Source organism: Falco rusticolus, chromosome 4 (genome assembly GCF_015220075.1).
Source record: "Falco rusticolus isolate bFalRus1 chromosome 4, bFalRus1.pri, whole genome shotgun sequence".
Lineage (NCBI taxonomy): Eukaryota > Metazoa > Chordata > Aves > Falconiformes > Falconidae > Falco > Falco rusticolus.
In genome coordinates this window covers 28,160,493-28,409,908 of record NC_051190.1, presented here as the reverse complement: position 1 = coordinate 28,409,908, position 249,416 = coordinate 28,160,493, and the positions used below count along the sequence as shown (strand labels likewise).

The 249,416-nt window shown below is 48.0% G+C and overlaps 5 protein-coding genes across 18 annotated transcripts in view; 2 read left to right on the top strand and 3 right to left on the bottom strand.

Moving 5' to 3' along the window:
• Positions 1-17,619: 17,619 nt before the first annotated feature.
• Positions 17,620-128,858, top strand: USP22 (ubiquitin specific peptidase 22). Of its 4 annotated transcripts, XM_037382449.1 has the most exons (15): positions 17,765-17,847; positions 37,899-37,974; positions 58,569-58,701; positions 72,108-72,221; positions 72,757-72,801; positions 77,671-77,772; positions 101,025-101,194; positions 107,998-108,145; positions 115,373-115,478; positions 117,167-117,325; positions 119,503-119,629; positions 122,413-122,504; positions 124,004-124,066; positions 125,928-126,077; positions 127,948-128,566. In XM_037382449.1, the coding sequence occupies exons 3-15, from the start codon at positions 58,590-58,592 to the stop codon at positions 127,988-127,990; spliced, it is 1,431 nt and encodes a 476-aa protein (XP_037238346.1). In that variant the 5' UTR covers positions 17,765-17,847; positions 37,899-37,974; positions 58,569-58,589; the 3' UTR covers positions 127,991-128,566. The 4 variants fall into 4 exon arrangements, with proteins under 4 accessions (XP_037238349.1, XP_037238348.1, XP_037238346.1 ...); XM_037382451.1 differs by lacking the exon at positions 37,899-37,974 and having other exon boundaries at positions 17,621-17,847; XM_037382452.1 differs by lacking the exons at positions 37,899-37,974; positions 72,757-72,801 and having other exon boundaries at positions 17,620-17,847; positions 127,948-128,858.
• Positions 128,859-134,526: 5,668 nt separating this feature from the next.
• Positions 134,527-139,643, bottom strand: TNFRSF13B (TNF receptor superfamily member 13B). Its single transcript, XM_037385776.1, has 4 exons — positions 139,505-139,643; positions 138,137-138,253; positions 137,261-137,512; positions 134,527-135,857 (listed from the first exon to the last, which is right to left on the bottom strand). Exons 1-4 carry the CDS (start codon positions 139,641-139,643, stop codon positions 135,583-135,585), a joined length of 783 nt encoding a protein of 260 aa, XP_037241673.1. The 3' UTR covers positions 134,527-135,582.
• An 11,614-nt stretch (positions 139,644-151,257) lies between these two features.
• On the top strand, positions 151,258-233,295 carry LOC119147147 (myosin phosphatase Rho interacting protein). Of its 7 annotated transcripts, none has more exons than XM_037385767.1 (25): positions 151,258-151,767; positions 162,960-163,037; positions 165,199-165,264; positions 187,581-187,732; positions 190,755-190,839; positions 195,381-195,591; positions 196,605-196,764; positions 196,885-197,121; positions 202,891-203,032; positions 203,594-203,710; positions 206,231-206,287; positions 207,595-207,663; positions 207,888-207,977; positions 208,403-208,512; positions 212,954-213,539; positions 214,461-214,577; positions 217,565-221,446; positions 224,355-224,502; positions 225,088-225,205; positions 225,926-226,085; positions 226,207-226,326; positions 226,799-226,885; positions 227,556-227,718; positions 228,136-228,221; positions 232,141-233,295. In XM_037385767.1, exons 1-25 carry the CDS (start codon positions 151,648-151,650, stop codon positions 232,210-232,212), a joined length of 7,233 nt encoding a protein of 2,410 aa, XP_037241664.1. In that variant the 5' UTR covers positions 151,258-151,647; the 3' UTR covers positions 232,213-233,295. The 7 variants fall into 7 exon arrangements, with proteins under 7 accessions (XP_037241664.1, XP_037241663.1, XP_037241662.1 ...); XM_037385766.1 differs by adding an exon at positions 229,377-229,438 and having other exon boundaries at positions 196,605-197,121; XM_037385765.1 differs by adding an exon at positions 229,377-229,442 and having other exon boundaries at positions 196,605-197,121.
• Positions 233,296-238,262: 4,967 nt separating this feature from the next.
• PLD6 (phospholipase D family member 6) lies at positions 238,263-243,029 on the bottom strand. The gene is made up of 3 exons (XM_037387350.1): positions 242,784-243,029; positions 242,042-242,474; positions 238,263-241,973 (listed from the first exon to the last, which is right to left on the bottom strand). Exons 1-3 carry the CDS (start codon positions 243,027-243,029, stop codon positions 241,732-241,734), a joined length of 921 nt encoding a protein of 306 aa, XP_037243247.1. The 3' UTR covers positions 238,263-241,731.
• An 899-nt stretch (positions 243,030-243,928) lies between these two features.
• Positions 243,929-249,416, bottom strand: part of FLCN (folliculin) — a 12,289-nt gene continuing 6,801 nt past the window's right edge. For 4 of the 5 annotated variants that reach the window (XM_037385773.1, XM_037385774.1, XM_037385772.1 and 1 more), the window contains exons 8-12: positions 248,537-248,650; positions 248,075-248,198; positions 247,596-247,727; positions 246,179-246,284; positions 245,170-245,371 (exon numbers count right to left, since the gene is read on the bottom strand). In XM_037385773.1, coding sequence (XP_037241670.1) covers positions 245,170-245,371; positions 246,179-246,284; positions 247,596-247,727; positions 248,075-248,198; positions 248,537-248,650 — 678 coding nt within the window. Of the gene's footprint in view, positions 245,372-246,178; positions 246,285-247,595; positions 247,728-248,074; positions 248,199-248,536; positions 248,651-249,416 lie in introns of all 5 variants that reach the window. The other variant, XM_037385771.1, reaches the window with a different exon arrangement.

The window sequence follows — 249,416 nt, the reverse complement described above, 5'->3', positions numbered from 1 at the left end:
AGCGGGGCAGGGTGAGCTGTAGCCTAATGTATTCCCCTTCTTACAGGGCAGCACTTGCTTGAGAGCTCTGTCCAAGCTCCTTTGGTCATTTACCTGGTATCTGTCAGCCCATTTATTTTAATAAGGAGTAGTCTGTGACCAGACTGGCAGGTGCTGGCAAAGCTGATTGAAACCAGGTGCCCTGCAGTGATTGTACAAGTAGCGAGTTGTATAGCAAAGGGTTGGATGGGAGTTGCAATCTGAGAAGGAAATCCACTGAACTAAGGCTTGGCTTTGTTGCTTTGATTTGGATTCCATTTTCTTAAGTTAACATAGTGTCATTAGAGACAAATTCACGTTTGATTTAAACCTGCTGATGGAGATGTTGCACATTGGATGGCAGTTAGGTGACTGACTTAGGTTGACGTGCCTTTGTTCTCCAAAACATTAGAGGGGAATCTGTCCTGAATCTAGGACTTTTGTTTTGGAGACCGTACAGGCCCGACTGGTAGACATTGGTATAGTCTTCGGAAACTACGCCTGTTGGTTTTATTAGCACTCAGTGTCTCCCGTTCTATTTCCCTGTGTGTTGGGCTACAACTGCAAAGGGCTGGAATCCTTTTAGCATTTTAACGCTTCCTTGACAAACATCCTGCCGTTCTGTGGTGCTCTCCTGAAGTGTGGGAGCTCTTTTGTGAGGGGAAAAAGTATCTCCAAACTCAAGGAACTGTTTGCACTTGTCTTTGGTGACATCTGCTTTACTGCAAGCATCACTGAGTGCAGATCTACAGCCTTTTAACCCTATTCTCTAGGGCAACAATTTTGTGCTCTAGTTCTTCTGGGCTTTTATTTGTCACCTTTTTTTTTTTTTAGGAGTATAAGATGTAGCTTCTTTCTTAAGAAAAGCTTTGGTTGCTTTACCCTAAGAGCAGAGATCTGTGCAGAAATCCCCACAGGGTAACAAAAACCTTCCCCAGGGAAAACATCCTTGAACTAGTCTGAACTGAAAGCTCCCAATTTGACAGTGCCTTTGGCTAGAAAACATAAATGTTCAAAGGGCTGTGGCATGGTTAAAGATTTTCTTGTCTCAGCCTCTGATGCAAGAGTGCAGACTCTCCTCCTCCCCTCCCTGCTTGCATAGATTTGGTTTATAGGAGTGGATGAGAACAGACTAGGGCATTAGGGGAAGAAACAGATCTACAGTGGGAAACGGAGAAAGAAGGGCTCTTGGGGCTTTTTCCATTCTTTGCCCCTGCAGCTCTTTGTAGGTAGTTGTCTGTGGCCCTTTCAGGCAGCAGACCCAAGAAAGCGGTCTTGATTTTTGCGCTAGTTATAGTTCTGGTTTGGAACTGGGGTCTGAGTCAAGGGCATCAGAGTCCTTTCGCAGAATTGGTGCTGGACACCTGATCACTACTGCCCTCAGTTCTTTTCTCAGAGAATTTCACTGTAGGTTCAGTTCACTGCACTCAGTTTTTTTGCATGACACAAGTCTTTCTTTTTTAAGTTGGTCTCTATAGGATTTGGTACCAGTTGTTTATAATTACTGTCTTCATTAGACCCTGCACTGCAGCATTTCCAAGCTCAGTATGAGAACAGTGTAGACTTAGTGAAACCGCATTTCTGATGTGTGATCCTGCTGCAAATCCCCAATGCTTGCAGTTAACCCAAAAGCCAGGGAAGAGGGAGCAATATCCTCTCCTCCTGCAGCTAAAGATCCTCACACACCACAACGGTTCTAACAGAGTTGAACGGCTTCAGGGGAGATAGGGATGTTTTATCACTCACAGAAATGAAGACGTGGCAAAGCTGAGGTACCATTTCCATAAAAAGATACTAATTGTGTTGCTTTAATTGCTGAGGGGACAGCTCCGGCCCAGTGTATAAAAATAACTGCTACCTGCAGCTTCACAGATCTCAGGATATCCAACCCTTTCCCTCCCTGCTGTCTTCCCTCTTTGGTTTGGAGGAGTGAAAGCCGGTAGGGTCTGAGGGCTGGGCCCCTGAGAGCTGTGAAGCAGCAGGCACGTTTGCAGAGAAGTGGCTAGCCTACCCCTCTTCTGGGTTTTGGTGGGTTAGGAAGGAGTTAAATGACAACAGAGGGAGAGTCTGTGCTATTGTTCAGGCATCCCTGGGTTCAGGGTGGCTGATCTCTATTCCCGGATCTGCCTCTGGCTTCCTGCATGACCTTGGACCGGCCACTTACCTTTTCTTTTCCTTAGCTCCCAAATTATAACATGGAAATCGTTCTCTTCCTGTGTGCCTCCTTCCCTGCGGGTTTTGGGGTGGCTGAGATTCTCTGGTGGGAGATGATGGGAGGAGGAGAACACGTTTCCACTGGAGAAATATTTACGCAGAGGGCAGCAATTTTTGGACATGTTCTTGTTCATTCAGATACCGCGTGGTCTGTGCATATGGTGATATTTGGGTTTTTTTAGTAAGCAAACCTGTGGTGAAAGTCAAATTCCATTTGTGGTTGCTGCAGCTGCCCGAGCCATGCCTGCTGCAGTGATCCTTCCCTTCACTAGATGGTGCTTGTGATCAAAGATTGGAGTAACTGCAGTTCTTTTTTGCACAGAATTTCCTAATTTTTCTTCCCCAGCCTCCATTCCTTCCCCTCTTCTTTCTGTGCTTTAACACTACGGGGGACACTTAATGATGCTGGATATTGAGCAAGGCTAATCGGGTAGTAATACAGGCTCCGAGCCACCCGCGCCCACCAGCCAGCTTGTCTTCTGGGCTTTGGTTTCTGAAGCGTGTATCAGTGCTGCTGAGCTATGGCAGAGAATTGAATTCTTTCCGTGTTTTCTATTCCCATAAGGAAAAGGCTTCAAAGAGCAGGTCCCCTCCCCCTCTCTGCTGGTGAAGGGCATTTAGGGAAGCTGGGAAAAAAAAATTCAGCTCTGACAGACGCATGCATTTAACAAACCACTGCCTTTCCCTACCTTAGCAGAAGATTGGTTGTTTTTTGAAAAGGGAACTGCTGCTTTTATATCCATCTTTGTATTCAGGAGATGGTTACCTAGCCAAGGTCATTGCTGCTGCATGCCAGTATCAAGCAGCGAGCCAACCTCCTCTTCCCTGAATGAGCACCGGTTTCAGGAAGGCTTCCCCAAGTAAAGGATGGTAGTAGGCTTGAATCTGCCAGCACAAGGTCCCGAGCCGCTGCTGGGTAGAGAACGCCGCAAGAACAGCCTTCCCTTTTATAAAGGCAGCTGAGGAGATGAATGAAATTGTAATCAAACATTTCCTGTGTGGACATGCACGGGGATCGGTTACGAGCTTGTACAGTGCAAGACACAGCAGGGTGTGTGGTGGTGCGCTGTCATCATCCATGACAGTGTGTGCAGGGCAAATGGGTCTGCCCACCCCCAGCACCCGATCCAGGATCCAGCACAGAGGGGGGGTAACCACCCTGTGGGTGTGTGGCCCTGCCAAGCCTGCCCTGAGGCTCTCGCCCCTCTGGCACTTGCCTGCAGCGATGGCATTTGTTGGCATTTGTGTGCTTGCGGGGCCACCTGCAGCCCGCTGCGCCCCTGCCTTCATGCCAGGCTGCCTTGCCCGCTGCAGACGTGCCTCCGGACCCTCCCTTCGGGGAGCCTGCGAGGTTACATCACTTACAGCTCCCTCCCCGTGGAATTTTACAAACATTAATGAATGGGGCTGGATTGCTGCTATGACGCCAATCAACCATGCACGGATTTATAGTCTGAGGCCAGGAGAGATTATGCTTCTGCCTCTGGCACTGCACCAGTGACAGCAAATTCATGTGTGTGCTGACAAGCCCACAAGGCCAGCACCCGCAGCAGCCCTGTCCTCACGTGCTGGATGTTATGCTTATGGCAGTGACGTCCCTGCAGCAGGGACACAAGCTGTGCTAAACTGCAGTGTGACACAAAACTCCTCTCGGGACTGTAAGCTGACAGTGATTTCTTTGTCATTCCCCTGTTGTCATCTTCCCACTGCACATACATTTGTTCATCATTAAGAAGATATTGCTGATGACTAAACCCTGGGTCTGCATCACAGAGAAACCATTCGACAGAGCAGCCCAGAACTGCAGGGTTCAAACTCAGAAGGAAATTAAGAACTGGGGACAGTGCGTTTCCTCACATCTGTTAGATCTGGAGAGCAAAGCACTCTCCCAGTCCCTCCTGGCTGAGAGAGAATTGCATCACTGGCGTGTGCAGATTAATTTTTTTTCCCTGAAATGTGCTTGTTTTATTGTTTTGCTCCAATGGAATTTGCCAGCGTGTCCCAAATTATGTGGTTCTGAAATTTAAAAGTAACGTACCTGTGTGGGGGAGAGAATGAGTGGTTTTCACTTTGCAATCTGGCTCTTCCCTCCCTCCTCCCTTTTCCCCACATCCCCATGTGTTATGGAGCCAGCTGCTCCCAGAATAGTTTGGGAATGAAATGTCACCGTTTGAAACTGGTGAGTCACAGTTTTTTGGGGGGAGGGGGGGGGGGCAGGGAATATGAAATCTTGTGGTGTAGCAGAGCGTCTCCTGGTGAGTACAGAGAGATTTTTAAAACCACAGACTCCCTGATGATGGAGTTGAGGGGCTTTGAATAAAGACTGCTGGGTGTGTCCTAGCTGCTTTTTGCAGGAGGATCTCAAACCCTCTGCAAACTTTAATTGTCTTCCTTAATGTGCCCACTGCAGCTGGATCCTAGTACCTCCTCCAACAGGACTAGGTTATATCTGTCTGACAACACACCTACAGTGACTCTCTTAATTAAGTCTCCCTGCACTGCTGTGAGGTATATGTAATTACAGTGAGACCTGACATAAGCGTCCACCCGAGGGACTAAAAAAAAATAAAAAATTCTTCACCAGAGCAGGGAGGAATAGAATTTTACTGAATACGTTTTCGGGGATATTTTAGGGGAAGTTTATTAAACAAAGGGGGTTAATTATTCTGATTTCTTCTCAGTGTATCCTAGTAGGATGATGCCTTTAACGTACTGGGTGTTAACATAATCGGGTTGGGTTTTTTTCCTTCCAAAAGGATACTGGACATCTTTTGTCCTTTAACAGAGATAGCTATAAAAAAGTGTCAGTGCAAATGGTGGCAACGGTCTTGCAAAATGAACTGTTATCAGAAGCTGAGTAGTTGTCCCTTCCCTTTCCAACCCCTGCCCAGTGGTAAAAATTTTTAGTGAAGGGGCAGCATTCAGGATTCCTGCTCTAGGGTGTTACAACCATCCATTTTCACAACTCTACATGGCAGCTCGGCCTGGTATGTACCAAGAATTGTGCATCTTGAACTAAAGTCCCACAGTAATTGTGATACTAATGGTGTCTCCAAAAGAGCTCTGGCAGTTCCAGGCAGAGTGATTTTCTGTGTTGCTGCCCCAGCCTCTGTCAAAGGTCTCTGTCCAGTACTCAAGGTGGCAGGCAGGACAGTGCATCACCATTCACAGCATATAAATCTAAACTGCCAGTTATTTCAGGTTGCATTACGGTTCCAGGCACTGAACTGGGGTGGCCACAGAGAAGATATGCCACCCATTTTGCCTCTGCTTCATCAGTAATGATCTTCAGCTGAAGGATAGGAAGAAGCTGGGAATAGTAATATCATAAATAGTCCCAGTATGGGCTGGCAGCCCTCCCCTCGAGTCCCACCTTCAGTGGCACTCTGAATACATGCTGTGAGGAAAACTCCCAAGTTGCAAGCCAAGCTATGCAGCTAACTTGGTGGGGATTTTGCAAGCATAAGCCCTAGGGGGTTTGATGCCATCTCTGTCTAATTTATTTGGAAGACTGAGCTAGTAGCAAGATTTTATGAAGTGTGCATTTCTATCTCAAGTTTTAGATAGTGTTAACTAGAAACCCACATACTCTGTCATCACTGAGTTTGACAAAAATAATCTCTGGCTGCAGGAATTTGCTGAAAAGCCGAAGATTTTGTCTAATACAAAATAAAATAACCTTGAAGACAACCTTGAGAAGTCAAATCTGGGTGCGGTTCCGCATGCCTTTTTCTCAGCAGCAAAGCCTACTTATCTGCCCCTCTCTTTTCTCTTTTGTGTATCATTGTTGTCTTTTTTTCTTAACGCAGACTGTTTCAGTGATTTGGCTTACACTGCACGTCTACAAAGAGTTGAACCAGCAACACTGCAGGAGCTGTAAGTTGCGGCAGCAACGTAGGAGTGAGCCAAGGAACCAGGTAAGATAGGATACCCCTATGGGTACCTGCTATGCCACCGAGTTTGAACTTTCAGATATTCCAAACCAGTAGCTCTTAACAGATGTGAATGTCAGTGGATCATCAGTTCTGAAGCATAATGACAGTATTTTAGTGCTTGATATTGTCTTCTTAGCCTCTGTTTCTTCTAGCATAGGTGTCTGCCTGGTATGTTTACCTCCCCAGATCCCTAATGGAGGTTCCCTTTCGCTTGCAGTTTCCTGCAGATAACTCCCCAGATAACGCTGGGGATGATCAGTACAAATACAACCTATTGAAAAGTAGCTTCTTAGTGAGGTTAGTGCCATTTCAAATTGAGTAACAAAAGATTCATTTACTGAGTATGTAACTCACTGAAGTACTGAATCCAGTAAGCATTTGAAGTTTCAAAGATAAGGGATGATTTCTTTGAAACTTAATGGATTTTTGCCCAAAACAAAGGATTTTGCCTCATCACCTGCAGTGGGATTTCCCAGGATGCCTGAGACCACACATCCTCAGTCTTTTAGCCTTGGCAAAACTGATACATAATGTGTGGAAGTCTTCCTAACATGAACAAGCATTTCAGTGCATTCTGAAAGGCCAAGATTACTACTGATTTGTTGGGCTGATTTGTTGGGGGGTTTTGGGTTTTTTTGGGTTTTTTTGTTGTTGTGTTTTTTTCTTGGGGGGGTGGGTGGTGGTGGGGGGAGGATAACCAAAGTGACGTTGGACATAATTCGTGAAGCATTGTCAGAACACAATAGAAGAACAGACAAAAGCCAGTCCAGATTCTGTGGTATTTCCTAAAGGGCTCCCTCTGGCATACAGCTATTCCCTGCCAATCCTTTTGTATTGTTTTTGATAATGAATAGAAGCTGAACAGATGATTGTTGCATTGTCCACCAAGTGATTCATTTACATTAAATAGTGCTCCAAAAGTAGGCTTTTTTAGTCACTTCAGTTATTTATTTGTACAGTTTAATGACTGTCTTTTAACTCTCCACTGTACGTAATTATTTCCTGATTGCTTCAGCTAAATTACATGGGGTGTAACTTCTCTGAATTCAGTGGTCCAACAAGCCTTGACGTAAGAAGTGACATGACTGCATTTTCAAAGATGCTTAATTTTGAATGGCCACCTCTAGAGCACTGCTCCTGATTTGGGAAGGTGCTGAGGTTCTCAGGTGTCTGGAGGACCATAGTGTCCTTGGTCCCTGTCTTTGAAGGTTGGGCTGTGAAGCACAAACTTTGCTGCATAAGCCATCACAGTTCCATTGATTTCCCCATTAATCTCTCAACTCCTGCTGCATGTCTGCACCAAGGTTTCTTAACTCGGGGCTTCCATTACGATTTCAGGCTTTTCTTACAGAGGTCAAAAGTTTTTGTTTTGCTTTGTTCTGTTTTGTTGTGCAGGGTGTGACAGATGTTAGGTGCTTAGGAGCATATTGACCCTGTACTGCAGTTAGAAGAACTTCAGTGTAGGAAGCTATTTAGCTCCAAATCCACACCCAGAACTGCATGTCTACTAATTTGGATGTTCTAATGGGTGAGTGAGAATGACACATACTGAAGGGCTTTTTGATGGTTGAAGAATTTAAGGAAATCAACACTCTAGGCCTTTCCAGCTCCCCTTGTCTGAGAAGTTGCATGACTTCGCATTTGTTGAATAGCTGTAGTTACATCTCAGAAGCCCTGATTCCCTAGTTATTCTCTGTTCCCCATTTGATGTACCACAAACAGGTTCAGTGGGTGTTTTTGGTTCACCTGTGTGAAACACTAGAGTCTGGGGCAAGGCAGCAAAATAGTGATGCAGAGAGGGGAAGGGAACAGTCCTAACAGTGTTGGGTTGTTCACATAATATGGCCTAGGTTTAAATCTCCCAGGGTGCAGAGCAAAGCAACCTTCGCATCTTTTTTGACATTGTCTCAGTCCCTTCTCCATCCAGTTAGGAAAAATGAAATCACCCGTCCTGTGCCTGGATATAAAAGAAAGAACAGAAGTTTGTTTTGAAGAGTTTATATGCCTGTTACCTGCCAAGAGGAGGCAAGAAAAAGACTGACTTACTTTTTGCAACCAGTTTCCTATTAACTCATAAGCCAGATGAACAGGGAGGACAAGCAGGCTCCAGTACCACTAAAGACATCGCATTACAGCTGCTGCATCACACTTCTGCCATCCTGGACTGCTCTAGCTACAGAACCTGGGCAGAAGCTGCTGCACGGCTACCTAAGGTTTAGGCATCTGTGTGCGTTACATTTCTGTTACCCTGCTTCAGAAATTGCCTTTGCCTGGTCTGTCATTGAAGCAAACTACCCACCCCTTAGGATCTCCCAGAGCTTTTGCCGCCTTCTGGGTTACATGGCATCTTCATAAACCCAGATGAAACTCAGCAGACACACAAATAAAACTAGCCCTCCCTCTGCATAAAACCACAAAGTATTGCTAGGGTTTCCCCCACTGCCTCCAAGTTCAACCCTCCAGCCTTGATCTCCTTGTATTCTTCCTCTCCCAGGAGCCCACATCGCTCTGTGTTTAGTGGCAGGCGATGAAATCAAACCGTGCATTAGCAGCTCCATAATAGCTTTGCTCAGTGGAACCCAGCTTCCTTCATTAATCCAGAAAATGAGAGTTGTTTTCGTACATTTGAGAAGCTAATTATTTAAGTGCTGGGAATTAAGGCTCATCAGATACTGGAGACTGATTTTGGTTTTGCTTCCCAGGGGATGCAATGAGATGGAGGGAAGCTGGTTTCGCACAGGTGTGCAGAATGGTAACTCACCAGTACATGGAGCAGGGAACAACAGTGTGCGCATCCTTGTCTACCTGAAGCATAAAAGCCCCCCTCCTTGCACATTCCTTTTCTTCCAGACATCATCTGATGATTCTTCCCATTCAAATAGTGTTTTTTTTTAAAGCCACCACTGGTCAAATAACTCTATAGCTTTATTTTTTTTTCTGCTATGAAAAGATGTACCCCACTTGTGGTTGATCTAGCTTGAGTATTTTACGAAAAAATGATAATGCCTTGTCTCAGTGGGGTTTTTAGGGAGGGACATGAGCTCACATCAGCTGTCCTTCAGCTATGATCATCATACTTGGAGATGGGTTTAGGTAGAGCAGCTCTATCTAACCTAACTAGGGACCTTCCAATGGCTTGGGAAACAGATGAATTGGGTGAAATCTCCCCTTGTCTGTGGGAAACCACAGATGAGGACAGATCTGTTGTCTAAACAAAGTTTTTACAATGACGTGACTTTCAACAGTAGATTGCTTTTGACATTCTTCCCAGAAAATGAGGATCTGTTGATGCTGTTGCCAATAACTATATGCTAAAGAAAGGGTATTTGGTTCCGATAGTGTCACTGGACAGATCCACTCTATTCTAAGCAGCTTGCCAAGAACTAATTTTTCATTTTTGTTGAGATAGCCAATGTTCTGTGTTGTCTTCAGAGACTAAGGGAGTGAACTTTTCTGTGTGTTCAGCTGAAGCCAGATGTTAAAGTATTGTCTGGATGCAATTGACTTGACAAATAGCAGGAGTGACATTTTAGCTCCGTTTAAGTCAGTGGCAAAATTCCTGTTAAGTTCAACTGGGGCCAAGGTTCCATCCTGTGACACTGCTGATGGGAAATCTAACAAATGATCTTCAGAAAAATGAGTGCAGGCATTCTGTTTTTCTAGTAGTCTTTTCAACCTATGGCCCACAGATCCTTGGAAGTCTGCGAACTACTTTGAAGAGGTCTGCAAAAGATCACAAAGACAAGCTTATTTTCAGTAGATTTGAATTAGCTATACAGGGGTCCATGATTCCAAGGGAAAACTTCAGGAGTCGATTACAAAGTTTGGAGTCAGCTTGTCTTCGTACTCCCTGGACTGACAAGCATCCTTCTGGCAGGACCTGTGCAGCTGAACTAACCCTTTGTCACTGAATATTGTGGATTCAGGCAGCCTCTCCGTCCTCTGTACTAGGACTGAGCCATGTGGAAATCTCTAACTTGGCACCTATCAGGTGCTGTTACTGTTGATACATGGTGACGTTACTAGTAGATCGGGCTGAAAACAAAACCTTTTTTTTTTCCGAGAAGCTGGTGTAGCAGGGACTATACAACCAATTTGGTTTTGTAGCAAGGTCAGTACTTTGTCCCTGAGATCAATGAGCAGGTACACAGTGTTCTCCGTACGGACTGTGAGGTGTCTGAAGTACCTCAGATGAACTTCATTGAGAAGTGAGGGCAATCAGCTTCAGGCAGAACCATGCAACAGATTTTACCTATGATATCTCCAGAGGTTTAAGCCCTGCAGTCAGACATACAACCTGATGTGCTTTAAATGTTTTGGATTAAGTAATGGTAGTACTACTTGGATGGAAGTTCCTAATGCTTAGATGAGAAAAGGCTTGAGCTAGGATGAAAAAAAAAAATCACTAAAGATTTAAAAATATATTTCAATGTTAAAAATGTTTTGGTTAGGGTTTCAAATTTTTTTCTGTGTAGGTTTTGGTAAGCAGACTTGTTCTGTAAGTTCCTTCCTATTAGATTGTGGGAGAATTTGTCTTTTTTAGAGTGTCTGAAAAAATGCAGGAGAGAGGTACCAAGGAATCTTCCTGTATTATGGATTGGTTATTAGCATGGAGGGTCCTTGTGCCTGCAGGAGCAAATAGACTCTTTGTGACAAGAACAAGATGCCATAACTGGATCTAGCATTTTAGCCCTATGCACACAAGCTAACTTCTCTGTGTCTGTTAATAAAAGAAGAAATGGGTTCATATCTGGAGACCTGGGTCAGGGGAAGCCAAAAAGGAGTGAGTGCTAAAGTCCAGCATCAGTCTACCTCAGAATACCCAAACCAGGCTCCTCTTCTTTTTATATGGAGGAATTCCTACTTAGAGTCTGCTTTGATTGCTCTACCAGAAGCAGGATGACACTTAAGGAGCAATGTATTCCCGAGTTCCTTTCTCAGTTCTACCAAGCATGTGCAGAATTAGGAACTTTGCAAGCTATTCAGTCCTTGAATTTCAAACCAGCAAGCAATTCAAGCTCCTGAATAGCCCCCTTCAAATCCATTTTTGGAGCCAGGGTCTTCAGTCTCTTCAACTTCAAACTTCAGAGAGCTTCACTTGTAATCCAAGTTTATGTGAGGGATTGTAGCTAAATCCTTCATGTTGCTTATACATCTGATCAAAGGAAAAGTCTACCTGAGAACTACATTGGACATTTTAACACATATTATGTGGAAAAGCGTGCCCAAGGGATAAAGTAACAATTGATTCATGGCTATCCAGCAGAGTTTAGAAGTGCCACCTTGGGATGACATGGATCGAAGATACAGTTACTTTGCTTTTCCATGTGAAGAATGCTGCTTCTTCCCAGCTGAGCTATCATGTAACATGGATGACTCTCTGGAGAAAGAGTTTGCTGCACATTTGCAGTATGTTTTAGCTACTATCAACATTTATATTCCATTGGCATTTGAGGGTAAGCACTAATTAGCATAATCATCAATGCTTAAAAATTAAAAATTCCTCCAAGAGACACAGGAGGGATTGAAATCGTTTCCTTCCCCCAGAGGCAAATCCTTTCCCAAGCTATCTGCTGCACCAAAAGGTTTTATTCTAGAGACATTCCCAAGCTATGCCCAAGAGTAAATTAAAACTACAGCAAACTGGTAAACTCTTGTGTGTGCGTGTCTGTGTGTAGCAAGCAGGCCCTGAGTTAACAATTACTACCTGACAAAATGTTGTCACTATTTTCCACTCCTATTTTGTTTTGACTGCTGCTCTGTGCTGTTGTGTCACCTTTGCTGTGTGGGCTGGAACAATCAAGAAGTGTTTATAAAGTCTGAAGTTTTTATACCTCACAGGAAAGATTCAGGTGTCTTGATAAGATAGAAAGCAAAGGGTTTAATGGCACTACCCTCTTCCAGAGCTTGCCTCAAGCTCACCGAGTCAGGAGCTGGCCTCAAAAAATCTCAAGACCTGTTCTTTACTACACTTATTTTAGAGTGGATTGTTACTCTGGTTCCAAAATGGTTCATTGACAATAAGCACCTCGGTCTTAGAGACCCCTCTTTATGGAGAATAAGGTGCTTGGAAAACCTTGGGGGAACTTTTTAAGTTTGAAAGGTAATGTCCATACCTTGGAAATGTTCCCTAAGAGTCAGTCTTTAAATTTCTACACTTCTGCCTTTGGGAGGTGGCAGTGGGCCTCAGCTCCCAGTGGTAGCAGGTGAGGTCACGGATGGTCCTGCATAGGGGTTTACTGTGTCTCAGAGAATACTTCTCACATCCTCAGCAGGTCTTCAAGTGGTGGGCTGTGAAACCTCAAGGAGCAGGAACAGTTAAATGCTGTACTTGTTCTTGAAATGGCCAGAGAGAAAAATTAGTATTTTTCCAAAGGAAATACTTCTTTGAGAGGGAAACACTAACAAATGCAGGTGTTTCTCAAAAGAAAACGATTGTGTCTATAAACTCACAATTCTTGTTATTTCTGCATAGGGAACCACACCCTACATTGAGCAAACACAGACACTCTGCAATCTCCATGAAAATTTCAGAATCTGTGGGGCACTGAACATGTATTGTCCTTTTGGAATCTTATATTTTTCAGAGAGATAGACTTATATTCCATTGGCAGAAATTCTCTCTTTTATCTTTATCTCCTGTTTTGATGTGGTAGCCATGGAGAAAAGCCCAAGATTAGTAACAGTAGGTTGTTGCAGCGTAAGAATAACTCTCGTCTTGGATTTAGACTGTATTAATGTCGGGGGTTTTGTTTAACTGGAAATATTGAGATCGCATAGAATAAATACTAGATGCTGTTAGGACATTAATCACCCATCCCATTCACTTCTATCCACTCTGAACTAGATGCTGGTAATCTTTTTGAGGGATGTCGAGGGTAGGAGTTGGCTCACTCTGACTGCTGCTTTTGAAAGCAGTGGTCAGTTCTCCTGAAAGTTGATGTATTTATACTTTTGCCCTGCTACTGACACCAGGGCACCTGGACCCTTGGAACTTGACTCAGTTTGGCTAATAATGAATGAAATGGGCCATATTCTGAGGCTGATTTGCCTTAGGCTCCACAAGAAAGCCAAATTCGAAAATACTATTTTAACAGCAGTGTCTAGCACTGAGTTTCCAGATTCCTTCTGGAAGCCTGTAGTGAGAAACTTCAGAGAAAGGAAGGAGGTGGTGAATCTTTTCTCAGAGAACCTAGGAGGAGACTGAATGCCTTTGGCGGTGACATGGGCTAAGAAAGCAGGACCAGGACGGTAGGAACAAAGACACCACACCTTGCTCTTGTTTGCTATTGGCAAAGCAGGCTATGGGTGGGATTAGTGAATGTTTGACCATAAAGTTTGAGTTCCCCTGATACAGCTGATATCTATACTGTCTGGTATATTCCTTGATTTGCCTCTCCTCAGCATCTCAGCACGTAGCCTCATGCACGTTTTGCAATTTTTCTTTAGATAAACGATTGTACATTTTATAGCAACATACAAACCAGAGCTCTTGCAGCATATATAGGAAGAAAGGAATTTACACTGCTTTTGCTGGGATGACATATGATGACAGAGACACATAGTGACACACAGAGATAACATCACATATTAAGTTCTAGCAGTCAATGTGCTTTTACAACATCTCTCTTGTTACCAAGTGATCACAGCTGATGTCCTGGCTTGATTCATCATGATGGAAACTGGGCGTGGAAGACCAGCTAATTTTAAGGCTACAGAGAAAAGGCAGATGGTTAGAGACATCAGGGTCTGCTTGAAGCTGACTTCTGAAATAAAACTAATCAATAGCTTCCTTTGATGGCCCTTTTGTATCTGGATGAGAAAGATCCAAGAGACCTCATTTGCGTTACTTCTTAGTTTAGCAGATGATGTCAGAATGCCATCATGACTTGTGTACATTTCTTTCAAGACAGTAAAAGAGTTGTTTGATTAGTAAATGTGAGAGATCTGTATTTTCCTGCCAGTTTTTCATTGCTAATAATCTGGTAGATGTTAAGATCGAGGTTATTAAAAACAGTTTATGACGTTTCTTAGGTGAGACACTCTTTTGAATATGCTTCCTGTAGATTAGGTGTTAAAATCAGAGTGATATTAAAGAGTATGCCTGATCATAGCATGTGAGAATTTTCTTTGCTATTGTCTTTGTGAAGCGATGACAAGCGTGCAGCATTTAGAGTACAGTTCTGGTGCAGCTGAAGTCAATAAGGAATATTAACATTGACTTAGTGGAAGTAGAAAAGGATCATCACCAAACCCATGAGGCTGTTTTTAACACTGGGAGAGCCTTCTCACCTCTGAAAAGGTTTCACTTTAGCTCAGTTATTATCACTTATTATAATACTTCATAACCCTCACCATCCTCACCGGATAAATGCAAAAAAGAAAAAAAAAGTCCCTGCTCCAAACCGTTTAGGAGCTAGGACAAGGTAAGATGGAGATTTTGAGAGCAGTAGAGTTCAGGGAAACAACCTACTAACCATCATGTAAGTGTTGATATTGGTATGTGAGTAGTTTAGTGAGCCTCAGCTGCTTTGCGCCCACTGCAAGCAAAGGGCTCTAATAAGGGGCTCAAAGGAAGGAAAGAGGAAGCTGTGTAGGTATCACTGGGGAGCTTGTCCCAAGCATTCGAGAAAATATAGCTTAATTGGTTCATACTGTTTCTTATGTTTATAAAAGAGCCATTCAGACTGCAGGGAATGGCTGTTTTAGCGAGACGTCCAGCCGTTCCTTGATGTGGGAAATGCTCAACACAGGGGTCATTAAACTCTATTCATTAGCATCAGGAAGGTGCAAAGGCCTTCTCACACAGAAAGGATGAGGGCTCAGCAGTCGCGTAATGTCTCATGGTCTGATGCGTTGGGGTGGGTAGGTGGTGCCAGGGCTGCAACACTCCAGTGACCATGGGTGGAAGCATTCTGCCACAGTCACGAGTAAACATGTTTCTGAGGGTGATGGGTCAACCTGTGGGAAGTATGTGCAGCACCCGTTCTTGTTACCTTTTCAAGAAGAGGTATAGGTTGCACGCTCGTTATGATGACTTAATAGGTCTAAAGATTATGTAGGGTCAAAGAGAATGTATTCATTCTAGATTTCACACGTAATCTTCTGAAATATGCAGTGCTACTAGCAATGCTAGCAGTGCAACTAGCAACCTCTACCAGCTTGTGTACACAGTGGGATAATTTGGCCCTTTCCTGTCTCTTGGCATCTCTCTCTTCTCCTGTGGGGCAATTCTAGCTTTATTGTTGGAGCCGTAATCCCCAAACTGCATGGAAGAAGGATTTCAGAGAGAGGCTAACAAACGGCATGAGCCAGGCAGACTGAAAAATCCACGTTGCCATTACAGGAGGTCTCCCATATGGCACGCTGGCAGGACAGCCTGGCCTGCTGCTGCTTCACAGTCTGAGGGGATAAACTCAGGTCTTTTGCTAGCCCTACATTCCCTACTTGCTTTGCCACCAAACCTTATGGTTCTACATGAATCATGAAAAAAATCTCTCTTGCTACCAGAAACCCTGCTCTCTTTCTAAAATGGCAACACCCCTGAAGAAAACTGAAAGTGATTCAGTCCTCAGGTGCTAGTTGCAATTGTCTTTGATTTCTGCCAGTTGCAGCAGTAGGCTGGACATGTACTGAAAAATGTCTTGATAGAATAACGCGGGGGTACTTAACCACTACCTTCCTTGTTGCACAGGCCTTCCAGGGCTTGTCTAAAAACCTAGCCTCTGCAAAGCCTCCTGCCTTGCTTTTCAGAAATCACAGCAAAATTCCCATCCTTTTCCTCTTGCCTCACTCCACCATTGTGTAACCCCATAGCGCACGTAGCACCCAAGCCAAGAAGTATGTACAGATTCAAGTCTTTTTCATTGTCTTCTCATTTTCTTCTATAGCAAAAAGCTGAAATAATACCAGTTCTGGTTATACCCTACTTCCGCCTCTTCCCTGTGGAAGCACCGGGAGAGCGGGATGGCGGTGAGAGGCACCATATACGGCCCTCGGGGCAAACGGCTGCTCGCAGCGAGCTCCCCCAGGCCCCGACCCTCAGGCCCGGCGGGGCCTGCTACACCCACGCCTGCCCCGCGGAGCCACGCTCGGCTGTTTGAATCTGCGAACGATAAGGATGGGGGAGGGCCTGTCTCTCGTGTTGGGTTTGTCCCGCAATACCGGCTGCTCTAACCGGGGCCCGCTGTGGCGCTACCGGAGCCAGCCCCGGGCGGGGGGGTGGGGCGGAGGCTGAGGGGCGCGGAGGCCGAGGCTGCCAGGCAGGGCCTCTGCTAAGCACACGGGCACAGGCGGGGAGGGCGCCCTGCCCCGGGGAGCGGCCCGGCCGCCGCCGCCGCCGCCCCTCTCCCCTCAGGAAATCACTGAGGGAGCAGCGAAACAGCCGGGACCAGCGGATGTGACAGCAGCGCTGCCCCCACAGGGCAGGCTGCCGCTGGGAGAACCCGCCCCCTCGCCGGTCGCCGCCAGTCCCTTCTCGCCTTGGGACGTGACTGACGACCGTTCCGACCGGTCCAGTCACAACGCTCGCTACCAGGTCCCGCCCCTCCTATCCGTTGGCCGCGCGTTCTGTCATTCAGGCCGAGCTCTTCCCGCCCCTTTCCGGCAGAGGGAAATGCTAGGTAGGAAGGGTGGAGGGGGGAGAAGAAAAGGAAGGAAACCAATGAGACGCTAGAGGAGGCGGGCCCGGTGGCGGACTGACGGGCGGGGACACCAATTGCCACGCTCCTTCCCGCTCCGGCTCCCTCCCTCAGGGGTGGCGGGGTAGAGAGGGAGCACCTACCGCCCCTTCTCCGTTGGTCTGTCCCACTCCGGGCCTGGCGGGCTAGGTTGAGTTAGCGGCTCGGACCATTGCTCACGGCGGGCGGAGGGGGGTGCGGACGAGGAGGAGGAGGAAGGAGACAGCGAAGGAGTGGGGGGGGGTGGTTTAAAGAGACAAGAGCCGAGCGGGCGGCCGGCTGGGGGAGCAGGAGCGGCGGCGGGCGGAGACTCGCCCCCTTCCCCACACACGCTCGCTCACACCGCGGCCAGGGTCGCCGCCGCCAGCGCCCCCCTCCCCTTCCCCTCCGCCCGCCGCTTCCACAGCGGCCTCTATGAGGTAGAAGGGAGCGGCGGCCACTCCGGGGGCGGCAGCGGCCGCTACAGCCGCCGCCTCCTCCTCCTCCTCGCCTCAGAGAGCCCCATCTTTGTGTGTGAGGGAGAGGGCGGGCGAGAGGGAGTGCGCGCTGCCCGCCCGCCGCCGCCGCGCTTTGTTCGGAGCCGGGGGGCCGTGGCGGCGCGGAGCCCCGGCTCTATGTGCCAGCCGCTGCCCGCGCCCCCACAGCAGCCCGCGGGGGCGGCGGAGGCCGCGCGGCAGGCGGCGGCGTGAGGGGCCGGAGCCCCGGAGGGCGGGCGCGCGGCGGGGGGGCGGGGGGGGCGCGCGGGCGGGCGCGCGGCCGCCCCGGCCCGTGCCCGCGGCCGTGTCCGTGCGGTTGCTGCGGAGGGGGGGAAGGGGCCGGCTCGCTGCCCGCCGGCCCGGCCCGTCTGCGGGCGGATTGATGTGGGGGGGTCTGACATGAGTCCGCCGGCGGCCGGGTGCTGCCATGTGACCGGCTTCAAGGTGGAGAACTGGAAGCAGAACCTGCGGGCGATTTACCAGTGCTTCGTGTGGAGCGGCTCGGCCGAGACCAGGAAGCGCAAGGTACCGGGGGCGGCCCGCATCCACCCCCCTTCCCCTCCCGTCCCTTCCCCACACGCGCTCCCGTCCCTTCCCCTCCCTCCGCCCTCCCTCCGCCGCTCACACGCACTCCACCGCCTCGGCCTGCCCGCGGCTGCGGGGAGGGGACGGGCCCCCCGCCCGCCCTGCCCACCTCCCCGCGGGGCAGGTGGGCCCGACCCCCCCGGCCCCAGCGCCGTCCCCGCCCCGCCGGCAGCGGCTGGGCCCGGGCTCCGGCACGCGGCTGTGGGGGCAGGGAGGGAGGAGGAAGCGCTCGGTGTCTCCGGCCTCCGGGGGGTGGCGGGGTGTGTGGGTGTGCGGGGGGGCGGTACGGCGCCGGGATGGAGTGGGACAGCCAGCCCACCCCCCCCGCTCCGGGGCCTCCCTCTGTGCCACCTGCCCCGGCGGCGGGGCCGGCTTTCCGCAGCGGGGCTGTTCCGCAGCGCCGCCGCCTCCTCCCGGAGGTGCGGGAGGCAGCGAGAGCTTCCCGGAATACTGGGGGGGGGGGGGAGGGGAGGGGAGGGGAGGCCCGGGGCAACGGGCACGTCCGGCCTGCGGCCGAGCTTTGTGCCGCCGGGGCGCGGCGGGGGGCGCGCCCGAGCCGGGGGGCTGCGGCGGGGTGGCCCGGGGCGGGGGGGGGCCACGGTGGCTGAGGCAAGTGAGTGGGATGGTTTGCTTAATTTTTCTTTTTTTTTTTTTTAAATGTTGTTGTGTGTCCCCCCCCCCCCTTAAAAAAAAACCAAACAACAAACAAACTGCTCATCGTGATAATCCACTTGGAAAAGGGAATTCCTGCTGCATTGGGGCGGCGGGGGGGGGCGGGGGAGGAACTGACTCAGCCTGGAGCACAGGGAAGGGGTGCGCTGGTGCTGGGGGCATGCCCTGTGCAGGCGAACCCAGGAGAAATCCCTGTTCCTGAGGCAGAAATCCCTGTTCCTGAGGCATAATGCGAGGGGCAGAGCACTTTTCCCCCCCCCTATCTTCTCAAATGACATCCCTGTCCACATGCGTGTTTCTCTCTCAACTGTACAACTAATTACTCGTTTTCGCTTCAAAGTGACTTGGCAGATTTCTATCAGTCATCGCTTCATGACTGAGGAGGGGAGTGCAACAGCAAAACTTGGTTTTTGGGACAGCACGGTTTGTGTTTGTGTTGAAGCAGCCCATTGAAAACTTTCTCAGCCCAGTTGCTTTGCATTAAGCTGCTCAGTCATAATTAGACCTAGAGTATGAGAGATGTACTTCAGGGATGAGGTGGCTGACCGTTTTTCCGTATTTCATTTGTGTTCTCAGGATAATCCAGTTTTTTCTTGGAGGAAAAAAATGGGATCTGAGAAGAAAAGCGTTTCAAATGTATTTAGTTAACCTGATAGCCCTGCAAAATACAGTCAAACTTGGTTTTAGTATTTATAATCCCCTACAAACCAACATTGTGAAGTATATTAGTCAAACTGTGTTTATTTAGCCTTTAGTGTGTCAAGATACAAATTGATACATGATACACGGTACTTGTAGCTTAAATGGAGGAAAAAAATTATACGTGTGCTGTGGAAGAAAAAAAATGACAAGTGAGAAGATGTCTCAGACAAATATAAATCAAATGTTATGTGGAAGAAGGAAAATAAGATTTCATTAGCACAATTTCTACTTTTTCTTTTTTTAATCTGGAACATCCTTTGTAACCTGCATACCATTTGTATGCTGCAACAGTTAGGGTTTTTTCTTCTGGAATCTAATGGTAGTGATGTGTTCATCATTGCTTGAAAAAACAGCTGGAAATAAATAATATCCCATTGTAATCAATCTGTTCTCACTTCCTCTCTGCACGGGCAGGCTCTTAAAGCAGAACAGCATTGTTTCAAAATTATCTATCATCTCATGGAAAACACCAGTTTCTCAAATACATCCTAAAAATGCTTTCTACCCCCCACCCCCCTTTTTTCTTTTCAAGCAGGTTACCAGTCTGAAAATAGTTGGATTCCTGAATTCAGCCAACCTGAAATATGTGGGAGTACATGATCATGTATAGGGAAACATTTTGGCTAGCTGAATTTGGGGTTCAAATCCCAGTCTATATTCACAAAGATTGAAGAAAGTATATAAGCAACAGTTATGGTACTTACCTCTCCTGCATATGGGCATGAGATCTTCCATGGAATTTTTCTTTACTGAAATGCTGTCTGTATGTATGCCTTACTCATTTACATGTAAAATTTGATAAATGGTATTTTCTGTTTGGAGGCATGTTTATAGTCTAATAACTAGAAAACAGTCTTTTGTCCTTTAATATTTTATATATACATATATTATGTATGTGTGTATATATATATTTTAGGAGCATAGTTCTGACTGCTTTAGAGTACCGATTTGGTGGTGAGGATTCTTGTTCTTAATCCTAATCAAAACAATGAGGTCAAATTAGAGGTTTGGTAAAAGGTGATAGTCCTTTTTGTTGCAAAATCAAGGACATGCACATAATTTGTTTATCGTGAAAAACATTTGACGTGTGTAGTTGATCGTTAATGGGAAGCCTTGGTCAATGTAACTGTTAGATTAACCTAGCTGTAAAAGATGTCTTGGCTGTCTGGTGATAGGCAGATGTAAATTGTTAGGTTTCTAGAATGGTAGCATACTATCCCTCCTAAGGCTGTCTTAAAAATCCAGCTAGCAATGGCAACTGCAGGGGGCAGAAAGTGTCCGTTCCTCCCACTTCACTTCCACTGCCTACTGCGTTATGCTTTGGAAGACCATTTTAACGCTGTTTGCTATTCATTTTTAATACCTACCTTTTCTGCGAATAAGCTTTTATGAGCTTCAGTGCTCAGCTCAGTATGCTTTACAGCCAGTGTTGCGAATAGCATAGCTGTAAAGCACAGTTTATCGTTGGAAGGCTACCTCCTGAATGTGCATTTGAATTCTTAGTCAGAAGCGAGAGGTAATTATGTGTACATCTCTGTAGATACTGGTACTCTGGTGAAGGTTTTAGGAGTGTGTTCACTTCTGAAGCGTTGTCTGTGCTGGGATTTGAGGTGTCGTCATGCTGCATTGTTGTATCTACATGGAGGAGTGAGGCTGTAGCTTGCCTCTGCTCACTGCATCTTGGCCGGAGTAGTAAAGTGCAGCAGTCATAATACGTGCTGTTCTAGGCAGAGGCTTTGCCATGGTGTAAATGTGTTGCTGATGGTGAAGCCTAAGCAAAGGCAAAACCTGTCTTGTCATGCTGGGGAGTGGAACGGGAAAAGGGGACGAGGAAGAAATCCAAAGAATGACTCTTGAAATTGTAATAGTTGTGATTAAAAGTTGGAACAAGATTTCAGGGCTCAAGTTGTATGTAAAGTGGCACAAAATTAGGATTGACTGTCTTGGCTTTAGGGGTTTGACCTGTAACTCTTGATTTTTAATTTGTGATAGAATCTGTTTAATAAGCTGATGGTAAAGCTTGTGTTTCTGTAGGTCATGGGCTGATGGTAAAGCCTGTGTTTCTGTAGGTCATGGACTTTACGTTGAATATTTTGATGTGGAAATTACCTCACACTTCAACTAAGTAACACTGTATGAGAGGTCCTTACATTTGACACCAATACCCCACCCCACCCCCCCACCCCTCCAGGAATTATGGAACAGACAAAGGATGCTAAGAAGACTTAAGCCATCCCTTCATGTTAGCTTTTTCCATTTTTCTGTAGGTTCACACCTCAAATGATTTGCTTATTCCTTTAGAATTACAGATGAGAAACATCTGTTTTGCAGTGCTGAATGTAGGTTTTGGTCCCTGTCAGTGAGTAATTAGACATGTAGATGCATCATTGTGTCCAGGCGTTGGTAAGTAATGGTTTCAGTGCTTGAAGGGAAGCTAAATTTACAATTAAATTCTGTCTTGCTAGACTACACACCTTGGAGACAAACTGTCTGTCTTGTTCTGGATGGTTCTTACTGTCATTGCTCTGAAAAGGCTCTGAATGATAAAAGTAAACTGCTATTGTGACTAGAGTCATGATATGTACAAGGTCCTATCTGGAATTTCAGAATGTTTGTTCTGTGCTTCTGCCAATAGATCGAAGAATAATTGCCTGTCAGGGGTTATACACTCTATTTGACAGCGGGTGCATTCTAGCATATTTCTTCCTGTTTGAGAGCTTCTGTTGTTTCTCCATTATTTTCTCTTTACATGGACCCTTCATGATGCTTTCAGATATGAAGAAACATTTTATTTTATAGGTGATGACCTTTCTTCAGGTATCCGTCTCCCCATGTATTTGTGACTTCAGTCCTTCGTTCCTTACGATACTTAACAGATAACTGATTCATAGGTACTCAAAACAGAAATTTCTTTGGTTCATTTCCTAACTTTCAAAGTAGAAAAAGCTTAATAATGTCTTGGCAAATAAATGCCATGTTATGTTTTCGGTAGCAAGTATTGTGGTTCGCAGTCTAAATCAACATTTTAAGTTCTTGCTAGAATGACCTTGCAGTCACAGGGTAAGCTAATGGTGGAACTTTTCATCTCCTGCCTGTTGAGGCATGCTTGCTCACTTGCTTTCTCCTTTACAGCCTTGCCCCATATACCTGTCCAGGAACAGGGAAGTGTTGCTTAGGCGATTTGCTTTGTACCATAACAGATGGACAAGGAACCTTACCAGGCTGTGCCGCCTTCTCAGGCTCACTGTTTTGATTGCTTAAATTAATAGGAAATCTTGGCTTGTTTTTCTTTACCGTTTTTAGCGTATGCACAAAACTTCTGGATTAGAAATCCTGTGGAGAGTTTGGGAGTCCAGGATTCAAGAAGCCTGTCTGTCTTTTCAGCTGCATACTTTGCTTTGGCTGCCTGTGTGAACTGGCCGATTCACTCAGGAAGGATGTTCTTTGCCATGTGTTGTGGGGACTACCTTCTCCCTGAGAGCTTGTAAGAAGTGTCAAAATGGACTGCAAGCTTCATTGTTCAGTTTCATACCTGAACAATCTTCCTTAGTTCTTAACCTCTAAGGAGTAAAAAGGTCCTTAGACCTGCTGAAGGTAATGTTCTCTTTCCTTTTGGTCTGAAGACACGATCTTTGGGGTGAGAGATACCCAGACAGGAGATTTTAGCTCCCGCAGCAGAGCCGTGCATATGTGGGACAAGCCAGACTGACAGTGCTCCGCTGAGCTTATGTCTCTGGTGCTGAAGAAGAATGTAATACAAGAACTTACTCTTTCTAGTGGTGTTAATCCCTGTTTTGTATCCTCTACCGTGCTTTTTTAAATAAATGGTTGGTTTCTGGGCCAAATGTTAGGAATTAGTTCTGCACCGTGAACTCTGAGGTGGTGAATAGCAATTCTTGAGTTGTGGGATCTGAACCATCAGGACTTGCCTAGCGCTTCTCTCTCTGTCTCAGGTCAACACTTGCAGTATTGATTTAAAGGTTACACAGATTCCTGTAACTGAAGCTAACTGATGAATAGTAGTTGTGTTGGAAGCATTTTCTTCCCTGTTTTTTTTAATAACTGCACAATAAATGCAGTTTTCCCCATGCTTTTATTTGTTCCATGTTGCGGAGAAGGAAGATGGAGCTGCGCAAGCTGGCGAAGGAAAAAAAATAGAGTTACACTGGACAAGAAGGCATCTTTTTTTTTTTTTTTTTTTTTCCCTTTCTGTAGTCTTATCAGCAGTCAAGGTTTGCTCATAGCCAGGCTGTTTGTTGGGAGCAGTTATAGCATCTTTTTTTAATTTTGTCTGCAATCAGTGATCTTACATGCTCGATACTGAAAATGGCGAAAGCTTTTGAACTGGGATGACAGCTAGTAGTGTGAAGGTGAGCAGAGTGGAATGGCTTTGTTTGATTTGTTGGACTATCTGTTGAGCTTTACTTTAAGCCATCGAAGCTTTAAACCACAAACAAAGGTTAGCTGATAGCCGCATTTTTGTTTCAGGCCTTAATCTGTAGCGTTAACATGAAACCGGAGCTGCAAATCAGTTTCAAACCTTCTACTCTCCTTCTTTCATTGAGGATTTTCTGTCTTAGTAACTGGAGTAACAAATTAACAGGTGAATGCTGCTGACTGATAGTGTAAGTTGCCTGCTTGTGAATTGCTGACTCCCCTTCTCCCAACTTACTGCTAGTTGAGTCTGAGCGGAAAAAAATATCTTTTCCCTTGGGACGTGCTCTGGGGATCCTGCTTCGTAGCAAGTGCCATTGCAACTCTTGGTTTGATTCCCAATGGTGGCTGATTTCTTTTAAACCAAAGAAAGATTAACTGTTCAAAAGCTTGTGTTTCTCATGTTAAACCTAGCACTCGTAGTTTTTCCTGTCCATGTTTATTTTGACGTGGGACTATGGTTTCCTGATGTCTTCTTCCCGGAAGATGTAGGGTGGGTTTTTTTATTAGCCATACCTTTCCATTTCATTTGACTGATAGCTACTTGAAAATGTTGGGTTTGGGTTTTTTAATACTTGTGTTCCCATGGTTCTCCAAGTATTTATAAAGTCTGTAGTACATGGCAGCATCTAAAGGGGGGGACACGTATGTACTCTTGCTTATGTATCGATTATAGTGGCATCACAAGAAAGGCTATCTGAGGGTGACCCATATGCATTTTGCTGGATTTACTAGAACTGTATTTTTAAAGAGTAATTTTTTTTTTTCTGTGGTCATGTAAAGAGCCATCACTGTTAAAGCCTTTCTAGACTTGGACAGAAAGAGCTGCCCAGAGCAGCTATCTCCAATCTCTTGTTACCTATGGACAATGGAACTAAGTGAGTGAAATGCTATAATGACATTACAGTTTATTATGTTATCTGGGACTGTGTTGTCAGCAAGCAGTGCTGGAGCGTAGGGAGAGCCATATGTTATCTGAGAGGCCTGAATTGGGAACCTTTTCTTAGCAGAAGCAGTTCTAGAAGCTGATAGATCTGTTCTGACTGGATGGAAGCTCTGTCTTTGTAGTTGTATTCTTTTACATATTGATTTGGCAGTCTTTTATGTACACTCTGCTTAATTCAAGGTAAGAACTTTGCTGCATTAGCTAGTAATATAATCAATGTTGTAAAGAGTTACTCATTGCAAAATTAACCTGCGTTCTGTTTGGTTCAAAGCACGTTTTCTCCAAGCAGAGGTACCACAGTGATGCAACTGGCATGGCAGCTCCAGTAGGATCTGTGGTTTACTTTGGTGCTAGGACAGCTTCCGCCGTGTTGATCTCTCTCATTTAAGAAAAAGAATAATTCTATCTGTTTCAAGACCTATTTGATGATCACTAAAGTGAACTGTTACCAGACACCAGTTGACTCAAAGTAACCTGAGCTTCACTTTACCTGTCGGTAACTGATTAGCAGCAAGCACTCTTATCTTGTCAAGTTCTTTTGTGTGCTCAATACAGCAAATACTCTACTCTCTTTCAGTTCTCTACTTAAGTAGGTTACTGAAGGTGTGGTTTTTTTAAATAAGGAAACCCTCTCAGTTATATGTAATACTACTTTAAAACTCTTTTATGTTTTTGTTTCTCTCTGCTTTTCCAAGTTGGTAAACAGAACTTTTTTTCCTCCCTTCTTCTTCTTTTCCTGTGCTTAATGGAGCTTGAAATGAGCATGGCTGCTCTTGTCTACCTTTTGCATAGTATAAGTGGTGATGTCAGCATATCCCTGGGATATTTCTGTGAAGGTCTACAGTATACTAAATTTGTCATTGGAAAAAAAAATAATCTGGGCATTAGATAAGGTGAAACTCAAGGAAAAAAAAATAAAGACCATGGTAACAAAAGTTGTTTTCAACACACTTGAAAGAAAAAGTAGTGTCTTTTTAGCATAAATGTTGGGGTTAGTGCGAGTTCTCATGTCCTGTAACAAATTCTGACACTAAACATGTCAAACATATTAAATATCCTCATATTAAAAGTAGTAGTGAGAAGAAGCTCACTAAATATGACACTGCCTTAGTACTAAGTCTGAAAAGAAAACTTGGTTTAACCATACTTACATGGTCTTGTTCCTATACCGTACTGGTTTTGCATTGTGACGTGTGGTTTGCACACACAGCTGAGCTCTTCTGCACATATATGTAAGATGTAAAAATACAACTCACTGAACTTATGAAGTTATATTTATGTAGAATTTAATTGAAGAGACGATTAATCTACATTTCAGTTAAGAGATTATTAGAATTTCTTTTCATTTTCATTAGCATCTTAATCTGGAGTTGTGTTGCAGCTTTTGCCCTAGTATATTAAACCAAGTTTTCATCCATATATATATATATATGTGTGTGTGTGTGTGTTAACAATTTAAGAAGTAGTGCGTATAAAACGAAAGAGTAAAAGTTACCAAATTAGTAGTAACTTTATTTTTGCCTAAACACATGGAAGACCCTGCAGTATTTGAATATAGTTAAGTGATGGGGATGACAGAGTATCAGACACTGATGTGGCGCACAGTTGCATTTGTGGTGATTGCCTCGCTTGTCACTCAGAAGTTCATGCATCCAAGTAGCCTTTTTTTTAAAATAGGATGGATTCATGTTACTGAATTGACTGCCCAGGCTTTTAGATATATGTTTTGCTTCTGTTTTTAAAGGACTTTTGTTTTGCGTGAAGTACAGACTTGAATTCTATTACTTCAGTGTGTGTTAGCACAAGGAGAGGAAACAGCAGCTTATAACATTTATTTTTGTGTCTGTCTGTGCCGTCCTCCCCCAATTTATGTTCTTTTTTAAAAAAAGATTAATCTTTCTCTCCTTGTCTTTGAATCACCTGATGTTATTTCAAAAAGATTGCCCCGTTATAATTTGTGCTTCTGTCTGTGCATTCAGACTTGTTACTGCATGCAAGTCAGATTAAGGGACCTTCTTTAGAATATACTTGGTAAATAAAGGTAAGATTTATTGTGCAGCAGATGTGCGACAACTTCATAAGTGAAGACAGCTGCGATAGCTGACTGATTTCAGTACCTCATTTAGGTTGGGTGAGGTTTTGTGACCCTGTGCCCTCCAGTGACAAATGCAAAATTTGTCTTGAGGTTTCATGTTTTTCTTTGCTGTGCTTTGTTATCTTCATATTACTGCCCAGTATTGTTCTTAAACTTGATCACTGTCCTGCTTGTCAGCTAGTGACCAGGGTAAAATTCTCATATAATCTTGTTTTCTGGACACTGCTGACTTCTGTCATGCTGTCTTAGCAAGCATTCCCCTCAAAAAACTTGTTACTGGACATGTTTATTTGAATGATGAACGCTCAGTTCTTTGGTCATTCGTGAGTACATGTTGTGGGTTTGGTTGTGGGATGCTTCTAACAGTGATGTAGAGAACAGGATGGGGCAAGCAGTGAAAATGGTTTCAAGAGTTACTTTAGTTACATGCATAAAGAGGAACAAGGCTCTCTTCTGTCATTATGAGGCTGTTCCTTAAGGAAACTGATCTTACGCTTTGTCCAGCATAATTTTATCTTGCTACTCTTAGTGATGTGTTTCCTTGTCACATAGTAATTCTGCTGTTTGTAACTTGATGTGTAAGTTCTAGAGTTGCTACGATAAGTCTGATTTCTTTTCTGCATCTCTTTGTAATTTTTCTGCATTGATTCAGGTACTGGAATTGATTCATACTTGTGTATCCTGAGTTGTTCTCAACCACTTGTTTAGTAATTGAAGGGGCCTAAAACAAAGTGCAACGGTGTGGTGCCAACATTCATAATTATATGAAGTATATCACTGTATATTTGTGAAATAGTGCCAAGTGTGAAAAATATACATGGAGCATTAGAGAAATTGCTTTATGACGCTAAGTAAATCTTTCGTTCATCCATGCAGTTAAGTATTCTATGAAAAGGAGACGAGGGGAAAGATCCTGGTATGTCTGAGATCACAGGGACATCTCATCACTGGAATGCAAGTAGTCAGGCTCTTACTGAAAGATTTCAGGCCGTAGGAGGGGGGGGACAGGTTGTCTGTCTTGGGCTGTATATTGCAAAAGTCTTGACTGCAGAAAAACGGAAGTCTAGTGGTAGCCTTAAGAATTACTTTATTATAGCAGTTCTTTATAAAGCAAGCAATCTTAATTCTGTAAGCATATTGTGCCTGTAGGTTGAAACTGTTTTGCAGACAAGTTGTTTTAAGCAGTGGTAAAAGAGTGCAAGAAAATGACATCAAGGAGAAAGTGATGAGTTAGCAAATCTGACAGATTTTAAAAGCTTGAATTAAAATCTAGAAACTAGTTATATATGTGGGTATTAGTGAGACACAAGTATGTGATGGAATTGGGAGATGATTTGAATGAGAAAAATGCTATTCAGGTACAGGACAGGGCAACATTTGATTTACTAGAGAAAAGCAAAGAGATGTGAAATTTGGGCCTTTCTGTGCCGTATCACGGAAGACTGGTGAGTGGGGAACCTGAAATCCAGCTCTTTAGCTGTTGGGTGTATGTGTGTCTTTCCCTAACAGTCCAAGGAATTGCCAGCTCTTGGCTGCACACTCTTCCTGCCATACTGTTTGCTGCATTGTGTTGATGCGATTGTACTGTTAACCAGAAAGAACAGATAAAGATGAAAAAGTTGGGGTTTTTTTCTCTTCTTAATAATATTTCGCCTGAATAGGGTTGAACCAACAGCTGTAGCATTGGTAGCTTGAGGGGAGGAGTGCTGGGGTGGTGGGAGAGGACCTGAGTAGTGATGCATGGAGGCTGCACAGGGAGTTTGAGTAACAACCGCTGCCTTCCTCTGGACTTTGCCACTGATGGATTGACTGTGTTTGAATGTTCTCCACATACTAATGGTTTCTTCTGTAAAGTGTGGCTAATAGGGTTCCATGAAGTAACCTCTTTTATTATTATATTATGAAACAGCGTGATTGTGCCTGCTGTTATGAGCATGCCAGGCTTTCACAGATGTCCTGGTCTGTGCTGAGCCTGATAGGTGAAACTTGTCTTACGTTTGCAGTCATTAGGACTTATTCCTGTATGCAAATAATTTGCTTCTACTCCAGTTTCCTTGTGAAAAATAAATGAACCAGGGAGTGTAGAATGCCCGTAATCTGTGATCAGCTATTACAGAAAATCCACTTTCATATTACATTTAATTTAATGCAATTAATAGTGTTTTTCTAGATAATCAAGTTACGAGCCACTTGTTTCCCTCTTTAAAAAGGCCTGTCTCTAAGTAAAGATTTCTGTCTTTTATAATCAAACTCATTGTTAAGATGATGTAACTTTTTTGTTTGGTCGTTTAAAGCACCTCGTCACAGGGCATGTGCCTAGGTCATGCTCATGCTGCATATAGTTGAGGATGATGGGATAATGGGATTGTAAATTAGCTCTTTATGGTGCTGGTTTTCCTCTGGCCTACTCCCTTGTGTAGTCTAGAGCAGCCCCAAGGCTGTTCTGAGCTGTGCCAGCTGGCTGTAGCCCTGTGGGACTGGTGTGCCAGATGGAGACAGCCGGAGAAGAGCAGCACTCCCGTGAAACCCTGACGTGCTTCCTGGGGTGCAGAGGTGCTAGCTCTGCAGCCCCATCAGGGTGTCCTCGGGCAGGTGGTGGTGCTGGTTCCCTGTTCCTCTGGCACTGGTGCAGCTATGGGAAGGACTGGGCTGGGGGTCCTTTTTTGAGATGCCTAGTACACAGTTCGGCTTTTGAAACATTTTGAATGTGTTAGCATCTCCTTTTTCCTAGTTTTCTGCTTTCGTACTGTATCTGTTTTGTACTGTAAATTGTAGCTTGTATGGATAATCAAATTGAAAAAAAATAATAATCTTAACATTGAGCAAGTGTGGTGTTTCCTGGTGTGTTGTCCTGTTTTTTTTTTTTCCTGACTATTGAAAAATGCTGTTATCTGTAAGATAGCCAGACAAGAAGCAGCTTGTCTTTTTTTTATCAAAATGAAACAAAATCCCAAACTCTTTCATTTTGCTGCTTTAGAATGACAACTGTAAACATGCTCAGAATGAAAGATACCAGAAGCTTTAATACCTTCATTTGGTGATCTGACTTTATAGTTTTACTGAAAGACATTTATTTCTTAGAATGCAGTGCAATCTGTTGGTATTACTGCATTATGTTCAGGTAGACCTGCTGGCCCACCTCCCCCCTTTGGCCTTCTTTGTGTTCAAGAGCAAACTTAGGAGTTACCTTCAAGCAGCAGCAGAATAGCCTCATCTGCAGATGATGCACCTCATAAAAACCATACATTGAAAATTTCTATCTTGTGGAGAGGAGTAGAGTAAATGAGTGAAACTTCTTGAAGAATTGTATTACCTGAGGGCTGCTTGAACAGGAGTTTTCTAGAGGAGCTAATACACCAGTTCACCTGGTGTTTCATCGTGCTCTCGCTGCAGAAGACTTTGTTCTCATTGCCCCATTAATGCAGCTAACACTTCTAATCCAGGAGCCCAAAATAGCTGTCAAGCCTGGATTTTACTCTGGTGGCATTTGCTGCACAGATAGTTATTACAAACCGACATGCTGAACTGTAGCTGGAAGAGAAAAACCCACCAGCTGAGGCCATAAGCCTATTTTGGTCAGATATTTCAAGTATCTTGATTTAAATAAGCTAATAAACTCAACACGGTAATATAATAATAATAATACCATCTCCTCAGAGGAAAAAATTACTTTGACACCCTTGTCAACCTCCAGAACTCTATGGATACTAGTGGGAGCAGGCAAGGAAGGATGTGCCTTGTAGCTTCCTTGCTCCAAAGGTTATCTGTGCTGGAGGAGTGAACTAGGAGGAGAACGGACTGCAGAAAGCAGTGGTTATCATATTCCAACCTAAATAATACCTCTCTCTGCTCTTGAAGACAGAATGCTGGTAGTTTTGTGATCCTGTAGGACGCTACGTAGATTTCAGTCATCATTTTGGTTTTGTTAGCAAAGAGCAGTGTTATAAGGCTATGTCTACCATGAAAGATGTGCTTGCCTGAAGTAATAAAGTACTGGGAAAGCATGGTGAGAAATAATTTACAAGCTACTCTGGGGGATTTAAAAACAAAACTTTGTACTTTAGCTCCCTTGTAGTTTCGTGTAAGTTGGGGGGTAATGTGTTTCTGTTAGGGTTGATTTGGTTTGGTTTTTGTTTGCCTGAGTGGTCAACCATAGATAGCAGCAGTAAGTGTGATCTGTATAAATTAGTGAGTATTTCAGAGCAGTCCCGTGGACCTTAAGTGCTCTCTGCCCCAGAAGACTGGAGTCAGGTGTGTGGACATTTAACACTGAACTATGCCCCTTGGATGGAGGTTGGTCTTCCCAGCCTATACAACATTAATTTCATCATTACAAGCCAGTATTAAAAAGCTTTAGGTGCACTTCTCTGATTTCTTTACAAAGTAGATATTTCCAAACTGACTTCAGTTACAGGATCTGCCTCAACTCAGTGTTTACTCCTCTTTGCTAGACAACATTTTTGCTACCTTTTTACTTGGAGAACTTTCTAATCTCAGGGAATTGGAACCAATTTCCTAGTAAGATAGTAGGTAAATTGTAATCACTTGCTTACAAAATTCTCAACACGTATTATGCTTTTAATTCTCTCTCATGCTGTCATATTTGAATTTGGTGCTATGTTATATCTACTTACAGCTATGTGTTTGAAATAAAGCTTTTCAAGGAAATGTAAAATTTTCCTTTTGTCATGCAGAAAGCTGTGTTCTGTGTAAAGAACCATGCAGATTGTGATGCCCACTAGACTGTTCCTGTCACTTTAACATACTTTTTATGCAGCTGTTGCTAATAGTTAGTGAATTAGATTTTATTATTTTATTTTTTTAAGCGACAGAATCCTTTTGTCTTGGTTTCCCTCAGTGCTGAATCCTTTAACCTCACCTATTCATATGTTTCAACTCACACTGCTTAACTTCTTAAAGTGTTTCCTTCAAGTTAAGATCTTGAAAGTAGAACACATAATCTGTGAAATATCAGCATAATATTATACGTCTTTTTTCTGGTTCACAAAGTAAAGTTGCATTAGAGGTGAAGATGACGATTGGTGGAATCTCCTAACTGCTTTTATAGAAAAATGTCTAGCAACCAGATCAAAGAGCAGAGAAGGCAGGCTTTATAGTCCTATCAACTCTGCAAAGCCGAAGCAGGTCTGTGTGGTGAGTGTTCAAGCAGGAAGGAGATTCCACCATGTTTTTTTGAGCTTCGTGGCTTTCTTCACTTCCCTCTGCAGGTTTTTGTTTTAAGAAGCTTATGGTAAGGAGCTTTGTTTTCAGGTTTCTTCTCTTTGTGGTCAGTTAGTTGGAAAAGTGGAATGGATGACCATGAATCTGCCAAACAGAACTCCTTAGTAGAGTTGGGTTTGATGTAATGTCACCTCTGACCTTCCAGTGAGGCCAAAGCTGGTTTTGAATCTGCTCTTAACTTACAGGTAATGGCACGTACTGTTGTAGAACACAAAAGATGTGACAAACTCCAACTTGGCACGAGTAATGTCCTATGTTGGACTTGGTGATCGCTTTTTTTTCTACAATTTGCACGTAGCTTTCAGAGTGTCTTATTTCATGTCAGGTTGTCTTGACCGGATACTTTAATATTTTTGTGTTAAGCAGGATAAATCTGGTGAGCTGTTTTCTATTTTTTTGTTCTGTAACTGTTCTTTACAGCATGTCCTCTGTCACAGGCAGTACCTTGTTTTCAATGGCTGCTTCTTTTTTTTTTTTTTTCTTTCTTCCATACCTTGAGTTTCCTTTGGTGTTTCTACTTCTTTGGCCGTACACTGTCTTTTTCCCTAGAAATTATCTGTTTGTTTACAGTTTAGGCAAATGTCTGCGTTTCTGTGCTCTTAATTTCTTAACGTGAGCCCACCCTTTCAAGTCTGATTGTGGAGCACTACTCCTGACACACTGTCTGAGCAGACTGCTCTTCATGCCAAGGTTGTAAGTGTTAATCTTGCTGCAGACTGGGGTGATAATTCATTGCTGTCACAGCAACACATGCTTAAAGTTGCTTCTTGCCAGATTTGTTGGCTATATGCTACAGTAGAGAAAATTATTTCAAGAGTCTTATTGCATAGCCAGATGCTGTAGAACTAGTGCAATCAACCTCCCCTCCCCCTTTTTTATGACTGCTCTGACTTCAGGGAGGAAAAACTATTATATAGTAAAACACATTCCTGTGGAGCGCTAGTGAAGAGGTAGATGAACTTCTGATCATGGCTAATTTTTCTGGTTTTGCTTGTAGGGAGGTTCTGTTTTGTGTTCAGGTTAAAAAGGAAGGAAGGCTTTTAAGGCTGGGTAAGGGGAATTTAAAAAGGAATTGAGCAGTGTCCCCCTTGCTGTTTTAGTTGTGTTCTCGGCAATAGTTGGGTGCTCGGGAAGTTTTATGTTTTCTTTAAGAACATGTGCTAATGACTACATTGGCTTCATTCCAAACAATTTTAACTTCTGCCATCTGTGTCCTTACGATCCTTCAAAAGGAGAAACTTCGTAAGTTCTTGTTTGGTAATGGCCAGCATATCTAGGCACTGGCCTGTAAGATGCTGTTTGGTTTAGTTACAGCTACTTTAGTGAGGTTAGGTGATTATAGTTTTATTTCACTCAGAATTTTTATTCTATGCTGCTCTAAATGCCCAAGGATACATATCCTGTTCCTGGAATTTATGGCTGTAACCTAGAAACTCCTTGTCATTTGGGCTTGCTAGAAGAAGATACCGTAAGCCTGATCACAGAATACAGGTCACCATTGTTAGTTGGTCACATCTGTCCCTCGCAAGGCTTCTACAAGGCGTTACATTAGCTGTTCTGTCTCTGAGATGTTGCAGAGCTCTGAAGAGAAAAATTGGTGCCTTTTGGCTGTAGGATCAGAGGTCCCTCAGAACAGCTTAACATTTGCCCTCATGTACGTGCTGTAGAAATATGCGAGTTATGTAGTGGATAGCATCTGGAAAAAACTACGTTTTGTGCATGGTGGTGTTTGCTTACCAGGGAAGTGAGATTTACCAATTGTTTAGTCTGACATACACTGGAAAAAGCACATTAGCAAGTTTATTTCCAGCATAAATCTCAAAACATCCAGTGGCTGGGTGTTGTGTCACCAATAACTTTATCCTCTCATATTTTAAGAGAAGTTGCCGTGGATGTTACATTACTACAAATGTGTTCTCACAGATAAAGATCCAGGCAAAAACGTGGCATTGGAGAGTTTGGCTCTGCTGTCACACAAATTGTGACATGCAGCCTTTCCTACTTTTTATTCTTTGTGCCTCAATTATTTGCACTACCAGATTGTAAGAAACACTATCTTGAAGATCAGAGTTAGGGAGGACTTTAGACCTGGATAAACCAACCCACCTCTTTATTTGGCAGGGATAGCTTTTAAGCAACTGGATGTACTCTCAAGAAGGCCTGAGGCAGTACTCGAATTCTTCTTTAATCCTGCTGCAAAGCATAAAGACCATTTATTTGTCCACAAAAAAACACCCAACCCCACATTGTGCATGTTTATAACCATAGAAACAAAGCAAGAGATCAGAACTGGAAATCTTCATGGGATCTCATGTAATACTTACGCTCTACTCTACGTGAGATTACTGGTGATACACTATTGTAATACTTTCCTCAAGAATCCCCTGGTTTTGCTTCAAGCTCTTAACTGGTTTTTCAAGTGAAGCATGCCAAGGCAGTTATGGTTTTTGCTCAGGTAAAAGACGTATTAATTCACTTCTCCCTCACTCCTGTGTTTTCCCTTGTCTCCCCCATACCGGTGCTATGGCTTGTGCATATGTGTTAGGCTTTCATTTTTTCTGTTTACAGGGGCTTTAAGAGCCAGGACAGCTTTATCCTACTGCTGGGGTGGCCTACGCAGCTCTTCAGAGCTGATGAGAGAAAGGTTGAGTCCTCTGTTGTATTTGTAGCCCCCACTGACATGTCTTGAGTGAATGATAGATGGAGGCTGCATCTGTCTGACCATGTGTGTTATGGATGTTGAATTTATTACTGGTACCATTTCTGTGAGTGCAGGAACAGGCGTTTGTTGACAACAAATGGCTAGATGAGTTCTCTGTTCTTATGAGAAATTCAGATTGCACTGTGGTTATTTTTAATCGCAAATACAATTTTTTCTTTTTTTGCGCGCGATGCCAAGCATGTGCAAACTTCTGTTACTACACTAACTTTGGTAAAGGGTCTGGAGCTTTATTGAGCCGTTAGTATACCAGCTAATACCCTACCCAGCAGGAGGTGTTGCTAAGTCTGTCTTAGTTGTGGGAACAGGGACGAGCTAGATCAATGAAAGAGAATACTGAAAAATATGCCTCATCTGTCAAAGAATATTTGTTAGTATGTTGGGAGCAATAAATAATTAAGAGTTTCTGAAAACTGCTCGTGTTGCTGTAGTGTGGGTAAGAACAAGGAAATAATGATAAATACCCTAGTTCTCTCTTTCCCAGTGAGACAGCAGTTTCAGATCTTCCAAGTCCAAAGCAGCTGTTGTTCCCCCCCCCGCCCCCCGCTCCCAAATTCCATTGTTAGCTGGGAGAGGAGCAGCATTACACTTATCTGTTTGCTTGAACTGGTTGATTTCAGACCTCGGCTCGCAGCTTTGGGGCAGCGCCTGTGGAGTCCTACCTTTTGATGATGTTTCCCCGTTGGAATGCAATCCAGTAACTTTTGAGATTGCATCAGGTAGATTCCCCACTTATGGGGTAGCTGTGGATACTAGCAGACTATCCATGTTGACTTGGGGAGAGAACTGAAAATCCTGAAGGGAAGGCAGGACACAAACCCCTGCCATCTGTCCTCTGGCTTGTTCGGGCTTCTCTGCTGTTCAGTCTTCTGCTTATATCCACTTGTTATACATTCCCACCTTATAGCACAACGAAAACATTCCATTTCAGTATGGGAATAAGTAAACTGAAAATAAGAAGAGATGGAAGCCCATACAACATCTAATACAAAGTGAGGGAAGGTAGAAGAGTTGGAAGCAAAGTCTCTTGTTTTGGGTGGTGAGATGATGATGGAAGAGAGTGTCATGATATGGACAGCTTGGAACCCCCTTGGTGTAAGCAGTGAGGACACACCGGGGAAGTAACTCCAGCAACTAGCTACTCCAGCAGCGTAGAACAAGCAAGCCTGCTGTTCGGGTGTAACTATCTCTCTGTATCTCAAAGGTGAAATACAATTCTGGCTTAGATTTTTTGTTTTTTTCTGAGTGGGTTTTGGTGGTATGATTTGGTGGATTTGACTGCTGTTGGCCAAGTTTCATTTCCCTGAGGGACGTTACAATGTCAGCAGAAATTACTGTGTGGACTTAACCTCCTTGTTTACGTGAACACAGCTTCTTCATTTGGATGGACCTTCTTGCTTTTTTTTTTCTTTTGTTGCCTTTAAATGCTTAAATTCCGTGCAAAGTCAGTGTAGTTACATGTTAAACATAACTGATGACTTTCTCTGTTGGTGCATGTATGTGTTGAAATTCAAATTTAAAACCACTTAAGAGATAATTTTTCTATCAGTCTGAAAACCAAGAACCTGTCACTTTGCTGTAGTAGCGCATAAGCTTTCTTGATTCTACCACCATGCCTTGGTTTTTAGAGAGAATCTTGAAGCAATGTTATGTTGGCTGATGGAAAGCCAGTTGGAAATGATAACTTTTTTAATTGGAAAACCAAATGAGTATACTCTTTTAAGTCCCTCAAAAGCACTGCTTATGGTATCTAATGTCTGTTAATAATTTCTTACGAGAAATTATGGAAATACTACTTAATGCACTAATTTTTTACAGTGTTTCTAATTACTCTGTTGATTTTTGAAGCGTAGATTTGTGCCAAGGTACACTGAGGTATATTTAAACAAAATGCAGAGCAATAAAATTCTAATTGTAATTTATGTATGATCAACAAACAAAGCATTAATTTTATTAGTTTTGCTAGCAGTCTCTGTTTGAAGTATGTGGTTGGTTCTTTCTTAAGCTTGTGCTTCATTAAACTTTTTTCACCATTCTATCTCATCTGTCAGGCAGTGTCTTGCACTGAATTGATGTTTTGTATTTAGATGTACGTGTATCTGTAGGTAATTATTTTTTTAAAAAAAAGAAGTTAAAAAATGTATGTAAAGGCTGGCCTTAGTAGTTGCTTTTGGTAAAGCTTTCCCCTTCTCCGTGGTATTGTCTTAACCATAAAAGAAGAAAAATGTCACTTAGGTTGTTCCAGTCAGCCTACGTTCAGTTATTAAGTACTGGTACACTGAACAGTTGCTGTTCAGTTGTGTTAGTGTTAGACATACAGTGACTTCATCTATATTGTTCTACTAAAAATGAAAATAATTTTTGTAAACAGTTATGAAATTTATTTCTCATTTTAATCCCAGTGTCTTGTGGAAGACTTCTATTGAACTTTATCTCATATCATAAGAGGCCAGAGCTGTGTGATAAGAAAATGTGTTCTGTTATTTAGAAGCCTGTAAGAACACTTACTTCTTTTTTCGTGATGTTGCTGTTTGGTAGAGCTCAGGGTTGTTGTTTGTTTGGGGTTTTTTTTGGCCAATATAAATGTGTTTCCAAGTCCTAAATTTTTAATGTCTCGGTCTGAATTTTGAGGTTTTACTATTCCATGTCTGGCCATGGATTTTTTACTTTAATTAGGGTTAGGGGTTTTTTTTTGTATATATATTAAAAAAACTGCACACACATAGTCAATGTTAATTTGCTTAACCTTGGGAAGGAAAAGCAGAGAATGGTAATACGAGATACGTCAAGGTGTGTGGTATCCAATATAGTACAGAATCTGTTTCTTCTCTCCCTTTTTAAGGCTCAGGTTCACTAATTTAGTGATCGATTAAAGAGGGTTCAAGGTCCGCTGTGTTTTTTCACAGCTAGATCGCAGGCAGAACATTCCCCCGCCCCCCTCCTTACCTTTTTTTGGCAATTTCTTTGGATGTGTATGGCTATTGGTGTTTCTATCACATTTTGTTTGATTAAAAGAGGCAGTTAGTAGTTTTTTCAATCATGTACAATAGTAATGGTTACTCTGAATTTCTTCCCCGTTTTCTAAGAGAATGCTTGGCAACAAAAGAGCTGCATAAAACCTTTCGAATAAAGAACTTCTATCTCTTGAAAGAGCTGCTGTTGCTTTTTTTTTTCCTCAGTAGAACCAGAATCTAGCTGCCCAAGGAGAGAATCTTCTTTTGCTGTCAAGAGGAAAGATGAAACTGCTACAAAGAACAGGTGAATGGAGACAGTAGTCTTCTTGTAAATGCATATGCAATTCCTCTGCTCCCTCCCCAAGAGTCTTGTTGGAGAATGATGGGAATAGTGGCCACTGTTGAAAGACTGTCACTACTGTAGAGCACTGCTCTACAGTCTATTTCAAAAACATGCTAGGGAAAAAAAAACAACCAAAAGAGGTGGGCAATCTTGTTTTTGTAATATCTTACTCAACTTTGCTAAATGTTCATTATTACGTTGACTGTTACAGGGAAAGTCTGGCCAATATGTAAAATACGAAAGGAGCCACTTTTTTAGTTAACTTGTGAGTAAAATGGTATAGCACTTGTTGTAAATTCTCCAACCCCATGTTTTATACTGTATGTGCAGCGCAATGGCTGTGGGGATGGACTTTATTTTGAATATTTATCAAACATAGTAAATCTGTTTTTTTAAGATGTTGCAGCTGACAGTGTTGTAATGCTTGCAAATCCTGAGTGGTAGTAATCTCTTCTCTGAAGAACTGCAGAATGGTTTCTTATCTCTAAATGGACTTCTGGGTATTTCAACCCATTATCTGCTTGTCCAGCAGTCTTGGGTAGCTGGAATTCATCTGTATAGGACTGCTTTCTTTTCCTCCTCTTTACCTAGCATGCCCCCACCCAACCCCTCTGCAAAAAACCCAGGATTTCACTTACGTCTTTTGTTTACATATTGACCTACCAGTTTGAACTTCTGATGTTCGAAGAGCTACACCTTAGGGAGAAGTGTTGAGCTAGTCCAGGAATGATTTTTCTATGAACTGTAAAAGCCCTTCTGTTTCAGATGACCACCTTACATTCTAAACCAAGTAACAGAACAACTTGTTTGCACAGTGGTTTGTGAGACTTTACAGCTACTACCTTTTTTCCGATAATGCTTTTTTGGGTTTGGGGTTTTTTTGTTTGTTTTGGGGTTTTCTGTTTGTTGTTGTGGGTTTTTTTAGTGAATTTATAAGATCTGCTGATACAGCTTTGTCTCTAGTTTTCAATTCAATCTTACTAAAATCTCATACTGCAGGCAGTTCTACATTGGAACACAGGATAGTTACACCAGTGTTGGTGTAACTAACTCCACACATGCACAAGCCCCATATTTTAGAATTATCATCAAGATGGCAGTAATCTTTTTCCAAGTACATGAATGTTGGAGCCTTCTTTTTCCATCTGTTCTGGAACATTATTTCAAATCTGAAGCTGTACTTGAAGGACGCTTGGATATTGCTTTCCTGTCCTGTTTTCAGACTCTAGCAGGTATTTCCTTCTCAGCTCTGAGTAAGCTCTGCTGTCCTTGAGCAAGTGTCCTGAGGAACATCAGGCTCCACTTCACCATTAGACAGGCTATGGGAGTTCAGCTGGTGAACAGGAGGCTGCCTGTTCTTGTTGCTCATTTAAATCGTGGCAACTGCGTTAAAGTGAGATTCCACTGAACAGAATTAAGAGATCACTGGCTGTGGCCTGGTCTGGTGTTGTAGATGCCAGCAACATCCAACCTCTGTTTGGATGATCAGAGAAGATGATTTGATTTTTGTCACAACTGCTGTTTGCAAATAGCTCAGTCATGTTTGCCATAGGAGTTAAAAAGCAATTTGTTCCACCAGTCCATGTTCCAATATTCAGTTGTGTCTTTTTTTCAACTGGGAGTCCTCAGATCACTGATTTTTGCTTTCTAAATAGGGTATTTAAATACGCCGTTATTATAGCTATACAACTGAAGTTCTTTTCTGTGTTCTGCTTTACACGAAAATGTGTGTGTACCCAAGTACCCTTAAACTCTTACGATAAGATAAACTGTAAACTATATCTGAGTAATTTTATCTGAAAGCAGCCTGCAGCTTTACTGTACAGATGCTCTTTCAGTAAATGAAACACTACTTATCTTAATTATTAGTGTTAATGGCGTGCTGTGGGCCCATTATTTGCTAATGTCAGGTAGAATGTAAGTTACATCTTTTTATGCTTGACAAATGTGACAGTAACCGTAATTCTGACTATCTTGTCTGAATGGATCAATGGCATGTGCGTGAGTAGTTGCTGGCAAGCACCTCTAATGCCAAAGCAGGCTGTCTTCTCTTCTTTCAAGCATCTTCTGCAGGCACTGTTATTACTAAAATGCCACATGCTACTAATTTGTCAGGTGCGTGTGCTCCAGAGCACGCTCTAACTGATGAACGTCTTGTAGTTTCTCCTTGTGCATTCATCTCTTTTTAAAGGTCTCTCTGCTCTTAACAGAAACTGGTGTGTTTCTGTCCAAGAGTGTGATGCTAACTACTGAATGTCTGTGGCATTAATATAAGTAGACATAAATAGAGCAAGGCCTCTACAAAAACATGTATTTTCCCATCATACAAACTATACCTGTGTTCAGATACTATTTTTGAACGGAAAATTTGCAATGGCTTCCTGGACCTCTGTCCTCAGTGTTACGAGTACATAAAGTCCATTCTGAAGCCATCTTTACAGGAAATTGAGATTCAGATTCCCTTTTCTTTTGTCCAGGTAAAGTGGTTACACTTTTTTAGTGCGTGTGTATCTATGCACATAAAATATATTTTCATTTAACAGGGAGGATTCATATATATGGGATAGTTCTTCTCAAAATGCAAAGTATCCCAAGAGTCAGTGAAAGGAAAGGGAGATGTGAATGAAGCTGGCTGAAAGTTTTGGTCTTATTTGTAATATTCCTGTTTTGCAAGATACGGAGAGGAAATCGATGTATGTATTTTTTTTCTTGAAACAAAAACTGAGCTAGTTTACAGAATTTGAAGAGATATGTACAAATAGTTATTCCTGCTTGCTAGTTATCACGGATGATGTTTGGAGGGTTACTGTCTTTGTTTTCATGAAATAATAGTTTAAAGTTTGGAGGAAAAACTGTACGTCTTAAGTAAAACTGAAGATGAGTCTTTACAAGAGTGGTGAAATTAACTTTTAGCTGCATTAAATGTCTGTGTGTTTAAATGTTCTAATAGTTGCACGCTGCACAGAATAGCATTTATATATAATTCATGTTTCTTGTACCAAGTGCTGAAGGAGTCACCTGCAATAGTGATACCTAAGAAGTTGTCACGTTCACTACAGTTCTGTTTTCCTCCTTTCTTCCCAGCATTCCCAACCCATCCACTATGTGAATTTTTTTCTCCTGTCTTTTTTTAGTGTCTTCCTTTGGCTTTTCTCTAGCAAAACTATAGTGAAGAGTTTGCTGTGCAAAAGCACTTGTTCAAAGGGTCATGTGGAGTATGAATATATTTGATAAATCTTTTCTTCATTTTTCTTAGGAGATAAGTTTTACCTGGGATTGGTGAACTGGGGAGTCCTAATGCAGATCTTGGGCTAAACACATGTAGGTAGTACTGTTCCCCCATTTCGCTCATCAGTTACCACTGCCATCACTTGATTATCAGAAATGGGAAATCAGTCAGGAAATCCTGCTCTGATTAAGTCTTTTGGCACTTTAATTCCAAAAATTATTTTATTACTGAGAAAGAAATGCCTGGGCACGGAGATTCACAGTACTGATGAAAAACACTTGAACTTGCCTGCAAACCTTCAGAAAATTTCCCCCTCTTAGAGAACCTTTTCTCTGCGTTCTTAATTTCTGTGTGATTAATCAAAGAATAATTGGAGTAATTTATTAACTTTGACAGTCAAATTGTCTTCTACATCAAGGTACTGTTCTTCTAGCTCTGGCAGTGGGCAAAATTAAATCTTTAATAGAAATCTTAGTCTTCACCAAAAAAAGAAGTGGAAAATAGTATGTATTATGTAGCATGTTACTTTTTCTTGCTTTCAGGGCACAGAGGTAACGGCTAGTAGAGCATCTGAAAGGTGAGAGTGTTGTGTGTGGGTACTTCCACTGATCTGATGTGTATAATGGTAGTAGTTGAAACTGCTGAAGGTGAATCCACTTGCATTTCTTTTCAAAATCAGGTCTTTGTCGCTGAGACTTATACGTGTTTTTTGTTTTGGATATAGTTTCAAGATGTTCTTTGGCACCTTTGACCGTTTGTCTTGTAACTTGTTTTATAGTATGTAAAGAGTGTTCTGTTGTGAGACTGTGAAGCAACCTGCATATTATGAGTTCTGAAGTACTGTCAAAAAGATGCGTTGTGGAATGAAACAATGGCATTGTGTCAAAAGCGTTCTGTCTTGATGGCTCTGCTCTGCAGAACTCTGAATGATTTCAAGAACTGGAATAGTTTTAGGATTTTGTCTACCTCAGCCCTTCAATTATTTAAGTAAAAGCTGTGCTGTTTTCAAAAGGTCACTAACAACAGTTTGGAGCTAGCTACAAGAAATGGTTCTCAGAACTCCCCAATTGCTTTGTAAGATAGTGTTGAATTGTTACAGTTTTTGGTTGGTTTGTGTGTTTTTGGTTTTTGAACTTTCCACACTCTTCTGAAGGTACTTAGAAGGGTGCTCAGTATTTACTGTATTTGGTAGTGTGAAGGTGGATGGGTTTTTATCTCACCAGGACTGGATAGCACTTTGGCTGCAATGTCATCTTCCCTTTCCATCCTTCATATTTTAATAGAAGCATTAGAATTTTATGAAACTTAATTCAGAAGGAAACTGGTGTTTACACAGGCAGATTATGTAATGCTTACAGCTGTGGGTGTGCTTTCATGCTTCGTATCATGGAAGGAGGGGGGATGTTTTAGGTCCTGAAAGCAATGTTATCTGCACTTAATTGTATTTTCACCCTTTCTCCTACAGCCCTTCCAACATCTTCCTCTGGAAGAGCAGAGGGTAGGTGAAGCTCTTCTAGAGACAGGCTTTTCTTTAAAACACAGCTAGTAAAATGGCAGAGGTGGAAGTACCTGGGTTTTGTTTTATTTTGTCCTTGAAAGTGCAAAGGAAAATAGGAGGAAGAATCTGTTATTGATACTATGAAATAGGCCTTCGCTGTAGCCAACAGCCTGGGAATTTTTTTGCTTGCTTTTCTTATCCCTGTATTGCGAAAGCTTGCTGTCCTGATGGGATTTCTTTTTGGAATGCAGAGGTGTGTTCTAGCTAAAAGCATGTGCTTTGCCTAATAAGCCTTCCTGTCCATTGAGCCCAGCTGGCTGCTGCAGTCTGTATGTGTTTTAACTAATTTTTATGTCCATGCTTTAAATTTTTGCATTAAATGACAAAACAAGCACAATGTTCATACATGAAACTGAATGCTGTAATCTAATTTTTGTTTTCAGTGTGCAGCATTATTTAGTCAAACAGCCTACTAAAAAGGAAGATGTGGAAATCAGCACCATTTACGTGCCGCCAGTGTTAACTCAAGTCATCAGCCTTTGTTGGAGGGAATGTTGGTAACTGAGTTAAGGGCTTAGCATTTCCTTTTGTAAATACAAAAGTTAAGCGAAGAGAACACTGTCTGGCGGGTCAGCACAAAATGTTCTTGTCAAATTTTCCTATCTTTTGCTGTAGGAGATTATGCACACCATCAATGTGTAGCACTTAGTTGGAGTCTAAGGATGGGTTAATTCTCAGGTTTGCTGCAGTCTTGCAGCCAGGTCTCAAGCTGGTAAAACTTCCGAGTACTCAGACTCTGAAATTCAGCCATGTGTCTTTCCAGTTTGGTCCAAATTATGAATGAATAGGATAAATGTTAGAAGATGAAGTATGGCATAGAAATTCTATTTCAAAATAGTCATGAATCACTATTTGCAAGTCCACAACAGTGACACTGGAATTGCTGCAGCAAGATTATTCTTCATGTATTTGTGGAAATTAAATGTTTTTGTTCTTGTGCCCCCTCTTCTTCTTGTCTCTCAGTTCTTGTAGCTGTGAGTGATGGGAGATGTTTTCTTTTTAGGAAAACACTTGCCAGTGGGAAAAGGGATACTTCTTTATATCTTCTGTGATCACTCACGGATTTTGAGACTGCTGGATTTTATGTCCTTAGCTGTAGACAAAGACAGACTTACCTGTAGTAGATGCGTTACTGTAAAGTGGGCTTCAGTCTTGAGATCTACGGAGCCTTAGTTACAAGGCTAGTGCTGCGTCACCTTCAGTGCTCTGCTAGGTAGTGCTGCTCCTCTGCTTCTGCCTGTGGCCCTGGGGGTGACAGCAGCAGCTGGGTTCTGGTACAGTTCCCCTTGCCTCCCTGGGCTCTTCTGCTGCCGGTTGGGCTGTGTGCCCTTGTTCCTTTTTCTCTCCTCCAGACCCACAATGCCTGGCTCTGGTTTGCAGCTGCAGTTGCTTCTTCTGTGGTTTTATGGCTGAATGTGAAAATGTTGTGGGTAGTACCAGTCAAATATACAAAGCTCTGGCCACTTTCCGCTCTGCTGTCAGGTGCCAGAGGAGTTTTTTCTTTAATAAGATGCAGCAGTTGCTTGGAAGTTAAATAAAAAACAAACAACACCCAACCCCACAACAACAATAATAAAAACCAACAAAAATACCTGTCTGTAACTGTTTGGATCTCTACAGCAGTAAGCACAGACTTTAGTGAACTCCTGTAGTTTAAAGGCGCTACGAGTAGAACCTTGTCCCTTTGCTGTGAGCGTGCGGCGCCTGACCTGCACACATGTGCTCTCCTGTTCTCATGTTCAGTGCAGGCAAGAGTCTGAGCTGGGTTGAGATGAAGATTTGAATCCCTTTGGTTCTCCATGTTGCTCCTCAAAAAATTGCATCGCAGTGAGGCTCTATAGACTTTTTTTTTTTTTTACACAAATGTCAGTGAACAGATTTAGGGCCTGGATGTCAGCTCCCTTCACTTACAGGTTTCCCGTATGTTTATTAAACTGTGACTGATGAGATTCAAAGTAAATTTCCTGAAGTCAAAACTACTGATGATGATGCATCAAAAAAATACAAATAAAGTAATTACACTATTAAAAAAGGGCAAACCTTTGCATGTGACTGACTTAAAAAAAAACCCAACCAACCACCTTTTTTTTTTTTTCTAATAGTACTCCTTTTAGTAACATGGAGAACTGATTATTAAAAATATCAGGATGGGTTTCTCTACACTTGATTGAAAAATTTCAATTCAGAAATTTGTCTCCTTAGTTCTTCTGAACTAAGCAATGTCACTAATACAGGAAATGTAATGTGTTAATGGTTTACAGGCATCTCTGAGAAGGGAATATATGGATTTTTATTTAATGCTATTATTCGGTACATATAAAAACCCAACGAAATATTGTTGAGTGGCTGGATGTTGCTGGAAAAAAATCAACATGTGAGAAGATCTTTTCAGCTGTAGTCAACAAACTGAAAAGAGAAGAGAAGCAAGGATTTTTCCTGCAAGGTTGTCATCCTACGTTTCTCAGGTGAAGGTTTCAGCATTATAACTGAAACTTTGTTGGGAGAGGAAAAAAAAAAAGTATTTTTAACAGTCCTGATAAGTGATGGAAATTCAGAAAGCGCTTCACAGCCACTATGACCTTTACAGTATTAAATCTGTCCAAGGATAGTTATCCCAGCTTCTCAGTAGCACTTGGAAACCATCGAGAGCTAGTGTCCTTGGGTTTTTGAGTTTACTGCCAGTGTATGTTTGAAGTTCTATAGTATGGGAGCAACAGAAATTTCAACACAAAATACAAAGATTGTATATTATACTACAGGTTCAGTTTAAATACAGCTAGGTAAGGTTAGAGATACTTCAAATGTAACAAACGTAGGCGCTTTTCTGTCATAATGGTAGGTTGGTTTTGAGGTAATTAATTGGTAGTATCTTGGGGGCACGTGGAAAGGAGCAGACAGCTGAAACTGTAGTGTAGTATTTCAACAAAAAAGGCAAGTATTTGTTACAGCAGCATTTTTTTTTTTCTTAAAGTGGACAAGATGCTCAAAACTCAGGTCCAAAAACCACGTCTTACTAGTGAAGTACCAAATTGAATGTGTTGTGATGTGGTTTTGTTTTATGTTGGGTTTTGGGGGGGTGGGGTGGGTGTTGTTACTTTGTGGGGTGGAGGGGAGGATTTTTTGATTGCTTCTGCAATCACCTAGAGGAATCAAAATTTCTCTACTTGGAAACCACCCCATCCCCCAATCCCCCCTGAACAACAGGAGTTAGCATTTCATGTTCCCTGATCTTGACGAGCAGTAGTAATGTAACTGCACCCCTCTTCCCAGCTCATTCCTTTGAGAGGCAGGTAAAATGAACTTACTTTGCAAAACAAGTTAATGTTCTGAATGCAGTGTGAAGCGTTAAAACATAGTATTTTGCTGTAAGTTGTACGTAAAAAGACAGAGCAGCTCTTTGCTAAGAAACTGTCACCCACCTTCCTACATATATTGTGATTAATGATTATTCTGTGGGACCACAGCAGTTTGCTAACTCTTTGAATGGTCGAAGGAATAAAATTGTCATGGGAATGCTTATTTCCCAGTTCGTTAGGTTTTTTCTGAAGAGTCATTCATGTTAACAGTTTTTAGTGTGAGAAATCCAAACTCCTTTTCTCTTCCAAAAGGTGTTTTGTGTTCATATTGCTTTAATAAGTTTTTCTAAGATGACTTCATGTCTGTAGAGTTCAGAATATCTGTCTAAATCTTAAATGTTCTGAAGAGGGGACTGCAGTTCTGACAGTCTGTCTTGTCTCTGTAACTTCAGGTTTGCAAATCTGCATGGAAACTTTATAGTGAGTGAAAGACCTTTTAATTTGCTCTAGTAAAATGATTATTAATTTGTTTTGTACTGAGCTATGAGGAAATAGTAAGCTTCAGCTTACTAGATATCAAAGCGTGTTCTAAGCATATTGAGAGTTGCTTTCATTCTGTGGATGTTCCTAGGTAGTAATGTGCTAGTGGGCTTAGAGTATTCCTGTACACACATAGCTGGGTGAACATAAATTTGTCCTCAGATGCCAATGTCGTAAGTGGAATTAGACAAGCAAAATCTGTAGGTTGTTCATTATAGTTCGACTTCGTGCTTCCTACCAGTACAAGCACTGTGGTTTGAGACCCTGTGAATGTTCTGTCTTACTTTCTCCAGAAGACTTGCCATGTAATTTTAGGGAATGCACCTGTTCTCTGGTGGTGACTATTTGGTCTGTATGGGTTAATAGTCTTTTCTGCATCAGCATGTTTTTCTGGCATGTTTTTAAGGGAAGAATGTAGTTCTTGGGAATGGTTTGTGGTGTTTTGGCCAAATCTGTCTTTGGAAGGGGAATCAGCAATGTTCTGTATGGCTCTTGTAAAACCAAAAGGGAAGTTTATTTTACTGTTTTGTAAAGTTTTTTTTCTTGTAGGCACTGTGAGGGGACTAGAACTTGTCTTCAGCTCCTGTTAGACAAAGAAGAGGTTTTACTCTTATGGCAAGAAGAGAGTTTGGCTTGTGTTCCCTATTTGCTTGTCATATGTATCATCATTGAAACCTACATTGTCAGAGAAGTTGTAAGCAATGGGGTTAGTTTCTGTACTACCAGTTGGCTTGCTCTGCTACAGTAAATACAGAAATGTCATGTATAATAACCCTTAAAGTCTTTGACAGAATGGTGCATAACTTGTAGGAAGCTCTTAAAAGCAGAGATGTTTTTTACCAGACGAATGCTTTTTGGTTAGGCTCAACAATGGATCTACCCTGTTTAGTGCAGCGTTGTTTGTGGGTTTGTTTTTCTTTTTAAATAAAACAAAATAGTTGCTAATAGATGTACACTGTCACACTATTGCTGCTCATTTTCTACTAGTCTCGTTTTTTGCTGAGAGTGTTTGTCCCGTAAATAAGTCATGCCCATAAATAAGTCGTGCCACAGAGAATCTGTGCTGTAGCATCATCCCATCCATCTTTCCTACTAGCAGAATTGCTTTGACTTTGATGTGGGCTAATTAAGTTCACATATTTTTATGGACATCCTAGAGTAGTTAAAGGACAGCTGAAATATCTGTGCTTTTCTAAATGAGGCTGGAGGACCAGTTAGGACTTTGATCCTACATATCCTGAAGTTCCTTTTTTCTTTCCTTTCTGAAAGGATGCCGTCTAGAGTATTTCCATCAAAGCAGTATGGCAGACTTCCCAAGAACATACTTGTTTTCATATGAAGAATCTGATTTCTTAGTTTTATGCAGGGCAAAATACAGTCTCTGCAGCATGGGCAGGGTTTAATAAGACTCTGCACAGCATCAGACAGGTTTTTCTGTTTTGCTCGCTCCTTGAATTGCTTCCCAAGTCACATGCTCACAGATTAGATCAATACATTACCTAACAGGACGTTTGAAAACATTTCCACGATTTGCTGACATGGGGGAATGGCGAGGTAAAGTAATAGATTTTGCACTGGATCTTAGAATACACTACTGCGGTATTGGCAAGCCTGTTGTTCACATGTGAAATTTGCTACTGCAGTGGTGCATTGCAGGAAATAGATAAAAATCAACACACAGAACATAGCCACGCATCTTACCTATTCGGGGAAAGAGACGTGCTTTTGAACCTTCAGCAGCTTACGTGTTTTCACAAGGCAAATACAGTTTCCACTTTTAAAATAATCTTCCTATAGAAGGACATGGGATTTAATTTGAACAAGATCCATTATTTAAATGGTTTAAAAACACAAAAGGCTCTTAAATGCATCTTTTATAGAGTACTCGAGAAATCATTTAGATTTGTAAATGCTAGTGGTGGGGATGCACACCTACCAAAGGAGAAGCAAATAAGCAATTTCTGCATAGTTATTTGAATTCCAGGGAATTGCTTTGTTCTTGTTGAAAGGCAGCTTTTTATTACTGTGACTGTATATGGGAAAACCAAAATTACAGCTTCAGAGCATCCTCCTGTTTTCTCCTCTAGCTTGTGCTGTCTGGCTTTCAACTTGTGCAACTTTTTTTTTTTTTTCCCTCCCAAGTTTCATTACAGCCTTGTACCTCCTGTGGAATTTCATACTAAACAAAAATCGGAAAAAAGTTGGTTTTTAAAATAAATAAAAATTTTAAAAATCTGAATAATGTCTAGCTCTTGGTGTGATGTATGATCCAGAGTATGGAAAGCAGGAAAAAAATCTGTATGTAGAGGTTAAATGCTACCTAGTCAGATCTGTTTCACCTCCAAATAAAATTGTTAATTTCATCAAAGTTCTCCAGTTTTAATTGGCTTGCGCTGCTCTTGAGAAGAGCCCTTGAACCAAAGCTGTGGGTTTTGGAGCTTGGATAGACTTTATCTCCAGCATTGTTCTTATTTAAGAAGATGCCTTTGTTGCAGAGTTGATTCAGAAAAACGTGTTGTGGTGTTGTGTCTCTTCCAACTATTGCCCATCCATATGATCCCTTACCTCGAGTGTGTTGGAGTTTTAACTGCAGTTCCCTTCAGGGTACTCAAGCTTAAGATAGTACAGATTGTCAAGGGAAGTAACTCTCCAGCAGCATAGCCGGCTAATTGTTTTGGAGTGGGAAGGTGGGATTGCTGCACAGACAGCTGCAGTTGCTCTAAATGTGTGTCACTGCCCCTCATTTGGAGGTGTTTCCACCTAACAGCCAGTGGAACAAATCATGCTGATGAGGACTATTCACGTTAAGTCACCTTAGTTCAGAAAAATGCAGAACAGTTTAAACCAGACCCTTCCAGTAAGAAGGGGATGAAGAAGACTAGCGTACTGATGTTTTCCATCTTTGTTTAGTGCAGAGCCTCATTGGAGTTTTGATCTTACTGAATGAAAGACCATGTTAAAACCAATGCGTTATTCTTGGCGGGGGGGGGCGGGGCGGGAAATGACTTGAAGTAGTTCACTTGGGAATGGGAAAGGTCACTTTAGGATAGGGTGAGCCTAGTGTATAACGGCATATAATGTCAGCAACTGCTAGATCAAGTTCAGTAGATGAGAACTGAACTACCTGCCCTCAAGAGGTCTGGTTCTTTCTGGAAGAAGGGCTCTGGAAAGGCTTTTCTGGCCCCATAGATCAGTCTTTGTATGTATCAGCCTAGTATTTCTGGATAGGGAAGTGAGGGAGAGGAGGTTGTCTCTCCTGAAATAACTCAGTGATTTTCCTGATCTGCCCCCTTCTTTCCCCCCCCGCGCCCCCCCCCCCCCCCCCCCCCCCCCCCCCCCCCCCCCCCGCTCTCTTCCCCCTTTACTGGTCTCTGCAGCTGTAGTACATTTGGACACAGTGGTAAATGGTCTTTAATGCTATTCTCTAAATTGAATGCACTCAAGAATTCAGAAAAGCATGTGGAGTCATAAAAAAAACTACTATATAACCTGACACTCAATATGTATGGAAGCATTTTTAAAGCTTTTTATGTGGAACCTGTTTGCAGTATTTATTTTTTTTAATGGACTCAAAGCTATTTCAAACTTGATGCTTTCAGTTCATATCAGTGAGTCTCCTTATTTTATACAGCACCTTTTTCCTACTGCTGCTTGGTGAAAAGTTACCCTTGTTTTCCTTAATAGTGATAGGGAATGAGCCCCTGGCAGTTCAGGGCTGGAACTACTAATGTAACTACTCCCTGTGCTCTAGAACTGCTTGGTAATATCCTATTTTTTTTAATTTAATTACCTATTTGGTAATATACCTATTTTGTGGTACAGTTTAGAGAAGCAAAGTGGATCCTCTGGCTATTGATTCAGAAGTCAGTGGATGCTGGGATATTACCTGCTTTGTCGAAGTTTCTGGGATAACATAATCCACATTTTTCATCCTTCAGCAGAATGGAGAGTGTTATTTCAAAAGATGTTTGTGGTCCTTTCAAGCTTATTCTGAGTGTTGTTGCTTCCAGCTGGCGTTGTCTAGAAGATGCTTTCATAGGTGGCCTCTTTGCTCAGGCGTTACGAAGCAGCCCCGCGTATTGCTTGTGCCCCATGAACGTGAAGGCTTTACCTGCGTGTTCCTCTTGTGTCTTGTCTTTGGGTCAGTGCCTATTTTTTGTTACTAACAATTTGCTTTTCTCTAGAGCATTTTTCTGGTGACCAGCTAACTCTCTTGAGGGCATGGTACCTCTCTTGTCATCTTCCTGCCCTTTGAGCAGAGAATAAAAACAGTTGTTTACTGTGTCCAAAGGCACAAGACAAAATATTGTCAGGCTTCCACAGTCATTTTTGTCTTTAATTTTACACTTGAGAAGACCCGTTCAGAAACAGGAAACAACCTAATTGGTCTTTTTTTTTCTTTTTTCTTTTTTTCTTTTTTAAAACTCAGTTCTACCATTATTATTTCTGTGGATGGAGATCCTGGCCCAATCAAAATGTTTGGCCAACCGTGCTTTGGTTCCTGGTGGGTTAGCCACACTGCTGTTGTGGCAAGCTGTCATTCCTGCAGAAGGTAGCTCAGGCTGCTTTATTAATTGGGATAAACTCTCATTTTCTCCAGCCTCCAGAGAATTTGTCAGCCTGGCATCAGAGCACCACAGAACACTTAGCAGAGGCTTGTCACTACCAGATGAGGAAATTGAGAGAATTTGTCAAAACTAAAAAATATAACTGAGAAAGGAATAGAATTGGTGTGCTTTTAAAACTTCTAGACCAAAAAGCACTAATTAAGCAGATCATTCAAAATATTCTGATCTTGGCCTCAAACACTTCAAGTCTTCTTTCTCTTGTGTGGTTGCTAGTTGTCTAGCAAAGATAGGAGGGGAAAAAGAATTGCCTTAAAGATTTGAATTGCAGAAAATATTTAATCATTATTTCTCTGGTGCTAGGTACTATGCAACTAATATTTTTTTCAAAATCAGGGTTAAATTAAGATAAAATGATTGAGGTTTAAACAGGTAAGTTTAATGTACATGTTACTTTGCCTTATCAAAAAAACAGGTAGTTCATGCCCTTGCTGGGATTAGCATCTTGAGTAAGGTGTAAGGGAACAGTTTTATCGGTTTGGAGGGGAAAAAAAAAAATTTCCTCGAGTTGCTTCCTAGAATTGCCCTGTTAGCAGACTAGTGCTATGCAGACGTCTTTCTGCTGCACCAGTATGGGAGCCAGCAAATACACTGGTGCAGAGCAAGCACCTTAGATTTCATGTTTGCTATTGAACAGAGCTGAAATACTGAATTGTTTTTCTGCCGCTATCTAAACAAACACTTAGAACAACTCAGTTTAAGAAGTTACATGTACTTGGCGCTTTTTTTTAAGATGACTTTCTGAACGCTTACTGAACCACAAAATTCTTTAACTAGTACACAGTGTTGCTAGTACTAATAAAAAGCCTTTACTACTACCCTTGACCTTAAGGAGCTGGAAACAAAATTTACAATGTTGATGGTGTATTCTTTTAAAAAAATAATTGGCATTTCTAATCAGACAGTATCATAATTAAGACTTGGTTGCAGGAAATGAGTGAACAATACTTAAGTTGATTTTTTTTTTTTCTTAAGAGCTGATGTGTCAGTAATGTGTGCTGACTCAGAGTTACTCTGAATCATCCTATCAGCATATGGAGGAGTGATTAATATGCCATACCATGGAGAACTGTAGGATCAATTCCTTCTTTTTGTTTCTTGAAACCAAATAACGTGGCTTTGAAGTTTTAAGTATTTAAAGTTATGAAATATGCTAGCCACTATACTAACGGGTGACGGGTGTGTGGCATGCCTGCCTTAGGAAAGCAGGACAGTGAATCTTGACGTAAATGTAGACTAAGAAGTGATAGAAATGTCGTAAGGCAGATCTGACCTAATTTTGTTGCTCTTGAGGTGCAAAGAGTACTCAAGAGTAATAAATCTTGTCAGCTGCGGTTTAATATTGCCTTTCTCCTCCCACAAGGCAGAAGGAAATGCTGCTGTTGGAATAGCCATGGTATCTCCATCTTCAGCAAAGAAAGCAGCAGTGGTCGGTTATATGTCCTTTCGTGATTATCTGTCCTTTTATTTAAAAAAAAATAAATAGGCTAAGGGAAGCATGCTCTTTGTCACTCAACATGTGCTGCTGTGTCTGTGTTACATTTGGACAAGAACTGGTTGCAACATGGGTGGGTAAGAATAGAAATAAGTTGTGCCTAGGCTGTAGTCTAGACATGGCAAGTTGAATAGGAGAGGCAAAGAGTGACCAAGAGGATTGACTGTATCTAAAATATTAAGACCAGGAACTCTGAATATGTGTAAATGTTTAAATTTCCCTTAAATGTCTTGATCTGTGGCACAGTGATGGCATTTGCACTTCATATTTGAAAAGTTTCAGTTGAAAGCCTGACTTTTCTGGGTTTGTTTTGTTTTTTCTTTTCCCTGTTGTGCTCTTAAACTAATGAACACTGCAGGCTTGAAATTGGCCTCTTGACTTTTGTTCCTGTGTCTGTAAGGGATCAAGAATTCAAGAAAGCAGAGGATATTTTTTTTTTTTTTATTGCAGGAGCTGTCACAGGTTCCTAAGGCTCTGAGCAAGTGGACCCTCCTGGGTTGTTTTAGCCTCCTTGCCTCTCCCACCAGTGTGTGGAAGCATCACTGGGGAAAAGAGGATGGGACTTCATGTGTTTGTTTCTCGTAATACCTAGTTTTAACTCAAAGCAAGTTTAAACATAGAACTATAAAGCTGTAACAGGAGGGGAAGGTATTGAGAATGACAGATACTCTGCTGCTAGGCTTCTCATAGCATTGCTAAATTTTGCCTCTTGACTTCAGGGCTAGCAGCTTCTCCTGCCGAAGTAACTGCTGCCATAGTTGTACCAATGTTAACTTTGGAATAGGCTTCTCTATTTCTCACAGAAATCCTGCTTCAAAATTCAGCAGCCCTGAGTGGGACTCCTTAGTGTCTCCTTGTGCCTGGAGTTCCCCTTCTTTCAAGTCCACCTCTTGTAAGGAATAGTTTGTCTGAGCAGAAGTAACGCTTCTGGAGCACAAATGATGCTGCTTGGGAACAAAGCAGATTATGGTGACAAACTTATGCGTGGAGGGAGAATTTCCCACATGTATTCTGTAGATAGGCATATTTGAAGTTGCACAACAAACACCTTCATTGCATAGACTGAGATTAAAGTTCCTTCTGAAGAATTAGATTTGGTTTTGGGCTGAAAAGAGAGGTGTACCCCTCCAAAGACTGTCAATAATGTTGATAACTTACTAGAAATTTAAATACTTCCTCCTCTTGTTTCTGATGTGTCTAAATGTTCTGCCTGCCTTAGGCAGAAACTTAAAGGTGGGGAAATAGAAGTAGATTTGTACTGAGAAACTGTTACTTTCCTAATCCTAAGAATTTGTACGTGATGAAACCCTTGCAGGGATCCATAGCTAGTGTATTTGCTTTAAGAGCACCTTAAGAATCTGATGCTTTGGGTTATTTGTGACCACATACGGTGTGGCCATACCTTCCTTACCATCTTTTAACTTCCCAAGCCTCCCACTGTCTTGTTACCGTCACCTTGCTCATTTTTTTCCCCCGAACCTTTGTGGTGAGTGTGGTTTGCAGACTGTGGAAGGTAGGTGGTCTTCAGCTTACAAGCTTGTAACTGAAAACAGCTCTATTCTGAAAGTCCTGTGTTAACATTCGTTGTGAGCATAGGAGCAAGACTTCTTAAGTGCCCTAATGGAAAACTTCTTTAAAAAGATGTTTTCCTCTCATTTACAATTAAATAAAAATTGAGCTTCTAAAGCTACTTCTGAAATAGGTGGGAATATGGAAGGATAGTTTGCAGTAGCTAAGGTCTGTTTTATGCCTCTTGCTTTTTCTGCTTTGCAGTGATAGTATATTGCCACTCGAAACTGCCATTCGCTGATTTGAGGAGCCAATATTACGAAGTTGAAACAGGTTTTTAGGTTTTTGGAGCAACTGGCACTGTGTACCCAGCATGACGTTCTTGCTTTACGTGGAGCCTGAGCTGGCCCAAGAAAGGAGAGGAGGAACGGGAACTGTTGGACAAAGAACTGCTAGGGCAAAACAGTGTCAGATGGGTACATTAGTTTTCTCCGCTGCTGTTTTAATGGTAGGATGGTAAACTAATAATAAACTGTTCTGACAGTCTGGGGAGGCTTGAAGTGTCAGCAGTCTAGTTTTTGACCTCCTGATGCCTGCTGCTTTCTTTTTAACTCTGTTCGATATCATAGCTAGTAACAATAGTAAGAGCATGTAGCCTTTTAGAGATGGACTCTGTTGACCTGTGTTACAGGTGATGACAACCAGTTCCCTTTTGTGTGTTGTGCACTAGATTTTACATCCTCATTTGCTAGGCTGTTAAAACCTCCTTTAAAGAAGTTACAGAACCATTGCTGGGGGTTTGGGTGTGTGAGTTACCACTGGTTTAGTAGCCATAAAAGAAGATCAGTAAGGGAAAAAACAGTGGAGAGGGAATTGGGCTATCTAATGTTGCTCACTTCTTCAGCTTTGTCAGAAATGTTGTCAGCTGTTCTCTGTGTGTGTCTGTGTGTGTACACAGTTTATATTGTGCAGGACCATTCTTTCCAGTTTTCTGTCACTGAAAAAACTGATCACAGTCTTCCAGAAAGAAAACACTCGAGACCTCTTTTGGTTTCTGTGTGCAGTTTGTTAGAATATCAAACCAAATTAAAGGAGATGGACACACAGAGGTTCAGTCTGGACTGAAGGAAGACTGGCTGGAGACATAAGATGTGGGACTGAGTGTGTGGGGAGAGAGAATAGGGTTAAAGATGGAGAGTGGAGTACTAGAGGATGAGGAGACTAAAGGAGGAGAAGCAAGTAGGGAGCAGAATAATGAAAGAGGGTATGGAGGAAGGGGAAGACCTGAATTGTTTTCATTTATGTCTTAGGATAAGGAAGGGGTGTTCTTGTATCTAGCAGAACATACCAGAGAAAAGGAGAAGTGACAGGTTGATTCTGCAGCCAAAATGCTGGTTGACTTCCCTAAAGCCTCTAGACCATAAGCAAGACCTAACTTACTTTGTAAAAAAGTTGTGTTTTAAAGCAAGCTTTTGACTTTATGGATCAGACTGATTTTGATTACTCGTTTGCAGTATTGGGTTTCCTCTTAGACTGTAGCCTTTAGAAATGTGAGCAGGGGTGGGAGTATTATGAAATTAAGTAATTTGATTATTTGGGGTGGGGTGGGAGGGTGGCAGCTTTGTTTTAACTTAGCAAATTGTTTAAAAGCAAGACAGATGAAAAGGAGACAGATAATCTAGTCTAAGAATAGCCACTGGGATTTTTGATATTGATTTCTTTCCCTTACTCTTGTCTTTTAACCTTGTTTTCTTACAATTTTAGAAAAACCATCCTGAGCCATACGAACAAATAGAGGATATGGATAAAATAACTTCCTTTAAATAAGTGATTGAACTTCTCTTTTAACTTAGCACTAAGAATTTTTTTCTTGCATTCTTTGATTTCTCTTAATTTTCATTGCAATAAAAACTTTTATGGAGTGAATTTTCTGCCTGTTAGGAAGCATGTAAAAACCAAACATTTTAGGCTATGTCATCTGTTTACAATACATTTAATGCTAAAAGATTTATTTTTAGCTGGCTAAGTAAAATAGCTAGTTGCTAGAGTTGTTGTCATAGCAGCAATCTTAACAGATAGCCTGATCCTATTTAGCTTTTGCAGCCAAAGAGCGACCGTTAGGCAACAGTTTGACAGTTCTGCAGTATTTTTCTAAAGATGGAAATTGTGCTGGTGGTGGTGAATTTTTTTTGGCCCTACTTTAAAATATTTCTTTCTGTAGGTGTGTGGAGTTTGATTCAACCGTTCTATTTTCATCTAGCAGAACTTAGGAGAACTTTGAATACACAGCATGTGAGATTCAGGATTTAAGTCAATTTGTAGAAGCTTGAAAATAAAATTACACAGTGCAGCATATTGCAAGCTGCTTTGTTGATTATTTCTTTAACAGCCATAAGTATTCTGAAAGAAAAATGCTAGACTAGAGAACAGGATCGTGCATCATTTATTCAGCACTAAATTTAAGTTGTGGCAGACTGGGCAAGTATTACTGAAGAACTTTGGGGGCTTATTTTTTATGAAGCGCACTTCCTGGATTAAAGGATAGCTTAGTATTTTAGCAATATCAATTCTTATTTTTTTAATATGAAGAAAAAAAGGTGCTTCTGTATTGGCAAGCAAAGGAATAGTATTTTCAGATTAGTCTGTAAAATGAGGTTTGCCTCTGTAAGTGATCTCTGTAGCTCTGAGCTGTTACAGAGCTTCAGTTACTCTTAAACATATGTCTGAATGCAGTTGCTGTTGTCTGAGATAAAAAATGAATTGGCTGTGTGGAATTTATCCTGTCTGTGTCTTCCAATCAGGTGGCACTGGACCTGAATTATTTTCAGTGTTGTTGAGCAAAAGACTCATCCCTGAAACTCTCTTCAAGGCTCTTACTGTGTGGAGTAATATTTATTGAAGTACCTGGGTTTAATGCTAAGAGAAGGGTTTGGGTGGTGTTGGTTTAATGAGTGCTTCAAATATGATGGATAGTAAAAAAGTCTGGTTTTGTAATTGCCTTTTTTTCCCACATTTGTTAAAGCGTATGATTATCATAGGAATGCAGACCATCACGTCAGGCTTACATGTTTATTAATTTCCTGGAAACTTTCACTGGAATGGTAAAAATTAGAAATGGTAACTTTCATTGCATCCCTGGCCATTCTGGGTTGCTCTGGGGAGTAGTCAGGACACCGGCTTCCACACTTGGTTCAGAGCCAGTCTGAAAGAGGCAAAAGTGTGACTCTCTGACTGGTATGGATTTGATGTTGCAGCACTGTTTTATGGTCTGATACAGAGAAATCTAGTTAATGAATCTGGCAAAATCTCCCAGCAGAGAAACAAAATGCCATATACCCATCAACATTTTAATGTTTGGGTTACATTACAGCTTTTGAGTGAACAGAGGAGCTCAGTGCCATGAAAAAGCAGAATTCTTGCTGCGTTCCCACCACCCAAAACTCCTGCCTCTTCACCCCTTTCACCTCCCTGCTGGACATCTGCTTTCCCCCAGCTCTGGAGTTCATCTGAGACTGCTCCATCTCCCCCCATCCTCCCCAGCTGATTAACCGGACAGAAGATGAGTTTTAGTGTAGCTTCAGCTCCCAGGTTAGCAAGCCGGACCAGCTCAGCAAAGGGGCTTTTGGGCAGCAAAGGCCATTGCTTCCAGGTAGGGGCTGTGGCTGGGGGCGATTCTGAAGAACACAGCAAGATGCATCGAGACCCCCCTCCCCTGGTACTCGGCGTCTGTGCTGCTGTGAAGTTGAGCCCGTGCTGTAACACCCAGGGGTTTTGCAGCAGCAGTGGATGTTTGTATGGCTCATGGTGAGCTGGATGGAGGAGCTGACACAGGCTGATCGCAGGGGGAGCGGCAGGGCCATTTCCCACACTTTCTCCTGCTTTGCACATGGCTGTGCGGGTCACTCTTCTTGTTCGTGGTTGGTATGGGAGCAGGAGTGCCTAGGTGGAGTGAGGGAACGGTAGGATTGTGTGAGTATTCTAGCAGCACTGCCTGCTTACCCCTGCTTGGCGTGTTCACTAAACCAGGCCGAGAGCTGTATGTGGGTTGATTGTCATGTGCCCTTAGGTGAGACCTGCTCCCTACCAAGACTAGGAGATGCATTGGACGAATAGAAGAATTTTCTCTGTTAATGGCTGATTGGTGGTTTTGTCCCATGGGGGCAGAACAGTTTCCCCTGCTGAGCTGCAGCATTCAAAAGTCACCAAGTCAAAGGGACAGCTAGCAGTTGCATTGATGTCAGTTTAGCTGGTCTTAGAGGTATGCTTCTGTCACTCACATTCTGTGTCTGTTTTGCTATTTCAGGCAAAGTCGTGCATTTGTCATATGTGTGGTGCCCACCTGAACAGACTCCACTCTTGCCTCTACTGTGTCTTCTTTGGCTGTTTTACAAAGAAACATATTCACGAGCACGCAAAGACAAAGCGACACAATTTAGGTAAGCTGTCACCCTGATATACTCACTGGTGCTTTTTAACTCGCTGTATTATCCCTGTCAATTCCAGGCCAGTAAGTGATACTTTCTTCTAGCTACCTCATTAAACAGGGAGATCAATTTTATTTGTGTTTTAGGTTAGTTTAGTGGCATTATTTTAAAGTTGGTGCTTAAGCTTCCACTGTATCACAGACAAGGTTTTGTTCACAACTTAAAATTCGAATTAAAGTTCAGTATCTTGGTATTAATGAATTAATGCCATATATAGGGAAAAATAATAAAAATGTGTGTGGACAGTGATTTTTTTTTTCCCCCAAGTGTGAAACATGGTTGCTTTAGTGCCTTCAACTAGAGCATTTGTTTCATTTTAGTGAACTTTTTTTTCAGGAGGTCATGTTCACTTTTTTGTTCTTGCTGAGGAAAAATCCATCATTCCTATCACAAAAAGACTAATCAAGTAACAATAAGAATCATTTAAACTTTTAAAGTTTGGGTGGGTGGTGATTTTTTTTTCTGTCTTGGCTTCTTGTTTCCAGTGGGGTCAATAACATAAGTAATGAGAAAATAGTTTAACTGAAATGGAGTACCTTCCCCTCAACAGCCTCAAAGTTGGTAAAATGCCAACAAGTTCCTCTCTTCTGTCATCTTTGCTACATAATATTCAAACCCAAAAGCATTCAGTTTTGTTCTAAATTACTTAATACTTAGAGTTTAGAACATTTTAGAGTTATAATGCAAAATACTGATAATTTTATTGTAAAATTCTGGTTGTGTCAAAACGTATGTATACAATTTTGCTTGGCATACAACGCAATTTTTCTTCAAATGAAAATAGATTCCTGGTGGAATATCCTGTAAGAAACAGGGAAAAAGGTACTATTTTATGGAAGAAACTCTCTTGACCAGTGTGACTGCCATTCTCATTTAATTTATCCTAAATGCTTATGGAACAAACTGTCTTTGTTGTCCATGAAGACAAAGATGCTCCAGAAGACCAACAGTGCTGTGTAGTCCTGTGCATGTAAGAAACTGACGTGTAAGTTCATGGAAAAGATTATTTAAAACAATAAATCATTATACTTTCTTCCTCCATATGTGTCAAGAAAGAAAAAAATTGGGCTTCCTAGTGGTAAAGCTTAAGTTTGTACATGCCTTGAAAAATAGAGTACTGGAAAATAATATGGAATATTCATAATGTTTATGAAGTTGCTAGCCTTTGAGAGTGATGTGGTCATAATTCTTGATGTCAAGGTAGGCAGCAATATTCAGAATAAACCGAAGCACAGATAGCTGTAGTTTAAATTGTAAGTTCAGGAGAAAAAAAAATGAATTGTACTAGTATGAGAAGACATCTGAAATTGGTAAGCACTTTTAAGGCCAGGTCTGGAATCCTATGTCCAGTTCTGAGCTACCCAGTAAGAGAGAGATTGGAGCTACTGGAGAGTCTGGCGAAGGGCCACAATGGTGGTGGAGGTACTGGAGCACCTCTTTGGAGAAAAGGCTGAGAGCACTGCAGCTGTACAGCTTACAGGAGAGATGGCTCAGAGGGATCCCATCAGTCTGTTCAAGTGTAAGAAAGAATGGTTAAAATAGGTGGGACCAGGCACTTTTCAGTGGTGTCAGTGACTGTACAAGAGGCACTGAGCACAAAAAGAAACAAAGGAGGTTCTGCTGAGCATCAGGGAACACGTTTTTACTGTGAGGGTGACTGGGGACTGGAACAGGTTGCCCCAAGAGGTTGTGAAGTGTCTGTCCTTGGATATATTCAAAAGCAGTCTGGATATGGTCCTGGACAACCTGCTCTGGGTGGCCATGCTTGAGCAGGAGAGTTGGACAAGGTGATGCCCAGGGCTCCCAGCCAACCTCAACCATTCTTGGAAAACTGAAAAAAAAAGAAACCAACCCTGTATGACAGTTTCCTTATTGCTTTTGCAGGGTGTAATCTCAAAGAGCTTTTGAAGTCAAATCATTAGGTAAAATTGCTTGGGAATCTTTACCAATGCAGAAATACAAATTACTCGACCAGAAATCCTTAGTTTACCTAAAGTGTATACACGTATAAAAAACCCTTTTGTGCCAGTGTAAGTTTATGGCCAGGTTTAAAAAAAATACAGTGCTAAATTGAGACCATAGACAGTATTTGCCTGTTTATCTGTGGATACTGTGTAAACACTGTAATATTTTTACCACTACACCTACGTATTTATGGAGAACCTTTTGAAAGAGCTTTATAATTGCACATGTTGTGAGCTGCTCTTTTATCTCTGTATTTGGGAAGCCTAAATTCTTCAAGTCAATTTTTGTGCAAGGTAGAATTTGCTGTTGTCTGCTGTAGTGAAATATCTTCTGTTTCCTTAAAGGAAAACCAAAACTGGACAGAGGAGGAAGGTTCTTTGAAGATGCTCTCCTGCTTAAAGACTGTTGTAATTATTGTCATGGTACTACACAATTAAGAACATGTGAGATAAGGTACTTCCCAAAAGGAATAGCCTTTAGATAAAAAGGGCAAGAGTTAATTATACAAGCCAAAGTACAGAATACAGTATTGTATCATGCCAAAAAGATTATTTTGCAGCTAAATGTAATGTACTTGGTGCACAAATATACATAATAGGAAGGTTGTACAACTGCTTGTTTTCTAGTTCTGGAGATTCCTTTTCTCTTTTTTAAATTTATGTTTTGGTGTTTAATTTCCAGCTGCATATGAAATGAGCTGTAAAAATATTCTTCTAGTTCTGCTAGTGCTCTTGGTTGCTTTTACTGCTGCAATTCTGATAGGCAAAACCAAGTTAAGTGTTTTGAAATTTCAAAACGAACAGGAATTGTTTTAAAATACTTGGTGACTTTTTGCTGAGCCAACATCAGTCTCCATGGAGACTAGCAGGAACTGCACACTTAATCACAGTTCTAAGAAATGTCATAGGTTTCAGCTGTAACAGCTGTCTGAGCACTGGAAGCGATGTTTTTGCAGCTAACTGCTATATGTTTCAGGAAGCTTTAGGATCATAGTCCAGAGTGTTTTTAAAATTTACCCCTTATCCGTGCTTCCCTGAGCAACAGAAATTGGACACTGACACTCAGACCTTATAGCGATATCCATGTTCTTGCATCTGCTTGCCTGTTCAGTGTATATTTAATAAATGCTGTACTTATTTTAGTATGTTCCTTGAGTTGTGGATGTGGGTGACAGGTAGGTGAAGTAAGATCCAGCTATACGAGCTGCTTTTTTTAATCCCTGCATTGCAGTCTCTGTTAGTTGATCACCGTGATAGGCTGATATTTCCACTGGGTGGGGAATTGTTAATGCAATGTAAAATTTCTATACAGGTGTGAAAACCTTTAGAAAGAGGGTAGATAAGACTGATCTTTCCAGGACTTTGAAGGCTTGGGACTATTCAAACTAGCCTTTTCCTGTTCTGTTTCACTGCTGTTTTCTTACTGTGTAGGCATCCCTCATCCACCCACAAATACATGAAAATGTTATCGGTTATAAACACCCATGGGTTTGTCCTAGGGCTGCTCAGAGACGTCTGTGTCAAAATGTGTAGTATGCAAAGGAGTTGTCAGGAGCAGATAAGGCAGGGCTGGCTGGCTGTACCCTCCTCGAGCACTGTAAGGTACTTAAAAATTCACTGTAATAGACATTGATTATAGATGCTACAGATCTGAAATCCAGCAGCCGAAGCAAAATAGTGTCTCAGTCTGTGGATGTTGTTACTTCAGGAGATTCTAAAATTGCAATAGCAGCAACTAATAGAGAATCCTTAATTTTTCCTTTTTTCCTCTTCTCCCAAATTAATAAAACATGTTTTGCTGCTTTAAAGTGGTTGTACTGGCTGAATCTATGTCACAAATACCTAGCCTTCCACCTGGTAGCAGTCAACAGAGGTAGCTTAGAGAATAGGCAGCAGTATAGTTATTAAACATTTTTTCCTTTTTACTACTCTGCTCTTCCAAAACTTTCTGAACAGGAGACTGCTTCTAGGTGCTTGTGTCCCAGTAGCCTGTCCAGTGTTAAAGCCTCGTTCCTTTTTGGTACCCACAACATGAAAAGGCAGCGAGTTCCACGGTTTTTTTCTGAGCCATATGAAAAATGCATGTGTCTCTTCTGGTTTAATTTATTATGGATCTTGTAACTTTGTTCTGTATACTTTTGTGAGGAATTGAGAAATGGTGAGTAAAAAATCCTTGTTGATCTCTTCTGGGATTCTTGATCTTTTTGATATTATCAGATGTTTTCTTTTTCTAGCCTGTAGGATCCTGAACTATTTCTAGCTTTTCTTACTGAAACTGTTGTATGATTCTCAAGATCCTCCTCATACTTCTTTTATTACTTCTAATTTGTCTTATCTGTAGTGACAACTCTTTGGATTAAAAGAGTTTACTAATGACTTGTATTCTTAGTTAATACTTGCATGCCCTTCTATTTTATTTCTTAACATGCTGTTTAACACTGAGCTGACGCTATTTGGGAGTTATACTCAGTGACCCCAGGACTTCTTTCCTGAGTAGTAATTGTTACTCATCTGCTACCTTGACTGGTAGTGATAAAAGTTTCACTCTTGGTGGTATTACCTGTTTGCTAAGTATCTTGAAATCCTTCTGGAGCTTTCTGCAAGCTTCAGATTTGATTATTCTAAATGCATGAGTGCCATCAGCATACTTTGCCATCTTCCTATGTAATCTTTCTAAATTGGGTTTCAGCACCTGGGGAATTTGCTGGTAGTTTCTGTCCTTGTAAAAACTGTCGGTCCCTTCCTTATCTCTTCTGCAGTTGCTCAATGAAGGAAAAGACATAGTAACTTAGTCCCAGGGTGGTAGGAACTGGAAGACAACAGAACAGTAGCTCTAGAAGAGAGGTTAGTGCTGCAGAGAGAATTCATCTCAGCCATAACAGTGATTCTTTTTATCAGTTTCCTGGTTGGGACTGAAAAATGCTAGGCAGACACCAAGTGAAGTCTTAATGTTCTCTCTGAGTGAGTATTTTCTGTTTCTATTAGATAATGATTAAAACATTTTTAGGGGGGTTATATGAGAAAGCAGAATTAATGGTTGTGAGAGTGGAGTATTTGTGTAACCTTGCTTGGGAGTTTTCCCCATGTGCTTTTTTTTTAATATATATTTATGTATGTACACACACATACATAAATACACACATGCAGACACTTAGCTGCCAGAAAAATCATTGGTATGAAGCTTAGGAAAGTGTTGCATTCTGAGTTGATTAGTTCAATTATGATATCAAAGGTCTGTGTAGACCTATTTAAACTCCGTGGTAAGGAGCCAACTCATGCATTTCCATGCTACGCGTCTATCGTTAGAGATGCACTCAGCACATGAGTAGTATCGCTGAAACAGCACATAGTGCAGTTTTTGGTTGAAGTCTTGGTCTGCTCTAAGGCCCCGTTCTGGAGTTAAGAATAGAGGTAGGTGAAGTAGCAGGACTGAGGTTCAGTGGTTGAAAGGCTAAACAAGAAGCAGCTGGAAAGCTGAACTATCATTCAGTTTCTAAGGAGACTGGCAATGGTTCATTTCAGAATTAGTCCTGTTAGAGTACATTCATTATTTATTAGAGAACAAGCTGTTTGTTGAGGAATGTTTTTTTCTAAGTATATGCTGACGTAAGGTTCAGTCCAATAAATACATTTGTCGTGAGAGGAACTGGGTGGGTGACCATAATATAATGCTCATAGATTAAGTTGAGGATTTTTGGAAGAATTCAAAAAGCTTCTACTTCCCCTAGAAAACAAATAACTAATTTTTTTCATCTGATTCAGAGGAAACATGACAAAAAGCTGGTTTCTATACTTGAAGTTGGTCAAAGGAAAAAATCTGGTTACTGCTGTTAATGCATACCTTTCTGTTGAAATTTAATATGTAGAAATACAACACTTACCTAAAGGAGCGACATTGAAAGTTGTTTAATTTTGATTTGAGTTGGAAGGTGTCAACTGTAGCATTAATTCTGCATGATGACAGTAGACTAGAGTTCTTCTGTAACCAGCTGAGACTTTTCTTATACTCTGTGTGAAAGGGGCAATTAAAACAGTTCCCAGCACGGTCTGTTGCAGCACTGGAGTAGCAGTTTGGTTTTTTCTTTTGCATCTAGGCTCAGAAAGGTGTAGAAAAGGTTATCTGGGCATTTTACCAGCCTCTTGATTTGATGAATTCTGATGTTTTGCTTGGTGATGGTTAAAAAATCCTGTTAAGGAGGTGAAGGCAAATGGAAAACAGCATACAGTGGTTTATAGTTCTGTCAGAGATGGATCAGGTCAGACTGATACATCTTTTTGATAATATAACTGATTTTCTTAGAAGAAGGAAATACGGTGGATATAATCTGTCTAGATCAAGTGAAGAATTTGACATTTTGCCCCCTTGGAAATTATTACTTGAGGTAGAAGTGACGGGGATTAATGTAAGCATTGTAGTCTGTGTGAAACAGGATAAAGGGAGACTGATGATGAATAAACTGAAAGCAGAGTGTGCAGGATGCATGGCCTTCCCTAGCAGAACCAGTCCTGGTTTGCTGCTGTTTTCTAGTAATCGAAGAGAAGAAATTGTGTCTGTGTTTGAAATTCATGATGGTTACAAAGTTCAGAGGCGTTGCTTATGCTGAGGAGGGCTAGGTAGTCCTGTGATAAGAATTAAATAACCTCATTGACTACAGTCATAGAAGTGAGATGAAATTTAATAGTAGAAAGTACAAACTATTTGTACTTCAACATGATGTCCTTGTGATGTCAACCAGAGAATCATTGATTGGAAGTGGAGGAGAAGGAAGAAAGCACTTTGGATATACAGGTCAGCCATAGGGTATGGCTTTGAATCTCCAGTATTCCTTATAGCTGTTACAGATACCTGCTGTTCTAGAATGCAATGTGCAAAGTATTGCAGGCAAATTCTCACTTGCTTATGCGATGCACATTCCAGCATGGTATTGTTGTAGCTTAGCTCAAACTTTGAGCTAGACTGAACTCATAAGAAGTCAGCAGGCATTTGTTCATCACAGTTGTCTTCTGCTAGGAGCCACTCTGGTAAGTTCAGGTGGTGATAAGCTCCTGCAAGCTCACTCTCAAAAGCTCCTCTTAGGAGAGAAATGACTCCTGAAGAGTTCTCTGTACACGTGGAATGTTCTTAGCCCTCAGAAAGCCAACCTCCTGAATATTAATGTGCATATTGCCAGCTCTGTGTGCATCTGCTTGCCTCAGACCCAACTACTAACTTCTTTGCAGTTCTGAATCTTACTACTGCTTTAATTAAAAAAAGTAAGTTTCTATTGTTGATCAGATGAAAATATGCAGATGAGCATAAGCAGTTTGTATCATATCTTACATGGAGCAGCACAAAACGTGGTGGCTGTGATTTGGGGATTCTGCCCCCAGATTTCTGAAAAAAAACCCAGCATGATTAAGTAGGGAGTGTTTAACAATTTCTCTCCTTTAAACCTGAATAATATTCTGTGGGATCAAGAAAAGGTGCTTTAGGCAGGAGGATTTCATTCTTTTTGGTTTTCAAAGGTTTACTGCAAACGGGACGTGTTGAAGGTTGTAGGGTCGGAGAAGGGCAGGGAGAAGACTGACAAAAGGTAAAACACATAATAGGAAGTGCAGGGCAACTTAAGTATAGGCATGCTGCAGACTCCTCTGTAGTATACTGTGTGTGTGCATGCATGAGGGGTGTGTGTATGATATGTATATCTGAATGAGGTCAAGGAGCTGGAGTTAATACTCTGCTCATAATAAATTAACATAAAACGCTTTGACAGCCTGTCGTTCCTCTCAATTAACAGCTAAAAATGTTTTTGGTATCTAGATTCCTTAGGGTTACTAGGACACTTTTTCCTTCGTCTTATCTTTCCTGGCTTGAAATCACATGCACATGCAGGGTGACACTTAGACCATCAGAGGCAAGTGTACAGCGTAGAGGCTGGCCGTTTGGCTCCTAGTTTTAAGTGGTTTGTGGGGTGGTATTGGGTACTTGCTATGTTGCAGTAGCAGGTAAATCAGTCCCTTTAAACATTAAAATTATGGATTTGTATGGGACCAAGAAGCATCTTGGAGATTTTAGAGCACAACCCACAAAAACATTGACCTGTTAGCTGCTGGTTTAAATAAAGAACAAGAAGTATTTAAAGAATAGAAGGGTTTTAGCTCAAGTATTAGGAGAAGAAAATACCCTTTCTCTTAAATACTGATGGTGAGAGGAAAGCATAATGCTTAACTGTGGCTATAATTTTAAATGTGTATTAAAAGATGGGGTATCTGATGCTACATTTTTGGCAACAAAAGTGTCACAGCACTATCCAAACTAGCCAGCTGCAACAAGGTCTTTACATCATTGTGTCCTGAAAAACTTCTTAAGATCCTTGTAGTTGCCCATTTGTTCTACAAGTGGAGACACCTTCAATTTGCCCAACCAAGTAACAGAACCAGCCACAGCTGCACCTTATCTACGTTGGCCAACCCACCGCCCCTGAAGCCAACCACAGTTGTATATTGTCAGTTCATTAACCCAGCTTTATTCCTCTACACAAAAGGAACTTGGGTTTTGGTTTTTTTTTCCCCTAAAAGTAAGTGCCTGCAATTCTCAATGGAGTGGAAGCTAGGTTGAAGCACCATTGAGCAAAACTAGCCTTTTTCTCTCTCTCTCTTTTTTTTTTTTTTTTAAAGTATATCTGTGACTAAAAGAGTTAAGGCTATGATCATTTTTATACAGATTGAGAGGATCAGGAAAAAGAGTGAATAGCCTTTAATGTGTCTGCTCACTAGTTCCTGGCAAAAACTCAAATATGTAAGTTGATTGATGCATCGGATGAGTCTGCTAGTGTGTTTTGGCTTCTCTTTTGGTTTTGGGGTTGGTTTTTTTGTATGTTTTGGGTGTGGTTTATGTTTTGGGATTTTGGGTGGGTTTTTTGGGGGGGTGATGTTGCTGTTTGGCGTTTTTTTGTTTCTTATTGGGATTAGTAAGATTTTCTTACTCGTATTAGTAGACCTTAATATCTTACTAGTTTAGGAATTCTGACCTGTGATGCAGGTGCTAGGAAAACAGGAGGAAAGCAATCAGGTTTGTTTTGTTCTAATATGTCAGATACAAGAACAAGTGGAGAGCTGGCTGAAGTTTAGCAGATCACTTCTTGTGAATTTGATACTATTATTCAAAACTGGTTTAATGATTAACACTTGAGGTGAGAAATTAGGAAGTATGTACTTACTTAGGACTTGTGACTTAGAATACTATCTAAAAAAATTACCGATTTAGTCTCCTTTGTTCCAGAAGTTGAGCAAAATGTAGGTGACTTGCATAGAATATGAGTGTGTGTTGATTTCAGGTTGATAACATGCCAAGATTGAGTTGAAGCAATTCAGAGTGGAATTAAGTTCAATACAGGTAAAATTGACCTGAATTCGGAGTTGCTGCATGTGTTTTGTTCTACTTGAACACAACCAGTGTTCCAAGGAAGATGGTGAATCACCAAAACGTGATTCACAAATATGTCGTATCTGATGGAAGGCTGTCATAAGATGAGGGTGAAGTATCCCATTTTCAGCTAAGCAATGTTAGTTCTCTTCACCTGGATCCTCCAAAAACTGAATATACGAGTTCCTTCGCTGGATGAGACATGCATGTTCACACTCTGGATGTGGCACATTTCCCTGCTTTCTTACATATTTTTGATATGTTCCCATCATCTGTGGTCTCTTAACATTTTCACAAGGACGTCAGTGGATATATTTGGCAAAGTAAAGCACTGGGGCTTAAACAAAACACTTCACTTGGTTCCCAGATGGAGAGTTTGAAGACCTTTTGCTGCCCGAGTTTAAACTTTCACCCTTGAGCTGTTGTTTTCCAAAACTTACTGTCACTTGCACCAGTAGCTAAAGTCGCTGTCATTCCTGCGTGATCTTCTGTGATGCCTCGTTGTTTCTCCAGGCTGATAGCTTTATTTTTAAATGAAACATGAGATCTCTTTTGACTTTTTTGCATTGCAGCTGCTTAGAATTTTGTATAGGAAGGGGTACGAGGAGATATGACTTCAGAATAAGGTAGCCTGTTATTAGCATAGAAGATATAAAAGCAAAGCAATTACATTCCAAGATGCCTTTTCATTTTTAAATTACTCTGCCTATGATCCACAAGTAGGTATTTTGAACTCCTGGAATGAGAAACTAGATTGTTCACATTTAACAAGATGACATTATGGTTCTCTTAAATTTCTTCTGATTCTTCCCTATGAAAGAAAAAAAGTATGTTTCCACTCAATGTATCTTTTATTTTTCCAGTGTAATCAATTATCTGTGTGTATTACGATAAAACTCAAAAGTACACTGATTTTATCCCCCATCCCCTCCGAGAGGGGCAGAGGTAGTGTTAGGAAGAGCAGGTACTGGGAGGTGGGAGTATCAGCATCAGCCCGTCTGGAGGAGCATCCTGAAAGAGATGTTAGTCATGAGGAACATGGGCCCTCACGGCAGGGTTGGCAGCGGATTAATCTGAAACATCAAGGCATTGTTTCTAGGGTAGTAGTTCCCAAAACTTTCATGAATTTGAGGCCTGTTCCTGTTTTGTGATCCAAAATACTAATATAAAAGGTGAGATCTGTTACACGTGTATTCTCGTACTTGGCTGTCATAGTGTTTCTTACTGAATTTTCTGGTCAGGTGTTTCAGTTTGGGGTAGAACTTCACAGCCAGTTTAATAATAATAAAGAGATATTTTAGCCTGTGGCTAATGAGGAGGTGAATGCATCCTGTCCCTGCCCCCCGCCAAAAAAAAAAAAATATCTTCTGAGGGAGGAAGTTTTATATGGACTTTGTTCCTTTCGTATGGTGTAACTTCAGTTAGGGCTAAAGAATTGCTTGCTTTAGAAGAACTTCTGTCAGTGAGAAGGTCCCTTCAGCGGTTCTTCCATCAGGGCCTGCACACCAGCCCTGCGGGCGCCGTGGCTCACCAGGGAGACATAGTAGCAGATATTTTGTATTTCGCCCTAGAGAAAACACTCCTTTTCACCTCAAGATGACCAGAATAAGAAAGCTGAAGTATATTATTACAAGGGAAAAATTCAAACCATACCAATTTGAAAGATTTAACTTAGGAATGACCCTGGTGGGCTCTCTTCTGAGGATCCTGCAACAGAGCGTCCATGTTCTGGCTATGCAGAGAAACACCCCCTGCCCATCCTCCTGCCATGACTGGCCGGTACGGCTGCCATGTCACTGCTGCTTGAGGTAATTTGTCCAAAACCTATTGCAATCTTTTTAACGACATTGAAAGTGTTGGCATATGTACAGCTGCATTGTTCACCTAAGTATGCTGGAGAGAGGAGGTTTCCTCAAGAGCCCTTAATCAGGCGCTGGACAATTGCGGGTTTCGCTCTGCCAGTGTTTCTGTTTCAGCTTTCTGATTCTTTAGACCAGAAATTCATTCTGCTCTGAACAGGTGGTTTGTGTAAGGCGGTCTCTTGTTGGTTTTGATCTTGACACCTCTATTTCATCACTCGTGTGTAAATCCGGAAAGCTGAGAAAAGTAAGGAATCCTCTGAGCACAACGTGTGCCAGCTGGTTCTGATGGTGGATTGAAAGTGTTAGTGCTCACAGAGTCCTGTTTGTTTAATATGCTGCCAGCCCTGTCCTGTTACTTGGAGGGGAGGGAGGCTGTTTGTGGGATCTATTAAAAAAATGTATATGGAGAACAATATTTGGTTTTTCACGTTTTGAGACCAATACTTCGGCTGTTCAGCAGTTCTTTGTTGAAACCTGGGAATAACTGGTAGTACAATAGATAACGGAGAAATATTCTAATTTTTGTGATACTACACATACACACCCCAGTTGCACAGTGTTGTGTTACTGATCTCCACCACAGCTAAGCTTCTTATCCGCTTTCATGATATTCTGCTAGAGGAGTTGTATTAAGTCTTGCAGGCACCAGGCTGAAAATTCTGCTGTTGGGACATTATACCAGGTAACACAAGCGATCAGTGTCCTCTTCCACAAACTGTTGGTGGTCCCAATAGACAAAACAAAAGGATGAGGCACATCAGCAAGATGACAGCCAATAGACATTAGGCAAACTGGTTTAAATTAATTGTTCCCTTTATTATGTATTAGAAGTAACAAACAATTTGATGTAATCATTGAAAAAGTGATTTTTGAAAGAGGAGGAAAAAAAAGGGTGCCCAGGACTAAAGGAGAGGTGTAGCAGGTTGTGAGATGGGTAGAGGCTGTGAAGGGTGGGATGAAACATGGTTAGAAAGAAACTTTACCAAGCTTACCAAGACACTTTAACCGCAAGCCCTGGCCCACTGACGGGACCGACAGCAGAATTCCTGCTGCGTGGCATGTGGCTTGTGACGTCAGAGAAATTCAGTGCTGTTTCTTGCAGGCCACCTAATGTGGTAATAGTTTCCTTTGTTTATAACAAGTTTCCACTGTAGTGAGATTATTAAAATAATGCTATTTATCTGGAAATAAGAGGAATTTGGAAATAAAAGAAATGGAGGATATACTCCTGAGGGAGAATGTTGATGTGTTTCCTCAGCTGTCTGCTAGGTGCGGATTGTATTTCAGTAGCTGGCTAAGAATTTGTTAGTGCCCACTGAATGTGTCTTTTTTTTTTTTTTTTTTTTCTTTTTACACTTTCCTTTGATTGTGGCTTTTTTCCATATCTCTGTACTGAAAATCAGCATTTTGCTATGATTAGTTTGCACTTACTTCTTCCTCAGTATGTGTTGAAACAAAATGTCGTTTTCCAGTTAGCTAATTTATTTCATTTCTTGGCTTTCTTTTGTTTAGATTGTGTAAGAAAAATAATTTTAACATTGGTCAGTGTTCATACCTCCATTCTAAAAGGGCGTGTGAAACAAGAAATTGAGACACATACAACCTGTGGAATTAACTACTCTGGAAAACCATTCCCCTGGACAAGATTCTTTTGAGTTTTTGCTGCTGTCTTCTGTTTGAGCTTTAGTTTGGATTTTAAATAGGTGCTTTCTAATTATTTTAATGACTTTGAATACGTATCAAAGCGTACAGTACTAGTTCTGCATGTGTTGTAGTCAGTCACTGTAATTACGCCTTTTGGTTACTTACGTCTTTGAAAGGTATATTGTGAATTACAAACAACTTGAAGGCAGCTAATGCTTTGTTGCCTTGCACACTTTTCTTGCTGTGCCAGAAGCAATTGAGTAACTCTTACTGTAACTGGAAAGATTTCTGGGTTTATTTTTTTTTTTCTCTTTTCCCCACCCACCTCACCCCATCACTCTCCAGATTCTAAGGTACAAATTTTACGTTTTGTGGAACCTGAGAAGAAAGAGTGCCTGACTTGGAAGCCTGCTTTAAAATGTCTTCTAGTTTATGAACTCACATCTTTTTTTCCTCCTCCCCAACTTCCCTTCTGTTTTGCAGCCATAGACCTTTTGTATGGGGGTATATACTGCTTTATGTGTCAAGATTACATATACGACAAAGACATGGAACAAATTGCCAAAGAAGAACAACGAAAAGCTTGGAAATTACAAGGTTTGGTTTTCCTGCCTGAATTTCTTGTTTCTGTTTTTAATCATACCTGTCCCTCCCATTTGTCAACGGCAAAAACCGGTAAGGGGAGGAAAGCTCTTTAGAGATAGTAGTGCAGGCCATGGGAGAGAGATCTCTAGCTATTATTTTCCAGGAGTTAGACTTTTAGTTTAACATGTGCGCCACACCTAAATGTAGCAAAAATACTTTATTTTTAATTGCAAAAAGTATTAAAAAAATCTAACAGTAATCCTGCAATACTGGCATAATATGAGAGTCAGATCTGTATTAGGTAGACAATGTAGCAGTCTGCTCCTTTAGGCTTATTTACGTGATATAGGCAATAAATCTGTTCCCCTCACATGAAATGCCACCCTTGTGTGTGATGATTTTTTTTTTTTAATAGAACGTGCCAGCTTGCTTACACACCTGTGCTTTCATGGTCACGCACAGTATCTATGTAGAAATATTTACACACAAATATATGTACACACATTTGTTTTATTCAGTTTGCTTTCCCTAATTTTTTCTTTTTTAGCCTTCACCCCAACAGTGGTTTCTCACTACCAGTGTACAATGACAGGTAAGAGGCGTGGGCTGGCGACGCACTTCACTAACAAGCGTCCCTTTGCTGATTATCCTGCCATTTTAGACATGAATCACAGTTAAGAATGCCAGTTTTATCGTGCAAATTGTTTTCCTCTTGTTTGGATATGTTCCAATGATTGAATAATGACAGCAGACTTGATTTCATATGCCCTTTCCTTGATAGAACTACTCCAAAATAAACCTTTTCTCCTTTTTTTTTTTTTTTTTTTTTTTTTTTTTAAAGGAAAGGAAGTAGCAGTTATCTTAAACTGAGTAGTTTTAAAGTATCACTTAAAAAAGGCTTGTCATCCTCCATTTCCAGTGGCCTCTAGGAGGGGGTATGTTTTCTTAAAGTGGGAAAGTCTGTATTTGAAAACAGATAACTTCTGTCTAGTAATGTCTCTTACTGAATCCATGGCATCCTGTTTCAATGTGACAGCCATAGTCAGGGCTGATACGACTTCAAACCATTCTTAACCTAATTTCCAATTTAAAAAATAGCAGCTAACATCATATTAACTAGAGCTTTTCTGATGGCATATCAAAAGTATAGCTGCTTTTACTGCATTCCTACTACAGATTCCATTCTACTTTCTGCTTGTTCCCCATTTTGAGGGAGTTGTGTCACAGGATAGGAGGATAGTGAGATGCCAGTGAGTCCTAGAAAAAGAAAATACAGCTTAAAATGCTTTAGCACAAAACACTAGTTTTCAAAGCAAGACAAAATGGGAACATGTTTTTAAACCTTCCACTTAGGCTATGCACCTTTTCTGAAAACTCCTTCAAAGCCTTCTTAAACTGTGTTGTTTTGGGCACTAAATCAATCAACAGACAACATAACGCTTCTTTGTGACGCTACGGAAGAAGGCAGCCCCACAGTTCCTTATTTCTGAATATGTATGTTCAAAGAGCAATGTTTTAATGTTGTCCTTAGCAAATGATGTATTTGTGCCTTTTAGACTGAGATGCAGCCAGTTTGTTCTCCAGTGGACATCAGGCTGCTATAGGTAATATTAGAAGATAATTACAGCCACAAGATTGTACATCTTGTCATCTTGGACCAGACTTGGGTGGTGAAGGGAAGAATCAGTGAGAGGAACTGCCAGACAGAAAACCACCTCTGTACTGGTTAACTGACTAATGAATGGCATATTAAATATATGAATGCATTTGCATGAATGCACATTGCATCTTCTGACCCTGGAGAACAAATCTGTAATGACCACTGAAGATATAAAATGAAGGAATAGACAACAATACACTTCAAATTACTGGAGTACACAGTATAGACATCTTGTCTTTTAAAGTCACGGCATAGGATCTTTTGTTTTATGGCTTATCATGAAACCTTGTGTGTTTCTCCACAAATTAATCTAAGGAATGAGAAAGGGAGAATCGTGGGAGAAATAATGGAGAATTATGTTGGGTTGTTTTCAGTCTTTCTCCATTGTTTAAATCCGTCGCCTCCTTCCCATAGTGACTCAGGTTATCTGAAAGAACATAAAGTGTAAAGAGGGGTTGAACCCTTCTTCTTCCAAACTGAATGTCAGGATTAGTACAAACCCCAAACTCTCAGTGTCTTGGTATTATATTTCTATGACAGAGTGAGTTTACCTCAGATAATGTTGCCAACTGAAAGAACTTAAGAACTGAATCCAGTCCACAAAAACTGAGATTGGCTTAAAAATTGAAGTGTGAATGTTACACAACGTCTGTCCACAGTGCTTGAAGGATATTCGTATATACTTTAATAGATGCTCACATAACAACATGATGCCTGGAGAAAGAACTTTAAGAAAAACCCCAAATATCATGAGATTCATTTCATACTCTTGCAATATTAACTCTTAGTGTAATGAGTTCCCATGCCCAGCTGTAGTTCAGGGTTATATGATGTAACTCTGAACAAGTTGCAACTCTGCCTTTTTCCCGCGCCCCCCCCCCCCCCCCCCTTTGGTATTGAATATTCTTTAATAACGAGGGAGGTGAGAATACAGAGCCCTTCATTCTAATTAAAGTTTGGATTTTGGGGGAGGGGATGAAGTATAGCTAAGTAAACGAGCTATATTAATGATTACTTGCAAAATTGTGATGTTTATAAACTAGAGCCTTCCATTGCCTTTTCCTTCACTCGTCCATATGTCCCTGATAAAGTCTCTTAAAAATGACAGTTTGTATATTTTAACTAATAAAATTAATTCTTGGATGGAGATTTCACATGCTGACTTGAATCTCTGGCTCTTCTATATCGTCATTTTTAAAATGATAAATTTTCACCCTATAACGCTACTTTCCTTTAATTGTAAATGGTAACCTGTGCATGTTTTGCAAATATTTGTTTAAGGTAGTTTATATTGGAGTTTTTGGCATGTTTGTGGATGTTATTAAATCTTTATTAAACCTTTTTCCTTCTTTGTGTGTTTTGGTTTTTTTTTTTTAAAAAAAAAAACCTTCTAAACACTGAACCATTCCTAATGAACGGTTCTTGCTTTTTCCCATAATTTCAAGAGTAATAAAACCTCAATATTCTTGTTAAATTATATAGCTGGAACAGAACACTTTTTAATTTCTGTTTCTCACTTAACACGTGCTCTTTCTAATGAAAGACTTGTGTAAGGAAGTTTTCTGTCTGTTTTGCTCTGTGTTTGTTGTGGCATTAGCTGTACATAGTTTTCTGTTTGGTTTCATTTCTTTTTAATTGAAGAATATTTGATCCACCCAGAATCCTGCAAAGTAATCCTGTCTGTCATCTTTAACTTCACTTGAAGAGTTGCTCTTGTGAAATGCTTTGGTCCCCATCCTCTATAAGCATTTAAGCTATATAATTATATATAGATATATATATATGAACAGTCCTGCTAACATATATGGAACTATTGCATGCCTAAAGTTGAGCGCACATGTGTTTCCAGGTGTGAATTTTCTTACATTTGATTTAAACCAGGACGTCAACATATCCAAGTTTTTATTTATTATGAGATTTAATCCTGTTATCAGATTATACTGACTCTGTTTGGCTGTGTTGAAACTACAGTGAACCAAATGCACGAGTTCAAGTTTACAGCTGGCCAGTGCAATAGCTGGTACTAACACAGTGCTCAAAATTATTTTGAGCTTTTTTCAAACCGATTTATATAAATTCCTGAGGGAGTATTACAAATATGGAAAGGGTTGCTGAAGACAACATCTAATATGAAACTTGTTGCAAGCCAATGTTCTGTCATATGTGAACTGTCCATATGTGCGTCTCTGAAGTTGCTTCATTCGTTTGCCTATGCATACTGTATAGTGTATTCAAAGCATTGCAGCTGTTTTATCTCATCAATCTGTTACACAGTAATTAGTTTCCTTTTCTGTTTTCCTGGGTGTGTAGCTTGATGCTGAACCTTGGATAAAGGAAAGGGACTATATGATTCTGGTATTCTTTCTTACACTTGCATAAATCTGTTGTTGGGTCAAAGTGAGAGATGGGTGCATCCGTGTAAATAAGGATTTTCTAGTCCTCAAGAATCTGAAGATGAGACCTTTTATTACTAGAACCTTGGAGGGTCAGTAGTAACTATGAATTGAACATTTTTGGGTGGGTAGCTTCTGACAAGCATAGCAATTTCTGAAAATGAAGATCAAAGAGCTATTAAAATTTAATGTATATTATGCAGAATGTGTAAGCCTCTAGCTGTATTTTCTACTCTCCTTCTTTTCATATGTATGATTTATAATTTATTTTCTGTAGCACAGCACTGTTTCTGCTCCATGCGTTCCGTGAAAAATAACTCTTAATTGACTTTAATCCTCAGTTTTAGAATAGATTGCTTGTCATCTTGTTATTCTTTATTTTTAATGCCAAGATGCTTTTGTGACTCACTGTAATTGACCTTGCATAGTAATTTCTCTGTGCTACATAGAATGCTGCAGCAGTACTTTGCTGGTCAGCACATGGGTCTCCACTGCTGTGTTTTTCTTGTATCAGGTTTACGCTGAACGCAACTCCGTGCTTACTTCAGACCTATTCTCTGTACTGCTTACCTGACTTATTTCTACTGCGCTTTCCTTTGAACAGAAGTGTATTGGAAATACAGTGTTGATGTTTAAAGAGAGTAATGGCAGATTTTAGCTGCAGCTCATGAGAAAGGGTAGTTAAGTATCTGGAGAGTTGGCCGGTTGGTTGGTGCGGGGAGGGTTGTGTTTAAACCTACTACTAATTGCATTTTTAGGTAATGTTAGATACTGGCAGTAAAGTGAATTTGAAGTATTAGAACTTGCTACTGCCCAATCCTACATCAGTGGGTATAAGGAGAGGTCATGCTCTGTAATGGTATATCCTAAGACACATAGTAACTGTTTAGTATTTTGAATTACTGTATTCTGCTGTTTACCTGTAAAGACCAAGCATGTATCTGTCCATTATGTTGGGTCAGTTTTGGTTTATTTCATAACTTGTCGAAGTTTGGTAATGACGTTTCTTGGTTATCCTGTATCTTCTTCTAAAATCATATGGTGGTTCTGTCATTTGACCTCCTCTGAGCACAAAGAAATGCAGTTTTGAGTAATAGTGGATTTATTCCTGTGCTGGAATTTCTTTTAACTGAAAGGAGGAGTATAATCCAGTAATGGAAAAATCTATTGGGGCTTGGTATTTTTTGTAATTAGTGCTTTTCTTCCTTTAGTTCTTACTTGTTGGAAGATGGGTTGATTTCTTTCTGAACAATATTTTTTTTGGGAGAGGCAGAAGGAAATCAGTCTCTTGTAGTTGTACATAGATTGAATCTAACCTAATGGACAGCATGTTGAAAATATTTATTTGGACAGAGTTTTTAATCCTTTTACTAAACAACTTCCTGAAACTTTCTTTTCGTCTGCTTAGGCATTGGAGAGAAGTATTCAACATGGGAGCCAACCAAACGAGAGTTAGAGTTGCTACGACACAACCCCAAGCGGAGAAAAATAACCACAAACTGCACCATAGGTAAGTTCTAGAAATCCTTCCGAAGTTGATTCTCAGCCACTTGTATGTTCAAAATTATGTTGTTTTTCCATAAGTATTTTTACGCTGAGGTAATTGTAGTGGATTGCCTTAACCATTAGGAAAACAAAATAAGTTTATTTTACACTGCCTTTTTCTCACTGTAGAAGGGTATCTGCTCTGTTGGTTCAGGTACTGATGAAGATTTATTTGTGTAACAGCTACAAAACATTTTTTTTTTTTGGTTTTTTTTTACAATATGCCTTGAAAGACTTTTAACAGAAATTGATCATGTTGGCTCTACTCAAGTTGTCATGAGAGATCCCATGCAGGTGTATGCATGTATCCTGTAGTTGGGATGTATCCCTAACTGTAGCAGTCTGTTGGTAAATCTGTTCTTAGCTGACAGAATGAGTACATTGATGTTTTTCTGCTTCATATTCTAAAGTCTAGATGGGGTCTGTTCAATTTCATATTGACTCTGAAAAGATGTAATACGTTCACCAGCGTGTATCAAATAGCAGTTTTGAAATGCATATCAAATGTTTAATGTTTAGAGTTCAGTAGTCTGGAGCAAAGAACTCTCTGAAATGCAGGCATATCTACTGATGGCTGGAGAGTATTTGCATAAGGGTAATGGAAATGAACATCATTTTCCAATTTTTTTTCTGCTGTCTTTAGGTTGGGGGAGTAGGGAGTTAAAACTAGCTTCCTGACACGCTCTGATCAAGATTATTGGGCATTTTCCTATACTGTTAAATGCACACTAATGTTTTAATGGTGACAGTATAAGGTTGAAGATATAGCTATAGACACTGGAAGCAGGAAACTGTTTAAAAAGTTTTTTCCTATTTTTAAGCTACTTGCTGTTTTATGAGAATGCGTCATGCTTTCAGCACATTCACTCTTGTCAAAAGACACTGAACATCGTTGCTAAAAAATTGTAATGTTTCTAATACATTAAGTCATATTTAATCCAAAATCTGTGTATATTTATTTGGAAAAATGGACTGAGAAGCACAGAGTAAGTTGTAGTAAGTTGAAATGTGTATAGAATGGTAATTCTAAAGAAGGGGCCTATGCATTTGCAATAGTGGAACAGGAAAGACAGTTGGAAAAACATCTGGTCTTTAGAAACTTCAGGCAGCCTAGGAAAAAATAACTAGGCAAAGATTGCTTGCATCATGTTCACACCGGGATTTTGTGTTGTATGAAACTGCAGTGTGTTTTGTAAAGGCTGTTAGAAATGACTTAATGTAACTGCGCAGGGCAAAACAGAAGTTTGATAGGTCACATTCACCTTCAAAATTCTTTCTGAAGAATGGAAGCACATTTCTCTGTTTCCCTTTCCAATTTGAAGGAATGCTATGCCTACTCTTAAAGGATTTAAAATTTTTCAGTCCGTTTAAAAAGGACATGTCTGGTTGCGTGAAATCTCATACAACGCTGCACGGGTGGGGGAGCACTGGTGGAACACAGGGGACAAGGGAATGACTGATCTCTTTACTTCTGCAGGCATGCTTTTAAGAATTTCTCCTACTGAGCCCTGGAGCTGTCTATGTGCTGAGATTTAGAAAGAGAAAAAAATCAAAGCACCCATGAGACATAATGCAGTTTTGGGCTACAGTTAAAAGCAAAAGACTAGCTTGCTTTCACAAAAATACATTGGGGGTTTTAGCTGAAGGAAGAAAAGACCTGCCATTGTCCTTGAGCCTTTTCTCTCTATCTAACCTGCTGCTAAATATATATCTGTTTCAGAGTCTTTTCCCCTTCACTTTCCTCACGTTGACTTGTCTGTTTGCAGTTTCAGATCAGTGAAGAGCCTATATGTAGGCTGAAACGCTGCAATTATCTGGACATTTCCATTTCTCTCTTTTTCTAATACTCAATTCTTTTGACTTCAATTTTTTATCAATCCCATAGCAGATATTAGTGAATCCAGTTTATCTTTTGAGGTAGGTAAATGGCTCGGAGAATAGGCGTAATGTCCAGTTTTATTGGTTCTGAAAATGAAGATGATGTTGGTAACCATCTATAATAAGCATTGCACATCTGTTGATGAGCTCTGTTTAGAAAAGAGTCTGTTAAAGCATACCCAGCTGCCTTTTACGTATAAAATGCGCTCTGCAAAGCTGTTTTAAGAGGAAGGCCAGGGGGGTTTGTGGCTCTCTGGCCTGCCTCCAGAGATACACGGCTGTTGGTTGGAGGTGGCATGTTTAACTGCTCTGCGATGACCTTCTGAAGTGGTTATTGTGCCGATGCCTGTTTCAGCGTTTGTGTAAGACAAGTGCATTAGTATTACAACTGAACTCGGTGGGACAATGCATACTCTGAAGCCTGGACAGGCACGGCCTTGAAAGGGTATACTTGTATGTGAAAGGCTTGCATATGATTTTGAGCCCTAATAACAAAATACGTTAAACCTGATGTTATTTATATGTAGAACACACTTAGGTGGTAAAATATGTTTTGTTGTAGTTTCCCATTACATCTATACTATTTACATGACACTCGTTTATGTGAATGTTTTACTCTATGGCAGAACCTTCTTTGTACATAAAGTGTGGGTTTTTTTATTCCAGATTTGTAGCAATCTCATGATGCTTCTCAAAAAGCTGGATGTGTCTGCTACTTTTTGAGCTGTTGAACTTTTATACAGCTGCAGAATCTTTTGTCTTTCATTGGCACTATAAATTAAATCTGAAGAGTACTCAGTCATGAAATGAATATGTTATAATGGAGGATTGAACTGGTAGTTCATTAGAGGAGATACTGTGCAAAACTCCTAGCTTTTGATTTAGCAAAATGAAATGATGTTTCCACTTGAGTGACAATTTGAAAGCAATTGAAGAAGGAACTTCTTGTTCATATCCTCAAAAAACTCAAACCAAAACAAAAATCCCCAAACCCAGAAACTCTATAAAAATGCATAAATTTTGCTTGGTTCTCTTTTTAAAAGGATGTGTGTTTTCATCTCATGGATATTTTTCCTGCTAGTAAGAAGATAGTAGGTAACTTTGCTTGAACTGCTGTTTTGCCATTGAGCAAATTGCTCTTCAAATGAAAACTTACGTCAGGCGTGCTACAGGCTATAGAAACTGTGCTGATTCCTGCCTTTTGGGATATTATAAACAAAGGGCTGTTCCCATGTTGCCCATAAACATCTCCAAAGTGACTTGGAACACAGTTAACCAAGTGGAAACGCTGAGCTATCTGCATGCAAGAAGCCATGGTGACAGATCCTTGCATAGTGTAGATTTTCTGGGGGGCATTTCATATTCTGGTGTCCTGGCAGACTTGAAATGTTGATGGAATTTCTGTATTTCAAGACATTCAAGAAGAGCGTACAGTCTACTCAAACCATAAACATACGTTCTTTGGTATCAGCTCAAGGCATTCTCAGACCTTGTTGTGCCCCAGGTGCTACAGCATGCTGCCTTTGTCATTGTGCTGGCGCAGTGGGGTTCAGGTGAACTAGGTCAGGCTGAAGGGATGGCATATTGTGGGGGAATGCAGGAGGTGAGTGGAGAGTAGAAATTCCATGAGTTACTGTGTGTTGCTCTCAGCAGCAGTACTGAATCATAGCCTAGACTACTCAATTCATAAAAACGTTTCTATTCATAGAAATGCTCATCTTGATTTTGGGTTGAAGCTGGTGGTTCACACATCCTATAAACACCAGAACTTTTATATGGAAAATTAGGTAAGACTTAACAATTATTAGATTCTAGCAGTGTGAAAGGAAAATCTTATTTTTCCAGTCTCCTCTTGTCTATGAAGGGGCTGCCCATGGCAAGTGAGGGTAGTGACCAAGCTCCAAGTTCACAAGCAGATCTTTTTATTACAGGACTGGACTAGAAGTGAAAGTGATACAGTATCTTTTGGGAACTATTTTCCAAAGCTTGTCTTGCTCTGTTATCATTAATAGCCCCAGCAGATCAGTTCTGCTGAGTACATGAAGTATTAGTGTGGGATCAGCTGGTCTCTGATTAGCATATGAAGTGACTTTGTGGCTAAAGATTGGTGTATTAACAATAGGAAGAATTAGACTCCCAAGGCACATGGGTAATTAGCAGGAGCCACCTGGGATTCCCATTTGCAGTGTTGCAAAAAGGCAGAGGGGATAGCCTTTATAGGAGGCTGAGCAAATCCCTTTCAGAAAGAATGATATGAGGTGTGGGGGAGGTGGCAAAAACAATAGCTACATGGGAGTAGCAGGTGGTTTTTGCAGCTGTGCAATGCTAAGCAGTGCGATGTGACAAAGAGCAGCATGAGTGGAATAAATATTGCAGCAGAGCCTCCCCTGTAAAGGTAGCAAGGGAAGAGGAACAGTGGCCTGGAAAATATTTCTTGTTCTCTGGATGAGCTCGCAGGAGCATTCCACTTCTGTAGGAGCAGTGCTGACTTGAAGGTGTTGAGGGCTACATTAATATTTGCAGGTTATTTGTGTGGGCACCAGCTTTCTGGCGTACTGCTTCTGGTTGAACGCTACTCCAGGTAGCTCAGATGGTAAAGCAGAATGAAAAATATGGTTTAGTACAGCACCAAATTTTTAGCTGTAACTTAAATTTCAAAGTTCCTGATTTGTAAGCAGTAATACTTCTGTATTTGAAATCATGACCACACAAAATGCACCTTGAATAGAAGTCTCTTTGATTCTTAAATTTTTTTCAGACTGCTGTGTGATGAAGGAAAGGAAAACCACCTTTGAGACTGCTCAGGTGACTTGTTTCCTCTGTGACAAATTTTTTCACCTAACTTCATAGAAATTAACTGTTTCATAAAAGGTTAGATTAGTAAAATAAAAACCCGCTACCCTTCTATCAGGAAGATCCCATGTTCCTGTTTTACCTTGTCGTGAGCTCTGACCATTGCACTGAATTGTATTTTTTTCCTGGGTCTAAAATTGATAAACCTGATAATAAAAATAAATTAAAAAACCCTCCTCTTGAAGCTTCCAGGGAATCTTAAGCAAAATGAGGTGTGAATCTTTTAAGAGTTCTAAAACATAACCTGTGATTTACTTGCTGAGGTTTGTAAAGATTTGCTTTTGGAAAGTCTTACTAGACTTTTGAAGTTTACCTCTTCCGCAGTATAAAACATAAAGCTTTTCTCTGCAAAAGACTTTTCAAAAAGAAATTCAAGATTTGATATAGTACTTCTTCAGAATGCTTATTCCATCCCAGATGAGGAATGAGGGGAAGGGGGGTTTCTGCTCTTACTATCTCAATATTTGTTTGAATTTTAGGCCCTCTGTCAGAAAGGAATGATGACTTCCAGTATATGAGTTGTCCTGTTTGCTTTCATTTCATGTCACGGTTTTGTAGGGGCTTACTCTTTACTGAACATTAAGAGAACCAAACTCTAAAAAGCATTTGTGATGAAAGCAAGAAGACGTTATTATCTTTCCCTCTCCCCTCCTTCCATGTTGGTGCTGTGCTTTAAGCAAAAGAACTAGCAGTATAATTTTCTCTTAATACCTGCTAAGGGTGAAGACATGCTACAGCTGAGGTAGACAGCTTTCCTCTGTCAGGGACGATCCTTTTTTTCCCTTCACCCTTGTGTATGCTTCCCCTTTATTCCAACCACATGGTCCCACCCTCTCCTGGGCATTCACTCTGGTGCTGCAAGCTGGTGGCAGAGTCTGTTCAGTTCATTAACCTGGCAGAAAACATTGTACTGCTTGGTGGTGGAGGTTTTGCAAGAGCAACGTTCTTTTGTGTGCACTCAACAGCCTGACAAAGGTTCTGACACGCACAAAGCTGCCGTGAGGAGGGGATGGCACGGGAATGGGATGTGTGGCTGGGAGCAAGGGGCAACCTCCTGTTGCTGACAGCAAGTCACACACCATCTGAGCTGTAGTTCCATTTGGCTATAGCAAAGCCAGCAAAGATGAACTAGTCTTGGGCTGTCACCTTAGTAAGGCTTGAAATTAGGGTAAAGCTAGGAAGTTGGTTTTAAACAGAAAACAAACTTTTCAGGCTTTTTAGGATCCTGTGTGAAGAAGAAATTCTTTGAGAAGTTAGCATCAGGGATCATGTAGCCTATATTGCTGCATATTTAGTTTAATATTTTTACAGTAAATATTACATAATTACGTGAATTTTTTTTTCCAAGATTCTAAAATCAGTTATATTGTATTTATCAATTTACTTTTTTAAAAACAATCAGTAGCATGGCTGAAATCTAAATTACCTTTTTGGCTTATGCCCATTAACGGTTCCTGCAGTAGTGTATATGGATAACCTCAAAGTTTATGGCTCTTCCTTTTGCAGCCTTTATAGACACTCCTCCCCAAGAGAAAAAAAAGCTCTTTCCAAGTACCTAATGTTTGCTTATCTTTTTGCTTGATGATTGAAAAATAGTTGAAACTTGCAGGGCATGTTTTTCAGCTCGTCAAGATTAATGAAAGGAGGATACTGATTCCCTTTACAAAGAACTCTTTTTCCCCCAAGGGTTTAGTCCTGCTTTTAAGTTAAAATGCTCTAACAAGTTGAAGTCTAAACCAGTTAACATCTTTTCTCCAGGGAGTGTCAGGCAATAGTAGTGGGATAGCTGGGAAAATAAAATTATGTATTCAATGAAATCATGGTTAGTGTTAGCCCTTGTTGGCCCTCCCAGTATTTTTCAGTTGATCTTCTTGGAGTGTGTATGGATTGTTGAAGAAACCACCAGACCTAACTTTTGTATATCAGGAATATTCTTAGCAGCTCCTAGAAATGATACTTTGAGATTGTTCTTTCGGCAGTATCTGTGTATAGAATAAATCCCATGCCTTTGCTTTGTTTCCAGTAAAAATTAACAAAATGTGAAACACAATTTTGTGGAGAAGTTACCTTGAAGCTTGAGCTTGATGGTAGGTTGGCTTTGGAAACAGCTTTTGCAGTGATGTGCTAAACATGTTTTGGAGGAGATTCTTTGGTTCAGGGGTCTGCTTGAAGGTTTTAATTTGCATGGCTTTATGTGGGAGCAGTGTAGTTTAAAACAGAACAGCAAGCTGAGTAGAACCTTTGGGTGTACTTGCTGTCTGAGGAGTAGTGGGTTTTCATACATAGAACATAAAAAAAGTTTGTGAAATGGTTTGACTTTTTTTTTGCTTCCCTGTAAAGTTTGTTTTGCATGTTTTATTAGCAGGGAAATAAGAGCAGAGAGACACCAATGTACCGGCATGTGTGTAGCTGCAATAATAAAAAATATTGCAGACGAAGAAATGTTGACATAAGCATCAAAGTATCTAAAGCTAGAATTCTAATCTCCAGGGATATTTACCGCAAATACAACCCCTGCAGACTGTACGAAGTTAAAACTACTTGTATGTGAAATAAGCAGATTGCAGTCAGGGTTGAATTTTTCTGTTATCCTGTCTAGGAAAATTGCCAATGATATTACTTGCATAGAAAATACTTTAATTTTTTAACTCTAGGTGGCTCTTGGGGATTTGAGACAAAGGAAGATACACTGTGTGTGTTCACAATGTGAAATTCCTTAGAAGACAGGGTTCTTAATCCAGGACTTGGATAGTGTTCCAGACTTCTAACTCAAACCTGATATTCCTCCTCTGGGCTTGTTTTTTTTTGAAGGGGATCCATGTTTGTTCCTGATCAATACACATAATTTTTAGTTTACAGACAGTGTTTCAATTTGACTTTCTAAAATTGTGTTCTGCACTTCTTCAGGTGAAATTTTATCATTTGGATCCAGCTAGGTAGCAGCACAAAGAAGTGCCTTTTTCCCCCCCCTCCTAGATGCTGATTCAATTTTCAAGTGTACAGTATTTGCTGACTCAAGTATTTGTCTTACCATTAGAGAGAGAGAAGTAGTTAATTTTTTTCCTGTGCTTTCTTCCCCAAGTAATTTTATAACTTCAATATGCAGTCAAAACAGTAGGCTTTTAACATGAAAAATGCAGTAAATGTTAGTCACTTGTCATTATCTGCTTGAACAGGTTTTTATGGGAATGGGAGTTTTCTTATCAAGAAAAACCCAACAGCAATATATAGCCAGCATTTGATTCTGGCCCTCTGAGCAAGATACCTTTATTTAGATGAAGTACTTTTTGTTTGTTTAAAATTAAAACAAATTTATCAGGGCATTTCTTTAGTGTTTTTTAAGTTTTACCAGCTTAAAAAAAATCATCAGAACAGTGGATGCTTACAGAAAACTAGACGTACTAAGAGTGCTTGGCTTTCTGTGTCTGTCAGAACAAGCAGCAGACCTCACCCTTCTGCAACAGCAACCCCTGAGGTTAGCAGGTATGTCCCCTGTTTTCTTGGCCACAGGATGCCAAGCTGCAGGCTATAGCTTTATTTTTTTTTTGGCAGTATCATGCGGTGATTCTCTAAAAACCAAAGCCTTTCTTGAAATGGAGGGTATATTTTCACTGACAGTGATGCAGTCAATGCAAAGTTACTTTCATAATCTCTAAATCAAGACCAGATAAAGAAGTTCAGAATTAGCTCGTGTAGCTACGCTGGTAACAGCCTCAACATGTGCCTATCATCTTGTCATGGGCAGAGATGCACCCTTAGCATGAGAAGGTTTTTCTTCTTACTCTTAAAAAAAAAAAAAAAACAAAAAACCAAAAACAAAAACAAAACCAAAAAAAAACCCAAAAACCCCAAAGAAACAAACTTTGGTTTACCTCTGTATTTTAACCTGATCAACTCTGTGTCATTACAGAGAGCATGACATTTTCAACAAGGCCAGTAATCTCCATCTCAGTTTTGTTCTTTTGTGGATTGCTTTTGGATTATATTTACTGTGACCTTCCATTCTGCTCTTTCGTGTCTGCATCTAGAGTTGGGCTTTGTGTGGACAGAAGGTAGATACAGTATATACTGAAACTAGGAATATGCATAAACAGCATGTGGCATGGTTTGTGTGTTGTGGATTGTTGGAACAGCTCTGTGCCAATTCATCAACAATAATTTGTGCATATTAATACATTTGGATGCATTTAATTTCATTGGCAGTTAGCCTACTCCTCAAGTTATTAATTTCTGAAATCTGTTTTGAGGAAGGGTAAAAACTTGTAGGCAGCATATGGTGTGATATTGGGGGGAAAGGACGTCTGCGGGTGTGAATTTTATTTTGTCAGTTTAGTGGGAGTACCTCTTGTTCTTTAAAAATGCCATCTGCACAGGATTCTCACTGCAAGTCTTATGCTTCTGTGCAGATCATGCAAGATCTCACTGAGCTTTTCAGTTTGGCTGCTTTTGGGGGAGGGCAAAGAGAATATTTTGTGTCACCTTTTGAAGTATTTTATTTTGTAGAAAGGCTTTTTTTCTTTGCCATCAAGTTGCCATATAAAACCACCTGGAAGGGTCTACAACTTACCTAGCTTTTAAAAGGTAGTGGTCATAATGCTCCATACTGATCATTCAGTTGTTTTGACAAACACGGTTCCTGTTCTTTGCCTACTGCTGTTCTTTTTTGATGTTGGATGTCTTCTGTCTGTTCTCCCCAACCATCCTGCAGTTACCAGATTAATCATTATATTCCTGCTCTGCTTCATAGGACTTTAATGGCTTGAACTTTGCTCTGTAGGCTGTGAGAGACAGGGCAGCTCCTGTTTTGGTTATGTGGCTGCTTTAGGAGCAACTCCACACCTTCATTGAACTTCTTTAATTCCGCTCTGTGTATCTGAGGGTACAACGAGCACCACAGCTGTAAGAGGTCTGGCTTCATTGTTAAATGAAGGCATTTTGTGCAGTGCATGTACCTGTATGTGTCATTTCATGTCATGTTTTCTGCTGTGCAGGAATAGGCACCTTTTTGTTTCTCTTGCTCTTGATGTGATAATGTGCTTGAAGTCCTTCGTGTCTCATCTTTCTTTTCCATCTTCATGTGTTTCAGGGATCAGATAATCAAATCTATTACTAAGTATCAAATCATTATATGATTATTTCTGGTTTCGTATATGAAAGGTGTTTTCTTCTATTGCGTGTTCTGAAAATTGGAGATCCAGATTGTATGTGTGTGTTCTCCCGTTTGTTTGCTCACTGCTAGATCATGACAGAGATTGGATCAGGTTGAAGCGTAACAGACAAAATCAGTGGGTCTTGGTATGCCAATATAGGAATTCGGAGAAGTTTGGTACAAGTTCTGCTGCAGAACTTAAATGTCTTTTTTGGTCTTACTCTTCAGCTGAGAGAATCAAATAGAAATGTTTGCCATGGATGATTACATGTTGTATAGCTTTGTTTTTGAGAACAGGGTGCGTTGGTTTCTTCTGAGACACCTGAGAGAGAAAAACAATTTTGTGATGCAAATGGTCAGTAAAAATGTTGAAGGTAAGAAATTACAGATATAAACCCAATGTTTTCCGTACTCTTGAAGGAAAAATAAAGGGGGGAGCCTTTATTTGCAGGGTGCTGACGTGTCCTTTTCCTGCTAGGTAACGTACCAAAGGGTTCAAAAACTCATCTTGCATACTGCAGAGATCATTGACTTTAGCTCCCCTTTCCCCTCCCACCCCACATTTATTTTAAACTTAAACTTGCTACAGGAAACAATAAATTCATATAGATGTCTATTCCATATATAAATATTTTAAAATCAGTTTTAGGTGTGGATTTAACTATGTCACCTTAGTTTATGAAAAGGCCTTTCCCTGGCAGTATTTTTCTTTTTTATTTTTTCTTTGTAAACTCACATTATTCTTTACACTTACAATACAAGCCACAGCTACAGGAAGAACAATTCAATTTCACATCCTGGCCAGGAGAAATTGCACCTGAATTTTTTGGTTTTTATTTTTTCAATCCTACTTAGATGAAAACCCAACCCTCGTGGACTCATCACATGAAACTTTGTGTATCAGGGTTGTTGTCATGCTCTGCAGCTACAAGACAGCAAAATATTTACTCTGAAGGGAAGTATTTTTGCTTGTGTTCTGATCTGTTCCTTTTTTCTATATTTGTGATAAATTTGGGGATGCATTGACTAGATTTGGCCCACAGAAGGCTTCTGTCTGGCTGTCATCTTTTCCTTCTTGTGGGGAAGCATATGGGGGGAAAAATGGCTCATGCCATACCCGCTCGTGTGCACAGGGATTTCTAGTGGAGAAAACCAGTGATACCACAGTATCTTGAACAAGTTGTCTCCTCCCTCATTTCAGGAGTTTTTGTAAAGGTATTGCTATTTGAAATATTAAAAAAAAATTATTGCAATGCAGAAGCTCTAATACTGCAAGTAGGGGAGCTTATCTGTAGATTTCATAGTGTATGTGTATCTTCTGTATTAATGTTGTTGCATTTCTTAAACTCTGCATTGATTTATTTACTGAGATGACACTGAAACACTTCAGAATAAAAGTACATCAGGGGATACTGCAGGATCTCATCACTGAAGAGTTGTAACAACAACTCAGGGAAACATTTGTCAGGACTAATACAGGTAGTGTTAATTCTGCTTTGAGGTAGAGAAATAGACCCAGGTGACTTCCTAAGGTCTTCTGTAGCTATGTTTCCTGAGATTTTAGTGGAAGATTCAATGCATTTTTCAGTGGTTTGGTTAAAAACACTCTGTTCTGTTTTGTTTTGGAAGCATGTTTCTTAATTTAAATCCACAGGGAAGAAATATTTGTAGTCCCTTGTCTCGCTTGAAACAGCTTCTCTGTTTACACGGGCTGTACAAAAAATTAAACTTAAGAGGTTTGTTTGTTTGTATTGCCAGATATTTTAGGAGTGCTGACTCATTTTACCATGCCAAGGGTGTGTACATATGAGCCAATTACCATCAGATCAGAAGAATGAGAACTTAAAGGACATCAAGTGCTCTTGCCTCGTCTGTGCTTGGTCTTAACCCAAGAGTACAGTTACTGAAAAGTAAATGACAGGCTGTAACCTCACAGCCTGGCTTGCCATGCCATGCTGCTGAGAGAGATCGCCTGCCTTATTCAAAGTGCTTTTAGCCCAGAGAAAAAGAAATAAAAATAAGTGTAACTGGTTGATATTCTTCTGGAGAATCAGGGGCACACAGTGCTTGCACACCACTGAACTTACAAAAGTATCTACAGGTAAATGAAATGATAGGGAGTGTTCCCTAAGGCAAAGAACGGAAACTCCTCTAGGCTGTGAAATGTTTCATGTCTTGGCATTGTTAGTTTGCGAGTTAGTTTGCGAATTGGTTCAAAGATGTACATATTGTAAGTATAGTATAGAGAGTGCTTTCCTGTGTCTGGCAGGCTGTGAACGCTCAGGAATCATTGGCTGGCTTGGGCGTTTTGTTTCATCTGTGCAATAATAATATAAAATGCTACACTTTTGTGTTTGATCATGCTCCTGGTAACTTGTTTGATCTGCTTGCTCCAAGGATGTCACTTGCCCTTAGGTTCTTCCAACATGACATGTCTGAATAGCCTGTGTGGACAGGACAATCTGTTGCCCTGAGGAAGAATCTGTGGTAAAGCCTTCACTGGTAGTCATTGCTTAGAGATGTGCATTTTTTCTCCCAAATCTGGCAAAGTTAAGGGTGACCTTTCTTGAATCTCATCTCCTATTTATTGCTGACTATTTCTATATCATTACTAGAAAATCTTTGTTTAAATAAGCTACAAACATGTATCTCCTATGCAGAGCCTTTAGTCCAGTGTTGTTTAAATGTTATGCATTTGCTTTTAATTGAATGTACAGCGTGATACAGGGATGCTGCAGAGCTCTTCCAGAACTGATTTATAGCACTGCTGCTGCAAATTTAAATGTTTCTTGACACACACTAGCAGGTATGACACAAAGGCAGTTAACTGAAATACCGGATCCAGGCGATCTCTTTGCATTGTCCTGTGACTTTTTTGCATTACTAAAGTGAACGGGTGATGCATTGAGCCACAAATGCAAAACCTCATATGCAGAATACCTATGTAGTCTAAAAATGACATTGAGCATAGTTAGCAGCCCTGATTCTAGCAGCAGATGTTACCTGTTCTCTATCCCGTCCTGAGTGGCAGCAGGGCAGTTAATTTTGTTTTCTGGAGCCATGTGGTAGGAGTAGGGACACAGCCATTAGGGCTATTTTTGCTACACAGCCTGTGGCTTTTAGACAGCTGCCTGCACTGGAAGTCTGTTACAGCGGGGGAATGCGAGGTGTCTCTCTCAGACACCCCGACAGTTCCTGCATCCCTCCCTCGTTCTGGCACTGGCCTTTTGTCCTGACCTGCCGTGAGCTGTGTGAACCTGCTCAGGTGGGTCAGAGCCTCATCGCTGTTTGCAGGTGGTGAGCTCATCCCCTTGAGGTGAGGCTATGTTTGCTGTCAGACAAGCAAGGTGAACCGTTTCACTGTGGAGTCATGCCAGCTCGGTGCAAGGGGAGCATCCCTTTTGGCATCGGCGAGCTGCTAGATGGGCTTAGCTGTTGTCTGAAAATGCCCTCACCTTCCCTCCTCCCTGTCAAAGCCAGTTTGTGTGTTCTGTGTCACACTGTAATACCAATCTGGATGTGTGAACAGTCAGGATGAAAAAGTGAGGGGACATTACACACCTCTTCTGAGTCAGGGTCAACGTACTAGGCCATTCCGGATGGCAGATGGAGCTGCTTTTGGAACCACTCCAGCAACTGGGAGTCTCAGACTCCCTTATTGCGATGTTTTCTAACTGTGAGACAATTATTTTTAATATCTAATTAAATTTCACTTCTTGTGCGCTCAGTCTATTTTTTTTCTTATAGCTTTGGTAGGCCCCAAGAGTTAATTACAGTCCTCTTTGCAGTGGCCTGTAACGTACTTGAAAATTGTCAGCCTGGCTGTTACTCCATCAGCACTATCTTTTGTAATTAATTAACTCAACCAGTGGGTTCTTTGGTTGTTTCTCCAGTCTCAAATACTAATTTCATGCAAATTTTCGCTCATCTTCCTGACTTCCCCGCAGTTTGCCTAGAATGGGTGCTCGGTTCCGAACACCACGCAGCAGAGGTTTTCCTGCCACCTAGGCAGGATAATCACCTCGCAGACCTTCTCGTATTCCTGTGAAGTTTCAAAATGCTGTTTGCCTCAGAACTACAGCACCGTGTGAAGTCATTCAGGTTGAGTTGCTGTAGTCATTGCTACTTATTTTGTGTTTGTCCACTTAATTTTTCGTGTTTTCTACTCCACAATTGTTTTTATTGAATTTAATTGATTTCAGATAGTTTCATCCATTTAACAAGTTGCTCTTGAATTACTGTCCTGTCTTCCAATTAAGTTTGCGCTATGTTGATGTAGTTTGTCCCTTCTCTAAGTATATATTATGTGATGTCACTGAAGCTATTGAATGAAAATAGTGAATGTAATCAATTCCCCGTTAACTAAGAGGGGTTGGGACAAATTAAATGCTGGGGAAAACATTATTGGTGTCTCGATCTACACTAAGTCGATGCAAATTCAGCTTAGGCTCAGAGCAGCATGAATGTGCGCAGTGTCAGCATGGGTCTGTAAACAGTATGAACATGTTCACGTGGCGCCGTGCCCGAAGTAATGAGCCTTCCAAGGAGCGCTGGGGAATGCGGCGCAGAGGCGCTGAAGCTGGTTGCATGAAGAATGTAACCACATTTACTTGGCGTGCACTGCTTAGTCTTGCCTGTACAGAACCAGTGCTGCTGTTTTTACGTTGTGGGGTGGGTGAACTAGGTCATCCTTGTAGAGAAGCTAGAAAATACGTTCATCTCTGCTGCTGAACAGAAGCTGCAGATATCGCCGTGCATGTATCCTGACAATTTAATGTAGGTGGATTGTTACCTATTGGTAACTTTTTGTGGCTTTGGGGATGTTTTAAGGGAGAAAGAGTAAAAACAAATGACTTTTGGATGGCAATCCTAACACAGCATAAAAAAGAATACATCTGAACAATCTCCTGTGAATGCTGAGGTCACTCTAGAACTGCCCGGTTGCACGCACCTGTGCCAGGAATCACTGAAATAAAGACTTAATGTTGCCATGTGAACCTGCATGAAGTACTTGAGCGTGCATTTAAATGTTGCATTTAAGCCATAACACTTGACATGAGATTTTTCTTACAGACAGCAAAACTGGGAAATGTAAACTGACATGTTGTTTTGATTTTTTTTGAACTATTTGGTAATCTGAAAGTTGGGGAATTTACTTGCTTTTTGAAAAAACAAACACCCTTGGCCAGTAAGAGTACCTTAAAAACAAGTGGCAGAGCATCTAGTTGAGGTCACAGTTTACATTCAGTGCATGGGGTATATTTCCCAGGGTTTTTTGAGTTGCCAGTTACTCAGCTATAAAGCAAGTTGTGCCTCTTAATTCCTTAAATGGACCGACCAACCCATCTTTGCCTCTGGGTAAAGCTGTGGTAATAAACAAACAGATCAGTAACGAGGACGAATTTCACTTGCTCTGTACAGCAGTAACATGGCGAAACTGAGAACTTTTGGGGTTTGGGTGATTCATCTATCTAAATAGTTTTTCTCTGCTGGTGCTGGCGATACATACAAGGAGCAGTATTTACTATATTCTGTTTCTTTCAACATAGGGATTTTACTATGCACGGGCCATTCATAGCATATACTCCTGTGCTCCGGTGTACCATCTTTTATAGCTGGACTCCAAGATTTTCAACTGGAAACAAGCTCAAGGACACTTTCCTGTTTGTACACATAAGCAAACTTTTTTCTATTGAGCAATCTGTTATTTCGATAGTAATGGAAAAAAACACAGTGATCCAGAATCCTTTTGCCAGAAACTGGAAGGTTTTAAAGATGGGTTTTCATTTAGAATGCAAATATTTCTTTTTCCTAAGTTAAATTTCTTTTTCCTTCCAGAAAGCCTTTTCTGATGTAATTGCCTTTCTGTCTGTGCAGGGGTGGGTAAACTTGTAGTTTATGGTGCAGTGCATAATGCAGTAAATTTAAAATAGTGCTGTAATTTATTTTCTCTCTTAACAGGAGTTGTGCTTCATGGTCTTAAACTGACTGGTTCTGTTTTCAGATTCTTCCATGTTTTAAATCAGTTTTCTTATGTACTTGGATTCTTAGGTTAGAGTTTCCCAGAAGGGGTGATGGTGGTGGAGAGAGATATGCCAGCATTAGGTCAGTAAATGTAAGGAAAAAAAGTCCACCTCGTTCTTCTTGTGCGTTCAAATAGGGTAAGCAGTGGCAATAAATACAGATAAATTTAATTTATCTTTTAATTCCAGTACTCTACAGAATGGATTTGACTTACAGCGCCCCCAAATGGTGTCTGCACAGGTCAGATATTTAAACTAGAACAAGTGTTCTCCAACTGCACCAGGGTGCATGCGTGTGTCTGTTAGGGCTTCTGGATGGTAGGGGCTGGCTTTTTATTTGACTCCTGTCCATGCCAAATGAAAATATTTGTTTATGATATATGTGATATAAAGAAATGTTTATGATTAAAAGAGGAAAAAGAAATCCAGATTTGTGTAACGATATGATCTATTTAGAACTTATTTAAGATGCACTCAGTCATCCTCCCAACCTCCCAAAACTGCAGGATTCAACGTGGCTTATGAATCTTGGTGCACACACATATATACATAATATTTAATAGGGAAAATGGAATAATGTAATATAGGAAAATATTTACATTAATATATAAAATATAAGATACATAGAAAATTTGATAACATGTATTACGAATGTCTTTTTATAAGTTAAGAAATAACTGCTCTAGAACTCTTTTGGCTTGTGATTTAGAAGGCTTTGCTTAAAAGTCAGGTAGAGCAGAAGAGTGAGTGAAGTTTCCAGGTTGTTCCTCTTGGTGATTGAATAGCTTGAGGGGGCTTGGGGAGTGGGTGGTGGTAGTGGTACAGCTCGAGGAAGGTAGTTTGTTTCAGAAGGGATTTACGATGATTCAAAATGAGCAATAACTAACCTGGCAACCTTGAATAACTGGAGAAAAGGTGCCAAGTGAGGCAAATAAAGACAAGGGAATTTCAGCACATTTTCACCTGGTTCAGCAGTAACTCAAAGAGGAAAGATTGTTGCCCTGAGTGTTCATCTTAACATACCTGCTGGGGATCCTTAAGTACCAAGCAAAAGGATAGTAATAAGCAGTCTCATTTGTAACCTGCTTATGCTGATCAGCTGCAGGACCGAGCAGGGTGCATCTGGTGAAGAAGAGCCCATGGTGACTTGGGAAGGTGGTTTCAGTGGGAAGTTGAGGCAGTGAGCCTGCTAGGTGGGAGAGGGTCAGCGCAGCGAGGAGGTGCAATGACAAGAAGCCTGGAGGTGCAGCCTTAAGTGTCCCTGATCTTGCTGCTCAGCACTGCTCAAAGCGGGTGGTCTCATCATCCTGGTGGTGTTCTTTCATGTTACTGGGCTCGCACTAGTTACAGGAGCTCCTAGAACATTTCTGTGGTTTGCTCATTTTTTTGATGTTTCGGGATCTTGCCACATCTTTTTTTCATTCTACTGAATAGTTTTAGTCTAGTCTTCCAAAGCCACATACCCATTTTCTCTTCCTGGTAGCTTTTCTGTTTAGTGAGGGTTTTTTCTGTAGCTTGGTGGTTACGTAAAACAGGAGTGTTCAGTGTAGGCAATGCACGGTTTTCAGGCTTCGCCTCTGCAAATGTGCATTGTCTTACTTGAACTCAGCAGTTTATAACTGCTCAGCATCTTGAGTGGTTCATATTATTTTAGCATTATGCATTTTCTTTATCAAGTTTCTTCTGTTTTGTATCTTCTAGATTTTTACCCCTTTTTGGAAATAATCCTTTGGGATTGACAGAGTAGTTTTGCCATTGTGCAGGCTTTTTCTTGAATATAAGCAATGTTCCTGGAGTAGTACTGTTGATGTGGCCTAAAAACCAACTGAATTTTGTGTGGGCATTTTTATTAACTCTTGAAATTTATGTGAAAGGGGGTGGGGAAATCCCTAAACATTTCATATACTTCTGTATGTGCTCCTCTTAACAGGCACTGGAACCAAAGCCCTCCTGGCTGCTGCAAGCTTCCTCCCGGCAAAGCATTACACTGTAGTCCCAGCATGTGTTTCAGTTCAGCTGTGTCCCAGGTCACATAAATGTTTTCCCTCCTGTGTTCATCAAACCCCTTTGGGGTCTGTGTTATTCTTTAATATTTCTGTATATTATTTTTGCAGTGTTTAAAAACCAACCAACCCAACCCCACTTTTTCTGTCTTGATAGCTTTCTGTGATATAAGGAAATCATAATACCTAAGTTCAGTGGCTTACTACTGCAGGAATAAATTCATGCTTTTGCCTTGTATCTGAGAAGTGGTGGAAAAAGTATAAGACGTGGTTGCCAGAACTCAGGTGAATTGTAAGATAACTTCTGAGAATGCATGTCAAAATTTTCCTTTTAAGATAAGAACTTAATGTGGTCAAACTGCTTGTTCCCTTTAGGAATAAACAAAGGAAAATCAATTCATTCTTTACAAATTATACAGCAAAGCTATAGAACTGTTTTTGAATTTAAAGAATACAGTCAGTACCTTTTTGGAAGCTCAGGTTGTGCTCGAACACCTTTTTTTCTTTCCATCCCCCCCCGTGTGATTATTTTTTTATTTATGGTAGATTGCATGCTGTCTGTTTGCTGGAGGTAGAGACATTGAATTATTGAGTTAGTTTTTAAGATCATGTGGCTGAATTTTTTTTCATTTAACTTGGCTGTGGCAAAAGTTTATGTAGGTTTTTCTTAAACAGTGAGGTACCAGAGCGTGTCATTGGTAAGTGTATTTGTAAAAAAACTATTCTTTGTGAAAACCTCTGAAAAAAGCTTTTTCTAATACATGCGACTCAGTATTCCTGCTTCTGCAGGTACCTTTGGGTTCACTAAACCACACAGTTATTTTTTTGACAACTCACATGATCACTATGTCACAGAACGCCATGTATTTTCCTGTGCGGACTTGTAATTTCACTTATCTGCATACTGCTGCTTTCTGAAATGAGTATTTCTTTAATTACTATTTCCAAAGGTATTATCTTTTTAGAATAATTGCTGTCACTAACCCCATTAGCAAAGCAGTGCTGCTTCTGGCATGCAGGTGGGGCCAGTGTTGTGTGGTATGGCCTGCACCTGAAACCTGAGAGAGAATCTGTTTTTTGTTTCAGGTGCTAAGTAGGGCAGCTCTCCCCTGAAATCCGTTTTCAGAAAGCTGCTCTTAAATGGTGTTGCAGTTCCTGTTGTATGAACGTAGGATGAAACTCCAGAATTGTTCTAGAAATCTTCATTGCCATGCTACACTGTTTATTTCCAAGGGTTATGCTGAGCTCTCTTTAAATAGTTCAAGCAAGCAGCTCCTCACCTTGCACTGACTTCTGATACTGTCTGATGGTGCTTCAGGGAAATGTCAACACCAGCCGGGGAACTGGGAGGGCTGGGGGTAGGGGACAAAAAACTGCTCTAAGGTGTTGCTAGCCTGTGTTCAGTGTAAAAGGGATCTCAAGCTGGCTATGTTTTAGTGCATCTGAATGATTCCTGATTGTCTCAAAACTGTGTTATATAGTGACCTATGTTATTGCTTCCAGAACCTTCATTCAAATAAATCACGGGTTTCTGTGTGGTAATATTTGTTCAGACTGGTTTGCCTGCTGTCTTTCATACCCCAGCATGAAGCCGAGGTTTAGAGACAAACAGAACCTCTTCCAGGAGAGCAAGATAGGCACCTGATTGGTTTTTCTGTATTTTGTATTCATGTGTGGTCCTCTCATTTCCCTGCTTCCCACCTTTAATAGCTGTACAGTTGCATTTCACAGAGAAGTGGAATTTCCTTATCTTGTTTTGGCTTTTTCATCTCACCTGCGTGGGTGGACTTGCAGAACCAGTGTTCTAGATCTCCCTTCATCACAACAAGTGTTGTTGCCCAGTGTTGCAGATCTGTTTGAATGTATGAAAAAGCAAAACCCGTTACTGGAAGAAGATTGAAGAACTGAAGCTGACAAAGGTAAGCCAGCTGCTTAGAACCTAGTTCTGAGACAAAATGTAAAAAGGATTTCTCAGATGGGTTTACCTGTGCTCAAGGCATTGCAGAAGTAGTTTTTTGTTTTGGGTTTTGGGTTTTTTTTGCTGCTTTGCTTACGCCCTGCCTGTCCAGCACGTGACAGAAAGGGAGCAGGGGTCATACACCGTGTATGATGATAAAAGGGTATTTTGGTTTTTATGATTATATCATAGGTGACAACTTTGCCTTGACAGAAATAATTCGTTCCAATATTTACATTTACATCAGCAAGGTTCAGAAGTAAAAAGTGCTTTTCTGCTAACTACGCTTGCCACGAGCACACATCTGTGTATAGAAGATGTCAAGTATGTCATTGGTTGCTCTTGCTTATTTCAGAAACAGCTAATAAGAAACAGAAATAAAGATAACACTATAAAGCACAGCAGAAGTTTGCAGAGTACCACAGCTTTATTCCTGGAGGTTGGATGCTGCTGGCAGTCCTTAGACAGTTAGCCCACTCCTCTGTACAGATGCAGTCCACTGATGAGATGCTAGTGGAGACAAAGATGCTAGCCAAAGTGGACTGCTGCATTTGAGGCTTTGGCACATCATTTTTCTGTTAATTTATGACCCACATGTTGCAATGCTTGACTATTCCCATTAAATATTGCCAGGCTTTATTCATGGGGAGGGAGTAGGTGTGGCAGACGGGTCTTTAACATTCTTAATATTTTATTGACCAGAATGCTGTACAGGCTTTAATTTTTTAGCTGTTTTTCTTTCCAACAAACTCATTTTTTCCCATAAAAGTCAAGCACAAGAGGATACGTTGTTCTGAGTTCTGTCAGCTCTTTAGTTTTATGTACATGAAACTTTGATGTTTTCCAATATGCTGCAATTAGTTATGCGGTATCTTAGCTGTAGTGCAGCACATCATACCTGTTTCATTTCAAATGTCAGTTTAAGAGACAGTATAGCAGCTGCAGTCATTGCTCCCTCAAGGATAAGACTGATGTATGCTCCTTTATGTTTTTCCCTTTTCAGCCAAGTAAGTGCTCATGTTTTGCTACATTCACCAGTTCCTGATTTTTATTAGAGTTTGGAGTATTCACATTTCAGCCTTGTCTGTTTTGCAGGTTACTTTGTCTCTCTTCATTCAAGTGAAGTCATAGTCTATGAAGCACTCCGTTTAGACCCATGAAAAACTGACACCAAAAGACCAAGCAAGCAGAGTAAACCAAGGGAGCCTTCTGACGCCTGTAACTAGTCTTCTGGTGGCAACTTTGAGGAAGATTTGATTCTTGTGGTCACAGGGAAAGAAGGTCCAGCCACAGGCATGTAATAAATGATGCTTAATAAATGATTCCAAAAAGCTGCCTTTATGTGTTTGCTTTTACTTGTGATTGCTCAATTAGGTTCCAATAAGTGCTAGGGTGAGTCTCTAGATGGATTGTTGGTTTTCCACTAGTCCTCTGCAGTGTGCAGGCTGACTTGCAATTCCAGCGCTAACAAGAGGGACAGAGTTTTCCAGGGAGAAATAGGGAGAGAGTCTTCAGCTTCTCAGAATACCCTGCTGCATCTCAGGCATGTCCAGGGAGCCTTACAGGCTGGGATTTAAATAAAACCGGTAATTTTAAAACAGAAAATACAGGGGAGAGGTAGGTAAGAGGCACCAACCAAACATTTCTCCATTGCACAGCATAAACACCGTTCTGTTGTGATGTTGTTTGCAGAGATGTGTAGGCTGGGGATTGAAACAGGATTGTGTACAAAGTCGAAGCATCACACCGTATTTCAAGCTGCTACAACAAATTAACTATTTAATTAACACTTTGCTAATGTTGTGCATACACTTGTTGCCTCCCAGCATGAAAATAAAACAAATAATTGCAATAAGCGTTCTGCCCAATAGAAGTTACTGTAATAGAATGAGAAACTTTGTCCTGCACTTTGAGTAAACGGAAGCAATGGGAAGCTGTCAAAAGGAGGACAGTGTTGCATATTAGATACGGGGGGTGGGGGGGAAATTAAATTGAGAGGGCTCTGTGTCCATCGCCTACAGCTCAGTATGCAGTTCAAGCTGATGGAGTGCCATTTCTCTCTGGTAACATAGCAACTGGACCACACCTCCTGCTATAAGATGCTAAAGAGCCCTTTGAGCACTATCTGGTGTACTGCAAGGGAACTGCACCACTTTTAATTACCACAGCATTGCCAGCTGATACTCCCCCTGCCTGCCCCCCCCCCCCGGAATAGCAAGGAAATTCTTCATTCTCTGTCAAGTAATCCTGTTTTTTCATTCACTGTTTGTGTAGTAATCCTATTTATATTGCAGAAGAGGACTATGTTAATTTTAAATTAATACCAGAAGTGTATCTATCGGTGCATTTTATTTTGTTTCGAAGTAAGTTTTTGATTAAAAATAAGCATTCTTGTCCACCTGATGCTCGTCTCATTTAGCACTCCTGTGTGGTGGTATTATGTTAACATTTTGGAAGAATACTCAAGGATTTGAGCATGTTTTTCTTCTCACTTAGACTTTGCAAATGACTGAAAAGCTTTCCCCACTCCTAACCTCTCTTCTGTTGTGCAACAAAAGAGCTTTCCTTTAAGCATCTTGGTTTCCAAGCACAAGAAATCGTCTCTGGGCATTACTGAACGTTTGACTTAAGGTGTGATGAATCCTCTTATGCCAAGTTGAATTTTTTGATGTATACTGTAGATTAATGTTTAACTTAGCTAAAACAAGTGTGGAACCAGTATTGTTCAGAGTTTCTCTTTTCAGGCTGTTTTGTTCGGCTCTTGGGTTTTGTACAAAAAAAAAAAAAAAAAGCTAAGTCTGCATTGGATGTCACAGCCTGACTGTTTCATCAAGGCTGTTTCCTTTGCTGCCTGTCTTAGGAAGATGATTGTTGCATTGTAACAGTGCAAAAACTTTATTCTGGCTTTGTGACCTGCATGAGGGAAAGCCTTTTAAACTATCTGAAAACTTACTTATTGATTTATTTTAACATATTGGTTTCTTACTGTAGCGACTTAACAGTTGTTGTCATTGCACTTTGGTATCAGCTTGGGGAGGGGGCATGTTTTGGTGATGTATGGCAAAACAGCCACTGTAAAATAACGCTGTTGGTGTTGCTGTACTTCAGTGTACCCTTTTTTTCTGAGCATTTAAAAAACAAATCCTAGCGTAGGTCAGAAAGCTTGTTGGTGGCAACTTGTGACTTGAGTACATCAAAACCAATAGCCTACCTAAAACAATATAAGACTGTACTTGGAGCTATGCATATATAGTATATCTGTGACAATATTGTGAAAACTACATGAAAATGCAAATACACCATTTTGTTAACTTGATAATGCTTATGCATCCCCTCCCCCTTCTGTCTTTATAGGTCTACGAGGGCTAATCAATCTTGGGAACACATGTTTTATGAACTGTATTGTCCAGGCACTTACCCACACTCCACTGCTGCGAGATTTCTTCCTCTCCGACAGGCACAAATGTGAAATGCAAAGCCCCAGCTCTTGTCTGGTCTGTGAAATGTCTACGCTTTTTCAGGAGGTGAGTGCTGTTTGCAGCAGTAGCATCGCCTTTCTACAGATGCTGGCTGGTTCTTAGCCCAAACGGGCTTGTGTTCTATTTGCAAATATAAAGGGAATGTAAATTATGTTTTCCCTCAAGGTGTGGCAAAACAGAGCAATAAAGGTTGAATGAGACCTTACTGTCAAAAATACCCAATTACTGAAAAAGAAGCTATTGACCTCTTAATTCCTATTCTTAAGTCACTCTTGTTTAGGCAAAGCTGGTATTGGAAATAATTACAGTGCTGCCTGCTCTTCTGAGACTGATCTGCGAGTCTATAGTCTTAAAGCTGAATGTGCGCTTTAATTAAAGGTGCAAGTTGTAGCTGGAAAATATGTCACAGGCTCTTTGGGTGATAATGGGTATGAGACTAAAGCAGTAGTATATAGCGTTGTGGTTTAAGGCGCTGGATTATGTAGGTCTGTATAAATATTTTAAAGATCTTGATTCAGTGGTTTCTAACAGGGAGAAACATCTTTGCTATCAACTCTTACGTGAAACCCGTTAATGGCCAGGAGGGTGTAGAAAAGTGAATGCGTTGGTACAGTTTGTACCTTCTGTGTATTGAGCAACTCTTCTTTCCCGTTCTGGATCAGGTGTCTGGCTTTGCAGTGTGCCTTTCTCTGTAGGTCTAGCCTGTGCTGCAGGAGACAGGCACAGGCTTTTCCTTAATAAATAGTCAAAGAGCTTTATTAACTGCCTTAGTTCTGTATCAGTAATGTAAGGACTGTGGCTAGACTTGGGCTTCTAGTTTTAAGCTGAGTCTTTAAAAACAAATCAATCCAGTTCTGTGCGTTTCCCTCAGTGGTGGATCTGCTTTATTGGTAAGTAAAAAAAACAAACCACCCCACCCCCAACAACCGGAAAAAAAACCCAGGAGAAAAAAAAAAAAAGGCAAGCTATAGTGCATGCTGTCACAGAGCGTTTAAGGTATTTAAGATAGCTGGAGATGTTTGTATGCAGAGCATGTCTTTTGTGTGTATGCTGTCAGGGAAGTTTGTTCAAACTGAGAAAGCCTGAAAATAGCTTTATCTTGTGATTTTCAATTTGATTTTACTTCTGTGCCTTTTTCACCAGAGGTGATTCTTTTTGCTCATTGCAGGTGAGTTAAGCATATACGGAAGGTAAAGTCCCCCTCAGACATTCCAGGACAAAGTTGTTTTCTGCTTATATTTGGCACTCATTAATTTGCTACCTTTCATGCTGCTTATCAGTCGTTAGTTTTATGTTATACTTCCTATTTTTTGATTTTTTCAGTTATCCCTGAGTCTGTCAGGAAAGGAGGTAAAAACAAGAGACAAGCATACCAATAGGTGGAAGCTGGAGGTTTATTGAAACCAGGCATGCAGCTAAACGGGGAAAAATCACTCTGCCTAGATAAAAAAGTTCAGTCATGGTATAGAAATATACAGTTTCTGTATGCTGTTAATATAGAAACCTATTTACTTATTTTTTAAAAAGGTACTATTTTAATCTTGATATCCTCTCATCAAATTGTGGTATAAAGTCTCATTTCAGTGAATATCACCGCATTCTGTTTATGCACGTACATTTTTTTTAAAATCCCTTGGGAAAGGGGAAATGAGTGTTACGTTACAGATTGAGGGGTTGGAGGAAAGATCAGGACTGTCTGGGTAATGATTTTTATTTCCATTTTTGCATGTGGAGCCCTGTTGATGGCCTAGGATGTCTTTTGCTAGACTATGTACAAGCACGTAGCAAAGAATAGGCTGTTACCCAAAACAGGGCTTAAATGCAGTATTTGCATTACGGTCGTAACAAAATTTAATTTCACACACAACTTTGGGAATCTCAGCCTTCATTTTCCCCAGTGAAAACTCACGCCTACGCTTGCATTAGTTCTAATAATTAACGTTCTGTGACACGGGGGTATGTGAATGAGGGAAGAGCCATATCTGTGACACCAGACTGTGAAGATAGCAGTGCAGGGGTCTCTGTCCTTATTTCACATTGAAATACTGCAGCTGTGTGCTGTGGGAGGACAGCAAAAAGTGACTCAACCACCTTGAAGTAAAACTAGAGCTTAGCCCTCCGCAAGCCAAACTGTAGTGTCTGTAACCAGCTCGGTCTATTTTAACTTGCAAGCAGTAAATACCATGTTATGTTTATAGCTCTGTCAGCACTCGTTGTAAAATTCTGTTTCCCAGTGAGTTTTAATTTCTCTGCAGTCAGAATTAAAACCAAAATGTTGCATTTTTGGAGCAGACTGGTTATAGTTTCATGTCCCTGCTATATGCAGTGATTATGATGAAGATCCTGTGCTGTCTTTGCAGAGATGTGCTCTGAGCGAAGGAAGGCTAACCAGTGGAGATGTCAGTGCTCTGGTTAAGAATTCCTTTGTAATTGAATTACTGTGGAAACTTTGGTTCAGGTTCTGTCTTGTTTTTAGGTAGCTTTCCCACCGGGATTAACTGATGTAGTTATCCCAAGGCATTTTACCCAGTGACAAACGATCAGGGCAAGGGTTAACTTCATCTCCGCTCCGCCCCTCTTTTCTGAAGGTGTGATCTTAGGCAGATGGAATGCCAGGGGATCTGGTGAATGCATGCCAGTAAGAACTCTCCAGGAGCAAGAGACATTGTTTGGAATGTTAAATAAAACTTCCTATACTTAAATAGGCAAGTTTTTGCTATTTGTCTTGTTCCTTCTTTTGTTTAAGATCTTTTAGTTACATAGTTTGTGTGATTTTTCTGTGAAAATAGGAAGCTACAAAGTTCTTCCACCTTGAAGTAGGTTACTGGTGGCTAATGAGTATCGGATGGTTCTCAGAATCGAGGGTCTTTTTCCTTGGTAGCTTTTCCTGCAAATATGCCAAGCATTGACCTCTGTTTGTTTTAAAAATATTTGACTGCATCAATTAACATTCTCATTTGTGCTACTTGAAACCTATTTCTCAATAGAATCATGACATGAATTACACTGCATAAGAAAAGGAATGGAAAGGATTTGGGAATAACAGATAGTGGTGAAACTGGATGGAGGGAAGATAGAGCACACATAATCCATTCATTGAGCCTTTTGGCAGAAAGGGTTTGTGCACTACTTTTTACCTACTGGCATTTGTGTTTTAGTTTTGCTTCACCAATGAAAATTAATTTTGGGATGGTCCACACCCTAAGGTTTATCTAAATCCTTTACAGAACGGCCATTCGGGATGGTAGGATTAACAGATCTGTATCTCTGTGTACTCTGAATAGTGAGAATACCTGGGAATATAGCAGAATGCAGCACATCTACCAGGGATGTAAAGAACAAAGCCTTCTTTATTCCCATCATTACTCATCCTCATGAGCCTATCAAAGTGCACAGCACAACTACGTGGAGAGGTGAGAAGTGAGGACAAAAAGGAAAAAGAACGAGATGATTTATGGCTTTGATGTCTTAAGATGGTACGCTGTTGAAATGGCTTATGTATAAAATAAGTTACAGCAAAGGTAGAAGGGAGAAAAAGTAGTTACGGCTTTTTACAGAGGCAGAGGCTTTGCGTTTTGTCACGGGAAGTGCAGGGTTTGTGCTGACCTAGTAAAATCTTTTCTCTGAGATAAGTATAGAACGCACAGGGCGTGTGCGAGCAGAATGGTTTTTCTGACTCCTTGAACCATTGCTCTTTGGGAAACCTGCAGCCAGGTGTGTGTTTATTCTGAAAGGCACGCATCTTGGCCACTCCATTTATCCATTGTAAATTTTCAGAACGCTGAAAGTCTTAATTAAGAACCAGTTTCCAAGAGGAGGTTTTAGCTTCTCAAATTGTACAGGATTTATGCCTATAAATTCTTGATTACAAAGCTCAGAGACTGTTCAGTTGATACATTTGATCTATCGTATATATGTATCTGTTTGGTCATGTAATTAGGAAACTTCTGTGCATGAGTTATTGGCAAAAGGAGAAAGAACAGATGTGTGTGGTGGTGGATTTTTTGTTTTGTTTTATTTTTTAAACCTGACTGGTATCTGTATATTGTTGGTAACAATCATGCAAAATACAAAGCTTAGAGTCCTCTAAATCAGAGAACAAGTGTTTTAAGTCCAAAAAAAGAAAATACTGTTACTTGGGTTGTGTGTAAGAATGGAGGCTTTGAATCCTGGCTTGGTGGTTTGGGGGTTTTTTCTTCTTTTTATTCTGGAACAGCGATCTAACAGTGTATTACCAAGCATTTTCAAATTGCTCGAACTAGTTCTCTTTGATATAAACAACTGATACTGCTGAATTGAAAACAAATTTAAAGAAAAATTGTTTTAAATTATATTGGTAAGAACTGTGCTATTGAAGCCTTTTAAAGGTAACATGTAAATACATCGTTATTTATATTTGCACACTTTAATGAGAAGGTTTGTGTAAGAGTGATTGAGCAAGACTTTACATGGACTTTTTTTCCTTCCTGTGGGTTGGAACAGCTCCAGTAGGCTGCTCTTCCCAGCAACAAGGAAACGAGAGATGGGGTGGAAGTTTTATACATTCTAGTTAAAATATTACCATTGAATGTGCTTAGATCCTTTTGTTTCATTTTTATTAGAACAGTGAAGCTTCCCCCCACCCCCACATGTATTCAACAGCATTCTTACTAGGTGTGTTTCTAGTTTCCGTGTGCTAATGGCTAATAATTTGATAAAGCTTCTTGTTAGATTCTTCTAATACTAACGAAGCACTAGAGAATGTAAAATCTGCTGGCAGGTCTAGTGTCTGCAATGGAGTAATTACGGAGAGTGCTGTTGGTTAAAATGACCGGAGAGCTCTGGGACTAATTGTAAGGAGTGACAGAACAGAGAAGTTTTATTGCTGCAGTTCCCTGAATTATGTTGAGCAGCAGCTGCGTCAGCAGATTTCAATTACCATACTACTGCTCCAGTCCCTTGGTGTCATTCTTGCTGGCATCGGAGTTAACTATTGATTTTTTTTATTATTATTATTTATTTATAGAAGCATTTTGTGTTATTTGGCTGCAGAGGTGTATCTTCCTGTTTGGAAAAAACAGAGCTTGCAATAAAGAAATTTCTTTGCCAGGAAATAATACTAAAGCCATTTAGAAAACCCTACATATATGAGGACTAGATGAGACGATTGTACTGCCTTTTCCTTATGTGTCCCTGAAAATACAGTGTGTTTTATCTGGGTAGGTTTGTAGCCCCGATGCCTATACTTGCACTGGTATAAAATGCTCAGAGACTGGGCAGGGAGAGGCTTAGGGCTGGGGAAGGAAGCCTCGCTTTTCCAATGAGAGTGATAAATTATTTACTGCTGGGGTTTTAACTCTTATTTTTGTTCTGTGTCTTTCCTGCTTACTGTCTTCTGTTTGGGAAAATAAAAGTTTGCCTTATGAACACACAATATGAAATTGTGGTGTTGCAGGCACACTTTACTGGTAAATACCTTTTCCAAAGGTTAGGTAGGGAAGGCAGGATGACTTGAAAATTTTCCCTTCTTAAAAATGTTAAATACAACCTGAAGGCCGAGGGAGTAAACTCTTTTGGGATCTCTGCTTTGCTTTTGGAGCTGGTATCACAGTGCAGGGGCCGAGCAGGTAGAGAGGTCAGCCTGCTCGGGAAGGGACTCAGCTTTAGGATCTGACCCCGGATGCTGGAATCGGCAGCAGCAGCAGTGGGAACCCAGGAAGATGAAAGTATGAGAGCTGTAGCAGCAGCACCTGGATAGAAATGGAGAGAGTGAAGGAAGGAGCTGCACCTTAACCTGGGAAAACACAGACCCTTAGTAATAGGTTTTTTTGGGGAGGATGGGGTTGTTTGTTTTTTTTAAAGTGGGACCTGGCTGGTTTATATTTATTAAAAAAAAAAAAAAAAGAGCATGGATTTCTGTAGGCAGTTCTGTCCTCTTCTGTGCGGATTTACCTCCCCAGCTGTGTGTCACTGCTCAGCAGTGGTGTTTCACATCATGGTTTTGCTGACTGAATAATTTGTCTGTGCGCTCTCTGATACGCTTCTGGCAAAATCACCTGGGGGGGGCAATTGCAGTCGCTCCTGTAGCCAGCTCATCAGATTTTGACTGAAGCAGATTAAGAAGCAGCTGCAGGAGCTGGTCCAGGACCAGATCTCTGGGCAGCGACACCCTGCAGGAGCACTGATGGGCAGCTGGCATTGGGGATAGGCGGATGGAGTGGTACCTTCAGTTCTGCAAGCAGCTGTGCTGGATAAAGTTGTTTCTAAAGCCTTGTGCTGTAATAGCTATACTGTGTAAGGCCGATACTGGCATGAGGCTGCTATCCTGCTTGTAAATTTTTCCTTAAGGTAGGAGTGCGTGCAGCCGTTGGATGCGGCGCGTTACCATGGCTTGGCTCAGTGGCTGGCCAACAGCTGGCCTCTAGTATTCTCATCTTCAGTCTTTGTCCTGGTTTTGGGGGGCGTATAATTTGTGAACAATTATGAAAAATTGCTGATTTCTTGCAAATGTAGGATTCTTCCCTACTTCCCCCCACCCCTGGCTATTTCAATAAAACCCAGTGGTATCAGCAAGGCATTTTTGAGTGTTGTTTGTGTCCACCTTCCTCAGCCTCCTTCCCCTGCCTTTCTTTGGCTAATCCATCACAAAATGATGGAATTTCAAGGGAGAAAACTGAGGTGCTCAGTTCTGAGACCACTTCTTCAGTAGCCTGTGATAAAATTATGTCTCTGTGTTTTATTATTAGGCCATCAGAATTAAATGGTTTTAATTTATTTGACTAATTGCACTCATTTAAGTTTTTAATAATTAAATGCACTGAGGCTGTGTAACTTGTTAACAGTCATGTCCTTCTCTTTGCTTTGAGCAGTTTTACTCTGGGCACCGATCTCCTCACATTCCATATAGGTTATTGCACCTGGTATGGACTCATGCACGGCATTTAGCAGGGTACGAGCAACAAGATGCACACGAGTTCCTCATTGCTGCATTAGATGTGCTACACAGACACTGCAAAGGTAAGGCTTGTACCGAGTCTTCAGCCAACAAGGAATATTGGATCAAAAGGAGGTAGAACAATCCCTGTAGTGTCTTTCAATAAACAGTCTTAGCAAATTCCTTTTAACATGTTTGGTAGACTTAAAGGAAAAGACTTATAAATAAATAAACAATTCCAACTGTCAAAAATTACCTGGAGTTAGAAGCAGACAAGCCTGTACCTTGGTTTGAATCACCTTCTTCTTGTATTGGTTATGAGTCACTGTCTTTTCTTTTAAATTGCTGTTTTAATTCTATTTATACTTGAGGTAGTTAGAACTCTTACTCAGTGTGTCTTGGGACCAATGAATATAACATAGGGGAGGCTATGGCTGTTCTAAAATATCCTACTGTATTTATGATGCCAAATTACTTACAGAAATGTGAATAAAAAAATTAGTATTTGTTTTTGGTATCTTGTTTTGTTAATCTCTCTATAAAAATACATAATTGTACAATACAGTAAAAATATTCAGTGGCATGTGCTTAGAGATGAAGTGTCTTAAGTCTTGAACTGATTTGGTGGTAATATATGAAATTACGTATTTCACGTTAGTTAGCTGAACAAAATTTGAACTGAAAATTTCCCAATCTGCCAACATTTGACCTAGCTTGATTCACTTACTTAAGCACAGAAATTTTTATTATTCTTGTAAGGGAAAAACAGTAGGGTTAATAGCAAAACAAACAAACAAAAATCCTTAGTGACTGAAAATAAGCTTTAAAGCACTGAACTTTCCTCTGTTGCTCTTAGAAGCAGCACTTAGAGGTTAGTGTTTTGGCTTATTAGAGGGCTATCAAAGGGAAAGCTGCTACTGCTTCTTTGAAACATTTCGAAGTCTTGCTTTTGTCTTTGAGATAGTCTTACGTGGCAGCAGATGGGCTTGTTCAGATTCATCATAGGTGTCCTCCAAAAGAGTCTTCTCCAAAAAGAGTACTTCTAAGGACAGGAGTACATAGAACTTCTTCTGTAATTATTAGTATCTGTTGTTTGACAATCACCAACTGAAATTCAGTAAGCCTAATTAAACTAGTGTTGAAGTACTGTAAGGAACAGCTGACCCAAATACTGACTTCTCACCTAACACCAAATACAGTCAGCTGCAAACAGAAATACTTCTTGGTTCTGTTAAAGTTTCTGGCCATTGATCCAACAAATCTGGAAGCTTTTTCGTCATCTTTGATATAAAATGATGTTTGTAATTCTTATATACTTCCTGATTAGTTCATGAAGTAGTAGTGTTCTCAGAATTGTAAAGGAAAAACTTGCAACAATAAAGGTCCCCGTGCTCTTTCCAAACTGATAAAGGATCTGAAAAGACATTTTTAAAGTGTGATTTGGCGTTAAATGAAGAATCTATCTGATGTATCTCCTGAAATTACCAGCACAATCAAGCTTTCTCAGCAGTTTCTTTACTTTTGGTTCTGTTTGGCCTCTCCATCCCGAATGAAAATGAAACTGTGATCTGTCCTAAAACTGAAAAAATGATATGTCAGACATTCTTTGTTGGAAAGAGTGTATGCATGCGGACATATTCTTTTACTACTTCTTGGATGTCACAAATGTGTTAAAAACACTTGACTTCTGAATTGTTACTGAGTTTCATAAGGGTTTTAGCCAGCTTGAATTGAATTAGGGAGTTTTGCACCTTTTAACACTGAGTTTTTTTTGGATTGTGGGAAAGGTACCATTTACATTCAGTACAAGGACAATTCAGTTATTTGATGGATATCCTGAAGTTAGAGCCTACTTGCATGGGCGTAACTAAGCTGTTAGTGCTGCTAGTGGGAGGGCATTAGCACTAGATCCTTGACATCTGTGTACTCAGGTTCTTAAATTTCTGTTTCTGAAGAAATTGAAGGACTTTTATTTAATGATGGTAAATAATCTATACCACATCAAGGTAGTTTAAAAGAAGTGGTTGAGCAGTTGTGTGGGAACCAAACAAGTTAATCTAAACCAGAATTTCAAGTATGGTCATGATAAACCACTTCTGGAATGAACTAGTTTGCTACGCAATGAGAACATTTTCCCACTTGTATATGCACACAGGCACACACACAAATGTGAAGTATACATATGTAAAAATATTACTACTAATAGTGAGAATTAAGTCCTAAAGCTACAATAAATAATGACTCCCCTGCCAATACTAAATAATTTACCGAATCAAAAAAACTTTTAAAGTTTCCAGTCAGTATTAATCAAGTTCTAAGATTAACACATAGTGAAGTAAAATAAAGTCATGGGGAAAATTTTGTCCCAAAGCCCCAGCTTTTGGACATTACTTGTGATCACAAAGGCTTCAGACACAAAAGTAAATCAAAGTGTTCCTCATGCTAAGAACTGTATAAATATCCAGTGATACTTGTTTGGCTGACGTTGATCACTTACTCCTTTTCCATTCCATTTATTCAACTTCTTAAGAGGTGTCCTAATGCAAGTCAGAGAGAGCTGTGAATGCTTGTTGTTGATGTCTGCCACTGTGTAAATTAGGAAAAATACATGATTTTGATGTGCATTTAAAGATAAGTTTTATAAAACTGCATCCTACAAAGTATAAAATTAACTGCTCTGAGATGATAGTATAGGCTGGCTGGCACAGGTAGTTGTTCGTTTTGGTTTGTTTGGTGGGGTTTTTTAATGCTGGTTGAATATATACTTCGTTTTAGTGGCAACTGTAAAGTTTTGGAAGCCCGGGATCCCTGTGTGACCACCCATGTAAATCCCGTCTTGGTGGGTGATGGCTCTCCTTGTGTTGGCAGCGTTGTGCTGCGCTGTAGCATCTGTGCAGGGCATGTTCTGAACACTTACCAGGGCTCCTCTGTGCTCTGGAGGAATACAAAATGTTTCTGAATAAAAGGGATCAGGTCTTGTCATGCCTGTGCATCACTGGTTTCCATTCCAACAGCTGGAGAAAGATGGTCTAACTGGAAAGCAGTATTCCGGTGGAGGGGAAAAAAAAAAAAGCTATGCTATTCTTTACTCCTCTTTCTCTACCAGTCACCCAAAGTGTGCACAAGGTCTCTCCTTAGATGCATACTCCAACTGGAAAAGCAAGAGCTTTCTTGAATCTGAATTTTTTCCAACGTTGCTGCTATAAATGACATTTGAGGTTGTACCTGCATTTTGTGCTGTTCCACTCTCTGTTGCTGGTATGGCAGCACTCAGGAGTTCTGCAATGTCATCCTACATTGGTATTTGTGGTCCTTCTCACCACAAAAGCTTCCAAATGAGATTCAGAACTTACTCTACATTGGATAGTAGCTTCTTTATGAGAGTAACGCTGTTAGCAGCCTTGCTGTGCAGGTAGTGGCCACCTTTGTACCGAAGTCTGACCACTTCACCTGGACTTTGGCATGTATTGCCTTTGATCTTTAAAATGCACAACAACTTTGATTTTCAGTCTCTCGACTATGTTTGGTTTATAGAAGATGCTGAAAATGATCAGACATTGATCTGTTGCTTCTTGCATGTTTTCTTAGACTCTGTGGAGAACAAGTACCAAGTATACTCCACTCTGCATGTGGGATCCTTCAGGAGTTTCAGGGCCCTTCATTTGTTAGAGGAATGTAAATAATGGGTATTTCTGCTCAGTCTGTAAAGCATTGGGTCAGCTTTTAGTCGACATGTCGGATACATCTTAATTATCAGTGCTCTGAAAGAAATTCCGGGTTCTAATTCTGCAAACTGCCCTGACAGTCAGGTTCCAATTATCCGAACACTTTGTAGTTTACTAACTTTGTCTCCGACACATTCAAACGTGGAGAAACTTAGACCAGAATTGTTACTTTCTTGTATGGACCAAGACCGCAGTTCCAAAGTTAGTGTTCAGACCAGGGAAATCACTGGCCATGGGGGGGAGGGTGTGTTATTTATTGCAATAGCAACAACTGTCAGGCAACAGAGTGTGGCAGAGATGGGCATTTGTACACAAAGGTTCAAAAAAACAAGATAAAAAAAATACAGGATTACTTCAATTTTTTTATCACAAACTTTATTCAGCCAATGTTATTCAGTTGTCTATCAAAAAAACCAGTAGTACTTTAAAGCTGATTATTCCTCATTTATCTGGTTTTCGTGAAGCACTTTGTGTTCATCTTTAAGGAGGACTGCTACAAAGCAAACGTGAAGCCTGGTGCTAGGTATCGTGACAGAGAAAGAATGCCGTGCTGAGATTTGGGAGTAAAACACTACCCCGCTCTATGAATTCTGCATGATGTTCTTAGGAACCGTTAAAGCATATGCTTTTGAAACATGTCATCTGCTATGATCCATAGAAATTTATGTGTACACTACTCTGCCATAAAGAATAACAAGCCACATGCTCAGGACACTGGGGGACACAGTAGAGCAGAAAAGTTAACATTAATGTCTTGTTTTGATAAATGCCCTTTTAAAAATCTGGCATTTTTAAAATCTGTTTTTTCTAATTTAAAATACACAATGGAAGGCAAAACTTACTTATATTTATTTCAAAACCAAAAGCAATGTTAAAAAATTAATCTATAGCTGTTCTTACAGTTGCTATGTATGATTTACCTTTAGTAGTATATTAAATACCTATATATTTGAACAAAAGTTCTAACAAGCTTAGTTATTGCACAGGCACAGTAGTGACTTCTGGGTTTTTTAAAAGAAGAGTTGCATTTAATTTGAATCCAAACTTTTAAACTCAATTTTCTGCCATTCTCGTAATTACAGTGGTGTATACATTGATGTATTTCAGGTTTGGGTTTAGTCTTGTGCTGTCCAGTGTCTTACAAAGAAGCTGCTGATTTTCCTAGTAGGAATTATGACCAGCTTTATAAACAAAAAATGTATGAAACTAAAACCTACTTTGTAAGACAGAAATGTTGAAGGGAACCTTAACTTGAGTACAACAATCTAGCAGCTTCTAGTTCTCAGCTGCATAATATACCTCCTCTCAGCATCTGTTACATATTGACAAGTGTGAGTAGGTGGTAATCTTTTTTTCTTTTTTTTTTTTTTTTCCTCCTCTCCAACCAAATGTCATGGGAAATAATGTTGAGTGGGTAATGCCCTTCTGTTTTTGCTGGAAACAAGCTTGCAGGATATTCTTTTGAGACCCTCTCGTCACTGATCCTAATTGACTTGTATAATTGAAAAGGGAGTATTGGTTCTCTCCTGCCGGCAGAAATGGCTGCCTGTTAAAGGTGTCCAGCAGGGATGGTACCCATGGTCCAGGGAAAACCTCTAGATGCTGTTTCTCTGCTTCTGCCCCCTCGAAACAAAACAGAGGGAGATAATGTTTCAAATGGTGAGATTACAGGGATGTGGCAGTTGCATGTTGCTTCTTGAAAACTGAGTGTTTTTAAAAAAGATAAAAAACATTAAATTCGTCTTTGAAAATCCGCACGTAGTCTTTAGAGCTTATAAGTGATCTTTCTCTAAAGGTGAAGAATGTCTTGTACCATCTCCATACTGTATGCTCCATTCATTAGCTTAGCATAATCAAGACCTTATAATAAATTCAGCAAGATTTAGCTGAAATTCCCGTCAAGGAATGCCTGAGACTGGGTCTGATAACCCCCAACTTGAACCTCACACATTTGAAATCTAATTTTAAAGCATTTTGTTCAAGAGCCATTTTAAGGAACCAATATGCTTTTCTTGACAATTCAAACAAAAGTTTCTGAAGAGGCAGCTGAATGAGAGCTTTTCTGCAGCATTTAGGATCTAATTAACTGAAGTGGCCCATTGCAGCTTAGTGTAGGTGTCGCCTCTGTGCGCTTTTCCAGTGTCAGGTGGAACCTTTGTCAGTTTATATAATATTTTTCAACAAACTTCTAAAGCTTCATTGGAAAAAAAATACAATTATTCCTTCCTGCTGCAAGAAGACTCTAGGTAGAGCACCTTAGACACAAGAAAAGTTGCAGGTTTTCACCCTGTGCTTTTAGTTTCTTCAGGTGTTTTTTTTTTGTTGTTTTTTTTTAATCTACTTGACCAGAAATTAATTGGTTTTGAAGAATAGCTGGGATTTGAGGAGTCAACATCTTAGTATTCCAGTTTCAGAAATTAAATACTTCCTAGGAAGTTACAGATGCTAGGAAACCTGGCAAAACTTAACTCTGCCCTAGCCATTTCTGCTGTAGGAGATTGGAAGGTATCTTAACAGGTACTTTATAAAATAATGAGCTGGTGCTGTGAAGTTGTTTGTGTGTGCATCTCTGTACAAAGGAAAACCAATTGCATCTGTCCTACCCAAGGAAAATAAGGAGAAAAGTCTTGGAAATCAAAGAAAAAGTGTGTCACTCCTAGTTCACCTACGAGGAATGGAAGGAGTAGGCTTCAAAGGCAAGAGCTGTGCCAAGGAATTTTTGGTTATTTAATGCTCTGGTTAGTCTAAGAAAGCTGAATTAGCCTAATCTTAGCACTCAATAAAAATTAATTGCTGTGCTCCTGAGACCTGCAGTGACAGTTTATAATCCCTAAAAGATGGGAATGTGTTCATTGTCTCACTTGGGAATTGAGAGGATTGCCGTGTCTCTGAAGAAGCTGGAGGAAGACACGGCGCTTCCTGCTTCAGATAAGGACATCTCTTATTTTCTCACTGGTGCAAACAGAAGGTACACCTGTTTATGTTGGAAGGACAGCAGGCTGGAGATTAATGGGTCTGCACAAACCTCCTGCCCTCACTGTACTCTCAGAAGTTGCCTGGGATAGAATTAAAAAAGTTGCATTTGTTGACATTTCTCCTTTGTTGATGTGGGAAAATAATGTGCTGTTGAATGCTCTGCCGAAGCAGAACCCAGTGCTTCTGTGGTAAAGGGCTGACGGTTTGTTTAGATACAAATGTTGCATGGTGCTAAGTGAAGTTTAAATATTCATTTTTATGAACCACGTTGGCAACTCCTTCCTCTTAGGAACTGATACCAGATAGCACAAAGCAAACCTCTGTAAAGGGAGGTAGGGGTTTGGCTAACTGCTTAAAGCTTCACCTCTATGGGAGTTAACTGCCTCTAGTCACCCTCTGATTATGTTTTATATTTTTCTAGAAGTTCTCTTCTTGTGTCCTTGGGTCTTCTTCAATGCATAACATTTTCAGGGTTCTATATTGTCTATGTGAACTTGCAGTGTGTTTATAAGTTTGTGTTACAAAGAGTTACTGGAGACACAGTCCGAGAGAAACCACTGTGCCCTCAGAGGATTTTTGACTTCTGAGTCTGTGTTTGCATCCCTACAGGTGATGATAATGGGAAGAAGGCCAACAACCCCAACCACTGTAACTGCATCATAGACCAAATCTTCACAGGCGGACTGCAGTCTGATGTTACCTGTCAAGTCTGCCAGTAAGTTTTTTCTGGTTCTGAACTCTTGATTTGTATCTGCACACCCTCCAGTGCAACGATGTGCTGAATCTTTTCTTTTTTGAATACCAGTAAAATACCAGCAAAATTCCAGTGAGACAAGAACTGTTGAAATAACAGTATCAGCTAAATGCAATCTGTAGCCAGTGAACTATCACATATTAAGACATACCAAAAAAGCTACCTGGAAAGTACCACAGGCTTAGGGACATAAAGGTTTTACTCGTCTGTGAAAGGTTGTTCTTCCCCAGGTTCATGGGGAAAAGACTTCCAAGATCCCTTTGGGTTTGAAAGTATGTAGTTGCCACTACAGTTGAAGAAAATTCTGATACGCAACCGTATTTTCCCACAGTTAGGAGCCTCACATACCACCAGGAGAGGCTTCAAAGCGGCTGATATCTAATGTAATTTCGGGTACCAGCAAAAGAATGTTTTACAAGAGCAAGGAAAAATGCATTCGTTCTACTCTGTGTACTGGAGCAAGTTGACTTCTATTTCAAGATGTTTGGTGTTGCCATAGTGCTGAAGTCAGGGTTCTTGGTTTTTGTTCCATCATGCATTCTTTATAATTACGCACGCCATCCTGCAGATGGACTGTTGTGCTGTGCTTGTTTGAATCTGCTTTTATTCTCAGCTTCCTGGAGAGATTTGCGGGAGATTTACTGTAAGGAAAACATATGAAACTTTGTTCTTTGCCTGGTAGAGCCAGAGAATCCTTACATGATATAATGAAAAGCTTGATATGTTATGACACAATATTAGCATTGATGAAACTTCAACAAAAGGAGTTTTCTTTTGAAAATTGACAACTTTTGCATAAAGGAAGCTGGAAAAAAGGCAGAACATTGTAGGCTTAATGAGCTTGCACAGTGAAAGACACTAGTTGTAGAGGAAGAGAGAACTCAAAAAAATCAGCATAATGAGTACAAACAGAGAATGCTTCCAAATTAGGACCTTAGACCCCGAAGTTCTGGAGTTCTCTTAAAAATTTAAATGTTGGAAGGAAAGATTTGAGTCAATACAAGTTAAAATTTTTAGTTGCTTTTTCCGTAGTCTAGCTGTTGGCTTGTCTTCAGCTGTCTTGTAGAGAAATCTGATCAGGAACATACGCTGCTTCTTGATGCAATTATTCTTTGGCTTCTCAAATTCCAAATGCCGTAGGAGATGCTAATATGAACTGCAAAGCTTCATTCAGTGCACTACTGTATAGCAAAAGTATCTGGCACTCTACTGAAGTAGCCATAAGCACCATCTTCCCTGTCTTGACCAGCGAGCCATGCTTCTAAACTAGTTGGATTGCATGTAGCTATCATAGGTGTTATGTACTGGTTTGTGCTGGTCAGTAGTCTGACCAGTACCTCTATCTCTGAGTAACCCTGCTTGTTCAGTGAACAAACTCCAGTGAGTGGGAGAACATACTAAATGCATATATTTTGCATTAAGTACATCACATACGTTTCCTAAAACTTATGGCTTTTAAATATTCCGAAAAAGAGTCAGTTTTGGGAGAACCCTCTGGAGCAACTGTTTTTTCTGTCGTCTTTGAGTGCCCTCTAGGGGTGATGTAGATCCCACGGTTCTTCAAAGTGTCTGGTGTGCACCCTAAAGGGAGAGAGACTGTTAATTTTACTTCCTTTAAACGTGTATTAAACTCTCTTTCTTTTTCGTAGTGGCGTTTCCACAACGATAGACCCGTTTTGGGACATCAGTTTGGATTTGCCAGGTTCTTCCACCCCGTTCTGGCCACTGAGTCCGGGGAGTGATGGCAGTGTCGTAAATGGGGAAAGCCATGTATCAGGCACCACCACTCTCACAGACTGCTTGCGAAGGTATGAAATGAGACAAATACAATTTTGGTGGGGTAAAAAGATTTTGGCTTCGTTCTGTTCTCCAGGTGACACTGAACAGTGGGAGTAAGTGATGCTTTGTCATGGCATGATCCCGAAACAGCATTTTTATACTTTTTTTTTTGCGTAAGAGAAAGTGAGAAGGCAAAGAAGGCTCAGAGCAACAGTAAGCCTAACCATAAGCAATCAAAACCAGTTGCCATGCAATGCAAAAAGAAAACAAATTTTACATTGGCTGCTGCCCGGCAGTGTGGTTCTAAATGATCCAAACCACTAGCGTCCATTTCTGTGTTCTTGGTTATGTCAGCTAAGCAAGCACATAAAGACCTCACAATGCATTTAATATTTATCTAATTTATAACACCAAGCATGAATCTGATTTTGCTCTAAGCAGAACTGAGGGTCAGCTACTGCCAGCTCTGTTGTGGGGATGGCATTAAGAATTAAAGGAGTGGAGCTTTCAAAAAGAAAAAATAATTCTGAGCAGGAAACTTGGGCATCTCGGAAACAGGTAATGAGGGAACGTTATGGCTTCATATACAGTTAACTTGGATTTTTTAGCAGACCTGAAAGTCATTCTCTTGTGGTAAATGCAGATACTTGTCAAAGATATTTGTCTGAGGAAGAAGTTACTTGTAGCCTGGAGCAAAGCTAATCCTCCTGAAATAAAAAATCCATAGCCTCTGACATCTGTTTTCTAACCCTCTTGATACTTTTAAGATCAGTATTTTTAAGAAAACAAGGGAATTGGTACAAATGAGAAATTGCTGATGCAAGAATGCATCAAGAGGCAAAACTGATCGAATTCTGGCAATTTTCTTCGACATGGGGATTAGTAGAATCAGAGAGAGATGATGATGGGGAAGAAAAAACATCCAGGTTCAAAGATACTCTGAAAGAGTATGGATTTTGGAAAGAAGTTGAACACTAATGGATAAAGAGTATGGGTCTAGGTTTTTACCCAAAAGTTAGCAAACAGGTTGGATATTAGATTCAGACAAGGAGAGTATGTGGTTTCATGTCAACCAGTGTGGCCATGCAGCTTGAAGCTGGCTTGGAAAAGGAGGGATTGAGCAGGAATATGACAAAACCCAGAAAGGTGTAGGCACTCCTAAACAACAGGAACAACAAAGATAGAAGTGAATTTTTTACAGACTTAAGAAAAAAAATCAAAAAGCAGAAAACAGTACATAGGCTAGGAAAAGGAAATAGTGTTAAACAGGAGGGGAGACCAAGAGGCTGTGATGATCACTTAACGCTAGAGGCCACATAAACAGAAGGGTAAGGTTGGTGGCAAGCTGATACCATGTTGCCCTCACATGCTGAGTGTGTGTGTTAATGTAAAATGTTCAATTATATTTCAGAGTATTTCATCTCAAAAATCCTAGTTGTAGAGCAGCTTCTGGAGAGATGATCATTTGTCCTGTGGAAGGCTAAGCTTGGAGAAGACTTAGCAGTCCACCCCCCTAGCCTTCTTGGTGCCGACGGTCTCTGAAAGAGAGCCACGTTTTGCTTTAATCTGTTGTGAGAACGCAGAGGCAGTATATTTTCTCTTAAGCAGTTCCCTATTCTGTAATAGCCTCTCCCTATAGCTCCCTTGAGTAGTTCAGTCTGAAAATTTTAAAAGAGATTTCCTAGTTGTCAACACTTGGGTTTTCTTGGAAGATACTGTGTTTTGAAAAGAACTTTGTGTTTACAGCCCTTTCCATCTCAGAGCTTTGATCCTAGCCCTGGAGGGCTACAAGGTGGAAGAGTGTCCTGCAGACAGCATGCAGCTGAGCACAGAAGTTGTGTCATCTTGCTTCAGAACTTCCACATCAATGTTTTTGGTTTTGAAAACAAAAGATCTTTGCTTTCTGCATGAAAAGTAGCTGTCCTGTTGTAGGGGATGAACAAACATTTAGCTCCTTTCTCAGACACTGATGCGTTTCAGCGCAATGTGCCCAAGAAGAGTGATGATAAATGTCAGATTTGGATATCTGACCCGTAGCACTTTATGTTATTGCAGGCGTTGGGTTTTTTCAAAATGACACTTAAAAGCCATGAGCTCTGTCTCTTGTGGGTCCAGTGACCCAGAAGTAAATGAAATGTTTTCAGCATGTGTGGAAAAGCATCTGATTGTTTTGTGCATCCCTTTTGCTTTTTAATGTTTCTTTCAGGTTTACAAGGCCAGAACATCTAGGAAGCAGTGCCAAAATCAAATGTAGTGGTTGCCATAGCTACCAGGAATCCACCAAACAACTCACTATGAAGAAGTTACCCATTGTGGCCTGTTTTCATCTCAAAGTAAGTTCACAGGGGGCAGTCAGAGCAGAGGAAGTGCATTCCTCTCTGAGAGGATGAGCTAAATTCCTGGACATATCTTCTGGCTTTCGCTGAACTAATCTTTTATGATATGAAATTAATATGAAGAACAGCTTGCATGCCCAGCTAGATTTTCTATTAAGATAGTATTATGTTATCTATAATGCAGCTTTGCAGTATGTCTGTGGAAACCTAAAAACCCAGAATCTAGAAACGTAGTGGAAGGCTAGTACAATACCTGAACGAGCATAGAAACCAATCTCCAATAACACTTATCATCCATGGTAAAAATTTTTACCCGACACTTCTACTGGAAGAGTGCCACAGAGGAGCTCTGCGTTGAAGGAAAAGCATTAAAAAGTTACTAGTTGCAGTGGAGAAGGCTTCTTCTGTCTTCCCAATGGTAATGTAATTTCCAGCCTTTCCAATCCAGATTATGTCAGGTGCAATGATGAGAGGTGATGTCATAGTTGGTGCCCTCAGATATTTAGTCCTGTACAATTTATAGCTTAAACATAGTGTGTGACTGGTGCGAAGTAGGCAGCTATCGCAGAAGGTGAAGGTCATTCTGTGTCAAGAGGCAAAAGGGTCCTCGAAAAGTGATGCCACAGGCCTCTATAGAAGCAGCCACCGTAGTAATTTAACTGCATCTTCGATCTGCTTGAGCTTTTCAGATGCAGACCTCTAAGGTCTTGAGTGTCTCCTGGGACAGAATGATAGTCCTGTCATTTCTAGGCAGCAACTGATGGTCACTGGCCTCAGCTTTTACTATGACCAGTGTTTCAAGAAACTGCTTATCTGACGATGATACTAGTGTCACATAAGCTAAATGAAGGAAAATGGCATATTACCTATGGCCATGATGACTGGAAACAGATTTTAAACCTGCAGCCTATGTGCTGTGTACAAATTAAGGCTTGTGGTGCTTCTCTTTCCACTTCTGGAATGGTGAACTGAAAGAACACATGCTCCAGCCTTTTGCTCCAGAGACTTTGTTCAGTTGTTCAATTCTGGTGGACCGTTTCTAGGCTTTGAACTTCAGTAAAACACCTGGGTGACTTCAATAGTGTTGGAATTAGACCTTTATCTTGTAGCTGTCATGGCAAAGTGCGTGCCGAACGTTGCTGTAGCATGTAAGCAGGTTGTTTGGCTTATTTTCCAGTAGTCTTCTAACCTAGGCCAGTACGTTCATAGTGGAAAATCTATTAATCCATGTAACTATAGTGTCATGGTCTCACTGAGCAAGTCACGGACTGTTTTCTAGCAATGATTGTAGCTTGGAATTGTTAAATTACATAGCAATTCCATGTCTAGCATAGCAGCAATTTAAGTTTTCAAATTCTGGCTTGTACAGAAGCTTGTTAATGAAATGCAGAGATCTTGACACGAAAACAGAATGCCACAGGAAGGTCTGTATTCATGAGAAAAGATTGATTCTGTTTTCTACTGGAAAAGGTGCTACAGGTGGAAAGAATTCCATCTCTTGTAATCATAGGTCTTTTCAGACTGTTTGGGACAATCATACCTTCAGATGCTCACCCCCATATACACCAGCAATTCTTCAGTTGCATCTGGAGTATTAACCAAGATGATATACAGTGTTACATGCCAAAGAAAGTAGCCTGGCTGGAATAGATAGTAGCATGGTTCCTTTGTTCTGCTTTGGCTGTTTGCGGTCCTCCTGAAGAGTATTCTTGCATGACTGACCTGAGGTTTCAGGAGTGCTTGGATGGCTGCTTGGCCTTTGCGGGGAGTTTTGGGGGTGCTGGGTGCTTGTTTTTTTTTGTTGGCAAGACAATACCTAGGTGATTCTGCTCTTTGAGGAAGGCGATGTGAATGTGCTCAGTCCCTTCCCTTCACTCAGTTCAGTATTTGTGTTACCCAGAATGATCGAAGATTTTTTTGAAAATAAATTACTTTCCCTAAGTGATTGTGTTGTCCTGTCCATGCAAAATGCAAATTTCATTTCATGTGTTAACGCAAGAAAGAAACACAAAAGATAAGAATTGCAGAAGTCTTAGCTTTTCATGTCTGGATCTGTTGCTAGGGAATTGTTATGGCACCACAATTGGAAAATAATTAACTTGAAGTGTAAATAGAGCAGAATTTCTGAGAAATGGGGAGAGAAGCTGCCTTTAAATAGAAACTCATTCATCTCTTTCTGGTATTTGTTCCTGTTTCCATTTAATGTTCGATTGAGAAGATGAGGAGAGGATGGTGGGTACTGCAGGCTCCTTTTGGCGAAGGGACAAGGCTTTTTTATTATCATATTCCATTTTTGCCTTAATTTGAATTGGTATTCCTGTGTAGGCTTGACTCCTGTCACTTGAGATGATTGGATGGGTGGATTAAGCGTGTGAATCTGATGCCAAGTTTCCATTGTCACCAGTTCTGTGGCTGGTGTAGGCAGCAGCCGTACATTTGAATAGTGCGTCGCACAAACACTGGTTTGGGTAAAGGCTGTGCGTGCTCTCTCTGTTTAATATATTTTTTTCTTAATGTCAGATGGGAATAAGTTTCTATGTATAGATATTAAAGACTAATTAATACTGTATTCTGCCCCCAGCCCCCGTTGGTAGAAGTGAGTTACCACTTCGATGGGGGTTCCCAGCCTAAATAGTTGGTAGAAAAAAATCTGCGGATGTCCCTCGATACTGACTGCTAATATGCTTTAATGTTACTGTTCCTAAGCGTAGGACTTTTATACAAGACAGAAAAGTTAGCCTTTCTCTAAAGAAAAAACAATTCTTCCATTTTGTCTCCAGCGGTTTGAACACTCAGCCAAACTGAGGCGAAAGATCACTACGTATGTCTCGTTTCCGCTGGAGCTGGACATGACACCATTCATGGCTTCCAGGTGTGTACCAACAAAATCCCCCAAAGACCTGGCCAGAACTGTTTACCGGTTCATACATGTGCATCATGAAACATGGAACATCCTTGAATCAAGGTTATAGAACAGTATGTATAATGATATTTCTGCTGTGAGCTTCTCCTTGAAACGTACATCTTTTCAAAACCTAATTTTTAGATAAATTTTTAAGTTTTGTGTGCCAGAAAAAGCTTTATATTTCAACATTTCTATTTATTTTTTTTTATTAATGTGTGTTATGTTTCTGGTTGCATGTTAAATGTATAGACTCGGATCCATCTTGCCTTCAGATCTCCGCTTTGGTCCCATCCCCTGAGTGCTCACCTACCAGTATCTTGTGTGATTAGGCAGACTAGACATAACCTAATGCCTAACCTAGTCGTTCTGAAGTTATAAAACTCCTTCCTCTTCATTCCTGCACACACGCAAAGCCCGGGGGCTTTTGTTTTTATAGGTTCAACTTCTATTTAGAGAATGCTGCAAGAAGAAAAAGCATAGTCCAGATTAAAATAGGTATTTCTAATTTATATTTAAACAGTAAGACTTCTCCCACATCCCAGGTTTGTAAGAGGTGTGACATTTGTATAACTATACCTTTACGAAAGGAATTTGATCAGCTCACGTAACAAGTATTTGTCAGGTATTCCATTCAAATACAAAAAAGGATATTCAGATTTAATTTATACCTGAAGCAATGCAGAAAGCCCCAAAACATGGCATCTCTCAAAACATGGCATCTCTTCACACAGGGGGCTCTATTTGATGCTGAAATTTTACTACCAATTTCAAGCTTGCCACCCCCCTGCCCTGAAGAAAAGTAGATGCTTCTGCTAGGAGAGAAAGGAGGGCCCCAAAGCTCTGTCAAATAGTGATGTATCAAGAATATATGGCTTATTCCAGTATATTCTGGAGATTTTGAGACTTCTGTGTTCCTCTGTGCTGAATTCTCCCTGGATAGAGCAGGCTCTGCTGATGAAAGGTATCAAGCATAATGGAATATAGACGGGATAATCAGCAGGCATAACTCAGTAATCTGAATTTCATCGGCTATGAAATCAACAGCATAATCCTGTTGCTACTGTCAAAACACAAAATGAATTTACAAGTCAGAGCCAGGATGATTGACCCATCACAGGATAAAGGATTGATGTAATTAGATATTTTTCCAGTTTTAAAATACAAATCTTTTCTTAACCTGTTTTTAGGCTTTTTGGATAGGACATTTGACGTAAACAAATCTGTATTTGCAGCACTGAAGCCTTGACCAGGAGGAAAAACGGTGTCTCTTATGTAGCATTGCTGCAAGAACAAATAAAGCATCTTTAGCATCCTAATCAGCAGCGCTTCTCTGCTGCTAAGCAGCATTGTGCTTTTGAATAAGGATCTGGATTTGGCAAACAGGCTGTGTCAGTTAAAACCTATTTCCTCGGTTTGGGAAGCCACTGCTTTAAGTGACTGGATTTTTGTGTGTATGTGTGTTGCAGTAAAGAGAGCAGAATGAACGGGCAGTACCAGCAGCCGACGGATAGTCTAAACAATGATAATAAGTAAGTGGTACATTCTGTGACTCCTATTGTGAAAGGTAGTTGGCTTCTAGGAGGAGATGCTCCACTGTGTATGCTGCGGTGCAAAGGGCATTACCCAATCTGACAGCACAGCGAGTCTGAACTGTTGCAAAAGAAAGCTTCGTTCACTGCAGTTGCCTACCCTTTTGTGGCTTTGTGGCAGCTGACTATCAGATCTGAAGGTGATAACCCCAGCAATTGGTCCATGAGGAAAATTAAAAGCGATGGGTATTTCCTTTTAAATAATCCTAATTCTATTGCAGTAGCGAAGGGAGTTCCAGAGGACGGAGAAAGTTTATAGAACACTGACACTCAAAAGTCCCAAGTAGATGTCCCCAGCAATTCTGGATTCTCTTGGGCAGGTATTCATTCCAGTCGGCATAAATGATGGGCTGATATGGGACTTGCTCAAGGGTGTAAAGGGAGTGTAAATGAAACCAACATCCATAGCTTTGTGGGAATACAGGTGGTCACACAAACCTTACTTTTTTTTTAAAATGAGTTTACAAGTTAAAAAAACCTTGTTCATGTGCTGATGTGTATTTAAATTCTTCAGGGCACTTCATTTGGCACTAAAAGTTTCATTAAGAAACTGGAATCACACAATAAACAGATTTTAAAACTAGCTAACCAGGTCTCAGTGCAGTTGTCGTAGGAGCAGATACCAGGCAGGTGTTACGTGTGGCCCATAGCAATTTATTGATGAGATTTATGGTGTTTAAAGTGTTAGCAAAGCAAACAGCTGATCAGTGTTGAGGTTTGCAATGACTTAAGTTGGAGAAGTTGTTAACAATGAAGAGGATTAATGAGAGCAGAGGCACCTGAGCTGCTTAGTAGCTGGATGCCGGTAAGCAGCTGGGGCAATCCTAGAGTCCTCCATGAGGACCAAGGAGTGGTGTCCGTCCTGGTTGGATTGCAGGACTCCACTAGCAAGAGGGTGACTTTATAAATCAGTGGCTCTGTAAACAGTCGGCTGAATAGGCGCCTTGTTGTGGCACTACTGTGTCGAAAGAGCTCCATGGATTTTGAATGTAAGTAGGACATATCAAGTGAGATTAGAGAGATTATTTTACCATTGTGCAGCTGTGTTTGTATCCCAGTTTGGGGATAGCATTTTAAGAAAGAGTTAGTGGAGAACATTTGAAAAAGAGCCACAAGTATATTTAAGACTGGAAACAAAATCTTAGGTTAGAACAAAAGAGCCAAGGACTTCAGTCTTCTTTTTAAGAAAAGAAAAGGGGAAAAAAGTTAAGAGCAACTTGATTAGCTTATCGGTACACCTTTCTTTGGAACAGAGATGTGTCTGCTAGTCTTCAGGCTAGCAGGCAAATGTGCACCAGCATCTGAAAGCTGGAAGTCGAGGCTGAATATGTTCAGTATTTCAAAATAGGTACAGATTTTCCAGATTAAGGACAACTAAACAGTACAGCAATTTATCACTAGAAAGAGTGAAGATTAGCTATAATTAAGACTACCTCCTTCCCCATCCCTCAAATGCCTTTTTCTGTTTCACTGGAGTAACTTATTCAGGGAAATAGAATGTCAGACTAGATAGTCAGTGGTCCTCTTCAGGAATGCAGCAATATTGATCTATTTTAGAAGAAAAATCTTTGCTAGCCAGTATTGGTAAAGCTGATGGGTGTCATCAGACTGCAGTGCTGCAGTAATAGCAAAACAGAAAAAGGAAAATGTGGTTCTTTTCCCTGGGCAAGGATGCCCTCTTCCCGGTTAATGTTGAGAGCTGGTGGTTTATTGCTATACGTGTTTATGAACACAGGCTTCTGTCTAAAATGTCTGTTGTTTTTCTGCTTTTGATCCACTTATTAACTCTTCTCTGTACCAGGTATTCCTTGTTTGCAGTAGTTAATCACCAGGGAACCTTGGAGAGTGGGCACTATACCAGCTTCATCCGGCAGCACAAGGACCAGTGGTTCAAGTGTGATGATGCCATTATCACCAAGGCTAGCATTAAGGATGTGCTAGACAGTGAAGGGTAAGTTGTGAACTGGAAAGGGGAAAGGAAGGGAAACTTTGACCTTTATTGGGTTTTCCTACCTTTCAGTTAAAAGACCCTTTCATCATAGAGAAGGCTTAATATTTCTCTCTTTGACTATCTAATGCCTCTGTGTATATATCAGTGCTTCAGAATGTTGTGTTACTATCCGGGATTTGTTGAAGGAAGAAGAGGGAGAGGGGAAGGACAAGGGACATCACTTGACTCTGCAGTGTCTGTAGCTGGTGCTCATTTCCAAATTCTTGCTTGCTAATGGAAGGGATTCTGAAAACCAAAGGGGTATGATCATCCAGTGGAGGAGCAGTATTTACCTCTGTGACGCAATCCAGGCTGTCTGCAAAACCTTTGGATTACCGTGAGAGTAAAAGATTTGAAGAAAAGCCATTAAGAAAATACTGTGAACCAGAGTGGTAAGGTTTTATGGGAGGCAAGAGTACAACAGGAGCTGGTTTTTAGCTCCTGGCTTTAAACTGATTTCAGAGTGACGTTACAGCTTCAGGTATTTGCATAGACAAGTACTGGGTGTGCAGAGCAGTAGCTTGCAAGGGAAGCATCTCTGTGTTCTCATCTGAGGGATGCATTGGGCACTGATACGTGTTTTGAGAGTAAGGTCACTGGTAATCTGAAGTCTTCATGTTTTGCATTTTCAACTGTGGGCTTGGTACTGGAAAGATAAGCCTTTATTGTTGTTGTTTTAAATTTTCCTGACATTTCCATGGATTGCTGTAGGCACAGATGCTCAATTTGTAATTTTTGTAACAGATTTTTCCCCTTTTTTCATTTCTTGAACTTCAACCAGGAAGTAAAAAAAAATCTGTCCTGTAATAGCCGAATTTTAGTGTTAAATGATACGACAAGGTGACTTCTGCTTTGAGGTCAACAGAAAAATGAATTTGTGTTTCTTCAGTGACAAGTGGCTAGCTCTGGCCCTGGGACAGGGTATGTCTGTGGAAGAAACTGCCATGGGCAAGGAGGAGAGGATACACTTTGCAACTGGTGCCCATCCCTGTCATTAAAGGCTGGTCTGAGCTCCGATCCACTTTCCCTGGTTCAGATAAAAGCTGACACTAAGTAGATCTGCATTGTGTAGGGGAAGCTCCATAGGGCGTGAGATGGAAAGATAGTAATTGGAAAGTCTCAAAAGTGCTTTGAAGCGCTCTAAGGAGAGTCATGCAGTGAGTGTGTCGGGGTGTGTGGCGTGGCAAGAGTCCGCAGGCATGAGTCTGCTTCCCCTGACATATAGCTGCTTGAGGGCTGGGCTCTGTTATGTAGCAGCACACATAAGGTAATTAAGGACAGGAAGAATTTCATCCTATTAAAACACCAGATTTGAGTACAGATTGAGACATTAGATATTTGATTGGGACACATGGGCCTTCACCCACATGCCTGATTCTTTGTTTTGCTCCTGTTAACAGGAAATGGCAGGCAGTGTGCGATAATCCCAAGTGTCTGATGCTTTGGTAATGTCACTCTAAAGCAACAGTTGCATCTTCAAAGCACCTCTTGTATTTTGTGTCAGGATAGTGTTAAATGAATACTGCCTGTCTGGGCACCAACATGGCCCAGTCTTGTGGAGCTTTCAGGTTCGAAGTGGATTGTACCACAAGAGGGTTTGGCCTCTCGATGTACACTTGTTCTGTTTCCTGAGTTGCTGTTAAAACGATGTGAGCTGGCTTCCCTCCACCTCATCCACGGTTACTGTTGGGAACTGGCATGTCCCTGGAATTCCTTCCAATTTAAAAGAAAACAGAAATTAATAGTTCTCATTTTTTATGATCGCATCAATAGAAATACTAATTTGCTCCGACATGTAGCAGAACACTGAAGCTGTACCTCTTTCTTGCAGATATTTGCTGTTCTATCACAAACAGTTCCTGGAGTATGAATAGCCTTATCCAGCAGCTTGTCAGATATAAACAAGGAAGAAAATAAGCAAGCCTTCTGAATCGACACACAAACCTACCTGAAATGAAAAGACCCATTAAAAAACAACTAGCACTGAGCTGAAACAGGACCTACTTGACACTGACTCAAAGCCTGGCGGAGTAAGAAATGAACAATGTTCGACGTGTATGCAGTCCCGCAAGGACAGAAAGGGGGGAAAAAAAGAGGCTACAGTCAGTCACTTAACAGAGGAAATATAAAATGAAAGGAATGCTCTGGGTGGGGGAAATGGGAGCAGAGGAGTCCGGGCACTGGTACATCTCCTATGTTCCTCCAAAATGTGTGTGGGAAGGCAAGGGGTTATACCCTCATCTCCATAAAGCATCTTCTCCATTTGGTGCTTCAGCTCCAACGACCAATCATATAACAGTTAAAAATTAAAAATCCAAGCCCATTTTTTATGCATATGGGTCTGAAAGCAGTAGAGTGGAGGAGGAGGAGGGGATGACACAACTAAAGGACTTTGCAAGTATCTTTTTATTTGTGAATTTTAGTTATTAAATAAATACAGTATGAAACTATTAGGCTCTTTTTTTTCCAACAACCGTAAAAGAAATCCTGGATTGCGGAACTGAAGCTACAGTACTAAGAAAGGTTTTCAAGCATGCCTGCTTGCACAGGTAATGTTTAATGCCATCGGACTGCTCATCAAAAGCATCGGCACAGATTCTTTTCTGTTTGAGCCCTTTTTTGTTTTGTTTTCTATAAATAGCTATTTTCTTAATTTTTTTCCTTTTATTCCCTTTTTTCACGAGAATGAAATTCATAAATGCAACCATCAGTAAAAATTAATGAATTGGCGTGTTTATACTGTAAGAGTGGTCTTGGTTCTTTTTTTAAACCTTGTGAATAAGTTTGAATTTTCTCAAAACTGCTTGTTTTCTTGTTGCTGCTTTTGGTTTGGTTGGTTTTTTTTCCCCCCTGCAGCCTTCCGAAGGCGTGTGTATGACACTTGAGAGAACCTCGGCATTGATAAATGTACCATCTGTTAGAAACGGTTGCTGCTGGGGGCAGCATTGAGCGGTGGATCTGCTGCTATTGAGCACTTCTGCAGTGCACTCGGGTTTTAAGTAAACAACACATTTTCCTGGTATGTGCTAGGCTGGTATTGGTTCCTTGTATCCTCCCACATGGATTAACTCCTCACACGCTCTCCTCCTCCTTGCAGAATCAACAGCCTCCATATCGGTGTCCTTAGCTTGCAGCACTTAGTGCACCAGCTTATTCTTGCTTTGTCACAAACGCAGTTTTGCTCCTTTTCTCCCCCTCTGTGGCTTCGGTGGCTTCTCCAGACACCAGCAGCAACCGCTTGTGTGCGGTGTCTTGCTCTCTGGAGGCTGGGCTGTGGATTGAATTGCAGCCTGTGAGAGAAACCATTCAGAACAGAGAGCTGAAAAGAGCAAAACCAGCTTTGTTTTCCCCTCCTTACAGGAACCTGCAGAGAGCTATGCGTAAGAGTTGGGCACAGTGTAAATTGGTGCAAGAGCCACACCAAAAAGGTCATTAAGCTCAGTGTATGCATCCAGACAGCCATTCTTTGACTTTACCAGTGTGGTTAAAAACGTGGATGGGTTTAACCTTTTAGATTCTGTGCTAGTAACGAGTTACAGCTGTCTAGCCTGCCCGAGACAGAGGTGGAAAATGGTCTGAAACAGAAGCAATAGGAGGAACATAAGGGAAGGGAGTTTGTTTGCTTTTTAAATAAGCATCTTACGAGAGCAGCTGAACAAAAAGGCAGTGGAATTGCATTTGCTTTGTACACAAACTGGAAGATTAAAAGGCAGTTCTGTACATCAGGAGGTTTCTATGACAGCTTGCAATAGGGAAGGAAGAAGGGACAGCTAACTGAAGCACCTTGAATATCAAATCAGACATAGAAAATGCGTGTGGGAGTTACCTAGGCAGCCCGAGCTCTGCAGAGGTGATGGCGTACTCAGGTTTTGTAACCTGTCTTTCCCCATTGTCATGCTTGAAATAATTTTCAGTTGTAATTGGGTGCTGCAAGATTTAACCTGAGCGTTCTTGTCACCAGTGAAAAATGGCTGGCGAACTGCAGATGCACGGTGCACGCGCGGGAAGGGGCCCCCTCCCTCCCCGAACCGGCACGGTATGGTGCAGATGCTTGACAACGCTTTCTGCTACCTTTTAATAATGCAGCGAGCTTGCAGAGGAAGACAAGAATCAGGCGTTTATTATTCCCAGGGCTGCTGCAGTTGGCGTCCCCACCGTGTCCTGCTGCCGGAGGAGGACTGCCACCGCGCGGCAGATGGCTTTGGTGGTGGCACGATGCCTTCGCTTTGTGGTGCTGAGGGCTGAGCCTTGGGCTGCTGCTTTTGGATGCCGGAGCCTGAACAAATGAATTCTGTTTTCCACGAGCACCGAAGCTAATGCAGTCTGCTTTGTTAATCCTTTAGAAACAAATCGTTTAGGGCTGAGGCCAGCCATCTGGGTGGGGGAAATGGGAGCAGAGGAGTCCGGGCGCTGGTACATCTCCTATGTTCCTCCAAAACGTGTGTGGGAAGGCAAGGGATTATACCCTCATCTCCAAAAAGCTTCTTCTCCATTTGGTGCTTCAGCTCCAACGACCAATCATGTAACAGTTAAAAATTTCCAAGCCCATTTTTTATGCATATGGGTCTGAAAGCAGTAGAGTGGAGGAGGAGGGGATATGTCGTGTGTCGTCCCCCCCCCCCCCCATCTGAAGCTGGTGAAGAGGGCTGTGCTCTGTGCAACTGCACTGGTGCAGGTGGCTTTCGGTGGGAGATTTCAGTGCTCTGTTTCTGGTTTCAAAAGCGGAATTCCTGGTGTATTAAAAGGTCTTACTCTGTTCTTCCCCCTGCCATCCCACCCCGTGTGCCTCCCTGAATCATAGCAGGCGTGTTGCTATTTCCAGCCACAGTAAATCGGCACAGGTTGCTAGAGGAGGAGAGAGCATTTTCCTTCTTCCTCTAAAGATGGGAGAGCAGCTGCTGTCACACAAGCAGCACTACCCCTCATGCTGCTGCTTCTCAAACAGCCTTCTCTCAGCCCTCATCTCTTCAGAAGCAGCCATGCAGCTTGTCCGCAGGGTTTATTCCCTGCAGAACCGGGAGGTTTCTCCTGCGCAGAACTGTCTTAATGTTGCCTTTAGGAAAGCGCCGACTGCAAAACGCCTGGCTGCGCAGCGAGGTGCTAACGAATGGCTGGTGGTGAAGTTGTGCCTCCCTCGTGCTGGCAGACAGCGAGAGGCTGCCTCCTCCGCCAGCAGTGACTGCTGCCTCAGCTGCTGACCCTCTTCATTTTGGGGAGCGGTTTGGGGGTGACTTGTTTATTCTGAGGTTCAGGTTTCTGTTGGCACAGCTTCGTCTGCTGTGAGGAAGCATCTGCAGGAATGGCTGAAATGAGAGTGGTGCGACGCCGGCTCGCGTTGGAGTGTGTGTTCTGCTATCTACCAGCAATGAGCCCAGCTCTACCTGGGGCACAAAAATAGCTAGACAGTGGGTTTAGGTGTAATATTTTCTTGTCCCTCAGCCACTAGACTAGAGATGAAGCTTTACTTGATGCTGGTGCCTAATGAAAACCTGAGCAAAAGCAGAAATGGGAGAATGGGTAAAACCCCCAGGTGGATGCTTTTGCTCAAAATCTGTGCCCTTAATGCCCTGTAGTTAAACTCGGGCCAGCTGTGAGTGCTTGTGCCCCAGAGTCACAATGTCCCTCTAACACTCAGTGATGTTCCCAGCTACCCTTCCGCAGAGCTGTTGGCCAGTGGCTGCAAATGCCATACCAAAACCATCTATTCCTCTTGGTTCTCCAGCACCTACGTGTTGCAGCTGGGACCCTATATATTATTCTCACTGCTGATTTGTTTGAGTTGCTCCATGTTACCTTTTATATGCTACTAACAGTGGTCATGTGCCCTCCCCTCCTCCAGGGAGTATCTGTGAGGGTGAGGAATGCTCCCCTCTGCCGTATGGAGGCTGGAGAGAAGGACTTGGCTTCTGATGAGTGTTTTGCCCAGTTTCTGGGGCACCAGCCCACAGGGTGATGAGAGAGATAGCCCCAGCCCAACTGGAGCATTCCTAAAAGCTTTCTCGTTTGAATAGTTGATGCCCCTTGGTCCTCAGGAGATGCCCTGAGTGCAAAGCTGGTGTCATGTGTTCAGTTATTTCTATCCTATTTTTAAATAAGGTTCTGAATCTCCTTGCACTGGGCCTCATAGCGTGGCCAGGGGCTCCCGTGGGTGACAAGCGCCTGTCCCCAGAGGTGACACATGAATGTTCACAGGGTGCTGGAGCTGGGCTGAAGCTGTGTGTCCCCAGTGCTGCCCGCAGGAGCTCTGTGCTGGGAAGGGGCAGCGTGACGAGGCACCGTGGCTGCTCGTGAGGGTTTTCCTTCTCCTGGAGCCCTGTCCTTGCTGGGAAGGGCTGGGGGCTTTCCCAGCCCTGGTGCCTGGGGGACCTGCTGGTGCTGCCTCAGGGTAAGTGCAGAACCCCTTCACCCTAGCACTGCGTCCGGCTCCAGGGCACCAACGTAAGGAGGACACGGACCTGCTGGAGCGAGCCCAGAGGAGGCCACGGAGATGCTCAGAGGGCTGGGGCACCTCTCCTATGGACACAGGCTGAGAGAGTCGGGGCTGTTCAGCCTGGAGAAGAGCAGGCTCCGGGGGGACCTCACAGCAGCTTCCAGGGCCTGAAGGGGCCCACAGGAAAGCTGGGGAGGGGCTTTTGACAGGGGATGGGGTGACAGGACAAGGGGTGATGGCTTTAAGCTGAAAGAGGGCAGATTTAGATCCGCTATCAGGAAGAAATCCTTCCCTGTGAGGGCGGCGAGGCACTGGCCCAGGCTGCCCAGGGCAGCTGTGGGTGCCCCATCCCCGGCAGGGCTCAGGGCCAGGCTGGATGGGGCTGGGGGCAACCTGGGCTGGTGGGAGGGGGCCCTGCCCACTGTGGGGGGGTGGAACTAGGTGGTCTTTAAGGTCCCTTCAGCCCAAACCCTTCTGTGATTTGCCCGGGAAGGCTGTGGGGAGGGGAAGCAGAAGGGGCAAAGCCAGCTCTTCCAGGGGTGGGGGGGCCCAGCCTGAGCGGGGGGTCACGTTGATGGGGAGGTGTGGTGGGAGTGGAGGACATCAGGGTGCAGGAGGCAGAGGGGGAGCAGGGCAGCGGGCAGGAGCGGAGCTGAAGGACAGACCAAGAGGCTTGGCAAGGGTCAGCGCCAAGAGGAGCCTGAGGGAGAGCAGGGGCAGGGCTGGGGGAGGCCGAGGGGGAGCGCGAGGATGAGCAGGAGCAGAGGGTGAGCAAGAGCACAAGCGAGGGCTCTTGGGGAGGCCGAAGGGTGTGGGAGATGAAAGGCAGAGCAAGACGAGATGCCAAAAGGTGGTGGGAGGGCAAGGAGGAGTAAGTAAGGCTGAGCTAGAAGGGAAGGCAAGAGGCTGGGAGAAGCTGAAGATTAGCCTGTGTGAAGGTGCCCAGCCGGGGCTGAGCGGGGGCAGAGGCTGAGGGAGAGCTGGGGGCTCCGTGTGAGCGTAGGCCAAGGTGGCGTGTGGGGCTGAAAGGCTTCGGAGCTTTGGCGAGCGGGGATGCCCCAGGGCCTGGGGCTGTGGTGTGGGGGGCCGTGGGCACTGAGGCGGTGGGGCAGGCGGCCGGGGAGCAGAGTCCCCAGGAGGGAAGGGCAGGAGCTAAGGCCACGGGAGATGGTGCTGGGGAGGGGGAGGCTGCGCGAGGGGAGACGCCAAAAGGGTCTTCAGGCTGAGGGAGCGGGAGGCAGGGAGGGTGAGTGCAGGAGGCCGTGGGGCCCACGGACTGAGGGGGTGGAGGTGGCGGGGGGGGGGGGGTCCCGCGGGAGCAGGCCCAGCTCGTGGCCGGGGTCCTGCCGGTTGCTCTCCATGCACACGGGTAGGCCCTTGCTCTCCCCATCGCACTGTGAGCCGGTGGCCTTCAGGGCCACCCGTTGTGTTCAGGACGCCCACCTGAGTAAAACAAGATTTGCATTTTGCATGCGCCCATTTTCTCCCCTCGGATGCAAATGCAGCACAATGCAAACCCACCCCCTGGGCTGCTGTCGGAGCGGGACTTTGCTAAACAGAGGGAGGAGATGAGAGGCAACGCACACGGATAACGGGCTGGAGAACTGTCAGGTTGGTTCCTGGAGCAACTCAAGATGGCAAAGCTTTGGCCCATGTGCCAGCTATTGGACCAATGCATGAGCTCTTAGTCCTCACCTTAAACCACCTCTTGCACTTTCTTATTCTAACGGGGACATTCAGACCTTTCTGCTTGGTGGCCGGACATCACTCATGGCACCATTGTTGCGGTCCCCCTCAAGTGGTGCCTTCTGTAGTGGTAAGAATACGTTGACATTTAAAGAAATACATAATATGAAGGGGACAGTCTGTTGTAACTATCTGCTCATACTTTCTCCTGCTGTCTCCCAGCACCAATTTCTGCATATTTTGACTCATGTTTATTCTTCAAAGTTTGAAGCTCTAGTTTGAGAAATTGGAGGGGATGAGCTCCTACCAGGAGTGGTTTCTCACCAAGCAAAAAATTCCTACACTCTCCTTTAGTGGAAATGAGAACTTCAGGTTACATGTTGAAACCCATATTTTTCCATACTAGCTTTCAAAGCCAGGGCTGATAAAAATCTTCCCTTAAAGCAGCTCTGTCTCTAGCTGGTTCATCACTTTTACCGGCTTTTTTGAGTAACCTAGACCAGACATACATAAATTCAGTCTTTTAGAAAGTTCTCAGCCTTGGGTGAGTCTTTGCATTAAACCCGCTTCCACTGGGGATTTTGGTGCCTGTCCCAGCGCCTCCCATGCAGCATCATGTCCTGCCACAAGGCCAAGCCTCGCCATCACACGTAACATCTCCTGCCTTCCCAAGCTGTGTTGAAAGCTGGCAGTGGAGCTTTCCACATAGTATCTTCCCAAATAGTCTGTCCTGTGAAGAAATTTCTGTTAAAGTCAGAAAACACGCCACACTTGAGAATACCTCAGTGGCATTCGGTGGTCATTATAACCTCCATGAGTAAGTCCTTGGGTCTGAGTCCATGTCTGAGATTCTTATAGCTCTGCTTGTAAATGGCTTCTGTTACATGGTAGAGTTTTCAAGCAGGGAAAGGTGTGCTTTCCATGGGGACTGGTGGACACCACAGTCTGGTCCTGGCTCTGCATCGACACCCTTTGCAGAGACAAAGTGATGCTGATGGTGGAACCAGGATGAAAAGCCCCTGCAAGACATCGCTCCCAATGACGGGGATGCACAGAGGGGTCTGCAGAGGTCAAGGCGGAGGATGAAGATACTGCTAAATGGGAAGCGACTTCTATCACTGGGAGTGCACAAGAATAATGAGAATTTCTTTTCCTGATTCAAATTAAACAGCACTGTCTGTAACCGGCAGCACTGTCTGTAGCCTACAGCCCTGGGCAAAGGCTGGGCCAGGTCCACTGGTCCTGGTAGAAGCTGTTACAGTCACTGGGAACGGAGGGTAAAGCAGCTGTGTTTTGGGGGCAGAGGGAGCATCCCTCTTTTCTGATCCTGTGCAGGAACATTCGCTACAGTCATGCCATGGGCGTCTTTTCTTGTGAAGGAGAACATATGATTTTGAAGTGACCATCGTCAGGGCTGGGAATGGCCCCAGCACTTCCCATGCTGCATATCCCGGTGTGAGAGGGAGCAGCTCTTTCCCCTATGTGATAGGAGGTGCCGTGGCATGGTTTGGTCTCTTGTACAGCGGAGCCATGTCCAGGGAAGCAGAAACTACAGGTTTCCATTGGCTCTGGGACCCTGCTGCCAGTGGATCCATCACCAACGCTGCCCGCTTCCACCAGATGATCTGCAAGTAAACTATGTGTATTAGCTTAAGGGGTTTTAGGAGTACCTTTTACAAAAGAAATGCTCTGTACTGCTACACAAGAGCCTATAAAGAGCTGCTCCTGGAATGGGAGAGGACACCCCCCTCCCACCTCTTGGATAAAGCCCCCGGCACCGTGTGTTGTATGTAATGCATCGCCTACACGCTTGCACCCAGTCCTGCCAGGAGAGAGCTGAGGGGGAAACTGGGAAGTGCCTGGAACAGGGATGCTGGAGGTTTAGCACTAAAGAAATTACAATATTTATAACCTTATATGTAAATTATCTTCTAATTAAACACTACTTTTGTAGCACACGCAAATGTGATGGCGCAGCGTGGTGTGAGGTTCCAGAGCTGCAGCCAGCACAGCGTGGCAGGCTGGCTGCCCGCAGGACCCACAGCACTCCGCAGGCTGGACGCTGGCTGTGAAGGGCTCAGCTGTGTCATCTGAGGCCTGAGAAGCAAGGTTAGACTAGGAGTATTAAAGAGGACACAGTAAATCTCTTTGAACCTGGCAGCTTCTCTTAAAAGCAAGCATTCAATGCCACCGTGTCCTTTGGCCACAGCAGACAGGAATGGCTTGAATTACCGTTCTGCTGGAGAGTGGCTCCAAGTGACACACCAGCTCGTGGGCTTTCTCTCTGTGATTTTTGACATCCAGTGTGACTGGCTCTGAGGTGCACATATGTGAACATCTACGTGTATGCATAAATAGGTAAGTAGACAATTGTTTTTGTAAAGGCAGGGGAGGAGAGGAGGAGGGAGAATACAAACATCTTCTCTATGTTGGCTTACTCCATGTCATCCTTTCCCTGTCTTTCCTCCTTAGCGCAAAGTCTTGCAAAGCCCCTCTGGCTCCTGAGCTAAAACTCTGGTGTTTGATCCTGCAAGGGAATTCAGCCGCATCCTTTGCCCATTTGAAGGAGCAAGTAGCTAGTGGTACCGGGCTTCTCGCCAGGCAGCAGCTTGCCCCAGTGCAGCCCCAGTTGCTGCAGTTGCTGTGGAAGCCCTGGGGCCTGTGGTGCATTTTGGAAGAGGATCGGCTTCTTGCAACTCCCCTGCCTGTGGCTGGGCTGCCCCTCAGCCTGGGGATGGAGACTGGAGAGCTGGTGGTTGATGCTGCTGCTCCAGCCCCTGCATGGCAGGGGGAAGCTGTGCCTGTGGCTTTGCAGAGTGACTGAGGCGGGGGTTACGGTGGAGAACCGGGGCACAGGAGCCCAGTCCTGCCCCTCTTCCAGGCTCAGACTGAACCACACAGCATGTCACCAGCTTTACTTTTCCTCCCTCCCCTTGTGAGCTGGCCCTGCTTTGTGTCCGTCCCAGCCGTACCTGGGAGCCTGTCCACCACAAGCTCCCCATCCTCCCCCAGTCCCCCCAGCGCTCACCTTTGGAGGAGTCCTCCCTGCGGTGGCAGGTCCCCGCGCTGGCTTGGCAGGAGACCACCTCTCCCTTCCTGCGCAGGTGGGTCCAGCCCAGGAGCAGGAAGCAGACGAGGGCACAGAGGCAGAGGCCCAGCAGCAGGTACACCACCAGCCACGGCTCCTGCTCCATGCACGACTTCGGCTCCAGCACAGCCGCTGGTGGCGAGGCCGTGACCAGGGTGGCTGGCGGAGCAGGGGTGGCCCCCAGGGCACCCGCTGTGGGGCAGGCAGAGAGGGGTGTGCTTAGAAACCCTTCAGGCACGTGCTTCACGCTACTGAATTTGTGATAAGGGAAGTGCTAATAGCACTTGTGCGCTCCGCTTGGAAAGAATTTGCAAGCAGCTATGCATCGCCTCTGCTTGCTTGCGTTTCTTTCCTGTGCCGAGGTTGACGAGAACCCTCCCCACACCCCATTCCCACCCTCCTCCCTTCTCCAGTGATCGCATCTCAACCCCAGTGTGGGACTTGTGGATGGCAGGGAGAACCCTCCTGCTCCCACTCCCCTGCCCCGAGGGCTGGAGGCGACTCAGCAAAGTGGGAAACGCAACGGCCGACCCTGCCCCGGCTGGTGGGGCCGAGGGACGGGTGTGCAAGTCGCTGACACGCAGAAGGGGAAACACGCCCCGTGATGGAGAAAACGTGAGAGGGACGGGGGCCCTGGTTTCCTCTTCCCTGGTCCCAGTGAAACGGCAGCACGAGATCGCAACCCCCCAGGACAAAGCAGAGAGGATTTGCTGCCCCTTCCCTCGCTTCGGTCCCATAACCTGGCCCCTCCTCCAGCCCAGCCCCGGGGGTCCTGCCCCACATCCCCGCTCCACCTGCCCCCAGGCGCAGCCTTACCTTCACAGGACGGGGCACACTGCTTTGGGTGCTGCCCGCAGACCATGGTGCAGTTGATGCAGTTGTTCAGGAGCTTGTCATAGTAGAAGCCGGCTTTCCTGTTGCAGTCCATGGACTCTGCGGGAGGGGAGCGAGGTGAACACGGTGCCCTGAGCACGTCCTCCTCCCCTGTCAGTTGAGCACAAGGCTCCCACACCACGGCCCTCCCACCACCCCGGGCACCTGGGTTTGTGCGAGGACGAGCCCGCGGCTGCTCCGAACAAGGTCGCAGCTCCAACGGGCGCCAGGTGAGACCTGCACGCTGCTGTGAGTGCTGACAGCGGCCCCAGCGCTGGCAGGGTGACAGATCCGCAGGTTTTGAGGTGGTGTTTGGCTCTGTGAGGAATGCCGGGGAAAGGCGAGGAGGGGACGATGCGCAGCCAGACATATGCAGCTGTACCCACCTGTGGCACGGAGCTCCGGGTTGCTGCTCTTAGAGCTGCCGCTGCCCTGCAGCTTGCACGGGTTCTTGGGACACACCAAAACCTGCCCGAGCACTGGCTCAGCACTCCGGGGATGGCATCTCCTCTCCTCAACAGGGAGGCGTGACTTTTCACTGCATGCAGCCGCAGTGCAGGGCTGGGTCCCCTGTGCCCTGGGACAGGGTGCAACAGTCCCAGACAGCGGCTCGATGGGGAGGGAAGGGGCCATGCACAGGGCTGTGTACAGGCTTTGGGTGCAAAGTACATCGTGTCTCTTCTCCTCCCGACCTGTTACCACTACACCTTGATGCCTGCCCCACACAGGGCTCGCAGGTACAGCCGTGCAAAGCTACAGCTTGAGTTTGTCGTTATCCACATTGACTGAACCTGCTGTATCTCAAGGCATGGCCTTTGGAGGGTGAGGTGTCGCTGCTGGGGGGATATGAGTGTTGGTGCAGCTCTGGGAAGGCTCCCAGTGACCCCCAAAAGGAGCAGTGCAGAGATGTGCATCAAGCACTGGCACAGGCTGCCCGGGGGCGGGGTGGAGTCACCATCCCTGGAGGTGTTTAAAAAATGCATAATGCGGTGCTTAGGGACACAGTTTGGTGATGGACTTGGCAGTGTTGGGTTAATGGTTGGACTTGGTGATCTCAAAGGTCTTTTCCAGCCTAAATGCTTCTATGATTCTGTGTGGGCAACTGGATCCTGGTCCGTGCTGAGCTGTTGCCAGACACCGCTGGGAAGCTCTCACGTTCTCTGGCGTTTTTGGCTCAGAGCTCTGTTAAGCTGAGCTGGCTCGGAGCCTGCCTTGTAGTTCATCCCAGCGCCTGATCCCCCTTCCCAGCTTGGCCCCATCGCTTGGCACGCAGCCCAAGGGCAGCCCCGCAGCCAGGTGCCCAGCACTCACCGCACAGCGCAGCACACCTCCTCACTGTGGGCCGGCTGCATACAAGGCTGCAGGGGATGCACTGGCAAACGAGGGTGTCCCAGTACTGCTGGTCTGTGCAGTTGTTCATGGCATCCCGCCCGACGTGCGTCCCATCCATGGCTGCAGAATGAGAGGCCAGTGGATACGGGGTGGCCACCACCGGGCTGCCCTGTGGCACCCCGTCCCTTCGCTAGGGCTGGGACCCCTGGCAGGGGGACACCCGCCTGTGCCCCACCTCTCTGGTCCTAGCCGTGGGCAGGAGCGTATGGCCAAACCTGCTTCAGGCTTGGCAAGCTTTTCAAATTATAAGCCTCCAGGAACGTGTCCTGTGCCAGTCCCAGGGGACGTGCAGGGAAGACACCCTGGCTTACAGGTGGTCCTGTGCTGTGCCCTGCGGGTCTGGGGACACACGCATCTGCCCGCAGGGGTAAGAGCAGTGGGAACCGTTCCTGTCTTTACATGCTTTTCTGAAAATAACAGAAACACGACCAGAATGACTACTGGCAACATCTTCTGAAACAATTTTGAATTCTGGAAACTTCTGAATTCCTCTGTGACATCAGGGCAGTGCGTGCCCTCCTGTGTGTAATTTCTGACATCTTTCTCTGGTGTCCTGGCATCATAACGAAACCCGATTTTGATGTGTAAATCTCCCCTGAGCAGCAGGAGGGACATCTCTCTGGGGGAGCTTTAAGCGCTGGTTTCACCCGCGCCAGCTGGGATGCCTGGAGAGGGACGTGCTCTTGTCCCTGCAAAGAGCTATTTGTCACATGTCTCTGCCTGCAGCCTCACCTGTGCCACTGCAGGGTTTGGCCTTGGAGACAACCTGAGTGCCACTGTCGGTCCCTGCTAATGCCCCACTGCTCAGCAGTGCCTGCCGGCATCCCGTGCCGTGCCATGCCGTGCCATGCCGTGCATGGGGTCTGCAGCAAGCAAGCTTGAGCAACTGCAGGAAGCACTAACCCAGCACCAGGGTGGCCGTGGTGGAAATGTGCCATTTGCTGACTGAAAGGGCTCGTGGGCAACCACATCCCTCTGCGGAGCCGTGCTGGGGAGCCGCAGCTGTTTCCTGCACGAGTGGACGACACTGATGCTGATGGGGCCCAAAAGGTTTAAAGCTCCTCGATGCTGCAGCATGGCGCTGGCCTTGGCGTGCCCAAAGGCTGAGCCATTGCCTTCACAAAGCCGGACTTTGATTTTTGTATAGCCAAGCCCCTGCCCTCTGATGGGGATCTCTCCTCTCACTCTAGGGCTTGGGACCATGCGGCAGCCGGGCACTTTGCGTGTCCATCTGTCCTGCCGTTGCCTGCGCAGCACCCTCCCTTGCAGCTCCAGCTGTGAACTGGCTCCTACCTGGGGCAGCACCTGTAAAACCCTTCCACTCTAAGGGATAAATCCACTCTGCGCAGGGATGCTGCCCTTACAGTCCCAGTTGTTCAATTAACATTGCTATAAAATTAAATAATTACTTTCTATCAAGCTGACTGAAGACGTTTCCCAGGGCAGAGCGAGGCTCAGGCTGACGCTCTCCTCAGATGCTCTTTGAAGATATTTTGTACCCAAAGAAGGATGAGAACACCCCCAGGGGTGGTGGTGAGCCCTGGGGATGGCGGTCAGCCTGGCCACGCTTGAGCTACAGGCGGTTCCAGGTGGGATAACTGCATGGGAAACAGCGATCTGGGGCTGAGCCGGGGGGCTGCAGGGTGGGCAGCTCCTTCCCCACTGCTGCTCTGCTGCGAGGGCAGGTCCAAGGTGGTGTTTGGCCCCATCTAGGAAAAATCCTGCCTGGTGGTGGAGGGCAGCCTCAGGGTGCTCCCAGCATGGTGTAGCTGGGCTTTGCAGCTGTGCGTTTTCCAGCAGGGGCGGGTGTATCTCCCCTTCTGTCTTTGCACCCACCAGGGACCAGCACCCCAAACTTCCCTATGGACCCCTTGTCCAAGGCATTAAGCGACCATTTCACCTCCAGCTCCATGGCACTGATCACTTCTGGTGAAAGCCCTTTGTGGTGGCTCTGCTCCTCCAGCAAGAGCCTGGGGAGAGCCTCCGCTCCCTGCCAGCTCTCTGGAAATGTCACCGTGGCCCCGAGCCCTGGCACAGACAAGCCCCTTACCCCCACCTCCCCATGCAACCCCTCCATGGGGTGACTCACATTTGACTTTCCTGCGGCGTCTAGTCCCTCTCGGCTGCTGCCATTGCACTGCGAGCTCCAGCCCCGAGCCCACACATTGCTCGGGAGGTTTATTATTAGAGATAGATTTGATTAGTGCCTGGGCCATGTGTTTCCTGGGGTTTCCCCTTATCCCTTCGATGCAAATCTGCCGTACGCACAGCGCATTGCATTGGCTCGCTGGGCATCCCTGGGCTGCCAGGGGTGCGGGGGCCAGGGAGGGAGGCACCCTGCCCGGCTCAGTGTCACCGGGTGCCGGGATGGGGGTCCTGGACCAGGCACCTTGCAGAGGTGGGAGCTCTGCACCACTTAGCAGGGGTGGGAGCTCTGTAGCACCTGTCCTTGCATTGCCTGGCTCCAGCGGGATGTTTTCTCCTGCAGAGAATGACTTCTTGCTCTGTAGAGGAGGCAGCTGCCCTGAGCCAGGAGAGCTATTGGGCAGCCCTGTGAGTTACTGCTTTCCTGGGCTTTGCCAAGAAGGAGCAGCTGTGTCAGAGCAAGAGGCCACGCAGCCACAGGGGATGCCAGTGCACGGGGCTGCAGGTGGAGAGCAGCAAGACCCCCTCACCAGGGCTCTGTGGCCCCAGGGGCAGCATCCCACCAGCATCGCAGGGCACCGAGGGCCAGACACCCCCGCCTGCCAGAGCAGCTGCAGCTTACCCTGCCTCCAGCTGGGACCAAGCATGGCACTGTGCACCCATCCTTTCCCTGTCCCCAGGACAGTCAGCCCGTGCCCCTGGCCTGTCTGCTGCTCACGACACGTAGAGCATCCCATGGGCCCCAGTAAGATGCTTTAAACCTGCTTTTCTCTAGTGCATCCATGTCCTGGAGGCAGGAGGGCTGTGCTGCCCTGTCCTGCATGGGCGATGGGGGTCCCAGCCAGGCTTGGAGCCTGGCACTGCCCTCGCTGCTGGCAGTGGAGGTGTGTGAAGCATTAATAACACAGCTTGGTTTTCACAGAGAGAAAGAGCCACCTCTGTGCTGCTGGCAGTCTCCAAGAGTATAGCTGTATATTTATTTTTAGATCTTGCCTCACCCTGCAAGTGGAATGGGCTTGATCAGCAAAGCTGTGGAGGAGTAGCCGGGCGGCACCACTTGGAGGTGGGATCCAGATCGCACCATGGTGCTGAGCACGCCTGCCCCGGTGTAGCCAGCACGGAGGGAGTGAGCTGCCATCACCACCACGGCTGCCCTGCTGCCTCTGGCCAGCAAAATACCCCGGCTGCCTCTGGCCAGGGGCACGATGCTGCAGAGGGAACATGTAGAGAAAGCCAAGCCAGACTGGGCCGTTACTGGTTTCTCCCTTCCCAACTGGCAGCGCATTCGTTTCTGGAGGTTTCTCCCCCTTTCCCGCAGAGGGGCTGGGCAGGGCTGCGCCGTGGCCGTGGCTGTGCCACCAGGAAGGGGCGAGGGGCACTGAGAGCACATCAGGACAGTGACTCAGCTCGGTCTGTCGGGACCTTTCTGCAGAAGCAGCTGAAGAGGGAAGGAAGAAGTAATACCTGCTACTTTCTATAAACATCAGTGGGGCAGCATCAAGGTTTTTTCCGTTTCGTTCAAAACCTCCAACTTTGTGCTTACCATGGTGATCTGCAACCGAGAGAGACCAAAAGGCTGCTTGCAGGGTGTGATGCCCTGTGTCCACTGCAGGGGCGTTGGGGGCTGAACCTGCTCACAGGGAACAAAGTCCAAAGCAGAGGAACTCAGCACCTCGCGGTTGCTCAGCCCCGCAGTGGCTGGATGTGGCCCATCACATCCCAGATCCTGCGGGAGGGAGGGAGCCAGCATCAGCGTCGGCACCATCCAAGGGACCACAGGCCTTGGAGCGAGGGCTGGGAGCAGAGGCACACCATGGCCACAGTGACACTGCAGCACCGGTGCTGTGCCACGTGTCGTGGCTCTACACGTGCATCTGATGTGAAGGATGGGATCACTGCTGGGCTTAAGTCTCCCGCTGGGAAAACCTGTGGAGGTCCTGGGAGGGAGTGGGAAGGCAGAGGCATGGCTGGGAGCGGGGGCTGCATGGTGCAAGGGCTTGGGGGAAAAATGCACCGGTCTTTGCACGTAGCAAAGGGTGGCTGTCCACGCACAGCCTCATCCCGCTGGTGCTGTGCCCCAGGGAGACGGTGGAGCCCGTGGCCCATTCACCTGCAAAGCTAAAGCTGACAGCAAAGGAAATAATGATTTGGCATTGCCTGCACTGCTTGAGCGTGGCGGAACGTGGCCCTGGAGCGATGGCCCCAGCCCTGCCCTCCGGCTCTCGGGGTTTTGCAGGGGAAACCTGCCTCTGAAAATAGCAGTGGGAGACTTGCAATTTCCACCCTAGTGTGCCTTCAAGGGGGAAGTGAGAAGCACTTGGGGGTGGTTTGTCCCTCCTCACTGAGCAGAGATCAGGCAGCGTGATTTCAGCTTTAACATTCTCGGTGTACGCTGTGACCGGAGCCCATCTCCTCAGCCATGCACCCCAGCAGTCCGTCCCTCCGTGCCCTGAGAAGCCGTGCCTTCTCGCAGCCACTGAGAACAGTACGTGGCTCTTAAATGCCTCCAGACATGGTCCCCATGAGCTGCCATCCTGCAGCAAGGCCGTGGCTGCTCCCTGCCCTGCCTGCTCCAGGACACAGGCAGCATCGGGCAGCAGCTGCCAGCACCCTGTTCTGGGTTCCTGGGTTAAACCCTTCCTTTGCTGTGTGCCACTGGTGGGAGAGCATCCATGGCTCTGTTCCCCATGCATCCTCCCAGCATAGTGCATCCCTCTGCATAGCTTTGCATACCACAGCATCCCCTCTCCACCCTCCCAACGCAGATGGGTTTGCATCCTTCAGCACCCACCTGCACACGGCTCCAGAGGTGCCACAGTCTATTTGGGGTGACAGGGCTCAGTTTTGCCCTGACAATAAAGTCTTTTTTCCTTCTGGGCTCTTGCCCCAGTGGCACTGCTGCAAGGAGAGCTGCAGGTAACAGGCAGACAGGGTGGATAATGTTTGACTCCGGAAATTTTTGGGGGATGCCTCGCCTTCCCTTTGAGCAGGTTTGTTGGGATATTTTCCCCAGCCCACTTGCCTTTTGCAGTCCCTCTGCTTGGGCAGGGCTGGGCCTGGCCCAGCCATTTGCTCACACACGTGCTCCCTTTGGGACCTGAAAAAAGGGGCCGTGGTGGGGGGAAGGGGAAGAGGAGTCATTTTGGGTCGAAACCAGTAACAGTGAGACTGGGCTGAGCACAGATGGCTCCGAGCACGGCTGCTGAGGACTCATTTCTTTCACCCTAATTCCCTGCAGACACGTACTCTTGAATGTGCCGGGGTCAGGATGTGCCCATCCCCTGCACTGACCTCTGTGTCCTGCCACTGCTGCCCATGCCTCGTGGCAAAGCTCGGAGCTGCTACGTGACCAAAGCCACGGGCTTGCCGGTGCACAGCAGCCAGCGCCACTGCCTGGCTTTTTGGCATGGGCAGGTGCACGGCCAGGGCCGTGGTGGCACACCGGCTGCCTGCACCCACGTGCAGCTGCAGAACCATGGCAGTGCCACGGCCATCCCGTTGGCAAAGAGCCACCACAGAGCGCTTGTGGTGCTTGTGGCCACATCTCGAGCAGCCCTGGCTGCCCGCAACGCCCACAACGCCGCAGCCCAGGCGGGAGCCGAGGGCAGCGATGGAGCAGCCTGGGGGGCCGGAGAGCCCTGGGGGGCAGCTCCAGCTGCCCACTCGTGCAGCCCAGGGGTGCCCACCCTGCACCTAGGTGTGACGCCAGGCCTGGCTGTGCTCCCGGCTGTTTGGTGTCTCCCCAGGAGATGGCACCCTTGGCTAGCCCAGCCCGGCTCCCCGCGGGGTGCTGGGTGCTCCGGCTGCCTTTGCAGCCCGCATCCTCCGAGGGACCCTCCGGCCTCCCCCCCGCCAGGCCAGGGCTCCTGTGCCAGGGAGGGTGCTGAGCCACAGCAGCCCTGGCCGCTCCCCGGGGCCAGCCAGGCCCCAGCGCCTCCATTTCCACCAGCCCCTGGTGCAAGGTGGGGTTCGGGTGCCCCCAGACACCCCACACTTCTCCCTTCCTCCCTCTGTACCATGGTCCCATCCTGCCACCACCCACAGGGCTGCAGCGGGGCATCATCCCAAGGATGCTCAGCACCCAACAGTGTCTGGGCGCTGCAGCACCCCCTGTGCCATGGGGTCTGCCCGCTTGCAGCGGCTGTGCCGGGGGGCTGCGGGCGAGCCCAGGGGTGAGCAAGGCTCCAGAGGTGCCCTCGTGCATCAGCAGGGATGATGCTGCAAGAACCAAATTGCTGAAACCTGGTGCAAATCAGGAGAGGGAAGCATTACTGAAAACCAGGCTGTGCTCAGGGCCAGCTCCTCAAACCTGGCAGGCAGCTCGGAGAGCAAGGACAGCCGGGTGGGAAAAGACCTGACTTGGCTGGGGGCTGGCACAGAAAAGGGGACAAAACCCTATAAATGCATCGTGAAGGGGCAGGGACAAGAGGCTTGGGTGCCAGGGCTGTGTGCTGAGGTGTAAAGCGTGGGCAGCAGATAAGGAGCTGAGTCAAAGGACAATCTTTGGCAGGAGCAGCTAATCAGATAACGTGGAGGTTTTAACCTGGCAGGAACAAGTCTCCGGTCCCAACTTACACTGGATTTTCTCAGGACAAGATGCCTTTCTGGCAGGACCCTCGCAGGAAGGGACTTGCAGGCTGCCGAGGACCTCTGCTGTTAATTTTTAACACTAAAAAGCCCGGGGAAATTCCAGAGGGCTGGAAGGTAGCCAGTGAGAGTCTAATATTGAAAAGGGATAAAAGGGCTGACCCTGAGAATTACAGACCAGGTAGGCTCATCTCAGTCCCTGAGCAAATTATGGGCTGGGTAATTGGGGATACTGTCAGCCAAAAATTAGAAGCTAAAAACATAATTAAGGTCGTTAGCTTGGTTTCATGGATGGCAGCTCCTGTCAAGTGAGTCGGCTTTGGTTTTTGGCATGACTCTGGGCTGGCTGATAAAGCTAATTGTGTTGCTGCATTATAATGGCTTTCTCAAAGTATTTAATTTACGGCCATGTGACATTTTCATTTGTAAAACTTGTATTATATGGAGTCAGCAGAGCAGACATCCGACGGCTGCAGCTGGCAGCGCAGGGGCAGTGCCCAAGGGGGCTAGTGATGGAGGAGGCCGGAGAGACCCGATTTTGCCCGGGAATGATGTCTTTAGCAGGGATGCTGAGGCGGGTGGTGAGAGCCGGTAGCCAGTGGGACAGGCAGCCATTCCCCTCGCACGGCAATCCGCTCTGTCCGGCCCAACAGGCAAAGCCCAGCCAAAAGAGGGGGGCACATGTGGGAACAAAAGAGCCGGATTTTCCCTGTTACAGCACAGCGAGGTCCAAGGCAGGAAGCAGCCATGGGACCCGGCCACCGATAACCCGACTGGGAGTGTAATTAACCATTGGCCCAATTTTAGGAGAAGGGTATGAACTCACAGGCATTTTGGCATCTCTGGACAAGAGGAAATCTCTGCTTGGTGGGACATGATTTAATGTGGCTTCTGGGACAAGCTCAAGCCTCTCTGTGTGTGTGCGCGTGTGCATCCAGCAAACTACCCTCGTGGTCTTTCCCAGCGCCATGGAAGCTGCATCCTCCTCTCTCAGCTACATCAGCTGCAGTCAAGCACTGTGGCTTTTCTGCAGTGGATAATTTGGGTCCTTTCATTTTTCCCAATGGGAAAGTTGGGCACAGGTAGGGCAGGGCACAGAGACAGTACCCGGGGCGGCCCAGGGGACTTTCCCTCCATCCATGGGTGCATTTTCCACCTCCATACAGATTTCTAATCTGTGAGTTTCACCTCTATTATACGCAGCGTGGCTTGAGTGGCGTCCAAGCCTTCCCTGGCCAGTGGGTCCCCTGCCAGATACTCCCCAGGCAGGGCTGTGCTGGGGGCTCTGGACCCCCACACAGGCAGCCTGGCTGGCTGGAGGGGCCACATCCAGCCCTGCTGTGGCTGCGGCTCCACTCGGTGCAGGGCAGGAGGAGGGGAGTCCTCACTGGCGCCACTTGGTCCCAGCCTGGATCCAGTGGGGATCCCAGGGCTCGCCAGCTTTAAACCATGAATCCTGCCCTCTCCCCGGGCATCCATCCGTCTGGCTCCACAGTAATGACGGCGAGGTGGCGGCACAGAGAGATTAAATGACTTGCCCAAGGTCCTGCGGGGAGCGATGGCCACCTGGGAGGAGCACCGGGCTGTCTTCCTCCTGCCTCGATGGAAAAAGTGCTGCATCACCCCTTTGCCAGGAAAACGATAGCATGGCCATGGGTACCGCATCCCCATCCCACTGACATCCTCTCCGGTGGAGGCAGTGGATGGTCCTGGTGGAACCTCCACGCCAGGACCAGGAGTGGGTGCTGCTGTCCTCTCGCCAGGGGGTTTGGTGCTGCCAAACCCTGTCCTGGAGCTGGAGGGTTTTGCTGATGCCCTTCCCAGGCTGGGGCCGGCACAGCCGGGGCCGTGACTAACACCTCCTGGTTTGCAGCTTGTTTACCTGGCGCTGGGGCTCCAGTTTGGATCCCTGACTCACCACAGCGCCTTCCTCCTCTGCTGTGGCAGCTCCCTGATGAATACTTTCCATTTTCCCATTACTTTAATTGCCCTCATTTGAGAAAACTGCTCCGGACTGGCTCTGAGCTGAAGAGACCTGCTACGCACGGCTGCCCCAACAGGGTGTCTCTGTGGCGCGGGCCATGGCAGGGTGGTGGGGTGGGACACCCACCTCGGTGGCACACATGGGGGACCTCTGTGCCATGGCGATGCTGGGGCTTGGGGCGTGCAAGGGGGGAGTCATGGGCAGCAAGTTTTTGGTGGCCCCGCCGGCTGCACACGCTGCGGCACATGGGCAGCCAGTGGCTCCAGCGCGGCTGAATGCAGCCCAACAGGTTTGCAGAGAGGCCGGTCCCGTTCAGCTGGATTTTTGGAGAGACTGGAGCCAGCCCCGGCACCAGCCACTTTCCGTGAGGTGCTGCTGGCTCCGGCGAAGCTGTGCGTGGCGCCAGGTCGTGGCCCCAAGCCACAGTGCACCTCGGCTGCGTCTCAGGGCAGGCACAGCCTGTGGCATGGGAGATGCCAGTCCTGGCCCCTGTGCCTCACTCCATGCCCACGCTGTGCCTTTTTTGGGGGGAGCGCTGCCCCATGGTGCTGGGGAACAAGCAGCCCCTTCCCTCCTGGAGGGACCCCCCAGGCTGGATTGGGGGTCCCTGCCCCACCTCCATGAACATGAGCGGGGGACACGCACTGGTTGCCCCCATCCCCATCTCCCCCAGCTCCCCACCCAAAGCTCTCCCAGGGGTGCAGCACCCTGCTCATCCTGCCCTTGCTTGGGGAGCATGGGAAGGTGCTGGTGCGGGTGCTGTGCCAGTTTGCAGGGGGGTCCTAAGGAGGTGGTGAAGAGCTGGGGACCATGAGGACAGCACGGAGAGGTGGCTGGCAACCTGCAGAGGGGCTTTTGGATAGGAATAAAATATCTGGGTGTCTCTGGGATGCAGGGCATGGATGTGGTGGGCAGTAATCCAACAACAGCAGGGAGGGAGGAGAGGGGGATGAAGGTAGGAGAAGAGCTGGTCAGGGAAGTCGTCAGAGCAGGAGCTCTGCAGTCATGTGCTGGGTGAACCCTGGACCCACAGCGAGGGCGTCAGGGTCTGTAGATCCCCGCAGGAAAATCCTCCTTCCCTGGGGAAGGGCCATGCTGCTTTTCCAACCTTGGGTTCAAGGGAAGGGCGAGCAAATCCCCCCAAAGCAGTGATGCAGGGGGTGGGGGGGTGGCCACCCCGCAGCTTGCACGTCCCTCCTGGGAGCATCTCCTGGGCTCGGTGCCACCAGTGCAGGAGTGGGTCAGCCCCACCATCCCGTCCTGAACCCATGGAACGGCGACCCGGTGCGTGCTGCGAGTGGCCATGGCAGGAGGGAGATGATTAAAGTAGCCTTTGATGAAATGAAAATTAATAAATGAGCAGGCAATTGAGCTGGCCTTTATTTACTCCAGGCTGGCAGCGTGGAGCCGGCGCGGCGAGGCCGCCGTGGCCGGGCCCCACATCAAACGGTGGGGCAGCGCCGGATGCAAGGGGACAGCACCGCCGCCTCTTCTCCGACGGGTTTTTCCTGGTCCGAAGAAACCTGGGAAGGTCTGTGGCTGCTCCTTATAGCCGGGCCCCATCCCATGCTGGCGGGGGACATTGGGGTGAGCGGGAGACGCCGTGTGCCACCGCAGCATCCAAGTGTGGTGGGCTGTGCCAGGCTGGGGTGCATTTTGGAGGTGCCGTTTGCCACGTTTGCCACGTTTGCCCCGTCCCCCTGCTCCGGGGCTGTTGTTCACACCTCTCTCCCGCCCCGGTGATGCTCCATGGGTGTCGAGGTCCCCACGGGCACCGGGGTCCCTGTGCTGGCCCTTGGCTTGCCGATGTGCAGGACTAGGGCTGGGAGGCTCCTTCCAGAGCTGGTGCGTGCCAGCGGGTCGGTGGCCGAGGGCAGAGCCAGGAGGCCAAACCCGCACCCTGTGCCGTGTCCTTATCGCCGCGTCGGGTGTATTTACCGGCTGGTGTTGCCGGTTTCCACTGGATCAAAAGGCACTGGGCAAACAGGAGCTGCCCGCCAGCCTCGGGCGGTGGCACACTGGGGACATGGCTGGGATGGGAACACACCCCTGTCCCTGCTCGTGGGTCCCCAGCACCCCATGGCACGGAGCTGCAGTGGGGGCACGAGGCTGCGTGGCCCCCACCGAACTGGGGTGTCCATGTGGGTGATGGACCCCCCACGTGCCCACCCATGCCAGGACTGGTGCTGTGCCCACCCTGGGGACGCGGGCAGTGCCACCGTGGGGCTTTGGCACCCTGGCTCTGTACCACCCATGGGGCCACAGCACCGGGGTGGCAGCAGCAGTGTGGGCTGGCCCCCGGGCGGGCTGCACCCCTGGGTACCCCCCTGCTCAGGGAGTGGCTGTGGGGGTGCACATCCCACCCGTTGCACCGTGCCCCCCCCCCTGCTGGGTGGCCAGGAGGGGCCTGGGCAGTGTGAGGGTCGTGCAGGGTGCGGGGGTGTCTCAGTGCGCCTGGGGGGGGGGGGCTGTGCACAGCGGGGGCCGTGCGTGCTGCAAGGGGCTGGGCACTGGGGGGCGGGGGGCTGGTGCATGGGGGGCTGTGCGAGGCATGGGGGCTGGTGCACAGCGGGGAGGGGGGGCATGGGGGGGCGGGTTGGGGGGGAGGGCATGCACGGTGCGGGGGGGCAGCACACGGGGCGGGGGGGGGGGCGCGCTGAGCCGAGCCGTCCCGAGCTGTGCCGAGTCGTGGCGAACCGAGCCGCGCCGAGCCCGCTCGTGCCCGAGCCGAGCCGAGCCGAGCCGAGCCGAGCCGAGCCGAGCCGAGCCCGCCTCCAGCTGTCAGCGCACCGCCCCTCCCCCACGGCAGAGGGGGCCGAGGCGGCCCCGCCGCGCCCTCCCCTCTCCTTGCATCCCATTGGCCAGGGAGGCCCTTTGTTAGCGGCGGATGCTGCTCTCCATTGGCCCGCGGGAGCGCCCGTCCGCGCTGCGGTGCCGCCCCCCTTTCCGCCTGGCTCCGCGACGCTGGAAACTTTGCGGGCAGCGCAGTCGGCAGCGGCGGCCGCAGCGCCGAGCACCGCCGGGGCCCGCACCGCACCGCCCACCGCGGCCCCCGCTGCCCCCCGGCCATGCGCGCCCGCTGAGCCGCAGCGGAGGCGGCCGCCGGGCAGTTTGCTGCCGTCCCCGGTTTTAATTTGATCTCTTATTTATCAGGGTTTGGGCTTTTTGTGTGATTGTTTTGCGGTGGGTTTTTTGTTTTTGTGGTGTTTGTATTTTTTTTTTTTTTTGTGACGCCCCCCTACCCCCACCCCCCCGCGCTCGGCGGCGGCCGCGGGGCGGCGATGGGCGCGGCGGGCGGGCGCTCCGCGGGGCGCTGAGCGGGCGCGCAGTGGGCGCGGGGCGCGCCATGGCCGCCAAGGACAACCCCTGCAGGAAGTTCCAGGCCAACATTTTCAACAAGAGCAAGTGCCAGAACTGCTTCAAGCCCCGCGAGTCCCACCTGCTCAACGACGAGGACCTTAACCAGGTGCGACCTGCCCCCCCCCCCCCCAACCCCGCTGGTTTCCCCCCCCCAAAAGCCGCCCCGCCCCCTGCCCGCCCCCACGCGGGGCCTGGGTCCCCGGGGGTGTCAGCTGGCCTCGTGGGTAGCCCGGGGTCTCGTGGGTACCTGGTGGCCCCACGGGTACCTCAGATTCCCCTGGGTAGCTTAGGGTCCCGTGGGTGGCCCCTTGGATGGCCCAGGACCCTATAGACAGCGCAGGGTCCCAGGGATGGCTGGGGGTCCCTGGGGCAGCGCAGGGTCCCATGGGTGCCTGCTGGCCCCGGAGCTACCGTGGGTGCCTGTGGGGTCTCCAGGGGTCCTGTGGGGTGCCTGCTGGCCACCTAGATACTGTGGGGCCCCGTGAGTGCCTTGTGCTCCTGTGAGCAGCGTGGGCTGTTGGAGCGGTGTGGGGTCCCGTGGGGTGCCCGCTCACCCCATGGATAGTGCAGGGACCCACAGGTATCCATGAACCCCACAGGGTGTTTGGGAGCCCTGTGGGTGCTGTCTGGTCCCGTAGGGTGTCTAGGGGTCCCATGAGGTGCCTGCTGACCCCAGGGGTGGTGTGGGATCCCATGGAGTGCCTACTGACCCCGCGGAGAGCACAGGGACCCACAGGTATCCATGAACCCCACAGGGCATTCAGGAGGCCCGTGGGTGCTGTCTGGTCATGTGGGGTGTTAAGGGGTCCTGTGGGGTTTATGGTGACTGTGTGGTGTCCCCTGGGGTTCCTGCTGACCCCAGGGGTGGCGTGGGGTCCCATGGGGTGCCTGCTGACCCCACAGATAGCCATGGCCCCCCACTGCCCACTCCCCTGGACCCTCGCCCCGTTCCTGAGGCCGGCAGCGCCTGCACTGGGGGTGATCCCAGCTCGTCTCGGGGTGCCCAGCAGCAGGTGGGGGTATCCTGTGGGCTCCATCCAAAGATCCCGAAAGTCCTGGGAAAAACTCGGCTGCCAACAAAACATCCCCTCCTGGAGGCGCTGGACGTGGCCTCTCCCACCCTACAGCCCCCGGCTTTCCCAGGGGGTCGGGAGAAGACCCCTGCCCCTTCCCGGCGAGGCTCAGCGCGGCCAGGCCGGGGGGCGGCCAGGGCTGGGCCTTCCTCCTCTTCCTCCCAGGCCTGACGCAGGCCCCAGGCTGGCGCGGCCGTAGCGGGGGGTGTTTGGGGTGCGGGGGCCCGTGCGTGGTGTGGGGTAGGGGGCTGTGCTCCCTCCTCCCGCACCTTCCCGGGCCGGGGCTGACATCCCTGCTCCCGATCCTATTATGGCAATGAGATCAGACATATTGCTGTGCTCGCTGGGGGGGCCTGGGGGGGGTGGGTGTATAATGAAATCTGAGGGCTAATATGGAAAAAATGTAACTGGAAAAAATGCCGTGGTGTGTGCGGGAAGGGGCGGGCGGTGGGGAGCGTCGTGGCTGTGCCCAGACAAAGGAGCTATCCCGGAGGGGGTTCGGGAAGAGCCCCCCGCTCCTGGCTGGCCGCTTCCTGCTGCCCCACCTGGGTTCTGCTGCCTGCTGGGTGCAGTGCGTTTGTGTTTTTACTGGGGGGGCTCAAAGCGTTGCACGCTGCCCCCATAGTGCCTGCCTGGCCCTGCTGTGGGGGGCCTGCTGCCCTCCCTGGGGACCCAGAGCCGTGTTTTGGGCAGCCCCTCGTTTGCTTTGTTCCCGTATGGGGTGGCGGGTGGCCCTGGTGGCTGCCACCACCACCGGGCTCCTGTAGGGATGGGGTCAGCCCCGTGCCTGGATCCAGGCCCTGAGTGGGGGCTCCGGTTGGGAAAACAGCGCAATCCTGCTCGGCTTCTCCCTTGCAGCTGGGGTGAAGTAATCCCGCTTCCCAGATAAGATGGTGGCTCTGGTAGCGTGATGCACGCACGCACCCTCCCGCCCTGCTGTGCAGCCCCCAGTGCTGAGGAGCCCCCGGCAGTGGCCAGCCCGGTGCTTGCCCCCTACCCTGCCCACCTCCCCTCCGAATTCATGCCCCTTGTCGGAGGAGGAGGCTCTGTGCTCCGGCGGTGAGCCTGGCTGGATGTGTGGGGGTGTGCTCGCTCCAAAGCACACCCAGGAATAACGGTTCATTTAACAGCTCTAAATGGTTTTGCTGCTTTAACTTTTGGGGTTTTTTATAAGCTTGGTTGGGTAGGGGGGATCCCATGTTGCAGTGTGGGGGCTCCATGCTCAGCGCGTCCCACTCTTCCCCCTGGACAGGGATCGTGTTGGTGATTGCCTAGAGTCAGGCTAGAAAAGCTCTTTTGAGTCATCTGACCTTTCTACTTGGCTTGCAGGAAAGGTGAAGGTACTTCACACTTACGCACTCGTGTCTTTTTTGGACTTTTATATCAGAATACCTGCGTGGGTGTTAGGAGCTGCCCCTCCTGCTTCCCGGGGTGCTCCAGGGTGCTGGAGCCACTCGGGGCAGAGACTGGTGCGTGTTTGCGAAGAGTCACAAATATTTAGCGGTGGTAGTGGATTCCCGTCGTACTTGGGAACGGAGTTAGGAGTGGGGCTGGGAGGGGGAAATCCAGCCCCAAACATCAGGATTAATGAGCTGGAGCTCTCTAATAATAATCAGACTTAGCGTTTCCAACTTCAAAGGGCTGCGCAGATGCTAAGTCTCTAATCCCGGGAGCGCTGTGTTCACGAGTTGTTTTTGTGCGTGGCTGTGCTGCTGGACGGGGGTCAGTGTGACTTGGGGTGGCTATGTGTGGTCCCACCACCTGTTGGAGCCCTGGCTGTGTCCCCCCCCCCCCCGGGGCTGCTGAAGGGAGGTGACATGCCCTTGACATTCCGCCCTCCACCCCCCCACCCCAACCTACGTTTGACCTTCTGGGGTGCCCACATGGCATGGGGAAAACTGGGTCAGTCGCCATGTCTGCTCCCCCCCCCCGGGAAGGTCTGTTGCTGTGGGTCTGTCCTGATGACCCTGGGCGCTGGTGTGGGTGCTCGGAGCCCTGCGATCCTGTGCTGTGGCAGGATCTAGCCCGTGGTCCCTGGCAGACACGATGCTGTTGATGGCTCTGTCCTGGCTGCTCCACCCACCTGTCGCCAGCTCTCTTTGTGCTGCCCCTTTCCTGGCAAGGGAGAAATTCCCTTTTCATGGGAATTCCCTCTTTTCCTGGCAAGGCGTGCCTGCGCTGGCACCGCACGGTCCCCTTTAACCTCCTGCAGACCTTGTGTGGAGGTCAGCTCTCCAGACCCTGCCCTGGGAAGATGGATGGGACCCTCTTCCATCTCCAGGAAGAAAGCTGGCCTGGCCAGCGGGACCCTCTTCCCAAGGAAGCCACCCAGGGCCCTGCTGGACCATAGGGGTGTCCCCATGGGGTCCCTGCTCTCCATGCTGGCTGGCCCAGGCCGAGCTGTGCTGGTGCACACATGCCTTTGGTTCCTAGGGAAGATGAAGCCCCCCACAACAGGAACAGGCTGGGAATTAACCTCAAAATTACGCTTGGCCTGAATTGGAAAAGCAGAGTGTAAAGCAGTTGCTTTTAATGTTCTCCATGCGTGTGCTCTCTCGGGGCATGGGGACTGGCACAGATAGAGGAATTTCAAGACGTCTTTCCAGCTACCAGTGTGGGGTTTTTTTCGGTTTTTTTCTTTTTTTTTTCTTTTTTTTTTTGAGATCTGGGCATGGATGCCCAGAGGACCACCCAGTTAGAAAATGGAGCTCACAGACTTTTCCCACTGCCTCCTCTTGCCCCGGCCTGTGACACCCCTGCCCAGCAGTGGAGGGGTGTGTGTGTGTGGTTATTTCCACCTCTCCCCTGTTGGACTTTATCACTTTCCTACTGTTCTGGCCTCTAAACAGCTGGCCACCAGCAGCCCTGGGACTGGAGAGTGTCGACTGGGCTCGCAGACTTGGCTTTGCTCTGGGGCATTGCATTGACGGGGCTGTGATGCCCTGGGCCAGGGTCTTATCCTGGCTCTGTGCATTGTCCAAAGGGCAAAAAGGTGAGGTATTGTGTCCTGGGCCTGCTTTTGCCTCCACCCTGTACTCCTTGGGGGAGGAGAAGCCCCTCTTTCCTGGAAAGCAGCCCCCACACTTGCATTCCCTGCTCCCAGCTGCTTGTATCATGCTGCAAAAATCCGCCTGTACTTGACTAATGATTAGGACCGAACAGGGGAAGATTCTCTGCAAATGTCAAACCCGCCTCCATCGGTGGCTGCAGCGGGCAGGGCCGTGGGGGGCACAGCCAGAGGAGCTGGGGTGGGCAGGGTCATGGTGGCTGTCCCCCACGGGCAGCATCCCACCCTTGGAGAGTGGCATGCAGGCGGTGAAGGCAGTGGGTTCTCGGGGGGGAGTGTCAAGTTGGGTGCTGTGGTCAGCTTTGGGTGCACTAAACCCTCTGTGTGGCCCCGGGGAAGGGACATGGTGGTGCCTTTGGGTGCTGGAGAGCCATCTGCTTTGCACACTTATTTGCTGCTGTTTTTTTTTACATGGCGCTGCACCTTATCTGCTCTGGCACACTCCAGCACTCTGGAGAGATGTTGTGGCTTCTCCCAGGTGCTGAGGAAGCCCCATCGTGAGAGGTGTTTAGATACGCCTGCGGGCTTTGGGGCTGCTCGAGGAGGGCGTGCTGGGATTACAAAGCCCGTCCTTTCCCACTTCCATTTTGCTGCTGCTGGACAAATGGCGCTGACCGCAGCCGACCCCTTCCAGCTCTTGCTCCAGCCGCCCAAGCCGATGGCAGCGCTTGGACCCAAGTGCAGCCCTGGTGCCAGGGCCAGGGTATTTGCAGAGAGACGGGCCGTTTGCACGGAGGGTGAATTCAACCTTTCCCCTTCCTGTTCCTCTGGTCGGTCGGTCACTCCCGCTGCCCACGCAGCAAACTGCCCTGGTAACTTTGTTCCTTGGGGTTTGCCGACAGCTGGGTCACGGTTGCCGGTGTGCCGTGCACGGTGACTGCCGGCCACCCCACGGCAGTGGCACCTTGTGCTTCTCGTGCCCCAGGTCCAGTCTGGTCTGGTTTGGCCTCTTCCTGCACAGTGAGATGTGTTGGTGGAGAAAACCTGGCCTGGGTGATTTGGAGCTTCGGCAGCAGCCAGGTCATGCCCACACCTGTGCTGCACAAGTATATTTTTGCAGGAGGTGGATGGAGAGGTGGCTGTCACCACGTGTCCAGGGTGGTCCCCGGGAGATGCCCAGGTCTTGGCCTAGAAAAAGCACAATTTGGGCTGAGCCCAGGGACAGCGAGCAGCTGGATGTGGAGCTGGGGGATAGAGAGTGCTTTTGCTCCAGGAGCGGCTGTGGACACCCACTGGCAGCACAGCAGCCTCCTGCGCTGGGGTTTGGCCCTGCTCCGTTGTGCATCGCCAAGTGACATACAGTGGAGGGGAAATACTGTACAGGCAGGGAAACAGAGATGTAAGCGGCTTAACCACCGAGGCTGGGCAATGTCCCCGGCCCTTGGGATTGCCGCCGGAGCATGGGTTTGCACAGTGGTGTTTGCAGAGCCTCCCGCCGGCCGGGGTCGCAGGTCTCCAGCGGTCCATGCAGCAGCCCGCTGCGAGCGTGCAAAATGTTAAGTGATGCCTGTCTCTCAGTTCCTAAAAGCTGTGCTGTGGGCAGGAAAGCCTGCTTGGGTATTGCATCCCATTCCCCTCCCAAACACCATGTCACCTTCCTCATTCCTGCCAGGTGATGGCTGCTCTGACTCGCCCATCAGCGATGTTCTCTCTGGCTCCAAGGTGTGCATAACTGAGCAGAGCTGAAACCACCCAGATTTCCTCTTTCAAGGTTGCAACAACAGCATTTGTGGTGACTTTCCCCTTGAGCTGTGCTAGAAATGGGTCCCTGCCTCTGGGGAACCCCGAGTGGTTCAGGAGGCGGTGGACAGGGGACCTTACTGTCTCCACTCTGGGGGCCATGCTCTCCTGCGGGTCTGGCTGAGAGCTGTGACCCTGTTGCCCTGCCCTGAGTGCAGGGAACAGCAGGCGCTGCTGCTGCTTTCAAAGAAGCTCCTTTTGGTGAATATTTGGACTGAACACATAGAGGTGGTGAGACAGGAGTTACCATGGGTTTACCCACAGCCTTGGCCAGGCTGGGGACATCGGACATCGCTTTCTCGTGGGGTTGCTGGAAGCCCTGGCACTGCTTCCCTCGTGCACAGGGCTCTCTGTATTCAGTGGTGGAGGCAGAGGCTAAAGCTCCGCTGCAATGGTCCATTTTTTTTCCCCTTCCCGCTCTGTTGCCAAGCCTGAACAAAACAAGCCCTGCCTCCACCCGAGACAGGCTGATTACGTCTGCCGGCAGCCTAAACAGATTATCCCTCCCGCCACGCGCTCGGAGCCAGGGCTCTCCTGGCGATGGATTCAGACTTCCCTTGGAGCACGTTGGGGTGGGTGGGGACTGGCTGTGGGGGCATCCCCAGCCCACCTGGCTGTCCCAGCACCCCGATGGGGATGTGGGTGCTCTGCCAGGGAGCTGAATTTGGACCCTAAGAGGAGATGTGGATGTCAGCAAAGCTCTCCTGTTCCACCTTGTGCTGTGAGCTCCTGTGGGGCACTGCGTGGCCGGTGCTGTGCGACTGCTCAGTGCTGCCAAGCACCCTGCTTGGCTGGCTGGTTTGCGTTGGGGAGGGAGGAGGTGAAGGTGCCACGGACAAACACAGCAGACGTGAAATTCCATCCAACAGGCGTGCTGCTTGGTGTCGCAGCCCACCTCCAGCCCTGTGACCTGGCGCTCTGTGGGTTGTTATGCTCCTGTGACCTGTTCTGCCTGCTGGAAGCGGGTGATGGTGCCTTCTCTGCCCTGGGGATGTGCAGAGGTTCCTTGATCACCATGGACTTTGGAAGTGCTGAGTGGTTCTGCATATCTGTGGATCCCAGTCCCTTGGCTGCTGGGAATTGCATTCCCAGTGCTGGTGAAGCTGGTTGGGGTGGGGTGACTTGTGTCCGGGCCTGGGCAGCATCAGCGCAGCAGCCTGACAGCTTTGTGTAAACGGAGCTGGGGCCGCTTCGTTCTCCACTTCCTCCCACCCGTGTGCTGCCAGTGCTGGCCTGGGTGCTCGGCTGGAGGCGGCGTGTGTCCCCCTCCCCGTGATGCAGCACAGAGCTGCAGGCCCAGGGCACCGATGCAGTGGCTGGGGCAGCGACCTGAGAGGCAGGTGAGGGGCTGTGAGCACCCGCAGCACAGCTCCAGTGGTGGGCCCTGAAGCTAAGCAGGGCCGGGCAGGATCAGAGGTGGGATGGGATATGATACCTGGGAGTTCCCAGAGGTGCGACAGGAAGCGGAGCGGTGACGCTGGGGCGTTTCTGCATGAGTCAGCCTCTGCTGGTCCCACAGGCCCTGATGGAACTGGCCACTGTGGGGCTCCAGCCCAGCCGCATGTCCCATGCAGTGGTGCCCCTGGAAGGTGCTGAGGCTATATCACGGGTTTTTTGGGTGCTGAGGTGCCGGCAGATCTCCCAGAGTGGTGAGGCACTGGCTTAGGCACCTCCTGGCCAAGGTCATGGCGGGTGGTTGGCTCCATCACCGCAAGCCGTGCCAGAGGAACCGGCTCTCCTCTTCCTGCCTGCCCTGCGAGTGTTGCCCCACCCTATACATGGATGCATCGCGCTGACAGTAGCTGCCTTCCACTCTGCTTTCCACATCATTTTGTGGCTCACCCCTTCGGCCACGTATCGTCTGAATAAAAGCAAAGCTGCCCAGTACCCAAGCATCCTGTGTGGCTGCTTCCTGCGAGAAACCGCCTGGAGCTGCCCTTCGAACGTCGTCAGACCTTGCGGGAGGTGGACAGGGCTCTGCGTGGCCAAAGGCATCCTGGGAGCCCCGGGACTGCTCTAATGCCATCCCTTAATGTGAGGTTGGACGGATCTGCTTGGGCAAGGGAAGTTTTTGCTCTGAGCTCTTGCTCAGTGCTGGGTGTTCCATTTTCCTCCTCTTGCTGAGCTCTCCGGAGAAAGCTGAGCTGGTGCGAAGCGACGTGCGGCTCTGGCTCCATCCTGGTGTGGTAACACTCCCCTGGACCAGCCTCCCACAGCGGCTTCAAGAAGGTTTATTTTAAACCTCGCTTCAGCAGGGCCATTCCAATGCAGGTGTGGTGGGTTTATTTCAGACACTTTATGCGCTGATTCATATCCCTTTTATTTATGCTTACCTCTCTGGGCATTTGCTTGGTTTTAGCAGTAGCTTGTTTTAGTTTGCCTTTAAAAAGCGCTGCTGCGTGTTCATCTGTTGGTGGGTGGAACCAGGCTGCCCACGCCGGCTGGCTCTAATTCATACCTTTCAGCTATTTTGGTTTCAATATCTGAAATTGGATGCTTCTGCTGAAATAAGTATAGCCCACTGGTGCGTTTTTGTGACACCCGTGAAGAAATGACTGTGCTCCATGTTAAGGGCATGTATTTCGGTGCTTGGTGCTTTATATGTGGTCAGTTGAGCCAGAATTGGGGTGTTTGAGGGCAAAATGATGTCTGCTGAAGGTTGTGAGCCAGGCAGGGTTTCGTGCCTGTAATAGTGGGTTAAGGCTGCTCGGTGCTGGCCCTGGTGGTGGTGTCCTCCGTTTGGGTTTCACGGTTACTTCCTCCCTGGTGTGGCACTCAGAATTGCGTACTACCTGTCACACGCGGTGCTGTGTGTGGCTGGATGCTGCTGGGGTGCGCAGGATGGCGTGGGATAGTCCTCTTGGGTGGGGGTGGGGGGAGCTGCAGTGCTGGGGCTTGGGTCAGAGAGAGGTTTTGCTCGTGGGGCTTTGCTGGGGTGAGCTCTTGGCCGTGCCTAGGGGCTCTGCTGGGGCACGGAGGGGAAGATCAGGGGGTGGAGGAAGGCTGAGCCTTGGGAACAGCTCTGCTGCCCGTAGCGTCACCGCTGGGGGATCCTTGGGACTCCACCTTGGCATGGCGGTGCTGAGTGCTGGGGATGCTGCGTCCTGCCTGTGCTGTCATCTGCTTCCTTGTTCCTGGGTGGTGGAGGCTACCTGCAATGACTTCTCCAGCACCAGAGCCGGTTGCTCAGGGCTCACCGCGTTGCCTCTCATGGGAGTTTGGGGACCCTCTTCCCTGCTGCAGTGGCTCATTGAAGGTGCTTCCTGGCTCTCTGGTGGGTCATCCTTAGCCATTTATTTGCAATTTTGCTTTTCCCCCCTGTAAAACAGAAGAGAAATTTGGGAAAGGCGTTGTAGGTGGCTCTGCCCAAGCCACACGGGAGACCGCGGCCCCGTCCTGGCATGGTAGGGAGCGGCAGGAGCCCCCCACTCCAAAGTCCTCCCCTGGCGTGGGCATGGATGTGTCACGGGTGCCTTTGGGTGGGGGCATGGGGCGGGCTGCCAGCGGGACGCACCGGGGGAGTGGCGGAGCACGGCTCACCCGCTGGGCGCTGGCAGCGTGGGCGGCGCGGGGCCGGGCGCAGAGCGGGTGCTGAGCGGGTGCCGCGCCGGCTGGGGGGCAGCGTGGGGGCCATGGGCGAGCAGGGCGCCAGCACCCAGGTGAGCAGGACAGGGCTGGTGGGGGGCTCCTCGCCAAACCCGGGGAGGGCTGGGGGCTGCCGGGCCAGCGGGGTGCCCTCCTGTGCCAGCGTGGCCCCCGGTGTGGGTGAGGCTCGTGCTGATCGTGGGAACAGGCGGGCGCAGGGATGCCCCGGGCCCCGGGGAGGGAGGGAGGGAAGCAACTCCCCCCAACTGGATCCCACTCCCAGCACTCATTTTTATTGTTTTTAATCCCCTTTACAGAGAGGGGGAAGGAAGGAAGGTCTTCTCAAATCATGTTTTCCCAGCTGCCGGGAGAGCAACACCTAGAGCTGATATGTCATGTTCTCAGGGGGGGATAAGAGATTTTTGTTATTTCTTTTTCACTTTACAAACAGTAAAAGGGCTCCTCCGGCTTGTTTCCAGTTTGCTTACTCAGTGCTTCATGCATTTGACAGTTTTTGGTGCATAGGCAGTTTCTTCTATTGTTTGCAGGGATTTTTCCAGAGGGGAAACTTTTTTTTTAACATTACAAAACCACAGAAACTGGCAGGAGGAATCTAGGGGAGGTACTGAATTGGAAACGGTTTTAAGCTTTAAGGGGAGAGAGTTAAAAAAAGAGAAAAAAAGAACGAAAGCAATGAGATTAACCAAATAATTTTGAGAGGAGCTGGGAACATGTGTCCTTGTCACTGTGCAGCTGGGCTGGGCGTGCACGGATGTTTCATGGTGGAAAGCAGCGTCCCTGGACCCAGGGGCTCCCGAAGCTGGATCTGCCCTGGGTTTCCTCCCTCCCGGCCCATCCCAGTACCTCTGCGGAGCCGCCTCACTGGTGTGGCAATGCCGTGCCACTCTTGCACACCAGCGTTTGGCCCCAACCCTTGCCAGGAATGGAGTTGGCTAATAGCTTGCAGCATGACAGGCAGCAGGAACGGTGCCCATAGGACTTTGCGGAGGAGGACATGCCTGGTGCCCATCCCCATCCCACTGCTCGCCATCACCTGGGTCTGCTTCGCGCCTGCCACTTCTGTGCCCAAACCACTGGTGGAGAGAGCCTGGATATTTTTTTTCCACTGATAAACGGCAGTGCTGCAAGACATTTCTTTCCGGGTATTCTTTCCCTTTCTCTTCCCGCCTGGCCGAATGAGCTGTTTTCCCTCTGCCTGGCTCTGACCTTCCTGCGTGCTCGGCCGTGGGCTGCTGGAAGCCGCTGGCGGGGAGGAGCAGGCTGGCAGGGGCCACCCCTGCGGGGAAACGGGTGTTGGATGTGCACGGCACGGGAAGCGGCTGTGAGCTGGAGAACTGCCAGCACTGGGTAGTTTTTCCTCTCTTAATTAACAAAAGGAAAACATCGAGCTCTCCTTTGGAGTATGTTTTTGCTTTGGAGTAGAGGCACGCTGCCGATGGCGAGGGGAAGAGATGTCTGTGAGGACGGGCTCTGCAGCTTGGCAGTACCTGGGAGGTTGATGCTCTCGGTGCAGTGCCATGCAGAAACGGCAGTTTAGTGTTTGTGGCTGGGATTTTACCCCATCCAGAGTCCTCATTTCAGTCCCGTTTGCACGTAGCGTACATAACACCATGGGCTGCCATCAGGCATCGTGTTCCCTGCACTGGCAGGGCTGAGTTTGCCTGTGTGCAGGAGCCTGAACTCATGCTGCTGCCTTCATACCGGGCACTGGTGTGGTTTCCTGTGGTCCCTGACCATCGATGCCCCACGGTGCTGGTCACTGTGAGCCAGTTTCCTCTGTGCCTGATGTATTTCTCTGCTGTTTCTTTGCAGGCCAAACCCATTTACGGCGGCTGGCTGCTGCTGGCCCCAGAAGGAACGGACTTTGACAACCCTGTCCATCGCTCGCGGGTAAGGGAAGCAGAGATGTCCTCTCCTCATGCTGTGGGTGGGGGTGGCAGGAGCAGCAGTGAGGGCCTGTCTGTGCCCGCATAGACGGCTGCAGCCCTGGGATTGCCGCAGGCATCTCCATGCACCCAGCCCCTTGTGCAAACCAGGAAACCAGGAGATGTTTCCTGCAGCAGGGCTTGAATGCCTTCTCTGGGATGTGAAGTGTCTGTGCTGGGCAGCAGGCTGGGGCACTGCACGTGCTGGGCAGGCTCAGTCCATGCAGTTTTATTGCATGCTGCTGTTGCTTCTAGATGCCTTGATGCTGCTCTGGTTGGCATCTGGTTGGCCTGACATGTGCCACACTGTTGGGAAGGTGCTCAAGCTGGCAGGATTTGGGCTGTGCTGGGACCATCAGTAAGGCAACCACTTTCCCTTTGGAGCTTGGAAACAGCTGCTTTATTTTCTGCAGCTCATCACGGGCATGCCCAGAGCCCTGGAGGGAGGCTGCATCCCATCCACTGATGCAGATACCTACCCCTGTGCCAGGCAGATCCTGCAGCAAGGAAGGGGGTGAGAGGTGGTTCCCATGTGCTATAACCCTGCAGAGCTCTGAAGCCTGGCAGCAGAGACCCGCAGACAGAGCGGGGCACACTCGGCTCCTGCCTAAAGGGGTTTGCTTGTGCCTTGGAGAAACAACAGCATCGTGGGGGGTTGGAGCATGCGCTGCTTTCCTGCCCTGGGAGGTGTGAGGCCCATAAGGGCATGGCCAGGCTGACGTCATTTCACCACTGGCTTGTGACGAAGACTCCCAGCCTGTCCCCAAGCTGCTTTTCCCGGGAACTTGCTGCTGAGGCCGCCAGGACAGGGCTGTTTTCTGCGTGGGAGGGATGGCAGTGGTCCGTGAACCTTCTGTCACGCAGCCAAAATGCTCTTGGAGCTGCTAGTAATAAAAAAAAAAATAAAAATTCTCCCGAGTGAACAAGAATTGAGTTCTGAGTTCAGCCTGGGGTATATGGGTCATTATTTGGAGTCACATCTAGTCGTAGGCTGGCCCAGCATTAAGGGGACATGGGACTCTGGTCCCCCCCAGAGCAGAGGCTGCCCGCTAAGCTGCGGCATGCAGAGGTCCACAGGGTCCTCCACAGTTTTGCTTGTCCCTGAGGACCTTGGACTTTGCCTGGAGGGCTGAGAAAAGCAAGATAAGAGTTGCTGCACTGGGGCTATGAATCTAGGACCTTTTTTATTTCAGCCTGCTCAACCAGTTTTTGCTCTTGGCTGAAAACAACCTGGCACACAGCAAAAAAAAAAAAGGCCATTTTCCAGCCAGATCAGTTCTCCAATCTGTTTTGCTGCGTGGCTACAGAAGCAGCAGTGCCAGCACAGTGCCAGGGGAAGCAGGACCACCAGGGCAGTACCTCCCCTGGAGGTGCAGCCACCAGCCAAATCGAGCTCAGGCACTGCTAGGGGACATCTAACATGACACCCTGTCACCCTGCAGGGCCAGGTGCTGGAATAGATGACACAGGATGAAGCTGAGGGCTGGGAGCACTTAGGTGAGGGATCCTTCTGGTGACCTGCATATCTTGAGTCTCTTGGAGAGCAGTGATGGGACTTGTGGGCTTCCTTTGGGAGAGGAGGAAAGTCCTCGTTCCAGCCTAGGAGCTGGAGGCTTTTGTCACTGGTTATTTTTGTCCCCTGCATGGTTAAACCAGGCCAGCTTGGGGTCTGTCTGGACGCAGAGAGGAATGGGATGGGGAAGCAACCCCGAAACAGCCGCCTCTTGGGTGCCCGCAAAGCCAGGCAGTAAATCGGCACGGGGCAATGCGGGCTGCTACGAGCAGACCTCCGGCAGAGCTGAGCTTTGCTTTGCAAAGCCCACAGCACCCAGAACCGCTGGGTTTGGGGCGTGAGGGGCTGAGCAGGAATACTTCTGCGACATTCATCATTCTTTAGGAACGGTCTCCACAGTGCTGGGGGGAGGTCCGCCCTACTTTTTTGGCAGCTGTGGGCCAGTGCTCAGTGAGACCTGAGCACATGTCCTGTTGACACAAGTCCCCTGCCACGAAGGGATTTCAGTGTCTTTTCTCTGCCCCAGCTTTGCGGTGTGCAGCCCTGGTGCCCCAGATGAGGCCTGGGGACTGGTGGGCGCTGCCGTGACCCACCTTGCTCTCTTCTCTTGCAGAAATGGCAGCGTCGGTTCTTCATCCTCTACGAGCACGGGCTGCTGCGCTACGCCCTCGACGAGATGGTAAGTGCTGCTCGGCCAAGGCATGTGGCCACTGTGTTCAGGCTGTGGGGATCAGCCAGGGCCACCTCTGCTGCCCTTGGAGGAGCCTGGGGTGATGCTCCTGGTACGAGACATGAGGCGGTCTCTGCTATACTGGTGAAGAGTTGTGCTTGCTGGGTTTGACTTAATGCCAGGCTGGGTTTGCGTGGGAGCTTGGCGGACAGCCTGCGGAGGATGGTGGGTGTTTTGGAGGTGTGTGAGTCCTACCTGGCATGAGATCAATCAGTTGCCAACAGATCCTGCTCTGACAGGGAGTGCTGAGGGGTCCCCAAAGTCATCCCCTCTCCTTTCTGTCCGTTTCCTTGGTGCCAGCTGGGGTTTGGTGGCAGTGAATCGCCTTGGCAGTGCCTGGGAAGGAGGCCCTGTCTGGCGATGTCCATGGAAAGTAGGTCAGCTGGAACGCCTTCCTGCTGCTTGCCCGCCTCGGAGCCGCGGCACATTGCCGGCACTGTGGGGAGACGAAAGGAAGGGAAACCTGTCCACTGCGAGCCGCAGAGCAGGACTGGTGAGCCCAGCAGGGTCAGCCCAGCCGTGACCGCACAGGGCTGCTGATTTATCCTCCTGGCTACCGCAAGCTGAAGGCTGAGGCTGCTAGCACGGTGCAGCAGGCACCCATGTGCCGGGATCTGCCCCGGTGGGCGGCTCACAAAGCCAGGCGTGCCGGGATGCAGGGCAGTGCGTGCGCACGCGTGGGGCAGGGACGTGTGGGGACCTGTGGCAGGGAGGCTCCCTGTGAGGGCGGTACGTCTTGGTCCTCGTGTGATGCCTGCAGCGAGGGCACCGTGGGCTGGGGAGGCACAGCAGCACAGCGGGCGTTGCTCGAGTTTCATGCCTTGTTTGTTTGTATTTTTTCTTGGGGTTGATCCAAGTGCCCTAAATAATTTAAAGGTCTCTGGTAAGAGCAGTGGAGGCTTTTAATACGTTTTTAGTGTCTCGGCAACCTGGTTTCACAGTGGGCTGGTGTTTCATGTCCTGTGCTGACAGGAGAGCAGTGTGTGGCTGGCTGGAGTGGGGAGGTGCCCCAGTCTGAGGCGGAGGTGCGAGGATATTGGGAAACAAAGGTTTTGATTTTTTTTGTTTGTTTGTTTGTTTGTTTGTTTTGCTGCTTGGTTATCCCGAGGAGGTTTACCTGCCCCGGTTGCTGCTGCGCCTGGGGAGGAGCAGGTGGGCCATGCCCCAGCCCCATGCCTCCTGGGCACCACAGGGGACCATGCCAGAGAGCACACGGGGAGCTAGGGGCATCCCACATTTCTCCAGGCTCCCCTTGTGCTTCTTCCCCTTGAGAAGGGAAAAAGTGGAAAAACCCAAACAAAAAGGGAGTACGCGCATGTGGAGCGTGGGTCGGTGTCCCAGGCAGTGTGACATACCGCCATGCTGGCACCTCTCCAGTCTGGGCCCCCTCCTCGGCCACTGCTGGGTCCCTGCACCCCTCCAGCCCTGTGCGCCATGTGGGAGGGCTCTGACCCAGCTGGGAAGGGGCACTGGGACTCGCTGCCCCCACAGCCCTTTGTGGCATGATGGGTCGCACTGGAGGAGGGCAGGAGGGCTCAGTCTGGCCTCGCTGCAGCCATAGAGGGAGAAGATGGTTGTGGCTCCTTCCTACTCATTGGGATCTGACACATGGTGTAAAAATACCCTTCTGACCTTTCTGCGGAGCACAGCACTGCATGGGATCCACGCTGCTGTTAGCCCCAGCTCTGCTAAAGGTGTTGCTTGGGCACAGCTTCCCTCAGCCCCTTCCAGCTCATGGCACCAGAGCAACCGCTGCTGTGCTGGCTGAGCTGGGGCAGGGAGAAAAGCCCCCCAGCAGGAGGAAACGGGGATTTTTGTTGCTGCTCAGCCCATGCAAGACCAGGGCTGGGGGCCTGAGGAAGGACAGACTGTCACTGTCTTCTTCCTTACGTGGGAATGTGTCCTGTGGTGTATCCTCCGCTTGACCTTGGGGAAGGTTGTTTTTCCAAACTGCCAGCCCATGACCCCTCTGCATCGGGTGCCAGCAGGGCTCAGCTGGCGGGAGCGGGGCACCCCTTCTGGTAGCTCCTGATGCCCCTGCACAGCCCTGCCCTCGCTCCATCCCTGATGGCAGGGCCAGGCTGACTCCCTGCGTACCGGGAGGCTGTGTTTACAGAGGGTCAGGTACCTCCCACAGCTTTTGCTGCAGTCCCTGTGGGTAACCTGTGGCCATCACAGTGCGCTCTGGCAGGACCCTGATCCCAGTACCCCCCAGCTCAGAGCTTACACCAGAACCAAGTGTCTGCGCAGATGTTAGCGCTCAGCCCTCGGCTGGTGTGCACAAGAAGGGGGGACCTGTGTGGGGAGTAGCTGGGTGCAGCGTGTCGAGTGTTGGGGCTCAGCTGTGGTGCAGCTTTCCATCCCAGGAAAGCATGGCTTGGAGGGTGCCACAGCTCCAGTGGGTTTGGGACCCACAGCCACCATCCCATAGGATCAGGCTGTGATGGCTGAGTGCTGTGGGTCATTGGAGGGGACTGGTGGCTCTCAGGCTGTCAGCAAGCATGTTGCTGCGGGGGGCAGGTGGTGAGGACTCAGCCCTGTGCCCACCACACCTTGGGCATTGCTGGCTGGCGTTGCTGGGGGACACTGGTTTCTCCCCCGAGGTTCTCGCCTGCTCGCAGCCTGCAGCTCTCCACTCCCAGGCTGTGCCGGTTCCTGTCCCTGTCCCCACTACGTCTGTGGGGCAGGGGGGGTAACAGGGATGGGGTCTCGACCAGGAGGTGTCTGTCCCACACACGGCAAGGACATTGTTTTTTGCATGGGGGATCCACTTTGCAGCCCATACAGGGGTGACTTACCCACTGTGTGCCCCAGTTCCCCTCTCTGGGAGCTGAGTGGGGGTCCCGTGGGGGGCTCGGTGTGGGGGCAGCCTCCACAGCATGCTGGGAACTGGGCAACAGCTGGCCGGAGACCTCCCAGGCAGCTGCAAGCAGGGATTGTATTGCTCTGTCTTGAACCTTTTAGGCATTAATTTTGTGGGTTTGGCAATTTCTGCTCTTATTAAAAGTGGGAGAGGAGGGAGGGGTGGGCGGGCTTGGGAGGGGAGCCCTGGGCTGGCGATGGTGGTGGAGATGCTCCCGTGCCCAGCCAGGGAGATGCTGCTCCTTGCTCCCAGCCAGCTGGGGAGCAGTGGGGTGAAGGGGTGGCTCAAAGCCCAGCCACAGGCTGGGGAAACCTCAGGGGGTCCCCAGAGATGTGTGCTGTGGTACGCAGAGGCCATGGGATGGAGCAGCCTTGGGGATGGGAGCCTTTTGCTGTGGGGTGGGCAAGTTTGGTGTTGGATTGGTACAGTTTGGGCAGAGAAATCCCTTAGCAGAAGGTGGGGCAAGTGGGAACAAACTGCCCCGCTGGCATTCAGCTCCCTCCTGAGACCTGCCCGTGGGTGTTCCTGAGCTGATCCCAAGCCTATGTGCCTGCTTAGCCACCTTCTTTCTGTATGTCCATCCTTCCGTCCGTCTGCCATATTTCTGAAAACTGAACCCAGTTCTGCATAACAGCTGTGATGGGAAGGTCGTGCACAGGCTGTGGACCTCTGTCCCCTTGGACCCAGGCTGAGCTGCCAGACTCGCTCCCCAGGGTCTCCCTGTTCCATGCTGGGTGCCGTTCCTGCCGGCAGCCCCAGCCTGGTGCCACCACCCGGAGCATGCCTGGCCGCTGGGAACGCCAAGCGCAGCACATCCCCTTCCCTTTGTGGGAGTGTGCTAGCAGCCGTTCCCGGCTAAGCCGAGCCTGCTCAGACGTGCAGAAATTCCTCCCTCCCAGCTGTGGGTGGATGTGGAGGGTGTGCGATCGCTCGAGGATGCCTTTCCATGCTGAACCACCGTGATTACCCCTCGGTACTGGCTTGCTCCTGCTGTTTGACAAACCTCTGTGCTGGGCCAGGTGATGTACGGGGGGTTGATGTTTCTCCGCAGCAGCTGGAGCGTGGCAAAACCACTCTTACACTGAGTTGAAGGAAACGGGAAAGAGGGTGGCAGGGACTTGGGGATGAGATGCTGCATTGCGAGTGTCTGAGGACATTTCCCCCATGTGCTTGCCAGTCTGGTGGCACTTCCTTGTTTTTCCCGAGAGGTGCGTTCCCAAGTTCCCCATTACATGGAGTGCGAGGCTAAAGCCTGCCAAAAACCTGAAGCCGAGCCAGTTGTGTCCACAGACTTGTTTTGGAGGTGGAAGAGTCACTCAAATTGCTTAGACGTTTGGTACTCCAGGATATTTGAAACTAGAGAGGATAAAGCTCTCAGCCTGTGGGGAAACAGCCTTGCCTGAGCTGGGAGGGATCGTGCTCCGTTACTGGAGGGGACATGGAGGCACCTGTGCCAGGATGGGGAGCGAAACCCCCCTGGCTGCTGCCTGCCTGGCAGCTGCATCCCAGCACGCTCTGTCCAGGGGGAGATGCCCAAACAGGTGCTGCTGGCTGCACCTCCTGACATGTCCTCGTGCTGTGCAAGGTCTCAGTCCTCCTGGGAAAACACCCTGCGGTCCCCGGGGAAACCGCTGCTACGGCTGCAGTGGGAGAGCAGCCCGGCACCGTGGTGCTTCGGTGGTTTGAGGGGTTTTGGTTGAGGTATGAGAGCTGCCACAAAAATAGCGCTGGGCTAAGGGGATGGAGCCAGAGACTGGCAGTGCAGAGCATTTGCCTCCTTTGTTTTGATTGCTGCGATCTATAATTAGCAGCCGAGGTCTCTATAAATATCTCTATAAATAGAGCCCTGCTGCGTGGGAACGTAGCGGAGAGGCAGTGGGTGTGCAGGAGGGGTTTTGCAGGGATGGAGAGCACTGTCCCCTCCCTCGCTGGACCTGCAGGTGGGTGATGGCCTCAGTGCTGCCTGAGAACAGATCCAGCCCTGTGGCTAGAGCAGGTCAGAGAAGAGGGTCTGGATTTCCTACCCAGCTTCTAAATGGCTCATTATGTGTTTGTGGGCCAGGGCTGGTCTCTGTGCCTCAGTTTACCCCTCTGCCACTTCCCTCGGGCTGGGATTTTTACTAGGTTGGCATTTGTGCCAGTGCTTTGCCCCCAGCAAGAGCTGCATTCTCCCTGGAGGTGTTATCCCATCACACCAGGCCTCTTGCCAGTGGCTGCCTGAGACAGAATAAATTCTGGCTTTTTTCCTTTGTGGATGTGCTGGTTTGAAAGGAGGACAAAATTCACATTCACCTGGCAGTATCTCAGACTTGCTGGTGTTGTGGATAACTAATGCCAAGGTGAGAGCATCTTCTGGATGGGCTTTCCCAGCTCCCCCATGGGGGATCAGGGGGAGCATCCCTCGGCATGACATGTCCTTCTCCCAACAAACTGGCCCTGCTCCATGTCCGGCACTTTCCAGCGTGGTGGGGTGAAGTGTGAAGATGGGCTGTGAGCTCTGCCTCTGTCCTGCCCCTTATTTGCTGGAGTCAAGTTGCTTTCTAAAATTAGGGAGGGGGCATTAAGAGCTGTTTAGGGGGCTGGGGTGGTTATAAGAAGGTGTTTAAGCCCTGCCAGTCCCACCAGTTTATGCAGTGGTGGTGGAAATGGGTCCATCCAGGAGCTCCTGGCTTCATGGTGGTGGTGTGGATGGGGAAATCATGCAGGACATGAGCTGGCTGGGATGGGAGTGATGGGCAGCGGTGGGCAGCAGAGCTGGGGAAAGAACTACGTTGGGGAGCAGGGTAGAAGATGATCTGTGGGAAGGTTTCACTTGGGATGTTTAGTGCATATCTCAAAGATGATGCAGTAGAAATAAGGAAATATCAGCTACCTCTGTGCCAGAGTTTACTCATGTGTAGGGGTTGGATGGTTGCATCCTCCACGGTGGCGTTGCAGACCCTTCCCAAGCTCACAGCACAGTAGTCCTGCTCCGAAGTCAGGAACTCGGGTGGATCGTAATAGCATTAACCCCGGTATGAGGGAGCAGGCATCCCTGCTCCAGCCCGCAGTGGCTGGGAGGGAGGTCAGGAGGGAGCTGGGAGCTGATGGGACTGGGTCAGGATGAAGAGCAAGGCCAGCCCAGCATCTGGCAATGGTTAGGGGAGCACCGGGACCCCTGGGCTGGGTGTATAAATAGGAGAAGAGAGGCCATCTCGGAGGTGGGAGGTCTGGCACTGCGCAGGGGGCTGCCGGGTCACATCTGGAGCCCCGTGTGGCCCCAGGCCCCGCTCCTGGCCATGGAAACCTAAGGAATTGATAAATGGGTAAAAAAGGAGACTGGTGTAAATGTCGGTGGCTGCTGATGGGGGATCAGAGGGAGGGAGGGATGCATGCCCGATGATGCTGTGATGCATGGATGCATGTAATTATTGTTTCCTAATTGACCCCCCTCCAAAATGTTCTTTATTTGGAAGAAAGGGGCATTTTAAAACGTCACTGTCAGCATTGCTGCACCATGTTAATTTTCATCATAGTTCCCTCCTTTGTCATCTATATTGTTAAGAAGCCAAGAATATGTGCATGTGTTTTTCTCCTCCTTTTCAGATCAAAGCAGTTTACTTCAGTCTTGGCACGGAATAGAAATTCATTGGCAGGGATTAAAAACGAACCTTAAACATCCTGGCCTCTACATCCTTACTTTTTCCACACGTTTCACCATTTAAGTGTTTCCAAGCTCTCCCTGCCCCCTCCTCCGTGGGAGCACCAGGCTTTACAAATCCCAGTTCCTCGTGTCCTCAGCATTTCACCGCACGGACACAATTTTGCCAGTGCCTCTGTTTGCCAGATCTTCAAGACTTTCAGTTTCTGTTTAGCATAAAAAGCTTTTGGTTTGAATGAAAGGATGTTTCAAATTTAAAACAGGCTGAAACAGAAAGGCTGGAGGGGAGCGGGTGTGGGAGGCAGGATGGTGGCAGGGTCCCCTGTTCCAGATTTTTTCCAGGGCGTGGGTCTGGCTTGGTCTTGTAGCTGGAGGACTTTCTGCCTGGCTCCTCTGGTTTTCAGTTCAAGCCCAATGGAGAGGGAAGGTGACCCCTTGCATGGCCACATCCTGCAGCAGTCCAGAGGTGATGTGTCTCCGTGGTGATTGATGGTGATAGTGCCCTGCCAGTCCCACCAGTTTATGCGGTGGTGGTGGAAATGGGTCCATCCAGGAGCTCCTGGCTTCATGGTAGTAGTGTGGATGGGAAATCACACAGGACATGAGCTGGCTGGGATGGGAGTGATGGGCAGCGGTGGGCAGCAGAGCTGGGGAAAGAACTACGTTGGGGAGCAGGGTAGAAGATGATCTGTGGGGAGGTTTCACTTGGGATGTTTAGTGCATATCTCAAAGATGATGCAGTAGAAATAAGGAGACATTGGGAATAATTGGGGAGCAACAGTTCTTTCCCCTTCAGGGGAGCTGGGCAGGAAAGGGACACTGAAGTCAGAGTGCAAGGGAGAAGAGACGAAGCACAACCTTCTGATTGCTCTACAGGAGATGTAGAGACTGCACAGGTGCTGGTGGTTCCTGACAGGGCTTGGAGATCTTTGATGGAGTTGAGTTTAATTTTCGATACTCCTTTTGGGGGAAAAAAATCCATGAACCTCCAGGGAGCCCTGGGAACTTGTTCCCCGGGACATCACTGAAGCTGGGACTGAGCAGCCTTGAAAGGGTTGGGAGAATAGACAGATCTTTATTCGTGGTCTTTCTAGCAGTAATGTCATGCTTGATGCTGATCCGGTGTCATTTTGTTTGTGGGGATTGGGTGTGGGGATCCCATAACGGTGGCGTCAGGGCGATTAGTGTCTTCCCTTTTCTGTCCGCTCAAAGTATCTGGCCCTAGTTGCTGCTGGAGGTGGGTCCTGCTGTCAAGACACCTGTGGGCACCTCCATGAATGGTTTCCTACCCTACCCTACCCTCTTCTGTTTTACTACTTTTAGTTTGGTTTAATGTGGTGTTTGGGGAAGTAATACTGCTCTAGCTGTAGAGGGGCAGTTTGTGGGGGCTGGGAGAACAGGGGAAGGCTCCTCCAGGGATGGCTCCACCAGCAGTCCTGGCACCTGGCTCTGGGGCCCCAAAAGTGCCTGGCTTTACTGTGATTGAGCTGGCTCTTTCTGTTCACATCTTCTTGAGCATGGATGGAGGATGGTGATGTCCACATCCAAGCCCCCTGAGCAGGGCGTTAGGTGCCTGCAGGACCCACTCAGGAGAGGCCCTGGCGTGAAGCAGTCTGTGGTGGGAGGTTTGGGAGTTAACAGAAGGCAAGAGAATGAAAGCTGAGTTGGGAGAGCTCAGTACAGCCAGCGACCTCCTAATGAACAAGCAGCTTTGATGACCTGGCCCAGGTGCTTCCTTCCTGGAAACAACACAGCCCCTATTGTCTTCTGCAGGGTGAGCTGCAAAGCTGGAATTGCTCTTATGCTGAGCAGTGAGGACAGGTTCAAGTGGCTCTGTCCTTTTTGCTTTTTCCCTGCTCCTCCATTTCTTGAGACCTAGCAAAGACATTTGTGTAGAAGACGTTTGCAAGAGCAGGGAGGAAAATGGGCTGGATTTGAAATTGCATTTATCTAGTTTATGGGAGGCAGAGTGACACGGGCGCTTGCAGCAGCTGGAGTCTTCATGACTTCTGGAAACTTGGGCTCTGTACCCGTGGCCTCCAGCCTGGCTGCACGCTCACAGTGAATGAAAAAATCATGGTGTGAAATGTTGATCCAGGAATCAACCCGCCTCTAATGGTATTTAGCAGTGAAGATGTCAGAGCTGGTAGCAAAATGACATAGCTAATTGCTGAGCGCACGATTACCCTCACATGAGCCCTTTGGGCCCTGGCTGGTGTTCCATCCTCTGCCTCGCGTGCTGGCCGCAGACCTGCCTTTCGTCTGCATCCCACCATGCTGCAAATGCCATAACAAAACAGAGCACTCCAGCAACAGCCCTGAATACCGCAGCGGTGGGTGACAGATGGTGGCACTGCTGTTTACTGCAGGCAGTTGCTCCAGTTGCTTATTCCCTTTTTTCTCTTTTTTTTTTTTTTTTTTTTTTTTTTCCCCCCCCTTTTCTCCTTCCCCTTTTTGGTGGAACGGTTGAAGTGAAGCTGGTGAGAGCTCTGCTGGAGTCCCTCAAGGCAGCTGAGGAAGAGGTGCAGTGGTGGGTGCCTTCAGTGCCTGATCCCAGCTCTCCACAAGCCAGGGCAGCACTGGGCTCTTGAGCATCCCCGGTCCATGGGTGGCCGTGCCTGTCTGCAGACATGCATGACCAGCCCACCCAAAGAACCAGCAAACTCAGTTTTCTTGCCCCACTGTTGCTTGGTGCTGGGGAGGTGGTGTGAAATGAGCTGTCTGCCGCATGGCCCCATACCTGCCAGCTGCACCACATGGTGGTGGGGACAGGGTCGGTTTTAATTCTTTCCAGCCCTGTCACAGGCCACTGGCTGAGGTTGGTGAGGACCACCGGTGGGCTGTGGGCTACGGGTAGGGTGACGCTGGGCAATAGTTCTCCCTTTTCCCATTGCATAAAGGAATCCCTAGAAGTGCCATCCCGGTGGCTGGCACATCCCTGTTCCTTGCCAAGGGTCCCTTCTCTGCTGGGTGGCGTGGGTATCCTGGCTGCGCTGGGTGGGATTTGGTCTTGCAAAACCCTCAGTGACAGCTCAGAGAGGAGGACAAGGACATGAATCAAACAAGGCAACGGAGCTGCTCCAAAAAATCAAAGTATGTTCCCCCGTTTTTCCCAGCAGAGATCCTGTATTCATTGATTGTTGACATGACATATGTGGGTTGGAGAAAGGCAGTGGCAGCTTCTGGCAGGGGAGGAAGGGGATGGGGGGGTGTGCAGGGTCTCTGCAAGCTGAGATGCTGATTACTAGGGGCAGCAAATAGCTTGCAGCTGCCTCCGCTCAACACGCTCTTTGTGGTGCTTGCAGCCACTCTTTGGATGCAGCTATTTTTAATTTCCCCAAGCACGCGCACAAAGCAAAGGGGGGTGGGCGATGCTGCCGGCATCCCCCCTTCCTGCTCCCGGCTCCCACCCCTTTCCCAGCCAGCCCTGCGCTTCCCGGCTTCCTCCTGGCCTCTGGGGAATGGGGGGAGCTGCACACCCCCCCTGGTTTTTTTGGGTCCACTTCGGGAGGCAGGCTTGGCTTCCCCCACCCCACCCCAGTGTGTACAGGGCGCTGGGAAAATGCAGAAATAAATAAATACGCAATTAGGCAGGCGTCCAGCCATGGAGGGGGGTGTGTTGCAAAAAGTGTCTCCGGCCAAATTTTGGAATGCCTGAGAAAGCGGCTGGAGCCTGTGGGCGAGCGCAGGGTTGTGGGCTTCCCACCGCCGCTCTCCTCCCAGCGGAGAAGGGGCGGCTGCAGCCCCCGAGGAAGAGGAAGGAGGGTGGCAGCTCCCAGCCTTGCTCATGGGGGGGTGTGTGTGTGTGTGTATTCCACTCCGCTGGCATCTTTCAGAATACGAGACAAGGCATTTTTGTGCTGGCGGTGTGATGAGAGCGGGGGGTCTCAGCCAGCCCTCGGCATGCTCTTGCCACGGCTCGAGAGCAAACTTTCCCCTGGTGTTTTTGGGGCCGAAAGCCAAGGTGTGCGTTCTGTTCAAGCAGCAACACTGTTTGGGGCTAATAAATTACTTATTTGCAGTCCTTGTTTCTCTGTTACGGTAAGCATTAGTGAATATTATATTTCTGCTTTATCCTGGGCATGCATTATTCATCAGGTTTGGAGTCTGTAAAAGGGATATCGTCAGGTTAAAACTTGTGCGGAGACAAGCCAAGGTCTTCAGTGAGGTTTTGTAAACTGCTTTTCTCAGGGTTACCGAATGCAGGGGGTTTTGCTGAAGTCTTCCACCTTTTGTCTGCGTTGTTTTGAGGCATTTCTGGTGAAAAATGAGAATTCCCAGGCAGGTTTTATTACTGGTCTTGGTTATTGAGCTATCATGGGCTGCAAGACACGTAAGGTGGAAAAAAAAAAAAAGCCAGCAAAATACTGCTGGTAACAGCATGTGATTGTGCTTTTGGTTATATATATTTTGTAAGATCTTTTTGTTTTGCCCTGTTCCTTCAAAGCTGCGGAAGAGGCTCTTCCCTGCAGTCACTGAAGTCTGACTGCAAGCAGGCAACAAGATCAAACAGCCAGCCAGTCTTGCTGAAAGTTAAAATTACCATAGGTAAATCACGTGCACGGCAACTTCACGTTACCCTTCACCTCCTTCCCGCAGGATCCAGGAGCTGATTTCTCTGAGTGTGTGCATTAACACGGCTTGCACCCTGCTACCCGCCGCAGGCAGCGTGGGCTCCTCTGCAACCTCTTTTGCTTTTAAGGGAGAGCAGGGCCCTGGGGCAGAGGTGCTGCTCGGGGGGCTGGGGAGAGCTGGGAAGGCTCCCACCTACCAGGGAGGGTTTTTCCCCCGTGTTTTCCTTTGCATGCACCCCAGGGCTGTGCCCCGTCTCCGCTGCTGTTGCATCCCTAGCCGTGGGGCTGTGGGGACGTGGCCCTGGGGGTCCTCGCTCTTGCATGCCCTGTGCGCCGTGGTTCTAGGTGCCGTAGCTGTGACTCTCCGTGATTTTATGGCCAAATAATTGCCCTGGGGACCTGCAGTGAGGCCGTGGGCTGCTCTCCCACTGTGACTGTCACCACGCTCCTCCCAGTGCAGTGCTTCTTGCAGTGTTTCCTTTGCTGTGGGCGACGGGGTCCCTGGGGGGTGGAGGTGGCGGGGACGGACACCCAGGTTGGGTTTAGGAGTGTCCTGGCAGCACCCTGCGCTCGCACAGGATTTCCACCCGTTGTGATGCTGCGGCCGGGGGAGAAGGGGGGTGTTTTTGGAGCCCACCCAACCTTGGCCCTTTCCTCCTTGTTTCGTCAGCCCTGTTGTAACCGCATCGATAAAGTCACAGCAGATCACTGGGGCACTGGGGAGCTACTGGGATATAATTAGGGTTTTGGTTCACTTTTCTGGCTGCTTTCCCATTAGGGGAGGGACAGCGGGGATTATGGACGGAGCAGATGTGTGGAGGAAGGGGATGTTTGGCTTGCACGGGTGGTTAATGCCATACACAGGCTGATGCTGGGGGGTGAAGTCTGTCATCCCAGGAATGGGGGATGGAGAAACCTCCTTGGATTCATCCCACTTGGGTGCACCAGCCCCAGATTGCTCCTCTCTGCTGGAGCCAAACCAAGAGGAGAGGTTGCAGGGAGTGTTCCCGGGAGCTGCTCATGGCTGTGAACTTGCTCCTCGCCCTGAACTCCTCTGCAAGTGCAGGAGCCAGATGTGAGCAGCAGGTTTCAGGAGAACATGCTGCTCCCCTGAGACACAGGGATGGTTCTGGCAGCTTGGTGTCTTACTCCCAGCCTTTGTCCCTGGCCATGGCAGGTGCTCAGAACACTTTTCCCCCTGGGTGCTGCTTGCCTTTGAACCCAGCAGTGCCTGCCCGGCCTGCTGGCCGCATCGGTGCTTCCACCGCACCCTGCGTGTGGCAGCAAAGCCCAGCTTGAGCTGTGTTGCCAGGAGGTCTCCTTGCTCTGCAACAGCTGTGTGTGCCTGTTGGGAGCTTTTCTCCTTGGAAAACTGCCTTTCTTGGCTAAAAAGCCTCCTATTTTGTGCCATTCAGTGGGATGGCCAGCAGTCAAAGGTCAGAAAATGCTCTCCAGCTACCCCCTTGGCTTTTGGGAAGGTCTGCAGAGTCCAAGCTTGTCTGGAAGCTGCTGGGAGCAGGGCAGGTGTGGGGTTGTCTATGGGGTGAGGTGTGGGGTGCAGGTTGTGGCTGCTGCTTGGTTGGCCATCCCATCCCATCCCAACCCCTTCTGCTTGGCTTGGCCTTTGCACCTCCAGCTGCAGACCCCCGAGCGCCCTGGGACCCCAGCCGTGTGGTATTCCCAGCCCAGCAGGAAGCTCTGCAAAGCTCATAAGAGCAGCACTGGGGAATAATGAGATTTCCAGACTAATTTGGCCAGATTCAAGAACTTCCACTGAAGCATCTGCGCCCGTGGGAGCTGCCCGAACTTCTGGCAGATCTGGTGCTGCTGATCCCCAGGGTTGTCCTCACCTCGTTTGCAGTTGTCAAGTGCTGGTGCAAGATGCTGTATTGACAGTTCCTTGGGGGTGAAGGTGGGGGTTTGGGGGAAACCCCACCACGGCAGCAGCGCTGTAGTGCATGGCTCCCACGGGAGATAACACAGCGTGGGATGTAACTGGCATCTGCTTTGCTGCGGCCAGACTGGAGCCCGCTCTTTCCCCACAGAAGGGCGAGCAGACAGGCATCGGGTGACCTGTGTGCGCCCAGTGGGGTGGGAAGAGTGTTGACCGCAAATAAACTGCCTTTACCCACTGTAAAGCAAAACCTACCAAGCAAATTTTCAGTTCAGCTAAGCCCAAAATAAGCCAAACCAGGGAGAACCCGCAGCTGTGGCCCTGCAGTACAGCACCGGCTCCACTGGTGGAACAGAGTTGGCTTGAGTGGGTCTAACCCTATGTCTTGCAAGAATGTTCAGCAGAGCTTTGCTGAGATGCTTCTGCTGGTTTTGTTCATTGCAAGGTGGTGCTTTCTTTCATTTATGTTTGTGTTTTAGTGAAGAAATGAAAATTTCTGGTTCATACAGAATAGAAAGTTTTTTCTTTTACTGAGACACCAGGAAATGTTTTGCCATGTTATACGCTCTTTCATTGTGGGAAGTACTTGCCATTTTTCACCTTGCTCTGTGTGCAGTTCACTGTGCTCCCGGAGCTGATGTAATGCAGGGCCTTAAATTAGCCAGAGCTCAAGATGATGGCTGTCAGATGTGGCTTCGCTTGGCTGTGACGGTGGTGATGGCTCGGTCTGTTGCTGTGTGTTTGCTCTGATTCCTCTGCTTGAGTGCGTTTACAGGAGGGGTTGTGGGATGGCTGGAGACCAGGAAACCCGTCCCTCCTTCCCCCTAAGTTGAAGGGGAGATGGATTCATTTAGGGAGGTATGGGGCTTTGATTGATTTAATTTGCCATTTTCCTTGTATAGCTCTTACCTTGGCCGTGCCCATCCTCGATGATTCCGAGAAGACAGAAGCAGCAGCTCGCTCTGCAGCTCCTTCTCTCCTCCCATATTTCTAGTCTGGATCTTCCTGAGTCCTTCCACACAAGTCTGATTTCTGGGTGCCACATGCTGTGGGGTGGCCTTGTACATCTTAGCCAGTGCCCGGTTTCAGTGCACTCCGCAGCACACCTCCATGCTGCCAGGGTGGTGGCACCTCGGGTGGCCCTTGGCCGCGGTGGGAGTTGCCCTTAGGTCGGAGCAGTGCTGAACAGAAGACCTTGGGAGTCATTCCAGCAGCGCTTGGTGCTGTAAATAATGGAGCCCACGTCAACTGCGGTTCTTTTCCCTCTTTGCAAGAAGACTGGCTCCAAAATTGAGCAGAGAGGGAGCTTTGCCCTGGGTTCATTTCGTAAGGTTTTTTCCAAGGTGCAAAGCCTTTTTCACTTAAATGTCTTTCACACTTTTTTGTAGCTGCTGTAAAGATCCTGAGCAAGGGCATTGCCTGTCTCACCGGTTTTCCTACCCAGCTATAGGCTTGAAAGTGAAAGATCTCTGGAGAGTCAGCGCAGCAGCCTCAGCCCTGGTGTGACTGGTTAGCAGAGCCAGCCTGGGCTGTTGGGCAGAACCTGCCCCGGTTCAGCCCCTGCTCTCCAGCACAGCCGATGCCCAGGCAGATGTTCAGGCTGTTTCCCTTACCCCCATGAAGCAGAAATTCAGGTCCAGATGTGGTTGAACAAGGCTTGAGTGGCTGGTCAACATGGGCGGATCTGAGCTCTCCACCTCCTGAGCTGTCTCCAAAATTGTCATCACCGTGGCTATGACCGTCTCTGTGTGGGTGACCTTAGGAGTCCTGCTGTGGGGACGTGGTTTCTGATGTTTTGGTGAAGCCCTTTGCTCCTGGGGAGGGACATGCGAGCCGGCATGCACGAAGGTGCTGGTGAGTGCCTGTACATGTGTGTGGTGCAGGGACCACCTGGGACTTGTCTCCTACACCGAGGGGGTGGAGAAGAAAGTTGACGAGGCCAATTTGGAGCAGTGCAATTTGAAATTCAAATATCAAGATGCAAATGTAGCCCGCCTTTCCTTCCCACCCCCAAATGACTGTGTTTCCCTCTCCAGGCAACTCACCTGCTGTGGTCCCTGCACCAAGCTCCGGTCCCTCTCTGCATGTACCGTCCCAGTGCATGGTCTCACTGGGCTTGTGCCATTGGGCTGATTACCATGACAACTTGCTTGAACGCTGCAGATACTTGCTTCCCCTTTGGCTGGGGAGCTATTGTGCCTGCGCGTTGGGGAGCGGGGAAGATGCCATGCTGGCAGCTGCAAGCAGATGGGGTCGGATCTGTTATCATGTATTCCTCCCACCGCCCTCTTAGGAAGGGAGGAGGACATTTTGCATTTGAAATGCAATTAAATCCCAGAGAACAAGAGGGGAGAGTAACTCTTGGGTTTGCAGGGCTGTGAGATGATGCCTTCAGCGTGGTGGGGCTGCCAAGTGCCCGTGCAATGCTGGGCTTTTGCTTTGGTCCTCAGAGAGCCGGCATATGAGTGTCTGTGCCAGGTTCTTTGTGTAATACTGGGCTTTTGTTTTGGTCCCCAAAGAGCCAGGATGGCCGCGCAGAGCGACCTCTAGATCCCATTCCCGGTGGGACCTTGTTCTTGTTCCCATCATGGTGCTAATGTTCTCTGCGTCTTCTGTCCCTCTTTCTGTCCAGCAGTGTTGGATGTGGAGTGTGCATGTGGATGGGTGCAAGCTCCCCTGAAGGGCTCCCTGGATTTGGGGATGCTGCCAAGGACCCAGAGGGTCGGACCCCTGCGCCGAGGGAGGTCGCACCCACTTGGTGACCACCGCTGGGTTTGCTGACCCTCCCTGCCTGCTGCGGGCGGTTGTGTCAAGACAGGATCCGGCTGTCCCCGTTCCGCACAGACCCCTTGAAGGCGGTTCAGCAGGAAAGAGGTTAACAGGAAGGAGGCAGGCTAGGCGCTGGCTGCCAGCTCCCGACCCGCTTTGGGGTGGGAGCAGCTGGGAGCTGCAGGAACGGTGTGAAAATCGAAAATCGCCATATAAGGCCAAGAGGAGCCAGCTCCAGCCTCCGGCACAGCCCCAGCCAGGCTTGCTCCGCTCCAGCACGCGCTCCCCGGATGGGCGCCCATGGGGGACGGGGCTGTGGATGAGGATGCGTTGCCCCAAACTTGCTGCCTGGGCACCCCTGGGGTGGGTGCTGCCCATGCCTCGCCGAGGTGGCGTTGGGTGGGAGAGGAGCCTGAGGGTGCTCGCAGCCAGCTTGCAGGCAGCTCGTGGCCTCCCTCAGTGTTTAGACTCGCTGTCTGTGGATGTAAACACCAACTCTGCTTAAAGTGGCCCCTGGCTGAACTCTCCTGGCCAGCCCCTATGCTTCACCCCCTCCCCAAACTGCTCCCAGGGAAGAAAATTCCTTCCCCCTGGCAAAAATGGAGCTGATGATGTTTCATCTCCTGGTAGAGGCTCGGGAGGGCTCTACAGGGGCTCGGCATGGAGGGACGGGCATGCATAGGGTTTGCTAACCCATCCTCCAAGCCCACCTCTCTGAGCCCGTTCCTTGGAGTAGGTGACCTGTGGCTGTGGGGAGCTCCTCCAGCAAAATGAATTTCAGGAGCCAGCTGTTGGTGCCCGTGATGAACAAGCAGGGGCCAACAGTGGGGAAATGCGTGATGGGGCTGGGGAAAGTGTTACGGCATTTATCCAACCAGGAGGGTGTTTCTGTGTCACTGGCCGCACACCGGGGCAGGTGTCCTGTCCTCTCCTCGTGCTGGCACTGGGTGGCTGCTGGCGGCACCACAAGCCACGTTTGCTGCTGGTGCAGAGCCACACAGGCACGTGCCAAGGCCACGTCTGCAGAGCACCGCTTCTGCCTCTGTGGGTGAAAGGGGGTGATGGCTTCTAGCTGGCTAGTGAGTCCAGGTAGCAGCGAGATTTGGGGGCATCTTCCCCCTGTTTCTTGCACAGAGGCATGAAGCGTGCCTGCAGAGGTGCAGGGGGACATGTCTTGCTTTTCTGTTGCCTGGTGCACAGCCTGAGTGAGCTGGAGGTTTCTCAGTGGCTTCACTGAGCAGTAGCTGCTGATTTGGGAAGGCTGCAGGTGGGGAAGGTGTGCTCAGGTGGCCAAGAAAAGATACCTGCCTCCTGCTTGTGTGGCACAGGGAGAGCAGAGAGCTGCCACAGGGATGGCAGGGATGGGGGAGCGCTCCTGCTTGTAGGGAGGTGTGGGATGGAGGAGCACAACCTTCTGCTCCCCTTCGGTGGGTGACTGCTCTAGTCCATCCTTTTGCAGAGCTCACAGAGGTTGTTTTCAAGAGCCTTTGTCTAATTTAATAAATCCAGGGTGCTCAGCCTGTTAGGTGATCTATAAGTGTAATAAAATCTGCCTGCCGCAGAGCTCCGGGCGCGTTGTGACCGTATCGATAGCTTTGTGCCTAGTGGCAGGAAGTCTAAAATGCTCATTAAAGGCCTGCTGCTGTGCCAGCCACGCTCGCCCGGGCAGCTCGGGTCACACCGTGGCCACCCCGCTGGCACCAGCAGGCTGAGCACCCCAGCAGCACCCCCCGGCCAAGCCTGCTGGCAGGGCCAGCCCCGGTGTGTGCACGGTGCATCCCCAGCTGTGGTTTAGGGAGGCCATGCATAGCCTCCTACGGCTGAAGTGAGCTCCTCGTGACTTTTCAAGGGGTTGGTGCTTTCTTGTTGATGCCCTCTGGGTGGGAGCGGTGGACGCGGCTCTGGTGTGAGCCTCCTGTGCCGTGCCGGTGCCAGGAGCTGCCTGCCCAAGCTGCATTGCTGCCCTCGCCCAAGGTATGGTTGTCTCCATGTTGCTCTGATGTGCTGGTGGTGATGGGGCAGCGGAGCCTTGCTCCCTCCCACGCTGCAGCAAAACCAAGATCCTGCTTGCATCCCACCTCGAGCACCGCTGTCGGCTGTGCCCAGGCACTGGGGATGGGCGAAGCTTTTAGCAAACACGGCAGCTGCCTCTGCATGGTACTCAAAAGTGCTGCGAATGGGCAGCGCACTTGTTGGCAGCCACCCTCATGAATATTTTAGCTCGGAGAATTAACATTTGTCAAGAAGCATTCGTGGAGGAAGCATGGATGTCTATTCTCCGGGCTCGCTGCTGCTCGGCAGCAGCACTGGGAGCCAGGGCAGAGCCAGCTGGAGCCGAAGCCCTTCCCATGCAGCGTTGCAGGGGTGGGATGGCAGAGCTGCAATCTCCCCCCTGGGACAGGCGGGCTCTGGTGCCAAGGCAACCAGCCCGCCATGCAAGATAGACAAATGGTTGTAGGGGGTTTTTTTTCTTCCCCTCCTGGTTCTTGGCAGAAAGTAAAATGTCCCTTTTGTTTGGTTTCCTCCTCCCCCTGCCCCATCGCCTTTCTTTAAAGGTTGTGTTCCAGATTTTGTCAACCCACGTTGTGTAATAGTGCTGGAGAACAGCGTGGGCATTGGCTGTGTCCCACTGAGGCCATGGCAGTGCTGCTCCTCGAGAGCTTGACCACAGGTTTACCTACTCGGGAAACATCTTGTGTACAGTTGCTGAGCCAAGTTCTGTTGTGTTTTAGATCGAGCTTCTATGATGCACATGTGTTAGAAATGATGGGGAAGGTACTTGGAAAAAAATTGCCAATTTTTCTATCTCAATAACCCTGTATTTCTGCCTTAGCCCTGCAAAACCGTATGGAAATGAGGGAGTCTTGCAGATAAACCCTGTTGACTTAAAGCATCACCCGCTGCTTCTGGCAGTTCATCACCCACAGAGCATCCAGCGCTGTGCATCCTCCTGCCACAGTGCCTGGGTCTCTTGGTAATGTCCTGCTTGGAATGTCTTCCTTCGGGCTTGTAAGAGGTCCCCGTTCTTTCTTTCCCTCCTTTCCACTGTTTTGCTGCAGTGGCTGGTTGTGCAACCTAAGAGCATCCATCCAAAGGTCCCTGCATCTCATCTGGAGGCTGCTGGGTTTGTGGATGCGGAGGGCACAGTGTGACTCACACCCTGGGTGCCCAGAAGGGAGAGGAGGAGAACATACTACAGGCTTTGTGTAGTACGGAGAGGGATGCTGCAAGCACACGTGTGTGTGTAAATATGGATCTGTTACACCAGAGGGAAACAGCAACACAATTGTTTCTTGGCTGCGGTTCCTTTGCTGGTACTGGCAGCGTGGAGAGCTGTAGCTGCTCATATGGTGCAGGTGCTGCCTTCCCTGTGCCGGCACGTGGTGAGCGGCAGGGGGCTGCTCCACTTGCCAGGCTGGGGGTGGCCGGTAGCACCGAGGAGAGATGCTGCTTGTGGTGGTGCCCGTAATAGTGTTCTCTACTGGTGCGCCCTGCCGTGCTGCCTGGCACACCCAGGCACCAGATCCAGTGGCAGGGTAGCTGTGTGTTCTGTCCCGTGGACAGCAGCATGGGAAATGGTAAAGGCAGGGTCAGTGCCTGGGGACGGGGCTGTCCCCAAGGAGGTGACCAGCAGAAGCCAGCAGCTGGAGCCCGAGCTGAGCCTGAGCGTCCACTCCTGCCTTGCCCAGACGCGAAGCCTCCCCATAGCTCCGGGGTCTGATGCTGGGTTCCACCATGTATCAAAGCACCTGCTCTTCAAAGGGCTGGTTGGAGTCCCAGCCTTGTTACTGCTCTGGCGTCTCTGCCGTGTAACACCTCCCAGCTCTTGCATTTATTTATTCCCCTCCAGTTGCTGGAGCCATGCAGTCCTCACCTGGCCTGGGACCAGCCTGGGGACCAGCTCTGCTCATCCTTCCCCAGGGATCCCCAGCCCTGAGAAACCCCTGAGAAACACAGGTGCTCAGAGGCAGGGAAGGGGTCTGTGTGTCCTCATCCCCTGCTGCAGAGCCTCTCCCATCTCCCCTGCTCCCACGCCACCGACCCACAGCTTCGGCATGCGAAGGCTGTCCCTCTTCTGCTTCCTTGGGGACAGCAGCCATGCACCATTGCCAGCTCCTTCGCCGGGATCCCCGGCTGATTTCGAGGCACTCCTGGGGTGCAGTGCTGCCTGAGCCCTGTCCTTTTCTTCACTGGAGTTTGTGTGTGTACACACGCGTTTCCACCTGGCACCATTTGCATTTCGCTTTGCTTCAAAGTGGCTGCGCTGCCTCCAAGGAAGGAAGTAAATGGTGTAAAGGAATTTACATCCTGAGCGAGCGAGGCTGCTGGTCCATCAGGTTTTATCTGCTGCTGAGAGGTGCAGGGGGGCTGCTGTGGGGTGGGAGGTTCATCCCCGGTGCCCATCCTGTCCCTGGCTGCAGGTGCAAGGGGGGCAATCCCAGCTTTTCTTGCAGCCCCTCTCCTGGTGTCCTGGCTCAGAGGCGCGGTGGTGGACAGGGATCCATGTGTCGGGCTGTGCAAGATGCCGCTGTTCACCCTCGCAAGGAGGGGTGTGCAGCAAAACCACTTCGTGGGGCTGGCCCGATGGGGGGGCAGACCTGCTCCTCCACTCCGGGCACGCTTGGGTCAGGGCTGGGTGTGATCAGCAGGGGAAGCTGCCCTGAATGCTGCCGTGGGGTCAAAGAGGGAGGAGAGCTGTCTCCTCCTAGGCCAGCTCCCTGCCAAATCCCTGTGGGGCCTCCCAGGGAGCAGAGGGGGGCCTGTGGCACGTGGGACCGAGTGGCCCAGGGTACCCATGAGAGACTGGGGCTCCCTCCTGCAGCTGCCCTCATCCCCTTTCTCCCCGGTCCGGGTTGTGTTCCCTGGTGCAAAACTGTGGGTGGGGAAGGGGATTGGACCCAGACCTCACAGTCCTGAGAGCACTGGCTGCGACGAAGGCCAACAAGACAAAAATGTTCCTAAGACTGTACTTGGAGCAGGAGAAAGTTTTTCCGTTGGGTTTTTATCGCTCCCGGAAAGCGGGGTTTTATTTTTGTTGTCTAAGACAAAAAATCCTCTTAGAAGCCGACAACCTGCGGCAGTGCAGGGCGGGCGGCTGTGCGTGTGCTGTGCCAGGGGTCTGGGCTCAGCTTCCCTTTCTCTCCCTCCCTCTATCCTGTGGGGTCTGTGGATGCTGATGCTGGTTTGCATGAATGAAAAGAGGAGGTTTTGGTGTCCCTGGTGTACAACCAGTCCCGATCGTGTGCCTACACTGGACACTGATGCTGCAGCACCCATGAGGGCTCTATGCCACCCCTGGGCTGTTGTAGGATGTTCCCACCTGGGGACACAGCTGCAGGGAAAGCCCTTTTCCTGGGGAAGGGGACTCATTCCCACAGCCCACAGATGGGTAAACCAGGGAGCCTGGGGGGCTGATCTGAATTTCCTAGGGTCATGGGCTGGGGCCATCGAGCTGTCCCCAGCTGCCCCTTCTTTGCATGGCGCAGGCTGCTTTTGGAGGGGTTTTACTAGCAGGGGAGCTGGTTTCCGTGGTAAAAACCTTAACAGCATCTGCCGAAAATCCATCTCCCCATTGGCCCGGCCATCTAGAGGGCACCAGGAGGCTTTGGCAGGGCAAGGAGGTGGCCATGGGCTGCTTTGGGTGCTCCTGTGATGCTGTCATCAGTTTGGAGGGGTCCCTCTGCCTGGTCATTTATGCCCCAGGTACAGGTTTGTGCCAGGGTGCCGGGGGAACCCCAGTGTCACTAAGCTTGGGGGGGCAGAAGTAGGGTGGGCAGGGGGGAGACAGGGCATCGCTGCTCAGGGAGGGAAGGCTGCGGGTGGCTGTGCTGTAATCGGATGAACCGGCGCCGCTCCAGATGGGCCTGTCAGCTCTCGTCTGCGCTGACACCCTTCTGGGTCCCTCCGCATCCCCTTAGGCTGGGGGGGAGCACTGCCTGTCCCACTCTGCTGTGTCTGCTTGGAGCAAGAGGGTCAGGAGGTGAGACTCTTTGCAAAGCCCATCAGACAGATAAGGTCTCTTCTGTGCTGCTGTCCCTCCCTGGCAATGTCCATGTTTTGTTAGCTTTAATGGGGAAAACCTGGCACATGTGTGTCTGTACTGCCTGAGCCTTTCAGTGCTGAGGGCGGTGGGGCCTTGCTGCTTTGCCACCCCTTTGCCCCACGTGCTACCCCACCACCCCAGACGGGTTGGAAACCCAAAAGCTGGCCACTCAGTGCCTTGCCTGGGTGTCCCCATGCTGCAGCAGGGCAGCCATCCTTCCCTGGGTGTTTGGCGTAGGAGTGTTTCACTGGCAGCAGTGGGCTGGGCTGGCAGGAGTTGTGCCTGCTGGGCTGTGTCCCCAAGTGTGTGACACAGGGCTTTGCTGTGTGCTGGCATGGTGCACAGGTGGGTATGGGTACTCGTGGGCAAAGCATCTTGGTGTGTAGGATCCCCATGTCCACCAGGAGAGGTTTTAGGACTCAACTCCGCACTCATCTGCTCTCCTCTTCTTAAATGTTACTCCTTTCTCTTTCCCCTTGCAGCCAACCACCCTCCCACAGGGCACCATCAACATGAACCAGTGCACGGATGTGGTGGATGGGGAGAGCCGGACAGGGCAGAAATTCTCCTTGTGCATCCTGACACCGGAGAAAGAGCACTTCATCCGGGCTGAGAACAAGGAGATCATCAGCGGGTGAGTGCAGATCTGGGGATGAGCCACCACAGGGATCTTCCCTTAGCTGGGAGGAAGAGGAGGGCAGGTAGGACCTTGCCCCAGGCCAGGTGTGGTGGGAGTGCGTACCCAGGCTGATCTCTGAGTGCCCATCACAGCCTGCTGCAGGGACAGTCCTGGGGGTCGGGTGTAGCTGCTGCCTTGGGGTCAGCTCCAGTCTTCTCCAACTTTTTGGCAAGGACAGGGTTTCCTTCCCCTTCCCCACTCCCCTGCCTGGCAGACCCCTGCCATTGCCTGGTGCTTTGCAGCTGAGCAGGGGCCTAAGCACCCACTGAGCCACCAGATTTATGGTGTGAGCAGGACTGATTTCAGCAGAGACCTGTGTAGCCATCCTTTATTTGTCTTTGCTCCATGCCTAGTGCGTGTGCTTGGTCATGCCGGGCTGGAGTGTGAGGCTCCCCAACACGCCGGCCACCTTTCAGAGCCAGTGCTTAAGGAAGCTCAGCCTCTGCCAGGAGCCTGAGAGCCAGACCCTGGAGCTGAGATCCTCCTGAATCACTTGTTTCTTACAAAGGCCACTGTTTCACGGTTTTGTTGTCTGCCGATGGGCAGCATCCTGCTCCCGGCTGCAGAACAACACTCCCAGTGGCTTTTACCCCAGAGGATGAGCTGAGCTATGCTGGAGCATTTGTGGGATGCTCAGAGGATACATCAGGTGCCAAGGTGCTCCTCGGCTGGCCGTGGCAGCTTCAGCCCCAGCAGAAGGTAGCTGTTTACTTGCTAGGGAAGAAGCTTGTCCACAGGGTGAACATCAGGACAGGCTTGGAGCTGATGGGTGCTGGGGGTGAGCCCAACGGTGCTTTTAGGACCATCTGATCAGGTACCCAGCCCGCTGGCACAGGTCCTGTCCACACACCAGCGGTAGGTCCCATAGTCCTGGAACTGGCGTGTCAGACCCTGAGAGCCGTACGCCATGGTTCTGGTCCATCCCTGGGCAGATGTGGCCTCTTGGGGCTGTCTGCTCTGCATTTGCCCTGTCCCTGTTCGGACTTGCCTTCACAGTGCCCACCTTGCCCCGCTTCGCTCGCTCCCTGCATGGGATGCAGCCCATCCTCCTGGTCCCAGTGGAGCATCTGACCTCTGAGGATGATTAAAATATCATTGCTCATAGGAGTGCCGGCTGCTGGGGTGCAGTTGCTCAGCAACACTGAAGATTAAGCCACTAAAATGAGCAAATTGCGGTAGATTCCCTGACTCCAGGTGCTGGATGGTGACCTAGGAACATCCTCGTCCATCTCACGTGCCAGCTTGGGTCGAAGCCGGTGCTGGTGAGGGTGCAGAGCTGCGGGAGAGCCGAGCTGCCAGCGCGCAGCAATGGGCTGGGATGGTGCTGCTGCTCACCTGTGAGCATTTCCCTTGTGGGATGTCTGGGGCTCAGTGCCTCCCTCCCAGAATTCGCTGACATTTGAAACTAGAGCAGGAAGCTGAAGGGATGAAGCGCTTGCTCTTTCCCACTCTTCCCAAGGCGTGATGTCACCTGCTTGCCCGAGCCCTGGCAGCAGCAGAGTCGGTGCTTTCTGTTGAGATGATTTCTATTTCCAAGCATTTCCTTTGGTTGTGACTCCCTCCGTTTTGGTAAATACTGGCCGAAATAGGCATTTTTCTAGCAAGAGCTTGGGATTTTAATCAGATGAACATTGAAACTTCCCTGCTCTACTGAGACGTGAGCGTAGGCGATCCCTGCTCCGTGGCCCCGTTTGCAGCAGTGGGGTTGCAGCGGCTGCGGAGCCGGCTTACAGAGGCACAGGGGAATCACGGCACAGAGGAGCCAGCTCTCCTGCAGCCAAGGCAGGAGCAATGGCTACTCCCCAAAACATGGCCAACCCACACGCCTTGCTCTCTTCTCCTTCTCCCCAAACTCCAGTTTGCAGCTCAGCCTTTTGTTGCCAGTCCTGCCCACCACACGGGAGGGAGAGGCATTGTAGAGCAAGGTGGGGCTGATTTATTGTTCATTGGCCCGGCACTGGATTTTGAAGCAGCACGTTTGCTCCTGACTGCAAGCATTAATCATCCCGAAACAGTCCCGCTCCGGGTCCAAGCCAGGCGGGTTTCATTTGCAGTTGCAGCACGACAGGAAGATTTCCCTGGCCGGGGGAGAATTTGTTTTACGTTTGTTGCATGCTTCTGGCATTTATTGCTTAACCAAAACCCACTTGATGTGGTCATCTGAAAACGCTTTACAGCAGCAGCGTGCAAAGTGGGGGGAACAGGAGAGGGAAGCAGGGACATCTGAAGCAGGAATGTTTCCCAGGGGTCCACAGATCCCTGTGGAGCTCACAAGAGATGCAGGGGCAGGTCATCAGGCCGCAGTGGGAGGGCACAGGAAGGTCCCCCAAAGAAGCAGTTTGTGCAGGGGATGGACTTCTCCATGCCAAGTTCACGCTGCTTTTTCTTGGACAAAAGCGCCTTGTGTGCAGTGTGCGGCCATTGGCATCGCTGAAGGGGAAGGTCCCCCCAGAGGCTCTGTCCTTCTCGGCTGTCTTTCAGAATCCTTGAATCCCTGTCCCACGTCAGCCTTGGCCACGGCCTTGCTCTTGCAGCGAGTGGGGTTTGAGCCAAAGCACTCTGGGGTCATCTGTCCTCCCCTCCTGTCCTGCCTTGCTTTTCCCCCAGGAGCGGGCTGGGGTGATTTCTGGGTACTGTTTACCATGTTGAGCCTGACGAGGTTGGAGAAGCTGAGCTCCTCTGCGTGCCCAGCCCCAGCTCAGGGGTGTGCTTATGGCCAAGTTACAAACCCCGGGAGGCTGAGGTTGGGGGTGAAATGTGGATGCTCCGTCTCTGGAGCTTTGCAGGCAGCTGGAGGAGGGATGGGGCAGCATCTCCCCAGGCAGTGTGGTCAGAGTCACCTGCGGAGGGGAACAGCTTTGGGGTCCGCAGCCTGTGGGAGGCTGTCTTGCACCCCATGATGGCGTGCGAGCATCGCTCCCGTCCCTGTGCACTGCCCTTGGGCACAGACCTCACCCTCTGCTTTCTCTGCCTGCAGATGGCTGGAGATGCTGATAGTCTATCCGAGGACAAACAAGCAGAACCAGAAGAAGAAGAGGAAGGTAGAGCCCCCAACTCCCCAGGTAACCCCACGGGGGGACACACTGTCACCCCGTCCCTTGCCCCCCTCTCGGGGCCATGGCATTGCCCAGCTCCTGGGGGAGATGCCCCCCCCTCCCAAACCAGCCAGACCAGCAGGCTGCCAGCCTGGCAATGCTGCTGGCATGGAGGGTGAGAGCCAGGGTGAGCCAGGGCAGCAGGTCGGCGTGAATTAATTCCTGCTCATCACTTCCCAGGGTCACATGCTGCTTTCCTGGCTGCCTTGGGGCCACATTTAACTCCCCCCAGGCGCTGTCTTGTGGCACTGGCCCCTACACACGCTGTCCCAGGAGCGGCTGCGAAGCTGCGTGGTCCCCTTGGGGGACCAGTGAGAGGTGCTGGCTGTTCACGGGCCATTTTGGCAGAAACAGGATGAAATTCCATCGGGCTCCGGTTACCCCCTTCGAGATGACCCTAGAGATAATGGGAATGAAAGGAAAATACTAAAGGCCAGGGCCAGGCTGGGAGCTCCGGGGGCTGGAGCCGGGCTCTCCAGGGACCCAGCGGTGGCTTCGTGCTCACTTTGACTATAAATGGTAAAAAGTGGGGCTGTCCGTGACTCACTGGTTCCTGCCGGGCTCCCACGTGGCCAGAGTGGGGGAGAATCCCACAGATGGGGAACGTGACCCCAGGGCCACCCTCGTCCCTCGCCGGGGATGAGAACAGCCGCGTCCCCGAGACCGCCTGACCTCTGGGCACGTGTCCCGCTGCTGTGGGGGACCGGCTGGGAGGGCTCCTCCGGCCGAGCTGGGCTGCAGCACTGGGGGACTGAAACCAGCACCAGGGCTCCCCTGAGCCCCAGTTTTCAGGTCCCGTTCGATGAAGTCTCCAGGGTGCTCCTGGTGCAAACTGGGTCATGCATGGGTTTTGTACGACGTTCATTTGAATCGGATTTCCACCAGTCCATCAGATTAAGAGGTTCTGGGCAACAGGAAGAAAAAATGGGGGAGAAGATGATGCTTTTTTGCACAGCAAGCTTGAAGTCTGAGCCACCCTCTGCCAAGGGCTGGGACTGTCACAGCCCCTTGAGTGGTGGCTCTGGTGATGCTTTAGGGAAGGTCTCTTCTCCCTCCATGGCCAAGAGTTGACATGTTGTGAGTTGCGAATCGTCAAGCCCCAGGGTGGGGGCTGCCGCATTCTGGGTACCCCAGTGAGCTGATGCAGCAGCGCAGGGATGCTCACCCCATCCCTGGCTCAACACTAAATACAGGCTGGGTTCAGGAGGGGGACGGGGCAGAGAGAAGGGGCGCAGAGCCAGAAAAACATCATTCTGGGTTACGTTTCATCACCATGGCAACTTCTTGGAAACCATACAGGATCCGAGCTCCTGAGCACCAAATAAGGGAAGCAGCTGCGGGAAGGATGCTGGCTCCCCACGGCCAGACAGGCTCCCCAGGTACTTGGGGGAGCCTGGGGACACTTTTCCCCACCTTGGCGGGGGGTGAGCCATCCCACAGGAGCTCAAGCTCAGGCTTGTGCGGGAGGGAGTGGGGTGGTCCACCCCGTCCCCATCCTGCTCGCTGCTCTCCTTCCACCCAATCCATCCCATCGCTCCCAGCCCCATGGCACCAAAAGAAGATTCTAATTCACTTTTCTGAAAACAACCTCCATGTGGGTGGGACCTGCTACCAGACGGATGCTGTGTTGCGTCGGGTGCTCATGAGCAACCTGTAAAGGCAGAAGAATCATCTTTCCTTTGTCTCCTGAATCATGTTGATGCAGGTGGCTGGTCTGGGGAAGGAGAGAGGATACTGGGGAGAGAATCCCCCTCTGTGAAATGGCTTCTCCTGAATTTGGCTGCTGTTCAGCTTGCTTTCTGTGTGCCGGCGGAGAAAGCCTAATTTCTTTCTAAAGACGGCTGCACACTAATCTGGCAGCAGATCGTGTCTGAGAGCCACTCAGGCAGGGATGGACACCTCTATGGTTCGACAGAAAAATTTTAAAACAATAGATATTTCTGCTTTTTCTCAATCCTACACATAGTTTCTCCTTGTCCATGTTACAGCAGAGCTTGGCTGCAGCTGAGCACTCCTGGGGCATCAGGGCCATTTTCAGCTTCCTCCATCATTTTGCATCTTCCCCCTGCAAAATCACTGGGGTGGGAGCAATGCAGGTGAAGCTGGCCATATTGCTGCAGCTGCAGGTTTTTGGACATGTTGTTAGGTGCAAGCCTAGAAATGTTTTAATCTTTGCTTTGCAAGCAGGTTGCAGTCTTGGTGGGGAAAGAGGGCAGGTTTCTCTTGCAGCTTTTGCCATCCTCTGGCAGAGTGGTGCGGGCAGCAGGAGAGACTGGGCTGCCTTTGCCTGCTGTACCTGGGAAATTGAGGCAGGATTTCAGGCTGAAATGTGGGATTTGAGGCGCTGCCCTCTGTTTGCACAGGGGTGTGGCAGGCTCAGCTAAGCAGAGCGTGCCCAGACACGCTTCAGGTAACTGAAGGCTGGTTTGGTTGATTTTGGTGCACACTCCTTTTTGGAGCTGTTCATAGCACTGAGCAGCAAAGAGTTAATTTCTCTGCTTGCTTATAGACTGCTTTTTGGCCCTCATATCTCTGTCTAATTAAATACATATCTACAAATAATTGTACGGGGGTGTGAGTAAGGGATATATAAAAATATATATCCTGAGCGGGTGATGAGCTTTGGGCTTTCAGTTCAATGAATGAGAGTTGTTGAGGGTGGAGGGGACCTGGGAGATTGTCTGGTCTGACCCCTTGCTCAAGCAGGGTCCCCTTGAGTGGCATGCCCGTGAACTCTGGTTTGTTTACCTCCAGCACTGCATTCCCTTAAAGTGAAATTTCCCAGGGGATTTCTTTTAAAAATTGAGGTCATTTGCTGCTTGTTGTGGCCGTGCATGGAGCCAGGACCCACTCCCTGGGAGATCCCCAGTGGCTCCAGCACAGCCTTGCAAATGCCAGTTTGGAGGTGCAGGGCTAAAACCCCCGGTGGTTTGCTGACGTGGGAGGGGGGACAGAGGGGATGTTCTTCGCAGCCTGTGTCCCCAGCCCATGGCTGCCAGCTTGGGTGCTCCTGGATTCCCCCTGCTCCGTGGAAAGGGAACAAGTAGCTGGGAAAATCTCCACAGTCTGAAGACTTTGGAGGGGGGGTTCGTTGTCATTGATTTATTGGTGGCTTTAAGGAAAATAATCTGCTAATGCAGAAGCTTAATACAGCAACAGCAAAACATCTGCCAATGAATAAAGCCAAACCCTAAACGAGTTGTGAAAGCTGCTGCCTCCCCTGGTGTGTGCACCAAATCTGGGCTGTCCGGGCTGTGGCCACCAAAACTGCATCATCTGAGGGACTCCAGACCCCCTTGTTAGCCAGAGAAGCATTTAAGATGAGGGGTATTGTTTTAAAATAGCATAAAGCTCAATGCAACATTGTGTTTCCATTCTAAAACAAGCAGCCTCTTGGGTAACCGAAGTGGCTGGGAGGAGTACAGCACCGGTTGGGTTTTATTCTTTTTATCAGTGGCCTGTAGCAAACCAGCTGTGACAGATGAACAGCGCAGCTGCTGGTGACTGGGAATTAATTTTCTCCTCTGTCCTGTGTCCTTTGGTTTTTTGATGTTAGTTATAACACTGAGAAAATGCAGTCCTGGCAAATGGGACCCAGGAGAGAAGCCTGGTATTGGTCTGTGTGTGTGAAAGGCAGAGACAGCCCGCGGAGGGACCAGGGATGTGCAGAAGGACCAGGGACATGCAGGGGAAAATGGAGCATGCTGTATTTATTTGCATCAATTACAGAGGGTGCACTGTCACCCCAAACTGGGTTCTGGTGGAGGTGAGGGGAGCATTTCCAGGTTCCCTGTGAGTGAGGACTGACAGACCCGTTTCTCCGTGGGTCTGCGGTGTTGCACATGAATTTAGGTGCAAAGCCCCACACATGCACCGGGTGAGCGTTGGGAAGAGCTGCTGAGCTGGAGCGTAATTGGAGCCATGTGGGACCCTGCACACTGGGAAGAGTCAGGGCTCCTCTCGGGGCTGGGCTGCGTGACCACAAGGTGGGCTTTTCCCAAGGGGTTACGTGGAGGTGGCCACAGCGTCCTGCACACCGTGCTGGGAGGGATGGTTCGTATTCCAAACAAAGCCAGCAAGCCCCTCCGCTGCTCAGCGCTGGCTGAAGGTCTCCTTCACTTACCAGCTTGCCTTTACTCTGGATCTTTTCCCAGTTGGATGCGTGGGGAGGTGCAGCTGGTTTGAGGAGCCCTCCCCAGGGAGGGACAGTGAGGGACATCTCCTCTCTCACTGTAAGAGCGGTGATGGTCCCTTTGGCCAGAGAGGTCCTGTCCCCCTGACGCACTGCCCTGGGGCAGGGTTTCCACCTGCAAGCTTGTCCCCTTGCGAATGTGGCAGTGGCACATGGCTGAGCAGCCCCATCCCTGTCCCTGTCCTGTTGTGGCATGCATTGTGAGCAACACCCAAGCTGTGTGGCACCCATGGCTCCAGGGACAGCCCCATGGGGACCCTGGGTGCGGAGCTGGGACAAACCCCTCTAACCCTGCTGTCTCCCCTGTTCTCTTTAGGAACCTGGTCCTGCTAAGATGGCCGTGACCAGCAGCAACATCCCCAGTGCAGAGAAGGTCCCTGCCACCAAGTCCACGCTTTGGCAGGAAGAAATGAGGGGCAAAGACCAAGCGGACGGGAGCAGCAGCATCAGCCCAGCGCAGAGCCCTGTGCAAGGCCAGGCTGGGGCTGCCAGCTCCCTGAAGGATCCCGTGCTGGACAGCAAGGAAGGTGAGGGACCAGGGTGCCAGTACTGGTGTGATGCTGCAATGACCTGGTTCGGGTAGCTGAGCTGGCAGAAAACCACTGTAGACGGAGAAATTTTCTGTGGATTTGGTTCCTGGAGCATCCCAGCAAGGAGGGGGAGGCAGACCACGCCCCTGCTGTGCAGGGACCAGAGCAAGGTCCTGGAGGCTGGAGTTCAGAAAGGAAAAAAATTGCTTCACATGCTGGAAAATCACAGCGTGGGACCCATTTCTGCCCCAGCAGGGAGATGGGGCTGCCTGCCCTTGCAGGCAACACTGTGCTTGTGCTGGGGTGGGGAAAGCCTTTTCTCACCCATCTGAATCCCTGCCTGGGGCACCCAGAGGGTGCAGGGCCATTCTGTGCTCAGCCTGGGGTTTGGGGGGGCTGCCAAGCCCTGAGTGCTGCTTCCTTCTCTGGGCCCCGCGTCAGGGCCCTGTTTGTGTTTGGTCTCCCCGATGAGTCCCTGGAAGAGGCTGTGCCTGTGGCATTGTTCTGCTTGGAACAATAGGGCTGGGGACTCTTCCTGCTGGGGCCACGGGCAGACCCCAGGTGCTGCGGCCGTTCCCTTTATCTGCCCACTCGGAGGGGGGGATGCTTTCCACCCACTCGTGGCTGCCAGGAGCAAGGTGTCCATCGCCTTGTGCCCACGGAGACATGGCCAGTGCCAGGTTGGGAAGGATGGGGATGGCGGTGGGTGCAGAGTGGTGACTGCAGCTGTCCCTTTCTTGGTTTGAAGGTTTAGGTCTTTCATCCTTGCAAGTCTGACCCAAGGGTTGGACCAGCATCCCCAGTTCTCTGCAGACCATCCCACCATCTCCACGGGCATGAGGGGTGGCCAGGTTCGAAAAGCCAAGGGTGCAAGAGGTGGCACAGCACAGGGCTGGGGCCCAAACCGTCTTTGCTTTTTTTCTGCCCCTGTCCTGGGTGGAATCGGGGTGTTCTTTGTTAAAGTGGAACTTGGACTTGAAACCAAGTGCAGTGACTTCTCTGTCCCTTAGACGAGAGCTCCATGAATGGAGAGCGGATAGACTGTGGGCGGAAGACGCGTGTTGAGAGCGGGTACTTTTCCTTGGAGAAGACCAAGCAAGACTCGAAGCTGGAAGAGCAGCAGCTGCCGCCCCCACCAAGCCCACCCAGCCCCAGCACCCCAAACAACAGGTACAGTTATCCCAAATCACCCTCGCAGGAGCATGCCCAGCCCTTTCCTTCCCCAGGTACCCGATCAGGCGACCGAATGATTCACAGCTTCTCTCTGAACTCCTTGGACTCGAAGAGCAGTTGTCTCATGCACAAGGACTCCAGCAGCAGAGATGTAGGAAGGGGAGCTGAAAAATCGGGGCGTCCCCTTTCTTTTAAAGCCAGCCGGCAGTACACCACCCTGGCCGACGTTCCCAAGGCCATTAGGATCAGTAATCGTGAGGCCTTCCAGGTGGAGAGGAAGCGGCTAGAGCGGAGAACCCGGGCCCGTAGCCCTGGGAGAGAAGAAGTGGCCCGGCTCTTTGGCAGTGAGAGAAGGTAAGGGATGAGTGGCTGGTCCCCTTGCATGCTTGCAACGGCAGCAAAGCTGTGTCCCCACCACCGCCCTGGACAGAGAAGGTGGCATTTGCCGGGTGAAGCCCCTTTTTATTACAGTGCTCCTGGGTTTAAGGATGCCCATCCACCCCGACCAGGAGCTGGGATGTCCTTAGTAGTGCCGGCAGGCGGGTGTCACCCTGCCTGGCTGCTCCGGGGACAGCTGGCTGAGATGGTTGATGTTTGGTGGCTGTATTTGCAAGCAAGCCCACCCTCTCCGTCCCCTCCCTGGCATGGCACACGCTGGCAGCTGGTACCATTAATTAGGTTAGCTCTCTAAATGGTGTTAGTGCCGGGTGCGTTACGCAACTGCCTAATGAGCTGAAAGAGGTTTCAAAATGTCATGGCATTAATCTGGGAGAGGAGAGGCGGGTGCAGTGCCAAGGCAGGGCGCAGCGGGCTGCAAAACAGCTTAGTGCGGAGGAGGATGGGGAGGGCGTCCACACGCACGCCTGTACTGCGCACCGGCGTGCTTGGCGCTTTCCAGGCGAGGCAAAGGACAGGCTCGACTTGCCCTGGGAAAGATGCATTTGTGCAGTGAAGGCAGCAGAGCAAACCGGGAGACAGGCCCCAGGCGAGAGGGCTGCCTGCCAGTCTGATTTTCTTGCCCTGGTTTTCCTCCGGGCATGTTCTCTCTCGCACGGTTTCAGCAGGCGCTTCTCTTCCATTTCTTCCCAGCCCCTAAAGGATTGTTTTCCAGCCTGGCTTCCGAGAGCTGGGAGCAGGTCTGGGAAGCATGGTGTAACTTTGTACTGGTGTTGCTGGTCGGCAGGAGGATCCCAAACTGAGCCCAGCCCCAACAGCCTGCACAGGGAGTGCTGGATGGGAAATAAAAGAGAGGAGCACGGGTTTGACTTTCTCTGCCTCAGGAATTGGGGCTTCCCCAGGATTAAGGAGAGGGATGCCACATGGGTCCCTTGGTCACCCGGGCTGGGGCTGGGAAGAGGCTGGTGACTGCTGGTTTGTAGGCTGAACTGGTGCAGCCTGTTGGCTCAGGTGTGGGTGAGGTTGTGTCCCTGCTGGGTTTGCTTGCACAGGATGCCCTGGCCAGCACCTGCATTCCTCCGAGGTCCCTTGCTCAAGCCCTGGGGGGATCTTGCAGCACTGGGATCCAGAACAGAGCTGGGATATGCCAGCTGAGGACAGGGAGGAGCAGATTTACAGGCAGATAACAGGGCCCAGGAGAGGAAGCTGATGCCAGAGACTGTCCTTTTGTCAGCCCCACTCATTGCCTGCTGGTGGGTGCCTTTTCCAAGGAAAGTCTCTTTTTTACCAGCCCAGCTGGGCTCCTGGAGCTGTTACCAGGTGTTTTTGCTTTATCAATATTGGCAAAAATTCCCTTACGTCAGCCCAGGGCCTTTATCAGAGCAGGACGGGTGTGGGGGGAGGAGCAGGTGCTGCACCAGGTTTGCACGTGGGTGCTTGCCCGTGGCGCTGAGCCCGTCCAGTGTTCATTTGCGAGGGTGGTGATGGCAGAGCAGGGCGAGGGTTCCCTGCCCGCTGGAGGGTTTGGCTGGGTTTGGCTGGAGGTTGCAGCCCGTGGCCCTGGAGGAGTGTGCCCTGCGCAGGGATGGCTCGGCGGGCGGTGTATGGGGACTGGCACGTTTGCTTTTTCCTCCGGTAACCTGGGAATTGGTCCAGGCAGGTGGAGAGGCCGTGTGTCCCGGAGCTGGGGTGTTGGAGTGTGTGGGTGGGCTCGGCAGGGCATAACAAGGCAGTCCAGTGTGCCACCAGAGAATTAACATTCACCAGCACCCTGCTCAGCTTGGCTTGGCTGCTTTTTAAATTTGAGTTTACTTAGTCCACATATCCCTGTCATTTTTCTCCCCTGAGCTCAGTCTGTGCTGTTTGAGGTTGAGCAAATACAATAACTGACTTCCATGCTGTGGGGTCAGCTTTTTCCCCTGGGTCTAACACCATTTCTAATAATCCTTCTCAGTAACCCACTAACATGTCCAGGAACGCTTGCCTGAAATCACTTGCCCGAATGCCAATCCCATAGGCGCCAGCCGGGCATCGTTCAGATCTGCCTTTCATCCCTCGGTGCAGCCAAACAAGCTTGCTCTGATTCTGTTGGTATTTTTGGCTCGTTCTCCACCCCCCCCCCCCTTTTTTTTGTTTTGTTTACCTACCATGATCAGTGCGAGTGTCAGAGCTATGGATGGAAAAAAAAATAATTTTAGGTACCCGGTGCTGCATCCTGAGTGACACACCTGTAGGCTTAGCTCCAGATGAAGCCGTTGTTCAAGGCTTCTCGTCCTGTTCCCTTACAGTAAGAGGTATTACGTGACTTAAGTGCAGGACTGTGCTGGAAATTTTCCCTGTTGACCATTTATACCTGATGCTGGCTCCACGCCCCATGCAGCCGCCTGAGCTCACAGCCGCTCAAACATGAATCAGAAACCAGGAGATAATCGCTGGGATTTTGGCGGAGCGACAGAGTGCGAGTTCCCTCTGCTGGCACACGGCAGGACAGGGCTGCCAGCACCGCTGCCCACACCTCAGGCATCCGTCCCCATTTATCCCAGCAGGGCTCTGCAGCTGCAGGGATTAATCCTGGCACATCCCAGCGGCTTTGGGAAGGAGACCACCAGCGGGGTGGGGAGTCCTTTGGGTGCAGAGACCCGGAGCCCCTTCCTCTGGGTGTGCGGCTGCAGGCTCGTCCACCTCCTGCAGCTCCCGGGAGCACTGGAATTTCTGGGTGGCAGGCTTGGCTTTCCTTGCACACTTCCAGGGATGCAGCCTCTAAAACCGTGGCTTTCCTGGTTGACCCCATGTTCTGCGCATGCTGGCAAGAGTCTGCTCTGGCATCTGCTGGATCCGCTGTAGGAGCGTGGTCAGGGGGCTGAGGCGTATCTCTAGCTTCCATAAATAGCAAAGCTGCCTGAAATAGCTTAAAAGACTTTTCTTTCTCAAATTCCTTCTCTGAATTCTTGAAATGTATGGCTCTGCTCTGAATGCTGCTTCTACCCGTAGAGAGGAGTGCCTGCTCTCCCAAGTATAGTTTGTTTTTTCTTGTAAAACTATCCTCTTGGTTTTTGTGGACCTTTGGGGAAATTCCTCTTCCTTTTCCTGACACTCACTGTCTTTCTTGCTTTTAAATAATGAATGAATCCAATAAAAACAAGCCCTTTCTTCCAATCAAAGAAAATCACTGTAATGATAGCTCGTGCTGGTCTTTATAGCTTTCCTTCCCAGTGCACGCAGCCCTCCACCTAACAGCTGAGATCTGCAGCTTGGGTTTAGTGGCCTGGAAAAGATTAACAGCCTGCATGGCCGAGGAATTCCTTGGGACGAGCTTTGTTAGTTGAGGAAGCACTAAATGGCACCGCAGCTTTTAAAATGTGTCTCTGTACCTGTCCGCAGCCTTGTTTGGTCCACACAGAGCTGCTCTTCAGAGGGAGCAGCTCTCTCCTTGGCATGGTGGGGAGGAGAGGAGAGCCCTTCCCCTCCCCATCCCCCCAGGATCTCTAGCAGTAGCCTCTCTGAAACATTGAGCTAAAGGAAAAAAAAATATATGATTCTTTCCTGTAATCTGGATAATATTAACCCTTGGGGCTGTGATTTGGTTGCAGTGATTTATTTTTCTCCTCCCTTTTTCAATGACAAATTACTGGAATGATTTTGATTTTGTTTTGTATGTAGATGCAGATATATAATTTCCTCTTCTGTTCATTCATTTTCCAGCCTTGTTTTCTTCCAGGTCTTGTTGCTCTCCACCTTCTCCTGCTGTGTTGCTGTGTGACGTGTCCACCTTTACTTCGCCTGCTTCGCTACCATCTCATCTCAATCTCAAGCCGTAGAACAACCTGGTGGTGCAGCCCCTTTCATGAGAAATCAACCTGCTTTTAATTTTGTTTTATGGTTTTTGGTTGGGTTGTTTTTTATTTTTTTTCTCCTGATTTGTTTTTCTTCAGGCACACACCTAATAGGGCACAGACAATGTTAATTCATGGACCTCTTACTCCCTTCTAAACTGAGACTCAGAGAAGGCTGGGCCAGTGTAAAAAGCGTTAAAAAATCGTGACTCCAAAACAGTTCTCCGTCGGCTGGCTTACACGAATGGACATCTCCTGAGCAGAACATCCCAAGGGGATTGAGAGCTCTGCATGAGCCCGGGATCTGCCCACTCCCAGTCTGCAAACTGGGAGGCAGCAGGGGCTGAATAGATGTCTCATAAAAACATCAGAGAGATTGGAATTTACAAAGCAAAGTCTTCCCCACCAATGTTGTCCCTTCTCTTTGGTTATGGGCTTCGGTGCGTGGTCCTGGCAGCCTCTCTCTGAGCAGCAGTGGGGGCCCCCAGCTCGCTGGGGGATGTGATAGGCTCAGACTTTTGTCTCACTTACAGAATTTGGTGCAAATGTTGGTTGAAAACTGAACATCTCATGATTTTTGAGCCCTTAACCTGGTGTTCCTTTTTGTGGGAAATGTTAAAACCGATTTTTTCAATAACCTGTTTCCCCTCATGTGGTTGCCATTGTGATTTTCATGCACGTTAGAGGTTCACACGGAGCAAGCAGCCCTGAGTTTAGGTGCGGCACACGTGGGTCCAAATTGTGCCTCAGGAGCACACTCGGACTGAGCTTTTTAGGGAGGTTTGAAATTGAGCTTTAAACCTCACAGCTTGGAGCTCAGCTGGGGGGTATGTTGGTGGTGGGCTATTGCTGCACGTTCCCAGGTTGTGATTAAAGCCCTGAGGTTGATACCTGCCCCCGAACCGCTAGACACACAAGCATAGACACCAGCAGGTCCTTTGAAAAATCCAGTATTTCCTCACCTGTGGGTCAGTGAGCAATTTTTCATGCTGAAACGGTGCTTTTAATTCCACCTGCAAAGGTTTGTTGTTTGCTCCTTCTTAGGAGCATCCCATGTAGGCTTGGTCCGGGGTTGGCTCCAGCTCCATCCACATTTTTTCATAGTTCTCCTCCATCCTTGGAGACATAAGTGCCATGGTGCAATGGGCCACCAAGGTGTGCTGTTTGAGAGCCCACATTGTGCTCCCTGCTGTTCATACTGGCTTTGCAGACCAGTTTGAGAGGAGGGTAGAGCCCTGGGGTTTTGCAGGGGGTGCCCTGTTGTGCCTGCACAGATTGCTCCTCATCTCTTCATGCCTCTTCAGCTGGCACAGCCTGCAAGCCAGACCCGTTGTCTGGAGGCATCTACGGACACTCCTCACTCAGTGCAGCACTGGGGAGGTTACCTGCGTGGGGCTGAGGTTTTGCAGGGTGCTGTTGCAGTGAACCCGTAGCCACCCGTTACCTCTGCACCCCAGCTTGGTCTGATGTGTCTCTGCTCTGTGGCCTGGGGGGCCGTCACCAGCTGCAGTGCTAGGGAGTAAAGACAAAGCTTAAGTCAAAGCTGTTCAATAATCCTTGCTTCTCAAAGGGCTGTAAAATATACAAGTAAAAAGTTACTGCTGGTTTTGCAAGGGTTTTCTAAATATTTAAGGAAATACTATTCTGAGCTGAGTAGCATGAGGTTTTTCCCCACTTTGGCCATGGGTAGAATGATACATGTCAGATCGGGGTGTTTTGCCCTGGATTTGTGCATGCTGGAGCTTGCAGAGGAACAGGGACCCAAAGCCAAGTGTGAGCGAACACTGGGTCAAGCAATTCTGCAGCCTTACATTTGTGGGATTGTACAGCTCAACACAGTTGCTGTTCTGGTCTTTAAACCGCCTTTGGTTTCCCCTTTCTCTCTGTTTTCCAGGCGATCCCAGGTAATTGAAAAATTTGAGGCATTAGATATTGAGAACGCGGAGCACATGGAAACGAATGTGTCGGCCGGGGCTGGCCTTTCCAGCGAGACGCGGCAGGGCAGGAGCGAGAAGAGGGTTTTCCCACGGAAACGGGTAAGCTGCTCAGCCAAGGTCTCACCGTGGGGTTTGGAGGATGGCACCTGGGACCCGGCAGCCCAGCACAGAGGGTTTAGCTATAGGGTTTAGCTATAGGATTTGTCCCTGTGTGGAGCAGGGGATCTGGAGTCGCAGGCAGGCACATGCAGGAGCCAAACCGCTGTGGGTGCTCAGTCTGCGCTGGTTTGCTGCTTGCTGCTCCGCTTCCTTGGCCCAGCTGCAGATCAGAGTGGGAAATCAGGTTGTCTTTTTTTTTTTTTTTTTTTCCTTCCTCCAAAATAGAAAGAGGGAAACTTCAGATCTGGCGTGGCAGGACACATCAGGATGGGGTGAAGTAACAAAAGAAACAGGCAATCTTCAGAGTCCCAGATGCGGTTAGGTATATTGGGAACAAATTAATGCCTGAAAGGACAAAAAAAAAAGTATTGCCAATGAAATGACACTTGTTCTGAGCCTGAGATGCCCCTTAAATAATGTGGATTTTTGTGCCATGAGCCAAGAGAGTGGGACTTGCTGTCCTAGTTCCTGCACTGTTCTGGGCTAATGCTGTTTACACAGGACTTCGCTTGCGAAGGTGCAGCTGTGGGTGCCATCCTGGATGTGTCTGCATCTCCTCTGTCCCCGCATCGCCGGGCAAAGTCACTGGACAGAAGGTCCACAGAGTCCTCTATGACGGTGAGCTACCAGGGCCATGTCCTCTGCGGTGGGGGAGGCTGTGAGGGGCCTTTCCCAGGCAGGTCCAGAGAAAACTGGACTGTCTGCTGCTTTCGCCAAAGCCAGCACGTAGGACATGGGATGGACTCAGATTTGGAGCAGGTTTCAGTGACCTGAATCAGGTGTGACTGACCCTGACAGTCACAGGGGCTCAGCAGGGGGAGAGCTGTGTTTTTCGCCTGTTCCCTTCTACTGTTGCAGAAATTAAAATGCAGAGTCTGGCGAGGAGTCCTTTTCCTTAAAGTACAGCAGCAGCTTGGAAAGCAGATCCCCGTTTTGCTAATTGTTTTCCTCTGGATTGCTCCGTTTCCTCAGTGCTTTGCTTGGTATGTCAGACCCTAATTCTGTAGGTCACCCTGGAGATGTTGGGTCACCTCGCCTGGCCAGAGCCCCTCTTTGCCCTGTGCTGTCCCCCTGAACTGGCAGAGACTGCAGCACAGCATTTCCAGCTCAGCAGAGGGTCAGTGCAATTTTCTGGACTCAGACCAGGTGCTGGGTCATGACTGATGCATTTTCAGAGAGCTAACGTGGCCCAGCTTTCTAATGCCTCTTCCTTGATGTTTGTGCAGTTGCAAGTGGGTGTGAGTGGGACGAAGGCTGTGAGGAAGGGCTGAACCTGCCCTCCTGAGCTTTCCTCCCTTTGCATATTTCAAATGCTCACCAGACCTGGAGGCAAACAGTACAGAGCAAACACAAAATTGCTATCCTCTCACCGCCCTTCTGTAGGAACAAAATAAATACACGTGCTAATCTCTCAAAAAGATTACAGACCTATTGTAAATACAAGCTGCATTTTTTGTGGATGGACAGCTTCTGTTCAAGGACTTCTCAGAAAAATGCAGTAGCTTGGCATTTCTGTAGCTTTTCATGTAGACTTGTACAGCCACAAGAGTGATTTTTAAATTCTTGGTGGTAATAAAGAGGTGCAGTAAGTGCACGTTAAATGGCAAAGCACATCATCTAGTGAAGACAAGAAAATTATGCAGTCAGTGGGAAGAAAACCTTTTCCTTGGCATTAAGTACACCTTTATTGTGCCACTCCTGTTATAAAAGTGGCAACATATGAAAAATGTGCACGCCTGCTGGCTTGCAGCGGTGATTGCAAGACTCTCCCCTACCCATTGGGTTCTCTGTGTCAGATCAGATCAGTTTTCCATCAGGATAAAAGCTGAGGGAGAGTTCATCCCTTGTTAGGCTCTGTAGCTGTGGCTTGTGTTGCGTGGGTATCTCTTCCATCAAGTGCTTCATCTGTTTTGGGTTTCTAATGTCTACACCCTGCAGTGGCAGCTGGTCCCAAACTTCTCATGCTTCAGCAGCTTTGCAGCTTCAGGCAAAGCCCGTGCTCTCCTGCCTGCCCGAGCACTCAGGGAAAGCAGCTGGGTTTCTGTGGAGGAGCAGGACCTGCAGGAGAAACCTTCCCCCTCCAGTGCTTCTGTAGCATGTCGCTGCAGCCCAGTCTGAAACACATGCATATACTGCTTAGCAGCACCGTTCCTCCATGGATGCTCCTACAGGTTTGCTTACATTTTGGAGAAAACCAAGAGGTGTAGTAAAGTAGTATGAATGCTGCTAAAGAGGGATTTATCTGCTTTTGTGGAAGATTCTTGCCCTGTGCTTCTTCCTAGTTGATAAATAACAAGCCTGTGAAAAACTGTAACTCTTGCAATCCTTCTGTTTTCCTTCTCTGCAAAGTGCATGGTTGGGAGCCAGTTATTTTTGATCCAAAATGTAGATTATTTGCTTGACGCTCTCCTGCAGTACAGGAAAGGGCTTTAACAGGACCCAGACCCCAAGAGCACGAACCCACCTGCACTTTGGCAGGGAAGAGCACGAACCCACCTGCACTTTGGCAGGGAAGAAGCAGGTCGGTGGTGGTATTGCACTCGCAGGATAGGTTGGGGCTAAGATCAGGATTCCCAGCTCTCACAGCCACCTTCAGAGATGGACGTACTCATTGCAAATGCAATTTTCTCTATAGTTTGTTCGTGGCTTATCACTGCCTCGTCCGCAGGTCCTGGTGGGGCTTGGTGGGTTTATTGCCTGCAGCCGCATCACAGCCGAGGCTGCTCAGGCTGGCGTCTGTCCGCTCCCTCGATAGCACATAGTTTTTCGTTCATAATATATAATAGAGGGACAAAACTGCCTGCGGTCTTGCCAGTTCCTTGTTTCCCTTCATCTGTAATGCTGGTGTAGCAGTAGGAAATTGCAAGAGAAACGCTAGGAAGGAAACAGCCTGAATAAACCATACAGCAGGTCTCTCTTGTTCTGGGAGCAAACGGTTAGCCACCACGCAGTGCAATGATACAGTTTGGACTGGATGACCTTTAAAGGTCCCTTCTAACCCAAACTATTCTACAGTTCTATTAATGAAACTGTTGCTAGCCTCTTCTATTGCTGCGCTGTGTTTTATCGAGCCGCTGCTGTTGTCTTTTGGGCACAAATGCTTCCCACCCCTCTGATCGCCTCTCTCCTTTCTTGCAGCCCGACCTGCTGAACTTCAAGAAGGGCTGGTTGACAAAGCAGTACGAGGACGGACAGGTGAGAGTCCTGGTTTCTGGCGGCTGATGCTCTCTCTGACATCTCAAAATGATGCTCCAAGTGGGAGAAACCAGTTGTAGGTGCTTGGGCAGAACACTGACAGGGAATTCGTACAACTCTCTGGAGCCAGGCAGCAGTGGCTGCGTGCAAGCCCTGTGCAAACGGTGTTTGTCTCGGAGCAGGAATAGCTGGTTCTCTGTCCCGGGGAGATTTCAAAGCCCCACAGCTGGATATTGTGTCGTGGGTTTCTAGGGAGCCAGGGCAGCTTGAATAGCAGCACTGGTTTCAAGTTCCTGTTCTCTATTAGGCTCATCTCCCTTGCGACCCAGCAACCTCTTTGGCGTCAGTAATGAGGCTCAGATCAGGTCTCTGGAGTGCTGGAGAAAAGACAAGGCCAAGAAATAAATAAATGTCTCTGAGTTGGCACTGGGAAGCAGCCACTGCCGCTTTCCTCCTGTCCATTCCCGGAGGAATGTGGGATGTGCCGCCCTATCGAAGGCTCAGAGACAGGCAGTGTGCCGAGGCAGCGTGGGTGCCCTAGCTGGTTGCAAACTGCCCCTTCCCTGGATTTGCTTCCCTCCTGCTCAGCCCATGGAGGAAGAGCGAGGGCACCTTGCCCGTGGCTGTGAGCACCGTGGCCAGGGCTCCGCTGAGTGTCCCCACTGGTGTGCTGTGCCCTGGGGCTGTAGGCAGCCAGAGGGAGAATCAGCTGCTGGAGCGAGCGCTTTGTTAGCTGAAACTGCCTTGGGTAAGCCTGTGCCTCACCGGGAGTGTGCAGAAGGCATATTCCTGTAGAGCAAGGGCCAAGAACAGGCTCCAGCCCAGTTCCTAGGTTCTTCGTTCATTCTGCTGCTTCATCTGCAGCATGAATGTTTTACTCTTGAGTTTTGGGGTTTTTTAAAAAAAAGTCCCTCCAGGGTGTTAAGTGCAATCACTAAAAGCGTCATCCTTGCCAGCAGAGCTAATAGGAAGGCTCCGGCTGCCCCCGTGGCTCTCACCGTGTTTCACTGCCACACGCAGGGTTGGTGCTGCCGGGGGTCTGGCACTTTGCCGGTGCAGCGGTGCTGAGGAAATCAGGGTCCTGGAGGTGCAAACCATCACGGTGTCCCTTGCATTGCTGCCTGTCCGGGTCTCCCCTTCGCCCCCGGGGGGCCTGTTGGTGAAGCCGGGTGTGGAGCTGGGAGGGGAGAGGCTGTGAGCTGCCTCCCTGCGGGATGTCTCTGCTGGGTGGCCTGTGACAGGCTGCTCAGGCCCCGCTGCTTGGGAAGGTGCAGGACTGTCATTGCTCTGTCTTGGTTGTTTCCTAGTGGAAGAAGCACTGGTTTGTGCTGACTGACCAGAGCCTGAGATACTACCGGGATTCCGTGGCAGAGGAGGTAATTGTCTTCCCCATCGGTGTTTACCCATCGCTCTGCATCCAGGGGAGCCACAGGTGCTCCCAAACTGATCCTGACGGGTTGTCTTCCCAGATGTCAAGGTCCTGGAGCATCGCCCTTCAGGGCTTTGTGCTTCTTGAGGACCTGCTGCTTCCCTCCCTGTGAGCCCACCATGCTTTGGGCTTGCAAAGCATTACGGCTTATTTTACCTCTTCCCTCTGCAGGCAGCTGACCTGGATGGAGAAATTGATTTATCCACATGCTACGATGTTACCGAGTACCCGGTTCAGCGAAACTACGGCTTCCAGATCCACGTAAGGAAAACTTGAGGAAGAGTCTGGCTGCAGGACAGTTGATCTGGTGGCTCATGCTGTGCTGCCACTTGGAGATGCTCGTCCGTGGCACCTAAGAGAGGCCACTCGGCATCACCCACAGTGCTCCAGAGAGCTGCAGCCTTGGGTTGGAGAGCCAGTTTTTTGGCTGGGGGAAGAGCAAGAGGGAATGGGAAGGTTTTGTGTCTACCTTAGGATCTCAGCTATGCCAAAACCGGCCTGGTTGCTGAGAAATGCTAATTCCCACTGTGTGCTGGGGGATGGAGGGGCTGGCTGCGGTCTCCATGCAGCCAGCAAGCAGTGCCCCACACTGGGTGCTCAGGGCTGGGTGCAGGGTGGTATGGCGGGGGGTGGGAAGGTGCTGGTGTCTGCAATCAGCTGCTCTGAGCTGATCCTGCTCTCCACAGACGAAGGAAGGGGAGTTCACCCTCTCCGCCATGACATCGGGCATTCGTCGCAACTGGATCCAGACCATCATGAAGCACGTCCGCCCCACCACTGCTCCTGATGTAACAAGGTAAAGGGGGGAGTTTAGCAGCCCCTGCATTTGTCTGGTTTGCTATGCAGGAGTAATTTTTCCCTTATCCCTTTTCTTCCCTCTTTCCGAGCCTGTCTGTTCCTGGAAGCTGCAGCGCGTTCTCACATCCCTCTCTCTGGGCTTAATTTGGATACGCTTTGTGGGGATGCTGATATGCTGAGTTACTCTTACGCGTGCAGATTTCAAAGAGGGTTGAAAATGTGGCTTTAATTTGTGCATAGGAATATGAAATACTGTTCCTATATCAAGGCTCCTCTGGATTCCCACCAGGTATTGTGAAACCACTTGGATTCAGTTGTGCTGGGTTCCCCCTTTCCTCTGGCTACTGTTCAGCATGAGCTGCCCATCCCCTCCACGGGTCACGGCAGCACGAGCCCAGGGTTCAATTTAGAAGCTGTTTGGCTCTGATATATTTTAAACTCCAGCCAGCAGATCGTCTTCCCTCCTCTTTTGATCTTCCAGATAGCTGCCGCAGCTTGTTTCCCCTTGTGCCTTAGTAATGCTCGCGTCTCCTCCTGCTGTCAGTGCCAGAGGAAGGGACCCCCTGCTTCACAGAGTACCTTCTGTGAGCACTTGTGGCTGCGGGTGAAGGGTGTTTGACCTCACAGCTAACCGTGCCAGCCACATTCGTACGGGCCACCTCTTACAGGCTTCGTGGACACGGCCGCACCGTTAACTCCATCTCCTGTCCTTACCGTAGCTGCAACGAGCAGGTTTTTGCCAGGTTTGTCCCAGCGTTGATGGAATGGCTCTTCTCACCTGGTGCTGTTGACCTGGAGATGCTCCAGCCTCTCCTTCCCCATCCCGCTTGGCACTCAGCCACTCTTTCCCAGCCCTGCCCGAGCTCTGGTGGATCTCGTGGGGGTCTCGGGGAAGCCACCTCTCTCCTCACTCCTGTGTATGTTTGATTTCCATGCAATCCCAGGAAAAACTTCTCTTTGAAACTATCCGTGCTGAAGCCCAGGTTGGAAAACTGTGTTCTCTCCTGTATTAACGTTTTGTGGTTTGTATATCTCGTGATTCACTGCATGCTCCTCCTTTCTGCACCTCGGATGGGAAGGCCTGCAGTTTCCATTTATTTTTCTTTCTTTTTTCGCCGTCCCCCTCCTCCCCACCCCACCCCCTTTTTTTTTTTTTTTTTGTCTTTAAATAAAAGCCAGAGAGAAGGGAAGAAGCAACCTGGTCTTGACACTTGATTTTCCCACACTGGTATCTTCCGATGTGACTAGATATGAAGATGAAGACCAAGGAGATTTGAGGGGACCTCTCTGCCTGTAAAGAACCAGCTGTATTTATAGCCTAACAGGTTACTGCAGCACGGTGGTCCTGTGCTCACTGTCTTTGCATCTGCCCCAAGCCCACATGAAGTGGTTTGACTTGGCTCACCCTCATGGGAGGGTCCAAGCGTGGGTACCAGTTGGGCAGTAACTTGTTACGCTGCATAAGTAGAAGGTGACTCTCAGTCCCCCAGCTGGGGAAGAAGAGGGTGCGCTTCTGGTGTTTTCCACTGAGCTGGTTGTAGATGGGGTAGGGTCTGGCGTGGGTTAGTCACGTTGCTGAGTTGTTGCTGTGAGCTGCAGGGCTGTGCCGTGTGTGAAGCAGGGCTGTGTTCACCTGCTGCCTGCTCACAAGCCCTTTGCCGTGTGCCGGGGGATCCCAGCCCGTCCCGCCTGGCTTGGGGCACGTCATTAACACCCACACCTGGGGAGCGGCTTGGGAACAGGGCTGCTGGGAAGCCAAAGGACAGACTGCCAAAGGCTCGTGATGGAGAGGTGGTGAATGTCTGCAGAGCGCAGCCAGGGTGCAAGAGGGAAGTCAGTGTGGATGCTGGGCTGTGCCGGGAGGGCAGCGGTGTTCACCCCATCCCTGGGGCCAGTCTGACTCTGCACACTCCTGCCGCCCTCTCCTGTGGCTCTCATTAACCCACTGCCATGTCTCCACCGAGCCAAACACACGTTTTCTCGGTTGCTCGAGTCCTAATTACTGTTTATATTGCTGTGTGCGTCAGCACCTGGGGTGGGGGCAGATGCTGTGCTGTTCCCTGTCCTCAGCAGTGCCCTGCAGTCTGCAGAGACACTTAATTACACTCTGCTGACGATGACCACGCAGGTATAAAATAGCCACAAGAAAGAAGGTGGCTGCTTCAGCGCTGGGTCCTTGTTCAGCTCGCAGCTGCGGTGCGAGTTCCCCAGCGCTCCCCCAGTTCCCTGCAGCCTTCGTGTGCTTCTTGCACACTGCCACGGCGTGCTCAGCTCGCACCACTCCCGCAGCCACCTGTATTAAAAGATAAAACCTTTTTGTTTTGACCTATAAATACCATTATGAGGCCAAGACCCCCTCCTCCCATGTGATGTGGCTTCATTTTGTCTGGGATGGCGGAGACGTGAAATGCTTAAGCAGAATTAATTGCCATGGGGCACTTGCGGGAGATGAAGCGAGACACTTCGGGTCAGCCTTCTGAGTCTCTTCACTCAGTTCCCAGTGGCTGCCCCTCCGCTCCCTGACACACATCCCGTGCCCTTTGGGAAGCAGTAGAGGAGAAAGGAGCTCGCGAGAGATGCTGCCTCCAGAAATGCTGAGATTCTTCACGGGTATTTTAGAACAGTGTAATTTCTGTCTCTCAACAACATCCGAGGGGCCCCAGGACACCCTGTATTTCCTAGTGCTCTGCTCCATTTTAAGACTCGACCTCTTCCCCGCTTTACTTATTTAAAATGCAGCTCTAATCGCTAACTGACTCCAGATTGAGTGCCTGGCTTTGGAGTCGTGCAATATCTTCTAATGGCTGAGGAGCAAGGTGGTTTCCATCGTGGTGCCTTTTGGGTTTATTTTATTAGCTGCAAGTGACAGAGCTGAAGAAGGAATTCTCTCTGAGCTGGTTTTAGCCTGTAACTGCCAGAGTTTCTTGAAACCCAGCTCTACTGAGCCTGTGGTGCATCGGAAGATACTAGCCCTGGACCCATGCAGAGTCATCTCTTCTGCTCCATTCTTTGTTTTGGGCGTATGCACATACCTGAGGTTGTTGGCTGCAGGAGCTGGGGTGTGTTACGGAGGCAGGAGGAGAAGCTATGCTGCTGCTGCTCCCTCCCGGTCGCGGCAGTCTCGGTGCATGCGGTCCCGTGGGTCAGAGCCCCGTTAGCGGTGATGTGCCTGCAGCAAAGGGCCCGGGGAGCTGCTTTCCAGCTCTTCCCACTGCACCCTTCTAGAAAGCTTGTCAAGGCTGCACTGGAGGCTGAAGCCCGGAGGGATGCCGTGGTGGTGCTGGCAGCAGGGAGAGCCAGAAGTCAGCCTGAGCAGCAAGGCTGCACCTCGGGAGGCATCTCGGGGGCTTCTGATAGCAAAGAGGGTTCAGCAAATGCCTGCCGCTCCCTCAGAACGGGCTTCTGCCAACTTAGCATACTGCTGTTTTCTTTTTTAATTTTGATCTGCATGTTACAAGGCTGGCATGTCTACGTTTAATAAGCTAATACTGCATTATGGATTATCTGTAGGTTTGGAAACGGTATTGCCTTCCCCTGTTAACTTCCCTTGCTTGACAAGTATGTCTCCCCTCTCAACCCACCACCCTCTAACTCAGCACTAAAAATCATTCCTTGCTTGAGAAATCGACATTTTCAGTGACTTCCACGGTGTGTTGAGTAACTCTTGCTCTCCTTGCTGCACCAACAACTGTGCGTACGGCGTGCAACGCCCGTGCCGGGGTGGCTGCCCGTGCTGCCCGTGCTGCCCACAGGCAGGTTTCCCCGGGGGAGGTCTGTGCCTTCAGTGCAGATAGCGGCACAGAGAAGTTTTCGACCCGTTAATACCCCGACTTTGGCAAGCTCAAGGAGCACCTTCCCCCTGTTACCCAAGACCTGTGGGAGCTGCTCTGTGCTTCTCCACCCCGCAGCTCCGAAGCCAGACCGACTTTGGTGGGACTGGTGGCATCCTCCCTGCCAGCACGTGACTATGGCCGCGGTGACCGGCGTGTGTGCATGGAGCCCCGCAGCCGGGGAGGCGGGCGGCTGGCCGGCCGGCTGGTGCCGCAGGAGCTTTGGAAGCCTCTTCCCCACCTGGCAGGACAGCTCAGGGTTGTGCCTCAGCCGTGGGGGGCTGCTGGGTCGTGGTCCCTAGCCCGGGGGTGGCTGCCAAGGAGGAGCGAGGTTGGGATCGGCCGCTCGCCGGGGGCCGGGACGTGCTGGGGAGCAGCCGGGGCTGCTTGCACCAAGGCTTTGCGCACCAGCGTGACCCCGGGGAAGGGCAGCGGTGGCTCCTGCGCCTGAGGGGCGAGGGGACGGGAGGGGTAGGGGGGCACCCACCTGGTATTGGCTTGGGCTTCCAGCAGCCCCTTTCCACCCAGCTCTTTGAGGCATGCGTGGGAGCGCCTGGCCAACTTGAGCACCCACTGACGCCTTCCTTCACCCTCTCTCTGTCCTCGCAGCTCCCTGCCGGAAGAGAAAAGTAAAACAAGTTCTTCCTTCGAGACTGGTCCAAAGCCGAGCGAGAAGCCAGACGCAGAGCAAGCTGAGCTGGACCCGGAGCAGAAGCGGAGCCGTGCCCGCGAGCGCCGGCGAGAAGGACGGTCCAAGACCTTTGACTGGGCTGAGTTTCGCCCCATCCAGCAAGCCCTGGTGCAGGAGCGTGCAAACGCTGCAGACTCCTCCAGTAGCGGCTCTGCCGCCTTCCCCAGGGACACTGGTGCCACCGACGCCGACCCGGGAGAGCTGGAGCGGGAGCGGGCCCGGCGGCGTGAGGAGAGGCGCAAGCGCTTTGAGATGATCGATACTGTGGACGGGGCAGGGTCAGAAGAGGCACTAAGGATGGAGGTGGACCGGATCCTGCCCGTCCCAGCAGACATCAAACTGCAGAATGTCCACGTAGAGATTGAGCAGCGCTGGCACCAGGTGGAGACCACCCCGCTGCGGGAGGAGAAGCAGATCCCCATCACACCCCTGCACCTCGCCCACGCTGAAGACCGGGACGAGGGGCTGACAAAGCAGCACTTGACCACACTGTTGGAGAAGGAGGTAAAGCGGCATGTGTGGGGTGCAGGCTGCCTGCTGAAATGGCCTTCAGGCCACTGCAGTAACTGTAGGAAGCCTGAGCAAGGCTTCAAAAAGCTGCATTTATTCCTGCTTTGTAATAGCAACGAGTAGGGATGCTGTGGAGTCCCCTGGGGAGCTGGCAGGGCACAGATCCGCATCCGTTCCCGTTCAGCCCTGCCAGCAGCTTTCATGTTCCCACGGTTGCAAACAGGGCTGTTCTTGCAAGAGTGGTACTTCATTACCCCCTCCCAGCCCCCACCCCTGCTGGCTGCTAGCCAGCCTGCTCTGATGGGATGGGTACAACTGATGGGCATGGACCAGGCTCTGAATTCAGGCTCGTAATTCTGCATGGCTCTGCAGCTGCAGAGATTTGCGTCTGCAGTTATGTCTACAAAGCTGTAAACTGGCTGTAGCAGAGTTGTAGCACGCACCACAAAGGTTCCCTTTTTGTGGAGCCTACATCAAACAATCTTAGGATTTTGGGAAAAGGAAGGAGGAGACTCAGCTCACTTGGAAGAGGTCCATGGCTGGGGTAACAAAGGTTGTTGTTAGTTGGGATTAAGGTGTATTAGCAGGAATGAAAGGGGTGCAGGCGTGCAATAATCAGGAGTATCGCTGATCTGAAGCAGGCTGGGATTTGCCAGGGTCCCGCCTGGCACGAGCTGGTGCCGTTCATCCTTTGCTGCAGTGAGCCTTTAGAAAGTAAACTAACTCATAACGTAGTTCTTTCGGGGGGGAGGGATTTTGCCTGGCAAAATGAAATCCAGATCCCAGAGCAGAGCAAAGTAGCGGTGCCATCCGAAGTCCCGTTCATTCTGCTCCACATCCCCTCCGAGCTGCTTGCTCCGTATGGCCAACCCCCTGCCCACTCCCTGGATACTGTCCCTGTTTGTGTCCCTCCAGCTGGAGCAGAAGCAGAAGGAGGCCCTGGAGCTCCTGGAGCAGAACCGGCACCTGCAGGACCAGCTGAAAGTGGCACTGGGACGGGAGCAGAGCGCCCGGGAGGGCTACGTGTTGCAGGTAGGAACGTGGGGAGGAGAGAGAAACCCATTTTCCTCTGTGCCCGAGGGGGACCCTGGTGGGCTTCAGTCTAGGGGACATCAGAGAGGGTGCAGAGATGTGCACCACAGAGTGGCTCCAACAGATTTGACCTTTTTGCAAATACTACTGATTCTGTAGCCTTACTGGAGTCATGCTTAACAAAACCTCTGATCTGGGATGCAGTAGACAGAAGGTAGCATTACCTACTGGTGTCCTCGAGGGAAAACAAAACACAGCCATGGCAGACGGATGGGACCTCAGCAAAGTCCACCTCTGATCCCTCCTGTACTGTGTTTGTCTATGCAACAGCTATTGCCCCGTTTCTGTGCCCCAGATGTTCCCCTCGGGCAGCAGGGTGCACATGAGCCTTTCTAAGCATCGTGGAGCCCAGCAGTTGCTCCTGGATGGGTGGTTTGTGTGGCGGTTACATGGGCAAACACAGCACAGCACCTTCCCCACAGCCCGGGTGGGCTTTGCACCGGGACGACCTGGTGTCTTGGATCACTTTGGTGTTTCTTCTGTTATAAGATGCCTTTCCTCAGCAGAGCTGAGAAGGGTGTTTTGGAGGCTCGGGGAAAAAGAGACGGGAGTCTTTTGGGAAGCCTTTCCTCCCCTCCTCCAAACAAAATGCACTTTTTCTCGCCTTTCCTCTGGGAGTGTCCGTGCCCAGAGGAGCCATGACACATAAAGGGCAGCTTCTGGCTGCTCTCCTGAGTCCGTAGTTCTGTTTTGTGCAGGGACAGAATTTTGACCTGCTCAAATCTACTTGGCCAAACTGGCTCTGGATCAAAGTGGCCACGCGTGGCTGCATGCTGCACGCCTGTGGTAGCAAACCTGGTGTTGACGCTGAACCTTCTGTCCTTATTTCTCACGGGAAAAACAACCCCTGAAGAAGTTGCACAGGCAGTGGAGCCAGCCCAGGCAGGGGGGCATCTTGCCTTCCTCGCCGGAGATCTCCTTGGAGGAGTTATTAACAGCGCATTTATTTCTGGAGTCCCCGAGCTGACAGCACTTGCTTGGAGGATTTCCATTTTCACTTGGCAGTGTTGGAAGAGTAACTAACTCCCGCTTCCCTGGGGCAAAGACATCCGACCTCCCTTTGCCTGGAGCCCAGAAAAATCAGGGATTGGGGCTAAAAGCTGGATGCTGAATCCACTGTCAGATTGGCTGTGTTGAAGTTGGCCATAGCGCCTCAATAGGAGGAGGGGGAGCAAGTCTACAGAAGGGCCGAGCAAATCATTGCTGCAGTGAGAAGTGACCCAAACTTTGACCTAGAAGTTGGAGAGGGTTTTTGGAAGGGTTGGAGGCTTTTGCTTGCTCTGGTCTAATTGTTCTGGGGATTTCCCTTACGTTTTTCTGGGAGTGGAGGGATTAAAGTCCTGTTGCAGAAGGGAGTAACCCCACCAAACCCTGCTGAGGTGGAGGGATTGGAATCATGGGGGGCGGGGGTCTGCAACCCCAGACTGTGGGCAAACATCACAGCATTTTTTTGGGCGGACCCTCTGAATTTCATGTGCTCCGTATCTCCATCATGCCTGATTTCGGAGAGGTTCCTATGTTGTCTGTGGGGAGGGGCAATGGAGGAGCCTGACTGCTGCCAGCCCATCTCTCCTGAGCTGTCCAGGGGGCAGCAACCCCCCCTTGGCAGCATGACCAGCCCCATATGGACCCCCAAGCAGTGCCCCGACACAAAAGATGCCGCACATTTCGTAAGGCAGCCGCTGAGATACCCACCCTGATGCATGTGCTGTGCACCGAAGCCTCTCTGGCCTCGTGTAACCCCTCTCTCACTCTGAGCTTCCTCGGGACGGGGCACCCCGACTTGGAACCCTACTGGGAGAAGTGACAGGGGCTCCTGCTCCCCACAAACGGAGATGTGCCGCAGCTCTGGGCACAGTGGGCGGGAGGGGTCACGTACTAACCTGTCCCGGGTGGATGTTCTTGCATGATGTTGGTGTAAAGCATGAAATTTAACTTAACATAACTGAGTGTCACATCTGTGGGCTTTCCTTATCAGCAACCAGAGTACAGCAAGGCAGGCCAAATTCTTAGGCTTCACGCTGTGCTTCTCTCGCCTCTTCCTGTCTGTGTATTTTTTTTTAAAGATACATAATTTCTGTTGCCTTTTGCATGACTCTGTCTGTGAGTTTTCTCTTTGCATGCTACATTGCTTTGGTTTGCATCTCACAAAGGTTGGTTTCTTTTATTTTATGTTCTCATCACACTTTTTCCCTCCCTTCACTTGCCAGGCTTTTTATTTTGTCCTTTGTTGGATTTTTTTTTTTGCAGGTAGAGAAATTAGATCCTCCCTAGTCTTAAACTTTAGCATAACAACATCTCTTTAACACGATGAGCAGCCACTAAGTCCTGTTTGGCAATCACAGAAATGACATCGCCACGCCGGCTGTCCTGTCTCCCTGCATCTGGGTGGGATGTGATGTCATTTGCTGTCACCTCACTTTCTGTTGTTGCTTTTGGTCGGTAGGACTGTGTTACCTGAACTGTGCACTTTTTGTTTCACAACAAAACAAACATGCTAAAAAAGCAGTTCCTTTCTCCTCGCCCTGTTCCCATCCCCTCCTCCTTCTCACCCCTCCTGGTTTTCTCTCGTCTGTCGTCTCTGTTTTACTGCTGGTGTTTCTTTTTCATTGTTTTTTGGTTCTATTTGATTTTGGGTTTTTTATTTCCCTTTTAGCCTGTTACTGTACAGCTGTTTTGATGTTGTGGTCCGTGTTTTCTGTTACTGGAGAGCAGTTGTCGCTCATTCAAAAAAAAACCAACCAAAAACGTTGGTTAAAACAAACAAAAAAAAATTGTGCCAAGAACAAATCATCCCAATTGGAGCATGTGGGTAGCAGCCAAATCGCTGCAAGGAGGTTTTCCATGGCCTGCCTGGCCAGAGGTGTGACACTCAGAAGGGAGAGCCAAGAGTGTTACTAATCTAGTATTTAATCAATTTTTTTAAGACCGAGGTGGCCGCCTCGCCATCAGGTGCCTGGCAGAGGCTCCATAAAGTCAACCAAGACCTCCAAAGCGAGCTGGAAGCCCAATGCCAGCGTCAAGAGCTGATCAATCAGCAGATTCAGTCGCTGAAGCGCAGCTATGCCGAGGCCAAGGACGTGATCCGGCACCACGAAGCCGAGATTCAGAGCCTGCAGGCGAGGCTCAGTAACGCGGCGGCCGAGCTCTCCATCAAGGAGCAGACCCTGGCCAAGCTCAAGAGCGACTTGAGGAGCGAGAAGGAGAAAGCCAAAGAGCAGCTGGAGGAGTGGCAGCACAGCGAGGCCACGCTTAGCTCCCAGCTGAAGGCCAGCGAGCAGAAGCTGAAGAGCGCAGAGGCTCTCCTCCTGGAGAAGACCCAGGAGCTGCGGGACCTGGAGATGCAGCAGGCTTTGCAAAGGGACCACCAGAAGGAGGTCCAGCGGCTCCAAGACAGGATCGCGGACCTGAGCAGGCAGCTGAATGCTAGTGAGCAAGCGCGGATCCTCATGGAGGAGAAGCTGCAGAAGAATTACGAGGCTCTGCTGGAGAGCTGTGAGAGGGAAAAGCAGGTTTTAATACGGAGTCTGAAGGAGGTGGAGGATAAGGCCAACGAGTACGAGAACCAGCTGCAAAACAGCGAGCAGCAAATGGAGATTCTGCAGAAGGAGAAACTGAGTGCAAAATTTGAAGGCAGTGAGCTCGTCCACCAGCTGGAGGAGCAGCTGGTGATGAAGGAGGCCAGCATCCAGAAACTCGCAGAGCACATCAAGGAGCTTGAAAGAGAGAGAGATCAGATCAAATGTCGGTTCCATGAGCTCATGAATCAGGTTGCCGAGTCAGATAATGAAGTTGCGAAGCTGCAAGCCAAGTTGAAGATGGAAGAGACCAACTACCACAATCTGGAGCAATCGTTCGAGGAGGTGTCGGATCAGTTCCAGGGTGTGCAGGAGGTGCTGAAAGAAAAAGAAGAAGAGCTGAGACACGTTAAGGAAATGCACTTGAGAATTGTGGAGAAGAAAGATCAAGATCTCAGTGAGGCTTTGGTTAAAATGGTTGCTTTAGATAGCAGTTTAGAGGAGACTAAAGTAAAGCTAAAGGCCAAGGAGGAGGCTTTAAAGAAATTAGCTGGTGTAGGCACAGGTCTGTGTGCTGAGGAGGTGGAAGACCTTGGCCCCAGTCTTGAGGCTGACGAAAGTCATCCATCCCAACCAGGGCAGACCCTGCAAACTCAGGATGTCCTCCCAGCTCTGAGTTACGCACTGAAGGAGGAGGACGATGAGGTTCTCCAGACCAGCCAGAGGCAAGCGGAGGAGTTTGGCTCCCCGTCCAAAGCTGTAGAGCTCCAGGACCAAGAGTTGGTTCAGAAAGCCTTAGCAAAGCCTGATGTAGGAATCATGGGGGCCAAGAGGCAAAGAATCCGTTTCTCAAGCATCCAGTGCCAAAAGTACATCCACCCAGACGGATCGGAGAAAAACTGGACGAGCAGTACCTCTTCGGACACGAGCCAAGACAGATCGCTGTCTGAAGAAAGCATGTCATCAGAGCCAGCTCTTGGTTACCCATCATCAGGAACGAGCGACTCTGAGACCTATCTCTCCATCATCCATTCCCTGGAAACCAAACTTTATATTACAGAGGAAAAACTCAAAGATGTAACGATGAAGCTGGAAAGCCAGCACGGCCATAATCAGGAGACACTCATCGCCCTTCACCATCAGTGGGCCAGCACAGAGTCTCAGCTGCGGGAACAACTTCAGACCAGCTTATCCCAAGTCAGTTCTTTGATCTCACAGCTGGAGAGTGAGAGGCAGGAAAAGTTCAAGCTCATAGAAAATCATGTCAGTGAGCTGGGAAGTTTCCAAATGAAAAATGATCAAGCGCTGACTTGCTTAGAGAAGTGTAGGGAGCAACTAAGATCTTTGCCCGAATCAGACAAGGAAAAAGAGGGCGATTTGTTCCTCGTTACTCTGTCCAGCATGGAAACAACCTTATCAAACGCAATCTACACCTTGAGAGGGGCGCCAGTCCCATCGGAGTATCAGCAGAGCGATAGCCTTATCACGGAAGGCTCCACTCCAGAAGGAGTTTTTTTGGGAGAAGAGGAGCGTGTCTCCAAGGAGCATGTCCCCAAGGAGCAGCGAGCGGAGATGTTTGACGCCAGCCAGCTGAGATGGCTTTCCGAGAGAGTGGCATTTGAGGCCTCTCTCATCAACCAAATAGCGGAGTCTTTGAAAAATGCAAGCTCTGAGATATCTCAGCTTCTGAGAGAGATGCAGGGAACGGCTGAGGTGGTTCTGTTGGAGCCAGCAAATGTTTCTCATACAGCCGTTGATTTGGCCAGCGTCCTATCTAAGAAGCTGCTGCTGGAAGGGGAGTTCTGGAGCCAGGTGGAGGAGCTGAGAGCCCACTTGAGCACCAGAGAAGGAGAAACTGAGGGCAAAACAGAAACAACAGGTTTGGGCCCTTCTCCGTGTTTTCTCAGTGCTGTAGCAGATGCCACATTGGTCAAGGCAGAACTCGGGTTTGTTGCACAGAAAATGAGAGAATCTTTTCATCAGAGATTAAAAACAATCGAAGAAGACCTCCATAATACCAAAACGGCTCTCCAGCAGCATAAGTGCATGTTGGAGGAGATCATCAAAGCGTACAGGACTCCTGATTTTGACGGAGTTATGCACCAGATTTCTGAAGCACTTGAAATTCAAAAAGATGCTTCAGAAAGAGCCCAAATCTCCTGGGACGGGAGCTGTCTCCAAATGGTGCCGTGTCAGGAACTAGCCAAGGTGGAGGAGATCGGCAGCCTGCCAGAGTGCAGTAGCAAAGCTCTTGTTTCCATTCAGGAAGATCTCGCCCAACAACTAAAGGACAAAGCGAATGTTCTGAAGGAGATCTCTGTTGCCTTACTCTCTCTGCCTCCCGAGGAGGCAATGAGAGACTGTCAGAAGCTCCTGAAGATATCTGAGAGTCTTTCCTATCATTCGTGCATGGGAGACCTTGAACGGTATTCCTCTTTGTTAGTCCATGATGCAGTTGTTCAGGCTCAGGTTTGTTACGCCGCTTGCAAAGTCCGGCTGGAGTACGAGAGAGAGATGAAGTCCTACAAGGAGTCCTTACAGAGCATGGATGCGCTCTGCCAGGAGCGCGTGAAAACAGTCTCTCTCCTTCGGGATGAGTATGAGGACTTGCTCCGAAAGCAGCAGGGTGAGTACGGCGAGGTGATCGCCATGCTGGAAAGGGAGAACGCCGATCTCAAAGCAAAGGTGTCCCAGCTTGACAGCCAGCGAAGGCTCTTGGAGGAAGAGGAGCACAAACACAGCAAGAGCTTGAGCGAGTTACAAGGACGGTATGAGGAGGAGATTCGAAATGTGATAGAGCAACTAAACAGGACAGAGGATGCTCTGAAGGCCGAGAGGACGGAGAGCCTCAACCAGCTGGATGCCATTGTCCGTGACAAGCAGAACATGGAGCGGTATCACCTGGAGCAGATGCAGATGCTGGAGGACAAGTTCCAGGCCAAGATCAAGGAGCTGCAGGTCATCCACGGCGAGGAGCTGCAGGCGCTGCAGGAGCACTACAGCCAGAACCTGCAGCGCCTGCAGGAGACCCTGGATGAGTACCAGAGGCAGCACCCGGAGGCATCGCCCACGGCGGGCCCAGGTGGTGGGGACCCCTGGGTGGCCGGTGAGGCGGGGGGCACTGGGCAGGGCCCCGACAGTGAGCTGGACTCCATGCACGGCCTGAGGGAACGCATCCAGGAGCTGGAGGCCCAGATGAATGTCATGAGGGATGAGCTGGAGAACAAACATCTGGAGGGGAACGCTTCCACCTTGAGGGAAAAGTACCAGAAGGACTTTGAAAACTTAAAGGTCTTGATATGTTTGATGCTTTATGCTTTCTTGCTGCTGAGTGTGCAGGAGGGTGCATTCGGTCCTGGGGTTCACTTGCTGAACCGAGGGGCGTCCCCCAAAAGGGCCAGCGTGCCGAAGGAAGCCCCAAGGTGTTAGAAAGCCTCTGTAAAGCATGGTGCTGCCCTTCCCTCCATGCTGGGCTATTCTAAATGCATTGCTGAGGGCTTGGTCTCAGCGGGAGGGCTGGTTGTTGGAGGTGGTCTCTGCATGTGGAGGGAGGGAGAGTTTCAAAGTAGCTTGATAACGTCACGTTCTCCTTCAATCCGAAGACCGTAGCGTTTACCTGAGGTGTACATTTTGTTTGTGACTTCCCTTTAAAAGCATTCCTCAACTCTGTCTTTCCCAGTCTGATCAGATCTCCAGTCTGTCTCTGCCACTGTCAAAAACGCAGGATGAAATGGAAACTTAACAATCTCAAAACGTATGTTCCTGGGGAAAGTAGCTGCGAAGGGATGCCATGCTCTGTAGCAAAGCTCCTCTGCACGAGGCTTCAAGGAGAACCACCCTGGTGGTGCACACCGGCGGTTCCTTACATCGCAAACGGCACATGGTTAGGGGAACCCAGGCTGGGTGCAGAGAAATGCCATCCTTCAGACTGCTCCGCTGCTCAGGCTGGCTCTCAAACTAGCCTGAGGTGGTACAGCGACTTAAAAAAAAAAGCCTTGGGTTTGGTGTTTGGCTTTTGATGGGGGAGCGTTTCCAGTTAGGAAGTGGCTGAGGGCAGTGGAGGACTCTGGGCAGCACCAAGGGAGGTGCTCGCAGGTTGCTTGGGCAGCCGACAGGGCAGCGGTGCCGGCTGTGCACGGAGACCGTGCTGGCCAGGCTTCCATGGAGCAGTTCTTCAGAGCCGGCAAAAATGTGGGAGAGCTCGCTTCCAGCCACAAGACCCTCGGCACACGTTTGGGCTGAGGGCGAAGCGTGGCTCAGCTCCAGCCAAAAGCTGGTTTTAGCCTGGGGAGAGCAGGAGTTCTGCTGCATCCCATCAGGGGCGAGTTGGGTGGCGGGGGAGGGGGAGCTGCCGGGGAGATGGGAGCGGAGCGGTGGTGTGCCCTGAATGCCGTCTCCTCCGTTGGAACCCCTAGGAAGGAAAAGCCCTTTTGAACCCCCTGCTCAGGTCAGTGGGACACACGGGTAACGCCTTGGCCTGCCAGCCAGGCACCAAGCAGGGTTGCTTGTACCAAGGCGTGTTCCTTGGAAGAGGCAAAAAGTCCAGAACCAAACTGGAGGCTGAAAAATACGAGGAAGCGGTGAACCTGACCTCCCGGCTGTGTTTTCAGCTTTGGTCTGCCAAAATGTGCAGTTTTCTTGGCAGGAGGGCAGGCAGCATCTTCTGGGCAGAGGGGTCCAGGAGGAGAGCAGGGGGGACCGACCTGTCTGTGCGCCTTTGTAGGAAGCAGAGGGACAGCCAGCAGGGTAGAAACTCCCCTCGGTTAGAAAGCTAACGCGGCGGCTGCAACCCTGCCCAATTTACAGGTTTAAAGGTGCTCGATTCTTCTCTTCTGAACCTGATGGAGAACATAACATCGGTAACACGAGGTGCTGGTTTGTACATGTTCAGATGTCCTGGATTTATAGCAATGCATTGACAAAATGTTAAATACCAGATCTACAGCCAGCCCTGTAGAGGAGCCGTCACCATTCTCCTCCAGCATTAGAGGCGAAATGAAGAATCCTGCAAAGCTGCTTCGTGCCACTCCGTAGTCAGCCAAGTCCAGACAGGTTCTGGCACTGAGTTGGGAGTTTCAAAAAAAAACAAACCACCAAGGCTGAGAAAGCGAAGAATGCCTCAGGATTAAAACTTAAAGAGGAGGGAAAAAAGCACCAGAGCTGAAAATTGGGGATGAGGGTGGCATAGGGTACAGAGCATTACACAGCAAAGTGATGCTGAGGATGTTGTTAGTGTAGGGCAGTGGCGTTAGGCTGTTGTGAGCACTTCTGTCACCGAGGGAGTGAATTTGTTCCCCTTAAATCTCCCACGGGGTCCCAGTGGACCCTGAGTGACAGTTCTCACTTCCTCTGGAAAACAGGAGTGCGAATCAAGAAGAAATCCGTTGAAATCAGGAAATAATGCCAGCCCTTAACATCCAGCGGGAGAGAAGCCCGGTGCAGCGCTTGGCATTGTGGTTGCCCCCAGATGCCTGGAGGTGGTTTGTGCACCACGTCCCCAGTGCGTGCCCGCTCCCGGCTCCCGGCTCCGGCCTGCCTGTGGCTTTGCTGTCCTGCCTCTGTCCTGCAGCCGTGTGTCCGGCCGGGATCCCCGTGCGCTCAGCGGGGCGGCAGGGCTGGCGCTGAACCGCAGACAGGTTTTTGCATTGTCCTGCGAAGGCAGGAGCGGGGGCTGTGCCTGGGGCAGGAATGGGCTGCCCTTGGGGACCTCACCCCTGGTGACCCTGGTCCTGGCCTAAGTTCATTCCCAGTGATTTGATTAGCGAATAATTGCTCATGCAGCATTTGAAGCGATGCTTGGTTGGGAATTAAGGTCCTGTTGCCGTCACGAGTCACCTGCTTTCCACCCCAGAGGTGGCCGCATAAAATCAGGCGTTGCAAAAGAGCCAAGGGGCACAGCAGGCTTTGGGTTTGTGTCTTTAACGTATATTTGCATTCCCCGATTGGGTCTGACCCCAGGCCTGCCCTGTCCTTCCCTTTCACTGGAGCTGTCAGGGGTCAAGGGGCTGCAGGACAAGTCCTGACCTTGCGAGGTCCATCCTCAGCTGGCTCCTCCGTGACTGGGCAGGAAGAAGATCCCCATGACACAGAACTTGGGTGCCGACTGACGTGCTGGCATGTGGCTCCCAGCAGGCTGGCCACCGCTGTGACACCGGCCCCACGCTCCTGGGCCAACCCCTTCCCCTTGTCCCTTCTGCAGGCAACATGTGAAAGGGGCTTTGCAGCCATGGAGGAGACACACCAGAAGAAGATTGAGGACCTGCAGCGGCAGCACCAGCGGGAGCTGGAGAAGCTGCGGGAGGAGAAAGACCGTCTGTTGGCAGAAGAAACGGCTGCCACTATTTCAGGTACAGGGACATGCCAGAGGGTCCCCTGCGGTGGGGCAGCTCCGTGTTGATGGGGACACGGGGTGGTGGTGGCTCCAGTATAGAGGAGCAGAGCATGGGTGGGATGAGGGCTGGGTGGGGATCACAGGGACATGGGAAAGGGCTGGTAGGAGGGATGTTTTGGATGAAGGCCCATCTCCTGGTCCTTCAGGCTCGGTACCCATCTCCTTGGCTGTAACATAGCCCGATCCATTTTCCATTCTCTCTCAGAAAGGCATTAGTCATTTTTGTGGTTAATTTATTGCCAGTTCCACACTGAATTCATTCTTCGGTGTCCCTGGGGAGTTATAAAGTGCTGGAGCCCAGGGCTTCTGCATTAGAGGTCCTACAATCCAGGAAACAATATGTGAATTAGACAATTGTTTGGACTTTATTAAAAAGTGGGATTTGCAGAAGCCACTTCACAGCCAGGGGCACAGGCTGAAGCAGTAGGAAATTTGCTGGGTTGATTCAGTTTTTGTTCCTTTAAAAAACAAACAAAACCTCAAAAAAAAAACCGCCCTTGGGTGGAGTGGAGCTGGGTGCTAACACTGCTGTCCCATGCAGCCATCGAAGCCATGAAGAACGCACACCGGGAGGAGCTGGAGCGAGAGCTGGAGAAGTCTCAGCGCTCCCAGATCAGCAGCGTCAACGCTGACATCGAGGCCCTCCGAAGGCAATACCTGTAAGACCGTTGTCGTCCTCTGTCTGTCACTGTGTCTGATGTGTGTGGAGGACCCCTTCCTCCCCTCTGATTTCAGCGATGGGTTAGGGGCAGACCTGTCATCACAGGGTCCTCTTCCCTTGGTCCTGACTCAGCTGCAACTATCAAGAGTCTCCTGGTTGCCCCTAATCTTTCGGGCTCCAGGTCAGAGTCTCCATACTTCCTAAATTCTGCTGCTTCGTGGTCACCAGGAGTAGCAGATGTGAAGACACAGTGCTGCTTTTCATGCAGCTGTAGCAGCAGGGTTGCTCAAACAAGTCTAACTAGGCGAGGAGAAAGCCCATACCTTTGTTTGTGGCAAGGCTGTCCTCACGTGGGGGCTGAGCAAGGCAGCCAAGCCGCTTTGTTAACCTTGATGCGTCTGCGTAAGAGTGCAGACACGCTCGGTCTTGAGTGCCCAGAGCCAGCTTGATAGATCTCAGCCCAGTTTTTGGAAACCTGAGGAAGTCCTGCCATTTAACCCCGTAGAGCAGGACCTCCCATCCCTTTGGTGTCCAAGCACCGCTGTGCCGGGAGCGGGAAGGGTTGGCTCGCTCTGGGTTGAGGTTTTTCCCAAAGGGAGTATGCAAGTCATTCTCTTCCATGCTGAGATCCCTGCTGGGTTGTGCCAGGGTGCTGGAGGAAGAGTGGGCACGGGTGGGTGTGTGCGGCGGGGGCACTACCCAGCGCGTGTTTTGCCAGGGAGGAGCTGCAGTCGGTGCAGCGGGAGCTGGAGGTGCTTTCGGAGCAGTATTCGCAGAAGTGTCTGGAGAACGCCCACCTGGCGCAGGCGCTGGAGGCTGAGAGGCAGGCCCTCCGCCAGTGCCAGCGGGAGAACCAGGAGCTCAACGCCCACAACCAGGTGAGGGTCCCCACCGTACCCTGGGCGGCTGGCGGGGGGTGACGGGCAGCACGGCGGGCTCTGCAACGCACCGTGGCCATGCTCCTCCTTCCCGCAACAGCTCTCCTCCTCCTCTTCCCAGGAGCTGAATAACCGCCTGGCTGCGGAGATCACGCGATTGCGGACCCTGCTGACCGGGGAGGGCGGAGGAGAGGCTGCTGGATCGCCTCTCACGCAGGGCAAGGACGCCTACGAGCTGGAGGTGAGCTCTGCCGCTGCCTGTGGAGCCCGGGGAACGTGCCAGAGCCATCCATCGCTCCACACACTGGCTCTGCGTGGCTGGGCAGCACCGTGCATCATGGGGTGCAATGGGGCCGGGAGCTTTTGGAGTCCTTCCCTTCTCGACGTGCGAAGCCATACACCCGCCTCTCCTCCTCCAGCCCTGCTTGTCCCCTGGGATCCAGCCCATGCAGAGTAGTGGGGAGAGAAACCAAAGGGCGTGCAGGGAGCACATCAGTGGTGCAAACTTGAGCAAGTTCCCGAGAGACCCAGCAGTAATTTCCTTGCATGAACCAGAAGATGGGTGAACCAGCAGCTTTGTGGTGCTGGCGTGGAGCCATCACAGGGCTGAGCCTCCAGCTGTGGCTTGGTTGCCACCAGGCACAGCAGGCGAGCCTCTGGGGATCATCCTGTGCCTTCTTGGGTATGAACACACGCTGCTTTTGTTCCCACAGGTCCTGCTGCGGGTCAAAGAATCCGAAATCCAGTACCTGAAGCAGGAGATCAGCTCCCTCAAAGACGAGCTGCAGACGGCACTGAGGGTAATGCCAGGGAGGTTTCTGCAAATCTTCTTACGGGCTGTGCTCTGCTCCCCTGCGTGTGTGTGCTTAGATTTTGGCTCACTCACACCCACACATGAAACAAAATACTTAATTTTTCCCATGAATGAAATCGAATACCCATCTTGGTGTTGTCAGTAAAGCACGCCGGGACTGTATCAGCTTAGGATTTACCCCGCAAGGGAGACCATGTGGGAAAACATCCCCTTTGGTGTTTTTTCCCCATTTCCTGTCACTTCAGATCAGGCTGGCAAAAATAGTCAGTGTTAGAGAACTGCCCAGCCTCCCAGCATCGGATCTGGTGTGCTCTGGATGGTCCCTTTGCCAAGGCCATTTCTGGGAATTCTGCTTGTATTCTGTGTCTTTGCTAAAATGAAAAGCCATGAACAAGTAATCCCGTGACGAAGGGGCTGCAGGCACAGGCAGCGCTGTACGCTCACCGCGGGGCTCGCAGCCTTCTGCCTGTCTCCGGCCCCGTCCCGCTCTTAGGAGCCTTGTGTGAAATGCGTGCATTGCCCCAGCCAAACATTTCTCCCCACTGCCGGCTCTTCTTCCGTCGGTGTTTGCCAGGCTCGTCTTTCAGTGCATTTACAAACCCCTCGGCTCCAGCTGTCTGTCTGACTCCACTGGGTTGTTCTTGCTCCTTTGCCAGGATAAGAAATACGCCAGTGACAAGTACAAGGACATCTACACGGAGCTGAGCATCGTGAAGGCCAAGGCAGACTGTGATATCAGCAGGTTGAAAGAGCAGCTGAAAGCAGCCACAGAAGCTCAGGGAGAGAAATCCCCTGTGAACACCACTGTATCAGGATATGGTCAGTCCTCCTCCAGCAGCTCTAAGCAATTCTGGGTTTCCCAAGCTAAGCCTACAAGCACTTGTGCAGTAACGGGTCCAAGTGTAGGACTTGGCACGGTGCTTTTTTCCTGTTCCGTGCTGCTTCCCACCTCCACTCCCTGCACGCAGCCTTGCCAGAGTGGCAGCGCTTCCCTCCAGCCCACAGACGGGGAGCTGATGGGCTTTGAAAGCCTTCAGGCATTTTGCACTGGGAAAACCTCATGCTGCACGCGGTGCAGGGGAGCGGAGACCCCCGAGTCTCCTCTGCCCTTAGGGCATTGCTGCTTGAGTGGGGCTCATCAGGGCACTGGCTGGGAGGGCAGCAGAGCCGCAGCCCTGCTCCTTGCAGGAAGGTGGAGGGCACCATGCTAACGCAGTTTCTTTTGCTTCTTCCCAGATATTATGAAATCAAAAAGCAACCCTGATTTCTTGAAGAAAGACAGATCCAGTGTTAGCCGGCAACTAAGGAATATCAGGTCAAAGGTGAGCGTGGATCTCCTGCCCGTGTGATGGGAATGCCCGGCGTTACACTCCGATGGGGGTCCCAGGAGGGAAGAAATTGGTAGGGGAAAAAAACTGAGAATTTCCCAATCACTAGTGCTAGCCTGGGTGGCACTGGGAAGAAAAGCGAGCTCTCAGCTGTGAAGGGCTGGCCGTGCAGCCAGGCAGCACCCAGCAGGGCACACGCGCTCCTGACCCTGCCGAGATGGAGGCGTGACGCTGCTCCTGGTTTGGAAAAAAGAACAAAGTTCACCCTGCTCTTTGGTCTTTCACAGGAGGACTCTCCCAGTATTTGCTCCCTGTTTGCAGCTGAAATTTAGGTGGTGTCAGTAGGTGGGAACATGCACATCCTTCTAGGTGTTAGTGTTCATCACCGCAAGATTTTTGGTCTTTATGTGGAACGACAATGCCTTGGTCCTGGGTGTATGTAATACACGCTTTGCTTGTGTGTTAACGTGGCGCAGGTGTGTTTCTCTGTGTACTTGGCTGTGGGTCCCCAAGCCCAGTGATGCAGTGCCCAGCTGCCCTGCTTGGCCTGCTGACAGCCAGAGTTATGTGGTGGTCCACGCTGGCTGTTGCTGTGGGACCACAGGGATTAAAAGGGCTGAGAAAGCCGCTCGGGAGTCATCGTTAAACGTTGGTCAGTTGGCAAGAAGATCAGCTTGGGCAAAACCTGCTTTGCCTCTCGCCACTCGCTACCTGGTGTCTCAGGCTGATGTTTGAAGTGGTTGGGACCTTGGGCAAAGCAAGAAGCTGGGCAGGCAAAAAGCTTCTAGCTCGGTGCCCGTGCTGGGGAAACAGCCACCACCCCGGCTCTGCGAGCGGCGGGTGGCCAGCTTGGGGTGTCCGTGCTGCACCGAGGAAAAGCAGAGAGCAGCTCTGCGCATTCCAGGGCAGCCCAGACCTGCTGCTCCAGGTCTGCTGGTGGGTTTCCCTTCACCACTTCAACTCAGACCACTGACCTTGTGGTTGTGTGTGTTGCTCAGTGGGGGAAAGAGAGGAGAGCAAGCATGGGCTGTGCCTGCTCGCATCGCCACCGAGGCGGGGGGGCTGGGGCTGCGCAAACGCCAATGCATTTAGGATTTATGAGCTTCTTGTTTTGTTTTGTTTTCTTTATTTTGCTTTTTCCTTCAACAGTCCGTTATTGAGCAGGTCTCATGGGATAACTGAAATGAATCCGAGTCCAGGTTCCCTGCCACGTAGGTAAACAAACCAGCACCCACCAAGCGCCGCAGCTGCCCACGGGAGCAGCCCACTTTTGCATGCACTGCTCACACCTCCATGGCAAATGAGAGCCCCTCTCTTAATGACTGACTGGTTTATTTACGGCTAATTATTTTACGGGGGGAGGGGGAAGGCGAGGGGACAAGTCAGCGTGCCCAAGATCCGTATGAAACAGTCTCTCTGGCTCTTCCCTGGGGAATACGGCTTTCTTGCCTTCCTGCTCCTCCCACCCTCACCAACACAGCTAACCATCGTGGTGAGGATTTGGACACAGTGGGGCACGTTTTCCTGTTTGCTGTGTGGGGAGCGTGGGACACTGAGTGTGCATGCTTGAATGACTGCATGCCTCAGACTAAACTTCAACAGCCAGGTCTGGTAGAAAAAATAGCCGTTTTGCTGTTAGCCAGGTGGAGGCGTGGGTCAGTGATGCCTGTAAATGCGTTTCCCACAAAAGCCAGTGGCATGTAAAATGGTGGCCCCCGTCCCAGCTGCAGAGGGGGTCTCCAGGGCCACCCTGAATTTCCTTTGCCCGTAATTGCTGCTTCTTTAGGTTGATCTGTGCCTGAGCAAAAGAGTCTTCCTTGCCCAGTAACCTCCTCCTCCTGCTCTCCAGGCTTCCTCCAGCTCCCCGGTGTCCACCCTGCTGCTCTCCATCCCTGTGCACTGCGCCTCCACGCTGGCCTGAGGCTTCCGAGCTCATCCAGCAAAAGGAGGGAGCTGATGAGAAATGAGGCTGATCGTAATGACCCAGTTATCTCAAGTAACTGGAGCAATAGTTAATTTACTGGCCCGTGGTAAAGAGTGAGATTAGAGCACCTGCAGAGGGAGGTTAGAGAAAAGAGGGGAGGCCCCCAGCACAGTGGCAGAGGGGTGGCTGGAGAGCCCCGGGAGGTCTGATGGAGGATCTCTTTATCACGGATTTCATCCTACATTAGTCTCCCTTCATCAGGCTCCCCTCATCAGCAGCTCGGATGGGTTGTGAGACCGCCTAAGGGGTGAATTTACTGGAATTTGTGCTGTCAGACAGGGTAGTCTTATAGTTTTCTGTTGTCTCCTTCTGCCTGGTGAGAAATCAGATGTGCAAGCTGGAATGCAGGGGTTGCTGCCCATTTAAAGAGGCCCAAAGTAAACTTCCTTTAGGAAATCTGTGCTCAGAGGCTCGCATCCCAAGAGACTCTGCTGCCCGTTGAAAAGAAAGCATACAGCATTTGTAAACCCAGACCAACCCATTCCAGTGTTTTCATCTCTGTGTTGCTTCACAAAGCCGTTCTGTATTTGTGGGCCTGTGGGAGCAGAAACATTGAAAGAAATCCAGTAACCATGGGAATGTGCGCAGCCTGGGGGCAAGTTTATCATGGAGTCCTGCCTTGATAAACACACGTGGAAGAAAACCCAGCCCAAAAATCTAACCTGCTGTTAGGACCGTACAGTCCTAACACCACAGTCAGGGAAGTAAAAGCGTGAGGGGAGATGGCTGCGTGTTAGGAGAAGGGGCTTTGTGCTCAGGTCTGTGCCTTTTGAAGCTGCCACGTCTTGGTCTGTAAAGCAAGTAATGGTCCAGCTGCAGAGCGAATCCCTTGCAGGTTGCAAGGAGTTGGCTTGCAGGCAGCGGTTGCCTGCAGGGCGCAGGTGGACAGCTGCCCGTGCTGGCCATGAAAGCTTTTCCAGCACACAGCAGCAGAGCCCTCGCTCTGTGGGCCTGGCAGCAGGGGGGGCAGAGGTCTGTGCCCCCTCAGCAGCAGCGAGCAGGGACAACTCACTGCTGCTCTGCTCCCCTGGAGCAAAAGCCACAGCTTCGGGGCTGCAGGAAGGAGGGGAGGCTGGCTTTAGCCTTGTGCGGCTGGGTTTGCGGTAAAGCTGTCGTACAGGGGTCCAGCGCTTTGCTTCTGGGTTTGTACCCCTCACACGGCTGTTCTCCGGGCTCCCCATGTGTAGGCGAGAGATTTCACAACTCCAGATGCCGAGAGCTAGCGGGGCAGGCTTTTCCTTTGGCTAGCTGAGCGTGGTGCCTTGCAGTCTGGCTGCTGCATTTGACTTGGATCAGCCACTAGATCCTGCCAGACCTGAAGCAAGCGTGTAGCCAGTCCGCTGTCTAACCCTGTGCAGTAGAGGCAGCTTTGGCTTGGGACACCCCACTGGGGTTAGAGAAAGGGTGGGATTGTCACTGGCAACAAAAACACGGTCTCCAGGGCTGCTTGAGCAAAGCTTGCACGTTGACCGGAGCCAGGGCTGTCCCGGATGGATGCACGTTCAGTCGGTGCTGCGGGCAGGTGCGGGGGACCGGCGGGCAGGTCCTGTTCAGCGGCGTGATGCCTTAGCATCGCCCATCCCAGCTGACCTCCCCGGGGCTCCCGCAGTGCCAGAGCTCCGCTGAAATTGCCCACGGCACCACAGGCTCTGGGGGTCATTGTCCGAGTCGAGCTAACCCTGCTTGCGGCATGGCGTGCCTCTCATCCACTCCTGCTGTGTCAGCTGGTTCATTTGCAATCTCACCCTCTCTCTAGGTGCCATTCACCAGTAACCGCTCTCCATAACCACGTGGTTTCTCTTAGCATGGCCCACTAACCTCTCCGCCAAGGAGGCCATTCTCCTGCTGCCCGCATCTCCTTTGCCTTCCTGCGTGCCAGGTGCCCGCTGCCTCCCGTGTCCGACGCTCTCTGTCTTTTGTCTCTCCCAGAGTCTGAAGGAAGGCCTGACTGTGCAAGAACGCCTGAAGCTTTTTGAATCCAGGGACTTGAAGAAAGACTAGTTCTCCCCGCTCTGCTTGACCACGCGCACCTCCCAGCTTGAGGCAGCACAGCACCAGCACCGTTTGTCTCTCGTTCCTTACGACTGTCCTTGCTGTCGTTCGTCTTGACACCCCCGACGGGACCCGGCACCCTGGTGGCGGTGCCCCCTGCCACCCCCTCGCCTCCCCAGCTCCTTTCCCTGCTTGTGAGATGCTCCAGAGACTCTGAGAAGGAGAGGAAGGGATCAGGGTGGGGGTTTTTTCCCCCCTCTCTTCAGCGCTTTGTAGGAGAATCCTTCTTTTACTGTAAACCATTACACTAAGTGTCAGTATTAAGGCTCAGTAGCCTGTTAATAAGCTAGCTCTGTCGTACCAACTGTTTTGGTATGCAAGCAGGGCCTGGGTGGTATCGGCCATACCTAGCTCTTACTGCTGTCAAGAGACCCAGTGCTCAGAGCACACCGGGAGCCTAATCTAACCGTTGATCTCGATTGCATTACTTGCACCTAAGAGGGGGGAAAGCCTGGGGGAAGCTGTTGGGGAGCGCAAGCCTGTGCCGGCATACGCAGCCTGGAGGTACAACACTGTCGTCTCGCTGGAGAAGGATGCAAGAAATGATTCTCCTGCCCCGTGACTGTGCCGTCTCCTGAATGTAGGCGATACCGAAGCCCGGTGAGCTTTGGTGGCTGCCCAGGTGGTTATGGATAGGGAGCTGCAGATACTCGCGTGCACCGTCGAGTCCGCCCCATCGGCGTGTCTTTGCCTCCCGTCTCGCTGGTGGTCAGTTGGTGCTTCGGGGGCCGAGATGTAAGATCACTTTCTTGCCTCTGTTAGATCAAGCCCGGCACCCTCTTTTTTTGCTGTTACTCCCTTCCTCTCATTGAGTCCCGTGTATCCCAGGGTCTGTGCGCATGTGAAACTCCCTTTTCCTAGTCAAAGGAAAGTAGAGTAGAAAGTAGAGCCAATATTGACTGAAAATGCACAGTGCTCAATGCATATAATGCTCCTTTTTTATCAGCTTCTTGAATTCAACTCTTCTTGTCAGCAGGGCAGCTCCTATTTTAATTCTTTGATCTTTTCCTGAAATAAAAATCTCAAAACCAGTATGTGCTTCAGACCTTCTCAGTCCTAACAGCTTTTGTATTTAAAGCACGCAGTTTAGCACCGTGAGACCGATGAACAGATGCAAACTAGAAGTGAGTTGAGGGAGCTGGTAGCACTAGGTGCAGCACGCGGCCAGCCGAGCAGAGGCTGTCTTTCTAGAAGCAGCCTACGCTGCCTTGCAGCAGGACAGCCCAGGCATGGTGGCTTCGTCCCAGGCTCAGTTTCAAGATGCCACCTGTAAAGACCCCCGGTCCTGCCTCCCCGATCGCCCTGGCCAGGAGCAGGGCTGAAGCAGCATCTGGCACGTTGGCGTCCCAGCCCCGTTCAGCTGCCGATCAACCTGCATCGCATCGGGCTGGGCTCCTCGAGATGCGCCCCAGCCTTCACGTGGAGCAATTCCTCTTGTCTTTTGGGTGCGTAACACGAGGTTGGAGCAGGCAGCTCTGTCTGCTTTCATGGCTGGTGTCGGGTCTGTTAGGCGGGCGGTACAAGCGCAGCCCTCAGAGCAAACCCTGCTGCAGCCACAGGGCTGGTGACAGCCACCTCCAATCCTGCCAGGTTGGCCCGTGGCAGTGCCGGAGAGGTCACCCTCATCCTGCCCCTCGGAGCAGCCAATTTGTGTTTCAGCCACCAGACCCTCAGCCGGAGATGGCGTCATCTAAGCGCAGCGTGGATCAGGCTCTCATCCAGCTTGTGTGGCCTGGCCACGGCCAAGGGATCGGCTTGACACATCCTGGGGCACGTGTGGCCGCACTCCGGTCCCACCCGTAGGAGCCCTGCTTGTCCCCAGCCGAGACGCCTGTGCCATGCAGCAGGCAGAGCCCGTACGGGGATGCTCTGCCACTGCGATCCTCTGTCATCTGTGCCTGGGTGTACTTGGAAGTCCTGGAGATAGGAGCAGGGTAGGAAAGATGCTCAGCCGCTTGGATACAAAGACTTCTCCCTGATCAGCAGACACGTGCCCTCTAAGACGTTTTGACGTGCAGCCACTTGTCCTAGTCCGAGCCTACCATAGCGCTTTCTGTGATCTGAGCGCTGGAGCACCCGGGAGCCTTCCCAGCCGCGACCCACCTGGACCGCCTCTCTGATCAGCCATCAGCAGCTCCCAGGAGTCTCCGTGCTGCTGCTTGCGTTGTGTTTGCTTCGACCCATCAGCCGGCAACCGCCTTAGTCCTGCTTCCCACCCCACTGTGGAGGAACCTGGCCTGTGTGCCCAGAGCTGCTTGCCGTCAGCCTCTCCCCTGCCTGATGGGAGTCCAGACTGGGGAGCCCCCATGTGGAAATGGTCACCTTAGTGCTGGCCTGGGACTGTGGAAATAACAGCTCTCCCCACGCTGAGCGAGCTGATGGCCAGCAGAAGCGGAGAGTGGTGGCGATAAACCCCAGGTACGTTGGGCATGGTTAGCACTTGCTCTTTATAGCTGTGATGTGGCGTCCTGCTTCACTTCCAGCCGAGGAGATCCAGATGCAGCTCTCCCTGGTTGATGCCCTTCCCAGATTCAGCCTTTTCCAGGTCAAGTGCACATGTGTTGTGCTTAGAAGTCCACTTCTGGAAGAAGGTCCTTTGTCACTAGTGGTGTGTGGGGTTTCTCTCTCCCTGGCAGCTTCTTTGAACTGGGATGTCTGGGTCTCTGGTGTAACCTCACAGTTGGGTGAGGCGTGCACGTTCAGGTCCCCATGCCCACAGCACCACTTCAGAGGCACCTACGAGCAGTTAAGGACAGTGTTTAAGTTAAAGCAGGGACACCAGTGCCCACCAAGCAGAGCCGATTGCAGGACCCGTGGAGATGGCAGTGCTGTGGCCCAGGTTCATCCACATTCGGGCTGTTACTGGGGTGGGAAGGTGATGCCACCCACTGTGGTTTGGGTAGTGTGTGCACCTTCTGGCTGTGTCAGGAGATGTCACCTGGCCAGGTACCTGGCTTGGTCACATCCCAAGTCATCTGCTCAGCTCTCGGCAGGGATAAAGTTCACACTTCATCCCTGGCCGCTCCGGCTCCATGGTGGGCTCTGTGCCCTGGCAGCTGTGACCTGGCAGAGGCCCTGGGCCACAGCGCTAGGATGGTGTGTCAGCCTGGTCATTGTCATTGCTCTTCCCTTACAAGATGTCACTGGCTCCAGAAGGACACCCTCCTCCTCCTCCTCTTCTCTCAAGATATATGGTGGGCCTTCATCCTTTCTAGCCAACCAAGCAGAACTTGCGCTGGTCTCCTTGCCTTGTGGACCCTGACCTTTCTTACACCCCCTAGCAAATCCTGCTTTATCTTTGCATACTTCATTTGCCCAGAACTCCTTTCAAGCGTGAGGACTAGCAGTTCTGTACCTTGCTACTTCCAATACCACATCGGTGGTGCGGAGGACGCAGGATGGACCCTTTCGGATACAGCACTGAGCATCCTGGGGCTCCCCACAGAGGGGTTTTCTCTGCTCTACGCGTGCTTATACCAGGAAGTCCTCTCGTGCAGCTTGGTGTCCGGCCTGGCACTACGGTGTTGAGCCTAGTGAGTAAGAGCTGCTTGGTTTCTTCGCCAGTGCTCCTGCTCCGAGCCTCACTGCTCCGTGTAGAGAAGAGGTGGGGGGAGTGGGGGACGCACGCGGAGCAGTCAGTGGGGATTGTCCGCAGCTTCTGACTCGGCATTTGTAAATACATTTATGTGGGGTTTTTTGGTTTTTCTAGAAGGCGTGAGGATGGGTGCAAGGTCACTGCAGTGTGTCGGCCAAGGTGGCAGCGCTTCGGTGGTGGATAGTGCAGGAAGGCAGAAGAAGGTGTGATAGAAATGCAGTGGCACAGGGAGCTGTGCAGAGCACAGGGTGCTGGCAGCGAGGGGGATCTGGAGATCTCTGCTTGTGCTGGCCCCAAATCTCCCTGTGAAGAGAGGCTGTGGGGAGTGCTCTTCTTTAGACACATATGAAAACACACTGATGCTTAGAGGGGGGAAAGGTCACCCAGGAACACCTGTGTACTGCTCCTTTCCCGTAGAGGTGCCCGTACACTGAGCAAGGGATCGTGCATCACTTCTGGGCCACTCGTGTCAGTTCTTCACCCAGGGCAACAAACGCGCTGTCCTGCGTCTCCCCGGTGAGGCACTGCCGGGGGGTCCGGTGCCAGCAGGAGCACAGCTGGATTTTCTTCTCCTCTCTTTCCTCCAGTCTGTTTGTACCTTACTGCACAGAACGTGTCGGTCTTTGCATCAGCCCCTTTTTCGGGGTTCCCTGAAACATCTGTGAAAGGATTTGAAAGGAGGTTTGCTAGGAGTTGCGTATGAGCAGGATCAGCGCCAGGGGATCAGCTGCTCAGAGGTTTGCTGTGTGGGAGCTTTTATTTAATACGTGTTGGCCAGCTTCTCTGGACCTTCAGATAGCTGAGAAAAGCAAAACAGGCAGGTTTGCTGGGAAATAACCCTGGCACTAACAGGAGGTGTAGCAGGAATAAAAGGTGTTGGATGGCAGGACAGAGGAACACGGTATGGAGGGACTGGGGGGGGACTGGCCACCGTTGTCATGGCCACCGTTGTCATGGCTTTGGCAATGTTTAATAAGCCAAATAATTAATCTTATTGCTGAACTTCATGGGTTTAAAATACTTATGGCTAAGCAAAGGGGGCTTTCATGAGCATAGTGGTGGTGGTGGTCTCATATGCTGTAGCTTGTAGGAGCAGCCATCGCCCACTGCGGAGTTAGGCTCCTTGGAAAATTAAACCAGAGACCCTGGCTCTGCTGTCCCGAGGGTGCACTGGGGCTGAGCACCGGCCGCTTGGCGTCGTCAGGATCAGCCACGCTCCGGGCAGCACTTCACCAGGTGGGAGCTCTGTATATGGTGTCTTACGGTGATAGCTATGAGTTTGGGGGGGTCACGAGGCAAAGGAGGAGGGGGGATGCTGTGGCTGCGGACAGCTGTTCCCAAGGACCGCTGCAGGCTCTGCTCCGGGCTGCGGGCTCGCTCCGCTTGCAGCCTGGCAACTAGCTGAGCATCCCTCCAAAGCAAGAGGCATCCATGACCTGCCTTTACATTAAAGAGAGAGAAGCTGCAGCATCAACAAACAGACAAAAGCGTAAATATTTCTGCAGAGAGCAGTGCTTTAAAATAACCAGGGGGTGGGGGCCAGCTAGAGAGCTTACTGACAGCAGCGGTCCTTAGTTATCCTATTGCTTCTTCCCGCTCCAGGCTTCACCCAGCTTCCAGGATAAATCAGTGGCTATTTAAATTAGAAAGTGTCTGGAGAAGGGGGGGGAAAGTTCAGGGAGGAGAGGGCGAGCTCCCCGCTTGCACTGGAGGCTTTTGGAATCGGGCAGCATGGGGGCCAGTGCGGCACGGTACTGGCCATGGTGGGGTGGCCTCGCGGCGTGGGCCGGTGCCAGCTGTGTGCGGCGAGGCAGCGGCCGCATCCTGCTCCAGATGCTCTCAGGGCACCGTGTGCGCCTGGCGGAATGCGTGAAACGTGTGAAACTGTCGGTAGCACTGAGACGGGAGGTCTGGGAAGAGTCAAGTGCAACGAAGGTGCAGACACAGACACCTTCCGATGGGCTCCAAGGACTTTCCACCTCCCGCCCCCCCCCCCCCCCCCCCCCCCCCCGTTAAATTTTCCAACCATCTGCGCTGTCTCCCCTGAGACAAACTGCATCCTTCTTTAAACGTGACCTTTTCTTTGCCCACATATTAAAAAAAAAAAAGCAGCAAATTGTGTTCATTTGCTTCAGAACTAGAACTGTGTGCTGATTTGCAAACCAGAAAGTCTGTTTTGTTTTTCCCCCTGTAACAGAGGCGGGCTGGGCTGCCTTCGTAGCACTGCCCCCAGCACTGTGACATGTGGCACCCTGGTACCAGCTCTGTACCTGATTGCACTTCCACTAGACCTTTGCATTTTTTCCACAGCTCGGATACAGTACTTGGTTGTGAACACTTAAGCACGCGCACGCTCAGCGTAGCTTGCCTTTGCTCTGTAATTTTTTTCCATTTCTTTTTTAGAAAAAAAGCTTTGTTATTCTTCTCTTTTAAAATAATTTAAAACCTGTATAGTATTCAACGCACGCAATGTAAATATTTATTACTCAACAATTAGTGGAGGGTTCTCTTTTGTGACTAAGTTGTGGTTTTGATTTTTAAATCTTGCTCTAACATAGATGTCCGTGGGCTGGGAGAGGAGTGCCCACCCTGCCCAGCCCAGCCCACCTACCCCGATAAACTGTTTTGTTTGGTTTTGATGACTGTTATAAATATCTTTTCAAACCTTTTCTGCTGACCTACACCTTTAGTTTTGAAGATATCTGTCCAAAGATTGTGTACAGTCTGTTTGAGAATTGTAACCTTACTGCACTATAAACTTGGGGTTGGTTGTTTTTTTTCATGCAGAGAACTCGGTAATCTTGTATTTGATAGTGACATTAACACCACGCACATGCAAGCTGTTACCTGTTATACGGGGCAGCAGTAACTACTCGGTGAGAGTGCACACAGCCCTCTGCAGAGTAGCTTAGGGCTGGGGTCTGGGAGGCACCGGTGTAACGCTGGAACTCACTTGTGCAGCCCAGCCCATCCGAGATGCTCTCGGACTTTACCAGGGACTGACGGCCCCCGTGGTACAGCCACGCATCCTCCAGCAGCATGGAAGCGCACTGTAACGTACAGGATGTAACTTCAACCATAACTTTCAGCACAACGTAGTTACTACTGAGTTGAACGTAGGTGATCCTGCAGTACAAACCCCTCCTTGCAAGAGGAGCCGACGTACTGCTGCAGGAGCAGGGAGCTCCAGGCTGGAACCAACGCAGGAGTCAGCCCCAGCGGTTCGCCCTGCCTCAGCCTGAGACTACTAAAAGAAACCGAGGGTGTGGGATTTACTAGCAGAAACCTGATGAGTCAGACAAGTTGGTACTAACTGAACTAAGCCAGCTGGCCACGAACTCATGAATCATGGGTGCAATGACTATTCTTTCTTCATGCTTTCGTCACACACCGCCTGTGTGCAGGACTGACAAGAGCACTCACTCCTAGAGACAGCAGAGGATGTTGCAAAACACTGAAGACTATGGTAAGTAGAAAGCAGATGTGAACACGCAGCCTTTGACCCGTGTCCACCCTCCTGGAACCTGGAGTTCTGGATGACCTGAGGTTTTAAAGAACCATTGATTGGAAAGGATGAAGGTTCGGGGAGAGAGAGGGAAGTTCTGCAAGGCCGTGGGTGGTGTCCGAAGTGGCCGTACAGGTAATAACAGTCAGTTTTCCTCCACCATCCTAATGAGAACAGAAGGCTTGGCCTTAGCTTTAACCGACAACTGACCTGTAGCCGAAGGGGGCTCGTTCGGGATGCAAACCACGCACACACCGCTCCCTACCACTCGTCCTCTGGAAGTGACCCAAAGGAATTGTGAGCAACGAGGATGCAAGAGTCACTTCCCAGTTCCTGCGACGATGCAACGCAGTGGCCAGCCCCCCGCCTGCGACCGGTGACGTGGCCAAGTGACAAAGTGGCGGCGGAGCAGGGTCAGAGGTACCCGGGCAGCACTGGGATGCTGAAATCCCTGCGGCTCAGCCCCAGGAGCAATCCCAGCGGGGTGGGGGGCGGGGAGAGGAGGAAGCACCGTTGTCCTCAAGCCCTGTCCATCCGTAGGGCGGAACGGCCTCTTTTAATTGCCATTTTCCATAGAAATTAGTCCAGGAAATTAAGTCTCACACAAGATTTTTCCCCTCTGCAAAGGGGAATGGGTGTTGGAGGCTCCTGTTTCTCAGTTCGTGCGAGTTCCTCCCTCCTTCCCTTCTCCCTCCCACTTGTTTATTTCAGTGCTTTTTTAAAAGCCACTCTTCCCAATCACCTGCTCACGGTAATAGAAATGTCATTTTTCTCACAGTATTTATTCCTTACAAATCTTGTGTGACATGCTAGGTTCCCATGGATGTAGCTGATCATTTTTATCTTGTAAATATAATTACCTAACTTTACATTAACTATATCGTAATAAACTATTTTTGCACCACCCTTTGCATGCTGTGTAGTGAGGTGTTTCTTTGAAAAAAAGACACTACAGAAAGGATGCAGCAGAGGCCAGAGCCTGGAAATGAGTGAGCTGTTTGCTTTTGTAGTCGCACTCCACAAGGAAAATGCAACAGGTAGCATTTTAATAGCAGTAACACGTTTACAGTAGTGTAAATCTAATGCTTCTGAACAGCATTTACTAAAGACTGACCTTTCTCGGCTTCTTCCATAGTTGCTCTACCACAGGTAACAGTAATGCTTTTCCCCCAGACCCAGGGCAGAACAGCCCAGCAGTCTGTTGATGTTACTCCGTGTATCCTAAGTAACACCTAAGGCTTTAAGTAATTTTTAACAATTTGGAACAACCAACCCCCAAGGACTGCCTGGAGTGCAAAACCGGGATGACGCTGAGCTTTTCTGTGGAAATGGTTTATTTAGTAGTGCCAATCGCAGCACTACTGTATCGAGCAAACCTGGTAACAAAAACATCAAGACCTTTTTTCATTTTGCGAGCTTTTGAGACACTGTATATTCAGGATAAAGTAATTCTTACACAGATGCTATTTAGTTTTGAAATTCTTAAGCTTACACCCATCTTTGTTCCACCCTGACCTGTAGGGACACATTCACTTGCTGTCCCCAACCTGCTGCCCAGCACAGGCGGGCAAAGTCACCAAACCAGAGGACACGGTGTCCCACCACCTGAATACACCGGGGTTTCCTTCTACCACTCGGCTGTGACGCTGGGGACCCAACTGCTGCTGCGTCTGCTCTGAAGACAAGCCCGACTGATCCCCAGAACAGTTTTGTTCCTTTCCAGACTCCCTATGCCTGCTTGCTGGAACACGAGCTGTCAGGATCTGTTCTCATGCTTTTACACTGGAGCTCTGCTAATCTCAAGCCAAAGGAAATGTGTACACAGTCAAAACGTACTTGTTCTCTGCCTTCCTACTTTCCAGAAATTTCCAGAAATTTCTTTTTACAAACTTTTAAAATCAACAATTAATGCCAACATAAGAAACATAAGGCGCTTAACCTCCCTGTACAGACTCTGGCTTTGCTGTAGCCCTCCTGACTCTTCCTTTGGCTGTGGAGGTGGAAGAGCCACTGGGCCTGCAGGATCCCAAAGTGGGAAACATCCATTTCACCGCTGAAACGTGCCCAGCACTGATATGGACGTACACACCTGTGCCGGGGCGCAGCGGGGAGCCTGCCCAGGGTTTCAAGCCCTACGAACGCAGTTGTATCACAACTATCCTCACAAAACAAGTCGCCAGGCAGCTGGGTCATTCCTCTAGCATGGGAATAACCCACAGGAAGGCCCCTGGGGCACTGCAGGGCACGGGACACCCCTCCTGGGGGGAGCTCGCCGAAACTGGGGCTGATACAACAGCACCGACACACAGAACACCGTGAACGCTGACGGCTGAGGCAGGGCTGCCGCCAGCCCCCTGAGGCGGCTCCATCACTTATGACCTTGGGGAAAAAAGGCGTAGTTGGCGGGGTTGTACTCTTCCCAAATCCTCTCAAACTCATCCAGAAAAGCCGTCACGTACTCAGCGTCGTCGGTGACCAGCACGTTCTCCCGGTTGTTCTGGATAGCCTGGGTAGTCCAGTTGAGGGAGCCCGTGATGAGCAGCCGCCCGTCCACCACGGCGAACTTGTGGTGCATGTAGCCGCTCTCCTGGTCGTGGCGCACCGGGATCCCTGCAAGGAGACAGGGTGCTCAGCACCGGCCGTGCCCGGCGCCGGCCCAGCCCCGGGTGCCGCCTCACCGGCGAGGCGCAGCGGCCCGATCTGCGAGCCCCGCAGCGCCATGTACTGCGCGTCGGTGAGGACACGGACCCGCACGCCGCGGCGGTGCAGCAGCCGCACGGCGCGGCCCAGCTGCGGGCTGGAGAAGGCGAAGAGGCAGAGGTCGAGCGAGCGGCGGGCCGAGAGCAGGTGCCGCAGCAGGCGGCCCAGCGAGCTCTCGCCGTGCGGCAGCGGGCAGGGGCACGGCCGGGGCGCCGCGCCGGGCGCCTCCGCCTGGGCCAGCAGGGCCTCGGTGCAGCGCGGCGGCGAGGGGAAGAACAGCACCTCCCGCCGCGCCCGCCGCCGCGCCGCCAGCGCCCGCCCCAGCCCCAGCGCCAGCGCCGCCGCCCCCCGCCGCCAGCGCCAGGCCCAGCGCCAGCGCCGCCCGCCCGCCCGCCGCCCACATGCCGGCGCCTGCGCGGGGCCGCCGCCGGGACGCGCCCTCGGGGGGCCGGGCCCGCCCACGGGGCCGGGGCGCGCCGCGGCGGGGCGGGCCGGGGGCGGCGGAAGGGCCCGGCTGTGGCGGCGGGCGGCCTCTCCCGGCCCTCCCCGGCCCACCTGCCCCTACCGACCCCTCGCCCCCGCCCGGCCCCCCGCGGCACGGCCGGGCCCCGGCACACGGAGAGCCCCGGCCCCATCAGCCGGTCCCCGAGGAGCATCGCGCAAAGGGTGGGGAACGGTGCCCACGGACCGGCCGGTTCGTTAATTCGTTAATGAACTTGCGCACATGCCAGCTGTCGATGGCGGCAGGAGCGCCCGCGGCATCGGCGCCAGCTGCGGGGCCTGGCCCGGCCCACCCTCCGGTAGCCCCCGGGCCCCCTGCCCCGACGGGCGGCACACGGGTCGGAGGCCACGCAGGAGCCCGGGGGGCGCAGCCTCAGCAGCTCCCCCCTGCTGGCTTTCCCGGGGGCAGTTGCCGTCCCGGGGGCAGTTGCCGTCCCGGGGGCAGCCGGTAAGCGGTAAGGCCATGGTTTCCCACGGTGGTCACCCCACACCGGGCTGCCTGTGCCACAGCCCCGTTCCAGACCAGGCCAGGGACCAGCCAGCCCCGTGCACAACTCACCGCTGCCACGAGCACAAGGAAGATGGTGAAGCCTCAGGCTTGACCTCGGGACCACTTTTTGTCTGTTTCGGAGGAAACCACACAGAAACGCCGGCGTTGCTAACGGGCGCTTACACACAACCACAGGTTAGAGACCAGACGTTCAGGCTGGGTCTCGTGGGAGAGCTGTTCTTTAAAGGATAAAAACACTTCAGCGATGGAGAAGGTCTAAATGCCAAACAACATTTTGCCTGTTGCGGTGCACAGCTCTGAAGAGGGCCAGAACAGCTTTCAGGTACAAAACCAGAGTAGTAGCTCACCTAAAAGGCAGGCACAGGAGCGAGCAGCAACCCAGCACCGGCAATGCTGATTTCCTCACCCCTGCTTTTGTAATTACTTCTGTCGCTTTTATCCCACTGCTAGTGGGCTCCGTTTTTCCCTCACGGAGGAAGCAAGACACATACCTGATCTGAAGCTTCCTTTAGAGCCTGAGCACCTCTTTTGTTTCCCGTTTCCTTACTGACCATTGGGAAATGCAAGCCTTTTTGCAAACCCTGAACAGAGTAATGCCTTTTTCCAAGCATAACATCCTGCAGTTGTTTTATGTCCAGTCAAGCATTTTCAATTAATATCAATTAATAATGAATCTGAGCATCTCCTGCTCCATATGTACAAGAAACTAACATATAAAGTTAAGAGGAAAAGGTCTATTAAGTTCTGTAAATTAGATCTCTGCTAAGATGCAGGAGTTACCGTGGATCGGCTGTTGTTTCCCCCACCACAACACACATACACACACTGAAAATCAACACAAAACTAGGCTTTGTCCGTCTTACAAAAATAGCTCTTAATGAGATTTAATGCCTGTCTCCATTTTACAGATGTTCCAGACAAAAATCAACCTGCATATTTTATATATAAGAACAGAACTTGTGACAAGTTGGAACATCCCCTCTGAGCTCGAGTCTTGTTTGGATGAGTGTAGAAGGTCACCTGGGTAAAACCTGCCTCTAGCCTGTTAAAAACATCTACGGTAATGTCAAGTTTTCCCAAAAATGATCCAGAAAAAAGACTTCACAACAAAAACAGTAATTCCTTACAATACAGATAAGGAATATCTGTTTAGGTAATTAAAAAATGCACCAATGTTTCCATGAACTATTAAGCAAAAATGGCTACTATAGAGTTATATAAGAAGGGAGCACCTACAGGTTGGATCTCCTCTGCTTAACTTAAATAAGGAAGCTAGAAAACTATTTCTGAAGACAGAAGAACACCAGCAACCTTATCCTGGTGAGGTTATCTTCACTACCTGGAAGTTTCGCAACCACAGGCAAAACAAGGCAAGTATTTTACCATCTGGACAGGCGAGCAAGCTGCATTTTGAGAGTTCTTACATTAAAATTCTCCCTCCCAGACAAGATTTCCAAAGCAAATGCTGAAAACCGTCTCAAGTTAAGATATAAATAAATAAAGTGGAGTTACAGGACTCCAATAGGATATCCTGACTTATGCTACAGCAGAAAATAGTCTCTTCTTAAATCCGAGCATAAAGTGGTTTGAAATAATTTATGTGATCCATACCCTGTGACACGTCACTTATTTTTGGTTCTCGTTCTCTCAGGCATTTAGGAGATCTATGTGGGATTCGGAGAGATTAACTATATCCACTCCCAAGAGTTCTGGATGTTGTCACAGGTATCAGAGTCTTGCCAATTATATTTAAAACTGAGGTCTACTGCCACACCATAATGCTTAACGAGGACAGTACAGGATTTTAATTAATTCACACCGATTCTTTGAGTGTTGGTGTATTTTAGTCTTGAGTGTGCAGGTCTAGATTTAGAGTTGAGTTTCAGGACAGACAGCAGCACTACTTATTAGCACTTATTAGTCCAGTCTCACAGCAATCAGGAAAGACTCAAGTTGCTCTTCAAGTTAGTTGGAGGACCAGGAGAACAGCGATGAAGTTTCACTATCCGCCTAACGCACATGCTGCAGGCTCAGCAGTGGTAACTCGGAGTTCCCTGCCAGTATCTGAAGGCAGCAAGTGAGGTTGGGCACTCTTTAGTTCCGGGACTCTGAGGACGTTGGGCTGCGAACTGTTGACATCAGGTGGGACTTGTATGTCTTGCTCAGGCCAGTCATCCAGAACTTGAGAAGCTTGACGTTGTCTTCCTCCGCAGCTCCCAGGATGCTCAGCAGTTTTTGGGTATCCTCCTTGGGTCTGCTGTCCACTTTAGTGAATTTAAAGAGGACCTTCACTTTACTACAGAAACAAGAAACTCCTGTCACTATTACAATGGACTTGCAGGCATCAAACAGGGAAAGAGCAGTAACTGTAGCTTCTCTCAGTGCCTACTGCAACTAAATGTTAATAAAAGTTTCAAACAATATTCTGTGGAAACTATTCTCATGCTCTGAATGAAGAAGGTGGTGGTGGTGGTGGGGAAGAGTACGAGAAAAGCGGGGATTAGTTAGGGGGATTACTCGTTTTCAGTAGTAATATGCATATTTCTAGTTCATTTTTCCATTCTAGCAGAAAGTAAAACAATTAATCGTGACAACTGGGAATCTCCCTGGGAGACAAATCCAGTGCCCATCTGGCCTTCAGATAAAATTCACAAAATTGTAATGTTCCATGAATTATTTCGCATGACTGTCTGGTCTCCCTTTATAACTGCTTGCAGCTTGCTTTGAAATGTAGTGCCTGAAGGTGCAATCATGACATCTGTTTGGCATGTTATCTGCACTGGAATATAGCGCGCATTGACAGGCATGTATGTATTTGCATGCTTAATCCTCACAATGTACGCAAGGCAGACAAGTATTGTCATGTAGGTTAACCTCCAGATGTGTGAACTGAAGCATAAAGGTTAAGAACTGCTGAAAGCCAAAGAGAGAGTTAGGACTAGAGCAGAAGGACTCCAGTATCCTTAGCTCCCAACAGTAAAGCCAACTACTGTCAGTACTACAGCAGCAGTTACCTGACTACCAGTTTGTCCTGTACTCAGCTGGAACTGTGCCAGGATTAGTGCTAAAGCCGTTTCTCTGAAACCAGCGTAGTCGTACTTACTTCATCCACTCCTCCTTCAAGCAAACAAGGCACTGATCCACAACATCCACAGAAAGGTTCTGGTTGGTCAGGGCAGCTTCAATCTTGTTCAAGATTGTAGGGCCAACTACAGCGTGAGAAAGAGGGGGGAAAGGGTGAGAAAGAGGACACACAAGCTATAACTTACCCCTTACCCCTTTACTAGTTAATTGTTAGCAAGGACTAGTCCATTTACTCTACGGCCTGGGCCTTAATACCTGCTGGAATTACAGACAAGGATACATATTTGTTCTACCTGTTATTCTGTTTAAGAGCACTAGTCTGCACTCATTTGTCACCAGTATTTTGGTCTGGTGCATTAATGCAGCCTCCTCTATATGCAGAAAGCTACATTACCACAGAATCGTATCACAGAATCATAGAATCGTTTAGGTTGGAAACGACCGTTGGGATGATCGAGTCCAACCAATAACCCAGCACTGCCAAGTCCACCACTAAACCACGTTTGAAGTCTCCACTTACTCTGGATTTAATGTTCCTCTTACCAAGGGCAGTTCCAAGATACTTAATAAAAAAATAAACCAAGAACCAACCCAAGGCATTCCTCTCCTGGACCACTATTTGGAATTCCCCAGGAGGCTTTTTTCCCCCCAGCAGTCCATGGCCTAGTAAGTAAGATGCTGTGGTGGTGAAAAGACTTTTCAGTCACTGTTTTTGTCCAGAAGCTTCTGAACATGCACTTGTTGGATGGAAAGTAAACTAATGTAATTATTCATGTAGGATTTACAACAGGAAGAACACTACAGAAAGAGTAGTCTCTGCTTTGCATTGCACCTGTAGTATCTTCAGAGGACAGAGCAGAAGGATTAGCCATCTGCCGTGTCTTTTGAGAGTCAGTGAAGCCAATTCATCTAAATTAAGACTTCCCAGAAAAACATGAGACTGATGGACCTGACTCGAATCATACCCAACTGCAAGTGTTCAGGTCCTTCAACAAAGTAGGAGAGACAAATAAAAAAGGTCTGGGTATTTCTGTATCAGTCATACTTGTCTGCCAATTGGAACATGGGAGATGAATAATGTCACAGTCCTTACAAACCAGACTTACTCAAAATAAATGCACAAGTATTCCAGAATAGACACCGTTCGCTGTGGGTTACAGAAGAATTACCCTGCAATTGCTACTGTATCCATGCTACAGATTTCGTATCTCATTTCTGAAAATTCATAAGCAAAATACTGATCTGGTAAGGCAAACGCTTTATGATTAAACGACTCACCTCTAATAGCTGTATTATATAATAGCATTGTATACTGACCTGGCTTCTACTCAGACTTCGTTAAGCGCCAGTACACGAACAGCTTAAAAACCAGTTACAGCTTAAGATGCTCTTTTAATCTCAGTGATACAGGCTCTTTCTGCTTTCAAATCACCTACCTCGATCTGCTGCAACAGGGCTACCACTGGTCACAACAAACTCGTACTTGTTGAGGGACTGCTCATCATCAAACACAGCTGGGTAGAGGCTGGACCGGGTAGCAGCACGAACCTCCACAAGCACCGCAAACTCTAGAGCAACAAGAGCCCAGAAAAATATTAACTGTACTAGCCTTGATTCTAAAATACAGCTATGCACACTGCTCTGAGAAAGCACACCTCCATCAGCTTGAAGTATCTGGCCCACCATTAACTTCTCCCCAACAGGAACCAGGACTGTCAGCTATATCAGTGCTTACAGCAGGAGTCACACCTTTCAACTACTGAAAGGTCACGGGGAAAACAAAAAGTGCTACAGGTTTTAGTTCACACAGCATTGTTAGACCATCCGCCCATGCTTAATAAAAAACCCCCCAAAATCTCATGTTCTTCAACAAAAGATGATAGGGAAAGGAGAGGGTTCTGCAACAGGCTCTTACCAGATGACAGTATGTGGGGTGGGATTTGGACATGTGGGCTAAGCCCTAGGAAATTACACCGATATGCCTCTTCATACTGGTCGCTATAGGGGATGATCCGCACACAGCCAACAGGCAGCATAGTCTAGAGAGGGAAAGAAACGTATCAACAGAGACACTGGAGTTAAACAAGTAAAGTACAATTTTCTCCCTGAATTCACGCTCCTGATTTAGGGGGATCAGAAGTACCCTACTCAGCCTTATAGACTATGCAGTTGCTGAGGACAACCAAGACATCCAGAGGTTGAAAGTTCTTTGTTTGGTGGGTGTTTTTCCATTTTTGTTGTTGCTTTTTCAAACCCATGTAATTTAGAACACATTCTCCAGGAGATGACATGTCAAAGACAGGTCATTATGAGGCTGGACTACTAGAAAAATACATGTAAAAATATGCAGCCAGGAAATAAAGGAAAAAGTTTCTACCCGTAGCACATCAAAAGCAGACTGGACAAGATCTGTATCTCGAGCTTTCCAGATGACCTGATTCCCCATCAGAACATGCCAAGCCAGCATGCGGAATGCTGATGCCCCAAGAACCTGAAAAAAAAAATTAAAAAATTTCTGCATTAGCTAGGAAAAGTAGTGAAATGCCTGCTTCGCCCTGTTGAGCTGAACAGCAGAAACGAACATGAAAATTTAGCAGGTCTTGTGCCCAGAGTAATAGCTCTAAACCACCAGTGCCAAGATCAGAATTTCTTTGACAGGTGCGAAGGGCATCAGACTGTCATGCAAAGCAATATTCGCCCCCATCTGTGGTTTCAAGAACAAAGAGCAGCAAAGTACCACTTTGCCAATATGCCCGCTCAATGACCCAATTCAGTATCAAGCACATGAAGAGAACAACAGTTTCATTTCTCAGTTGCTCCAAATTCTTCAGTGCTCTGGCTGGACTGCATCAACCAGCCCACTTGGCCAAATTAGCAGGTTTGGTAAGAGGCACACAGGCCCATTTGGAATGGAACTGAACAACTTCTGTTAAACAAGAACTTTCAGGCATTCTCTGATCTGGGTTATGTACACAACAGCGATTCAGGCATAGAAGGTGAAACAATGTTCTTAGACAAGCCTCCAAAAGCACACACGTGCAATACACCGCTGTAGTTCACTAGCTTCAAGCATTCAAGCATACTGGGAGACAGTACAACTAAAGGAGGCTAAAGACATAAAGCAGGTATTTGTCAGGAGTGTCCAGGAAAACAAGCTGGTATGAAAAAGACTTTGGGTCAAATGCACTGAACCTTCCCCCTCAGCCAGGGAGAACTGGAAGCACTGGTGAAAGGCTAGATCTGTACAGAATCATTTG

What these genes read in the sequence shown, in the direction of transcription:
- USP22 (XM_037382451.1), top strand. Translation starts at nt 17,722, where the DNA reads ATGAGTCCGCCGGCGGCCGGGTGCTGCCATGTGACCGGCTTCAAGGTG. An exon ending in CCGAGACCAGGAAGCGCAAG is followed by an intron (nt 17,848 to 58,568) that starts GTACCGGGGGCG and finishes TTGCTATTTCAG; the next exon opens with GCAAAGTCGTGCATTTGTCA. An exon ending in ACACCATTCATGGCTTCCAG is followed by an intron (nt 122,505 to 124,003) that starts GTGTGTACCAAC and finishes TGTGTGTTGCAG; the next exon opens with TAAAGAGAGCAGAATGAACG.
- TNFRSF13B (XM_037385776.1), bottom strand. Translation starts at nt 139,643, where the DNA reads ATGGATGGGACGCACGTCGGGCGGGATGCCATGAACAACTGCACAGAC. An exon ending in GAGGTGTGCTGCGCTGTGCG is followed by an intron (nt 138,254 to 139,504) that starts GTGAGTGCTGGG and finishes CCCCTCCCGCAG; the next exon opens with AGTCCATGGACTGCAACAGG. An exon ending in GTGTGCCCCGTCCTGTGAAG is followed by an intron (nt 137,513 to 138,136) that starts GTAAGGCTGCGC and finishes CCTGCCCCACAG; the next exon opens with CGGGTGCCCTGGGGGCCACC.
- LOC119147147 (XM_037385764.1), top strand. Translation starts at nt 151,648, where the DNA reads ATGGCCGCCAAGGACAACCCCTGCAGGAAGTTCCAGGCCAACATTTTC. An exon ending in GGGTTTTCCCACGGAAACGG is followed by an intron (nt 203,033 to 203,593) that starts GTAAGCTGCTCA and finishes CTGTTTACACAG; the next exon opens with GACTTCGCTTGCGAAGGTGC. An exon ending in AGGACGCCTACGAGCTGGAG is followed by an intron (nt 226,327 to 226,798) that starts GTGAGCTCTGCC and finishes TTGTTCCCACAG; the next exon opens with GTCCTGCTGCGGGTCAAAGA.
- PLD6 (XM_037387350.1), bottom strand. Translation starts at nt 243,029, where the DNA reads ATGGCCTTACCGCTTACCGGCTGCCCCCGGGACGGCAACTGCCCCCGG. An exon ending in CATCGACAGCTGGCATGTGC is followed by an intron (nt 242,475 to 242,783) that starts GCAAGTTCATTA and finishes GGCCCCGCGCAG; the next exon opens with GCGCCGGCATGTGGGCGGCG. An exon ending in CGGGCCGCTGCGCCTCGCCG is followed by an intron (nt 241,974 to 242,041) that starts GTGAGGCGGCAC and finishes GTCTCCTTGCAG; the next exon opens with GGATCCCGGTGCGCCACGAC.